General features: G+C 40.2%; 41 protein-coding genes, 1 long non-coding RNA gene and 2 other non-coding genes across 118 annotated transcripts; 22 read left to right on the forward strand and 22 right to left on the reverse strand.

Moving 5' to 3' along the window:
• Nucleotides 1-1,173: 1,173 nt before the first annotated feature.
• Nucleotides 1,174-11,608, reverse strand: LOC6529220 (activating transcription factor of chaperone). Of its 3 annotated transcripts, none has more exons than XM_039372946.2 (5): nt 11,438-11,608; nt 10,368-10,658; nt 10,204-10,314; nt 2,398-2,687; nt 1,174-2,333 (listed from the first exon to the last, which is right to left on the reverse strand). In XM_039372946.2, exons 2-5 carry the CDS (start codon nt 10,534-10,536, stop codon nt 1,761-1,763), a joined length of 1,143 nt encoding a protein of 380 aa, XP_039228880.1. In that variant the 5' UTR covers nt 10,537-10,658; nt 11,438-11,608; the 3' UTR covers nt 1,174-1,760. The 3 variants fall into 3 exon arrangements, with proteins under 3 accessions (XP_039228880.1, XP_002090227.1, XP_015052220.1); XM_002090191.4 differs by having other exon boundaries at nt 2,395-2,687; nt 11,438-11,607; XM_015196734.3 differs by lacking the exons at nt 10,204-10,314; nt 10,368-10,658; nt 11,438-11,608 and adding an exon at nt 4,981-5,113 and having other exon boundaries at nt 2,395-2,687.
• Nucleotides 11,609-12,374: 766 nt separating this feature from the next.
• On the forward strand, nt 12,375-32,399 carry LOC6529221 (MLX-interacting protein). Of its 2 annotated transcripts, XM_002090192.4 has the most exons (12): nt 12,375-12,763; nt 13,454-14,136; nt 16,081-16,187; nt 18,755-18,828; nt 21,237-21,353; nt 28,748-28,877; nt 28,941-29,027; nt 29,082-30,437; nt 30,490-31,093; nt 31,159-31,282; nt 31,863-31,992; nt 32,053-32,399. In XM_002090192.4, exons 2-12 carry the CDS (start codon nt 13,637-13,639, stop codon nt 32,184-32,186), a joined length of 3,363 nt encoding a protein of 1,120 aa, XP_002090228.2. In that variant the 5' UTR covers nt 12,375-12,763; nt 13,454-13,636; the 3' UTR covers nt 32,187-32,399. The 2 variants fall into 2 exon arrangements, with proteins under 2 accessions (XP_002090228.2, XP_039228872.1); XM_039372938.2 differs by having other exon boundaries at nt 12,375-14,136.
• On the reverse strand, nt 21,360-28,741 carry LOC6529222 (gustatory and pheromone receptor 39a). Of its 3 annotated transcripts, none has more exons than XM_015196733.2 (4): nt 27,193-28,741; nt 21,692-21,754; nt 21,505-21,594; nt 21,360-21,448 (listed from the first exon to the last, which is right to left on the reverse strand). In XM_015196733.2, exons 1-4 carry the CDS (start codon nt 28,069-28,071, stop codon nt 21,362-21,364), a joined length of 1,119 nt encoding a protein of 372 aa, XP_015052219.1. In that variant the 5' UTR covers nt 28,072-28,741; the 3' UTR covers nt 21,360-21,361. The 3 variants fall into 3 exon arrangements, with proteins under 3 accessions (XP_015052219.1, XP_002090229.2, XP_015052218.1); XM_002090193.3 differs by lacking the exon at nt 27,193-28,741 and adding an exon at nt 26,068-27,179; XM_015196732.3 differs by lacking the exon at nt 27,193-28,741 and adding an exon at nt 21,843-22,784.
• LOC26535202 (gustatory and pheromone receptor 39a) lies at nt 23,307-25,270 on the reverse strand. The gene has a single exon (XM_015197396.3). It carries the CDS (start codon nt 24,239-24,241, stop codon nt 23,315-23,317), a length of 927 nt encoding a protein of 308 aa, XP_015052882.1. The 5' UTR covers nt 24,242-25,270; the 3' UTR covers nt 23,307-23,314.
• A 407-nt stretch (nt 32,400-32,806) lies between the features above and the next one.
• Nucleotides 32,807-50,898, reverse strand: LOC6529223 (protein FAM102A). Of its 11 annotated transcripts, none has more exons than XM_039372942.2 (10): nt 50,733-50,898; nt 43,191-43,640; nt 42,822-43,133; nt 42,538-42,767; nt 41,851-42,128; nt 41,703-41,785; nt 38,593-39,825; nt 36,128-36,688; nt 35,318-35,523; nt 32,807-35,260 (listed from the first exon to the last, which is right to left on the reverse strand). In XM_039372942.2, exons 2-10 carry the CDS (start codon nt 43,364-43,366, stop codon nt 35,142-35,144), a joined length of 3,198 nt encoding a protein of 1,065 aa, XP_039228876.1. In that variant the 5' UTR covers nt 43,367-43,640; nt 50,733-50,898; the 3' UTR covers nt 32,807-35,141. The 11 variants fall into 11 exon arrangements, with proteins under 11 accessions (XP_039228876.1, XP_015052212.2, XP_039228875.1 ...); XM_015196726.3 differs by having other exon boundaries at nt 38,593-39,792; nt 41,851-42,140; XM_039372941.2 differs by having other exon boundaries at nt 38,593-39,816; nt 41,851-42,140.
• Nucleotides 50,899-51,734: 836 nt separating this feature from the next.
• On the reverse strand, nt 51,735-53,040 carry LOC6529224 (ATP synthase mitochondrial F1 complex assembly factor 2). Its single transcript, XM_002090195.3, has 4 exons — nt 52,871-53,040; nt 52,471-52,778; nt 52,204-52,384; nt 51,735-52,150 (listed from the first exon to the last, which is right to left on the reverse strand). Exons 1-4 carry the CDS (start codon nt 52,968-52,970, stop codon nt 51,900-51,902), a joined length of 840 nt encoding a protein of 279 aa, XP_002090231.1. The 5' UTR covers nt 52,971-53,040; the 3' UTR covers nt 51,735-51,899.
• Nucleotides 53,041-56,683: 3,643 nt separating this feature from the next.
• LOC6529225 (nuclear hormone receptor FTZ-F1 beta) lies at nt 56,684-79,985 on the reverse strand. 5 transcript variants are annotated; one of them, XM_015196724.3, is made up of 8 exons: nt 79,914-79,985; nt 78,528-78,812; nt 60,075-61,832; nt 59,463-59,753; nt 59,251-59,400; nt 58,070-58,172; nt 57,847-58,001; nt 56,684-57,297 (listed from the first exon to the last, which is right to left on the reverse strand). In XM_015196724.3, the coding sequence occupies exons 3-8, from the start codon at nt 61,716-61,718 to the stop codon at nt 57,214-57,216; spliced, it is 2,427 nt and encodes an 808-aa protein (XP_015052210.1). In that variant the 5' UTR covers nt 61,719-61,832; nt 78,528-78,812; nt 79,914-79,985; the 3' UTR covers nt 56,684-57,213. The 5 variants fall into 5 exon arrangements, 4 of the variants coding, with proteins under 4 accessions (XP_015052210.1, XP_015052211.1, XP_039228823.1 ...); XM_015196725.3 differs by having other exon boundaries at nt 79,765-79,947; XM_039372889.2 differs by adding an exon at nt 57,684-57,706 and having other exon boundaries at nt 78,528-79,947.
• Nucleotides 79,986-81,716: 1,731 nt separating this feature from the next.
• Nucleotides 81,717-85,235, forward strand: LOC6529226 (leucine-rich repeat extensin-like protein 1). The gene is made up of 3 exons (XM_002090197.4): nt 81,717-81,878; nt 83,845-84,027; nt 84,163-85,235. Exons 2-3 carry the CDS (start codon nt 84,025-84,027, stop codon nt 85,060-85,062), a joined length of 903 nt encoding a protein of 300 aa, XP_002090233.2. The 5' UTR covers nt 81,717-81,878; nt 83,845-84,024; the 3' UTR covers nt 85,063-85,235.
• Nucleotides 85,236-86,126: 891 nt separating this feature from the next.
• On the reverse strand, nt 86,127-96,763 carry LOC6529227 (remodeling and spacing factor 1). 2 transcript variants are annotated; one of them, XM_002090198.4, is made up of 8 exons: nt 96,270-96,763; nt 95,528-95,709; nt 95,024-95,467; nt 91,783-94,959; nt 89,621-91,322; nt 87,920-89,498; nt 87,756-87,859; nt 86,127-87,267 (listed from the first exon to the last, which is right to left on the reverse strand). In XM_002090198.4, the coding sequence occupies exons 1-8, from the start codon at nt 96,502-96,504 to the stop codon at nt 86,768-86,770; spliced, it is 7,923 nt and encodes a 2,640-aa protein (XP_002090234.2). In that variant the 5' UTR covers nt 96,505-96,763; the 3' UTR covers nt 86,127-86,767. The 2 variants fall into 2 exon arrangements, with proteins under 2 accessions (XP_002090234.2, XP_039228820.1); XM_039372886.2 differs by lacking the exon at nt 86,127-87,267 and adding an exon at nt 87,317-87,691.
• A 521-nt stretch (nt 96,764-97,284) lies between these two features.
• On the forward strand, nt 97,285-106,448 carry LOC6529228 (WD repeat domain phosphoinositide-interacting protein 2). Its single transcript, XM_002090199.4, has 4 exons — nt 97,285-97,587; nt 104,061-104,791; nt 105,071-105,616; nt 105,675-106,448. Exons 1-4 carry the CDS (start codon nt 97,550-97,552, stop codon nt 105,773-105,775), a joined length of 1,416 nt encoding a protein of 471 aa, XP_002090235.1. The 5' UTR covers nt 97,285-97,549; the 3' UTR covers nt 105,776-106,448.
• On the forward strand, nt 98,870-102,048 carry LOC26535642. The gene has a single exon (XM_015197429.2). The coding sequence runs from the start codon at nt 99,561-99,563 to the stop codon at nt 101,679-101,681; it is 2,121 nt and encodes a 706-aa protein (XP_015052915.1). The 5' UTR covers nt 98,870-99,560; the 3' UTR covers nt 101,682-102,048.
• Nucleotides 103,237-103,376, forward strand: LOC6529229. Its single transcript, XR_005560896.1, has one exon. It is a non-coding gene; the product is annotated as a U4 spliceosomal RNA (small nuclear RNA).
• Nucleotides 106,449-107,173: 725 nt separating the features above from the next.
• Nucleotides 107,174-112,479, reverse strand: LOC6529230 (glutamate receptor ionotropic, kainate 2). Its single transcript, XM_043206957.1, has 11 exons — nt 112,269-112,479; nt 112,050-112,196; nt 111,890-111,952; nt 111,629-111,832; nt 111,363-111,574; nt 110,962-111,303; nt 109,979-110,410; nt 109,152-109,510; nt 108,668-109,098; nt 107,958-108,226; nt 107,174-107,866 (listed from the first exon to the last, which is right to left on the reverse strand). The coding sequence occupies exons 1-11, from the start codon at nt 112,342-112,344 to the stop codon at nt 107,417-107,419; spliced, it is 2,985 nt and encodes a 994-aa protein (XP_043062892.1). The 5' UTR covers nt 112,345-112,479; the 3' UTR covers nt 107,174-107,416.
• Nucleotides 112,480-116,406: 3,927 nt separating this feature from the next.
• On the forward strand, nt 116,407-117,633 carry LOC6529231 (transforming growth factor beta-1-induced transcript 1 protein). Of its 4 annotated transcripts, none has more exons than XM_015196768.2 (2): nt 116,407-116,745; nt 116,877-117,633. In XM_015196768.2, the coding sequence occupies exons 1-2, from the start codon at nt 116,667-116,669 to the stop codon at nt 117,434-117,436; spliced, it is 639 nt and encodes a 212-aa protein (XP_015052254.1). In that variant the 5' UTR covers nt 116,407-116,666; the 3' UTR covers nt 117,437-117,633. The 4 variants fall into 4 exon arrangements, with proteins under 4 accessions (XP_015052254.1, XP_015052253.1, XP_015052255.1 ...); XM_015196767.2 differs by having other exon boundaries at nt 116,422-116,790; XM_015196769.2 differs by having other exon boundaries at nt 116,422-116,790; nt 116,880-117,633.
• An 82-nt stretch (nt 117,634-117,715) lies between these two features.
• LOC6529232 (proto-oncogene tyrosine-protein kinase receptor Ret) lies at nt 117,716-133,431 on the forward strand. Of its 3 annotated transcripts, none has more exons than XM_039372471.2 (7): nt 117,716-118,106; nt 121,387-121,661; nt 127,633-128,405; nt 130,163-130,328; nt 130,406-132,114; nt 132,175-132,315; nt 132,376-133,431. In XM_039372471.2, exons 2-7 carry the CDS (start codon nt 121,595-121,597, stop codon nt 133,222-133,224), a joined length of 3,705 nt encoding a protein of 1,234 aa, XP_039228405.1. In that variant the 5' UTR covers nt 117,716-118,106; nt 121,387-121,594; the 3' UTR covers nt 133,225-133,431. The 3 variants fall into 3 exon arrangements, with proteins under 3 accessions (XP_039228405.1, XP_039228404.1, XP_002090238.1); XM_039372470.2 differs by lacking the exon at nt 117,716-118,106 and adding an exon at nt 119,308-120,402; XM_002090202.4 differs by lacking the exon at nt 117,716-118,106 and adding an exon at nt 119,308-120,032.
• A 353-nt stretch (nt 133,432-133,784) lies between these two features.
• LOC6529233 (protein MCM10 homolog) lies at nt 133,785-136,787 on the reverse strand. Its single transcript, XM_002090203.4, has 2 exons — nt 135,319-136,787; nt 133,785-135,251 (listed from the first exon to the last, which is right to left on the reverse strand). The coding sequence occupies exons 1-2, from the start codon at nt 136,487-136,489 to the stop codon at nt 134,083-134,085; spliced, it is 2,340 nt and encodes a 779-aa protein (XP_002090239.1). The 5' UTR covers nt 136,490-136,787; the 3' UTR covers nt 133,785-134,082.
• Nucleotides 136,788-139,025: 2,238 nt separating this feature from the next.
• LOC6529234 (GMP synthase [glutamine-hydrolyzing]) lies at nt 139,026-142,105 on the forward strand. Its single transcript, XM_015196771.3, has 9 exons — nt 139,026-139,133; nt 139,194-139,498; nt 139,730-140,030; nt 140,091-140,187; nt 140,334-140,703; nt 140,777-140,969; nt 141,029-141,430; nt 141,489-141,680; nt 141,738-142,105. Exons 1-9 carry the CDS (start codon nt 139,044-139,046, stop codon nt 141,837-141,839), a joined length of 2,052 nt encoding a protein of 683 aa, XP_015052257.1. The 5' UTR covers nt 139,026-139,043; the 3' UTR covers nt 141,840-142,105.
• Nucleotides 139,527-139,663, forward strand: LOC120321271. Its single transcript, XR_005560935.1, has one exon.
• A 346-nt stretch (nt 142,106-142,451) lies between the features above and the next one.
• LOC6529235 lies at nt 142,452-143,610 on the reverse strand. 2 transcript variants are annotated; one of them, XM_015196722.3, is made up of 2 exons: nt 142,904-143,610; nt 142,452-142,821 (listed from the first exon to the last, which is right to left on the reverse strand). In XM_015196722.3, the coding sequence occupies exons 1-2, from the start codon at nt 143,435-143,437 to the stop codon at nt 142,585-142,587; spliced, it is 771 nt and encodes a 256-aa protein (XP_015052208.1). In that variant the 5' UTR covers nt 143,438-143,610; the 3' UTR covers nt 142,452-142,584. The 2 variants fall into 2 exon arrangements, with proteins under 2 accessions (XP_015052208.1, XP_002090241.2); XM_002090205.4 differs by having other exon boundaries at nt 142,883-143,610.
• Nucleotides 143,611-143,761: 151 nt separating this feature from the next.
• LOC6529236 (probable aconitate hydratase, mitochondrial) lies at nt 143,762-148,051 on the reverse strand. Its single transcript, XM_002090206.3, has 4 exons — nt 147,896-148,051; nt 144,947-146,584; nt 144,378-144,881; nt 143,762-144,319 (listed from the first exon to the last, which is right to left on the reverse strand). Exons 1-4 carry the CDS (start codon nt 147,926-147,928, stop codon nt 144,131-144,133), a joined length of 2,364 nt encoding a protein of 787 aa, XP_002090242.1. The 5' UTR covers nt 147,929-148,051; the 3' UTR covers nt 143,762-144,130.
• Nucleotides 148,052-148,393: 342 nt separating this feature from the next.
• On the forward strand, nt 148,394-150,265 carry LOC6529237 (5'-3' exonuclease PLD3). The gene is made up of 2 exons (XM_002090207.4): nt 148,394-149,773; nt 149,831-150,265. Exons 1-2 carry the CDS (start codon nt 148,562-148,564, stop codon nt 150,098-150,100), a joined length of 1,482 nt encoding a protein of 493 aa, XP_002090243.1. The 5' UTR covers nt 148,394-148,561; the 3' UTR covers nt 150,101-150,265.
• On the forward strand, nt 150,238-150,742 carry LOC6529238 (NADH dehydrogenase [ubiquinone] 1 alpha subcomplex assembly factor 2). The gene has a single exon (XM_002090208.4). The coding sequence runs from the start codon at nt 150,238-150,240 to the stop codon at nt 150,688-150,690; it is 453 nt and encodes a 150-aa protein (XP_002090244.1). The 3' UTR covers nt 150,691-150,742.
• LOC6529239 (nucleolar complex protein 2 homolog) lies at nt 150,694-153,168 on the reverse strand. The gene is made up of 2 exons (XM_002090209.4): nt 152,082-153,168; nt 150,694-152,021 (listed from the first exon to the last, which is right to left on the reverse strand). The coding sequence occupies exons 1-2, from the start codon at nt 153,099-153,101 to the stop codon at nt 150,747-150,749; spliced, it is 2,295 nt and encodes a 764-aa protein (XP_002090245.1). The 5' UTR covers nt 153,102-153,168; the 3' UTR covers nt 150,694-150,746.
• Nucleotides 153,169-153,736: 568 nt separating this feature from the next.
• LOC6529240 (exonuclease mut-7 homolog) lies at nt 153,737-156,181 on the forward strand. The gene is made up of 3 exons (XM_002090210.4): nt 153,737-154,568; nt 154,638-155,617; nt 155,673-156,181. The coding sequence occupies exons 1-3, from the start codon at nt 153,799-153,801 to the stop codon at nt 155,798-155,800; spliced, it is 1,878 nt and encodes a 625-aa protein (XP_002090246.1). The 5' UTR covers nt 153,737-153,798; the 3' UTR covers nt 155,801-156,181.
• LOC6529241 (5'-3' exonuclease PLD3) lies at nt 155,906-157,908 on the reverse strand. The gene is made up of 2 exons (XM_002090211.3): nt 157,573-157,908; nt 155,906-157,490 (listed from the first exon to the last, which is right to left on the reverse strand). Exons 1-2 carry the CDS (start codon nt 157,756-157,758, stop codon nt 156,195-156,197), a joined length of 1,482 nt encoding a protein of 493 aa, XP_002090247.1. The 5' UTR covers nt 157,759-157,908; the 3' UTR covers nt 155,906-156,194.
• Nucleotides 157,909-158,086: 178 nt separating this feature from the next.
• On the forward strand, nt 158,087-159,313 carry LOC6529242 (ubiquinone biosynthesis O-methyltransferase, mitochondrial). Its single transcript, XM_002090212.3, has 4 exons — nt 158,087-158,190; nt 158,246-158,422; nt 158,478-159,010; nt 159,097-159,313. Exons 1-4 carry the CDS (start codon nt 158,162-158,164, stop codon nt 159,225-159,227), a joined length of 870 nt encoding a protein of 289 aa, XP_002090248.1. The 5' UTR covers nt 158,087-158,161; the 3' UTR covers nt 159,228-159,313.
• Nucleotides 159,219-159,890, reverse strand: LOC6529243 (M-phase phosphoprotein 6). The gene has a single exon (XM_002090213.4). It carries the CDS (start codon nt 159,767-159,769, stop codon nt 159,284-159,286), a length of 486 nt encoding a protein of 161 aa, XP_002090249.1. The 5' UTR covers nt 159,770-159,890; the 3' UTR covers nt 159,219-159,283.
• Nucleotides 159,891-160,435: 545 nt separating this feature from the next.
• Nucleotides 160,436-162,445, forward strand: LOC6529244 (transcription factor E2F2). Its single transcript, XM_002090214.4, has 5 exons — nt 160,436-160,932; nt 160,994-161,103; nt 161,286-161,544; nt 161,716-162,055; nt 162,122-162,445. Exons 1-5 carry the CDS (start codon nt 160,630-160,632, stop codon nt 162,223-162,225), a joined length of 1,116 nt encoding a protein of 371 aa, XP_002090250.1. The 5' UTR covers nt 160,436-160,629; the 3' UTR covers nt 162,226-162,445.
• Nucleotides 162,446-162,583: 138 nt separating this feature from the next.
• Nucleotides 162,584-166,434, forward strand: LOC6529245 (protein deadlock). 3 transcript variants are annotated; one of them, XM_015196773.2, is made up of 3 exons: nt 162,584-163,015; nt 163,078-164,319; nt 164,374-166,434. In XM_015196773.2, exons 1-3 carry the CDS (start codon nt 162,776-162,778, stop codon nt 166,237-166,239), a joined length of 3,348 nt encoding a protein of 1,115 aa, XP_015052259.1. In that variant the 5' UTR covers nt 162,584-162,775; the 3' UTR covers nt 166,240-166,434. The 3 variants fall into 3 exon arrangements, with proteins under 3 accessions (XP_015052259.1, XP_002090251.2, XP_015052258.1); XM_002090215.3 differs by having other exon boundaries at nt 163,078-164,310; XM_015196772.2 differs by having other exon boundaries at nt 163,078-166,434.
• LOC6529246 (probable ATP-dependent RNA helicase DDX47) lies at nt 166,362-168,408 on the reverse strand. Its single transcript, XM_002090216.4, has 3 exons — nt 168,104-168,408; nt 167,783-168,041; nt 166,362-167,598 (listed from the first exon to the last, which is right to left on the reverse strand). The coding sequence occupies exons 1-3, from the start codon at nt 168,320-168,322 to the stop codon at nt 166,508-166,510; spliced, it is 1,569 nt and encodes a 522-aa protein (XP_002090252.1). The 5' UTR covers nt 168,323-168,408; the 3' UTR covers nt 166,362-166,507.
• Nucleotides 168,409-169,076: 668 nt separating this feature from the next.
• Nucleotides 169,077-177,629, forward strand: LOC6529248 (intersectin-1). Of its 4 annotated transcripts, none has more exons than XM_015196775.2 (12): nt 169,077-169,228; nt 169,455-169,845; nt 169,917-170,306; nt 170,440-170,879; nt 170,959-171,232; nt 171,292-171,439; nt 171,502-171,768; nt 171,877-172,767; nt 173,049-173,297; nt 173,379-173,652; nt 173,717-173,890; nt 176,768-177,629. In XM_015196775.2, exons 2-12 carry the CDS (start codon nt 169,682-169,684, stop codon nt 177,091-177,093), a joined length of 3,597 nt encoding a protein of 1,198 aa, XP_015052261.1. In that variant the 5' UTR covers nt 169,077-169,228; nt 169,455-169,681; the 3' UTR covers nt 177,094-177,629. The 4 variants fall into 4 exon arrangements, with proteins under 4 accessions (XP_015052261.1, XP_039228781.1, XP_015052265.1 ...); XM_039372847.1 differs by having other exon boundaries at nt 169,113-169,228; nt 169,287-169,845; XM_002090217.4 differs by lacking the exon at nt 176,768-177,629 and adding an exon at nt 174,298-176,041 and having other exon boundaries at nt 169,135-169,845.
• A 709-nt stretch (nt 177,630-178,338) lies between these two features.
• Nucleotides 178,339-205,585, reverse strand: LOC6529249 (sodium/hydrogen exchanger 3). 41 transcript variants are annotated; one of them, XM_043206950.1, is made up of 23 exons: nt 202,505-202,765; nt 201,411-201,449; nt 197,063-197,536; nt 195,461-195,677; nt 193,739-194,002; nt 191,626-191,825; nt 191,402-191,522; nt 191,077-191,215; nt 190,800-191,017; nt 190,445-190,737; nt 190,257-190,382; nt 189,729-189,916; nt 189,141-189,279; nt 188,647-188,661; nt 187,438-187,494; nt 187,259-187,345; nt 187,020-187,194; nt 186,198-186,320; nt 185,292-185,507; nt 183,485-183,697; nt 182,524-182,866; nt 181,409-181,672; nt 178,339-179,709 (listed from the first exon to the last, which is right to left on the reverse strand). In XM_043206950.1, the coding sequence occupies exons 3-23, from the start codon at nt 197,453-197,455 to the stop codon at nt 179,217-179,219; spliced, it is 4,284 nt and encodes a 1,427-aa protein (XP_043062885.1). In that variant the 5' UTR covers nt 197,456-197,536; nt 201,411-201,449; nt 202,505-202,765; the 3' UTR covers nt 178,339-179,216. The 41 variants fall into 41 exon arrangements, with proteins under 41 accessions (XP_043062885.1, XP_039228757.1, XP_039228754.1 ...); XM_039372823.2 differs by lacking the exons at nt 201,411-201,449; nt 202,505-202,765 and adding an exon at nt 205,372-205,585 and having other exon boundaries at nt 182,524-182,827; XM_039372820.2 differs by lacking the exons at nt 201,411-201,449; nt 202,505-202,765 and adding an exon at nt 205,372-205,584 and having other exon boundaries at nt 189,759-189,916.
• Nucleotides 203,188-204,464, forward strand: LOC120321135. Its single transcript, XR_005560705.2, has 2 exons — nt 203,188-203,548; nt 203,618-204,464. It is a non-coding gene; the product is annotated as an uncharacterized LOC120321135 (long non-coding RNA).
• A 26-nt stretch (nt 205,586-205,611) lies between the features above and the next one.
• On the reverse strand, nt 205,612-205,819 carry LOC120321134. Its single transcript, XM_043206952.1, has one exon. It carries the CDS (start codon nt 205,738-205,740, stop codon nt 205,612-205,614), a length of 129 nt encoding a protein of 42 aa, XP_043062887.1. The 5' UTR covers nt 205,741-205,819.
• A 240-nt stretch (nt 205,820-206,059) lies between these two features.
• On the reverse strand, nt 206,060-207,653 carry LOC6529250 (malectin). The gene has a single exon (XM_002090219.4). It carries the CDS (start codon nt 207,486-207,488, stop codon nt 206,445-206,447), a length of 1,044 nt encoding a protein of 347 aa, XP_002090255.2. The 5' UTR covers nt 207,489-207,653; the 3' UTR covers nt 206,060-206,444.
• A 427-nt stretch (nt 207,654-208,080) lies between these two features.
• LOC6529251 (WD repeat-containing protein 75) lies at nt 208,081-215,424 on the forward strand. The gene is made up of 8 exons (XM_015196780.2): nt 208,081-208,096; nt 208,159-208,303; nt 208,367-208,750; nt 208,872-209,526; nt 209,591-209,769; nt 209,833-211,007; nt 211,069-211,442; nt 214,976-215,424. The coding sequence occupies exons 2-8, from the start codon at nt 208,212-208,214 to the stop codon at nt 215,333-215,335; spliced, it is 3,219 nt and encodes a 1,072-aa protein (XP_015052266.1). The 5' UTR covers nt 208,081-208,096; nt 208,159-208,211; the 3' UTR covers nt 215,336-215,424.
• Nucleotides 211,598-213,558, reverse strand: LOC6529252. The gene is made up of 2 exons (XM_002090221.4): nt 213,187-213,558; nt 211,598-211,945 (listed from the first exon to the last, which is right to left on the reverse strand). The coding sequence occupies exons 1-2, from the start codon at nt 213,274-213,276 to the stop codon at nt 211,802-211,804; spliced, it is 234 nt and encodes a 77-aa protein (XP_002090257.1). The 5' UTR covers nt 213,277-213,558; the 3' UTR covers nt 211,598-211,801.
• Nucleotides 215,425-215,495: 71 nt separating the features above from the next.
• On the reverse strand, nt 215,496-219,388 carry LOC6529253. Of its 2 annotated transcripts, none has more exons than XM_015196703.3 (3): nt 218,995-219,388; nt 215,777-216,005; nt 215,496-215,679 (listed from the first exon to the last, which is right to left on the reverse strand). In XM_015196703.3, coding segments are annotated over exons 1-3 (324 nt in total). In that variant the 5' UTR covers nt 218,997-219,388; the 3' UTR covers nt 215,496-215,586. The 2 variants fall into 2 exon arrangements, with proteins under 2 accessions (XP_015052189.1, XP_002090258.2); XM_002090222.4 differs by lacking the exon at nt 218,995-219,388 and adding an exon at nt 216,099-217,362.
• Nucleotides 219,389-219,466: 78 nt separating this feature from the next.
• Nucleotides 219,467-220,840, reverse strand: LOC6529254. The gene has a single exon (XM_002090223.4). It carries the CDS (start codon nt 220,817-220,819, stop codon nt 219,554-219,556), a length of 1,266 nt encoding a protein of 421 aa, XP_002090259.1. The 5' UTR covers nt 220,820-220,840; the 3' UTR covers nt 219,467-219,553.
• A 34-nt stretch (nt 220,841-220,874) lies between these two features.
• On the forward strand, nt 220,875-223,472 carry LOC6529255 (sodium channel protein Nach). The gene is made up of 7 exons (XM_002090224.3): nt 220,875-221,675; nt 221,737-221,863; nt 221,927-222,211; nt 222,279-222,366; nt 222,478-222,563; nt 222,619-223,100; nt 223,160-223,472. The coding sequence occupies exons 1-7, from the start codon at nt 221,513-221,515 to the stop codon at nt 223,309-223,311; spliced, it is 1,383 nt and encodes a 460-aa protein (XP_002090260.1). The 5' UTR covers nt 220,875-221,512; the 3' UTR covers nt 223,312-223,472.
• Nucleotides 223,473-223,674: 202 nt separating this feature from the next.
• LOC6529256 lies at nt 223,675-225,274 on the forward strand. Of its 2 annotated transcripts, XM_002090225.4 has the most exons (3): nt 223,675-223,960; nt 224,095-224,233; nt 224,289-225,274. In XM_002090225.4, the coding sequence occupies exons 1-3, from the start codon at nt 223,811-223,813 to the stop codon at nt 225,167-225,169; spliced, it is 1,170 nt and encodes a 389-aa protein (XP_002090261.1). In that variant the 5' UTR covers nt 223,675-223,810; the 3' UTR covers nt 225,170-225,274. The 2 variants fall into 2 exon arrangements, with proteins under 2 accessions (XP_002090261.1, XP_015052267.1); XM_015196781.3 differs by lacking the exon at nt 223,675-223,960 and having other exon boundaries at nt 224,125-224,237.
• Nucleotides 225,275-225,357: 83 nt separating this feature from the next.
• LOC6529257 lies at nt 225,358-226,979 on the forward strand. The gene is made up of 3 exons (XM_002090226.4): nt 225,358-225,920; nt 225,973-226,247; nt 226,308-226,979. Exons 1-3 carry the CDS (start codon nt 225,569-225,571, stop codon nt 226,959-226,961), a joined length of 1,281 nt encoding a protein of 426 aa, XP_002090262.2. The 5' UTR covers nt 225,358-225,568; the 3' UTR covers nt 226,962-226,979.
• Nucleotides 226,980-227,076: 97 nt separating this feature from the next.
• Nucleotides 227,077-228,817, forward strand: LOC6529258. The gene is made up of 3 exons (XM_039372294.2): nt 227,077-227,639; nt 227,706-227,974; nt 228,033-228,817. The coding sequence occupies exons 1-3, from the start codon at nt 227,324-227,326 to the stop codon at nt 228,693-228,695; spliced, it is 1,248 nt and encodes a 415-aa protein (XP_039228228.1). The 5' UTR covers nt 227,077-227,323; the 3' UTR covers nt 228,696-228,817.
• On the reverse strand, nt 228,802-234,636 carry LOC6529259. 2 transcript variants are annotated; one of them, XM_002090228.4, is made up of 9 exons: nt 234,325-234,636; nt 232,494-232,639; nt 232,241-232,435; nt 231,791-231,882; nt 231,580-231,717; nt 230,748-230,902; nt 229,902-230,568; nt 229,723-229,821; nt 228,802-229,657 (listed from the first exon to the last, which is right to left on the reverse strand). In XM_002090228.4, exons 1-9 carry the CDS (start codon nt 234,336-234,338, stop codon nt 229,106-229,108), a joined length of 2,058 nt encoding a protein of 685 aa, XP_002090264.3. In that variant the 5' UTR covers nt 234,339-234,636; the 3' UTR covers nt 228,802-229,105. The 2 variants fall into 2 exon arrangements, with proteins under 2 accessions (XP_002090264.3, XP_039228227.1); XM_039372293.2 differs by lacking the exons at nt 232,241-232,435; nt 232,494-232,639.
• Between the last annotated feature and the right edge of the window lie 859 nt (nt 234,637-235,495).

The following is a 235,495-nucleotide window of genomic DNA, read 5'->3' on the forward strand; positions in this document are numbered from 1 at the left end:
GCTCACGTCGCCAGCTCATCAGTCAAAATGTCCAGGCGAGAAAATCCCAAAGCGACCCATGCCGATTCCCATATCCCAACCCCAATCTCAGTCTCAGCACTGAGGGATTGTTTTGGTTTCCCACTTTTCTTTCCCTAGCCCCTGGTGTAACAATTTGAACTGTATTAATCTCCATCTGCGTATATCTTCAGTTCTTCAATTAATTGTTCTTCTTAATTTCAATGCACTTTATAAAGCATGTGGGACGCGGAATTGGTGATAATACTCGCCTCATTTTCATCGACATAATCATAATCCGATTACAACTACAGCAACCGGGACAAGCACACGGTGAGGTACCCACATGTTGAAGTACCTACATGCGAACTAAAAAAAGAAAAGCGGCTCTGCCCTTCGAGCAGATTGGATTTTACAAACTTTTAGATTAAAAATTAATTAGGAGAAGTTTTATCTAGGCAGTTGCTTCTGATTTCTAATTTAAAACAAGAGAGAACGCTATAGTCGAGTTCCCCGACTATCTGATACCCGTTACTCAACTAGTGGAAGTGCGAAGGAGAGTCTTCAACACTGACAGTTTTTGGCGGTTTGCGGGCGTTAGAGTGGGCGTGGCAAAAAAGCTTTTTGGCAAATCGATAGAAATTTACAAGACTAATACAAAAATGAAAAAATATCAAAACGTTTTTCAAAAGTGTGCGCGTGGCAGCTTTGGGCGGTTTGTGGGCGTTATAGTAGGCGTGGCAAAAAGCTTTTTGCAAATCGATAGAAATTTACAAGACCGACCAGTACAAAAATCAAAAAATATCAAAACATTTTTCAAAAGTGTGGGCGTGGCAGTTTAGGGCGGTTTGTGGGCGTGGCAACATGAATCAACAAACTTGCGCTGCGTGTATGTCTCTGGAGTCTGTGTGCTTAATCTCAACTTTCTAGCTTTAGTTGTTCCTGAGATCTTAGCGTTCATACGGACGGACAGACGGACTTGGCTAGATCGACTCGGCTATTGATCCTGATCAAGAACATATATACTTTATATGGTCGGAAACGCTTCCTTCTGCCTGTTACATACTTTTCAACGAATCTAGTATACCCTTTTACTCTATGAGTAACGGGTATAATAATAAAAATATCAAGTTCATCAACGTTTTTCCTACATACATTTTTTCATACAACCGAATGTAACTTTTTAAATTTACCTTACCGGTGTTTTATTCTTATATGAATTGGCCAAAAAAATGTCGTGTCCCTTAATATTTCTTTTAAAACCCTTTTGATTTATTGCTGATTTATGTTGAATAATATGAATTAATAGAAATTATTGAAAATTAAAGTAAATCAACTACTTCTGTCAAAATGCTACCAGTATAAAAAAATTTATTGTTTTTAAAATAGCACAACAGCCACAACACAGTCCGATTCGCCAAAACAAATTAAAGAGTTTTTATTAAAATGTTTTACAATTCAAATTTTGCTGACACGTTTAAGGTGACAGTGGACTGTGCTGCTTGGGAATGGGCTCGCCTTTAATCACCGTGGCAATACATTTTTCGGAATTCAGAGAATCGTCATAAGTGCCAAAAGTTAAGGACAAAAGACGGGCTGCGTAGTTTGGTGGTTTCAAAAGCTTTGGGTAAACAGGGAATTATAGATAGTATTACATTGCAACAGTATGATATTTCTGAGGGTGTATGATGATAGAGTCTTGGGTTTAACGATAACAATAACCTTGCAAACGACGTAAAAATTGATTTTAAGAAACATCGAGCCTAGCGCTTGCGTTCTTGGTAGAATTCTCGGATCAGCTGGCGCAAATAGCGCATTTCGTTCCGACGATCCTGCAGAGTGCGACGAAGCTGCTCGTTTTCTTTAGAAAGAACATGCTCCTCGCCCAGCACGTTCTCCATTTCAAGTTTCTTTTTCTGCCGGTATCGTGTGGCAGCGTTCTTGTTTTGCTCCTTTTTCCGAATCCTTCGATCCTCTACACCTCGCCCGTAGGTGCGAGTACGCTTTTTTGGCTTGGACGCAGACTGCTCGATGGTTGTTTGAGCTGGCGAGGAGCAACGGCTGACGGGCTCTGGAACCCAGTCCTCGTCGGTGTCGGCAATGCTGCTGTACACTCCGCCTTCTGTGCTTCTGCTGTCTACCGATGAAGACGCCTGAGACTCGCAGTCCTCGTTGAACTGCTGCCAGTTGGTGGATACCTCGAGCTCCTTTGCACGCATATTGACGATATCATCAACCAGTTGGTTTTCGCGGGCAATTTCGCTGCCGCCCACCCAGTTGTTAAAGTTAAAGGGCGTAGTAGATGCTGCGCTTGAAACATCAGGAGTATAGCATTGCTACAATATTTAAAGGTTCATTAACAACATATTTCCAATACACACTCATATTATAACTTACCACCTTTTGCTCAGTCTTAACGAACACGGGTTTTGGCGGTGCATCGCCTGGCTGTTTGTAAGCATCGAATTGGGGCGGAGACTGCGGCGGCGTTAATTGCTGTAGAATAGTGGATGAACCATCATTGAGCTGGTAATCCGCGGCAGTAAGAAACGAAACCGCGTCAGAAGAGGCAGCGAATTGTACTTTGTTTGCGGGTACTATGGCCTGAGTTATAACATCGATGTTGGTCTGATAGCTGTTACTCTCATAATCGACGCCGTTTAACGTTGCCTTTTGGTCTAAAAGACATTCTAATAGAAGACGATAATATAAATTTAAACACTTTGAAATTCAAATATATAAATACATATAAAGGGGAAGATTTTTTTTTTATTTTGTCGTTTGGCAAAAATTTCAATTACAAAACCCTGTAAAAAACTAATTCTTGACAATTAATACTCACTTGACAACTATACTAGCGTAGGTAAAATGTAAACTAAATGTTGATATTAATTCATTTATGTAAAAATAAAGAGCTTTGGAAAATGTCCCCCTTATCTGCTGCATACTTTTCAACGAATCTGGTATACCATTTTACTTTTCAAGTATAGGGTATAAATTTCATTATTCATTATTACTCGTTTACATATTTAAAACAAAGACAAGAGAGAATGCTATAGTCGAGTTCCCCGACTATCAGATATCTCTTACTCAGGTAGTGGAAGTTCGAACCAGAAATTTCAACACTTAGAAATATCGATATAATTGGGGTACACAAAGAAATCAAAAGAACATTAAAAATTTGGCGGTGTATTAACATGTTTAAGAAGTGTGGGCGTAACAGTTTTGTTTTGCTTGATGGCGTTGTAGTGGGCGTGGCAAAAAGCTTTATTAAAACTATATAGAAATTACAAGACTAATAGACAGGTGAAAAAAATCAAAACATTTGTCAAAAAATAATGCCTGTTACATACTTTTCAACAAGTACTACCCTGTTACAAAATTTCTTAACAATTTTCCTGCAAATTTTATAAGCAACCTTTACAACTAAGTTTTATCAAAGCGAATTTTGGTTTGTATATATTTTTACTCTCAATTGAAACTTATTTCCATTAAAACGAAGGACATAATCGTATACTCGTATCTCGTTCTGAACTTTAGTAAACATTTACATATTGACTGTGGAATATTTTCTCAGTATACGTTTGATTTGCTGTTGTTTTCAATTTGCCTTTATTAAAGAGCGACGGACACATTTTATACTGAACAAAGTTCGACATCAGTTTGATTATTTGTTACAAATGCACCCACAATTCAAGTACAAAAAAGGAATTTCTCGCAGAAAAGTCCGATGGGAGTGCAACCTTCCAAAAGCATAGTTGAAACACCTGTTTGGCTTGTAAAAGCTGACCCAGCGATACCTTGGGCTGGGGTTGATTAAGCATTCGCCTCTCCCAAGATCAATTCTACATTAGCATAACAAGTTTCGAATCAATCGATATATATGTGTTCAATCTCCTCGGGAGCAGCTGCTTTTGAATATTTTTAATTCAGAGCAACTGTAACTGCGTTATTCCATTTACATAAAAATGTGTGTGAACTATAGGTGCCTAGCCCTGGATAATGTTATATAAAACACCACATTTTGTTGTGAATTTTTGCGCAGCAATGACAGCAAGCACATGACAGCACATTCCTATTTTGATTGTTCTCTCGATTCGATTACAGAATATATACAAAAATATATGCCACTTTTTTTGGTCAAAACATCTACTTCACATCGTTATAATAAATTAATTAGAACGTATAAACTTTTTATTTGTATATTTAAATATAATTTTGAAATATAATTAGATTAAAACTAGATAAAAACTTCTACCGCCTTCGAAAAAAATAAATGAGTTATTTTCAAAAACAAAAAAAAAGACCCATATAATGTAAAGCAAACAATGTTGCCATTTGTATTATCAAATAAAGACAACAAAAATACAACTACATCGACAGTGCACAAAGACATACTTTCCGTAAATTTAAATATACATATATTTTTATTTTAAATGAGAGCATGATTAGCGAAAACCTAGAAGCTAGCCTGACTTTATAGGCAAATAATTTTGCACACAGATTGTTTAGCCTAGAAAAAACATCGTAGGAGATGAAATCAAGGAAATTTATGTAAAACGCTTATTATAGGTCGATGTTTTACGATTTAAAATATTTAAGAATTTTATTATTGTAAATACACCTTGATACGTGAATAAATACACATGTTTGTATGTTGTACGGGTTTACAATTTGTATTTTCTAAATCCATAAAGTTGGATGTGTTTTATACTTTACTTCATACTTTATAATGCGCCAGCTAATGCCAAAACACAATAATATCCTTGCTACTTAGGTCCAGTCATTATATGAAAATTTATTTTATAAATAATGAACAAAATGCTGCATAATACAATAAGGAAATTTTGAAAAAGTATAAAGAAAACCGAATCGATCCAAAACAAACGTAAAAATTAGCGGAAAGAAAATTATCATGATTAGTTTACTGAACGTTAATTTTATGTCTTGCAATTACTTATAACATATCAACCTATAACTTACCATAAGCTTGCATAAATATATATGTGCTCATTTTTGCGGCAGCAGTGAATCGGTTGGTCGAATATTGTTTTGCCCCAAAAGTGGATATTACAAAAATTAAAACAAAGATAGTGTATACCCCCAAATGAGTAGAATGATATAAATGTTTTAGTCTAAAGCTAACAATAAACAAGTTAAAAAAAAAAAGTTACAATAGCTATTTTAAAGCAGTTTCCTATATTATGGTGATATAAAACTATTAGCAGTTAGGTAAAATCAAATCTCCAAATGAAAGTAAAAATCACAGAATAAATTTAGAAAGTACAAACAAAAATCTGGAGAATGTGTAGTTCAGTTAGTAACTAAAAAAATAAAAAACAAAAACGGTACAAAAGAAGAAAACGTTGTAAAACGTATTTGAATAGTATTCAAGGGTTTAAACTGTATGAAGGGGTTTGAGTTATGGGTTTCTATTGCGCGCCTGTCCTTGGGATCCTGCTTTTCTGTCCGTAGAATCCAACTGCTGCCGCAAAATGGTCGGCGTGGTTGGAAATCTGATGTTCCTGATTAGCGTCGTTTAACCAACTTTTGCGAGTTTATCACAATTTCACGGTTCCACATGTAGCGGTATCCACAGTGTGGTATCATGCTAACAAAGTCCTTGGTGCCCGCACTCGAACTTTCAGGTGCTCGCAATTTTCCCGTAGGTCTGTCGATTTTCCCAAGTCGGGCTACATATAGTTTCCAATCGATGATCGCTTCAAGTGAAATCTAGCCGTTATGTTTTCCCCTGTGATTAGCTTTGCGAATGGCCTTCACTGCACAGCTGCCAATTCACTTCACAAAGTTTGGAGAGCGCTATCCGCTTTAATGCTTAAATGAACAGTTTGTGCACTTTATTTTTAAAGATACACCAAATTTTCTTCATCAGAATTACTTAACACATTTATTTTAATATTTATCTTCTTGATTGGCTTTTAAGCTTTAAAAAAACGCAAAGACCTGTGGTTGTGTGTCCACTGCCTCTTTGCTTATTTGTTTTTGTCTCGTTTTATATTCAGCAGTTTTCTTTGTGTTGGGGAGTCAATGCGTGTATGTTCAAGACGTATAAAATGCGGGGCGGCAATCGAAGTTAAAGCCGAGATTCAATCCGAGCGCTCGCGTCTGAGTAGCGATTCGTACTGAGTACCGACTGCAAACCGCAAATGGATTTTGCTCGACTAACTAGCGGGAAAGAGCGTGCGACCGCCCCTGGAAAAACAGCACAGCCCAAAGAGCGCCCTGCATTAAGATCAATCTGTTGGTTTATTTTGAGCTCGCGATGCTATCAGCTGAGACCAGTGGGCAATCACAATCTGAGCCAACGGACTCTGCACAGTGGTGCAAATTTATGTTCTTAGTTTTATTGATCTGTACCAGCTATACGGTTTTACTAGGGGATCTCAGACAATGTAATCTGGTTTTCAATCAATTTTTTTTTACAGTCTTTTTGCAGTCTCATAAACAAACCAAAAAACATTTTGCTAAAACAAATCTTCTGCGCTGCGTTAAAAAAATTAATTGATTTTAAAACAGTAGATAATGCTATAGTCAAGTTCCCCGACCCGTTACAGCTAGTGAAAGTTCGAATGGGAATTAAAAAATTCTGGAATATTGATAGAAGTAGCGAAAAACAAGAACAAGTGAAAATGTTAGAGTGGGCCAAAAGTCTTTTCGATAAAAATGTACACGACTTTTTTTAGTTTCAACACTTTGTGGGCGGAGGCGCGACAGTTTCGGGTGGTTTGTGGGCGTTAGAGTTGGTGCGGTACAAAAATGAAAAAATATCAAAACATTTTATATGTGTAAACTAATATGTGTACACTGTACATGTTTGAGCTGTTAACAGAAGTAATCTCCCAACATCTTGATATAACCAAAAACTATTGTCATGTCTTCATGGTTAAACACAATTCTTCTTTTAAAATTCATACCTGAGGCTGTCACGCAAAACGGGGGGCACGTCTTCCGTAAAAATTTACATTTCAAACAAAGAAGCTTCCTGCCCGCCCTAAAAATACCAAAATTGTATGGTCATAACCACGTGAAATGGTTCATTGATCGCAGATACTTTATATAAACTGAGAAACAAAATATACACTATAAGATAAAGCATCCAAAAAAAAAGGAGAGCCCTAACCACCAAGAAAGGATCGAGTTCCTACCAGAAAAAGCATACAACCCAGCTGTTATCTATTGAACTCTTAATGTATGAACCGAACGTCAGCAGAGTCAAGAGAGTTTTCTACAGAGAGAATTGGAGAGTCCCACCGAACACTCGCTTAAAGCGTGATCAAGTAACGCAAAAAACGATCGCAAAATGACTTCAATGCTCTCGACCGATCCGAGTCGCTGGCTTGGGGCAACAAAAATAAAATGCACGGTGAAAACAATAATACAAAAACGCGCTCATGCTGAAGTTAAAGAGGGCCAAAATGCCAGCCAAATACGCACACGAAAACAATATAAACTTGAAACCGGTTCCGCAACTTCACTTGTCCGAATTTTAGGTTCGAAACCATTTGATGTGCAAGCCCCTAACGTCTCAAACAAATCCACTTGATTTACACTGATACTGATGATCATAAATGGAGCTGTAGGAACTAATTTTTATTTTTTCGTGTCTCACCCCTTGCAATGCACAACCCGCAAAAAATAAGCATGTACATATATAAACCAAAAAATTAATTTATACAATAGATGAGCTTTAATGCGAATTTAAGAAATCTTTTTAAGAAAATTTTGAAGACGTTAAAAGTTGAAATAAATATTTTATTATTAGTGTTTCACCATAGCCTTCCTTATTTGTCGTATTGTGTTTCTTTTTATACCCGTTACTCGTAAAGTAAAAGGGTATACTGGATTCGTTGAAAAGTATGTAAAGGAAGGAAGCGTTTCCGCCCGTATAAAGTATATATATTCTTGATCAGGATCAATAGCCGAGTCGATATGGCCATGTCCGTCTGTCCGTATGAACGTCGACATCTCAGGAACTACAAAAGCTAAAAAGGTTAAGAATAAGCATACAGACTCTAGCGACATAGACGCAGCGCAAGTTTGTCGATTCATGTTGCCACGCCCAATCTAACGCCCACAAACCGCCAAAAACTGTCAGTGTTGAAGTTTCTTCTTCGCACTTTCAATAGCTGAGTAACGGGTATCAGATAGTCGGGGAACTCGACTATAGCGTTCTCTCTTGGTAAAAAAAAATAAATTAAGGTTGCGGTACCGATGGTATGAAATACAGATATTTCGCATAATGCTAGATATTTTTCCCATCAAAAGATGGAAAAAAAAATTTGAATTGTCCATACCTTTATTTTTTATAAATTTTTTTGCGCGGCAAGGGTAAAATGAGGCGAAAACAAAAATAGCATCACTATCGATTTTTTAAAATTATCAATACGGCGGTTTGTTTTAGTGAAAAGCATATGGTTATAACACCTGACATTTTTATTCCTATTTCCAACATTATTACCTTAAAATTATTATTACCTTAAAAAAAATTATTAAAATGGGACGAGGAAAGCATTGTACTTCAGATAAACGTGAGATGATCAAAAAAGGAAAATCACACAGAAATATTGGTAAAATCCTTCAATGCTTAAACAAAATGATAGGAAATGCAATCACCTACAACGAGAATCCCGAAAAACGTGGGAGAAAACAATCAAAAAGCTAGTGCCCGAGAGCAAGAAGCATCCATTTAAAGCTGCTACCGAACTGTAAAAGGATCTCAACATATCCGCAGCAGTGCAAACAGTTCACACGTGTCTAAGGGAACGTGGTTTTAAAGAATGTAGTCCAAGGAAAGTCTCTCTTTTAAATGGGAGAAAAATGGAGGAACTTTTTATGGTCAGATGAGAGCAAGGTTGTTATTTTTGGTGGCAACGGATTTTGATCGTATGTTAGGCGCCTTAAGAACACCGAATATAATCCAAATTACACAGTAGAAGCAATTAAACACGAAGAATCCAGTGTTAAGGTATGGTACTACGTACAATGTAGTTGGGGCAATACATTGGATAAAACCACCATGGACCAACATGTCTATGTAAATATTTTGGAGACCGTGATGCTACCCATTGCTGAATACGATATGCCGCTAAAATGGGTCTTCCAACAAGACAACAACCCCAAGCATACTAGCAGGAAAGCCAAGGAATGGCTCCAAAATAAATCAGTTCATGTTCTGAAGGGGCCTGCGCAGTCGCCAGACCTCAATCCCATCGAAAATCTTTGGTCGGATATTAAAAAGGCAGTTGCAGCATTTAAGCCTACTAATAACGAAAACCTAAGGACCGTGAATAAGGAGTCCTGGAGCAAAATATCCTCAAAACGGTGCGAGGACCTGGTTGACTCAATGCCAAAACGTTGCGCAGCTGTTATTGCTAATAAAGGATACACTACAAAATATTAAATTGGTGGGATGGACGTAGTTTTAATATGCAATCACTTGTTATTAGTGGATTTGTTACTGTTTAAACCATTTTTTATGAAGTGATGCTATTATTTTTTTCGCCTGATTTTGTCATTTTTTATAAAGTTCCTTAAATAAGTTAAGAATTCATAGAATGTGTTTTTTTTATTCATTTCCTAAAAAGTAAATTGTTAAACCTTTCTAAAAAGGTATTTCAGCTCCTTTTAAACCGTAAATTGTAGGTAGGAGACTTATTCAAAGTTTTACTGGGCAAGTGGTTTTATTTTTTTTTCGCAGCTGTATATAGCTCTCTCTCTCTCTTGGCTCTCTAATATCATGGACCACAGTAAGCCGAAAAAACTTCTAAAATTAAAGATGAGTCGGACAACTTGAGGTGGCCAATTTTTTTTTTTTTTGGTATATCGATTTAAACTCTTTTCAGAGGCTTAGGCATGGCAATGCTTGCTTAATATCAACCTTCTCTTTTTGTTCTTGAGATTTTGATAATCATCAATTTACTTGTTATATACATTTCAATGAATTTTGTTGCCCTTTGCTCATGAAGAGTTTATAGTTATAAAAAAGGATAAACAGGGTTTATTAAAATTTAAGAACATAAAAAATCAAAAAGGGCTCTTTATTTATAACTATTTAAAAGATATTTTTCTTGGAAAATGAGTAATAATTCCTAGCATATTAATTTTTATAGATTTATCGCGTAACTATGAGTGATACACAAAAACATTTATTTAATAAGAAACAAAAGCTGACGTAAAAAAACTTACCTTCATCTTTCAGGTCAAAGATCTGCACAACCATCTCCTCTTCGCTAAGCAACTCGAGGGAGGCTGCCTCGTTTAGGGCCAAAACTTCGCCATCGCCAATAAGAGTAATGCCTTAAATTAAAAACCTTAAAAATCCTTTCGAAAAAGCTTTCAGATAAACCAACCATTTGAAAAGTTATCGTCATACAACCACTCCGTATCGTTTGAGTCAGTAAGCGGAAACAGATCGGAGCCCAAAACCGATGTTGGGGATTGCGGCTCCATCTTGAGGTCCCAGTACAGCTCCTTGGGCAACTGCAAACTCTCCATGGTTTCGTGAAAAGATGCGTCCATGTTTAGAATTCAAGTCAGGGGTCAAAGATATGTTTTGTTTTGATGGTAAGAAATCCGGTTCGAAGAATGAGAATGGTTGTTTTCGCGGTGTTTTTTGTTGTTGTGAAGATGCCATGATGGCACTGAAAAGTAAATAAACGAATAGGAATTAATTAGTCCACTGCACAGTCATCAAATTAAATTACAAGTCAAGGTGATAATAAATAGTCGCTACACTATTTAAAAAAACTAATTCATAATTTTTGAGCATTTTTCTCTATGTGTTATATTCTAATTATACCCTTTACTCATGGAGTTGAAGGGTAGACAAAATTCGTTGAAATGAATGTGACAGGTATTAGAAGGTGTCAACATAATCTTGGCACGAGTTGATCTTGCCATGTCCGTCAGTATATGCACAAGAAAAAGTTGAGATTAAGCATGTAGATGTTTATTTTTGTTTTCTTCGCCAAATTACATCGATAGCCAACAAATTTGAAATTTCTCCCTCGCACTCCCCACTAGCTTAGTAGTATTCTAATAATGTTCTGTGAGAAGTTTTATGATTCTTAATAAATCTAGAATGCAAACATAGAGTACAAATCGGCACCCTTTTGTCATGGGGTGCGTCCGCTTGGCGTAGTCCTTACTGTGATGAGTCATTTTATTTCCGCACGTGCAGTCGTCTTGCAACGCACTTTACTCAACTCCAGACGACGATTGCGTCAGCCAATTTCTCTACCTTACCACCAGGTGGCATGCCTCACAATTTTGATTTGCCACGTTAGCATGGGCAATAGAGAATCCATACAAGGCAATACCACTAACACAAGTAAAGCTACAATAAATATGCAACGCTGAGGGCGGCGGTGTCCGTGGTAAATTGCGAAATTAGCAAGAGTTTAACTTGGTGCATACTCACGGTTGATTTTTATACGTTTCCATTTTGTTGTGGTTGGGCACTTAAGTGCTGGTTGTTTTTGCTTGCGCGCAAACTATAGAGCCATTTTTACGTTAATACAATTGCTGAAAACGTGGGAGAAAATAAAACTTGAACCTTTTTGCGTTTCATTTGGAACGATAATAAGTGCTGTTGGAATTAGTGTTACCAGATACGGGAATGCCTTCTCCTACTTTTTACTAAATAATCCACAACTTTTCCACTTATATTTAAAGCACACAAAATCATTCTTAAAGTATAATAAAAAACTTACCTTTAAAAAATTAAAATTGAATAGCATTTGTTCAAGGCCTTCTAACACAACAAAAGAACACATTCCATGAGTGTCTAATATCTAATATTTTTTTCTTTCTTAAGTGAGCCCAAAATGTATTTAAGCATACGGACATGGCGGTACTGAAGACTCTAGTTTCCTGATCGAGAATAAAGCCGTACTCAAGGCGATATAATAAAATGCGTCAGTTCGAATACAAACTATTCGATATTGAGCGGATCTGATTGTTCAGTGTCTATCGATAGTTCATTGGATTTTGTTCTGGGTATTCTATTCCCTAACCTACACAATACAGTTACATTTAAAGTTTACAATAATTCTTTTTTACCGCTAAATAAACTAATATTCTTTCATAAGTATGTATCGCATTATATAATAATAGTCTGAAAGTATTAATTTTTTTTTATTGGTGCGGCTTCAAGTGGCTGTTGGAAAAATCCCCATCAAACCTGGGTCCCCAAATTTGTGATAATTACAGGTTTTGCAATTAGGGAGCCGAAAACACTCGGCCCCGCGCCACTTTGTCTTTCACAAACTTTACGTGTGGTCATGCTCATTGTTGCGTTTTCCAGCTCACAGTTAACAGCCATTTTTAGGCAGAGGGTGTGTTTATCAGAGCCGCCGAAAGCTTGACAACCCTGATGGGCTGTGAGGGCTCGCTCCCCGCAATAAGTTAATGTGTGCTAAATTGTGATTTAACTACGTAGCAGCTTTGTGTTGCGCGTGTGTGCGCCGTGCCAGCTAACAGTTCGTGTTTCTGCTTTAGGAGGCAGCTGCAGTTGTGCCCCCATCGCGGTGCGCGTGTATGCGTGTATATAAGTGGGAACGGAAAAAAGAAAATGCAAAATCAGCGCTGAGCCAGAGGTCAAAAGTGCAAACACAGAACTGCTTGTGGAGTGCATATCCTGGATGACAAGGTCTAATGCCAGGAAGCAAATCGGCTGGGCATCAGATAGTGAACGGCGAGAGGTGTACAACATTGCTGCCTGGCATTTGCGTACATAAAAGAAAATGTATGTACATACATATGTATGTACGATTCCTTGGTGATAACCATTGGGAGCGAGAGAGAGATATCGCGTCAGCTGTTCATTGTTTTGGCTGTGTGCGGCGCAAAGGTTTTGCTGGGACGCAGCTTCGTTCTCCGATCAGTTCCGTTTGTGGAATGAAACCGGTCGTTTTGCGCTGGCTTCTGCCCACTTCGTTGCCTTCCATTCTTTCCGCGTGTGTTTCCGAGCGCTTTTCTTTCGAGTAGAAGAGGCTTTACTTTCGGTCCGAGGAACTACAAGCAGCTACTGACGTCTCGTTTTGACGTCCGTTTCCCCAGCCAACCCCGCCGCGCGCTCTTGTGTGTGTGCGCGATTATTGTTATTATTGTGCTTTCTGACGCATATAACGGCAAAAGCGGGGCGTGTTTTCCATTAGCGGAAGCTTTGCTCCGTAAAAAGCGCCAATCGGACAGGTGTCGATGACGGGAAAGCTGAAGGTGTCGGGCATTGTAAACAAATCAAAATATTAAAACCGTGCTAGGTACCTATCAAAAATTCGCGTCAGTTAGTGATTTAATTAATAGAATTACAAGGACACATTAGATCTATAGAGAATTATCAAACGTGCTAATCGCGAAGCAAAACGAAACATATTTTTTTAAGTTTGGTCTCAGCTATTGTTCACATATATTTGACCTGTGCATTCGGTTACAGAGAGATGGAAAATCCCCATCCAAATAAAAAAAGGGCCAGCACAAAATTTTAATAGCCATTGCTACGCGAGGGATATTAAAAAACAATTAAATGTGCCCTCGCCATCGATGTAATCAGCAACCGCGAAACTTTTTAGCTCAACAGTGAACTATTTACATAGGCATTTCTTGTCACCTGTTGAAAATGATGCTGAATAAACACGAGGAATACCAACGCACAAACCAAATGTTTCCCCACCAGCAGCACCAGCTGCCGCAACTGCATCAGCAGTCCCATCTGCAACAGTCTCTGTCCCAGAACTTCCAGCAATTGCAGTACGGAACGGCAGCAGGTGTTTCGGCGTCAGGGTCCGCCGAAGCCACGGCAGACCTTCTCAAGGCGGAGCGGGAGTCCATCCACTCCGGCCAGTTTATGGTCTCGCACTTCGAGGCCGAGGAAGCGCAGGATGACCTAGAGGACGATGGCGAGGTGAAGATGCTTGACCCCGAGGATCCCGGTCTGGGCAAGCCGGGCGAGCCAACCAACACATGTCGCGACGTGCAGCTGTACGTGCCCCAGACAGTTGCCCACTTTAGCGCCATGGACCAGGAGGGCGACGAGAGCAGCATGAGCATGGTCACCTCCCACCTGGAGATAGAGACCTCACTCACCAAACTCTTCAAGTGCATGAATCTGGCCTATAGGTGAGTTGCATACTCGTACGAGACCACAATCGAGCACTGGGGCACCAAAAAAACTATGAAATGTAGTTTCCCGCGCTTGTTCACGCGTTTCAAGCGTGATAACGCCAAACTGGCCAACAAAAATCCAGCAACCGAAAAAGCTTGGACCGCTTCGGTCCCATAATCGCGGCACATGTTGAGACGTGACGTCGCTGCTCGGGTTACTTTGGCCCCACAATGCCTAAATCGTTTCTCCACTTCTTGCACCCTTTATACCCCTCTTGGGTATAACTTCTCCCATTTCTGCAAGCGACAGCGCGATATCAAAATGATTTCAGAGCACTTCAATATGTTTTAGCTATGAAAGCAAATTTATAATTGCTTACTAGACATTTATTATCTGAGAGGACTTTGTCCACTATAAATCTGAATTGTGCACTTATTTTTATATTTTTGAATTGTTTAAATAGCTAGAAGGAATATCATTAAAAAAAATTATGAAGTAGACTTAAAAATTAAAATTTATTTGAAATACCCTCTTCGGTTAGTTGTGGTTATTACTAATTATAAAACAGCGTACGACAATTGCCTGTTTGATTCATATATAATATGGATAATAATAATATTGTGTTAATTTCTACGAACTCCGATTTCCTTTTCTTTTCCCCTACTTTGTGATTTCATTGTTGTTTTTCGCTGTGGAAGGCAGTAGTGACTAAGTGCGTTTTGGGGATTACAAAATGCATATACACGAGAAAGTGTAAATCTGCCATGGTTGTCCTATCTTAACGAGTGGTAATAAAATCGGAAGGTAGCGCATAATATATGATTAAAAATCTGGCTAAGGAATGCTAAACAATTTTTAAATACTTTAAAAAAACTACTCGTCGACTGACAATTCATTTGTAAAAATCCGTATCTCCGTTCTAAATATATTCCCATACAAGATTTGGGGAATATTTTAAATTACTCTTTTCGGCGGTTTGTTTGTCATTTTGTTTTGATACAAAACCTTATTTTAAAATCCATAAACATTCTTGTTTTCTGTTAAACATTTCAATATACCACTTTTGGAAAAACTTGAACACCTAACTTCGGAACACCTTGGGATCGGCACAAGGCATTTTCAACTTCTTTATATGCTTTTCACACGTTTTTTTTTTTGTCTAAATAAAACTGATTTAAAGCTTTCGCCAGAACCATTTATATAATTTTAATTTAATTAATTTTTACGAGTTTAGGGATAAAAAAGCTAAATTTTTACTGCTATAGCCTTGGAACCCATAAAGCTTGAGACTTTGTTGTATGTCGCTAGAAATGTATTTCTATAATTGCTTTGTTACTTTTGCTGATAAGACTGCATCAAACAAACACACTTTGACGAGGTAAAAAAACCAGTGACGACCACAACTTCAAGCTACAATAGTTCTGATATAAACTTTTGAAACGAAAAACCAGAGAGAACGCTGAATTTAGAATTTTTCTTAAAAATTTCAATTATGCTTTTTAATGTTTTTTTTTTTTTTTAGAAATAAATAAAAAACACTACAAATTCAAAATAAATTAAGTTTTTAATTTCGTCATCAACAGCTTACAAACATTTTGACTAAGAACTATTGTATTTCTTAGTGAACTCACCGACTAAGATAGTGAAAGCAACAACAATAAGTCTAAAGATACAATTGATAAAGGAATCTAGTGCTTTTTGTACACATTCATACTATTTAGTAGATGTTTTTCATAAGTCTGATACATACATATGTAAACACAGATGCGCATATATAGGTTGATTTAAAAAAGATTGCATCTGGGTTGGGGTTGGGGATCAGTCTATTTTTATAACATAATCTGCGCATTGATTTAATATTAAATATTTGGCTTGTAACTGATAATATAGATATCACAATTTCCATATTATAAAGGAAGCATTTTATTTACCAATACAAATTACGTTAAAATTTACAGTCAAAAACTTACATCACCCAAATGGAATCATTTCAAAGGAGTACGTCTTCGGTGGAAGGACAAAATTCGCCTGAACAATGTCATCTGGCGTTGTTGGCACATGCAGTGTGAGTAACAAGCCCTTAAAATAGCATGCTTGAACTTCAAATAATATTATACCCTAAAATTGATTTAAGTAGAAGAAAATTTGGCGAGGGTTTTCCAAATGTCAAATAAAAATGTGGAAGTAATTTACGTTGCTTTGTAACATACATGATAAGGCTACAAAATATTTAATTGTCAAGGCTCATGAGATTGCACCTCATTGAATTTTTCACATGCTATGATCATTAAGTGGGCACTGACCATCATCGGCATTGGTAAAATATTCCAAACAAATAAACTTATATGATGAGCATTTCCTTGAAAAGCAATACACGTGCAAAAGCCTTAACAACAAAAACTATTTGAAGTGAATCAAAGAGCCAGAGGCACCCATAAGCTTTTAAAGCACAAGTTATCTTCTCATCCGCTCTCGCTTCTAAAGCTGCTGCTTAACTTTTGGTAATTGTCGGCCAAGAGTTGTCAGCTAGTTTGGGGCAGATTTTAGGAGTGTTCCCCGTCTAGCTGGCTGGACGGGAGACTGGATGAATTGGCGTTGCCAGGCGGGCATCTCCGACTCCTCATTCGCCTTCGCCACTTCGGGTTCTTATCATGGTCTGGTCGGCTGTGCCGCTGGCCCTTATCGTTGTCTGGACCCTAGCCGATTGTCATTTAATTTTTGTTTTTGCCTGGCGTGTAATTAAAAGCTGAACATATGATTTCGGCGCTTCTACATTTTACTGACCATCCGCTCGATCGTCTAGACAGCCTCGGAGTTTCCCGAGCACTTTAGCCGCGGCAGGAGTGTGGCGCAGTTTCAAGTGTCCCATTGATTATAACATAAAGCATAAGTCAGGCAAACAGCGAATCGGTATGATTATGCATTCAGCTTGTCATCCAGTCGGCCGACAGTGCCACATTTTCTGCTGATAGTATTTCCAAAATTTTCCGTTACATCATTTGTGCGAGTGGGAGGATGGCAGCCCTGTGTTACAAATACATCGTGAAGTGATTATCTCTTCGCTCTTCTAGATGTCGGCGACAAAGGCAAATGGAAATTTTTGTTTTGCTTATTTATTTATAGGTAGCAACTTCAACCGTCTCATCAGCAAATATCGTTTTGGCTTTTAGTTAGTACTTTAATCTTTGTTATTATCTAAGTTCAAATGGGCATATTCGTATAACACTAAGATAATCCTAATATGTGAAGGTCCTGGATAGATAAGGGGAACATAGAACCTGTACCGATTCCATATTTGATCATTTTGCCTGCGCTCTTGTGGTTGTGTTTATCGTGACTAAACCATATTTTTAATTAATAAACACGAATTTTGCAAAATTAGTCTACCGGATTTTTGATGTGTCAAACAATATCTGGGTTCACAAATTTTTATAAGTTAATAACTCTGTGGAAAAATTTCTCATTTCTTTCTATAAATAAACCAAGTTTAGTTTTACCATATACATACTTGCAAAAAGTTAGTAAACGAAAAAATTACCTGTATTTCCAAATAAAAGTTTATAGGCTTACGGCTTTGCCTTAAGGGGAAATACAAATTAAAGTGTTTTTTAGATGTTTTAACAAAAAAGGAAAATTCGACTTTCTTTAAAAACCATATTATGTCTGATCTAAGGTACTCATTTCAGTTTTTGAAAGCCATTTTCATCGGCGGAAGTATTTATTTTTAAATATTTCAGTACGAAAATTTGACCAACAAAGCTGAAAGTTAAATATAATAGAGCTATCAAACAAAATTCCATGGATTACATTTTTTTCTGGTCTCTCTAAAATATAATCAAAAGTTCCACCCAATATCATTATGAATAAAAAAAAAAATACCCAAATTTTTAGATTGACTATTATTTTCTGACTATTTTCCTTGAATACTGACAATTTTTTGCTTACCCCTTTTGTTTCGTTTTCGTTTCATTTTTAATAAATGAAATAAATAAATAACATTAAATAAGAAAACCTCTTAACGTGATGCAACAGTGAAACTGATTTCAAACGGCCAATTTCCATTATTTAATAGCGTATTATTTACAACAATTGCAACTAGCTTCAAAGTCGTTGGTTACAATGCTAGATTCTTTGATTTTAGAATTCCTTTACAAAGTGAAATATCCAATCAAGCTTTATTAAACATAAAAGATATTAGGTTGTTATAAATTATAAACAATTTTTAAAATTCTTTATTGCATAATTTTTTACCATTCAGGAAACCAATTTTAATAAAATTGTTCATCCAAAAATAAATCTTAACGGGGTTTAATAGGTTAACTTTAGCGTTTATGAATTCTGAATGAACCCTCTGCTGACACTAAACCTCTAGGGTATATTTGTGTCTACATGTATGTGTTTAATTTTTTTTTGGTAAGATTTAAGAGCAGTTTGCTTTATTAAATAATTGTTAGCTACGTCACAGCTCTCCAGATAGTTGTTAGAAAGAACCACTGGTATAATGACACGTGTTTCTGACACATTTTGTCATCTCTGGGGAACTCACTATCTCTATCTAACCCCAGAATCTTATCACGTCGTTTTTTATGTTTTCCATACTAAACGGTGTTTGTGTGTTTTTCATTTTTGCAGTCATACAAAAGCGCAGAACCCCGGTGTGTCAATTTGCGTCGCCGCTGGACGTTGACATACATAGCAATCCACAAGTAAGTACCTGTAGACTTAGTTATTACTGACATCTTTTTAAAGAATTTAGCCACGCAGAAAGTTTCGTAATAAGTTCTGACAAAAAAATCTTTTTTTTTTAATTGATTTTAATACATTTACATTTTACTTAAAGCAAATCTCGAGACTTCTTATAGTGCGAAATAACAAAATCTTTTCCTTAGGTAAAGACCAATTTTGTTAGACTAATCTTATTTCGATAAATTTGTAGACGTTAAAGTGGGCGGATCAACATTCTGAAACAATCTTGCAAAAACTAGGCGTCATTAGAAGCTGCATAATTTCAACTTTCTATCATCTATAGTTCTGGATAACAGCGCTTATACAGATACACGGACGGACCTTGCCAAATCGACTAGAATAGTAATTTTGATCGAAAATATACATATACTGTATTAGCTAGCAAATCTGTTGATGATACATATTAAGTATTGCACTATTTATACCCGTTATTTATACAATAAAAAGGTATACTAGACTCGATTATAAATATTAAACAGGCAGAAGAAAGCGTTTCCGACCCTAACTAAACTAAGGGAACTAAAAAATCGAATAAGTTTAGATTAAGAATGTAGTAGTACGTCTACGCTGTCCACTCTTCTAATACAAATACCTGCTAGTTTTTATATTATCGGATATGGCCAGATCTAATCAGATAGTGATCCTGATCAAGACAATACATGTACACTATATAGTTATCCTGAATGTATTGGCAACCAATATGTATATATATTAAAAATAAAATACAAAATATTACGCTTATTCCTGTTTGAGCGCGTGGCGATAGTGAGCATTGCTTCAACTCGAATGAAATTGGCGTATCGTAGGCTTAACTAGAATCTGTGGACTAGTAAATCCATTAAGGATTTTATATTTTAATCTTTATAATAAACCTGAATACTACATTTTTCACTGAAGAAAGAATCTTTTTTTGATATCCATCCCTAAGAATGAGAATGACATTAGACATGCAGATTACAGAGACATAGACGCAACGGAATTTTTTTTCCTGGTGGTTCTACGCCTACTCCAACGAACACAAACCACCCAAAATTGCCACCACAATTTTAAAAAGTGTTTTGCTATAATTTAAAAAGAATGTTGAACTATCTTGTTCGCACTCACACTAGCTGAGTAACGGGTATCTGATAGTCGAGAAACTCGACAATACCGTTCTCGCTGGTTTTAATACTGTACATGGCATTAGTTAGTCCACTTTGTACCATCGAATTACTTGGAACTACTTGTGAAATAAGGTGCACGCCTGGATTGGTATCGTCAAAACACTACACTTTTCGACCACACAGTTCCCCCTCTCCAAAAATCACTGACCGGTAGGAGGCTCCCATGCTGCTGGAAAGAAAGGCATCACTCGATAGCGACGTGATCGTCGCACGATTGTCGTACGCCAATAAATACCAGGGTTAGATACGGCATGGACCCCACGGAATTCCGTGGTTCTATCGTCTACTTTCCGGCGGATTCTCTCTAGCTACAAGTGATAAGAGCAGCGGGACATTTTTCAGTGTTATTTTTAGCTGTCGTGAACCTATTGGAGGGGGGAATTTTTATTTTTAAACTGAGATAGAGCTTAAGTACCGTAATGTACAAACATTTTTTTTTATTGGTAGACTTCTTTTAATACTGTTTTTATTTTAATATATGGTTGTAATATCAACCGAAACAAGAGACAACGCTAGAGTTAAACAAAAAAAATTTTTTTTGGTTTTTACATAACATTACGATTTTAATTAACGATTTTAATTTAAAAATTAAAATTTTAATTTAAGATTCGAAATCAGATATTTTTGAATTTTTGGGTCACAAAGTCTCATTGATCTTACCTTAATAGTTCATATATTATTAAACAAAATGGTTTAAAACGAACTTTTTATTATATAATGTTTTCTATTGTAGTAGGTTTATTTTTACAAAACAAATTTCTAAAGTGAAAAAATGGTAAAGCTTAACATTCAATTAAAAATATATAATATTTGTAAATATTTATTTTGTTCTAGCTGAAAAAGTAAATCAAGTTTATTAAATATATTAAATAAATTAGATTACATTTTCATTGTCATACACCAAGAGATTGATAATTCCAAGGGCCACAAAGAAAGCGTCCGAAATTTGTATTTGTATTTTATTATTACTTTCGCTGCGTGGACTGCTGCTCAACAACAACAGTTCGTTTGTCGTTGTTTGTTGTATTTGGTTGTTGGGCACGCGCGTACTTATATTTTGTGCAACTCACTTGCAATTTATCATTGTTAAACGCTTAATTGTCAGGATATTTAAAAGAAAATAATGGTTTTGATTGGGAAATTTTTTCGGACTTGTCGTATTTCTTTTCTTATCGTGCTTTTTCTTTATTTTATAATTCACACAGACTGTTGTTCTTGAAGGCAAGTACTGGAAACGGCACTCAGCTGTAATTAAAGCCGAATACAGAAAATGGCGCAGAAACTATAGGTCAAAGGCTACGGGCTGCTTAACATATGATTCGGTAAGTGATCAAAATTTATTAATAGACTTTGTAGAATTCTCCATCTCTTTAAATTGGACCAAAATAACCATATACGTAAAAATGGCCGTAAATAGCTATAACAATATGGAAACTGCTGTTAACTTTGCAATTGGGTTACAAAATGTATTACCTTAAACAATGTACTTTTATCCAGAGTGAAAAATCCATAAGCGGTTAAAATGGGCTGCTGTCGAATGTTCTTAAGTAAGAATTTTTCAATCTGGTAAATAAAAATTATAATTATCTATTGAATAATTTAGTTTTATTTGCAAATGTCATACTACTATTTCAGCAAATGCGAAACAGTATCCGCTTACCATTCTATCCAACCCAGTTCCGGTTCTAGGTACTTTTGCCAAAATCTTTGCTGTTTTATTTGCCTGCAAAAAATTATGTTTGGCAAGTGTGAACGTTTTTATGAAATGATGTAAAAGTTTACTTATTGACCTCGTCCCACAAAGAACTCACTTCCTCTGATATGCCATTAGTGCGTAGCATGAGAACCAACATAATCATCCACGGAGTATCCCAAGTGGAGGAGGTCATGAGCATAAATAAGCATTCGTCGGAGCCAAATTTGCCCTCTAACACGGTGCTAATTAAAAAGAAAGGCCCCGATGGTGCCATCAGGAGCACCAGAGCTACAATCGGCAGCATAAGTATGCCAAAACACTCGTTCAGTTCGCCGCCGCACACTTTCAGGATCTGCTGCCTGCCCCGAAGACCAGAGACCAGATCGCCCTGACGAAGCCGTTGGTTGTAGTGAATCAAGCCCGCGGTCATGACTTGCTTAAGACTCACAAAGAATATAAGCAGCAGGCACAGAACCAAAAAGGTGTAGATATAGACCAACATATAAAGGGCCAGCGGAACTGGCGCCAGTCCAGCGCGAGTGTAGCCGTGGAGGTAGTTGCCGAAGCAGAGGATCGTGAGCACGCCGTAAAGTATTATATTGTGCAAAAACTGTTGATCTGTGCAAGTACTTAAACAGCGTCTGTTAAGACGCAATAGAAGTTGAACCAAATCCCTGTGTCGATGCCGCCTCACATACAAAATTAAATAGATTAAGAAAAGCACCAAACACGTGCTGCGAAATATAACGGCCTCGTAAAAATTTCCCGTTCGGTTGTAAATGGCTATGTGGAATCGACTTGGCTGAAGGACGCCAAAGATGAAGCAGACCGTCGTAGAAACTAAAATACAGCCAGCATAAGCGAAGGCATAGCCTTCGCTTCTGGATGTAGTCACTAGTCGACAGTGGTCGGAATCGAAGTGCCAGCACATCAAACCCATGATGTGAAGAAGACGGAGATAAAAACGCAGGTCCCGGCAGACGTTTGACATTGTGCAGTTCATGGGTCGCTGCAAACTAACAAATGTACTGAATTGGTATCCAATTTCATTGTTCATTTACACGATATGACACTGTCAGTAGGTGCAGGGTAATTGATTAGGTTTTTGTGTAGTATATTTATTTATTTATTGCCCCCACACTTTTTGGAGTCCTTGTTTCTGATACACTGACAAAAGTGTGGGTGTCCATTTGCCTAAATCTCTTTACACCATATTATTATACCCGTTTATTTGTGGTGCTCCTTGATTTTTGTTATGTTTTAACTGCGACTTTTGATTTTCTTTAAAGCAGAAGCAAATTCATATAAAAGAAAACTGATTCTAGCGTTCACAAATCGCAGAACGGTCACACAGTAATATGTTTTTGATTTTTTGTTTTTTTCTTAACTATTTTTATCATTATTTCTCATTCCCACGAGTTGACCAACGGGTAGTTGATAGTCGAGAACCTCGATTGTAGCGTTCTCTTATGATCCTCTGTGTTAATGGTAAACAATTTAATTGTACAAACCTTCACACACACATTGTGTTAACAGTTAACACATGCTTTTAACATAGAAAACTACAGTTATTTTAGAAACAGTATTTTAGTATACTACTTTACTAACCTCCTTCTGTACATCATTCCTGCCCATTGCTAATACCAGCAAAATTATCCATGGCAGGCTCCAAAGTATGGCAGTTAGCGACATGAAGGCAAATCGCCAATTCTGAAGAAATCGTCCTTCAAATATTGTAGATACCAGATAGAACGGTCCAGACGGGGTGATCAGTAGAATAAATCCGGTTACGGGCAATAGCAGCAAACCGAAACAATGATTGATCTCGATATAGTTTAGCCACATTACATGGTTGTGTTTGCAAAAGTTGTCATAGAATTCGCGACTCAGCTTGCATGATTCAACATTTATAAGAAGTACTTGATTATAGTACTTTAAAATCGAAAGTAATATTCGTTGAATACAGACAAACAGGACAACCATCTGACCGAGAATAAGGTAGGAAAATCCATATTGAAGCAGATAAATAGGAATTGTGGTCAAGCGAACACCTGCTGTCCAGTAACCGTGAGCATAGTTCAGCATGCAAATGATAAGTAGGGATAGATGTGTAAAATAGTAGAATGCAAATGTTCCTTCTTTTCTGTGACTTCCAGAGATTTTGTTAAATTGTAACATGGACTGCAAAAGGGTGACGAATCGAAAGCGTTGAATATAGAGCTGAATGTAGATCAGCATTGTAACAACGGAACAGGACCTGACGTTGATTAGGGCATAGCAGTTGCCTGTACTGTTGTGTTTTCCCATAATAAAGTGACTGGGATAGTAGGTGCTGTATATGATCAAGCTGCACGTGATTCCCACGACACCCATCAAATACAGCCAGGCATTGCGCTCCTCAGAAGCATTATTCTGCACTAAGCACTTCTTAAAGTCGATAGTGAACCGCAGGACTCCAAGCCACCTTAAGGTTCGTAGCTGAACCCTTAACTCTTCAAATGCGGTGCGCGTCATTTGGTTTGCGTCAATTAACTAATCACTAATATTGTAACGCTGATAAATTTATTGTGTTTTCACAAAAATATATCTAGCAGAACTACTTGAGGGACACGGTATAGTAGTCTGTTGTTTAGCCATTTGCTATCTTGCTTTGGATAAACACCTCTAATGGATTAAGTTTTGGGACTTAAATATACAGTAAAAGTATAAATATTAGTTTATCCTTCTCATGTAGTCGAAGGAGTTATTACATTGATATATATTTATATGATATATGATACATCGAGAATATTTTACAAAACCATTTAAAGCATTTTATACTTGGTTTGCTAACTATTTCCAGTTTTGAATTTAAAACAATTAAGAGAGAACGCTGTAGTCGAGTCCCGACTATCTGATACCCGTTACTCAAAAAAATTATCAAAACATTATTTAAAAGTGTGGGCGTCGCAGTTGTGGGCGGTTTGCGGGCGTTAGAGTGGGCGTGCGCTGCCTATATGTCTCTGGAGTCTGGGGAGATTAAGCATCTCAACTTTATAGCTTTTATAGTTCCTGAGATCTCGACGTTCATACGGTCGGACACACAGACGGACAGAGTATACAAAGTGTACTCCTTTAATCTATGAGTAACGAATATAAAACATTAAGTTTATATACGAAATATTATTCATTAAGTACTAAGCTTAAATCACATAGCTATCACTTAAAAATGCTTTACTGTTATTAATACATAAAACAATAGAAATCTGTAAATCGAGTCCCTGGCTTATCGCATACCCATTACTTAATTAAAAGGAGTACGAGGAACATATACAACTAGAAAAGAGGGTGTTTCCCGTATCGGACACGACCACCACTTAGCAGCGGTTGCATTTATTGACCTCTTCGCTGCTTTACTATTTCCTATATCGCGGTTATAATTTGTGTGCGTGGCCTAAACATTATCGGCGTATTTATAGGAATTTGTAAGCCAACTAGACCCTTACTCAAGTTGTAAGAGTGTGAAAGAAATATTTCCAAATTTTTAGTTTTATCATGTCTTTAAAATTAAAAATTAAAAAATAAAAAATGTAAAAAGATATCTGATAGTCAAAAAACAAATCTCTAGTATTCTTCCTCATTAAAATATTATTAACGAATTCCGGAGTTTTTGGAAAATCTTTAGGTCACTTATTAAATTCGATCGAACAGCTCTTGACATATCTTGGTTGTAAATAAGTAGCAGTCTGGCTGCAATCCGGATCAATGCAGAGCTACTATCAAACCGAGCAGTATGTAACTGTAGGTGGAAAATGCAGCTAGTAGCACTAAACGTCTTGATCTGGAGAAAAGCTAAAATCAGTGGCGTGGCGTTTTCCTAGATCTTTTTTGTTATGATACAGTAGCAGTAGAAGTACATATAAATTAGTCCAATCGTTAGGCAGGCTGAGGCCTTTTTGGCCACAAAATGCGTATTTCCCACTTGACCGAAAATGGCCTGCTTGTATTCTCCTTCATCATCACATGGACGAGGGCTACTAGTGACAGACACTGCGATATAAACAATCCTATCAGAACAATTGTTTCATCTGTCTTATTTGCGTTCCAATTATTGCCGCTGTGAAGCTCATGTTGAATGCTGAATAAAACAAGTCACTTAAACGTTAGAATAAACACTCACAATTCGGACCCGAGTGGCATGACGAAAAGTTGCATCCCGACTGACAGCCCGTTACACGGCAGCGTATTTGTTTTGGCCTTATTAACTTATTAATAATAATAAAGAAATACTAAGATAGCATCTAAATTTTTGCCCATATATACACATCAGCTATAATCGGATGGAATTAATTTAAACTTACTTGAATAATAAGACGATTACTCATGAAGCTAGCGGCGCAGGTCATAAAAGTTGGCGAAAGCCATACAACGTTGGTTATCAATTTTATAACGATTGATTTGTTAGTCTGAATAACCATAGTCAGATAAATAACTCCAGTTACATCAAGCGAGGCAAACATCCACGACAGCCAAGCGATGAACCCGTAGACAAGACTGATCTCATCATTGCAAAGCATTATCAGGCGATCGTGCACCTCCAAGCACGCGCGTAAACGCATACGGTTTGCGCCAGTTTTTTTGAGGTCTGCCGATTCATCTATAACCGCGTTAATCTGCGACTGATTCCAGATGAGCACGAGACGTACAATATGTACTATGCAAAAGTATGTGCCCATTGTAAAACTAGTTACCAGATATCGTAAAGGAAATCCCAAGGAGGTAATGACAAAAAGTCGAGAAGCATCCGTCAACCATTCGAGTACACACGTCTTGATAAAGTTCACCATGTAGAGAACATTGGTTGCAATAATTAGCCAAAGCAGACGTTTGGGGAGGAGCAGACGAACATTAGCCAAGTGCCTCCGTCGGTAACACTCTATTTGCCTAACAATTCGCAGATGTGGGGCTTGCAGCCAGATGAGCCACGCATTCTGGACAACCAGAATACCAAGGGCCATTACCATAACAAGTCGGTCGAAGTGGTTTCCAGTCGTGGTAAGCTCTTTTTTGAAGCACCTACGCCAATATGTGACCATGACGGACATGCAACCAACCAAGTAGGCTTGCAAGGCAAAGTGAATTACGTAACAGAGAACGCTGCGACGCAACCGGATTCTTTTTTTAGCGGGATTATAGTCAATGCAGAATATCCCCAGATATCGACAAAGGCGGTAGTAAGCGCAGAGTTCACTCGGTTTGAAGTCCATATCGAATGACTGATGAACCTAGCTGAACCGCTATTTTTGTGGTTAATTTTCCAAAGCCAATTCTTGGTCGAATACTTCGTACCTAAAGTATTTTGACGAAAGTGTAGGTTCAATTTCGATAAAAGCAACATAAATAAGTATTACTTAGTCATTAGATCTCATTATAACACTTTAACATGTTTTCATTAAAAGGACATTCAAGCGTTAACATAAACTTACCAGATTGTGTATGTCGTTAACGAGTAAGGGTAGGATGAGATAGAAAAGCATCGGTGCCAGCCAACAGAAAATGAGAACCAGGTCATTGCTTGAATGAAACCCCTCTAGGTTGCTGACGTAAAATATTAATATACACTGCATGACCTGGTATATGAAGAGAAAAAGTAGGACTCCACCATAAACGGCAATCAGTTCTCTTTGACCCAATAGCAGGATTTCATCGTGGCTTCTTAAATAGCCGGACACTTCAGCCATTGATATGGAGTTGGTGGACACCAGCTGCTCCAGTTGCTTGAACTGGACTTGAAGCAGTTTTTTCAGGACCAACACCATGCCGGAATAACAGGTGAATTGAAAGTTCGCCAAAATGCACCGAGATACAAATCCCAGCAGAGTTAGGGCACGGCTCAACTGCATATTTTTCAACCAATGTATGCCAAAATGCGTCACCATGACTCCGTAGATAAGGCAAACCAATAGCCAAATGTGGTAAAACCAACGGATCTGTGGCACAATATAAGGCTCAAATTCCAAGAACCCCACCACCTGCGAAAGTCGTTGCAGCAGATTCACTTGCGATTCCTGCTGCGAGCGCATCCAAAAATTGGCTAGCAATTGACTGACCGAGGTGGTCAGTATCACAGCATTGTCAAAGGTGTTTCCAGTTTGCGATTTAGTATCCATGTAGTAAATGCATTCGGCGAGTGGTCCCACCAGAGCGGCCATAAAAACACCAACTACCAAAATTTGAGTCGCAGCTGAAGTCCAAGTACCATGGAGGCAGTAAATATGCAGCGATTCTGAGAAGTCCAAGTTTGTAAGGCCCAAGTAGCGTTGAAAGTGCAGGAAAAACAGAAGCTTTTGATTCCTTGTGCCCATTCGTTCTCTTTGTCATGTTTCACAGAACTAAATAACAAATCACCAAAATAACGAACGAGTGTATTTCAATTAGGTTAATTGCCATGTTGATTGAATCTTTTAGTTGATAATGATAATTGCTTTTGTACTACAGTACACAAATTATTATATTGAGACAATTCAAAAAAATTTGAATTCCATACAAAATCGTGCAAGCTACCCATGCTTCTGTGGGACGCATTCATGTTATCTGGACTATAATATCATGATGCTTTTTACTCATATAGGAGGGTTTTTCATACTCTTTAAGAAGTATTTTACAGCTAAAGCTTTAGAGGGTACTTAAGTATATATGTATGTTCTTCATGGAAGACACCAGCCGTGTCGATCTGGCTATTTGCGACTGTCCACTTCCAACCCTCCCAAAGCTGCCCCTACCACACTTTTGAAAAAAGTTTTGATCTTCTTTCACATTTTACATTTTTGAATAATCACTTCTGTATCTTAAGTTCTATAAATGTTAAAACAATAGTTTTATTTTATTCTATTGCAAGGATGTACATATGTGTGTATGATGCTTAAAACATTCATTTACATAAGCAGCTTTATTTTATACGAAGATAAGAAAATTCACTCGAATCGGCGGCTGCACATCTTAAAAAAATAACTTTTAAAATTACGCTTATCCCTTTTACAGAAAAGTGAATTGGACTTTTTAGAATGGTCACCACTGAACGATAGGAATTTAATGCCAGACGATTGGACCACAGACACCCTTTTCTCGGCTATAAACGTTCCATTCCCTTTTCCTGATTCTAGGGAAATCGGTGCGTAATATTAGACAAAAATTATAATTACATCGCCAAAGTTTAATGCAAATCATTTCTTAGCACGCGGCGCGGGAATCGCAGACTTTATACAGCCCAGTCTCGGTCCTTTGCAACCGAATTTAGATGACATCGACATTAGTTTTTCAGGTATGAAGTTAATTTTATTAAATAGATGAAACACTCGAAACATTTTTTTTACAGACTTGATTCCTACCACACGCTTGCCTCCAGTTCCAGAAGAGGGAACCGACGCTGAAATGCTCAAGAACGACGAATATTGCCTGTCAGCGATTGTCGGGGCTCCTCATACGCTGTATTGCAATGATAGCATAATGGATGTGGTAAACAGCAGTAACAGTGGAGCTGTAAATGTGGATGCAAGCATGCTGGAGCTCAACACGCCCATAAATAACATGTCGTACAGCGAGGTAGAGCAACGATTTTCTGTTGCACGACAGGTGCAGCAATCCACCAATGATTCTCAACTTCTCGGGGACCCAGGTTCAATGTCCGGACGGATACACGGAGGCAAGCATTTCGGAACTACCAGCGCAAACGACAATAGCAGCAATAGGTGCGTTATTAACGGTCGCGTGGCCAAGAGCACTCAGCGGCCATTCCGACGCGAGCCTCACAATTACGACAAGGCTCAGCCCACATTGCACCAGACAAACCTTTATCAGCAGATGTTGGCCGAACAGCAGAAGAACCAGCAGCAGCAACACGTGGTAGTGCCTTCTTTTCAGGTTCCCCAACAACAGCAGCTTGCTCAACAACAACCCTTTTCGACCCAGGCGACAAACGCCTTCAATAATCAGAGTTTTATAAGCAGTTACGCAGATAACTATCAGCAACAGCATCAGCAGCAACTTAACGTCAAGGTAGAGCCTCTACATTCAGATGTGCTGTCATTACTAAATGACAATGCATACTCTATTGGCTACAAGCCCTATCCGCAATTTAAGAAGTCCGCCTCGACGGGAACTTTTCTGAATGTTCCCAGGCAGACGCAACAGCAACCAAGTTATCTGCAGCAAGAGTCCCCGCAAATGCAACAGTCACTTCCCGTAGGACTGGGCAATCAACAACTTTTGCAGATAACGCGTCATCAGCAGGTTAGCAATACACAGCAACAGCAGCATCAAACCACGGTGGCTAGCTTGTTGCAGCAGCAGCACCAGCAGCAAAACCACCCACAACAGCAACTGCAAACTGCTGTCAGCTCAGCCACATGGGTGTCGCCAAACACCATTTTGCCCAAAGAAATCTATCGCTCCAACAGCTTACCATTAAATGTTTCGCTTAATAAACTACCCGATGGTCGACAGCTGCATCATGAGCAGCCCTTCGCAGTGCCCAAGTATCACTCCAAGGGCAAGTCGAGGGTGCGCAGCAATTCGATGCACCAGCAACACACTTCCGTGGTGGCTGCTGCCGGAGCGGGAAGTTCTTCATTAAGCGCACATAGTTGCAGCAGCCTGCTGGTCTCTCAGCAAATGCAGCAGGCAACCAGCGATCCCATGTTAAACAGTACCCTTGCACAATTGCTCACTTCGAGTAAGTATTTTTTGGTATTCACTGAACTGTGCTTAAATATTTACAATTCTAGATTCACGCCTGCAAACAGCAGTGGCAAACAGTTCGTCATCAAATGCATCTTCCGTCAGTGCCATAGCCACCACTAACAACAACAGCAATGCGCCTCCGATTCTTTACGCCAACGACACATCACCGTTATCGGTTCCGGTGCCAACACATCAACACTCACCAAAAAAGTCCGCCTCCTTGCCTATGGCTATTAACTCGGCACTGCATAGCCCACCTTTAGGGAGCAAAATACACGGTTTTGGGCTGGCCACAGCTAACGTGGGCAGTAATAGCTTGAATTTGTCACCGGAATCGCCGTTCCACGAGTCACAGGATTCCCCACTGTCTCCCACGGCAAGCCTTAAATTCCAGCCGAGAGACACACACCGTCGTGCTGGACACATCCACGCCGAGCAGAAGCGCCGATACAATATAAAGAACGGATTCGACACTCTGCACGCGCTCATACCGCAGCTTCAGCAAAATCCCAACGCCAAGTTAAGCAAGGCGGCCATGCTGCAAAAGGGAGCGGAGCACATAAAACAACTGCGACAGGAGCGGAATGTTTTAAAGGATAAAATTGAAGCTCTGCGTATGGAACGAGATGAGCTAAACAATTCGCTGACGTAAGCATGTCCTAAGACAACCATACCCCCAAAAAAAAATAAAAATATTATATTTTCTTTATTAGGCACCTTCATTCAATTTTGCCAGCTAATGGAGCACCTGTAACGAGGCAGGGTACGGAACATGTTCGGCAGCTTTACGACACTTACGTTCGATACAATACAATGAACGATTGGAAGTTTTGGATTGTAAGTAAAACTTTATGGTCGTATCGTATTTTATTAAAATTTTTTCCACTTTTTGGGCATTAGAGTAGCAAAACGTTTTTTTTCATATCCATAGAAATTTACCAGACTTATAAAAAAATATTAAAATATTTTTCAAGTTTTCGGTTGTTAGAGTGGGCTTGGAAGCATTTGGAAACGAACTCGTGCTGCGTCTATGTCTATGTCTCTGGAAGCTGCATGATTAATCTTTTATAGGCGGTCATACCGACATGGACAGTTCGACTCGGCTATTGATCCTGATTCAGAATATATATACTTATAACATATATATAGTCGGAAACGCTTCCTTCTGCTTTGTACATACTTTACAACGAATCTAGTGTAAGGGTATAAAAATGGAGAATGGACGATCGCACCCTCAAATATGAATGTTCTAGTATCCAGTTTTGGGACGAAGAATAATTTTTGTTTAACAGCTTAAGGAAACGATGATATATATTATATATATATATTATATTATTATATTTAAAGCAAATACGCGAAAATATATTCTTAAAAGTTCAAGTAACGATTTAAATAATCAATTATTACCGTTTTCCAGTTGGGTCTCATTCTGGAACCTTTGCTTGCCTCATACACGTCAACAGTCTCGAGCGCTAGTCTTGATGAGTTACGTCGGACTGCTTTCCTCTGGGTTGATCAGCACTGTTCCCTAATTGATCTGCGTCCAGGTAAAAAATTTATCCTTTACTCAAATTGGGGTATATAAATAATTATTATTATACTTTTAGCTGTTACGAATAAATTAAAGTACCTTTCTATGCATACGGATATTGTATCGGAACCACCCAGTACATTGCAAGAGGAGGTGGCCAAAGCCCTCCAGAATCCAAGTGGCCAGCATCCAAATTTACACGGCCCCTAACCGTTGATGCTGATGTCCGTGATATGAATTTATTAAATTCAGTCTTTATTTTAACAAATAACTTCAAGAAACTGTGCAGCACTAATTGTACAAAATGACTAATAAGCATATTTTTATACAAGAAATGGGCAGCCGGCAAACAATAAATTCGCAAAGCAGCAATTAGTGCCTAAACTCTTGACTTAAGCTTATAATAAACAAACGATTTTACAAGTTGTTGCGTCTGAGTTTATTATTATTTCGTTTCTTTAGAATGGGTGTTGCTTGAAATTTAAAAAAAAAACAACAACTTTTTTTTATAAATATTACGTCTACGCTTAACTAAAATATGAATTGCTACAACATTTAAAAACTTGAAGAAGTTTTGTTTATTAAGCAACAAAACACATTTCCAACCTTTAAAGTATATATGTACATACATATATGTATATCAATCTGGCCATATTCGTTCGTTTGCTTGTATGAATGTCGATCTCGGGAACATTAAAAACTAAAGGATTGATATTAAACATGGAGATTCAAAAGATGCCGACTTTGTCCAAGTTATTTTCAGAAGTAACGAATGTAAATAAGTTATTTTCCAGTGTTATTTAAAAGTTAAAAATAAAAACGCGAAGTAATTAAATTGTATTAGGTGTTACTTTATTTTGAAAGATTATGTATGAGACTGATTTGCTTAAATTAATTCTGCCCTAACGAAAGCTTCAATTTGGCAGAGGCAGCGCAGCTGAAGTTGGTGGTGTGATCGCTTGCACTTCAGATTCTTACGAATTCGGCTCGCTGGAGGAAATAAATGGTGCAGAAGCTAGGCCAGCAAACGTGGCTATGTTGTGCAAGTGTAACGGATGTCGGGCCGCTGACCGATGGGTGCATTCGCCACTTTGTTGCTCGCATTTTGTTTTTAGGTAGCAAGCTTTGCGAAGTTAACTTACACCACTTTTTCTCGAATTTTGGCGGAGGAGTCGTGGGAATTGGAGGCTATTGGAAGTTTGGACCTGCGATCTGCCGCGGTAACGACACGGTTATTGCCACCTTTATAGTTTTTTCCATAAGTTTCCTTGTTTTAAATAAAGTTGGCAATACTTTTGCGATGTCTGTCAGTTTTTCTGCAATTTTATGAAAAGAAAGCTATGATTTTGGATAACACCGTTCCTCTTCCCATTTTTGCGCTAAATTAGAGAAAACTTTTTAATTTAACAGCATACAAAATTTAGTTGTCCTACCTTTTAAATTATCGAAGATAATATAAACTGCATTGGGGGCGCTTATCTTTTTTATTCTCAAAAAGAGAGGGAATATCAGGGTACAAACATCTACAACATTGCCGAATTTTCGTGCAAGTGGAAAATACAGAACATAAGAAACGGAAACAAGCAGGAGCCGCTAATCTGATGACACGCAGTGTACATTTGCAGAAAACTCTGGGTATTCCTTAATTAGTCGTATTTTATGAGTATTGGCGTCGGTTTTTATAAGAGAGCAAAGAAAAATCTTTGCAAATAGATGCATTGGTGGTCAGACACTTTACGAAAACATGGTTACCGTTTTTTTTTATTTATTACCGAGGTCAAAAAATTGTGTGCTGTTTTCACAACAGAAATTATTGCATCATTGGCTTCTGGTATAGGTATAGAAGCGCATATTTCCAAAATCCCGAGAGTGTTTTGAACTCAACAACCCAAGGCCGAAGCGCTTGTTACACCTATTACTACAATGATATTTTTTCCGCGACTGTCGCACAGCGTTCGCACTCATCTTTACTCGGAATAGTACGAACGATTTATGCGCAAATCTATGGACTACGTCCTTGCCCAACTTTCACAATGTTTAAATTTTAACTGTAACTGAATGAATAAACCATTTTTAAAATTATCGAAATTAATCACCTATTAGCATGTTTGTTTAAACAACCAACAACATTTGCCCAACTCTAGACATTTGACAGTTATCAACCATGTATGTATATGTATCCATTTTTTATTTATCTGTTTTTTTCCATATACAATTTAAAGAAACTAATATGGAGCTATTCAAGTTCTCCCCTTACAAATTGTTAAAAAAACTACATAATTGTACACAAATTATTTTAACAAAAGCTTTAGGTAATAACTATTTGTATTATTTGTGTTCCCATCTAACAGGTTTTTCGATTGATTTAAAAGTATTGTTTATTATGATTTTTTACATCAAAATTCTTAAACAATTTTTTGCAAATTTATTCACCATTTGCCTTATCGATTTTCGGAAGTTTTAAATAAAGAATAAAACGAGAATACCAGTTACAAATCTACAACAATGTTGAATTTAAAATGTAAAGTTATGTATCTGTGAACATTGATTAATTATTGTGTATGTTATCAAAAAAATTCATATAATGGGCTGAATTGGGAAAACTAGTTGTGGTTATTTAGTTTTTGATTGCGCTGTATTTCGATGACTTAAAATTCGGGGTTTTAATTTTGAAGCCTTTTGTTTAACATGACTGCGTTATTTATTCTATAAATTTTTAATATATGTATTTATAAATGCCTTGAGGCTGGACATATTGATGGAAGCAAAACATAATATTTTATATTCGAAAACAAAATTTAAAACTTCTTATTTATCGTATTCCATTGCGAGTAATTTTTTATGCATATATAGAGTGCAGTTTTATGAATTTCATTTTTGGTTTCCTAATTGTTAACGGTTGTTTTCCTGATTCACAACACTTGCAAATACAACTAGACAAGTTACGCCTGTTAACAAATCTATAACATACATGCGTGTTTGTTTATAAACACATATGTGTTAATTACATTTATAGCAGTGTAGTTCCGACAAACATTTTATATATTCATATATAGCGTATTTGAATTCTCACTTTAGTTTGTATATAAACATGTTCGTAACGCGAACTGTTTCGTATAGTTCTTCTAATTAATTGTAAAAAGGAGCTGTGAGTCTCGGATACTACTATCTTCTATCCTGCATAACCACCTGCTTTAGGGCGCCCGCTCGTACGCTTGATTTAACCTCGTGTCCACCCAGGGAGGCGGTTCCATCACGAGCGATGTACAGTTGAAGACCTGATGCTAAGAAAAACATATTGTTATTATATACCCATTAACCAAAAGCATTAAGGGACTTACTTTCTGCGGACTCCTCCAGCTGATCGAGTTTAGTATCCTTTAAAATCTCATCAATTAACGAGTCCGGATTGACCCGTGTCTCCTCCACTCTGTCGGAAACACGCGGCCCGTCATCGAGCGCACCTTTTTTGCGCTTCTCACCGCTGCTTTTCGTCCGATCTAGAGATCCCGTCTCACTAATAACTAACGAACCCGAGCTGGGATTCCTGAATGAATAAAATAAAGAAATTGAACTTGAATTGATAGCAATTAGTCAACTCATGAAGCTGTTTAAATAATATACGAAATGCGAAATTACTAATAACTTGCAAATAAACAAGAAAACAAAAGCACAGGCAATATTATGGCAGAACAATATAACTTTTACACAATGTTGGGATATACTATGCCAATTAAACTCGGATCTTGCATTTAATGTATGAATACGCTTATGCAGGGCATGTGCAAAATCTAAATAAGACATATTTCCTAAAACGAAACAAAAACGAACTATAAAAGAAATAAAAACACATATTATATATGAAATCGGGGACAAGCAGCTACTTATTCTAAGCATCTTGAGTATTATTTGCTTAAAATTGTTTGTTTACAAATAAAAAAATTGCTTTTACCATAAAAAACTTTTAGTTCGGCATGGTACTACAATATACAGCTTAAACTATCTGCTTCCTGCGAAAATAGTTTACAATTTGTAAAACTAAAATATTTCTGCAGAACGCGGAAGTTGGCTGAACCATGACATTACAGTTTAAAAGCGAAGGTGAACATATAAAAATTAACTTCTATTCAATTAACTTCAAATGAACCCACATCATTGTGATGCTGGGGCGGCGAATGATTTGGGTGGTGGCTAGAGGTGAAAGTGTTGCTCCTGAAACGGACATAGTTGCCGAGGCCAATGCAGAAGCCTCTGCTGCAGCTGCCGAGGTGGAAAGAAGAAGTGAGGCGGCCGACGGATTAGAACGGATGCTACAAGCGTCTGTGGGACTGCCGGCCATCGAGCTAATGGCATCGCCTGACATGACGTTGCCTAACCGGGGGCTGCTACCATGACCGTTAGACGATCCCTCTGTCATCTGTGGTTGATGGTTTGCTGAGTCCACTGTGTCCTGTCCACTGTCTGGGTTACATTGGAAGGTAATGACTGCTCCGCTGCTGCTGCTGTTGCTGCCATTTGATGAGGAGGCAGAATGGCTTGAGTGTATACTGGCCAAAGTTCCACAAGGCGATGAATTGGATCCAACGAAACTGTTAACTCCTGTAGCACTGGACTGATGCTGTCTGTTGCTGCTGACAGTACCTATGTTGCTGATCTGGCCCGCGGGTGTGCTATTGCCATCAAAGAGCCGACGAGGAACTCCACTGAAGTTTCTGAATGAACGCGTCCATAAATGCGAATATTTGTTTTAGACACTGAACATTAAGACCATATTATAAAAACACGTACAACTAATAAAAGCGCTTAAAATTTTTTAACACAATGTATTAAAAAAAAAAAAAAATTTTAACATACAAATAATAGTTTACTTATAATATTACTTCCTCTAATATGAAGCGAATGAGCATAGCAGATGCGTTTTCCGTGACATAAGAATGATTGGCAAAGGCAATCGGGCTATCATTTATGCAGTATGTCTAATAATGTTCTTTCATATGTCAGCATGATGATTCAATCAAATATATAAGTAACATGAAAAAATCCAAAATTCGGTAACCCGAAGTATTTCGAGTTTCTTTACTCACTAATTTATCCTATAAAATATAAAATGAAAATAAGAGATCACTGTACTCAAGTTTCTCCACTAAATACCCATTACTAAGCAAGTATTAAAGCCACTGTTTTCCACAGTGGCCATGAGTGCTTTACTTTCGACTCTCGGACTTGTGTGACTATTGTAGCCTAATTATTTTTGAGTACATCGATAGAAATTAGCAGAATAAGTAATAATACGAAAAAAAATATTGTAGACGTTATATTGAAGCGTATTCTTTTCAATCTAATGTACCCGTTACTCATACACTATAAACATGGAAAGACTTACTAACTGTACTTTTTATACCACGGCTAGAGTAAAATGGTATACTATACTAAATTAAGAGTTTTTTACCCTAAAAACTATATATATTCTGGCCACAAGGCCACTCATAACTGCCTCGCCCACACTTTTGAAATATTTTTTTATTTGTATTATTTTTTTTATTTTTGCCAATTTATAAAGATATGCCGAAGAGTTTTGGAAATTTCTCGATCACACTGCCACTATTTGAGTAATGGGACTAAAATTAAATTAGACAGACAAATTATAATAATAAAAATGGTTTTTCAAGTGTGGACGATCCTATAAAGTGTATATGTTCTTGATCAGGAAATGTAACTGGCCAAGTGTGTTTGTACGTTCTTCTGTCGTATTAGCCTTGCAGTACTATAACAGCATGGACCATGCTTGCAACGCCGTTGTAATTTTAAAGCGCAACAGCGCTCGTTATTTTAGGCAAATCGATATATGTAAGATAATTACAGGTAGTAGTTGTTTACTAATTTTCAAAGGTGCAGAATATGACTCAAAAAAATATAAATAAATTTTAAAGCAGCTACATACATATATACATGGATTACGAGATGTTTACTTAAATATTTATCTTCCGTTTTTAATTTTCTATTGTTTCCAAATATCTCGTAAAGCGACATATATACAATGATATTATAAAATAAATTTGTAGATTATGACTTGCTTGAGCGAAATATGTTGCAGAAATATTTTTTTTTGTATTTGAGACCTATGAATTTTTATAATAGCTTAAATATAACGTAATACATAATAGGAATGACTGGATTAGGCGGTTAATATGGTGATTAAGTAGAACAGTACAACTACCTTTGCAATAGAATTTTTTTAACAGCTTACAACTATCTTTATATGCACAAAAACCCAAAAATAATAATAACAGAAGCCAAAAATGATTAGTGCAAATTTAAACAAAACAGAAGTAAAACAAACATCTAACAAAAAAAAACAGTGAAATTATTAAACGATATCGGCTGTATGGGGTGGTGGACCAATACCGGGGACCAATACCAATATAGTAATTTCTAGACTAGGTCCCGAAAACGACGTCTTAGACTAAACATTAAGAAAAACAGTATAACAGTAACGGATAAATTTTAATGAGTAACGAGTAACGCTCTGGGGTCTAGATTTAATGTTCAGTTAATTAAAGGGCCTTTTAAGATTTAAATTTACTGGATGTATTTTTGTTATTTGAACGCGACGCACCTCATTAGTTCATAGGCAGCATTTGTGGAATGTGGCCGCACGGTGAACGAATCCTGAGTAGCCAGAGGCGTCGAAGAGCTGCCTTGCTGTATGTTGCGCCGATATGCTCTCTGAAAGGGGGTACGCGACACAAAGGACACTGAGCTGTTAAACGGCTCTGACGGCGAGTCCACGACATCGTAGGTAAGTAGACGGTTGACGTAGCTGCTGCCCAGCACCGGCTTCTCTGCAGACTGGACGAGACGTGAGAAATTAGGCTTTCGCTCGGTAGTTGGAGTGAGAAACGGATCAGGCCTAATGCGGTCGCTCACAATGTCCTGTATTGTACCCATTGATCGCATCTTCTGAATGGGATAATGCATCGATTGCGGACTATCGTTGCCGTCCTGCCCGATGAACTTGGCGTTACCGACTTTAATGTGATGATGATTCTGGTGGCTTAAATGCTTTACGTATATCTTTGTCGCTGACCCGTTCGATGTGTTGGAGTTCTTTCGTAATTGATGGTGCTGTTGGAAGCGCATTCGCTCCTCAAGCGATTGTTCGTGCATGCGCTGAAACTCTTCGCGAACCGACTGCTCAGCGTAGTGGTCAAAACAGAGGTTGTTTAGCGACTTCATCTTGGGGATCTGCGCATTTTCAGCCAGTTGCTTAAGACGGCGAGGTGAATTGCGGTCCAGTTCCATAGAAGCCTTGTGAAACTCCATCTCCAGAATGGAGAGATTCTCCATCGACTTAATCTTGGCCACACGGGGCGTATGAAAATTTTCCTCCAGGCCAGAATCGTTGTCGCCTGAGTCGTCGTTAAGACACTCGTCTGAATCGCTCGCCTCTCCACTGTCATAATATTGCGTAGCGGTGGACGGAGTTCCTGCACTACGATATGTAGAGCTGGGAGTACCACTACAGCAAGCTCCCATCGGTTGAAAGAACGGAGCTGCATGTTCTGCCATCGGAGTGCGGAAGTCCTCAAAGGCCAACTTTTGAGAGTTGGTCATGGTGGCGTTTGGAGTCTGGTAAAGCTGTTCATCGCTAGTGTATTCAACAGTGGTGCTGAGACTGAGATGAGTATGAACACGATGGCTTTTGGCTGTTACCACTGGCAATCTGTTACATGGTTGATGCTCATCTCCCTTCTGGCCGTGCGGTCGGCTGCGTGGTATATTCAATTTCATGGCATTAATTGCTCTCTGATTGAGTCTATTAAGTAGAGAAACGGATTTTCTAAAGCGACTGTAGTTTTTTGTTATATATTTCGAGCGCAGGCAGTCGTTTTTTTAAATTTTATTTAAAGATGTAATTTTTGGTTGGTTAGTTGGCCATTTACCCATTTATATATAAAACATATTGTTAGTTAGAAAAGGAAAAACAGAAATTATTAAAAAAAAAAAAGGTAATTAACACACCAAATAATGTAAGTCTAAATTAGAAGTAAAGGTTAAAGGAACAAAAATCAAATGTACTGTAAGACCATGTGATGAAATAAACAAAAACAAATATGTTGGATGTATAATTTTCTTTGTACCTCAACCAGATTTGCTCAGTCAACCGGTTTTGAATAATATTATAAACTGTACTACTTTAAGAAACTGTAGGGAATAAGAAGACTCATACACTACTTACAAAAACATAATCTATTTTTTTTTTGCTTTATACTTGGTCCTGGAAATTTATTTACGAACCCGAAAAGAAAAAAGGGCCTTAGCCCACCTTATTGCGCCAGTTTGTAGAAAAAACCATCAGGTTTATATTTATATAGAGGTTACGTTAAAAATGTGCATCATGTGAGTTTTTAATTACACCCTAATCCAATGTAGTCAACGAAACAGCTAGTACATGGTGCTGAGTTGCCTATGTCGTTTGACTTTAAGCATAACAGATAAGAATAACAAATGCCGCATTTCTGCTATTATTTTTACACCCGTTACTCGTATAGTAAAAGGGTATACTAGATTCGTTGAACAGAAGGAAGCGATCAGGATCAATAGCCGAGTCGATTTGGCCATGTCCGTCTGTCCGACCGTATGAGCGTCGAGATCTTAGAAACTATAAAAGCTAGAAACTTAAGATTCAGCATGCAGACTCCTGGGACATAGACGCAGCGCCAGTTTGTTGACCCATTTTTCCCCGCCCAATCTAACGCAAACAAACCGCCCAAAACAGCCACGACCACACTTTTGAAAAATTATATTTATTTTTTTTTCTTAGTCTTGTAGGTTTCCTTCGGTTTGTCAAAATGCTGTTTTGCCACGCCCATCCTAACGTCTACAAACCGCCTAAAGCTGCTACGCCCACACTTTTGCCAAAAATTTTATGATATTCTTTAACATTTTTGTTAGTCTTGAAACTTTCTCTCGATTTGCCAAATATCTTTTTACCACGCACACTCTAACGCCCACATACCGTCAAAACTGTTGGTGTTGAAATTTCTCCTTTGCACTTCCACTAACTGAGTAACGGGTATCAGTGGGGGAACTCGACTTAGATTATTAGGAAAACTATTATATCGAAAAGTTGGTTTTAATATTTACTAAATTCTGTTAAATTAAAAACTTATAATCTGATAAAGCCAGCTTCTTTACTGTATTTACATAACCCTTACGAAAGATCGGTCCGTTCTAGGCTTAAGCAAAAGTACTTAATAATATGTTCTTAGCTAAAGTGACTTAAAGGATATCGGACTTAATATAGTTTATAGATATATAATTATTTCAGTGAAACAAAATCAAAACCAAGCAAAATATATTAGCCAGCAAAACATAGTTTATATAGACGTAAAATAAATTAGTTTTAGAATATAGCATTTTCAAATATGAATGAAGACCTATCTATTAGAAGTTCTATCTTAAAGTGTTTTTGCTTTTTAGTTAATCAAATATTTTTTTGGTATTTGGTATATATTGGTATTAGACACAATTAAGTAGGATGTTAGGTAACGCGTTAGCATATATATTACTTGTTGAGTTTTGAGCATTGTTATATAAAAAATGATATATAGATATCGATTATTTGAGGCTATGGCCAAATATGTCAAAACTAATAATACAAGAAAATAGTTCAAAGCTTTTTACAGAATATAACTGCTTTTTAAAATTGTCTTGTAGACTTACCTAGCATGTCCCGAATCACCTTCAGAACTTTGCCTTGAGTGTTGACTGTGCGAAAAACTACTATAACCCGATCCTTTTGACATCTAGTTCGGAAAACATTAACAGAATCACGTATTTATCAAGTCAAGTGATTCAACCCCATACATACTTGACTAGTATTACTGGAATTTCTTGAATGACCCATTTCTATGAGGGTAGCGTTGCCGGCACCGGAAAATCCAATACACCCTCCTGTTGTTCCGTAGTTGTTACTGCCAATGATTCCCAGTACCGGGAGTGGCTGGGTAACAGGACTAATAGGATTAGCTACCACAACTGAGGCATGCTGCTGGAGATTATCCGTGGTCAACGTTACCCCCGATTCCGAGGACTCCGATAAGCCGGAGTCAGTCACAATAGCTGCTATCAAAGCCTGGCTATCGATATCTGTAAGTATTACTGAAGTAAAATAAAACAATATACATATATACGATAAAACAAGGCACATGTAATTGTTCATGTGAAAGAGACTTTTGACTTATTCATCACTCGATTTAAAAAGTTTTTGTACCCGGTACATCACACATTACAAGGATTCTAATATACCTTTTTACCAACTGGCATAAAAAGGAAAGCACCGATTAAAAGCGATTGTTTACAATATATGGATCATGATATTTTAACGTATGAATTCTTGTTACTAGGAAAATAGTATACTGGATTCATTGAAAGGTGTTTAAAAAAAAAAAGAGAAGGTTTCCGATCCAATAAAGTACGATCACTATATAAAAGTTTGTCATCAAGACGTTATTTTTTTTTCAATAAACCAAAAGCCTGATTTCTAACCACTACTTACCCTCCTCCTTTGTGGTGGAAACGGGTCGCGTTCCGGGTAGCGACTGATTGCCGGGGATGCCGCCCAAAGTGGCTCCACTACCACCCAATGGAGCAGATGCCACACCGCTTCCACTACCTATACTGGACAGAGCGGTAGCTGTCGGTGCTTGCAGGCCTACTCCAGTGGCGGCATTGGCAAAATCATCCATTGAAGGCTTGCTCTGCTTGCTTTTTAGATTTGGCGTGGGACTGCAGGTAAGGAGTATTATAAAAAGTATTAGGGTTTTAATAAAAATTTCTTACGCTTTGAACAGAATATCACCGCTAAGCATATGCATCTTGATGCTCACTCGCAACATCGAGTTGTCTAGGCGATGTCTTGAGTCATAGCCCTCCAAAAGAAACCGACGGGAGGTGAGGCCGGCGCCGGCAAATTCGGCCAGATTGAGGTCGATAAATCCAAGCTTATAGTAGCTTCGGCCGCCCTTCATTTCCTTGCGTATTGATATACGCAGGTGACAGGGATCTAAAACGCCGGTTGAGGCATTCGCACTCATCTTGCAAGGGAACTCAAAGCTGCGGTTCCATTCTACTCGATGGTTACGCACTTCCTCGCTGGGCAAAAGGATTTATTATAACTGAACGATTTCTATGAATTTAATGAGATCTTACCGACTACTGTACTCCTGAAAGGAACCTCCATCGAGCAACCTTATCTTTGCGAACAGCACCTCATTGACAAGGGCCACCTCTACCAAATCCTGCAGCTGCACTTCAACGTTAAACTTGTACTTCTTCTTTTTCATCATAAAGGCCATGCCAGGGGCGCTAGGCCCAAGAAGTGTCATTAATTTCCGACCAACAAAGTAAGTTTATTCTCGTTTCTACCACAAAATGAATGGAAAGCCCTCAGCGGTTGAGCAAAACCGCACAAACTTAGCTTTTGAATCAGTTGATTGACCTTATAGGTTATAACGGTTATAGAATCGTTAACGATACCTTTAGTAGTTGTAGCTCTCCTGCACTTTCTAGAATTTTTTATTTATCCTTTTTTTTTGGGCTGCTTTCTTTGATATTGCTTTCATTGCCGACTTTGTATTCGAGCAGTAAAATGTGTCACCTCTGCAAGTAAATAAAAAAAATAACAAAGTTTGTTAGCCACGGAAACTGATTTAACCTCAAAATGAAAAACCAGTCAATCAAAATTCAGTAACATTTGAATATTTATCCGTCCCCGCAGGTTTGACAAATGCTAGATGTGGCAAGTAGTTCGTCTATAAACGTCATAAGTATTGTATTATTCTAATCTGCCATATTTAAATACGCTTTTAACTTAATTTTATACTGTTATACTTGGTTGTAGACAAACGTATTTGCCTAAAAAGCATTCTGAGCCAACAAATTATTATTCGTCCAAAACTTAAAAAAGGAAAAGCATAGCATACAAGTTCACCTATTTTAAATTCAATATATGTACATAAATACTAAATGGGAACCTATGTCTATGGAATATGATCACAAATACGTGATCTTCATACTAAACAATACCTAAAAATCATCAACTAATTAAGATTAGTTGAAAATTAAAGGAAATAACTAAATAACTAGACAAAAACCCGAAAAGCTGAATTTGCGAGTAAAAATTTAAATTAATTTTCTCACGAATATATTTTGTTCTGAATTTATTTAAGAATTGTCTACACAATAATTAACAGGGTTTTTTTTTATTCGTTTTGTTCTTCTTTTGTTATATAAGAATATATATAAATATTTATATAAAAAGTGTTCATAATATTATTTTATTTATTTTAACAAATTAAATTTAGAACTAAATTCTAAACCTAATATAAACTTAACGAGTGCTAGCTGCTTAGGCCTTCGACTCGACCTGTTTATAATATACATATATAATATAATATATAAAAACTATTTATATTTCTACCAAAATGTTTTATTTTTAAGACATTTTACAAAGACTGTTATCTATAACGTGAAAAAATTACATTGATTGAAGAAAAATAATTTCGTAATTACAATGCACAGATACTGAATCCGGTAACGAAAATGGTAACTGGAGCTAGGATCTGGTGAAGAAAGAATATCTAAATGGAAAATGTTGTCCGATCCTGCGGATAACTTTAAAGCTTTAACTTTAAAGTTTTAGTGGAGACGGATTCTATAATATCGACTTGGCTGTTGATACTTTCGAAAGTGTAGGTTAAATTGCACTTACTACGTGTTTCTAGAATTTCGAAGTACATAAATACAGGCAGAAACAGAGAGGTTTCCTGGTTTAAGATGTATAAAAGTTTATATGTAATAGATCTAAACGTGCCAAAATTTCTAAAACTAATATCTTATTGAGTCAAAAACAAGCGAGAACGAGTCGATTTCACCGACGGGCGTCTTGTGGACGTTAGAATAGGCGTGGTGAAAATGAAAAATTCCTACACATTTTTCAAAACTGTAGGCTGCAGTGTTTGGCGGTTTTCAAGAATAATTGAAAACTGGAATATATAAAACCATTTTTGAAAAGGGGCTTGGCAACATGGGTCAACAAGCTTGTGCTATGTCTATGTCTTGAAAATCTCCATTATTAATCATAGCATTCGAATTTTGTATGGTTCCTGAGATCTCGAAATTCATACGGACGGGCAGGCGAATGTACATGCTCAGATCGACTTTGCTATCGATCCTGATCAAGAAAATATATGCCTTTTATAGCAACGAATTTAGTATACTCTACGAGTAACGGGTATAATTAGTTTAGAACCCATCTACTACGTATTATAATATAATACGTATATATATATATTACACCTAATTTATTAAATAAACCATTTAAAATTAGGGCTGCGATGTGCGCAAATTTAAGATTATCTTTGATAAACATTCCGTTATAAATGTCACAAGCTACAATAATTTGAAAAATAAGTAAATATGTAATAAACAGTGTTATCGATATCTAGTTGCACTTAAAACACTTAGTCAGCTCTTCCGAGAAAGTTTTTATACGATCCTGTGTACTCAGTAGAGATAAGATAAGACAAACAATTAGCGCAAACAGCTTGAAATCAAACAATGATAATAAAAAATTAATAATAATAGCCAGACTAACCGCTTATATTGGAGAACTTCGCGCTCATGCGAATGTCAAAACATTTTATTGATAAAGAAGAAAAACAACACAAATGTTTAATTTACACATTTTGAGTAAGCCAGATCTGTCAACATTTGTAGACATTGGCTTGTATAAATAAGAGAAAAATAGAAGAAACGTGATAGCTGATTGCCGTGACGGAGTGATAAAAAATTAAACATCTGATAAGACACAACAAAATAGATTTTTTGGGGTGCATATTTTATGGATCTTAGATATCACAGATTAGATTCATTTATCCACTGGAAATGATTAATGACTAACATCTAAGGCAGATTTTACCTACTATTCATTCTCTTTAAATTGGTTTTTTGGTTTGCCAACTTTAAAAAACTAAATATTTTTAACAAAACCCTTTCCACCCCACTTCTTTTTTTCGTTTGACCACCCAAGCCTTAAAACGATAATTATAAAAATATTTAATAACAAGAAAATGCAAGCTTGTTTTTATATTATACATTATAGTATACCTAAAGATATATTTTTTAAATTATTCGACAACACTGGCTCCAACGAAAAATAAAGTTCTACTTTATTAAATCGACAACACGTTTTTATATCCGTCCCGAAGACACTAGTGATTCCTGCAAGCGACCCATTTACAGGTGAATAAATTAATTTTGCAAGCTTCTGTCCTCCAACACCATTATCCCCCTTATCTGGTTAGACTAACTTTGGAGTGGGCACGTCGACGGGCAACGATAGCCAAACAAACTAAACTAAAATGCCGTTTAAACATAAAAAAGTTGTAGAAAATCAATAACCTTGTGTTTTCGAGATTGCTTTCGTTTAAGTGTCGACTAAGTCGACATAAAATTAGGCATTCATATGGAAGACGGAAACATTTTTCTACATGCTAGAAAAAAGGATGCAAGTTGCTTTGAAGCGGTAATAATTTGAGACGACTACCTAATATACCCAGATACCAGACAGCGAAAAAAAAAAGTTTACTAATTTTCGGTTTTTATTTTTAAATAGTTAAAAGAGCTTTCGTTGTTTAAAAAAAGAACGAAAGCTAAATAACATATAAAAAAATTTTAAAAAAGAGACAACGCCATAGTCATGTTTCTTGACTATCAGATACCCGTTAATCAGCTAGTTGAAGAGCATGGGAAACACTATATTGTGTTAGCAGATCCACAGTAGTTCAAAAAAAAATAAAACATTTTTCAAATTTGTGAGATTGATAGTTTAGTGAGGTTTGTGGGTGTCAGAATGAGAGTGACTAAAATATTGCTGGCATATCGTTTGTGGTCGTTAGTGTAGGAGTCGCAATATTTGAAACAAAATTGGACAAAATAGGGGTATCTACGGTCTGCATACTCTTAAGCTCTTATATTTTCAGAGTTCTCGACGCCCATTAAGACACACGAAATCACATTTAATAAAGCGGAATTCTGAATTTCAATATTTATTTAATTGAAAAATTATTACATATTCCTTATTAAATAAAAGCAAGAGAGAACGCTGAAGTCGAGGTCCTTGACTATCAGTTACCCGTTACTCTGTTAGAGAGAGGGCAGGCATAAAATATTTGCGAGCTATAGACAGAAATTGGCAAGTCTAATAATGAAATAAAAAATATCAAAACAGTTTTCAAAATTGTGGGCGTGGCCAAAATGTGTTTGGCATTCAAGACAAATAAAAAAATGTCAAATCAATGTTTAGGCGATTTGTGGGCGCCTCTAGAACCTGCATGCTTTATCTAATATTTCTAACCAATTTTATTTTCCTAGATATCGAAGTTTATACGAACGGACAGACGAGCATGACTAGACTCGGTTATTCATTCTTACAATTTTTAATTCAGTTAATTAATTTTTGCCGTTTGTGGATGTTAATTAATTACAACTCCATAACTAGCTTTTAAAAACTTTCGAGATCCTAATATCTTATCGAGAAAACAAGTAAGTAAGCTAACTTTGGAAGACCATATACGCTTTAAAATAATTGAATATAAGATACCCGTTACTCAGGTAGTAGAAGCGCGAACAAGAAATTTCAAATTTTTCTGGCATATTGATTGAAATAGTAAAAAAATTAATAAAACAGTCTCGGCAAAAAGTTTTTTATCAAATCGATAGAAATTTGCAAGACTAATACAAAATATGAAAAAAGTTCAACCCATTTTTAAAAAAAAGAGGGCGTGACATGTTTGTACGTTAGTGTAGGCGTGACAATATTGGTCAACAAACTTGCGCTGCGTTGTATTTATATCTCTAATCTGTATGCTTAATCTCAATCTTCTAGCTTTCATAGTCTCTGAGATCCCGACGTTCATACGGACGGACAGACAGGCGACAAGACGTACATGCCAGATCGACTTTTAATCCTGATCAAGAATATATATACTTTATATGGTCGGAAACGCTTCCTTCTGCCTGTTACACACTCTTACTTTACTAGTAACGGGTAAAATATCAAAATTATGATTTTTATCTAATGTCGCGTGCGAAAGTTATTAAAATTCAATTAAAAAAAAAACTACCTAATATTTTTAAGTCAACTGAAATATTTTATTAGGATGAATTGATCAATAACACATTAAAATTAATTGCATTAAAATCTTTCATCAAGTTTCGCTGAAATTAGGGCTTGAACTGGTTAGCGAAAAAGTTACTTCTGTCTGTGTCGCGTGCGAATATCTTACATTTTTGTAATTATCTTGAAAATGAACAATTGTCCGAAATCGACTATAACACCAATTATAGTGCTAACCAAGAGTTATACGCTTAAAATTATTAAAAATTAAAATTAAGTCTTGGTACATGTTTTTTTTTTGTTTGAATGCGTACAAATGTCGCGTGTGACATCAGAGAATTACCCATATGTATAGTCGTCCGATTTGGGTTAATCTAAAACACAAATCAGAAAACGGGCCTATACTAAATTAGAACACTTTAGATTATTTACGTTAGATATTTACCCTGAAATTATTCTAAGTACCGCAAAAATGTATATTTTTCGAAAAAAAATGTCTTTACAATCCAAACGATCTTTAAGGGGATTTTTACCCCCACAAACATAAGGTAATATAATGACAGTCTCAAAGAACGTGGTCAATTCTATTTTGTTAAGTTATATATAAGTGCAATATCTATTGCACTTTTTCTAGTTAGCAAAGCACAAAAAGCCGAAACCGTTGAACTTTTTCCGTTTCTCGTTATGGGCCCACATGGATGTGAAAAATTTGAATCTAATTGAACACATCCTCATTACAAAAGCAGACGAAGTCAGATCTGAACAAGCAATTCAGGGTTGCTCTCCCCCGTTTAACCTCATTGGTGCTGATTTGATTTGATTATGGCAAACATTTTTCACACTTCAATGCAATATTGAAATTCCAAATCCCGGCAATTGGTTGGCCTTTTTAAATCTCAGATACCAAAACAACGGTGGGTTAACCCACAATTGAAGCAAAGCTAAAAAATTGCACTAGAACAGTTTTTTCAAAAACGTTTTTATTGTTTGTAATCATTAGAGCGTTAGAAAAAAAAAATACAAATAAAAAAAAAAATATCTTGAGCTCCGTTGACGTCACTACAATCTTCATTCAAAAATGCAACTTTCTTCTCGTTTTAGTTTCCAATATTTTAACGTTCATACGAACATATCTAGGATTTATACCACACCACTAACAAAAAAAATGCTTCAAACAATAAATATTTAATAAAAGACAATACAAAATGTTACAAATTGTCCGACTAAATTAAGAAATGTGGGAGTGGCAGATTTAGGGGGTTTGTGGGCGTGGCAGAAAGTTTTTTGGCAAAACGATATATTTTTACAAGACTAATAAAACATATCAAAACATTTTCCAAAAGTGTGGGTGTCGCAGTTTTCAACATTCTAGCTTATATAGTTCCTGAGATTTCGACGTTCATACGGACGGACATGGCCAGACCGACAACGAAAAGATACTCTACGAGTAACGGTATCTAAAAATTAAAGAAAAAACAAATCAATTCATTTTCTGACTTCCTGGGCAGCTACATATATGGTAATATATAATCAATTTAAAACCGAAATTTTATAGTGCCAAAAAACTGGTGTATTCTTTTAAAATTGGTTCATATCGAATTAGAATACTTTCTGAAAAATAACCAAGACGGTAAATTTATTTTTTCATACTTATCCGAATCTTCCGATTACATACTACTTGCAATAGAAATGTCTTTTGACTTGGCTGTTAATACCGATCACAAATATATACATAGTATAAATTCTATGGGCGCAAATGTCTGACAGAAATCAATATACCCTCTACAAGGAAATAAAAACAAAGAACGAAAGAAGTCAGTACTTATGTGTGTACGTATGTACATATGTACAAATTTAGATTGAAATTCTGTTTATCGGAAGTTACACTGTAAGCCTATGATGAAACTCGCGTATTTTACTCGCGTAAAAAGTCAGACTGTTTTGGTGCTTGCTTGCAAGTGGGCGTCAACGGTAATGTTGCAAACAGCTGATTCTTCAGCAGAGACACTACCGAAATGAGATTTAAAATACACCATTTACACTTGCCGCACAAATACGTCGCATCGATGTGAAAAACAGAAATAATGCATTGAAATCAAACAAGGTGGTAGCACCAACACAACAGCAGCAGAACACCAATACAACTGCTCCCGAAGGGCGTCGAACGTCGTGCTGCAGTTGTTTGTGCTTTGGAAATATATCTACATTTGTTGTCGTCCTAAGTAATGGGATTTTACAACTATTGCAATGCAACTTGGCAACTAAAACAACGAGATTGTTTTATTCACACACACGCTCTTTTTGATGTAGTAGCTGGTTTTTCACATCCACTTTTCGCAGAACAGAGAAAAGGGAGGGTGATGAATATCCCCCGCACAGCAATACAGATGCGTTTTCAGCTTTGTAATTCGCATTTTGCGAATTTCGTTCGTTTGAAATAATACGACTGGAAAATTGTATGCCTCACTGCTTTGGCAACACTTTTTTTTTACATTTTTCTGGTGAAAAGCACCTACAAACGCACACCAGCACAAACACTGACACTAACCACGCACTCGAACGACGCTGCTTACCAATCGCAGCAACAATAATATCGACTGCCTTTCTTAGCGTCTGTTTTCTTGCAATCTTAACTTTCCTCCACTGCTGAAAAAAGTAGTTTTGCACTTGTTTAATTAGCAACAGAATAACGATGATGCGCCACCCACGACCGAGCCAGTGTGACCACAGTGTACAGTAAGACCGCGCGTTAACTATTTTAAAATACCAAGCGAGTATTTAAAAGAATGTCCTACACATACTAAAAAATTATTCAATCATTTTTCTTTTGAGACTCTCCCTTAATCCTGTTACTAATTTAGCTCTTTGATTAAAGTTAAGCTAAGCTAAATACATTACGTCAACAGGTTCCGCGGATGGTATTCTATGCCAAGTTGCAAAACAAAAACGAAATGTAAAATCAAAAAGTTTAATTAAATATCTCCATAATTCAATAATCCCTTTAAAATTTTGAACAAAAATGTTTTCTTTTTATACTTTCTAATGAAGCCTTTCCACACTATTTGTTTCCTCGTACATTGAAAGTTTCTGTTCAACTTTTGACCTGTTTGATTTAAACACGCTATATTCGCCTCTAAAAAAATGGAAAAATAATAATATTAACGGTACTTGTTCCTGAAAATAGAAACCCTAGTCGCCTATATGTTGCATTGCGTTTTTCTTATTTTTATACCCGTTACTCGTAGAGTAAAAGGGTATACTAGATTCGTTGAAAAGTATGTGTTTCCGACCATATAAAGTATATATATTCTTGATCAGGATTAATAGCCGAGTCGATCTGGCCATGTCCGTGTGTCCATCCGTCTGTCTGTCCGTATGAACATCGAGATCTCAGGAACTACAAAAGCTAGAAAGTTGAGATTAAGCATACAATCTTCAGGGACATAGACCCAGCGCAAGTTTGTCTATTCATGTTGCCACGCCCACTTTAACGCCCACAAACCGCCCAAACCTGCCACGCCCACACTTTTAAAAAATGTTTTGATATTTTTTCATTTTTGTATTAGTCTTGTTGATTTTTATCGATTTGCCAAAATGACCTGCCCTTGATAAGTTTGAATCTATGTCCTAATAAATAGGCGAAATACATATACATATACAATTACGTCCTAGGTACTAGGAGTCAAAAGTGTTATAATAAGCCAATGCTAGTCAGCACATATGTTGTACAAGATATTCGTTCAAAGAATTAATTTTTGCTTAACAAGGTTTTCCGAACAGTTGAGGTGTACGAAGAGCACGGCAGCCGCAAGTCGTGCTTGCAACTCCTGTTGGCTTAGATCATGTGCCCACTCCACGCGACCCCAGAATTTAAGCTGGTATTCTTCCTCCAGTCGTGCTAGGGCCACAGCCTTTTCCACGGTCAGCATCTGCTCTATGACGGCGCAAGCGAGGACAATCGACTTCAAGGTGTCCACAGCGAAAATGAAGCCTGAGGGAAGAGATTTTCAATAGACGATTAACTGCAATTATGGACGGCGTTACCATGCAGTGTTTCCAAACTGTAGGAACTTAAATGCTTTGCGACATTCATTTTATCCTGTTCGCTGACCTGAGGCGGCGTTATGTTCATGGTCTTCTGTAGGTTCGTGTCGTAGCGCTGGTTGAACCAGGCGATCACCGGGTCCCATTCGTTGATCTGAAGGTCCTGCAGGTCCTTTTCGTCCTGCAAAAGATACACATCTGTGGATTAATTCCGTGCGTGAATTAATTCAGTATTAGAGTGTAGTAATACAGAATTAATTCACGCACATCGTACTGGAAGAGCACCGTGTCTGTGCCGATGAAGTTGAGCAGGTAGTTGACCATATCCAGCTTGGAGAGGTGATTGGGATTGTCAATGGCCGTGAAGCAGAGCGCGGATAAGTGCATGCGGGAACGCTCGATGTTTTGCTTCTGGGCGTCGAACTCAGTGGCCACAGCTATGGCCAGGGGTTCGCTGCGAACGACGAAGGGTGCGCCCTTGGGCGTTTTGAGCTTTCGATGATCCAACACTACTTCATAGCCGCTGTCGCCGCTCAGTACAGAAGTCTTCTTGTAGAACCGCTTGGGTGGAGAGGCTGAAGGAGAAAAAACGCCCGTCGATGACCGGCATGTTATGAAATGGCTCGGAGTGCTACGCACGTTTTATGTTTCGGCTACCGCGTCTTACCGTAGTGCCGCACTGTAGAACTGCCAGCGGCTACTTTCGACTGGCTGAAGTTGGTCAACCGGAGGGCCCGGATGACACTAACCACATGCTTTCCGTTCATTTTGAGAGTTTGCGGGACTCTTTTTCAATTGTTAAACAGCAGAGTTCAGTTTTCAGTGTGGCTGTAGCACTTTTTCCTTAAATCTCAACCAAATCAGTCGTAAGTACTGTTTTCTTTCTTTACTTACTTCACTGCCCTTTTAAGGACAACTGGGGTATTCCCTATGAGCCTTTAACGGGTTCTAATCGACATGGCCATTTACACTTACCGAGTTCCTTGCGTCTCTTTTGGTGATCATTGCAGATATTACAAGCTACACTTCAATTATAAATATCTACTAATGCCGTATTTTAAAAACACTCGAGGGCATCGCCACATTATTTGTTCATATTAATTGCTGACTATTTGAAATATGCAATTACTACGGAAAACACATACATACATACATACATACATACATACAAATATATATGCCCTCTTTTCAACGGTTATAAAAAGTGTTTCGACACTGAATACATCGTCGTTTACCTTATTCACCGAATAATAGCAAAATATTTGTGATATTTGTGACCAGTTTTTAACCTTCTAATTTATACATCTTGTTTTTTAACAGATTAATGTTCTAAATATTAATTTGCAAATAGGAGATTTATTTTTATTAATATTGAATAAATTTTGGTAAATCTGCATTTAGATGTTTGATACAAGTGCTTCGGCCATCCTTCAGTAAAACTTAAAAAAAACGTACATATGTATATCGGTTAAAAAAATGAACATCTTCAGATCTTCATCCTTAGGAACAAAAGTATTCAGTAATATACATAGCTCTCGGCCATAAATGTGTACATAGAGTGCTCGCAGCTCGTTTCGTGCAGTTGAAAAATAAGAGTTTTAATCGTCACTGCCGGTATATACTCGTACAAGTACTTACGGAGATTTCGAAAAAAAAATGTAAATGAGGTATTTTACCACACAATTCTTAAACCTTAAATACTAAAAATTAATTTTCTAAATTGTGTCAATATAACAAAAAGCTTAAAAAAAAACGTTTAGTTAAGTTATTCTTATGCCGCAGCTTATTTCGTGCAGTATGTTTATATTGTTTGTATTAGCACTTTAAATACAAATGCATGTATATTTTATGAGTTTCCGAGCTTGCTCACACGTTTATATAAAGATTCCGGGTAAACACCCATTGAGCACATGGAACTTGTCCTTAATCGTGGACGAAATGGGCAAGAAGATATTACATGATTACCATTTCAATTGTCGATTTAGCAAAATATTTTTGTTAAGGAACTTACATATGTTTAACATTTTTGGTTTTTATGGATAGTGGCGAACCAAATACAGAGCGTCAATACAAGCCCTTGAAACCTTTGGTCAAGCATGACGGGGGTCACTTTATGGTTGGTCATGTATGGCACCTTCTGGCGTGGGCATCCTTGTTTTTATCGATGTCATAGAGGATGCCAAAATATTCATTTTAATTAATTTTAATTTTCGTTTTCGGTATTAGCAAGATTACAATACCAACCACTAATCTGCAATTGTAAAGACTTGGCTCTTCTGGAACTGTCTTCACGTAGTCATTACGTCAGCACAGTCCCCAGATTTAAATGTAATCTAAAACGTATGCGAAAAATTGGGCAGCCTTAAGAAAGAGAAATAAATTTCATTGAAAACCACTAGTAAGGTGCCCTGAACCAGATATGTTGATATGTTGTTGCCACGCCAACTCTAACGCCCACAAACCTTCAAAAACTGTCAGTGTTGAGAAGCCTCCTTCGCACTTTCACTAGCGAAGTAACGGGCACCTATCGCCCTTGTTGTCGGTCACAAAGTGTTATACTATTATTCCGGTTTTAATTTGATAAGCATCTGACGACTATATTATATATCTGCCATACGAGCAGTAGGAAAAGTACTACTGTTGGTATGTATACTTTATATGGTAGAAAACGTTTCCTTCTACCTGTTACATACATTTCTACAAATATAGAATACCTTTTTACTCTGCGATCGACTCGGCTGTTAAGCTTCGCAACGAATCTAGTATAGCTCTATGATTTCACTCTAGCTCTTCGCTCTACGAATAAGAGGTTTGTTGGGTCTCGCAGCCGCCAGCAGCTCCTGAATGTATGTCTTCAGTTATTGCCAAAACTGGAGCTACATTTAGTCAACGTCAGTTTTCGTTAACTATGCAGATCAGCTGCGTGAGCATCTAAGCTCTCTAGTACTCTCGCACCTACACCTTTGGCTTAGCGTTCTGCTGTTCGCTCTGCAATTAAATGAACTCTCGTTTTCGTAACCTGTGCATGCGCACATCGCTGCCAAACTTTGTTAAAATAAATAAATAATAATCGTTCGAAATCACTACATAAAAATCGTCTTTTCGTTGCTGGAAGTTAGCTGGTAAAAAAGCTAATACTAGCTCAACAAGATAAAGAGAAACAAAAACTTATGTTTCGCATTTTTTATTACAAAATATTGCATTGACAATTTAATTTAATTGTATATGAATTATAGTTTGAATTTTACTTATTCAATTTATTTAAAAGCAAAATTATGTTTTATATTAGCTAAAAGATGAATTTGTACGTGGCTGAAGCAAACATCGCGCGCAAAGAAAACTGTTTCACATTCAATATTGCGCTAAGGGTTTTAAGTTTGTTTTAACTTTGTGTTTAAAAGGTATTTTATGTACCTTAGTAGAAAAAATTTTGTCACTTTTTGTATGCACAAGTGTTTGCTGTTGCCGTAATAAACATTCCAAATTGTTTTCGTGTGCTATGCTTAGTAAATAATAAAATATATTTTTGATTTTAGTGGTCTTAATCAATTAACTATGGTAAACTGTAAATTGAAATTTATTAGAGCGCTTTATTTATAAGGACATTTACCTAATTTCAATTATACTTATGGTTTATATTAACGGACAAAAGCGGTGTAAATCAGAAGAACAAGATCAATATGAACTAAGATCCTCATGATTTATAAATAAAACGGATTCTAGCAAAGAAACAAAATGGCAAATACATCCAAATCGGATAAAGAATTTATTATACTAAAATTCGTTTCAAACTGAAGGGGTTAGCAATGCGAAATTTGTGTTAATTTGTGTTGAAATTTGTTTAATATTTTTAGCAAAAACTTTTGGACTCCCGGCCACATATTTATATTCATTTATTTGTCTTTTTATCTTTCTTTGTTTATTATTTTTGAATTTTTTATTGCGTGTGATTTTTCTGGTGGGACAGGAATTTTTATAGTACGTAGTCACATACATACACATGCATACATATGCAAAGTACATATCAAACTATCTAATATAAAGGCAAAAATGTATTCATGTTATAATGTTTTGTGTATTTATATGTTTTAAATCCTGTTGCAGGATTTTCTTCAGCTATTTAAGTCAGCGTTACATAATAATAACTAAAATACTAATAATAATAATCGTAATAATAAGGAAGAAGTTAATACAAATCTAAAACTTCAATATAAAATTATACATTTAATTAATGTATGAAGTTGTGGTTTTTTATGCAACAAACAGCATAACTGGAATAGTCTTAGCCAACCAGTGATGGCTATTTCGAGTGGTCTTTCGCTTTATAATAGTTTGCAGACATATCTCGGTGAATATTCATGTATGTAGACATGTGTGAAATTGCACTAAAACTATACGCTACAACATTTAAACATTGGATACACTTATCCTTCTTGTAATAATCAATATAGAGATATATTATTAAAAATTCTAGCAGCTCTTCATCAAATTGAATTGGTTTCGGCATTTTATTTAAAATACATTGAAAATATTTTTATATAAGAAAATATAAAAATGTGGCTCCTGCTCTAAGTAAATTTCCTTCTCTGCCTTTGAGTTTTTTGTTTTTCTTCTTCTTTAATAGTACAAGTTATTTTTAAATAAATTTGTTTAGTCTTTTCATTTTCCATGTGTGCTTTAGTTTACACTATACATAAGTCATATATGTATAAAATCTACTATATACTATATACTTTTCTTACTGAAACTTTAGCCGACAACAACAGCCATTGGGGGCCCTGCACATGGCTCATATCAAAATATATATTGGTGTAAAAATTTGGCAATCTTGCTCTTGGATTCAATCTCGACCAGTGGGCCTGATGTGACTGCTATCGTGGCTTTGGTTTTTAGGCACATGTTTTCAGAACTTACAGTAAGGATATTATCTCTAAAATATATATATCTAATACTAAACATGTTAAACTTATTTTGCCAATGGTAGAAGATTTCCGTCTTAGTAATCAATTGTCAATGCTCTCCGCGCAAAAGCTCCATTAACAAATTAAAATCAGCTCCATCGCGAGTCTTGATCGTTAACATCTCCTTGCCAAGCTGTTGAGAAACAAATTATTAGACATGTGGTAATAATACTCACATATCACTGTGGACGGCAGTCCACGTAGTGACGATATGAATGTTATATAGTACAAAAAGAAATGGAAATCTCATGTATTTGTCCGTTCATAACGAGTGATACACCAATCGAAAGACTTTGAAAAGAATATATGGTTCAGAAGATAAGGTGAAAGTTTAAATTGGAGCTGATGGGGGTGGTAGTTGGTATAATCACCCACAAAAAAAATTTAAAAGTTCTAGTTAAAAATGCGCCTTGATTGACACGTCATTTGTTTAAATCCGATTCTCCGTTCAAAGCATTTTTATCATTTTATGTCTATCTGCTACAAAACTTTATTTTCAATAATAAATATATACTATACCTAAACTTTGCCTATTTGACACGCTTCAATAGAAAATGCATTTGAGGGTCAACAAATATTTTGATTAAGTGTTCTGAATGATCACATATTAGATACTGAAATTGTTTCAACTCGTTAAGAGTTGAGTTGGATATGTATATCTCGATAAACTCTCAAAACTTACCTGACACGTTCTTTGCAAATCAGGAATGCGTAGCAGGAGCTCCCCAAACTTTGACGGCGTGTCGGGATAATGTGCCAGGGTGTAAGCTTGCAAGCTCTGCAATGCCTTTTCCTGACACTCGCGCACCTTTACCGCCTCCTGTAACTCTGTCGTATCTATCGTATAAGAAGGCACAAATGCTTGGTTAACCGTGGCGCGCACTATTATTATATTGATATGTTACCTGACTGCAACAGCACAATAACTTTCATGGCAACATATTCGTAGCGATCAACGCGCAACCGCCTCAGGTGATCTGTTAGGTTAAGCATTCGTTCAATGCAGGTCTAAAATAAATACAGTGGTGTTATTGCTAATAAATATTACGTTTCAAAGGTACTTTTTTAAAAATTGATTTAGCAAAAAAAGCGGTCTGGAAGGCCTAAAAAAATCCGTTGAAAAGAATGTATCTAGAAGACATCCGACCCCATAAAGGTCGCGAAAGGAGGGGTAGTGGCCAAACTGTTTTTGACATATCGAAAAAAAGTGGCATGATAAATAAAAAGATTTAAAGAGAATGCTATAGTCGAGTTCCCCGACTATCTCATACCCGTTACTCACAGTTTTTGGCGGCTTGTTTAATTTGGCGTGGCAAACCAATTTTTGTGCAATCGAGAGAACTGTACAAGACTAACAAAAATGTGAAAAATATGAAAACCTTTTTCAAAAGTGTGGGCGTGGCTGCTATGGCCGTTTTTTGGGCGTTAGAGTGGGCGTGGAAAAACGTTTTTCTGTAAATCGATATAAATTTACAAAACGTGGTGGGCGTTGAAGTGGGCTTGGCAACATGGGTCACTTGCGTTGCGTCTAAGTTTCTGGAAACTGTTTGCTTATTCCCAACACTCTAGCTTCTATAGTTTCTGAGATCTCGAAGTTCATACGGACAGACGGACATGGATAGACTCCGCTATTGATCCTCAAGAATATATAAAAGAAAACGTTTCCTTCTGCCTGTAATATTTTTTGTAACGAATCTAATATACCCTTTTACTCTACGGGTAACGGGTATAATAATCTCTTTTCAGAAGTGTGAGAGTAATAATTTTATGCGGTTTTTAGCCGTGCTAATCTTCTGAAACAAAGTTGGGTTGCGTCCGCAAAAATAAAATATACATTCTTTAAATCTACTTAGGTAATTCATGGTGTCGGGAGCACTGCGTCCTAACTGTTGGATACTTTTCAACCCCTTAACTGCACAAGTAATATACACGGAGCAATATAAATTAATTTATTTCTTATCGTAGCTGTAGATATTATATTGAATAAAATGTTAAATCAATTAAAGAGGTATATCCGACACAAATTTATCGGACTTTTTGTCAACGCAATAGACAAATTACGAAATCGAAAGTCAAATAAACTTACATGCAAGCCATTTGATTTGGCCTGGGATAGGGTTATCTTTCTGCCTTGTGACATTTTAATCTCTCCGGGGGTATCAATTGATCTAAAACAACAGGAGAAGAGCAACAGCTCGCACCACGAATTAATAAGCAAGCAGATTTGGTCATCAATCTAAAATGGTAGAAATTATGTAAACCAAACTTTATGGATCTGACAATGAGAGTCATACAAACCGAAATGTTCTTAAAAAGCGGCAAACTCTTGCACCATTTGACGATCTTATAAAGACGGTGATCAGCCACGTTGCAGAGATGGGCGATTAGATCAGGGTTGGCGTTCTCGCCATTGGACGAGAGTCCAGCACTAGCCAGTAGTGGATTGGTAAGTTGTGCATGGGCGCCCGAGGATGTGGCTGACGATGACGATGAAGAAGAGCTGCCAGAGGCGAATGCGGACAGTGGTTGGTTGATGCGGGCCAGCTCAGCATCGGTGTACTGCCACAGATGCTCCACATCCATGATTTCCTGAAGGGGACGAGAAAAATTTCAGAACTTAATTTCCAAATATGAAAAGTAGCTTTTGGTTCTACGAATAATTTTTATTAATAATTGTTTCTGTTATTTTACAATAACTAACAAAATATTACTAGTAGAGCACCGCATGTATAGATTTAGGTAAAATTAAACAATTTAAAAAAACACAACACATTTTATTTGCTAAAAAAATGTTGACACTGTTCTTATATCACATAATTTGAATTGATTAAAACAATTGTACACTTAATAAAATTCATATAAAACCACGTATCTTTTCAATTTACTTACATTAGAACAAGGTTGCCTTACCTGCAGTAGTGGTGGTACGCTTCCCGTTCGGAGACTGTGCTTTCCCTTCTCCGTCATTTCTTCCGACTTGACCGAAGTTCCTCCCAGGCTAGGACTGGCTGGAAGAGAAGTAGAGCCGGAAATGGGTACACCTCCAAAGCCGTTTAGTTGATGCAGTCGCTGGTGCGGTTGCTGCTGACTTGCCACAGCTGCGGCGGCGGCAGCTGCTGCCGCTTGATCGGGACTAAGCAGCGGACTTAGCATTGAGTTGGGTAACGTGTAGGAGCACTGGTATGTGGAGCGGCCACCACGGGTTCGATCCTCCCGAATCGCTTCTAGCTTCATTCCCTTCTGCAGACACTTCTCAAAGCGGCAGGCGGGACATTTCTTGCGAGTGGAAATGCTGACCTGACATGGTCCTCCACGCACGCACACGTAGTTCTTGCGATTTTGGACGGTGCGCTTGAAAAAGCCCTTGCAGGACTCGCAGGAGAAAATCCCGTAATGGAATCCGCTGATCTTGTCGCCGCAAATGGGGCAGGGCGAGTTGATTAACTGCTGACGTGATATGCCCGCCGGAGATGCGGGGTGCGAAGATCCTAAGCCCACTGCGTCCAAGATGCTAGAGGAAGAGTCCATACTTAAGTTCTGCGCCTCCTGTCCACTGGATGCCACAGTGGATGAGGCTTCCGCCTTCATCTGGCGGTAAAGACCATGGTGGTTCCCATAGAGTGTACCGGTGGGTGGGGCATGACGCGCTTGAATGGGCGAGTGTGTGGGACTAAACTCGGAGCTATAGCTGTAGCAGCTACTGTGCGAGGCGTCGCTGTTGTTGCGGCTCAGAGACGGAGTGTAGGGGGCGTGGCGAGAAGTCAGAGGCGACTGCGAGGGGGAGCTGTGCGTATAGACGGAATGTATGGCGGAGTCGGGACTGGGATTCGTTGGCAGTGGTAAATGGCCTCCACTGCTGGACTTACTACGTGCAGCCAGGAGCGGGGAGTTATCTGCCAGAGGTGGCTCGAACTTGAGATTGATTGGGTCACTTTGCGTAGGGGCAAGTTTTAATTTTGTGGCAGCGTGATGTTGTGTCTTGGACAGGGGGTAACACTTCTCCTGAAGCTGCATCTCGCCTGCAATGTTCTCTAGCTCTGTTTTTATCGGTTGTAGGGCGCAGACGAGCTGTGGGGGTGCTACAGCTGTGACCACCTCGCTCTTAATTGTTGGCTCCATTTCCATCAGCTCCTCGACCCCGTTAGCCTCAGCATCGCTCAGCTCGCCCTCCCAGGACATTGGGCGAGGACCATTTTTGTCCACCGCCGTCCGTCGCCGAACCTTCAAGTTTTCTATACTCGCTAGTTCCTCCTCCGAGTCGGACTCCCTATGAATTGATTGTCCACTGAGTGGAATGCGCAAGCTACCGTGAACGTAGTTTGCGATAACCGGCACCATGTTTCCGTTTGGTGACGGTAGTTCGTCTAGCTCGCACTTGATGTTTGTCACGGACACGTTGTGCCGGGATCCAGTGGCTCCTCCAGCGGAGCTCCCCAAAATGGTCGTCGTATTCCCCACTGTGGTGGTGCACATGTTGACCGGTACTTGATAGCCGCTACTACCTCCAATAGGACCACTTTGTTGCTCCGCTTTGGTGCTAGACATGTTTGGCATCTTGTTTCAGTAGCAATTTTTTATATTTTATATATTTATCAAAGTCTATTTTCAGATGTGCAATTTGTAAAAGTTTGAGAGGTGTCGCTGATGCAGTTCCATTGTGTTGTAAAACTTGAAAGATTAAACAAATTGTCAAAGGTATATAAACTTCCAATCAACGATAAGTAGTTGTACGGAATTGAGAGAAAGAAAAGATTATTTTCCAACAAATGTAAGCATGTTTGATTAAAAAAATAATTTGTTTTATGTTAAATTATTTTACTAACATGGCAACCATAGAAAAAACCAAAACAAATTTTGGTTTTCCACCTTTTTGTTAGTGCGTCTTCCGGGTATAGCGACGTAAAATCGTCGGTCGCTTGAAAGTCGCTATAACCGGATTCTACTGTACTTAATGAAATACTTCCACTTCCACTAGCTGAGTAATAGGAACCCGACTACAACGGTATATCTTGTTTTTATTTGTTCTAGACAAAATTCGTTTGAAAAATATAGCTAGCATTTGAAAATGGCTTTTCAATGACATTAAGCACTAGCCCTAGGTGCTCAGCAGTTATGGGCGGAGGAAATTCGGCTATTTATAATTATCTAACTATATATTTTTTCACTAAACGAGCAGATTTTCCGATAGTACTAGAACTAAAGTTTGTCCTATCAAACTATTTAACAGATATTAAAATATTTTAGAATTTTGAAAAATAACGTTTCGCTGCAGACAGACTAAGTGAAAATTTTTTTTTAGTTGTTTAGATCTTCTCAAAATCAGTAACTATTAAGGTGTCACTCGACGAGTATTTTTAAATGAATATTTACATATTGCCCCCATCAGACAAAATTATGAAAATGTTTATTTAAACACTTTCACTGCTTTTCATGCTTAAACATATAATATGTCAAAGTCCTGGTATGCAATCGCTTTAGTTTTTGTGTTACCGTTCGAAGTAAACTTGCCAAACAGTCGATGTCATGGAGTGGTCCGGACAGTCATTGGATCTCAATCCGATTGAAAATTTTTTATGTGATGCGATTGAAGAAGTCTCGAAAATAAAATCATAAAAGTTATTACATTTTATCTTTTAAAATATATACAAAGGAAACCTATTCCTGCGAAGAAATGCCAAAATAAAAAACAAGGTCATAAAATAAACCTTTAATATAGTGCTATTTGATAGTCCTAGTCATTCAGTTTAGTGATTTTTTTAAGACTACTATCCTTTTGATATTTATGATATTTGATATTAATATTATGTCCCAATTCACATTTCCTGAACACGGACGGACATGATCAGAGCACCTCGGTAATTGATTCAGATAAATATTATAGAATATCGGAAACTGTTCCGGGTACCTGTTACTTAAGTTTCAACGGATCTTTATTATACGAGTAACAGGTATAACATCAAATAAATTAAAGCTAATAGAATTAACTTTCTTTGCTGTTACTAAACCAATTTCTTATTATAATTCCATTTATGTACCTAGTCTACTTCGTTAGTATTTTGTGTATATCTCAAACACCTTAGCCGCCTAGCAACACAAACAAAGGCCAATTATAGGATGTTGAGAGAGCCCTACAACAATAAGGTCAATGCCACCTACTGCCGCCCTTTCTAGCGACCTTTCCCCACCGTTTTATGACACTTGGGTTAATTGATTTCACTCACGAGCCGCATTTAAGGAACCACTTATCAATGTACATAAATGTATGTACATACATACATATGTACATATGTGCGTGTGGGTTTCATTCAGTTCTTATCAGCCCTGCTAGTTCCCTTTTGCTCGCTTACAGCTCTCAATCTCTTTTATTTCTTGTCTATCCGTCTCGCTCTGCGCACATACAATAGCTTAAGAATTATAGAAATCATCGGCAATGGTCAGCAACGAAAAATGTCATCGACCCGCGACGATGGAGCGGCAAAGCAATGAAGCAACCGGCCAAGCGAAAGAGTCACATGGCAGATGGGATAAAATTTTCATAAATTTAAGGTACAATAACCCACCGCCAGCTGCAGTGACCGCTGACTTTTGTGATAAATGTCGTATTTACAATAAAATTGTTTGTCATAAAGCGTGAGCTTACGTTGGCAAGCCAATTGGAGACGCAGGAGAGCATTACTATGAAAATAAACGCATTTTAAAACTAGAGAGATCGCTAAAGTCAAGTGTATATCGAACACACATTAAACTGCCAAAAAATTGAGAGAAAGATAACCAAGCACCTCCCAGCGGGGGTTACAATATTAGTTGCTTATTACTTTTAAATACATTGCCGGAATTTTGTCAGTGATCAAGAATAAACACTATATAGTTCTTTCATATTTACATATTTGAATTAAGCCACAAGTGGAGTTTTTAAGTTATTGGTATCATTCGCTGCGCAGTAGAAATTTGTATCCGATACTTAGCTAACAAGATCTTAAAATGAAATCAAAATTAAGTTTCTTAAATTGTGAACTCTACAAAAAACCCTCATATTTAAACAGATGTTAAAGTACCCCTAGCATGAGCCAACACGAAACAAAAATAAAAAAATTGTTTTGGGGGAATCAACTATTTTGTTTTAATTTTAAAGTTTCCTTGGGAATCTATCATCAATGTTTGATAAAATGATATTTATGATATGATATTTGATTTATTAAATCAAAATACTTACATAAGTAAAATTTTCCTAAACCACTAAGGCGCTTAGTGGATGCGCTTAGCGGAGGCAACAACCCACGCACTGCACCAAGACAAAATCGAGACAGCGACAGAGAGGGACATTCAGAAAAAACCCACTGGGGAAGAGAGAGAGCGAACGAGTAAAAAGCGACGCGCAGAACAAGCAAAGGACGACCTTCAAATAATGTTGAATTTTGTACGCAAACGACCTTGCACAAAACAACAACAACCATAGCGTCGACGGCGGCGGCGAAGCAAACCACGAAGAAGAAGACGCAGCACCAAAATCAGCTCCTCACACACCCGCACTCAGAGAGACACACAAAGTAAAACGTACACATGCGCTGCCGGCACGCAAAAGATGGGGCAGACAGAAAAAAGAGATGGTGAGAGAGCTCTTAGCGCGCTTTTTTTTTCGGTGTTTAAGTAAGAACAGAAATACTGTAGGTGATGATGTCTCTCATGTGCGAAATTGGCAGAAAAGAAAATAAACAAAATTGACTTTTCGAGTACATGTATGTATGTGTATAAAGAAAGAAAGAGGCACTAGATTGACTCTCTGCTAAAGTAACGTAGGAGTGCCGCAGAAGTGAGAGGCAGAGAGTGAGTGGTCAGCGCTCGATTTATGCTGATTTTCGTATTCCGACTTTTGGAAACTACTAGTGCATACACACATAAATACACACATTCGTCCATACTCATGTGGATAGCCCGACAAATGCAACCAAGCGAAGTTTCGATGATGGCTTCTCTTTTAGGCCTCTCGGTTTCCGGTTTTGGCCCTTGTCCCTTTCGTTGTTGATGTATCCCGAGGATAGAACTGTACCCATACAGATGGGACTTCGTTGTTTTTGCTGACGAATAAGAGCACTTTCGGGCGGAAGTGTTGTTACACTTGGAGCTCGGTGCTTATGCAGCGGTTCTGACTAATGGAACACAACTTGAATTGAATGGATGCCTGGTGTAGCGTTGGGTCTTGGGCAAGAGAAATGGACATGATAAGCTCAGTGAGCAGTATGTACATGTATGTACATACATATGTTATCGCAGTTTAGTGCATTTGACGGGAAGATCTCTTTATCCGAGTTCTGTTGTTAGACCAAATTGACCATTATCAATTGACCAAGAGCAATTATCGCTTCAGATGTACTTACATACATACAATGATGCCTTGGTTTCCTGACCAAGACCAGTGCCTAGGTTGCGTGCTTTCCTAATATGAATGCAGCTCTTTGCAGGAATGCATAGTTGCTTATACGTAGGTTTTGCTTCAGGAGTAACTGCTATCAATAATCGTTCAAGAATTCCTACAGGAATTCAAGTTCAAAAAAACCCACCCACAGCGTTTGTCTGCTTTTTATTGATTTTGTTACAGATTCTGACTTTGACAGCACGTCGAAAGCAATTTAAGCTCCGCGAAGAAATCCCCCTAGCGTTGTGCCAAAAGGGGTTGACCTTCGGGTTTTCCTATTTTTTCTATTCTTTTTGTTTTCGCAACAATGTTCGCCCGTAAAATGAAAATGACGTACTCATCTGCCCTGCTCTGAGTTTGTGTTTTGTGTGGGTGGAAGTTCACGTCAATATATTCATGATATTGACATGCTTTGTGGGGCACAAGCTACGAGGGTAGGACTCTTCGTTCATTGTCTCCCTTGCAACCGCGGGCCTCCTCATTGGGGGTGGATATTATCCTTCTTGGCGTGGAATTTTGCCCACTGAATACGAATTTGGATTCAATTATGGGTAACATGAAAGTGGTGAGCACGGCGATTGGGGTTGGTGGGTTGTTGTATTGGGGGACAACGACACCCTACATTAAAATGGGGACCAGCGGAACTGGCTAGATTCTGGCCAGAGCTAACAACCTAATTTTTTTTCTATCTATGAGTCTGTTTGTGGGAAATTTGACATAAGAAAGCTGTGTGCCATCCGTTTCGGAGTTATTCAGCCTATTTCGTCTAATAAATAAAATGTAGGTCGAAAAGCTATATGCTTTAAAAAAAAACAATTATACCGTGTTATTAGTATAAACAAAGTGCATCGAAGATTTGTACGATGCTGCCAAAAATATTTGGTTCAGCTGCAGTAAGAATTACCTTCAAAGACTCACGGACTACTCGGGTACACTGAGGTGTCCCAGATACGGACTCACACACCTTTCGCCAATTGACTAAGAAACAAACCGAGATCAGGTTTGCTGCAGAGCGAGTATACATACATATGTATTTATATGAGCACAACAATGGCAAATCGGATTGCCTGGCAATGGGGCATAATATTGCGAGTGTTGCGAGCTTTTGATTAATCACCTCGACTGGAAAAGGGTTGGCAAGGGGCCAAGACGAGGCGAACGGCGGCAGGTCATTAGCATAATGTGCAACAAAAGTCAGCTTGCGGAAAATGGCAACGAATTGCAAAATTCTGCTGCAAGAACCAACAGGTTAGATATGACACAAGAGTGCGCTGCAAGGCAAGTCAGCGTGTAAATGATGTGTTACTTTAGTTTCCATCTATTTAAATAGACACTCAGTTTCGGTGCAAGACGGTATATTCATATTTTACAAAAATAATTCATATCTCTAAAACCAAATATGACTGAAACCAAACCCTTTTTATCTGCAAGTAAGGGGTATGCAAGGTTATAAGCTCTGAATATAAAAATACATACACAAACAACTGAAGTAACTTGGTTTTCAACAGGTGCGTTTCTTGCCCGAGATCAATACAGCCACTTTTGCCTTGTAATAGCAAAAATATAAAAATGGCGTGCAAAGTATATAGAAAACCGGTATCAGTGCAACCATTGCACTGAAAGAATAAGAAAATATATATTAAAGAAAGGGGGAAAATAATTATTCAATGGGTACATGAAAGATATGCGAAATAACGTGTTTTCTCTTTCTATGAACTTTAAGAGTATGAAGAGGAAAAAGTACAGGAAATGTATATTTTCACGATTCCCAACGGATGAAGTAATCTGTTTGTTATTAAACAAATGATATTCCAAATGATTGGATTAGATCGTTACGAAAAGCTGTTTACATTTTTACTAGTGTACTCTGCAACTTCGCAAGCTCAAAAACGCAGTGAGCAAAACAAACAAGTTTGGTCGCCTAGTATAGGAAACCAGAAGATAACTTTGTCAACGTCGAGCCGTGCATAGCAAACAACGCAAGCACCAATTTTACGACCTAGACAAATTCGTAGTATCTTAAACCCCCAGCTTCATGATGACTCCACCTCATTCCGGAGGAGTCCTGATGATTTCGGGGAACCGCAATGTTGCAGGCAGGTATTTGTCGTCCGTGTAGCAATTACAGTTTACCGTTCGACAAACAGGAAACGGTATGCCTGCGCATTTGTATTATTTTTTGCTTTATGATTAGTGTTTATTATTCCCGTTACTCGTAGAGTAATAGGGAATAATCGATTCGTTGAAAAGTTTGTCACTTGCAGAAGGAAGCGTTTCCGACCATATAAAGTATATATATTCTTGATCAGGATCGATAGCCGATCTGGCCATGTCCGTCTGTCCTTTCGTCTGTATGTCCGTATGAAGGTGGAGATCTCAGAGAGATAAGGCATAGAGACATTGACGCAAGTTTGTTGACCGATGTTGCCACGCCCACAAACCACCCAAAACTGCCAAGCCTACATCTGCAAAAAAAAACTTTTTGCCACGCCCTTACGCCAACAAACCGCCCAAAATTTTTTGTAGATTTGCCAAAATTTATTTGGCCACGCCTACTCTAACGCCCATAAACCGCCAAAAAACCGTCAATTCTGAAACTTCTTCTTCGCACATTCACTAGCTAAATAACGGGTGTTTCATGACTATTTCAGGTAAGCCAACTAAGGCATTCTCCCTTGTTTTTGCATTGTTAGGAGTGACACAAGTGGAGTGGCCGCTTTCCGCATGCAGAACATTTCTGCATTTTCATCTGCGGCTTTATCAGTACTGACGGCTTCACTCAATCGCCATTATCGAGCTCCGCACACTATCAGTATCAATAAAAGATAACTTAAACTGGAGTGAGAAGTCGTATATCTCACGAAAGTTTATTTATAAACTTTGTCCTTAGTATTTTTATACCCGTTACTCGTAGAGTAAAGGGTATACTAGATTTGTTGAAAAGTATGTAACATGCAGAAGGAAGCGTTTCCGACCATATAAAGTATATATATTCTTGATCAGGATCAATAGCCGAGTCGATTTGGCCATGTCCGTCTGTCCGTCCGTCTGTCCGTACGTCTGTCCGTCTGTCTGTCCGTATGAACGTCGAGATCTCAGGAACTACAAAAGCTAGAAAGTTGAGACTAAGCACACAGACTCCAGAGACATAGACGCAGCGCAAGTTTGTCGATTCATGTTGCCACGCCCACTCTAACGCCCACAAACCGCCCAAAACTGCGACGCCCACACTTTTGAAAAATGTTTTAATATTTTTTCATTTTTGTATTGGTCTTGTAAACTTCTATCGATTTGCAAAAAAACTTTTTGCCACGCCCACTCCAACGCCCACAAACCGCCCAAAACTGCCACGCCCACACTTTTGAAAAATGTTTTAATATTTTTTCATTTTTGTATTGGTCTTGAAAATTTCTATCGATTTGCAAAAAATCTTTTTGCCACACCCGCTCTAACGCCCACAAACCGCCAAAAACTGTCCTTCGCACTTACACTAGCTGAGTAACGGGTATCAGATAGTCGGGGAACTCGACTATAGCGTTCTCTCTTGTTTTTAACTTGTTTGCAGCTGTCGACGCTGCTCCGCCAGCAACAAGGTCGTTACGAATATGGTTTTTAAATACGCAAACTTTGTAAAAAGTTAATCAACATGGAATTTATAATCCAGAGTTCGATACTATATTGGCTGGAAATGGGTTCGAATATGCAGATTTTAATTGTAGATGGGCTTTAGTTTAATCTTTACCCATTTACATGCGAAAAATTGTTCTACTTGCATATATTCATCTCCCTGACACTCTCTTTACTTGGCATTTGACCAGTATATAGACTTTATCCTGTTTAAGGACAGTAGATGAAGTTGATTCCATAACTTCACAGTAGAACAAAATTGACTGTACTAAATGGGAAGACATTGAAGAATACTAGTATCGATATACAAACATTTCTTAGGGGGATACAAATTTGGTATCTGGAAACGTCTGTTATTTTTGTTACATTTTATTTTAAAAAACGTATGCTAGCCGAATGTCTTTGTTCCTTCAGTTCTCCTACAAAGAATTTAGCAGTCTGCTGATGCATCGTCTACAGCCAGGTAAAGCAACACTTCTTGCGTGAACGCTCGTAGAACAGCGATCCCGCCCGGAGACCGCCCATCGGCAGCGTGACGCACAAAATACGTGTCGCGCACTGACTTCTTTAACTTTTCTAAGCCCCAACACCAACTGCGTCAGGGCATGTATTTTGTTGCTTCTCTCTTCTCTTCTCCCTCGGAACTAGTTTCACTAGATGCTGCTTCTGCTGGGTGGGCATTGCAGTTGCCGCTGGCTGCGACGTATGTACGTACACGAGGCCAGCCAACAGAAAAAAAAACAGGAGAGAACGCTATAGTCGATTTCCCCGACTATCAGATACCCGTTACTCAGCTAGTGGAAAAAATATTTTTCAGAAATATAGGCGTGGCAAAAGCAGTTAACAAACATCCGCTGCGGCTTTGTCTCTGGAATCTGCATGCGTTATCTCAACTTTCTAGCTTTTATAGTTCCTGAGTTCTCGAAGTTCATACAGACAGACGGTTAGTCAAACAGCCGGACGGACATGGCCAGTTCGACTTGGCTATTCATCCCGATCAAGAATATATATACATCCTTTATATGGGCGAAAACGCTTCCTTCTGCCTGTAATATACTTTTTAACGGATCTAGTATACCCTTTTACTCCACGAGTAACGGATATTATAACACAGATACTGCTGAATACGAAACTCAGCAGCACTAGCAAGTTGTTTTGGGACAAGGTGGTTGCGATCACATTCTTCGTTAGTGCTGAGGTGCAATCCACTCTGCAGGCGTGTTTGCACTCAACCGCCGAGTAACCAACTAATTTGCGTCTATTGAGTTTAAGCCAAGTTTACCAGACCGTTTTTGGCATGTTGCAGTTTATGATGTGCTTGCTGTGTAATCTACTAAACAAAAAATAAGCTAGAACTTCTAACCAAAGTTTATAAAACGTTGCAGTTAAAATCATAAACTAATAATTAGAGATGACACTGTCCCAGAAAACAAGACTTTAAGTAAAAAAGGTAACTCGTGTTTTGTACACTACAAGAGAATATACAACGCGGACAAGAAGGAAGCATTCAACTCTTAGTTAAAATTTTAAATATTTAACAAAAAGGAGTAAGAAGGCACGATGAGAAACAACGAAGCCTGAATATTTTTGATTAATTTCAAATTATTACCATTAAAAATATTACTATTATCTATTTTATCTATTACTATTACCTATTTTATGAATTACTATTATCTATTTTATTTATTACTATTAATTATTTTATCTATTTCTATTATCTATTCTATCTATTACTATTATCTATTTTAAATATTACTATTATTTAATTTATCTATTATCTATCCTACACTGCGCTGAAAACTAGTGATCTAAACATTAAGTTGTCCAAGTCAACATCTAACATATCATCAGGGTAATCACTGGAAGATCTGAAGAATGGACATCTTCCATCGATTGATACTTGTATATGTATGTATGAATATTACATTTATTGGCGGAAAGTCCCGTTAAACCATTCGCCTTGGCCCCGTGCCCCAGCTTCCCTTCTTCCGTCCCCTTCTTCCCCATCTCGTTTCCTCTGCCGCCTCGACTGCTTCTTCCCTTTTCCTGCTGTTAGTCGGCTGGACTCAGTTTGTCAGCAGCTGCAGATGCGCGTACCTCCCCAATCTTCTCTTCCTTCTTTAGCTGCAGTGGTATGTGTGTGCATGTGCATTTGCTTCTATCCCTTTCTTCAGTTCTTCTTTTTTCAATATTACATTTTACGGGCAAGGTCATCGGCGAGATAAAGTCAACGGCCGCCAATGACCCTTCTCGCTCTCTCTCTTCTCTTCTCTCCGATTGTCTCTTTCGTTTCAGCACTTACGGTGGCTCTCCATTCGGTTGCTTTTCTGCCTCATTTACAACTTGTTCTTGGCACAGGCAACGGAATCAAAGAAGTGGGAGGAGGTGGAGGAAAGGTGGGTAAGCAAAGGCAGTCAGCATGACGTGTTTTTTACTGTTCTGGTTGGCTCTGGCTCTCTCGAATTTCTACTTTGCGCCTTCCGCTTCTTTCTAACATTTGCTTTTATTAAAGTTTGAGTTCTTATGTACGTCTTGGCAACAAGTCGTCGTGCTACTTCTTCTCTCGAGGTTTGAACGTGTTTGGCCTTTCCTTTGTCCGCTGCTCCGCTCCTTCTGACTCTCATTGCTCCATCTTCTCTTCGCCTTTCTGCGTCTCATCTCTTCTTCTTGATGTCCCACGAATGTGTACAGAGATCAATGTATTCTCTCTGCTTTAGAGTTTCTTTGTTGTTTTCTGTTAGATTCTTTCCCCAGTTCTTCCTCGCGTAGTTTAGTTCTACAACCCGTGGCCCTAAGCTTCATTCCGAATTTAGTTAGCTTATACTGTAAAACCGCTGAGATATCGAGCTTGCAGAAACAACATAATAGGTCCCTGATAAACTATAAGATTTTAGAGAGTAGTCAAAAGTTTTGGGGAGAAAGCTATTATTATCTTTCACCCGAAAAATTGCTAACACATTAAAAAAAAAAACAAATGTACACACATCAATATGTATGTATGTATACATACTTACATGACGTCGTTGACTATTAACACCTTCTAAGGTGATTTAAAAGCGTTTGGCAACCTACCCCAAACGCGCAACTTTTATAAATCTTCCATTAATACAGTTCTATCAAAGAGATAAGTCTTTTGTTCCACGACATCGATTATTTACGATACATACATGTACATACATATGTATGATGAAATTTTAATTTACCTTGTATGCATGTGTATTTTCGTGTGTGTTTTAGCCGTGATAAAGGCTCGTTCGATTCGAAAATTGTTTTTGATCAAGAAATCACTGAATATGATTAGAAAATTCCAAAAAATAAATGAAAAACCAGAGAGAACGCTATAGTCGAGATCCGTTTCTCACCTAGTGGAAGTGACAGTTTTAGGCGGTTTGTGGGCTTTAGAGTGGGCGTGGCAAAAAGCTTTTCGCAAATCGACAGAAATTTGCAAAACAAACAAATATGTGCAAAAATATCAAAACATTTTTCAAAAGTGTGGGCGTGGCACTTTTGGGTGCTTTGTGCCTTTTCTGGCATTTATGTTTCCTGAGATTTCGACGTTCAGAAGGACATGGCCAGATCAATTCGGCTATTTATCCTGATCATGAATATATATACTTTATATGGTCGGAAACGCTTCCTTCTGCCTGTTACATACTTTTCAACGAATCTAGTATACCCTTTGACTCTAAGAGTAAGGGGTATAATTATCTTAAAAGTGAATGCGTGTCAGTCTTCATCAGTGTGTGTGGCAATGAAACAAACTCGTACTCGCCACTAGAATTTTCATGCTTAATCTTAGCTCGACTCGGTTATGTGATCTCGATCAAGAATATATATATAATATAAATATAAAACCTTAAAACATATTATCTACGAGTAAGTTACATCTGATAAAAAATCATCCAGTTTATATATTCTAAACTATTCCTTTCTGTGGCTATCCAGAACATCCTAACATATTTTAAATTTATTTTTAGTTTAAAGCGGGCACTGCGCCATTAAATCGTTAAACACGAGACATACAGCTGCGAAAAATAAAATAGCAGCACTTGCCCAGTAAAACTTTGAATAAGTCTCCTACCTACAATTTAGGGTTTAAAAGGAGCTGAAATACCTTGTTAGAAAGGTTAAACAATTCACTTTTTAGGAAAGGAAAAAAATCTACAATTGTTTTATTTATTCTTATCCTTAATGAGGAACTTTGTTAAAAACGACAAAATTGGGCGAAAAATAAAATAGCAGCACTTCATGAAAAATGCTTAAATTTTCAAATTCACTACAAACAAATGTTTGCGTGCTAAAACTACACCCATCCCAATAATTTAATATTTGGTTGGGTATCCCTTATTACCAGTAACAGGATCGCAACGTTTGAGTATGGAATCAACCAGGTCCTGGCACCGTTTTAAGGATATTTTTCTCCAGGACTCCTTAATTATACCCAAAGTTATTCGTTGTTAGTTGGCTTCGAAGCTACAACTGCTTTTCTCATATCTGACCAAAAATTTTTGATGGAATTACGGCCTGGGGACTATGCAGGCCAATCCAAAACAGGAACAGATTTATTTTGGAACGAATCCTTGGCTTTCCTGCTGGTCTACTTGGGGTCATAGTCTTGTTAATAGTATTCGGAAAAGGGTAGCATCATCGTCACCAAAATATCCACAAGCACATGTTGATCCATGATGGTTTTAACCGTGGTATATTATGGTATTGCCCCAACTACATAGTACGAGAAACAAGCCCATACCGTTATACAGGATCCTTCGTATTTAATTGCTACTACTTTGTAATTTGGCTTATATGCGATTTTCCTAGGGCGCCTTACATATGATCAAGATCAATTGCCACCAAAAAAAACCACCTTGCTCTCATCTGACCATAAAAAGTTCGTCCATTTTTCGCATGGCCAATTGCATTTCCTATTATTTTGTTTTAGCATTGAAGGATTAGACCAATATTTCTGTGTGATTTTCCTTCAGAAATTGTTTTTTTGACCATGTCACGTTTATCTGAAGTGCAATGCTTTCCTCGTCCCATTTTAATAATTTGTTTTAAGGTATGTTTAAAAAATAATGTTGGAAATAGGAATACAAATGTCAAGTTTTATAACCATGTGCTTTTCACCAAAACAAACCGGCAAAAAGTATTAAATATTTGAAAAAATCGACAGTGCTGCTATTTTTGTTTTCGCCTTGTTTTAGACTTTGCCGCTCAAAAAACATTATAAAAAATAAAGGTATGGACAATTAAAATTTTTTTTTATTTTTGGATAGGAAAAATATCTAGCATTATGCGAAAAATCTGTATTTTGTACCATCGGTACTGCAACCTTAATTTATTTGATCGAGAATAAAATACGTTATGCTGCTGCCATAATTTTTTTCGCATTTGTATGTACATATGTCTTAAATATTACTCGACACTCCAAAGGCGGGACTTGAAAAAAACCCAGTACCTCGAAAAGAGCACTAAAAAGAAGTCTACAGAGAGGGTAAACACGTTTTTTGCCGAGGAACCATTGGTAGAATGAGAGAAGTGAGTGGTTCCAAAACAAAACAGCAACTGAGCGGACTGAAAAAACGCTAAGCAAACAAGAGCAAACAAATGATACTGTCAAAGTTGTTGGAAAATATTCATATTCTACAATTCTAGGTAATTTATTTGTTAGTCATAATTAATAGTTGGCAAAGATATTGCATTCAACTCTTAACAGTAACTTCCTGCAACACCGTTTATTACAGACTCAAGAGTCCAAATTGTTGGTAGGTAAGGCGACTCCAGCCGATTGACGGTGGCAATATTTAAGTGATTAGTCATCAAACAAAAGTAGTTAGCGAAGCAAAAAAAAAAAGCAGAAAAAGGAATCGAGAAGTTCCCCAGATAGGTTCACAGTTTCCTTAGCCGCCCCGGCTGAGACAGCCTCTAACTCGCATTCGAATAGATCTTTAAAAAATGTTGGGTCTGGTTTTTTTGTGTATTCACGGCAGAAACTTTCAAGCTGGCTTGTCATTCAAGAAGCCTAGCCTGAAGCTAAAAATCTAGTTTTAGTTAAATCCAATAGGGCTTTTAATGGCGTTTGTCTGTAGCCAATCAATTTTTATCGTTTTGCCTTAATTCGATGAGATTTTTATAGATTTCTCGTTTAACCCTAGTTGAATCAAGACTGATACCAGCAGTAAAGTGAGGCTATTCATCCAGATCAAGAATAAATATATACTGTATATAGTCAAAAACGCTTCCTTCTGCCTGTTACATACTTTTCAACGAATCTAATATGTAGAGTAAAACTACAAGGAACGGGTATAGTTAAGATTTGGGGGCGTACCACGGTCAATACATCTCGCACTTCCTATAGCTGAGTCGATGGCCTGAATCTGATAGTCGCTCTGATAAGTAATTTTCTTACATATAATCCATATAAAAATCAACATTTCTGATTGTACCATTTGTGCATCGTAAAGGCACAAATTACGAAAGAAAGTGGATAAATATCACAATTTTTCTACCAAGGCCAGAAATATTTCAGATAGTTTAATCTGATTAGTAAGCACTTTAAAACGTGTTAACGAGGAAACATTCCTTTTCTGTTGGCTACAAAAGTTCAACAGCAGTCCAAAAATGCTTCCAATTGTTGCACAACCATCAACAGCAAGAGTGGGTTGCTGCAAATGCAATGCAGCAGCAACAACATTTGGGCAACATGTTTTTCGTTTTTTTTTTGTGGCCCCGCGTCACCTTCTACCGCCAACTGAAAAGTGCCGGGTAAACCAAGAAATCGGCCAAAGTAATCATGTTTATATAGACACGTATAGACAAACCAAAAACGACAAAAGTTGCATACACACAACGACTACCAAACCAACGGCTGCACAGTTGCCAATTGCAAAAATCAACAAAATGGCACAACAACAACGAGAGGAGCAAATGCAACAAAAGCATCCAGCCGCCAGCGTCTCATTGCCTCCACTTTATTGGGTACCTTATTATCCCGAAACCCCAATAAACATTTCCATACGTACAAACGTAGTTAAGGCCAATTTTTGGATGTCTAGTAGATTTAAGTAGTAATTTTGTCTGGTTTATATTTTCGATGCATATTACGCCCGAGAAATTTAACTACCTTGAATGCGCGACTTCCATTCGTGCTTTAACTGAACTTTGTTTCCTGTAGTTAATCGGAACACTGGATTATTTTTATAGCTTACTGTAAGGATAAGAGATTTCATATGAGCGAGCGAATCTTGAGTTAAGTTAAACGCAAATCAAAAGAACCTATGAAATTTATAACAATTATAGATTGTAAAAACGCCAATCAACTACATAGTTTGTGTGTTGCTATTTTGTCTCAGTTTTAGAAAGAGGAGAACCAAAGATAGGAATGCATATATTTTTCCCAAGTTAATGTATATTCCAGTTGTATCTTTTGCTTTAGACAATGGAACAAGCAAACTCGTTCTCGCTATTTTCGCCGTTTCTAAGCTAGAATGAGAAAAGAATTATGGTGAGGAGGTCAATGCTGCAATTGTTATCTGCTAATTAGCAGACTTAGTCGAAGCCAGGGAGAGAAACAGACGGCCATTGATGAGCATGTATCAAATGTATTTCAAGTGGGTGGTGCGATGCCAAGGAGGAGGCCCTGACAGCCGGAGTGGGTATCGATGTGGTTGGAACAGTTGAGGGTATGTTCGATAACCGGTTAACAGCCGGCAGCCATCTGACGAACGAAAAATACATTAGCTTGTTGCAGTTCAAGACCGACATAAGATACGAATCTGGAGCGGCGGCTGTTCCGACATTCTTAAAAACTAAACTATTTACAAGTGCTATTTGACATTAATGTGTATAGTTTTGGATTGTATGAATATGTGCATGCACGGCAACAGTCACCAGAAGTACAATTCATATTGCAGCTCTCCAGGCCCACAAAGCCAACCCGATAATTTATTGCCTCCTGGCGTTCATTGAGTTTGTGGAGGCTACGCATGGACAAGTCGCTAATTCAGTTGCCGGCCCTTGTAGCAACTCGCCATCTTCAGCCAGAGTTATGACCCCGAATGCTGTAAATTAACCTTTGAGGCCGCGCACATTTAAAAGGAGTTCAAGAACATGAATCAGCGTCCGCTGTGGATAATCCAGAGCCAATCAACTTACAAACTCGCGGTCAACCTTCGGACAAGCAGAATCCCAGCTAACAAAATGAAAAGAGTTGAACGGTAAGAACGGCTGATAAACACAAAAACCGCAAGCGGCGCAGTCAAAATAATAATGAGCCCGACATTTAAAATGGTTTATGAGACAGCCCCTTCTGCGGCTCCTCGAAAGCACAAGACTTGGCCCAGCCGCAGCCTCATCAGCAGCGTTGGCAGCCGCAGAATTGGCTATTCCTCGATTTTTCTGGGTCAAGCACCACGCGAAAGCACAAAGAGCTAAAGACTTGGTAGAAATGTGTGGTAGAGGTAGAGTTCAAAACGTGCCTTGGCCATACTATTCAGACAAGCATTGCCTTCCCACCCCCCTATCCCCTCAGTCTCTCCAGACTGAGCCCGTCTCTGCTCACTACTTCTTAAAGTCGTTGTCGAAACAATTTCCGGCGAGTGCACCAAAAAAAACCATCACATGTAACGATGGTCAAACAAGAAAGTCTGATGATCCGAGATATATGTATGTAAGCGCTATACAGAGTCAACTCGGGAGGTTTAAAGTTTAGAACTTGATGTTTAAGTACCCAATAAAACATAACACATGTGCCGTTTAACTGCAGCTTTTTCCGGTTTCTGAACTTGATAGAATTGAATAACAAAGAAATGAGTCAGCCAAGTTCGGGTCTTAAAGCCTTCGCCACATGAATGTTCAAGTGGCCAACGGCGCCGTTACATTTCAGTGCTTATTAATTGAAGTGGGTCGGCCAGTCAGTCTGTCAGACGACACTGACTCCCAGTTTTGGGTGTTAATTAATTTGTTTTGATTTCAAAGGTTCGAAAAGTCTACTTTGTGGTGTGGGTGGAGTGAGCTGTGTGCGCTTTGCGCACTTTGACTGTGTTTATTGGAATAAGAACATTAAGCGCTTGAATTGGGCCGCCTTGATAAACATCCGAAACTGAATTATTCTTAAACCTTTTAATTTATACTCAAGGAACATAATAGCACTTTTCATAAAAAATATTCATTTGGACAGCCCTTATATTGTTGTTCTTAAAGAGAACAGAAAGTATTTAATAACGCGACTAGATCTGTTCGGTTTATCTTCCTCTTGAAATCTTATAAACCTAATTTTTAAGGTTTGGATTTTGGATATTTTTAAGAAAAAGAGAATATCTTACCATTTAAAAATAAGTTAAGGTATTCCAATTGTCCCTTTCTCAGTCTATCAAGATTTTTATGTATTTCCGTTGCTGTATTGATAAGATTGGTCGCCCAAAAGCTGTTGGGAGTTCACGTTGTACTCGTTTTGTCGACTCACATTCTAGTTTGTCACATTTTCGCTGGGAATTTGTTTAATTTTCTTGCACATTTTGCGTATAACATTTCTTATGCATTATGTGCCCGACTGGAAGCCACTCGATGGCAATCGGGAAAATTATTGCACGACAATATCGGATTTTCACCTGTGAATTATTAACGGTAATTTACTCATCCAGCGGCGCGGCAGGCACATTCGTATGGGGTAACGAGCGAGCAAGGAAGGCAGCGTATTGACAATAAAATAAACAAAATGCAGCCGCGAAAAATCCACGAAACTTGTTGGAGCTTAAAACGCGGAAACTGTTGCAAGCGAATTGAAACCAGAAAGACTTTTCTGCACCCACTGTCCAATCAGAACCAACACTCGCACTCTTCTCTTTCACACAGTCACACCAACACTTTGAGCACTCCCACATGCACGAGTTCTGCTCTGGACTTGCCTCTTTTCGCTGCTTTTTTGAGTCTTGGGTTTTATTTTACACGACTGCGGCTCTCTTGTTGCGTTTTCCTCACCTTTCGCAGAGTTTATTGACATTTTTAGCGTTCGCTTTGTGCGCTGCTTTCTTCGTGCCCGGCCAGCGAGCGTGCGCACTCTCTTTTTCTCTCGCCAGTTTATTCTCTCTTTCCCTTTTCCCTCCTCACTCGAAACACTTGCTTTTTTGTTTACAATGGAACGCTCGCACACATTGGCACACGGGCCTCTCTCTCTCACTTACACACACACACACACACACACAGAATAACCTTCAATTTTATCTTATTGCGCGCGCCCCAGTCATTCGTTGTTCTTTAACTTAGCCGGAATTAGCATTTGATTTGGTTCGCTGCTGCAGCTTTTAATCTCAATCACTGCTTTTGTGCACTGCTGGCGTCGATAGTGTCCACACTCGCCTCGCCGCCTCTTTCACACAACCACACACGCAGCCACAAACGACCTTTGCGGTGCGAGCGAGACGACCCGCCACAAAAACTCCACTGCTGCTTTCTCGTTTTCACGTTGTGCTGACGGCGAAAAGGTTTTCGAACTCAGTACATACATATATTCTTATTCACGGATTTAACTACACAATGCCACTGTCTACCCAAACACGCTACCACTCTTTTCCACTCGCAATAGCTTGCAGCCCGGCGTGAACGGAGTTTTCCACTCGAATCCGATTCCACAACCGCTCGAGTGATCACACGACCCAACACGACAGTCCAGCTTGCGATGAAATAGCAAAATGTTTGTTTTGTTGACAAACCAGTCGAGTTGCAGCCTGTTAGCGGTGCTCTCGGTCTGTTAGCGAGCGTTGCCACCTTTCGGCGAACTGATAGTGGTCGCTGCCACCTTACGAGCGGAGGTATTACTGCGGGAAGAAATACGTCAAGGCAGCGACGTTGGCTTATCAAAAAAATTGGAACAGTGGTTTTTAAGACGTTCTGGGTTTTTTTTAAAATTATGCTCGTATTTTCATCCCTAAATAAGGATGAGTAAAGAGTACCAAATAGTCGCCTTTATCCTGTATTTTCTTTTAAATTGTTACCAACCAATCTTGCTCCTCTAACAATAAGCCGATTTAGATTTCCCGTTCCTGATTATCCTAAGTCAGTTCAATAGAAGAACTTTTCTATCAAATGTATATCTTAAGATGTATTCTCAAAAATACTCGGAAATGTAGAGAATTATAATAAAAGAATAATAAGAAAATTTGTTTTCCCAGTTTAAATTTTATAACCGGCAAATTTAAATCACTATGTAAGGTATTACCAAATTATGTTTTTTTCTTTTTACCTAAACAAAACAAGTTAAGTAAGATAAGAATTTAAGGGTTTTTATGATGGTTCCAGGGGAATCCTATTAGTATATTAGTATATATGGTAATTATAGTCAAAAGTTTGCACAACACTGACACCTTTAAATCAAAACTTGACGTCCGACCATTTCTCTATTGTAAGTTCTATTGTAAATTATATAATAAGTATATAGTAAGTAGTATAAAGTAAGTTGAAACTGGCACGATCTAGCAACTGTTTTCTAGTCGTTTGTTGCTTTTAAACTTCGGCGAAGATCACTTTTTTATGGTTAGAATGCGAATATTTGCCATAGAAATTTGTTGATAATAATTAAAAAAAGGAAGAAAAGAATGTTATAGCCGAGTCCTCAACTAGCGGAAGTCTGAGTAATGGAGTGATTCTGGACCATTTTTCGTGTTTCGCCAAATGTTGACCGACAAAATATGTATATAAAATATGTACCATAGATTGGCCGTGGCAATGTTGTGAAATAGACTTACACAGCTCAAGAACCATGGGTTTACCTTATCTAAATTTTATAAATTCTCGGCGTTCATTCGGACGGACATAACCCATTCGACTCGGCTGATCAAAAATATATATACCTTATTAATACTTTTCAACGAATCTTGTATACCTTTTTTAATCTATGATATAATAAACTTTTTTCTAAGTATCTGAACTTCTTAAAAACTTAGAACTAGCCCGAGATTTAGATTCATCTAGCTGACACTGTTCTGAATAGACAACGAGTAATGGGTATCTGAAAGACAAGCTCTAATCTAAAAGGTTTTGCTCATGCAAACAGCACTGAAACGACTCCAGTGCAAACTGTGAAACACTCCTTTATAACTATTTTCTATATACTCGTACATACGAAACGGTTACGAAGTCAATATCAGGGGCAATCATATATCAAAGCAAATTCAAGTGACGTACATATGTACATATGTACATATGTATGTACAATGGGTTTAAGCATGTCGTTTTCGTAGCTGTGTAGCGCCGCAAATAAAGACATTAATAGATGGGGCCGCTTCATTCGCCCAAAAGCTCTCATTTAAGCTTAGCTTTAGTTTTCGGTAGGCACAACTATTTAGAGTCGAAGATATCGACTTTGGTCGTCCACTGCATTTACATTATTTATTGCGCAATATTTAAATTGATAAATTGCGCATATGTATATGTACATACGCTAAAGCAAAGTCTGCAATCCATATGTTATTTTATATTTTCACGCATTTTCAGATGAACAAAGCATTCTCGGCTACAACGATCCAAATTGGCATATGTTTGCTATGCATAATATAAATATTTTCCATTTATTTTTCTATGGATGTGGTTAGCTAATTGGTTAATTAAGTAAGACCGCGGGCAGAAAGTATCGACGGAAATCCATTTTTGTGCAAGCCAAGCTGGATGCTGGTTTCTGTGTGAGTTTTTATACCCGTTACTCGTAGAGTAAAAGAGTATACTAGATTTGTTGAAAAGTATGTAACAGGATCGAGATCTCATGACTACTTAAAACTACGTATAAAAGCTAGAAAGTTGGGATTCAGCATGCAGTCTTCTGAGACATACAGTTACTCACAGCTCTATCTGAAACTTCAACGGTCTGTAAAAGCTGAACAAAAACTGTTATCAACAAAATTTAAACGCAACATAATTCTTTTATGTTTCAAGATATTATTTATTAACTTATTTTATTTTTAAAGAATTAATAATGAAAATGCACCTCAAAACAATACCACAGCTTATTAGACGCAGGGCAAGTTTGTAGACCCATATTGCCACTCCCTCAAATCGCCCAAAGCTTTTGAAAAAGGGGCTTGATATTTTTTCAACAACTGTCAGTGTTGAAGTCTCTCCTTCGCACTTCCACTAGCTGAGTAACGGGTATCAAATAGTCGAGTAACTCGACTATAGCAATCTCTCTTGTTTTAAATTGGAATTATTAAAACGGATAACGCCTGTTTTGTTGGCCATCTGCAGCTTCTTCTTTTTTCTTACAAAATATATGACACTGGTGGTTTAAAGTAGGCTAAGCAAATTCGCGATGTCTCATGAATAGGTTTCGCTTTAAGTGACAGATGCTTTCAGATGCAGCTTTTTTGCATTGGAAATTAGACCATATGCAGGGTCTTCGATTAGTTAATTTACAATATCAATAAACAGGGATTTACGCAAACGAAATAGGTCTTAACGAAATCATTAAAACATTGTTCAACCATTTGTATGCCTTTTCAAAATATTTTTTTCTGAGCATAGTTATCAAACAAAATTTAGCAGGGTATTCAGGAAGGCCGATTAAAGTGAGTTGTCGCAGGGTCGAAAATTGTTGTCTCACGATTGAGCAAAAATTGAAAATGCGTAAGCGAATGCGGCGCTTATAATAACCATTCAACTTCAGCTTGGGTGGTTTACACTCGACCCATAACTGTGGTAAGCCCCATTCCATATTCCAAATAATAAGCTCACATACATACGCAGGCCTGTGTATTTATGTCCGTATTTACAAAAGCCGAGCTGGTAATCCTTGAGCGCTTGGTCGAGCATGTAGTTTGGTATTTAGCACCGACTAATAGCCAAACAAACCGATTTCCGCTAACTGCAGCAGCGAACGCATATCACTTGACCTCTGACATTAGCCGGCGGAGGCCCTTAAATCGCTGCGTGGCCAGCTGCCTCGCATGCAAATGAGTGTTGGCGTGTCCCGTGGCCGCTCATCGGCGGAGTCTCGCGGCCACGCTGCCCTATTGACATTGCCAAACCCGTCCAAATCTCCCGACATCAACGAGCGGCTGATGGCGAACAGACTCGAACTCGTCTTAACCCCGCGCTGGGCACTCAAAATTTGCATCGAAGTCGGACCGGCCAGTGTCTTGTTGGCCTATGCTCGAATTAGGGGATTTGGGTTGTATTTTTAGTAGTATTTTATATTTTAGCCTTAGTAGCTAGCATAAGCATAGGTTTTCCAATTTATCGAAAACTCCCCTTGATTTTTGATGGATATCTGCGAAATTCCTCGCTCTAAGAAAAATCACTCCCGAAATCCGACCTAATTAAAGTTTATTGTTTAAACTACAAGCATGCTTAACTAAATTCGATTAATAACGTCCAAATGTCGTATTAAGCAATGGGACACTGGTTTAGTTACACATTAGGTGGAAATATCCCTATACTCCTATTTATAGTAATTTAATGAGGATTTATCTCCGAGATTCTTACTCAACAATATTCGAAACTTGAAAATTAACGACTGTAAATGGCTGTATACGTAAACTCGGAAAGAAAATAAAAACAAAACTTTAAAAAAATGTATAGATCCCCCAACACCTGCCTCTGGGTTAATAATAACTGCTTTGCTCTCTTCATAACTGGCTACCTTTCTTTGGCTAGAAGAAGCGCCATGCCCTCACCAAAGACACGAAGACAGGTATCCAGCAATATTTCTGGCTTTTGGTATAAAAGTGCGGGCCCATCTGCAGTTGGACATCATTCAGCTTGAGCGTCTTGCGACAAGAGCTTGCCAAAGCAAATCCAACGAACTTTAAAGGCCCAACCAACAAATAAACAACAATGGTGAGTTAACTGTCCACTGGTCCCAACTCCGGTCAAGAAAGCCGCTGGCCTTGCTTAACCGCTCACCTTGGCCAGCCGTCAAGATGCCGCAGATCCCGATCGCTAACATGACCCCCAAATTTCCGCTTATTTTAGAAACTCTTCGTCTTTGCTGTGTGCGCCATTGCCTTGGCCTCCGCCGACGTTTCCCACCTTAACCTGGGCAGTGGTTACAGCTACAACAAGCCCACGCCGATCTTCAACATCCCCTCAGCCCCAGCCCCGGCTTATCTGCCACCCGCCCAGGAGGTGATATCCGCGCCTGCTCCAGCTCCAGTGTACTCGGCTCCGGCACCCGCGCCTGTTTCGGAGTACCTACCTCCTGTTCAGGATATACCAGCTCCCGCCCCTGTATACTCTGCTCCTGCGCCAGCTCCGGTCTACTCTGCTCCTGCGCCAGCTCCGGTCTACTCTGCTCCTGCGCCAGCTCCGGTCTACTCTGCTCCTGCGCCAGCTCCGGTCTACTCTGCTCCTGCGCCAGCTTCTGAGTACTTGCCTCCAGTCCAGGATATTCCGGCTCCTGCGCCTGCTCCTGTTTACTCGGCTCCAGCCCCAGCACCGGTATACTCCGCTCCCGCTCCCGCACCCGCACCCGTTTCAGAGTACCTGCCTCCTGTTCAAGACATCCCCGCTGCCGTACCTGTTTATTCTGCTCCTGCTCCAGCTCCGGTCTATTCTGCTCCTGCTCCAGCTCCTGAGTACTTGCCTCCAGTCCAGGACATTCCGGCTCCGGCGCCCGCTCCAGTTTACTCTGCCCCAGCTCCAGCTCCAGTTTACTCTGCTCCTGCTCCCGCTCCCGCTCCCGTTTACTCTGCTCCTGCTCCTGCACCAGCTCCAGTTTACTCTGCTCCTGCACCAGCTCCAGTTTACTCTGCTCCTGCACCAGCTCCAGTTTACTCTGCTCCTGCACCAGCTCCAGTTTACTCTGCCCCAGCTCCAGCTCCTGTGGAGTCGGGCTACCAGTACAACGTGCCTGCCAAGCGTTTCCGCTTCTAAATGGACATCAGGTGTATCCAAAAGAGCACCAGAGCCACTTGCGTGGTGACAGCTTGTTAAATTAACAAGTGCGCCGCCCATTGTTGTTGAAAATTTGTTGTTACGCAAAGTTCCCGTTGAGATTTTAGCTAATAAAAAAAATTATAAAACAATATGTAAGAACAGCCGCTGCAAATTGAAACGGTTTGGTTAGACGAGGGTGCAGTGATCAGCAAATTCGAGTAGCGTTGGCGAAGTCATTCCAACAACAGGGCAAGTTATACAAAGATGACCAAAGGTGTTGGCCATAACTGCGTTGGCATATTTTCGCTAAGAGCTTTCGTTAATGCCATTCAACGCAGGTTTTATGAGAGAAATCAGCAAAAAGTAGCCCAGTTTCAGTTCTTAGAAGTGAACGATATTTTTTAATCGTTTAAGAAAGATATTAGAAAAATTCAACATGTGAAATAGCTAACTTACCATAAAAAATGAACACTTGTGAATTAAATCCGGATTATGAAGACTTAAATAGCATGGTATTATTTGGAAATTCAAATTTTCGCTTGTTCTCCTATGCAAAATTCAAATGATTCCCCTAATTAAAATTTGTATGCGTTTATACAACACTCATGGCTGCGAATTGGTGAAAGTGGCTGTTTTTGGTATTTGCGTAAAGTTTAAAAACTCTTTTTGAACACAGAAAATGTAACTTTCTCCAGCTGCTTTTCCCATAAGCTGGCGGCGGTTTTTCGAGCATTTTTAAGCCAGATAACGATCCTTAAAGACTTTAATTTACCGTTTTTGAAAATACCGAAATAAGCCGTAAAAAACACAGCATTGTCACAAACAAGGTGTTATTTGTCGCATATGTTGACCAAGTATACCCGAAGCTATATATACAATTTATATATTTTAACTTACACCTTTACCGCTCCCTCCTGAACTCTTAATTTTTTCAAGGACTTTGTACACAGTTCTAGCCTTGTGATATTGGTTTCTTTGTGGCCTTTTGTAATATAACTATTTCTAACATTGGCTAGATTCTTCTTTTAATTGATTTAATAAGACAATAGGAAAACATATAATTTTAAATATATTCCACTAATAATAAATAGTTTTATTGTGGACATTATGTTTTCGTCCATTTTTGATTTTAGTACCATCTTCTTAACGTTATAATGGATACGCAATTTAATCTTTTTAAGTATGCACTGCATAACTGGTTTACTTACAGAATTTGGTAATTAACTCAAACTATAGATTTATTGACTATATATATTTATGATCATATATTTATCTTATATTCTTATAATATTAATAGTATGTATCATTTAAACTTACGTTTATTCTGTTAGGGCTCAAATCATATACAGCTAAATTAAAATACTACAAGTAGTTGATGCTTGCTTTAACAGCACATAAACGGAACTAAGTTAAATTTAACAAAGAAATCCGTTGGGAGTCACGTTACAAAGCAAACGAAAATCAAAATGTTTTAATCAACTTCTATAAAACATTAACTGATCGCCAAAAGCGGATTTAATAGAATCTTTGGAAATCTTTTAAAAGAATTCTGATCTGGTTGTTGTGTGTGTGTTTTATAATAGTTTAAACACAAAGATTATATTGGTAAAGTTTTGCCAAAATTGATTTCTACCTCTAATATAAAATACTTTACAAGCCGATCGATATATACATATTTCAAGAATTCGCCCGCCGGCGTTTGTTATGTGTCATAATCATCCTGTTGCGAGCTAAAGTAGCTTACCAGCCCACTGAACTCTCCCACGACTGCTGCTCCTGTTGCGGATGGTGGAGCTCTCGTGTCATGGGCTGATCCCGAGTCTTCCTCGGCCATGGGTGCCGGTGATCTGGTAGGTTCTGACGGACCCGTTACCTCGGCCACAACAGCAATCGGAGACTTCCTGATGGGATACGCCTCCAGAGTGGTTAGCTTTTTGCTGGTTATCACAGAAGCCATTGGTGGCTTGTGGCTGCTGCTTTCGCTGGTTATTGTGGGTGGCGGCGCTGCAGCGGGTGGTGGGCCTGAAGACTGTGTTGGGGATGATTGAGGAAGAGTCTTTCCATGCGTCAGAGTGGAAACCGAGTGATTCGTTGGCGTCAGTGTGGGCGGAGCACTTACAATTACAGAATGTGTCGCTGCGTGGGCAGGTGCTGTGGATAGCGGTGGAGGCGGGGGATAATAGCCATATGGGGAATATCCACCTGTAACATTGTAAGTTGAAAAACCATTCCTTTACTCGACACTTGTGAATTATTTTGCGTTGAAAGTATAATTTTATGTATACTCATACTCATAAAACATATGCTGATTAGATCATTAAACAAAAAAGAATTTACATAAAATCATTTTAAAATATATTCCTAGTAAAATCATATTTAATTTGATTTTCAAATAAATTACCACGTATTGAATACATTTGGATTGGGTTATTTTGGTTATTTAATTACTTTTTTCTACTTCAATGTTCAGTGGTCTATAAATAATTGGCATTCGGAAGATCGATTTTTTAATTCTGAAGCACATGGTGCTGGGCTCTTAAAATATATTACAAATAAATTTAAGCTACAACCAGGGCCAAAGGTTTTTAACGAGATACTGCTATTTTACGCTGCTCTAACATGAATTCTCGAAAGAAAAAAAGTAAAATTTGAGGCGATATTTTTTTGTGTTATTTTACTTAGATGCTTACGTGGTCCAGCAACATAATCCACAGATCCAGGGCGCATACTTCCAGTTCCTGGAGCTCCACCGATACGAGGCGAGTAGCTTGGATTGCCGTAAATGGGCGGCGCTCTATACAATTTTTTTTTAAAAAGGTTTTAATGGGAACTGTTAGGAATACAATTTGCTTACCTGTAGGGGTTCAAGAGGGGCGACGAATGTCTCGCTGGTGGCGGCCCTGAACTAAAGACTCCACCCATTGGGGTCCCAGAGGGTCCACCGTGATGTTCGGCTCCGTGAAGGTAAGCCGGCCTTGAGTTGGACGTAGTACTTGGAGGGGAAGTTGGTGACCCAGATCCTCGAAGTGGTGGCGGTGGTCCGTATGTGGGTCGCAGGGATGCGTGCGGCGGATGCAAGCCAGGTGGCATTTGCGGTCGCAAAAGGTGTCTAGGAGTTCCTGAAGACGAAGAAGGGGAACGGGGCCCAGTGACGGCGGGGATGGGCTGCTGGCTAGCCACTTGGCCATAGAATCGGGCCAGTTCCGCACTGCTTGGATATATTCCACCGGGCGGTCCATGACTTCGTCCATGAGCCGAAGGAAGGTGCGGCGGCATCCGGGTAATCACAGAGGCTTGGGAAGCAGGAGCGTTAGGTGCAGCATCCTCGTGCGGCTTGAAGAGCGGCTGACCCTTCGCCTTATCCGAGGGGGCTGATCCCGGTGTAGTTGAGGAAGTAGCCGCCGTAACAGCGGCCGCCGTTTGTTGCTTCTGCAACTGATCCCTGAGAGGTGTAACCTTTTTTCGTCTACCCCTCGGTTTCGGATCAGGCGCTGGGCTTCCCGAGACTGTATCGGCTGGACGCGCTGTAGCAGAGGCGACCGGCGATTGCATAAGATGGGCAGCTGCTGACGCAGCTGAAGGCATAGACATGACCAGAGGCAGGTGTTGGGCGGAATGGGGGCCGGTACCATAATTACCACACCCGAGCGGCTGACCAAGAGGAGCGGATAGAGCATTTTGCAGGAGATGCATGGCCTGTGGTGGGTGAACAGTCTGCGAAAGGTGTCTTTGCAGCATAGGATGCATACCGAGAGGTGCGTGAGGGCGAACCAAAGATGCGGGAGAATGCGACGGGCCTGCGGAGATTGGAAACTGATGGCGCAGAAGCGGCGGATGCATGGTGGGCATAGGAAGGCGCTTTCGGTGTGGTTCCTGCAAGCCAGAAGTACCAGGCGCGGAGTTTTGAGCTAGACTCTCAGGCAACACCCTACTAGTTTGCTTGGACTTGGAAGGCGTAGTGCGCAGGACATCCTCTGCTCCAGGTAACTCCCGAGCTGCCACTGCCGCGCTGAACTGTTCTTCCTCCTCTACCATTCGTGCAATCGCATCCTCCATGTCCTCGGGCAAGTCGTCGGGCAGCTCAGCGTCGTCTAGCTCTGACTCGTCCACATCATCTAGATCTCCGATGGTCTCTCCTTTGCGTTGCAGGTAGTCGATGTCCAGCACCTTGGCCTGCCGAATCACTGAGAGCGGAACCGTGGAAAGCGAATCACCGCCTGCTGCCTTGCCAGGTGTGCGCTTTTCCGGTGCAGTGACTCCAGGTTTAATGGGCGTGAGACGTGGGGTAGCGACAAGCTTTGCACCCTCTGCATTTTTCTCTGCGAGCATACGCTTTATCTCCTCCTGCCGCTGGATGAATTTTTGACGCTCCTCAGGTGGCGTATCCGGCCGATGAACGCCTGGTTTAATGCCGCCGTCAGAGCTGTCATCGTCTACATTAAGAGATGAAAATCCAATTAATATTGGAAAAATTGCGTATTTTTTTATAATTTCTTCAGTCATTTAAAAATGATTATCATTATGATAGCTGGAAAGTAATTGATTTATTGCTTACCGTCCTCAATATAGGCGTATCGGCGCCCACGGGTGCGAGTGCGATCGTCGGAAGCGGCTCCGTCCTCTTCTTCAGAGGACAACGGTTTTTTCTTTTTGGCCTTGCCTTTTCCTTTCCCCTTGCCTGGTAGGCTGGTCGATCCCGTTGGTTTAAGAGGCTGGGAGCGAGGTTGTTTGCCGGAGCCTTTTCCCGACAATGGTGCACCCTCTTCATCTTCCTCGTCATCATCCTCTTCCAAATCGCTCTCACTGATGTCGTCGTCAGAGTACTCCAAGCGCTTGGCATTTTTTCCAGCCTGGGTGGCTAGCTTCTTTAGTTTGGGTGACTTTCTGGCGATGCCATCCGACGAATTCGTCTTCTTAGCAGCCACCGTCTTCTTCTTTTTTGAGGAAGGATTCCAGGCACCATCTTCGCTCTCAGAAGTGGTGTCGTCACACAAATCGGCGCTGTCTACGTTATCGGACAACTCATTATCGTCGTCATCTTCCGTTTCCGTTTCTGTATATTCAGAATCGTCCTTTTTTTTTTTTGACTTTGTAGCCCGTCGCTTCTGATCTTCGTCTTCGCTTTCGTCGCTCTCTTCAACAACAAACTTTCTATCCTTGCGCCTTTCACGTGCCGCTCTCCTGGCAGCCTTTCTCTGCTTTTTTCCTCGACCGGGACGCCTGTATACCTCCAAGCTTGAGTCTGAGTCTCCAGATCCGGACTGTGAGGTATCTTCATCCGAGTAACTAGATGTTTTAAAATCTTCATCGCTGCCATGATCTTCCTCGCTACTAACGTCCAGGGTGGTGAGTTTTCGAGCCTTCTTTTTGGCAGGCGGTTGTTTAAACTTGTTGCTACGTTTGAGGGGAACTTCGTCTTCTGACGACGACGGACTGGTTCCACTTGATTTTGCTTTTCGTTTCTCCTTCTCACCGTCTTCCTTTTCCTTCACATCGTTCTCCGTAGGCAGATCATCGCGTCGTGCCTTTTCCTTATCCGCCTCAATAATGGTGGATATGTCCTTGCCGCGGCCCAGATTACCTGCTCCGGCAACCTCATCCATCTCCTTTTTTAAGGCCGAATTAATAAGGTCGTCGTACTCGTTAAGCCGATAGCTCACATTGATCTGCCGCCGCTTGCGCAACTTGTATATGGGTTCATCGTCCGAGTCAGAAAAGCTAGTGCTATTGTCGCTACTTGAGTCAGATCCAGATCCGGATCTAGAGCCACTGCCTAATGATTTGCCGGGACTGGAGTCGGATTCGTTTCCACGACGGCGCCTGGTGCCTCGCTTGGCAGCTCGCCTATTACTGCGTCCATCTCCGCGACGCCTCTTTACCTTTTCAGCCTTGACCACCTTATCATCCCTATCGTCATCGTCCTCTTCATTTTCTGTCTTAAAGTTTTCGTCTTTCGCCGCCATCGTGGCAGCTTCTAGTTCCTGCCGCTCTCGCTCGGCTTGCTCTTCGGCCAAGATGCGCTCCTGTTGCTTTTGAGCTACCAATGTGTCGTACTGCTGCAGCTGTCTCTCCAGGGCAGTTATGAGCTGCTCCTGCTGACAAGGAGGACAGTGCCAATCGCCCTCAGGAATGTAGAAGAGCACTGGTGAGAGGCAGGAGCAGTGGTATCCTTTGTTACAGGCGAGCGTGTCGCAGAGTAAAATCCACTCGGGATGGTCAGACTTGCCGCACTTCTGACACGCTTCCTCCGCATCCTCCTGTTAACGAAAAAAGCAAGAATGTTACAGCCTTGCGATTTTAGGGACCATTGAAGGTAGAGCATAGATTCTGAATCAGCATAACAATGGTAGTCGGCAGAGCCATTTCAGACTATCTAGCAAACAGATATAATATGTACGGCTATGTATGGCTAGAAATATTAATGCACTAGACTCATAAAAAAAAATAAGAAACGATGTAGTCGGCCTCCTCTACTATCAGATAACCGTTACTCAAATAGTTAAATAGAAAATATGAACTCTTGTACTGCAATCTTCGTTCTTAAAATTACAATTACAGTTCCCGAAAGACGGATTCTGCTGGATCAACTCGGCTAGTGATTCTAATTATATATATCTACTTATAGAGTCGGAAACGCGACCTTCCTCGAAATTATATATTATATCTGCATAACGGCTATAGGGACAATGCAATCTCATTAACATTTTCAATATTTACCTCCTCTTGGTCATCAGCGTTCTCCTTCCGTACGGTGCGCGCCCTTTTCATTGGTACCACTTGAGACTCGTCTTCAAGCTCCGATTCTGGCGAAAATTCGTGATCGGAACGGAAGAGTGGCGAACCGGGATCCGTTTCATAGTGAGGTGGCTCCTCCTCTTCCTCCTCGCTCTCTGGCTGTTCCTCTGAATCGGAGGACCAGCCATCCTTGCCAGGACACTTTTTTTTCTTCTTATTACGGGCCTCCTCCTCCGCCTCGCTAGCCTCAGATTCTGATTCCTCTCCTGAGGGCTCTAGTACAGTAGGATCTGCTTCCTTCTCTGCCTTCTTCTTTTTCTTAAGCTCTTGTTTCATGGTACGAAGAGCAACCTCCTCTTGCTTTCGCCTTTCAGCCTCCTCTTTGATCTTCTGTTGGGCAATGCGCCTAGATTGGCGCACAGGTGTCTCCGATTCGTTGGTCTCGATGATATTGGTAGTATCCACATCACGCTTTTTTCTCGGCCCTCGTCCACGACCCACCCTTGGCTTTGGCTCCTCGATGGGTTCTTCTTTGATGGTTTTTTCCTCTATCTTCTTCCCATTTTCTGAATTTTCTGGGACTGGATCGTCTTTAGGTTCAGATTTTAGTTTGGCACCAATTTTTAAAGTTTTTTCATCATCTTCGGATTCCTGCTGCAGCTCGGCATTGACCTCTGCCTGCATTTTATCCCTGGCCCCACCTCGAGTCCTTTTTGGCTGAGGAAGCTCGGAGTGAGTGACAGCAACTCCACCTCTGCGTCCAGAACGACGTGCAGATCCCTCCGGTGCAGGCGATTGATCTTTAACTAAAGGTGATTCATCCTTTGCAGACAGTGCAAGAGGATCCTCGACCTCCTCTTGTATGTCCTGCTCGTTGTTGCGCTTCAACTTCTCGCTGACGGCTGACGTAGGTACTTCAGTAGGGGAGGATTCATTAGAAAACGACTCATTTGCATCCTCACTGCTACGACGCTTCCGATGACGATCGTCCGGATGACCAATTGAGCTAGGAGCTGGAACTGCAGGCCCAAGGGTCTCACTGTTTGTTCGTTTTCTTGGAATGGGCTCTTCTTCACTCTCCGCCTGTTGCAGTTGAGTCAAGAGATTTTTCTTTAGGGGCTTGGTTATCGGTGTTTTTCTTTGCAGACTTAAGGAGCTGATGGGAGGTGTAGCTTCTCTTGTTTCCTGGGGCCGATGCGTTGACTTCTCTATTTCTTTTACAAGCGTTGTTTCCGGCAAATCCTTCTCTGTAGTTTTCTTTAACTTTTTTTCGATAATTTCCTCCAGAGTCGGCTTCGGTTTAGTGTGAGGAGCTATACACTTTCGCCGAATGCGCGCGTCGTCTTCTCCGCTGGACGAAGTAGTTTCTTCTATCTGCGATTTTTGAACCTCGACCTTTCGTCTGGCCTCCGCGTTAGTGGTCTTTGGTCTCATTTTAATGCGCTTGCCGCCCACATCTAGATCATTTAGGATTGGATTGTCATCTTGCGGTTCCTCTTCCTGCACTTCGCTTTCGGAGGTGGAGTTTCTCAGAGCGGACTGAGAGTCATTAAGACGCCGCTTTCGATTTAATAACGTAGACGGCTTAGGTACTGAAACATCCTCACCAGAACCTCCCGTTCTTAATTTAACATCAATCTCTCTGGATTTGTTATTGTCTGCGAAAAGTAAGATTTCGGATGTACTTGGACCTTTGGATTGCACACTATTAATTTCAAGACAGACTGTATTCGTTTCGCTATTTGATTTATTTTTAGGTGGATCATCTTGAAACAAGGTTTTAACTTGTTCAGACATGTTATTTTTTTCGTTGGCTTTTTCTGCAAAAGATTCAATTAAACATTTCGATTTAACTGTTTCATCTTTCACTTCCTTTAAAGATTCTTTAGCGCCCATTACCGTTTCCTGTTCTGATTTTATTTTGTAATCATTTTGGTTAGATACATGGCTTATTGCTTCACGCGAATCTGTCTCATTAGATTCAGGGTCCAAGTCTTTTTTCGAAATTTGCTGATGATTTATTAAAAGCTTATCCTTCTCAACTGGACCGTTTTCTTGGACGCATTCTTCTGTTACGCGTTCCTTTGTATTTCCTAGTTCATCTGGAACTTGGCACATTTCCTTAGTCTGAAAGGATGATTGGTCACTTTCATTTGCATTGTTGACTGAAACTTCATTTATCGTATGCTTCACTTCTTCTATTGGCTCACTTTCTGTATGACCTTCAGAGATTTCCTCATTCTTTTCAATCACGCTTACTGTACTTTCCTGTATATTCCTTGTAGCCACCGGTTTGAGTTCCTTTTCTTTCATTTGATCATCTGAGATTTTGTTTACTTTAGCTTCTTGGCATATGTTAGCCTCTTCTGCAGCTGCAGCTGAATGGTCCTCAATATCTCCCACAGTTTTAATGAGTTCGCTGCCATTTCGCGGCAGTATGTTATCCATGCACTTTTGACTTTCACCATTTGCTTTCTCCTCGCTCAAGCTGTCGAAAATGCTGCGTTTTGCCTCCGACTTTGATGTTTGCTTCATGGGACTCAGCTTGAGACATCCGGGCTCGCCAAAAAAAAACGTGGCCTTTGGTTCCGACGTGTGCGTTGTCGTTTCTTTCTCGGAAGCTTCGTTTTTACTATTTCCCACGAGACAGTCGGTCCCCAACCCTTGACCAATGACATGGACCATTGGATCTGTGATGGCTTCACCGACCTCCAAGTCATCCTCGTAGTCGAAATTGCACAAATTATCGTCCATTAAATTATAAGGAATGGCCTCACAGTCTCGTCCTGATCCTTGTCCCTTCACCACGATCGTTGGATCCTCTATAGTCTCGCCAGTATCTTCCTCATCGTCATCTTCCTCGATATCCGCCGCCGCGCTATCGATATCTTCCTCTTCCTCACCCTCATCCAATTCAGAATCCTCCTCGTCCTCTTCTTCCCCGTCCTCTTCTTCGGACTCTCCTTCGATTTCATCCTTGGTGCTTTCGTAGCGACTTGGCTTTTTGATTCGCTTGGTATCCAGCAGTGTGGGACGGTGCTTCTTTTGCTGTTCCTCCTGGGCGGCTGTGGGGCTGCTGTCTACGTCCTCGAGGGAACGTTTTTTTGTTGGGGCCGGGGAAGCGCTTCTTAAAAGCTTGGCCTGGTTAATAAGCAGTGGCTAAAATATCAAGAATGAATTCTTATCTAAAAATGCTTAACTCCTTGGCTTCATCCATACACACCTTAACCCTTTTGGACTTTTGATCCTCTTGCTCGGGAGAGCGCAGTTTAATCTTTAGATTGGGCACAGTTTTTACGGTCCCATCTACTATTTCTTCTTCATCCTCTTTCTCTTCGGGGGGCGGTTGTTTTGGAGGACAACTGTTGCTGCTACTGGTGTCCTCATCGGCCTCACCAATGTCCTTCGAAGGAAGTACCACCTCATTTCCGCGCAGCCTTGCAATAAGATTTACAAACTCGTCCCGGTTTGTGGCAACCACCTGCCAGATTTCCTCGTCTAGATGCTCCTGGTAGATTCGCAGGTTACAGTCGGTATCCTGGGTCAGCCAGTAGGCGTGTCCCAACCGGTCCCTTCCAATTGGCTCTGAGCGCAAGGTATCTGCATTCAAGGTGAGGATGTGGGCCCGAAACTTGGCGTTGCGCTCGAACTGACTTTCGAGAAGTTCCTGTACGGGAAAATAGCCCTTCAGCAATATATACCAGATTGTACGAAATTGGCCACTCACCCGAAATATTCTCAGCTTGACCTTCAAGCTGGAGTTCTTGTAACCGAAACGTTCGATTTCCCAGGCATCTTGTACCGAATAACCGAAGCAGAATTTGCTGAGGGCTGACTCCCAACTTTTCTCATGAACCGTCTTACGGGTCTTACGGAGCAGCTTTATGTGCAAGTCCTTTAGCTCAGGAACTGCAAAGAGGAGTTATAATTATTTGTTAGGAAATGTACAACGAAAATGCACTAAGTAATAATAAGGGCATTTTCTGCAAGTGTAGGCTTTTTGTATCTGATGTTGCTTACGAGGAAAAATACAAAATGTCGAAACATTTATATTTCTTTTTTTAAAAATATATATTCAGCAGCCCTCCCATTCGGAACCTTAAATGTTTTCAAATGCAGATGTACCATGAAAAAATTATAACTCTTATTGTTTAATAGTTTAATAGTGCCAAAACCAAATTAACTTACCATCTCTGAAAAAGGCAATACAAGTAAAAGTAGGCCTTCAAGATTTGTTTTGTATATTGCGCTTGTGTTGAGAAGAAAACAAATCGCAGTGCTCTCTCTACCATTGAGTAATCCCTTTCTCTCTCACCAGCCAAGCGCACTCTCCGGAGCGAAGCATTGGTAAACCTCTGAAGCAGACCCATTCGAAAACCCTGCATCTTTGGTTTCCATTAAACCTGGCTTCACTTCATTTAGCGAAGAGCAGCCCCCACATTTATCACACCACTCCCTTGCCCACTCACCTTCGTTGTTGTTTGTCAACCACTCCTGCAGATGCCTGAAGTTGGGCAGGCTGAGACCCAGGTCCTTGGAAAATTTCTGCAGGAAGGCGCAAATCACCGCAAAGTCCGGATCGTTGGCGCATGTGTGCAGCGTGGAGGTGAGGGCGTCGTCGTCCTTGCACTCCTCCGATATTGAATCCGTCGGAAGCGGGATCGGATTGGTGGGCGCCGCAGCCGCAGCTGAGGACGCCGCCATTTTTCATGCGTCCCCGAGAACGGGTGAAAATTTTCGGATGTTGTATACTACTCTGGCAAAACCGCGCAATGGGCACTGCAAAAACGAGTCATTTGTCCAAGGCTCAAGCTCTCTGGAAGCGCGGCACTGCAAGACTACGAGAGTGCATAGTTCTGGCCGCGAGACAGCTCTTGTACGGGCTAAAATTCTATTTTAAACAAGCGAAAAGGCTTTATTTTCTGTTGTGTGTTTCAGTGTGGCCGCGCATTCACTTTTCGACAATACAGCAGATTGCACCAATGTATTTGGAGCGAGTTGGCAGCCGATGCTGTGGGGAACTAGTTTCTAATATTCTTTTGGTATGTGCAAACTAGTTGTCGGCATTCCGCTTTTTTACTAAATGATCCTACTTTACAGAACCAAAGGATATTGATTTTTTACAATTCGAGAACACATTTTAATTTTTAAGATAGTCATTTTACAGAGATTTGTGATAAAACAGCTCTTAAATATGAAACCACGATGGGACTTTTTGGTAAAACATAACAACTAATCAAAAAATTTACATTTAACATTTTGATTAATCGAAATCAAATTGTACTCTTAGACAAACTAAATTCAATTATATTGTAATCGTTGTAAATGCAGATAATTTTTTTTTTGTTCTTCAGTGCAGATTGCCAATTAATTAAAAAAAAAAACATAAATTTTCCGTTACGCAAATGTGTTAACGGTATTTTTGGTATTTGAAGAACACGACTGGTTCGAGTCCCGAAACCAGTTCCAATGAGCACTACATTAGTGTGTGTGTGTAGGGGGAATTTGTTGATAGATAGAACGAGAAAAACAGTCGCTGCAAAACAACAAAGAACGACGCAAACCAAGCGAATTTAAATTTAAGTAATCAAGTCAAATCAATTCGCGTTACTTATCTGCCATCGTCGATCAAGATCTTGTGTACAAACAGCGAAACACTGCTCCTGTATACAGCAGAAATAAAAATCATCTAAAGGCCAGTGAAAGTGTAACGAGATAAAAAGATACAATCAGGAAAACTTCAGTAGCAATGACCACATATCAAATGAACTTCAACCAGGACTTTACGTAAGTAGAGACATCTGTGCTTAATTTTTTAGTTCCAAGCCAGGAAGGTCACCACAGCGAAAAAGTGGCAAAACCACGGGCAAGCAATTGAGACACAAAACGACAAATGAGAAGGGTAAACAAGGCGAAAACAGCTGCTGTGGGGGAGGTGGGCGGGGATCGTTAGTGTGTCTGTGGGTGAGCGTGAATTGGCGTCATTATTCGTGTGTGTGTAGTTTATTAGAACATGCAAACAAGCAGTTCCAATTACAATGACATGCATCTATTTTGGAATGCTTTCCCCGTTACGGGAGGTCTGGTAACCAAACTAGGTACACTGTCCTAGGTACGCGGTCCAACCCCGCTAGCCAACAATGGTCTACAGGGGCGGCCAGCAAGGGGCTTAATAAGCAGTATTTCCATTGCGATGACCACTGTGCGGGACACCAACACTCGCACGATTGGCGCACAATTGCGTGTTTATGCGCAACAGCTGATGTCGCAGCAAAAACTGTGCTAAGACAGCACGAACTGTGGAACAAATGAAAGTGCAGAGCGATAAGGCCGATAGCTTTTAAAAATGACAAGGAACAAATAGGAGTCACTCTTGCGGGAGCGCACTGTGACGCAGCTTCTACTCTCGAGCTTAATTAACCAGTTTCTCTATTGCACGGTATGTTTATTTTCGCTCAGCTGATGTCATTAAAAAACAAGGTGAGGGAAAAAGTGCATGTGAGCCTAAGAAAGAGAGAACGAGACAAAGAAAAACGAAATGGTGAAGGGAGATTTCTAATCAGAAACAAATCAATTAGCCCGTGCGGGTGAATGGACGCGAAAACGAAAATCAAGCGATTTTTTCTATTATCTTTTGGGGCTTTTACTTTAATTTTTCATAAAGTGTTTATAATAAAAGAAAAATAAGTTAAAATTAGTTCTTTACGAAATGAAGCATAAAAAAATTTGAAATTAAATTGTTCTTAATTTTCTATTAAACTACTATTAACTTCAAGAGGTACTTTATGACAAATCTAACGAAAATAGCTAGAAATTTAGATGGACTAAGTGGTACGTAATAATATTTTGGGTATTTGCGGATTGTGTTTAAAGGAAATTATAAGGCCTTCTTTATCATCGCATTAAATAAAATAAACATAAACTAAAAAATTTTAAATGACGGTTATATGTACATATGATGCATAGGTTAATATATTGTTTCACACTGGGTCTTTGGTGAAAAGTATTATTTTGTTTATTTATTTTTCTAGGTGGTCGAATAAGTCTTGTGTTTGTGTGCGTCATCAAGTTTCTTGAGTTTGTTGTTATTTATTTGATAGCCTGCGCAATTGCTCATCAGCTTAAATTTTAATGCAATCGACTGTAAGTGCACTTTTGCCTGATGGGTAAATTTATGTTCGATGTCCCTTGTAAAAAAATGGCAAGCGTGTGCGTTTATTTTTCTTCAACACTGCATTTGTTTACTAACAACGCGAAAACAAAAATATTTTAGAGAGCAACAACAAACAAGAGACCTCAATGCGCTATCGCATAACAAGGGGCCTAGTAACCTTGGGCCCCATTTTAGCGTCGTTACGCCTTTGGCGGGAACAAGTTTCGGTTTTAAGAGAACAAATAGTCAGAAATAACAACAACACGTGTTGCGCTCACTGATCACTTTAACAGGCTTATCGCAGGGAGCGAGCGCTCAACCCAACTACATATGTGCCAAAATCGTAAAATCGTAATAATTGGCAGAGCTCACCTTGTAAAGACACAAAACTGGTTTTAATACTTGAACACTTGAAAATACGGGCCACCACCAATCTCCAACTGGCACTTCAAACATCTGGCAGCCTCGCCAGGTTTGCGGGTATGGCCACACTGAAAAATGCGGCACCGCTGACATTGAAAAGGCGAGAATTAAGCGATAATTGATTGCAGTTTGAAATACGAGCGAGAGAGTGCATGGGTAAAAATCAATACAGGGAGCAGAACCAATGGAGCAGCGCGCCAACTTCCTGGCTCTGACCCTCCTGGACGCCCTGGAGGACGAGAACGAGACGGATATAATGTCGATGCTGGAGAGAAACTGCATAAACGCTGGCATCGTGCCCTGCGAGCGCGGACTGGCTCCCTTGCACTACGTGTGCGGCATGCGAAACGGGGGATTGGCCCAGCGGATCCTGGAACGATTTCTTAAGTGTCCCGACCTTGACGTAAATGCCCTGTGCGACGGCCAGACTACGGCGCTGCACATCGCCAGCATTTACGGGCGGACGGAACTGGTGAGGATGCTGCTGAAGCGCGGAGCTCGCGCGGACCTGGCTGACGAGGAGAACAAGCTGCCTGTTCACTACGCCATTGAGGAGTGCCACTTCGAGGTGCTGCAGCTGCTCAGGGATCACATCTTCCGTGAGAGACAGAGCCAGAAGAAGCAGCAGCAGCGAGTTCAGGCGGTCGACGCTCTAACGCCAAATCAGCCGAGGTACAATCACGATGTAACTTCCCCGTACTACATTAACATCACTCACAGGCGGCATCGACCGCAGCCGAAGTTTCCGGAGCCGACGGAGGAGGAATGCACCGATATTCCGCCACTGCCGGATGAGGAGTCTGTGAACCTATTTGCTCTCACTGAAGCTCATCTTACCCAACTCATACAGAGCCAACGGGAGAACCAGCCGGAGGATCCTTTTCAGCCAAAGCGGCGAACTCTTATTGAAAGTTGGCGCGAGAAGGTGGAACGCTCCCGCGCCCGCCTGTTCCTGCTCCATCAGTACGACGAGCATGTGGAAGCGCTGGTGGATGATGCCATTAGTCAGGAGGACTTCAGCTATAAGGAGCACTTGCAGAAGAAGCTCAGGGATGAGGACAATCCGAGAAATCTGACAGAGGATGCTGCCACCTCGGGTCGGCAGGTGTTCGAGATGCTAGTGGAGCAGGTATCTCAGGCGGTCGTCGAGGAGCCAAAGCCACTCCCGGAGCACAGCTTCTACACTGCCCAGGGCGACGAGGAGGACGTGGCAGAGAACTCACCACGCCAGAATGAGTACTTTCTGCAAATCAAGGAGGCCTACGTTCACACTGACGACGAGAATGGATTAGTTTTTTACGAAGCGAGATACCTACAGAATAGGGAAAAGCGGGAGACAGTCGAGCAAACTCCTAAAGAGAGGAGGCAGGATTTGGAAAGCTCTGTGAGCACCAATTATACCCTGCCACTAGACTACGAAACGGACGCTTTGCGCCGGGAGTTGACACAACTGGGTGCTTCGGTGGGTCCCATTACCAAAACAACTAAGCGGTTGTACATTAAGCAGCTAATCAAATACAAGCGCAATACAGAGGCGCTGCAGGCAGCCCAAAAGCACGCCCAGGAGGCGCAGATCCGCTACTCGGTGGAACTTCATCGTACACTGCGGTCGCCAGAGGACTTTGAGAGGATAAGTGATTACTTGCCCCATGAAGCAGCCTCTGCAGCGCATTTCGCAAAGTGTGGGGTGACAAAAAAAAACCTGCGAGAGGGACACCTCAAACAGAGCTTTATCTACATGTTAATCGATCCACGCATTTCGCGGAATCTGCCTGGGGAGAGCGCTTTTCTCGAAAAGTTCGAGGCTTGGCAGCGTTTCCTAGACTCAATTTTTTACGTAGGTAAGGGCAAGTCTTCGCGACCGTATGCTCACCTTTACGACGCTATGCGGCAGCACACACGCCTTCATCAAAAGCGCGAAAAGGATAAAACAAATAGGGAACGCGTTGGCGGATTCCGCACCATGCAGCCAGATGTCTTCCGCTCCCCGCCACCGGGAGATGGCAAGATGGGAAGCCGTAAGCTGGAGCGCATCTTGGATATTTGGCAACATGGGAGTGGAGTCGTATGTCTGCATGTCTTTCACAACATCTTGCCAATTGATGCATACACACGCGAAGCGTCTATAATAGACGCGCTGGGCTTGAATCATCTTACCAATATGAAGCGCGGCGACTACTACGGACCGGCTCAGTCATGGACTATGAAACAGAAAAAGCAGCTGGGAATCTGTCTGCTTCTTAAGGCCATGCACATCTATCTGGCGGAGGGAGAATCCCAGTTGTCGCCAAGCGACCTTCTCTGAGAACGGGAAATTAAATGTGGTTCCGAAAAAATATTGACAATTAGCACCAAGTACAAAGTGGAGCGGCGCATCTAGAAAATGTTCATAAATGGATCTCAAGATTAATTATATTTAGAAAATAGGCATATACTTGGGGTGTTAGAAGAGCTAAGTTTGAACTTAAAGCAGTAGTTTACAAATTTGAATTCCAGCTTCGACCATTAGCGGTAACATTTTTAAATGGCTGTTGATTTGCAAAGTATTATTTCATTTATTTTTTGTCAAATAGTATTACAATTTAGAAGGGTAGTCTTATATAATAAATAAAAAATAAATAATAAAAATACATCACTCAAGGATACTTTTTACCTATTTTTTCTTTACTTAAGAATTGCTGAAACATTATTGTTTATTTCATTTTACAAAATTATTCATTAGTTGCCAAAGCAACAATGAACAACTAATCTAGTACTATCTCTTTTGTTCGAAAAAATTTAATATGTACTAATACTTGGAGTTTAAATATTGGCCCTGCATAAGCTCATAATTCTTACGTATTTAAATGTCGGTGAACATTCTTCATTCAAAACTACCAAACCGAGGAAATAAGTAATCAAGATCTTTTCTCGTACATTTCAGGGCCAATCAATTAAAGCATCAATATACACTTTATAGGGTTGAACTCTTCCTTCTACTTTTGACGGATATAGTTAACGCTTTTACTTTACGAGTAACGGGAGTAACGAAATTATATGTTATTGCTCTGTAAAGCACTACCCTCTCCGTAAGGAGCAATACGTATGTTGACCGAAATTTTGACCTAACCGAATAGGGTAACATCTTAAGCATATGGTGAAAGTTTGAATTCGAATTCTATGTTTCTAGTGACAATCCAATAAGCGAGGAATTTAAACTAGATTCAAGTCCTTTTTATTATTTTAATTATTGTAAAATAAAATATTTTTCGTGGAAATTACAAGATATTTAAAATGTTTTTTTTTTTACATTACATTTTATGATACATTTTTTAAGTTTAATAGTGAAGGTACCTAATTAAAATCTCCAATTATTGTCACTTTTTTATTTTCAACACGAATTACAATGTATATATTAATCTTTGAAATATTTTAAGTAATACAATTGGTACAAGCAAAAATGAAAATACAAATAAGTACAAATTAAAATTTATTTTCCATTAATATTGTTGGTCGTCTGGTCTCCTTTTCTTGCACTCACATATCTTGGGATTTTGCTCATCAAAGTAGAATATTTTCTGTGTGCTACTGATTCAGCAAGTGGTTGGTCATTTGAAGAATACATAACATTATCTACGACGAAATAAACTTAATCAGTTTGTGCTACGGCTACTATGGGAAACTCACCCTTGAAGAGCCTCCCCAAAGGTGTCTGCATCGGTATCAAAATTAACAGAGCAAGGGAGCCCAAAAGCATGCTGCACCTTTTGACCGGCTCCAAGTTCGTTGCTTCGGACGTTTTCGCGTGCGTGTGCGCATATAATTCTCAACTGCTTCTGGCAGCATCGGCATGGAGTAGACTCGAATGCGAGTGCTTGCTTATCTTTGCGCAGTGGCAATACCGTAACCAATGAAGTCCTCCTGAGGTGCGGTTATTGCTAGTTGAAAACTTTAACCAATACCCCGCCATGGGGACGTGAAATACCGTCCACTACGGCAATTTTTGGAAGCCCGAGAGGGCTAATTAAACAATTTATTTAAAAGATATTTACAAATAGGTCTCAGATTGGATTTATTTTCAACAGTCTTTTAGTCGAATCTGGACAGTAAATGTGGTGGGAATCATCTACATTTCTCTTGGTTTTGTCTGGAAAGTGTTCATTCAGATGCAAAAAATCTTGTGCTTAGAAGGACAAAAATCATAAACCTAACGTTATAAATAAAATAAGAGAGAGAGAATATAGTCCCTATAGTCGAGTTCCCTGACTATCTGATACCCGTTACTCAGCTAGTGAAAGTGCTAAAGGGAAATTTCAGCACTGATAGTTTCTGGCGTGGGTCACTGGATCAACAAACATGCGCTGCGTCTATGTCTCTGAAGTCTTTATGCCTAATTCTTTATGCTTAGTTCCTGAGATCTCGACGTTCATAGGGAAAGACGCACTTGGCCAGATCGACTCGGCTATTGATCCTGATCAAGAATACATATATGTACTTTACCTGCTACATACTTTTTTAGGAATGTAGTATACCCTTTTACTCTACGAGTAACGGGTATAAAAATTAATATAACAGTCAGCATATAGGTCTAAAAAAACCTGGCCCTGGTCAAAAGTTTTCATCCTAAGTGCCTTATATACAAACAATAGCCATAATTGATTTGCCGCGTTAGTAACACTTATTGACGTTCTGTGTATTCCAACAGTTCCCTGTCTGTGCTGAGTCCCACGGGTCTACGCCTGTTTTCAATTACTAGCCAGGACAAGGTGGAGGAGATATTCGCCAAGGACAACACGGAGCAAATCCGAATCGTAGAGCGCTTGTTCAACAGCTCGCTGGTAGTGCTGGTCACCGCCCAGAAGCCCAACTGCCTCAAGATGCTTCATTTTAAGAAGAAGCAGGACATCTGCAACTGCTTCTACCCATCTGAGATCCTGTGCGTCCGCATGAACCGGCAACGCCTGATCGTCTGCCTGGCGGAGAGCATACACATCCACGACATCCGCGACATGAAGATCCTACACTCCATTGAAAACATCGCGCCCAACGAGCAGGGTCTGTGCGCCCTCTCTCTCAACTCGCACCTGGCCTTCCCGGTCTGCCAAACGAGCGGCGAGCTGCGCATCTTCAACGCCAGCAAGCTGCGCACGGGCATGACTATCAGGGCCCACGACACGTCCCTCTCAGCTCTGGCTTTCTCGCCCAGCGGTGCCCTGCTGGCCACCGCCTCCGAGCGCGGGACCGTGATACGGGTCTTTTGTGTGAAGAACGGAGAACGGGTGCAGGAATTCCGGAGAGGCGTCAGCTGCGTCCGCATAGCCTCACTGGTCTTCTCAGCCAGTGGGGACTTTCTCTGCGCCTCCTCTAACACGGAGACCGTCCACGTTTTCAAGATAGATGCGCGGGCAGTGGAGACGGTTGAGCTGAAAGCGATAGGTGAGTATGTTGACCAAGAATGAGCTTCCTTGTCTTGATGCCCTAACATAATGAAGAACACTATTTTTCAACAAAAATGTAAACGATAGTTGTTCGAAATAAGTTCTTCAAAATGCGAAAAAGATATGTTTTTCCTTATACAAATATATAAGTATACATACATATATGTACTTTAAAATGTACGCAGGCCCGGCGACAACCCCCTCCCATTATTATTATTAATCCCTTATTATTAATATTACTTTTATAAATCATACCTTTTTTTGGTTTATTTTTTAGCCGATGTGGCTGCCAAGTCTGAAAATTCTGCCAAGGAATCAGTAGCATCCGCAGCAGCTGAGGAGAGCAGTAGACCTGTCGCTACGTGGGGCGGAATGTTTTCCAAGGCTGTGTCATCGTTGCTGTTGCCCACGCAAGTCAGCGAAGTACTGGCTCAGGACCGATCCTTCGCCACTGTGCAGCTGGCTCAGGGCGGCCTAAAGCACATCTGTGCGTTGACCCGTGTTCAAAAGGAACCACGATTGCTGATTGCATGTGAGGATGGATTCCTGTACGTGCACGAGTTTCCTGCGGATCGGGGTGGTTCGTGCAAACTGCTGTCCGTCCATGACTTGCGCGGAGCCCTGGAGGATGTTATAGAGCTTGAGCTGAGCGAAAGCGTGCAGAGGTCGCAGACCAAGCCTTCGAATCCGTCAACTCTGACGCAGCCTTCGCTTACGATGCTAAAGAGCTGTGCGGCCAGTGTGCTCATCGAGAATCCGGATCCGATGCAAGACAACAGCTACGCTGGCATCTTGAAAGGGGACCAGACAGATTCGATGTCTGGTAAGTAAATATTAGTAGTTATTTTCGAACAGCTTTTCTAACGATGCCTCATCCGTAGATTCTGCCAAGTTTCGCAAGCTTTGCGATGCCATCGACACCCCAACAAAGCTTTACGATGAGCGACAATTTCCGCCAGTGGCAATTACCGCTAAGGACTGACCACGTCGCCGTAGCATCAAGGATATGGTCATAGTTGATAGACAACAGATTAATTAGCAACATTAGACTATTCCCTTACGACAAGTCGACCCAAAAACCCGTTTTGACATCTATATCTACCGAAACTTGCTTTATGAAATGAAAATACTCGTTTGAAAAGTATTTTATTTTATATGAACCCTTAAAATGTACATCTCATGATGTAATTATGTATATATAAAATTAACAAAAAGAAGTAAAATATCTTTTCTTATTGTGTTAATTTATTTTTGCCCTAATGTTCAAGATTATTAAGCCTTAGGCACTAATTCAAAATCTGTATCTTTGTATTATATAAATGTAGGTATAACTGTATAGAATTAAAACTAGAATTGTGCGGTAGAAGCTCAAAAAAGGACAAAAAAAAGAAAGAAATGATGTACCTTATAAAAACATATTCAACTAGCTTTGCAATAAATTAACAGATGTGTGCAAAAATATTATATTGTCAATAAGCAAATAATAACTAAGATAATTATTTAGTTAAAATCCAATGTATTTAATATAAAAATTAAATATAATTTAAATAGGACAACAATAACTTCAAATTTAAATTTGGAATCCGAAAACATTACGAATATGCTTAGTTATGTATCGGAATTATTAATGTACGTAAATAGAATATATAAGAAAACCAAAAAAGATTTTTAAAATAAAATAAAAAATCTAAAGGCAAAATAAAAATATTTAAAATCAAACAAGCAATTAAAAATCGCGCCTCTTGTTATTATGTTTTTGACTACATTGATTAGGCTAGAGCTAGGAAAGTACCTTGTGGTATCTTTAGAAATAAACAATTGCACTCTAAAACTCATAAGAACTTGGCGAGCAAACAGAGAATTGGGTGAAGGAAAACTTTGGGTCGCCTTATCGAAATAGTAACATTTTGAATCCCCTTATTCATCAGGATTACTAGCCAAGTCCGGCTGTCTCTATGTCCGAATGGACGAGGAGATCTCCGGAACTATAAGATCTGAAAAGTAGTCATGCAGATCCTACTACCGCAGCGAAAATAATTGTCTCGCCCACAAACAGAAAATTCTGGCACGTTCAAACTTCGGTAAAGTTTATAACTGTTACTCGTAGAGTGAAAGGGTATACTAAATTCGTTTAAAAGTATGTAACAGGCAGAAGGAAGCGTTTCCCACCATATAAATTAAACATATTTTTGATTAGGATCCAGAAAAAGTTAAACATTTTTTGTTCGCACTCCCACTAGCTGAGTAATGGGTATCTGATAGTCGGAGAACTCGACTATAGTGTTCTTTATTGTTTGATTTTAAAACTGTAGAATTCCAACGTATGAATAAAAAAAAAGAAAAGTGAAATTTACGAGTACACATTTTATAAAACGATTGCTTATATTCGGGCAAATAACTTGTTTCAGTTGTTTTTTATTGTGAGCGCATTTCAGGCCTACTATTTTAAGGCTTAACACGGTGAATAGTTTCCGCTTTTGATTGGTACCATTTATTTTGTCAAAACCTACCAGTTAAAAGTTCATTACTCGGTGTTCTGAATTTATATGGATGTAGTAATGAATTTCAACGAAAGTTCGCTCTGAAACTATTCTAAATTTGGGGGTAAAAGTTTTTCACAAACTCATTTCTCTGGAGGCGAAGGATTCCTATCATGATCGTGCTGATGATGATGGCGATGATGATGATGATGGTGGTGCCGATGTGGGGGGTGTGATTCTAGCTCCGGCATCAAATCAAGATTGGCTTCAGATGTTAAAATGTCATCGATTTGCGTTGACTTGTCCAATTTCCAGCCTATCTCTGGAGGCGGAGTGACCGTCTTCTGCGATTTTAATGAGAATATGGAACCGATTTTTTTTAATTTGCTGTGGACCGAAGCTTCTACGTCCTGATCCCCTGAGATTTGAAGACTTTTCATTGACAATCCCTGCGACTTGAAAGAATGCTTGGAGCGACTTGACGAGGAACTGCACGAGGATGAGTTGCCAGAACTTGTATGTACAGGTTTGGTGGTTATCCATATTCTTGCCGCAAACAAAGCCTCTGATTTAAAAGCTTCCTTCAGCGAGATCTACAAATAAATAAAAGTGTTCTATTGAACTTTCCAAAACGACAAAATGTGAAAGTTTCCTTTCACCAGAATAAATTTAAATATGAACTACCTTTTCTTCAATTGCCACCGATTTCACGTTCCAGAGAAACTCCGTACACCCCAGAACCATTGCTGCCAACAAACCGAGACCCAGCACTAGGAAGACGCCACCCACATTTTCCAATCCAAGCTCGGGTGTGTCTCCTCCATCTTCGTCGCTCTTCTCGCAGTTCCCGCCGCCGTGCATCTCCTTCCACCACTTTCGCTTTAGTTCCGCCAACTGTCCAAGCTCGCCCAACTTTAGCACTGCCGCGCTGATCTGTTTGCGATACGGGGAATCTGAAAGAAAATATTCATTTTGGGCAACTATTAGAATAACGGAGCAGAGGATAGACGATTGGAACTGCAGCGTCAGTACATTCACGAAACGAACTTGCAATTCTTAGGGACACATCGAGGACTGAGAATGGAAAGGTGCTATCAGAGAAAACGGACTCGAGTAACCTGGCAAGCAGTGAAGCTGCATTGTGAGCAGTAAGGCGGCATACAAATATTATATGTACATATATACATAGGTATATACATATATTACACGTAATATTACCGCGTAAATCAGTTGTAAATCTATCTATTCAATTTATTGTAATCTCCGAAAAGATTGAAGATGAAAATAAGTCAAAAAGACTTAAAGGTATTTCTCCGCGTCCAAATAAAAATCCCAAGTTAGTGAGTGAGAAACACACATAGGTGGTATATATAATGTATCTTAACTACACTTACTGAAGGGCATTGCTATGCCATAGCTCTTGTAGTCTAGCCAGCCACCGATCTGCACCAGGTCGCACTTCCGCTCTACATTATATTCCAGGGTGGTGGACTCCATCAAAAAGGCGTATAGATTCTTGCCTTTTTGTACCCTCTCGACTCCCTCGTCGTTGGTTTTTGTGAAAACTGAAGGACTTGCGCTTTCCATGGCGGTCCACATCTTCTGATAAGTGCTAAAGTTCGAGTCCCGAAAGAACGCTATTGTGGAACCACCAGCCATCGCACCGTATTTAATTTTACTTTGTGCGGCCAGATCCTCGGCGCTGTTAATGGAGTTCGCCTGCCGAGAATTGGTTAGAAAGGCAGCCAAGTTAGCCGTGTAGGAATTCAGCATCATTAGAGCGAAGAACCACCACATTCCAGTGACCAACCTGGTAGAGGCAGCCCTGGAAATACTCGATCATTAACACAAAATATTGGCCTTATTATATCCGCTTACTTCGGCAGAATGTCACAGCCTTGTCCCATCAATGAGCCGATCGAGAGCCATGTAGTGTTCATAATCGACCATATGTTCTCCACTTCTTCGGGTTCTTTGCAGGGATGAGGGTTTTCCCAGTCGTCAGGTGCCATACGAGCTAATGCGAACAAAAGAAGGGAAATGAAAAGATATGCAGAGCCCATGTAGATCCACACATCCAAGGAGAATGGAGATAAAAACGAGAACAAGTCAGTGGGTGGTGTCGGAGGCTTCGAAAACAGTATGCTGATTCCTAAGGTCATGAATGGGGGTGTAAAGTCAACTGCCTGGCGTCGGGATGACGTCATTGTTAAATCGCAGATTCCAAGGTCAGCATTCTAAAAGAAAAACAAGAGATAACGCTTTAGTCGAGTTTCTTGACTATGAGATACCCGTTACTCAGCTAGTGAAAGTTTGAGTGGGAGAAGACTGGCATTAGAAATAACAAACTCAGAAACAATTAACACATTTTTAAAATTGTATGTGGGACAGCGTTTGGCGGCTTGTGGTTCTTACAGTGGACGTAGAAATGTACAAAACAAATGATAAAACAATGAGTGAACCTTTTTTGTTTTATTTGGGCGGTCGTGTTTTAGAGTGGGCGTGACAACGTTTTGAAACAAACTTGCACAGCGTGATCTTCATTAGGATCTTCATGCTTGGCCTCAACTTTCTAGCTTTTATTGATCTCGAGATCTCGACGTTCATACGGACATACAGACGGACATGGCCAGATCAACTCGGTTTGTGATCCTGATCAATATACATTAATATAATCCCTGTTACTAGACTAATATTTAACATACCCCATCTATCAGCTGCCTCACGATGCCATCCCAGGTCTGGGTCACCTTATTTAGAGCGCCGTACTTGCCGTCGGGGGACATTCGGAATTCGAACTTAAAATTAAGCATTTTAGCAATTTCGTCGATTAAGTCTATAGAGTATCCCTCGTATCGGGAATTGCCCGTCAGGACTTCACCTTCCTCCGGCTCTCGGAGCGTAAGGAATGGGGCTCCCAGGCGTGAGGACACAATAAATGTTTTGTTGGACAGCTTTTGGCCAACTCTCTTCTCGCTCTCTTCGTCGTCATTAAGAACATCCAATCCGTTCACTGGATCCCAAGTGGCTAAGTCCAAGAAGCCATCAGAGTTTAATTCCATAAAACGCAGAGTGAAAAAGTTTCGTTGTCCATTCTCATTAAAGTCAATTCGTCCCGTCGAAGTCTCCTCAGATCGCTATGAAATTCACATGATTATAAGTGATGATATAATTTGCTGACATGTTTGTAAAGTTATATAGCTTTACACAATTACCATTTCCTCTAGAATCTGCTTAATCCCAATCTTCTACCTTTTATAGTTCCTGGGATCTCGACGTCCAGCCAGACGGACAGACAGATTGACAGACGGACAGGGCGATCTGGCCCTCAAGTATTCATCCTGATCAAGAATATATGTATATACTTTATATGGTGTTAAAAGCTTCCTTCTGCCTGGTTTATACTTTTCAATGAATTTAGTAATTTAAATAGGTTAGCTTATAAAGCATTTGTTTGATTTGGTATCTTGTGCCTTAGAGACATGTGAGCTGTGAAGCGCACAGACCTCAAAACAGGCTGCTAATCAGGGTAGGCGTACTACTAATACTACTACGAGTTTCATAGCTCCGGAAACAGGTTAAGGTAAGGCGTGACAACGTCGCCAGATCATCCGGATCGTTAGAACAATTTTTTGTAGGGAAATGCTTTATGTTCTTAAGCCAAACATAAATTGTTGAAAGACCTTACCGCCTTTATGAACTCAATTATGCGTTTGCCAAATGGCCACGGTTTCTTTCGCCTGCATTCTAGATCGGGTGCGGTGAGCTCCTCGAAAATTCCGAGTTCCGTAAGTCCTTTGGAAAAGAGCCAAACGGCATCATTGAGCAGAATCATTTGGGACTTCACCCTATTTGGGTCGACTTTGAAGTAGCGTCCCTCTCGTTTTTCGCGCTCCTCCCAGTCGTGCACTACGTTTTTCACATGAAAGTCGGTCGGATCCATTAGTCGAACTGTAGTTATGTTGGCATCGACACCGGAAAGCTCACCAAAATCTATGGAATGGGTGTCCAGAAGAGGTATAAAAACGCTCTTAAGGTATATAAACGTCGATAATTAGTTACACTTTTGCTCATTTATTGAATACAAACCTGATATTCTCCCAACATTTTGAGCTCATTTGCTTGTTGCAATATTTTTAATAGATTTTCGGGGCCACAATGTAGGATGAGGCAGTTGTCGGTGGAGAGTTTAATTTCCTTTAAAAAAGGCCTGTGGTCGTCATCCGGGCCCAGTTGTTTCACTGTGGTTGGATTGCTGCTGGGCTCACCGATTTGCAAAATATCCTGAAGTTGTTGAAGCTCTATGTGGTCAGAAAAAATTAGAATCTTTTCCGCGATCCTCGTTTCGAATTTACCCTTGTCAGCCTCATAGACAACTGTAAAACTACGCCATGCAAAGCTCTGCACAATCTCCGCAAGTCCCTGGGACAACAAGAGGTTATCAGGATGAACATTGAGGGTCATTGTAGAGTGTTCTCGATCTGGGATGGACTCATTGGGAATCCAGTCATATACTATGTGCGGTATATCGAGTGTGTCGCATATTGAGGCAATTATGTCTGCAAGGGGCAAGGTGATTGCATTAGCTTTAATATTTTGAATTGCGTAATACTCACCGGAACTGCTGCCTGTGCTGGGTCCAAAAATGGCAATTACACCTTGGGAAATCAAATTGCACACTAAGAATGCGATGTAAGTGATGTATTAATAGAATCAGAAGCTTGACAATATTTTTGAGGATTGCAAGCAGACAGCTCTAGCGTCCTCAAGTCTTACCCATTTTTTCCATAATGAAACTATCATCGGTGTTAGCATACACCACAATGGGAACCAGCTCTACGTTCCGCTCCAGTATGTTTGCACGGTCCACCGCTGTTCGGAAAGCGATTTCCGACTCATCTTTGTCTGATGTAAAGATGCTACCTACGGAAAATGCGAACTGTACCGATCCGGATCGCAAGAGGTCGAGACTGTGACCTGGTTGGAAACACTTACCCACCATAAACTGACTTCTGTCTGCGAGGGCTGGCAACGCAATCAGGAGAAAGTGGGTGAGGAATACGTAATACATTTCGCAGGCTATAGCTTTTGGATATCCATGGAATTAAACTTGCCAAAAGACTGCTTTCCTGATGATGTAAAGCTGAAAAAGACTAAATGTGTGCCCACTCTCAACTGTGATGTTCTGAGTTCTGCAATGCAATGCGAAATAGCCGACATATAAACCAGAACGGAAGCAGAACCATGCTAAATTTAAAGGCGCGCAAGATACACAGATTCCAAGAGAGCGCCTGATGCAGTTTGTTTTGCTCTGTGCATTCTAAACAACTTCAATTATGCTGAGAGGCACAGAAAACAAGAGAGAGTGCTATAGGCGAGTTCCCCGACTATTTGATACCCGTACTCAGTTAGTGGGGTACATTGTGGGGAACATTGACAGTTCTTGACGGTTTGTGGGCGTGGCAATAAGTTTTTAGCAAATCGATAGAAATTCACAAGACTAATAATAAAATAAAAAATATTAAAACATTTTTTAAATGTGTGGGCGTACCAGTTTTGGGGGTTTTGTGGGCGTGGCAACTTGCGCTGCGTCTATGTCTCTGGAGCCTTAATGCTGAATCTCAACTTTCTGGTTTTTTATAGTTCATGAGATTTTTACGTTCATACGGACCGTCAGACAGTCGGACGAACATACGGACATGGCCAAATTCTTGGTCCTGATCATGAATTTATATACTTTATATGATCGACCCTGTTACATACTATTCAACGAATCTAGTATACCCTTTTAATCTACGAGTAACGGGTATAAAAATGATTAATTCTTACCTAAAGCGCAACACTTTGCCCCTACTAGTTAATCCATTGCCTCAACGGATATTTATACCCACCACTTGCAGAGTGAAAGTAAAAGTGAAAAAAAAGTTTTATTTTTATGCTATGCCAAAATTTTTAAATTTCTCCCTACCTCTAGCGGAGAAACGGATGTCTGATAGTCGAGAAACCTGGCGTTCCCTTTTCAAAGAATATATATATAATATATTATATTCATAGTAGTGCAAACTTGATCAAATTAAAACAGACATAATATTATCTTGATGGTGTGTACCAAATTAAAACACAAATAGATAGCTCGTTAAATACGCACATTCTCAATTCTCACAGGAGGAAGTTAACCGAAGATATAAAGTAACAAATTGCGAAGCTCCGTTTTATATGTTATAGTATCTTATAAACCTCGGTAAATTATTATGTAGAGATGATTTCAACAATAAATCACCTGAATTCGCATTCAGTTGGTCAAACTGACCTTAAATGGTGGTGAGGTCTGGTCCAAATCAAAGTTCAATGCGCCCTCTGTCTCGTATGTACATACATGCATGGATATCCTGTGACCTGTATGTCTCCTGGATGCATAATTAAATCGTCGCGTAATTGATTGCGACTCCGGTTTCCCGCTTCTGTCATTGGTCCTGGTCCTGCTCTTGTTATTCGGTCAAACGGTAAAAAACACTAAGTTATTTCCGCTTGCCAAGCCTACTTTAAACATACGATGTATTTGTGAAATCAAATTTAAGAACATTTACTGAAAGTGGGAGCTTTAAAACAAACTTTACATACATACGTCCCGAAATCAATCCTCATTAATATTAACCTTATACTTCTCATTGCTGCATTGCGAGATCTGTACGTTCAAACGGACAGAAGGTTGTCCAATCGATTTGTGTGGTGATCCTGTCGTACCAAAAAATTCCGAGGTTAGGTAGAATAGAGTAGCTTTACCTACAGTTAATTAGTTACACAATTTAATTGTGTTTTTTTTTATAAGCCCAAACCGAAGTTACACAGTAACTCCACAAATGCGACATATTGTGGTCCCAAAACCTTCTCACAAATTTTCTGACTGCTAACGGCAGTATGATTAGTTCTCAAAATTTGTGTGGCTTTTTCGGATTTGTTTCTCTTTTCGACTAATCTAATCTTGCGACTAATTAAATGTTCTTACACGAATAAAACCACCCGAGTGCAGTCGAGAAACCCAAATAAATTATTGTGGGTCATGCAATTGCGTTTGCAATTACGGGTTGGCTTGCGGGATTTATTTATGTGACCCCAAGGAGGAACTCTTTGAACTTGTCCCACAAACGTACCAAAAAATAATGTTGCGCCACTTTAAGCAATTAGAAAGTGCGAGACCTGGTTGCAATTATCGGTTTAACATGGGAACTTCTTGGTACTTTATATTAATAATTACGAGGGGGTCAACCTATATTCGGGGCTGGGAATTCGTATCGTCGTATATTACGAAGAGGATGAGGATGGCATACGAGCTAGGCACGCTCTTTGGCATACGCAGACAGACGCCTGACACAAATTCCCCTCCGATTTACACAACTAGCTCGCCCGGGAAGTGCGAGAACGGCGTCCGGATGGTGCTGCAATTTCAAATTCCTTGCACCGCATCAAAGCGCAAACCGAATTGTGACATGTCCTCTCGCTGAAGACCCCATCTCGCACTTCTCCACCGCACCACCCATTGCGTAGCCGCCCAAGTGGCCATCAATGGGGAACAAAGGATGTGGCACATGCACTCGGAAAAAGCACAAATAACATGAACAATAATCCTAATAATCCCAATAATCTTTGTTTTAATCTTCTTAATCATTTGCAATAAGTTGATTACTGGGAGACCTACTCGATTAACATTGTTAGAGAAGAGTACACGATCGGCATATAAATTACTTTGATAAATAATACAAAAACTGGAATGTAGCCATGGCCGGCGATTTCCATAAAATCTGTAGCGAATTCCCCACGCCAGAAATTACGAAAGAATCGGTCATTTAATCGTGTACCAACGAAAGAAGTTTCTCGACCCGTCCACGTTTAAAAAATTTGCTGTCCAACTTTCCATCTATTCCCCACTCCAAATCAAACTGTTTCGCCGGCCCTGATTGTAGCTAAGACTGTACACAATACTTACACTTTTATTTTGTATAAATAACTTGAAGTATTAGTGATATTTATTTTATTGGAATAATTTTGTCGCAGTGTATCTTGGCATCGACGTCCATTCTGGCAGGTCGTTTGGGTGGTGAAGCCCCTTAAAGGAGCAGCCACTTCTACGCATGTGTAGCCGTTGTTAATTGCCGGCTGAGCGGAAGTTTCTAAGAATTTTTGCCTTAATTACATTTCTTAATAAGTTTGTGTGAAACACATTTTAATATTGGCAGACGTTCTAACAGCCTTTAAGCCTTTAAGGAAATGCCGACCGTTTGCTTGGGGAAATCACCCTTAGAAGTCGAACACCTCCCTTATTATTATCCTGTTAGGGTAATTATACCCGTTACTCGTAGAATAAAAGGTTATGCTACAATCGTTGAAAAGTATGTAACAGGCAGAAGAAAGCGTTTCCATATAAAGTATATATATTCTTAATAAGGATCAATAGCCCAGTCGATCTGGCCATGTCCTTCTGTCCCTATGAACGTCGAGATCTCAGGAACTATAAAAGCTATAAAGCTGAGATTACGCATTCTAGTTGATTCTAGTTGACCAAACACCTAAGTGCCCCGCCCACTCTAACGCCCACAAACCGCCCAAAACTGCCACGCCAACACTTTTAAAAAATGTTTTGATATCTTTTTGTTCTTTTTATTAGTATTGTAAATTCCCATCGATTTTCAGAAAAACATTTTAACACTTTTGAAAATGTTCGATATTTTTTCACATTTTTGTTACTCTTGTAAATTCTCTTGATTTGCCAAAAAACTTTTTGCCACGCCCACTCAACCGTCAAAAACTATCAGTGTTGAAGAGTCTTCGCACTTCCACTAACTAAAGGGTATCAGATAGTCGGAAAACTCGACTATAGCGTTCTGACAAATTTCTATGCTAGAATGTGGCTAAACTTGATTATAAAGAACAACCCCCAAAGGAATGTTTACTATCTTGTGCACACTATATAACTTTCGGTAAGTAGTTAGAATTATAAAATTAGTTAGAAATTACAAGCATAGTTGTATGTATGCAATTTAACTCTTGATATTTAAACAGTAGTCACAATAACATAAGAATAAAGTAGCCTGGAAATGAAAATCAAATTCTTTCCAGTCCAGTAGGCGACGCTTTTACTTTTTGCAGATGTCAAACCACAGACCTAGCGTTCCCATCGAATATCTCATTCAGTTTTTGAGTCTTGCTAAATTCATACGTTCTCATTCGTTTCGTTTTCTATATTTATTTGAATAAAAACATCAAAATTTCTCAAAAAAAAACCGTATTAAAATTTGTCCGAATCCGTATTGCTTCTTTTTGTTCTCCCATTTTGTGTGAACCATCTAAAAGAAAGTAAAGTAAGAAACGGTGGCCCTGTAATAACGTTTTTGATATATGAGAGAACAGAGAACGATAACAAATAAAGAAGAAAACTTTACGAAAAGGAAGAGGAGTGAAACTCTTGCCAAACCCAGTAAGAAATATCTCCAAGCCTTCAAAGTATTGGAAAATTCGAAATGTTCGCATCATTATTTATTTATTTATTTATGTTTGCGTTTATAGTTTATATTAAATTTATACCTATTAAAATACATTTTCTATTAGCAGACGCCAATAGAAAAGCTAAGATGACTGAGAACATTGTGTGCCACAAGTGCCAGGAGGCCATCACCAAGCGAATGATCACCGCCCTGGGCAAGACGTGGCATCCGGAGCACTTCCTGTGCCGCCACTGCGATGAGCAGATTGTGGACGCCACCTTCAACATCCAGAGCGGAGAGCCGGTGTGCAACAAGTGCTTCGTGGAGCGGTACACCTACACCTGTGCCGGCTGCAAGAAGCCGATCCTCGAAAGAACCATCTGCGCCATGGGCGAGAGCTGGCACGAGGCTTGCTTCTGCTGCGGCGGAGCCTGCAAGAAGCCGCTGGCCAATCAGTCTTTCTATGAGCGCGACGGCAAGGCCTACTGCAAACAGGATTACGAAGACCTCTTCGCTGCCAGGTGTGCCAAGTGCGAAAAGCCCATTACGGACTCGGCGGTGATCGCCATGAACGTGAAGTGGCATCGCGATTGCTTCCGGTGCAACAAGTGCGAGAATCCCATCACCTCGCAGACCTTTACTATCGACGGGGACAAGCCAGTGTGCCCCGCCTGCAATTGCTGACATCGTCCCAAATATCCCATGTCCTTGCTATGGCACCACATTGTTCATCAAGACTTAACCACTTGTTTCCCTATACTAAAGATAAAATAGTTTCCGATGCTTAAAAGGCCAAGATGCATGCAAGAAATCAGACCCAAACATTTAACACAAACTAGACAATACACGAACACTAAATAAAAAGATTGAGGTGACCAGAATTAGAATGCAGACCCACAATAACAGTGATAACTAAAGAGATGAACTGGAACGCAATCCGTTTCCCAATATTGGGTAAATATTATCCCCAAGCCCTTATCAAGTCTGCTTGATATGAGATCATGTTTCCAAGGGTAAATAAGCTACCCTGCCGTGGAACATGCACATCTGATTATCTCATAAACACCATTAGTCGGTGGGATGATGTGTCCCAACAGTGCAGCGGAAAATGGAAAAGTCTGTGAGGGTGTGCTGTCGTGCCGTCATCGTGGAAAGTTCACACATTCGGGTAACCAACACGAAGCGGCTTCGTTAGTCAAGTTTTTTTGCGGCTTTGGAGTTGCCGTTTTCAGTTTCATTTTTCAAACGGAGCTCGTTCAAAGCGGTTCGGTTGGTTTTTTAGCACAGCGATTTTCCACAATCCAAAAAAGTGTATCCGCGGAAAAGCTAGCTGTCCGAAAACAGGAAAAAAAAGGTGGTTAATTAATTACACTGTTGAAACTGTCCCATAAATAATTGCCATTTAAGGCGAACAATTAAGGAGTCTGTGAAAAGCAGCATCAGCTTCAAGCCTCCATAAATCGTGTCTATCAAATTCAAGATCGTGTTTACGTATGTTGCGAACTCTGAAATTTATTCGCGAGTTAGTGCCAGATTTTCCTGATTCGGATTTTCCAAATGCATACAATATCGTCACGTCTAATGGCACTGACAACTCAATACAGATCGTGTAGATTGGCACCGGATAACTGTGATTTAGCAGTGCGTGCCGAAGTTGAATTAGTTTACTCAATAAACTGCAATTACTTGAAGTCACATATTGAGGGAAATCATTTATTAAATTGAGACTGAAGTCGAGAAAACAGATTTACTAACAATTATACAAGAGTTCACACAATTTCATTTGTGGTAGTAAAACATTTTAAGTTTGGGTGGTCTGAATTTATTTTCTAATTAATACGGTTAACATATATTTTTAAATGAGATTCGAAAGATAACAATAGTGTGCATGTTTTTTATATTAAAAGGTATAAAAAAGGTATAAAAATTAAAATGTTAGCGATTTTCGCGCTTGCGTTGGCTCCGGTGGGGAGGCAATTAAAATGTTAATACTTACCTCAGACAAGTTTAAAAATGTGAGATTAATTAAAAAATATTTTATTTAGATTACCTAGGTGACAGAAAATTAATTGTTAGCATGTGCAAATGTCAGTCGCGATATGAATTTGCATATTACGAATGTGGTTATAGCTCATACAATGAGATCAATTAAAGTTTGTAATATTTGCTATTGATGATTGTTTTGGATCAACAAGAACATCACGCATACGCTGTCATTCCCTAACCCTTTTTCGGGGAAATGGAATCCGAGCAAGAGCTCTAAGCTTCCAGGCCAAAATTATTGATGCTACACTGGCATTCTTTTCTAATTTGTCGATTTCTGCGAACGAAAAAATAACAGAGGCAACTAACAATCCGATAGCACTGGAAAAAATCCAAGCCTAAGTCAAAGAAAACTGCAAAATGTTTCATTTTGTTTATCTACGTTTTATTCTATTGGGGTCCCAAAATTCCGTTTTTTGTTATAGTGCAAGTCGTACTAATATTTTAAACAAGTTACAATCAAAAAATTTAATGTATTCATTAAATATTTGAAATATAAAACCTTTTTTTGTATAATAAAGCAATGCAAAGGCAGAAATTGAATGAAAGTTAAGTTTTTCATTCTTTCAGTAAATAAGCGATTTTTCTACTGATTCTTAACTTTTTGTTGCAGTGCAGTTAAGAAACAGTCGGGGGCAGTCACTGACACTGAAGAACCTCCACAGTCGTACTTTGACTCTTGCGGTCGTCGGATGTTTGTTAGTTCGCCGGCTTCGCATAACTTTTATATGGAAATTGCCGTATTTGGCGTTTCGAGCAACAGGACGCTGTAGACGCACCTTAAAAGTCCGCCCGGATCGGCTGGGTCGCGCTTAACCTTTAATGGGGAAACGCCATGGGCCCGAGCCTTTAAAGCCCCTCCGATTGGCAACCGGTTGGCTCCCAGTGAATGTCTCTGTGTTTCTGTGTGTGTCTGCTGCAAAGCCTCTTTGTGTCATTCGTGTGTCATTAGCATCCGCCAACTGAGCTCCCAGTGTGTCAAAAGATTTGAACTTTAAAGTGCTCAGGTGCTGAAGAGGCCCACAGACAAAAAGTAGACAGCAGACACTTGGACTGCCAGTCAGTCAGTTAGTCGGTCTCTCGGCCTTTGAACGCACTGCGAAAAAAATTGTGAGAATCGGATATTTGGTTATGATATGAAAAAAGTAATTAACTATCTCCAGAAAATGTTGTTTAATTCAAGCCAATATCCAATAAAAATGTGCTGGCGCTGATCAACAAGAGGCGGATAAAGCATGTAATACTGAAATTATTTAAAGCAAATCCCTATTGGTAATAATGAAATGTTCCAAAAGTCAATGAGTTCTAGCCCAGAGCTTCAGTTTCCAGGCAGCTTCACTCAATTATTTTTCCATTCGGCTTTCGGTCAGTGTATGTGAATTGCTTATCACGTTGTTTGACTTTGGGCTCGTTTGAATTATGCGTGCTATCTTCCATTGCCATTCCCCTGGCCAGCGGGTAGGGTAATTCACGCCGCAATTGTCTCTTTCGGGTTCTTTTTATCACACCTGCCGTGCACCGCTGGATACCACACACATGCCACCCATCCATCCGCACTGATCCGACGTGGAGTGGAGTTCCTTGAGTACTCTGTATGGTATGGAGTGGTAAGAGTATACGCACTTCCACTACCAATTTTTGTCTTTTCCCGGCACGTCCACGTTGAGAGAAGCTTGGTACTAGCATAGAATTCGTTATATTTGTTAACGTAGTTCTATGGTTTTTCTAATTCAAAATTCGTTAACGCTTTAGGCAGTTGGTTAGAAGGTTCAGAAAACGTAATAAATTACCAGTATTACTCTATAAAAATTATCATAAATTTAAACCCGAAACTGTCCCAAAAACCATTCAACTTTTTGAAGTAAGGCAGCCACAGCAAACAGTGAAGTAAGCCCACATTGTTTGCCTAAATATTTAATTTAAATTATTCCATTTAAAAACCGATTGAGCCAACTGAAGGCGAATCGACATGAAGTGAATCAGCAAAAAGAACAATTAATATCAATAAGAACAAAAAATCAGCACGCAATCGAGGCGTTCGACTCTTGAACCCCTTTAGAAAATGTAGAATACAAAAATTAAGACAAAAAACCGAAAGCAAAGCCCATAAGCCTCTCACCTGGCGCTGGCCTAAAATAGCGACCGAAGACCATTTAATAACAATATCAATATGTGAAACGAATTCCAAGCTCATTTTGAATTGCAGTAATCAGAATTCGTATTTTCGCGGCTGTCGAAAATTTTGTGCTGAATTAATATAGTGATAAATGAAGATTGCTATCAATAAAAATAATTACCATTCATACCCTTTTAGACGGTACATTGATTGGTTCGAAAATGAATTTCAAAATAAACGAAAACTGGATTTCCTAAAAGTTTTAACGTTTGAACGTTTTTTTAAAGTCAGCTAGGGTATCTAATCTCCGATTGTTTGTTTTAATAAACTTACGTTCTGCACCAAAAACGAAAAACTATTAATGTTCGTGGTATATATATCTGCCATACTCATTGTTCTTTTTTCATATTTCCTGCTCTGGATTTCGCACATCACATCAATTGATAAATGCTACTTATCAATTTGTGATCAAAAGTAATTAAGTTTGTAGCGGAATCGAGTGTGGCTAATTGGATACAGCATTGGAAAAGAAGACCAAACAGAAAAAAACACATGGAAAAACACCAAACAAAAAGCGACAATAAAAAACTACGTTCAATATGTGTAAATACGTAATGTGCGCATACGAGTGAGTGAAAACTGAGCCGACTGATAACTGACTTTTTAAAAGTAAAGTAACCACAATGGCGTCTACTGCTATTGTTTTTGTGACTCTGCTCACAATGATAACCCAACCTAACAACTGTGCAGGTAAGTGAGCTACACACAATTTAAAGATGTTATGAAGGTTAAACTTTATCACTCAATATGGTAGATTGGTAATTTATTAATCCATTCAATCTGCATTAATGCATCTTAGGAAGCAAAAGTAGTCCATTTGATTTTCTGTGTTATTCAATGAACATATATTACAAGTCATGTAAATTCTTCTGAAAGAATAAAAACAATAAACTCTTTAACACCAATATTAGTACCGTGGGAATACAACCGAAGATGTTTCCATAAGTGCTATAATGAAGTGCAATCTCCTTTTTTGACTTTTTGAGGTTGGGGAACTCTGGGTGCTTTTTATTTCTTTTTCGCGTGCCCAAAGTTGCACCTTAACTCCTGTTTGTAAGCCCATTGCGTTCAATGAGACTGGCAAGGCTCTTTTTTTCATTCGACTGTCACAGATGTGAACTGACGTTTTGACAACTTGGTAAGCGATATGTGGGCCTGGCTTTTCGCTTTTGACTTTGCAACCAACTGACTGACGCTGATGGACTGGACTAGCGACGAACTCCCTGAGTCTGCTTCATCAATGTCTTAAACTGGGAAAAATTCTTTACAAATTAAAATTTTTTAATTCATTTATTTCGTCTCTTATTGATTATAAACAGTTTTCTAAATATCCTTTATATCACTTCACTTATTTTCATAAGGAGTTTTTACTTTGCCTTAACGCGATGCTTACCTTAAATTAAGAACAGAGAAATATTTGCACAGTATGGGAATTTTTACTGTTAAATAATTGTATTTATTAGTCTTGTGCTTGTATTTATTTATACTTATTGCATATTATTATTATTTTTTTATATATAATAACATATTTATTCCAACGTATTAAGATAAATTATATTTTTGTTAGTGTGTGAGCACACGCCCAAAAATGAATTCATCACGCTGCGAAGTCACACACCACATATTTTTCGGGGGATGACGATGACTACCACAGCCTTCCATTCCAAGACAGCTGACGCTAAAAAATTCTGCTTAGTTGAATACACCTAATATGAAGATATGAATCGGCGGTCAATCAGTCACTCGGGTTAAAGGTGTCGAAGTGCCCGCCAGCTGCTATTTGCCCCTTTCCCCGCAAGAAATTCATGAACTTATGTATGTGCAATCAATTAAGTCAATAGGTGTGTGCCAGCGTTCGTTTTATGTTTTTATATACGTTCCTCGCATTCTGCGAGCGTTTCATGACTTTAAATAAATAGTTTTGCCCAATGACTGGTCTTAAGCTTTTGCAAAAACTGACAAAAACTGACCCCAAGCTATTACGGCATTAAGAAAATTATATAGTACGGCCATCGATCTTAGCAATATAACTACTCGCTTTTATTTATTTTGCTATAAAAGTGGCTCAAAGCCACAAGCAATATTCAAACGATATTTGTATTTTATTTTACTTCAACTTGAATCGCTGAATCTCACAAGAAACCATTACTTAAAACGCCTTTAAGCCAGTGTCCATTCTCTTCATAAAAATCTCTAATTTTATCTCCTAGCCTGCCACAAAACATTTTCAATGTATTTCATATTTTGCACACATATTGGCTGGATTTATGAGCGGGCTTGACACATTTATCAAACAGTCAAGGTTGGTTCGCTGTCTTCTACTCCGGTAGGTATTTTGCATAGCAAAATATTAACAAAACAAAAACCCATTCGCAGTTGGGCAGCTAGTGGCAGACACAGATTTCACAACAGTCGCACCCGCGTTGAGATCCCAGAAATAGAGTGATTCAGCTACAGATGTGGCGCCTATAAAGCACTCGCATTGTGCTCCTTTAAGTGGGAGTCTGAAATCTGCATTATTTATTAAACTTCTTTTTCTTGTTTGCAAATACAGCGTTTGCCAGGTGAATAAAAAAGAGACTTTTAAGGAAATGAAAAGTGTCAATGCGGTTTTATAAGCAATCCATTTAAGTTAGCCCAGTTTAATTAGCCGGTATTAGCATTTATTTTAAGAGGCTCTTGACTTTGACAAATGCTTTCTACTCGCTGACAGCTAGCAATTAGGCAGTCCGCCCATAGATCAGCGTCCAGAGTCAGTTATTTCTGGAAGTGGTCTTAGTGGTCTGTACGGGAGTGTCGCTCCTCACTCAATGCCAAATGCAAAGCGTCTTTGAAGTTCGCCTGGTGACTTGTAGTCTGCGATAATTCCTAATTTCCTTTACTTTCCTCAATTCCTTATCCACAGTGACTGTGCACTTCTGTGTGCCAGACTAAAAAGGAAAACTAACGAAAATTGCCTTTAAATCAACAACAACAATTTGTGTCTGGTTGATGGTGGTACCCTTTTTTATCTTTATGAAGGAAGTTAATATAAGGATATAAGCCATCTTTAAACTACCGTAAAAGGAAAAAAAAAACCTATCTTAAGATGCTTGAATTTGATTGTCGCTGATTATTTTCTTTTAACTTTTTGTACATGTTAAATTTAACTAAAACATACATAACATTTTTAAGTGTCTGACAAGTGTACAAGTTCGAGGGACTGCCATTTAAGCTCAACTTGTTTAAATTTAAATTTATTCAGCTCTAGCAGAGAGATATTTCAGGGACAGCCAGGACAGGAAATAGAAAAACATTCAAGACAATTTGTCTGCACATTTCGATCGGGTGAAAGTAGAAAGACAGAAGTGGTGTGTAGTGGATTTAATACTGCGAATCTGAACAAAAACCAGAACCTGAGATTGGCCGCGGCAACAGACAACTGCAGTCAGTGCCAAGGAAAATAGAAAACTACGTCTGGCATACGCGACGTATGAGTAATGAAAATAACAATGCAACATGGAAAGGAGTGGGAAAAGAGTGGGAAAAGAGTACCGAAAAAAAAATCCCGGACAAAGACAAAGTTTTCATTACGCAGCAGTAGACAAAAAAATGTGTGTCGGATGCTGGAAAACACCAAATTATCCGCAGACCCAAATGATTCATATTAAGCACGAAGAGCCGTACAAAAACCAGGACTGTGAACTCCGAAAGGTTAATTGGTAGTTGGAACTGATCAAACAGACGGGCAAACAACTGCCGACCTAATTCGATGCGATGTCAATTAATTCGGGCAGATTAATTAGTTTATGCGAAATAAGTTGACATTTCATCCCGGTGCCGCACCCCACTCGGAGTCTCCATTTCACCTGGTCAGTGGCCACCAAGTTCAGGTACACAGGCGCAGCTAATGGCCGTGTCAGGATCCGAGTCGCCGCCCATCCATTGTTGACAGTGCTGTCATTAGCGATTCTTGTACACTGTAAAAACTTATTTGGGAGCATATTTTTAAGCTATCTCCAATGTGTTTTTCATTTAAGCTTTATCATTTTAAAAGAGAAAGTAAGTGGGAAGTACAACACATTAGCATGCTTCATAATATGCATTAATTTAGGCTAACCAATTAGGTCTCTAGTATCAATTTTAAGATTTATATTATTTTTATTAAATTGAAATTTTTAAATTAGAACAGTATTTATTAATATTTGTTAAGAAATAGAGTAGGTCGATTTTGTTTTACAATAAAATCCTTAACATTTTTCTGTCGGTAAACATTTCCAACGAGTCCAATCACCCCAGAAAATCCCAATTGGGTTATCCAGTCCCTCCCTAATTTAAGGGCCACGTTTTATCCACTTTTTAATGCGCCATTTACTGGCCTTTTAATTTACCACCTAATAGATAACCTTAGTCCATTCCTGTTTCATTCCTTTTTACCTGCCCTTTTAACGTTTTTTTGGTTCATACAGCTTCTCTGACTTTTGGTGGCGTTTTGCGTGTGGTTTGGGGGAGTGCTTTTTAATCACCAGCTTAACCCTCTCGCCTGTCACAGGCTTTATGGTCTTAGAGCTCTGATCTCCGGGGAGTATAAGGGGTCAAGTTGAGATTCAATTGAGAACTGATTAAAGCAAATGGGCGGTATAAGATTGGTGAATAGTAGTTCGGTCGGTTTCACCTTATTTGACTCAACGATTTCACGTAAAATACTCATTCTAACACAAAAGGAAAAGTGCTAGCCTTTTCATGCGAAAGGGAATCCGGCATAGGAAACTAAGCTATCGAAACATCATTACTAATCTATTTATTTTTCCGATTGGTTGTAAAAAATTCTATCTGTGGTCTAACATAAATAAAAATTTGTATAGTTTCCTATTACCAACATTTAAAGCGATTCAACGACCACAAGTTGTAAAAGTTTATTAGTTTTTGTGAAGGAAAGCCCTCGGCACTTAAACTTGGACGGAACCCTTCATCCACAAACTGGAATGGCGCCACCATTTGGCAAGAATCTGGGGAGTAAGGGACGCCATAATACCCGCATATTTCATTAGAAACGCTAACAGCATTAGTATATTTTTGTGCGTTGGCCCTTGCCTCAAAAGCGCCACGTTGTTCGCCAAGGACACGCGTTTAAAATGTCATTATAAATGCGCGCACGTTGGAGTAGCACATATAAAACTCAAACCCCCACGTTTACGTATTTTATCAGCGTTTTCGCATGCCTGAGCATCAACAAATGTGGTTTTATTATTTATAATATGTACTATGCCAAAAGGTCTTTTAAACCGAGAAGCGATTTTCTCTCTACCGTTGTAGATTGCTATTGCCGGTATACCGATATCCGACCCCTCCATTTTTGTAGCCCTCTGTTTGGTTACGTCTCGAAGGCTAAGGCTTAATTATGACAGGCATTAAGTGCATGTACCATCGCTTGCTTTGTGGGCATCCAATTAGCAGTTTTTTATTCATTTATTCCAGCTGTTTACACTTACCTCCGGAATCTATATGATTAGGGGTTATCACTTTAGATTAGCGTAATTTAGTGTAAATGCCTAAAAGCTTCTTCTGAAAAATAGGCATTCAATTTTTAGTTTACAGACTTTTTTAAAAGAAAAAACCTCAGAAATTAAACAGATATAAGTACTTTATACACATAAAAGTCGAAAAATAATATTTTCCCATTACCAAATGTAAACCAAAGCTTAATCCAATTTTGTCGATAGACTTCCCAAACATCCCTGTAAATAAATCAGATAAAGTTCAATGCATTTAATTACTATTTGTTCAACAAGATACGCCAAACGATTTACTCCATAACATGACACGCGTTTGTCGTTTTGTTTTCCCCCAATGTTTAGTACAAATAAAATTTGGGGCATGAAATTCTCGGACACAGGCGAAAAAAATTTGTATCCAATTATGCCTGGGGTTGTATTTTTTCCGGCTAACAAAAACTTAACCGTTATCACAAAATCAATACGCAACCCAATGACGCCGACACTTCAATTGGGAGGACAACAAAGGTTCCTGTCCTGTGAAATCGGAAGGGCGGTGCTGCCTTTGTCATTATGATAACCCATATGCTAATAACTAATATCTGTATTATATTTATTTATCGCTTGTATTGGACTTTGACTCGTATGCAAGCACACGGACACAACCATCGTGGGTCATTAGGATGGAGCTCTTATCAAATTACGCATACGCCCTGTTCAATTTTGTCTGCAGGGGGAGTAGAGAACTATTGCCAGATCTATTAAGGTCAACCCAAGTTTATTAAACTATATCATTTGATTGGATTAATTAACGACTGTCAGCGTATGCCCCTCCGTAGATGCAGAAGATGTACAAATAAAGCCACAATTTGATAACATCCTTCGGAAATATATTAAATTTAGTGCGGCACATTGGTTTAGTTTCAATAAACAAACATAAAAATATCCAAAAAGTCCTTTAGGAAAGGTACTTGGATTTTCACCTACATTTCCCAGCTGCATAATGCTAGTCGATAAAGTTAATATTAAGCCACAAATGGAATTGAAAACCCACTTAAACTGAGTGGGTCAATTGTGTTCAACCACTTGTGGCAGCATGACAATCTATGAGACACACACACACCCCTTAATCCCTTATGACGCCATCCACATTAACTTGATTTTTCCACCCTCTTGCTCCTTTGCAGCCGTCGATGTTTACTTTCCCAGCACGTCGGTGAAATTCAATCTGCCCATCAATGAGGAATCGGAGAGCATATTCTCCAAGATCCCGCTGGCTCAGTTTCAAGTCCTGCAGATGGAGAACAACCGGTTGGCCAGTGATTTCCTGTATAGCCTGGAGGAGAATCCACTGCTACGGATAAACAGTTCCTCCGGCGAGATTTATATGCGCACCGATTACCGCTCGCCAAACTCAAGTGCCACGTTTTTGGTGACCGCATTTCCTAGGGATCAACCGGATCACGAGTTGCTGCCTGTTTCGCATCTTTCGTTGGAGGTTACACCCCAGTCCATGGAGGATTACTGTTCAGAGTTGGAGCACATTTGCTTCTGGAGCAGTGCTCAGTACAGTATAGCCGAGTCGCAGGGTCCATATCGGCGCAAGGATATGTTTGAACCTGTACTTATCGGAGCCCTTAATTCCCGGGCTGCGAAGTATCTGTGTCCTCATGTATCTCTGGAATATTCCCTCAACGCTGGTAGTTCCCATTTTGTTTTGAAACAAAATCGACTCTACACCCGACAACCCTTGGATCACGATGAGCTTCATGGCCTGAATGCCAAAGCCGGGCAGCTGCAGGCCAGGATTACCTGCACAGTTAAATTGTCCAGCAGGGATCAGAGGAAGTTCTCGCGCATTTTAGATATCAAGTTACTGGATCGCAATGATAATGGACCCAAGTTGCAGGAGAGTAATTCCAAGTTCGATTTCTATCTGGAACAGCCCTACTTTCAGGCGGTAAGTTTAAAAGTTTCAGGGGTTTAGCGGATTTGGGAGGAGTGGGACTAAAGCAGGGAAAGAAAATTTCAGGGGTAGGGGCATACCAACCAGACCCTCACCAGGCAGATTGTTCGTCTGCCGGCTGTCTGGCTGGTCACTGGGTGCGGGTTTATTGAATTCGCCCATGATGAACGCCGCCTAGACACGCAATCATGTCGGATGCACATGAAAAATATTTAGCGAACATAAAATATGTGTGGTACCACCGATTTCGCTTTAAAAAGGTTTGTCAAAATACCTTCAGACACATTTGTAAATAATTTGAACTCTTAAAATATTTATACTTTCCGCCATATTTTGAATAAGCTTTCTTTTTTTTGGGTGTAGACACCCAAGCCCTCTTACCCAACCATTCTTTCGCCATTGCCACGTCTGAATCCAAAGGTCCTTTTTGGGGTAGATGGACAAAGTAACCACTTCCGTGATTTCTTCTTCTAACTTCTCCTCCTCTCCAACTCATATGTTCCTATTAAAACGCGTAACGCTTATGGGCTTTTATGATTGGAGCATGACAGACAGGAAAGAAAACCGAAGCAAACGGAATGGAAGCGGCATCATCAAGTGACTTCAACACGTATTGCAGTCGAGGTCGGGGTCCCTTAAAGTTGCCACAAAAGGAAATTATGTTGTCGTGTTGGAAACAAGCCAAGCCTATCCCTTAGGATCGGCGAACTATGTCAGTTCAAGTGCAGATAGGGCGATCTTCTTACTCCAACTGGAGTAATTGGTTCTGTACTAAAGTCCTGCCATTACAAATTACTCCAGGTGGCACAGCATTAAAATAATGTACATACAATGATGTACATTTTATTTTATTTCAAGGAAATTGCTGCCGACATGTCCCATAATAAAATGAACAACCGTTTGATGTGATGAGGTGTGGCTGAGGTGCAACTGAACATGGGTGTGACAAAACGAAAACCAGTTCAGTTTCAGATAGTTTTAAGAGCTAGACGGGCATACAAGGAATTTACATATATTTCAAACAATACAACAAAAGTTATTCCTTAAATTATAAATATTCTGGGACTGCTTAGTAAAATCAACAAAGAATAATTAATTTCCTCGACTATCGACCTACTCAACTAGTGGAAGGAGGAATGAAAAATCTCGACGTTCATACGAACGAACAGTCAGTCGGACAAGGCCAGTTTGTCTCGGTTATTGATCCTGACCAAGAATATATATACTTTATATGGTCGGAAACACTTCCTTCTGCCTTTTATATACTTTTCAACGAATCTAGTATACCCTTTTACTCTACGAGTACCGGGTATAAATACGGGCAAAGGACGAACAAGGCCTGATCGATTCGGAAACTGATCCCGATTAAGAATATATATACTTTATAAGGTCGAAAACACATTCTTATACCTTGTTGTGTAAATCCTTAAATAATGCTACCATTCCTACTTAGCACCTACTCCAGGGAGGACAACCTGCTAATGTCCTTACCACTGGGATGCATTAAATGGGGTTTCAGCCTAGGAATGGGGTGTGTCAAGCACTTCACAGGGAATTGTCAGGTCCCAAAGTATCCAAAACCCCAGCCTGACCTTGTGCACGAATGAAAATGCTAATCACCTGGGCATTCTTGGGCATCCTTGTGCAGTGCAGTAATTTGCCAGGGGGTGCCAAGTGGAATGTAATTATCGCTGGTCAGTAAATGCTAATGAAGCTAGCTACTTAATCGTATATTTTTACATATCCCACAGGACGAGGAGGCGGGTGAGAAAGTAATCTACGTGGACAAGGATACACTGGAGGCAAACAGTCACCTGGTCTACGCCGTCCACAATGACTCCAATAGTCTGTTTCGGCCCGACTGCCACGCCTACGAAGCTGATCACACAGGCAGACCACATACCATCGTCAGTTGTCGTAAGTTATATTTTAAAGTATCCCTATTCGTAAACAATGTTTTGCATTAACAAAATCAACAACATTTTGTGCAATAGAACTGCGATTCTCCCGAAACGGTGTCTTCCGGGAAACCCCCTATTGTGTGTCCTTGGAAGCTCGTGATCTGACAATTGAAAGCCGGATCGATGCCATGTCAGCGACAGCCCATGTTTGCTATCATATTAATCTGAGTAATCTTCACGAATCTGACCAAGAATTACCGCAAGCTCTTCCCCTGCGGTCACGTCAACATCAAATATTCGAGAGCGAAGAATTCAATGGAGATTCTGCGGGCCGATCTCTAAGCCCTCCGACCGTGGATTACGAGAAAGATGTTTCCGTATACAGATCGGCTGTTTCTAATTTTCGAGTTGTCCAGCCTGACAGTTTTCTGGACTTAATGAGGTTACGGTCTATTCGATTCGATATTGTGGAGGATAAAATTGGTGCTTTTGGCATCACCTCAACATCGGGTATTGTCTTTGTGAGGAACCCAAAGGCTTTGGAGGAGGCGCCGGAAACCATCTACTTCTTGAATGTCACCTGGATAGATCAGCAACGACTCTCGCACGTTCGAGTGATCAATGTGCACTTGATTCATGGTAGACCCGAGAATACTAGCTGCGAACTGAAGATCAAGTCCCGATCACAGACCTGTGCCCAGATTAAACACCAATCGCAATGCGGTCGATTTTGTGGCTTGGCCACAGGGGGAGGAACTTGCCAGTGGAGGGGATCCAACTCAGCCATGTTTGGCACTAGATATGGTTCCTGTGTCCCCGAATCTCGGTTCTGCCCAGATCATGTCTGTGATCCCCTAGAGGAACTGAATCCCATGGCCTGTCCGCAGGATTGCACTCCAGCTGTAAAAATTGTAGGTCCCCATTCGAGTAACGAAAATAAGAAGGGGATCTACAGTGCCTCCGGAACCTGCATCTGCGAGGATAATGGCAAGTGCTCGTGCGCTCCGTTGGACGAGGAACCCAAGACGAAGAAACCACGAAAACGAAAGAACGAAACAGAGTTGGAACCTCTGATGGGCGGAAAAGGTACTTCTCCGAATCAGCCACTTCAGGATCCACTGCTCCTAGGTGTTCTAAACGTTGCCGGTTTCGAGTGCGATCGGTCGTGCATGTTTTTCGTGATCACTTGCCCTCTACTGTTCGTTCTTCTGCTCCTCTGTTTGCTGATTGCGCAGAGGAAAATGCTCCAACGTCGCTTGGGCAAACAATCGATGACCACATCCTCGAAACAAACCCCTCCGGAGTCGGGAGACGGAGATCTGGCTTTGATGCCGCTACAGAATGGTTTCAAGTTCGAAAGTGGTGATGCCAAGTGGGAGTTTCCCAGACAGAAACTGCAACTAGATACGGTTCTGGGTGAGGGTGAATTTGGTCAGGTCTTGAAAGGCTTTGCTACCGAGATCGCTGGCTTACCGGGAATAACCACGGTGGCCGTAAAGATGCTCAAGAAGGGTGCCAATTCCGTGGAGTATATGGCCTTGCTTTCCGAGTTTCAGCTCCTCCAGGAGGTCTCTCATCCGAATGTGATCAAGCTTTTAGGCGCGTGCACCTCGTCGGAAGCGCCTCTCCTGATCATCGAGTATGCCCGGTATGGTTCGCTGAGGAGCTATCTTCGACTCAGCCGGAAGATCGAGAGTGCGGGCGTGGATTTCGCAGATGGAGTGGAGCCAGTTGATGTTAAGATGGTTCTTACCTTTGCCTGGCAGATTTGCAAGGGTATGGCTTACCTTACTGAATTAAAGGTAGGATAGGACTTTATATTACTTTTGTAACCAAAAAATTGACGTGCTTTCATCCTCCAGTTGGTTCATCGTGATTTGGCTGCTAGAAATGTGCTCCTGGCTGATGGCAAGATATGCAAAATTTCAGATTTCGGACTGACTCGAGATGTTTACGAAGATGATGCCTATTTAAAGAGATCCCGAGACCGTGTGCCCGTCAAGGTAATACCGCCAAATTAACCGCCTTTCAAATTAAAAATAATCTAGAAATTTCTTTTAAAGTGGATGGCTCCGGAATCTTTAGCGGATCATGTGTATACCAGCAAATCGGATGTGTGGTCCTTTGGCGTTCTCTGCTGGGAACTGATCACCCTGGGAGCCTCTCCGTACCCTGGCATTGCTCCCCAGAATCTGTGGTCCTTGCTAAAGACGGGCTACCGGATGAGCAGACCAGAAAATTGTTCGGAGGCTGTCTACTGCATAGTTCGAACCTGCTGGGCAGATGAGCCAAATGGAAGACCCTCCTTCAAGTTCCTGGCTTCGGAGTTTGAAAAGCTATTGGGCAACAATGCCAAGTACATAGATCTGGAAACGAATGCCGTTTCGAATCCCCTTTATTGTGAGGATGATTCCGCCTTGATAACCATGGAGTTAGGCGAACCGGAATCGTTGCAGCACCTTTGGTCACCACCCAAAATAGCCTACGACATCCATGACCAGGGCACCAGCTACGATCAGTCAGAGGAAGAGATGCCAGTGACTTCGACGGCTCCACCAGGCTACGATTTCCCACGACCTTTGATTGATGCTACCGCCAAAGAACAGGTTTTGCGATACGAAAACGATTTGCGATTTCCCTTGAATATTCGAAAATCCAGTTGTACTCCAAGCTACAGCAACATGACCAGTGGATCTCCAGCGACCTCCTCATTGCCACATTATTCTGTCCCCGTGAAGAGAGGTCGCTCCTATCTGGATATGACCAACAATAGTCTCATCCCAGACAACCTGGACAGCAGGGACTTTGAAAAACATCTTTCCAAGAACATCTCCTTTCGTTTCTCTAGTTTGCTTAATCTTAAAGAAACTGCGGAGGTGGCTCCAGGACAGCAAGCTGAGGATGCAGTCTAGACATAGTTTTTCTTAGAGTTCTTATCGCACGCCTGTTTTTCAGTTCAAACTGTTTGTTGATTAGTTTTAGTTTTACATTTAATCAAGTAGCTTTACGCTGAAGCCAAATATGGATTTTAAGAGAACCGATTTCGATTTCGAATACTCGCATGCATTTATTCACTATTTTAACTAACCAAAGAAAGCCTTAGTTTTATTGATCATAAATTCTAAACTTTTCTTTTATTTTAAAACTGATTCTTAACAAACATTTAACTGAAATAAAGAACTTAAATTATTTGTAAGCTGACAAGTTCGGCCGAAGAATGAAAAGTTAACGAAAATAATGATGTATTTCACACAAACTGTTAGCAGACTATAATTTTTTAAATTTATTTTTTATTAAAATATTGAATTTACTAAAGTAATATATGTGCTTCAAAAAGCTTCAGATTGTGTCTGCCCGCCAAGGGCTTTTATATATTTGGATATTTATTTAAATTACAACTTTTACGAAAACCTAATTTAAGATTGTAAAACTTCAAAAGTAAGCTAGGTTGATTTAAAATATCCATATAATATAATACCAGTCATAATATAAGTTTCAATTTATTTGTCTTATAAGCTATACAATCATAAGATTAACATTTATTATAAATCAGTGAGTACACCTGGTACATCTTAAATCCAGCACGAACCATCTCACATTCGAACCATTATACTTATTAATCGATGACAAATCTTTTTTAAAAGCCAAAGAGCGATAAACAAGAGGACTGTAAATACATGTATGTACTTCATATGTTATATAAATTTTAAGCATTAATTGAAATAATAATAAAATAAAGCAAATATTACAAATAGCAAAGAAATCGTGCTTCACTCATCATCAGCTACCAGCAGGTTGAGATTAGCATTACCGGCAAGGCTGCCCATAAATGTTTCTTCGTCTCCTCTCACGGATAGAGTTTCCCCACCAGTCAGTACCTTTTTCTCCCGTATCATGGCCGTCCTTTCCCATCGAGACCCCTTGCAATTCTTACAGCTCTGTATGGGCAACTTGAATACGGTGGTTGTCCGATTTCCGCAGTCTTTGCACTGGAAGAATCGCTTTTCAGCATCGACCACCTTCAAGGGGTGCTTCTGCTCCTTACAACGATCGGAAGCGGAAAAGGCTGTGTACTTGCACACCTGACAGATGACCGCCTTGCATGGCATCTTGTAAGTTCCCAGCATCTTCTCTTCCATCGCTTCCTTGCGTTCAAGCTTGTTGAAGTACTCCTCCTGCGCCTCGCGCTCTCGCATCTCCACGAGATTCGAATGCGATGAGGTGGCCGCCATAATTTTCTCGATTCTCGATTTGCGCATCATCTCTCGATCGTCCTCTTCCATTTTTTTGCGCTTGGCACTGCTGGAGAACTTCTCGTTGAGTTCATCGATGGCTCTTCTCTTACCACTCTCACTACCTCGTGTGGAGTTGGGATTGATTTTCTCCAGTGGCTTTTTCTTCAGCAAGGCGGCTGCTTTCAGCTTGGCATTATTCGCCTGGCGAGATCCAACATTTATCTCAAAGGAAAAGTTTTCGATACCGGAAAGCTTGGGCGTTAAACTAGCATCAAAGGAGAAGCCGCGGTTTTTGAATTTTTCTGGAACAGGTGTAGTGGGCATGCTGACATCGGGCGTGGCTGCTTCATATTCTTTTTTTTTATCACTTCCCAAGACATGGCCCTCAGCCTGCTCTTCATTTTTAAAGCGCTCATTTTCCTCTTTAAGCAGACGCAACCGTTCTAGATCTTGGACTCTTTGTTTCCTAGACGCTTCCACTCCACCAGCTAAACGGGAAACCGGACCACCACGGTCCGCATATGGTATTTTAATGGGTTCGGCCGTTCTGGGCTTTGAAGCGTGATTAGCGGTATGGGCGAAAGGGGAAACATCATAGCCAGCCAGCATACTCAGACGATCGCGTTCCTTGGCGATTAACTTAGCACTTTTTCTTGCGGGAACTGCAGTAAAGGTTTGGCCGCCATAAAATACCTCGTTTTTGCCTTAACAGAAAGAAAATAACTATGTTAACTCGAGTATTCTTCGAACCAAAAGCTTAAGCAAACTTACCTAAAACTTTGTTCCTCAGCTCATTGATCCCACGACCTGCAGTCGCCGATTGCAGTTCCGAACGTCGGGACATCTTGCCGTATTCCTGCTTCACATGGAAAATGCAATAATCACAATCGGTAAGATTAACAACCGAAGTGCACTTGTCCCCATTTTTCTTGGTTGCACGACATGTGCCCAAATCCTTGGACTGGCCCAGGATCATGACTTTCTGGGAGCTATCGATGGATAGACAGGCCACATCGGAGCTACCCGCTCTCTTCTCGAAAATAGTTGGATTCAAGACAGCCAAGCACAGACCCTCAGCTGTTTTCCACAGGGATTTGTGGGCCTCCTTAAAAAGGAAAAGTGAGATCGTTTTAACCTCTCCCCGCAGATCCGATAGTTTCCAGGTGGAGTAGGGATCACCCTTCTTGGTATTCTTTACAGGATTTTTGGAAACCAGAGCGCCAGCAATGACCCAATCTTTGGCTAAATCACCCCGCTCGATGTGATGCGCAACGCCGGAGAAGGGCACAGGTTTCCTGCCCGCCATACGCTCCTGCAGCAATGAGCTAGAGACTAGAGGATTGATCATGCGCAGTCCAAAGACTGGATCTGTGTAAACAGCAGAGACGGGAGCATTTGGCTGGCATGCGGATGCCACGGCGGCAGCGGCTGGCGGAGGTCGTTGAAACGTGCTGCTCACGGTCGATTGGCGTTTAATGGGATGGTGCGGAATTTTCAGGGATTGCGGCGTGGATGTAACCACCTGGGTAGTCTTCTTAAGCTCCTGATCCACTTCTCTGGCCACCTTGCACTCATAGGCGTTCTCCCGCTGCTGCTTCAGTCTCTTGTTTATATCACTTCCGTACTCATTGTACTTGCGTTCTAAGAAGTTCTTTACCTCCTCGTCGTCGGAGGAGTCCAGCTCTGTTTCCTTACTAATATTAGCTTTATCTTGCTTTGCGGGTTTCACGATCTTCTCGAAGGTGAAGGCATTAGCAAAACTGATGTCTTCTCGTAGTTTTGGCAACGCATGACCCAAAATAGGCGCGGCGGGTTTCGATTTTTCTGATTCTGCAGATTTTGGAACTTCGTCTTCTGCTGCGCCCAGCAGTTTTTCCAGCGCCAGTATTTCCTCCTCATCGTCGATGCTAACATCTGTCTCGGATTTCTGTGGAGGACCCATTTCATTTGGGTAATTCAGAAGTTTCACGTGTTTTTGTAGGTATTTCTCTTAAGTTATCCAAATCAGCGCACAACCAATTCCCTTTTGGCGGGCTTAGTGTGACCGTTTACTTATAAGGTTCATTGGAAGTGCTCGTTTGTCAACACTGTTTACACAGAGATGATAAGCTGCGAGTTGCGCTATTATGCAGTATTTAGTTAGTTAGTTCTTTAATAGTTGATATTTAAAACAATATTTAAGTACTCCTAATAAGTTAAGAAAACTTTTCAGTAAAAAGAAAAATGTGATATATAATAAATTTGGTTCCTATATAACGAATTTGGTTATTTTTGGAATAAATATCACTGACAGCAAATTGGTTGACTTTGTATATTATAAATACTAAAAAATTTCACATTTGGTATTTTTTATTATACCGCGCGTTCTTCATTTTCCCAAATCCAAGTTATGGTCATCCGCTCGTCAATAAGTCATCTTACGGCTTTAATTCGCGAAAAAACTGCCGAAAAGGCAAATAGAAAGTGCCTAGAAGCAGCCATTTTAACGCATCTGTGAAAATCACAGAGAATCCTTCGCCAGCGGTGTCGAGCTGCCGTGGATACGCGGAAAAGAAGCTGCAGCAGCCGAAGAAATTTGGCTGAGTGTGCGCGAGAGGGAGGAAAACGGGGGACCGCTAACAACGGATCGCGAATTTCGTCTTTAGACAAAGTTTTGCGCTGCCTGTCACGGTATTCCACGGCCTTGCCGACGAACATTCCGCCCCTGGAAAAATCGCCTGCCAGGCTAAAACGACGACGAGGTGAGAAACGCAATATGTCGAAAAAGATCCCCGATCCAAACCGCCATGCGGCGCTGCTCCACCCACAATTCGGCACCCCCGCCCGTTAAATTCGCAAATTGGTTTCAACCGCATTTGTCATTACTTTTGATGCGATTTTTTGTTCTCCCCACTTACGTTTTTTTTTAGATGTTTTGCAAACATACCGTGGCCATTTTGTGGTTATAAGCGCCGCTTGTAGGCGGCTCCACGTGTGTGTGTGTGGGTTCACTGCATGTGTATTAAATTACAACCACGCGGCCTCCCTCATGGTTGCTGTTGTTTGTGCCGTTTCTGATAACCTCTTGCATGTTGTTATCAAAAATGTCAGAGAGAGCCCAAAGAGGAGCACGGCTTACATCATAGACTTCTCATCGCTTCAGTGACCTAATGCACTCCTAACCTTCGAAAAAAGGCTTTTTATTTTGCTGCTGGGTTTCTACTTAACGAAAAAATAAATGGAAAACAAGTAAACTTGCTACTGTCGATTTGTCTCCTGATTTGTTGTTTATTTTTGTTTGCCATTCTCTTTTTGATTTTTCTTGGCATCTCTTTTCGTTTACCTGCCATTTCTATTCTCCCACCTTTCGCTCTCTCGCTTTCGCTGTCACTCTCTTCTTTGCATTTTCGCCTGTCATCTGGTAGTTAGTACCCGGCATCTCTTCCACTCCCCGCAACCCGTTACGGTCCGTTTTCTCCGCAGATCCCCATCCTCATGTATCGAAATTCGTATTCTATAATATAAAATATATAAAAGTCGCCGATTACTTCGACAATCCAAAATGCATGTTCCGGAAAATCGCAAATTTAAGATTTTATTTAATGTGATTATCCTTATCAAAGCTCCTAATAGTTTTGTCAATTCATTGATGGGAAAAATATTTCATTAAATTCAAATTCAATTAGTTCAATTCAACATATATGTATATAAAAAATCATATATAAATCCTTAAATTCAGTTCTTAAATTATTAATTACCTACTTAGTAAACTTCTAGTAATAATGAAAGGCACAGTAAATTTTCATGATCTAATACTCTACCATAGTATATAGAAGTATACAGCATTGACAGATACTCCTGGCACAAAAATTCGTTTTTCATGTTAATCCAAATTCAGTCTGTTTTACAAAATTATATCTATATTATATTATTAAAAAATAACCAAACTATGATCATTTAGAGCCCTTTTTCCTATGGTATCTATGATTTAGTCATCAGCTTATTTATATACGCATACGGTTATCTGGTCAAAATCATAATACCATCATAATAGAAAACAATCGTCGCCATGTACAGCGAATCATTTTTTGTAGGCGTGTCTTCGGCCTTGTTTTTCTTCGCTTTTATATTTCGCATTAAAGTATTCCTTCCACATTGCACAAATCATCTTTCTGCGACAAGAAAATCGTTGTCAATGTTTATTGTCTATCGTAGAGCATCCTGGCCAGCTGCATGTTGAATGTTTCTGCGAGTGCTCCATAAGATATTGCCGGTATGTGAGCCATCTGTACCTGCCCGAATCTCAATCTCCACGATTGCCCCAACCCAAAACCTATTTTCCCCACCTCCTAGCCAGATTTTAGCCTTGTTTCTGTAGCGTCGATTGCAGCCACAATTGGAGTATAAGTAAGCCGCAGAAGCGAACTTACCAGCCAGTCGAGATTCGGTGTTTGTTTCTGCGATTGCATGACTGACACTCAAATTTTTGCTTTTTGCAGTGCTGCAACGATAAAGAAATGAACTCAAACATATTTCTGGGCACAGCAGAGAACGGCCTGCGGCACGATAAGATTGTTATACTTGATGCTGGAGCACAGTACGGCAAGGTGAGCTTAAAAGCAAGAGTAGTTTAAACCTCTTCTTTAAATTTTCCGATTTCTCCTTAGGTTATCGACCGTAAGGTACGCGAACTCCTCGTTGAGTCGGATATCCTTCCACTGGACACCCCAGCGGCTACGATACGCAACAATGGCTATCGAGGCATCATCATCTCCGGGGGACCCAACTCAGTCTACGCAGAGGATGCACCCAGCTATGATCCCGATCTGTTCAAGCTAAAGATACCTATGCTGGGCATCTGCTACGGCATGCAGCTAATAAACAAAGAGTTCGGAGGCACAGTGCTCAAGAAGGATGTACGAGAGGATGGCCAACAAAATATCGAGATTGAGACCTCGTGTCCGCTCTTTAGGTGAGCCTGGAAATAATGAATCCCATAATAAGCAGCAACAAGAAAGTGCTTAAGTTGAAATGGGTTTATCTAAGCGCTGATACAATGCTGCCAGAACAATTTTAAAGCCAAGAACAGTTTAGTTTAGAGCAGTTTATAAACTGATCTACACGTGGCATAACATATTATTTATAATTACACTTTATTATACTAATCCTACCTGTAACTAAATAACATTTTCGTTTTCTGAAGTCGCCTCAGTCGCACACAGTCGGTGCTGTTAACCCACGGTGATAGCGTTGAGAGAGTGGGCGAGAATCTGAAGATTGGTGGCTGGTCCACAAACCGCATTGTGACAGCTATTTACAATGAAGTACTCCGCATCTACGGCGTCCAGTTCCATCCTGAGGTGGACCTCACTATCAATGGCAAACAGATGCTATCGAACTTCCTGTACGAAATCTGCGAACTGACGCCCAACTTTACCATGGGTAGTCGAAAGGAGGAGTGCATACGCTACATCCGCGAGAAAGTGGGCAGTAATAAAGTGTTGGTGAGTTTAGGAAATTTCATTTTGATATAAGACATGAATATTTAAATGTACATTTTACAGCTACTGGTCAGCGGCGGCGTGGATTCGAGTGTCTGTGCAGCTTTGCTCCGCCGTGCTTTGTACCCCAATCAGATAATTGCCGTACATGTAGATAATGGTATAGCAGTAGTTAAGATTTGGGAAATTTGCTTATATATATATTTTCTAAGAATAGAATTTTAAATTAATAATCAGAATAGGCCGAATTTATATAATTCGTATTTTAATTTATATATATATTTTTAATTAAATCTTTACTCCTAGGTTTCATGCGCAAAAACGAAAGTGAAAAGGTGGAGCGTTCACTGCGCGATATTGGCATTGATTTAATTGTCCGAAAAGAAGGCTACACGTTCCTTACAGGCACTACGCAAGTCAAGAGGCCCGGACAGTACTCCGTGGTGGAAACGCCTATGTTATGTCAGACCTATAATCCGGAGGAGAAACGCAAGATAATTGGTGATATATTCGTCAAAGTGACCAACGATGTAGTAGCCGAATTGAAACTAAAGCCCGAGGAAGTTATGTTGGCTCAGGGAACCCTCCGACCAGATCTAATCGAGTCCGCCTCGAACATGGTGAGCACGAATGCAGAAACAATCAAAACGCACCACAATGACACGGATCTGATCAGGTAAAAACCAATGGGTTGATGTCCCTTTCTAGTTTTAGTGCTTACCTTTTTTTCTCTTAATTAATTTCTTTAGAGAGCTTCGTAACGCAGGACGTGTGGTTGAGCCGCTGTGTGACTTTCATAAGGATGAAGTGCGCGACTTAGGCAACGATCTTGGACTGCCCCAAGAGCTTGTGGAGAGACAACCCTTCCCAGGTCCTGGCCTGGCAATCCGCGTTCTCTGCGCCGAGGAGGCATACATGGAGAAGGACTACTCAGAGACTCAGGCATATTAAAAATAAACAGCTGTCAAAGTTATTTTAGTAAATACATTTTTTATTTGTAGGTTATTATACGCGTGATTGTAGACTACAAGAATAAACTGCAGAAGAACCATGCTCTAATCAACCGCGTAACAGGGACCACGAGCGAGTCAGAACAGAAAGACCTATTGCGTATCTCTGCGAACTCGCAGATTCAGGCAACTTTGCTGCCCATCCGCTCCGTGGGCGTGCAAGGTGATAAACGGTCATACAGCTACGTAGTAGGTCTATCAACGAGCCAGGAGCCCAACTGGCAGGACCTTCTCTTCTTGGCTAAAATTATACCGCGCATACTGCACAACGTGAACAGGGTGTGCTACATTTTTGGCGAGCCCGTGCAGTACCTAGTAACGGATATAACGCACACCACACTGAATACGGTAGTTCTTTCGCAGCTAAGGCAAGCGGATGCTATTGCCAATGAAGTAAGTGGATTTAATTTGTCATAGGTAAAAAATGATAATACAATTCAATACATTTTAGATCATAATGCAAGCTGGACTATACCGGAAAATCTCTCAGATGCCTGTTGTTCTCATACCCGTGCACTTTGACCGCGATCCCATTAACCGTACACCCTCATGCCTAAGGTCGGTAGTGCTGCGTCCGTTCATAACGAACGACTTTATGACTGGTGTGCCGGCTGAGCCCGGCTCCGTGCAACTGCCATTGCAGGTAAGTTAATGTTCAATCTTTCTGAAAAAATAATATTAAATCTTTATCTGCTCACAGGTCCTAAATCAAATTGTACGCGATATATCCAAACTGGGCGGAATCTCGAGGGTGCTGTACGACTTGACAGCTAAGCCACCGGGCACCACCGAGTGGGAATGATGCGTTCAAATCAAAACTTTCAACAGCCATTTCATAGAAGTAGATGAGACAAAAAATAATCAACCAACCCATAAGCGGCGGGCGCTCGATAGGAGGACAACGACTATTCAATGGACGTTCAGGTGGGATAAAGATCCAACGGTGGATGGATCGACCCTTGCTTTCGAGCCCATCGCAGCTGCACCTGCCTTTTAAAGAGAAACGTTAAACGAGCAATTCATGAGGCGCAAATATAGAACTGCAACTGCCGCTTCGAAATTTAAAAACAATTCAGGTTCATTATATCGATGATACACGTATGTGTAGTTACTGTGGAATTAAGATCTAAAAACAGATGGTAAACTATTTGCCAATAACACTTATGTACATTTTCATGTTTTGTTCCTTTTGAGAAAAGGAATGTGCCCACAAACCACGTAACAAACAAAAACAATTAATTTACGCATTTTTAGTTATATACATAATATATATATATTATATACATAATAATAAATAATTGCAAAACAACAAGTTCAGAAAATTGTATATTTGCTAGAGAGGAAAGTGTTTTCGTGGCAAAAGGCATAAACAAAAGAATGTAAGAATACGAAACAAAAATATTGTAAGCTAAAATTATGAATTGTTATATAAAACGTCTATATTAAAAAAAATGGCAAAACAAGAAAAAACAAAAATCAATATGATACAAGAAATGTAATAAAATGTTTGCATTGCATTTTTATTTTAAATATCAGCAAACCAAGGCCTATGACCTAATTTTTGCTGTTCTTAAGAAATAAGGGCCTTCACTAGTCATTGTTTGAATTTTTTCAAACGCTTCGCGGGAGAGAACCAACTTGCTTTTTTGGTGGTTTCTTAGCTTCTCAAGCGACGCCATCTTTTCTCTAAAAGGTGTAGCTTTGCTTGGCTTTTCTTGAATATGTCGCAGGGTTTTAGATGGACTTGTTTCAAGAGTAGGTGCCGAATGCTTGAAGGGCATCGGCTGATAAGAAAAACATGTTGGAAAAGTTAAAAGTGCTATCGATGCTTAACTATAAACTTACAATTGTTGGAAGGGGTTTTACCTGTTCTCGGTCAAACATGTGATTTAGAAATAAGAGTTTATCTGAATAAAAAAGTCTGGGCTGCGGCGATTCACCAGAAAACCTCGCACCCTGCTCTTGGATGCGCCCAAGATCAACTTTATAGCGAAGCTTGTGGATCATATGTTTCCAAAACCCAGGTGGGGAGTCCGCTTTCATTTCATTGGCGATCGCGTCCCATATTCGGTCCTTGAGCTCAAAATTGAAGAAATCTTTGTTACACTGATTCCACAAGCATTTGTGATCTTCATACAAGGCGATTAACTTTAATTTATCCTTGGTGGTTTGCAAGAACTCCGGGCTAGGTGAGAAGGTGACAGGACTCTTTCGCAAAGAAGTGGCGTCAGTGTAGGAGTAGTAGCCTGTACCGGAGTCAAAGGACGTTGTACTTTGTTCCTGACGCTTTAGCTTTGCAGCCTGTAGGGCTCGACTTCTCCCCAACGAAAGCTTGTCGGAGAGTGAAAAGAATTCAGTGCTGGAAGCAAAGGAAGTTTGTCCTTGGGCTCTGCGTTTCATAGTCCTACAATCGGATTTACTAATAATTTTGATTTTATTGACAATTCGACATATGTTCCAAAAGCTAAGGGTGATTAATGAAGTAATCTGCCCCAGTAGTTTTTCCAAAACATATTTATCTATTGATCTATCTATCTATTGATATTATGCTTTATTATAATAATATATAATATAAATATCAACTTATTGTTGTGTCTTACGTCTTATAATTGGTACAATTAGGATAATTATGAAGAAAAAACAAAATAGAGGACACGGGATATATTAAGGAGCTTATTGTCCGATTTTCGTATTAAACTGTTGTTTATTAAATAAAAGAATCAGTTTAATACATATTACTTGAGTTTTATTCGCACAGTTTCATCGTCGAGGCAATTCGTAGAGCATTTGGACAAATTCGAAATAAACAAAAATTGAAGAAAACGCATGCATAGCAAGAAATAAAAATAAAATTGTGTATAATTATATATATAAAACTCTTACAATTTCTCGCTAACGTTCGGTTACATAATTAACTTTTAAAACAGCACACTCGATATACTCAAAATATAATATAAACAATTTGCAAAAAATTGAATAACAATACCATAACTCGATTGCTTCGGTTGTGAGTTTAAGTGAGTTCACCTACAGGGAAATGGTTGGGATAAGGGTTCTGGACTGGGTTTTTTAAGTCTGGACCTACTGGGCCATTTACTGGGCCAGCTCCTTCATGCGGTTAAGAGCGCTGCCGGCCTTGAACCAGCCAATCTGCAGGTCGTTCAGGGTGTGGTTGAGCTTGATCTTCTCGACCTTGTCTCCGTTCTTGATTTCGCAATCTACGGGCTTTCCTGGTGCCAGGGAGTTCAGGTTGAGCAGAGAGATTTTGCTCGTGGGCTGGATCTGTTGGAATACAAATTATGGATGAAAACTTTAGATACAGAAGCCAAGAGTCGCAAACCTTATCGTAATCAGCGGGATTGGCGAAGGTGAGAGGCAGCAGACCCTGTTTCTTCAAGTTGGTCTCGTGGATACGGGCAAAGGACTTGACGATAATGGCACGACCACCAAGGTGACGGGGCTCCAAAGCGGCATGCTCGCGGGACGAACCCTCGCCGTAGTTCTCATCGCCAACGGCCACCCACTTAATGCCATTGGCCTTGTAGTCACGGGCAACATCGGGAACTCCTCCCCAGGAACCGTTGCGCTGGTTCTTGATGTTGTTCATCTCGTTGTTTTCGTAGTTGGTGGCGCCGATAAACATGTTGTTAGAGATGTTATCCAAATGGCCACGGTACTTTAGCCAGGGTCCGGCAGCGGAGATGTGATCAGTGGTGCACTTTCCCTTAACCTTGATCAGCACAGTCAGATCGGTCAGATCCTGACCGTTCCATTTGTCAAAGGGCTCCAGCAGCTGCAGACGCGTCGATTTGGGATCGACAGCCACCTTGACTTTCTCGCCACTCTGTGGGATTTCCAAATTGATTTTTAACAAAACTATTAGTCAGTTTCGGAGTTAAATGCACTTACGGGTGGTGGAGCAGTGTATGTGTCCTGGCCGGGGTCAAAGCCCTTAGCTGGCAACTCGTCGCCGAAGGGAGCCTTGAGCTTGAACTTCTTGCCATCAGCACCAGTAAGCTCGTCGGTCAGTGGGTTGAAGTCCAGACGACCGGCGATGGACAGAGCGGTGACCAACTCGGGACTGGTGACGAAACAATGGGTGGCCGGGTTAGCGTCGTTCCTACCAGTAAAATTTCGGTTGTAGGAAGTGACAATGGTGTTTTTGTCGCCCTTCTTAACGTCCTGACGATCCCACTGTCCAATGCAGGGACCGCAAGCGTTGGCCAGAACGGTGCCGCCGAACTTGTCAAACACCTCAGAGATACCGTCGCGCTCGATGGTAGCACGAATTTGCTCTGATCCAGGAGTCACGTTGAAGGGGATCTTTGACTTAAGGCCATGGCTCATAGCATCCGTGGCGATGCTGGCGCAGCGACCCATGTCCTCATACGAAGAGTTGGTGCAAGAGCCTATAAGACCAACACGGATGTCCATAGGGTAGCCGTTCTTTTTCGAGTTCTCGCCCAGCTTGCTGATGGGATGGCCCAGATCGGGAGTGAATGGTCCATTAACATGGGGCTCCAGGGTGTCTAGGTTGATTTCAATCAGCTCATCGTATTCGCAGTTCTTGTCAGCGGACAGAATCTTGCCCTGGTACTTCTGGGCTTCTGCAGCGATGCCAGCACGGCCGGTTGATTTCAGGTAATCACCCATGCGCTGGTTGAAGGGGAACAGAGAGGTGGTAGCTCCGATCTCGGCGCCCATGTTGCAGATGGTAGCCATGCCTGTACAAGAGATGGAGTCAACACCCTTGCCGTGATACTCAATGATGGCACCGGTGCCTCCCTTGACGGTCAGGATATCGGCGACCTTCAGGATAACATCCTTGGGCGAAGTCCAACCGCTGATCTTTCCAGTCAAATTGACACCAATCACCTTGGGGCACTTCAGCTCCCAGGGGATGTCGGCCATCACGTCGACGGCATCAGCACCACCAACGCCAATGCACAGGCCACCCAATCCGCCACCGTTGGGAGTGTGTGAGTCAGTACCGATCATCAACAGGCCGGGGAAAGCGTAGTTCTCTAGAATGATCTGGTGGATGATACCGCTGCCTGGCTTCCAGAAGCCCAGCCCGTACTTGGCACAGGTACTGGCCAAGAAATCATATACTTCCTTGTTCAGATCCTTGGCACGGGCTAAATCCTTGGGTCCTCCAATTTGGGCCTCGATTAAATGATCACAATGAACAGTGGAGGGCACTGCAACCTTTTTCAGTCCGGAGGAGATAAACTGCAGCAGAGCCATTTGGGCGGTGGCATCCTGCATGGCGACGCGATCGGGACGAAGGCGCAGGTACGAAGTGCCGCGCACAATGTCCTGATTTTCAGGATCGTCCAGATGCGAGTACAGCACCTTCTCGGAGAGAGTCAGTGGGCGGTTCAAGCGCCCGCGCACCACTTCCAAGCGCTTGTTTAGCTTCTCGTATGGCAGGTAGACGTCCGAGTCGAACTTAGACAGAGCCACCTTGGAGGCGGTGTAGCAGGAGGCGTGGAACTGGCGTACCATTGTGGCTTCGGACGCAACATGCTTCCCCAGTCGGCAAACCTGAAATGCGGATAGTGTTGAAGTGTTTAATTAAACAATCAAGATTGAGTAATTAGCAAAATGTAATTCTCTGTACAGCCCGCACTCTAGAAGATTTGATTGATTCGATTGGTAGCTTTATTAACACTTGATTATTAAGTCAGAAGGCCTTGTCACTTAAATTAGATTAATTCCTTTATCAAGAAATGTGCAAATCCTAAAAGGCACACCTTCTGGTTTGGGCAACCTTTTTTTTTATAGACGGTATATTATCAAGAAATGTGCAAACCTTAAAAGGCACATCTTATGGTGTGGGTAACCTTTCAATTGTGTCCTGATCAAAAAAAGATGACATACTTAATATTAGCTTTAAAATTCGTAATAAGAAGTTAAGTAGAATGAACTGGACGAAAGAAGATGCGGCATAAAGAAGGCCTATACATTTGGTTTCCGTAAAAATTTTTTTTCGTTGCGAACATTATGGCTCTTCCTTATTTAATATGTCTATATTCCTAGTTGAAATACTGCGTTTAAATTTTCCTGTTAGCTTTCTTTGTTAAGCAGCAATACCGACTTCAACTTTAACTGCCAACTGCACAAATAAGCTGCGAGCCACTTTATGTATGTATGTATGTACGGGCATATGTATATGCAAACAAATCGCAACAATTGCAATGACTCTACATACGTAAAATAGGTCGTTTACTTGTTGGCAGAGTACAGTGAAGCCTTTCTCGAAGTTGGCGTGGAAATACCCCACTTGAAGGGCGAAGCTCCTCCAATACGCGTGATACCCAAGTTGAACAGCGAAATCTTTTTACGCTATATTTAGTACGGGCATTATCAAAGTGTAAGTAAACCTGTCACAGATAAGACGGTCCTCCGTCCGAAGATATATGTATGCTCTAGAGGGTTTTCGCCTTCTGGTTAAATAACTGGGCCCTGGCGATTATGTAAATGCAAACACCTCCGAAACCCCGCGAATCGCTGTTAATTAATGTGGACTACCGATTTAGCATTGTATACTGCTGTGTACAACTGATGCACTGTAGAATCACAAACACTACGCGCTCGGTTACCTAACCACTTCGAATTTACGTTTTTAGGTTAGAAAACGCTGTGCGAAAAATTTGCTTTATTTCGCTGCCCCTATCCTGTGTGTGAAAAAATGGGCAACGATTGTTAGCAATCTTTCGCGCAGTGCTCTTTCCAATTGTCTTTATCGCAGCTTTGAATTTTGGGTTCCATTCATATATTATATACATAAACGTATATATGTGCGTGGTTAACTTTTGGGTTGACTGGAGGCACAGGAGCCGCGCTAGAACCTACCTGTGCCTTGGCGCTCATTAATCTCGCAGCCATAGTCGCTGATTAAGGGATACTTGATATAAGCCCGACGAAATTGAAACTGCAGCGAAAGCTTTGAAGCCGTCAAAATTTTCAGCCCTCTCAGCCGGAAGATTTCAAGACAGACTAACTTCTTTACCACGGCGACCAGTGTTTGCAGGCGTCGCGCATACCCGTCAGCGATTTCCCGCCGTCTAGTTTCCCGCCAAATTTGAGACGTGAAATACAAAAGTGCCGTAGGAAGTCTATTAGTTCAGAAATAAATATATTGGAAATTTATTTACTTCATAATAATTCCACTTTTATGGGTTGATAAATCTTAAATACCAGATACACTGAAACAAGTTTCTTAATTTTTTTTCTGATTAAATAAAAAAAATCAATTTGAAAAGTGCACCAAAATCAACTATGGTTTTGGTGCTAATGGAATAATTATGGAATTTACCGTTAAACATTATCTGATTTTTTTTTGTGCTTTAGCCTTTTTTAGCACTCAGCGCAGATGACCGATGTTTTGCTGCCCAACACTGTCCGTTTGCTTGCGTGGGGGAGGACTATACTTTCCCACATCTGCGCGAATAATAAATAGGCTCGGTTGTGTAAAATGTTTGACAATGGTCAGTCAGCACTAGTCCTGATCCCCTTGCTATGTCACAGGGTCGCGCAATGCAAGAGATACCCGGGGAGTACCAGCCAGTGCCCAGAGAACCAGAAGAGCCAACCCCTTTGACCACATCCTGTTGCCGGCGTTCCAATTGCGGTTTTAGGCTTCGGGATGAGCGGAATTTTTTTTTCTGTAATCACGGCTACATCATACCAGTGTTGGTTCTCTTCGTTCTGGTGATGATTGTGCTTTTGTTACCTTGGGAGACCTACCGTCGAAACGAGAACGGAAACAGCCCTGTTCCGGTGGATAAGCCGTTACCATGTCAACTCGAACTGGTGGAGAGCTTGCCGTTAGGGTTGAACTACAGCCAAGGGCAAATCCACCCCCAACTAAGGAGCACCTTTGAGTCCTGGCAGCTTCTACTAGGCAGGGCAAAGACCTCGTTGGACATCGTTTCTCCGCATTGGACACTGCGCGGCTTGGACGTCAACGACAGCAGCACCCGGCCTGGAGATCAACTCTTTCAACAGCTACTGTCAAATGGAGATGCCGGCAGACCCAAGCTGCGCGTGCGGATTGTGGTTAACCGCAGCCAGGATAGCCTGTGGCATGCTGATGCCCGTATCTTAGCTAACTACGGGGCAGCCGATGTCGTGGGCATTAATTTTCTACATTCTAAGCTCTGGCTAGTGGACGGGGAGCACTTTTACTTGGGCACAGCCAGCATGGACTGGCGGTCGCTCACTCAACGCAAGGAACTAGGTGTGCTGGCCAGGAACTGTCCTCATCTTGCTCAAGATCTGGGCAAGATCTTCAAGGCCTATTGGTACCTGGGCAACAATGAAGTCCCAGAGAAGTGGCCGTGGATGTACCACACGCACATCAATCAAAGAAGACCCTCTTTGCTAAACATTAACAAAAAACATACAATGAGGGCCTATTTATCTACCTCGCCACCTGAGTTGATAGCCACTGGAAGGACCCAAGAGCTAGATGCCATTTTAGAAGCTATCGACAAGGCGACTGATGTTATACACCTTTCCTTAATGGAATATTCACCTCGGTTAAGACGCAGTAACAAATTGGAATACTGGCCGGTGATAGACAATGCCTTGCGTAGAGCTGCCTTGGAAAGGGGTGTGGCCATTAAGGTGCTTATTTCGTGGTGGAAGTATTCCGATCCCAGTGAGGATCACTTCTTAAGGTCCCTACAGGCGCTCAACAAAATGACGGAGGAAGTGGATATACAAATGGTAATGGGTTTATACAATAAACAGGAAGGTTTTTAAAGAAATGCTTTGCTCTTGCAGCGACGATTTGTTGTGCCAACTACTGATGAACTGGAAATAATTTCCGGCGGAAGGGTTAACTGCAACTCGTACTTAGTCACCGATAGCGTTGCCTTTATTGGAACCTCTAGCTTGTCGGGAGAACATTTTACTTACTCAGCTGGCATTGGATTAGTCCTCCAGGAGATGGGCTTTAACAATAATAGTCTCCGTACAGATTTAATGTCAATTTTTCTTCGGGATTGGTTTAGTCCCTATGCCCTGCCACTGAAACCAACTTTGCGAATTTGAATTCTGCTTTTAAACCCACCGGCATTTTGCAACACAGCAATCAGCTGTTCATGTTATAACAAGTCAGACCTAACCTCAAAACCTAAAATAAATATAAGTTCCACACCATCGATTTAAAATAAAGCAATCATTTAAGCATGGCCAACAAGCCGACGCGCGATGTAATCGGCATCATCTTCAAGAACTTTTGGAAATCACTTCGACCTCGTCAGTTTCGTGGGAATTACATTGGGGAGGACTATTTCGGGAATAAGTACTACGAAATTCCTGCAAATCCTTCGATTGGAAAGAGGAAGGCTTCCCGGTGGTTTGAACCAGCGGATAAGGAAGCTTTTGACCAGGAGCTGACCGCCGAATGGGAGGCATGGCTACGAGGTCGCCGGGATGAGCCGCCCACCCGCGAGGAGCTGGTGAAAAATCTTCAGATTATGGACATGAAGAAACGCAATGCCGCCGAACTGGAAGCAACATACGCCAAGGGCAAGGACGACAAGGCACTGCCTAAGCAGGTGGACGGACCTACCATTGGAACCTTTCCAAAATACAAGGAGTATGAGTTTATTCCTGGCAAAGAGCCGCCGGAGAAATAACTATTGTTTTTTTTTTAATTTAATGTGTAAATATAGTTAAATTGATCTTAAATGTTCTACCATTCGTTCAAATCTAAGTCTTTAACAATATCCACGGCTCCACCCGCCTCATCGTATTCATCTTCTACTGTTGCTAGCCGGATTTTCTGTTTTTCGGGCTTCTCCTTCTTCTCCTTTTTGGCTTTAGGCTGCTCAACTTCCACCTCACCCTCATCCTGTACATCCTCATCGTCATCATCATCTGATCCCAAATGCAGGCCATCATCGCCTTCATCTTCCGAGTCCGAGGGGAAGAGTTCTACCTCGCCGTTTTCATTCCTCACTGGTACTCCAGTTTTGGCCGGTAGTTTCTTAAGCTTGGGAACATCATAGTCCGCATTAATTTCATCCGTTTGCGCCGCCTGTCGTCGCTTCTTGGTCTCGTGTGTCTTCAGCCAGCTGGCATAGTAGACGTCCAGTGGAGTGCGCTTAAGATGGAGTTGCTGCTCCCAAGCGACGACCGCCTGTGCATCCTTTATGTCAAAGCTGACGCTACTCTTACCACGTTGCTGCTCTATGAAGCGGCCGCTCTCCTGAATCTTCTCAAGAAGCTGTTTAAGTTTCCGAGCATAATTAGCATTCCTGCAATCTTTAAGGTACGTTTTGATGGCCATGACAGTGGGCACTACCAAATCGCTAAAGGCCAGTGAGGCGGACTCATGAGCGAGATATTCCAACAGAAGCCCACACACCTGCTCGATTACTTCGTCACGGAAGCCATTTTCCGCCAACTGTCCCTTGTTAAGTCTAAGGACGCAGGTAAACTGCAGTGGCTTCATGGATACCGCCGAGTGCTTGCGGTTAAATGTGTTGCTCTTTAATACTTCCACAATGAGTGGAAGGACCGGCACATATGTGTTCGTCTCTTTGGACAGAGAAATTAGGGTCTGAAGACAATGGAATCGCAATGGGAAGTACTGAGCGGTGGGTATCAGTCGAATTACTCCGGTGGCAATGGTAACAAGGGGGTAAATCAGAGGCTGCAGCTGTGGTTTATTCGCACTAGCGCCCAGGAGATCCGCCCACAAGCGCAGCGAGTTAATGAATTGCCAGTTGTAAACCGCTTGAAAACTGTCCTTTTTCTTCAGGATCACTGCGTTTCGCAGGTGAATGGCCAACTGACGGATGTAGAGAAAGGCATGTTGATAGCTGACATTTAAATCCAATGCGAACATTTCCACCAGGGAGCGGCGCATAAAGTTGATTCCTGGCAAAGTGTTCGGGGACACGAATTTGGAATTGCGCACGTAGGCCAGGTACATGGCTTTTAGAACGTGGTTCAGCATAGTCGCCTAGAAGATTCATTAGCATTAGCAGGGAGATACAAAAATAAGCTAGTTAAAAGTATTTACCTGCTGTTTCCTGGTTATCTTCAAAATGCAGAGGAAGGCCAGAACTCGAACTGTTTCATCTCCAGTGGACCATAAGACAACCAGGCGCTTTAGTATGGTTTTTCCAAGTACCGAAAATGGGACAACCATGCCAGACATTTGATGCAGATGCTTTAGCAACACGCCCAAGATATTTGGACTAGACACCTGCTCCACCAGACGAATCAAATCCGTGAGGTAGTAGCGCAAACAGCCGCGCACCTTGACCCACTTTTTGTGCTTGTGCAGCGGTAAGCTGCTGTTGGGTCTAACACCCAGCAATCGAATAATGGCGGGCTGCAGGTGAATTACGCAGAGCTGAATTACTCCATTAAATGCAGCTGCCCCCACTACCTTAAATGCGGCAGCATTAGGCTGGTTCTCCCCTCCGTCTGCTCCGTCGGCAGAGATGCTGGCCAGGGCTGAATTGAAAGCCTGGATAACCTTGCGGACAATGTCAATTGATACGTTAGCCTGGCCCAATTGCTGTTCCCACTGATGCAGCAGGTTGAGCGTGATCTTTTGGATGCCTCCAGCTGCCGCATCATCATCTTCCTCGTTCTCAAAATCACTTTCATCGCTGGCCACCTCCAAATCTTCGCTGGGTTTATGGTACTGCTCGTTATCATCCTCGTCGTCTTTATTTTCCTTAGTCGCTGTGTTTTCATTGTCTTCCTCCCCCTCTTCATCATCCTCATCTGTGTCCAGTAGATTAAAATCCAGTAGCTTTTTATCATTCTTTTTCAAGAAATCGTAAAACTCTGGGTCTAAATCTTTTAGCCCTTCAAGCTGCTCCTTGTGGGATCTCTTGGTTCCCTTCTTCGTGGGCATCTCGTTGTTAACTGGGTCGGCGACTTTCTGCTTCGGTTTTCTAGTGATAACTTTCGATTTAGAGGATGTTTGGGGTTTCGACTTCCTGGAGGCATTCTTTGCGGGCTTCTTTTTGTTTAATTCAGGCTTGGATTTGCCAAGAGTCTTAACTTTTTTCGTCGCCAGCTTCATTTTTCAACGTGCAAACTAAAACAAAAATGCACGTGTGCCGTTCAACGAGGCTGCCACTTCGGTGAATGGTGGGCAGTGTTGCCATTGTGTTGAGAAATTACTATTAATATGCAGCTAAGAAATGAAACAAAAAATAAGCAAGCTTTAACAATTTTATTAAAATGCTAAAATTTGCTTAACAATATTTACACTGTTTATAAAATTTTTCGTTTGAGTTATCAGCAAGCTCGAGTTTTTAAGCAATAAATTATATTAACTGAACTATTTATAAGTTACGCTAGTGGTCTTAGCAATTAGTTTGCTTTAGATTTAAATCCGGAGTTAGCTTCATACAAATAAATAAAAATGCAAGTTTCCAAGCATTAAAGTACGTGGTTCGTATATGTAGGTATAATTTAAAGAAAAATCCTTATATTACTGTATAAATATTTGCTAATTATAAATGGAAGCATATAAATCTGTATATGTTGTTTACTACCTATAACGAACACTGCGAAAAAGAAAATCCGCAAAATATCCAGAACTACTGACGGCGTTGTTGTTGTGGGCGACTAGGTACATAAGTCGCAGGCCAATACTAAAACTTCGATGATTTTCGATAATTTTTAAAATCGATGGTTCCATCGATGTTTTATCACCTCTACAGTCAATTGCATTTGCAATTGCCAATTGCACTTGCTTCGCTTAGTAGTGAAAAATGGCACTCAAGAGCCACATGTACAACGCAATACCCGCCGGCATGGAGTCGGACGAGGAGGAGATGGAGAACCTAATGACCAATCTGAAGATCAAGCGCCTGGAGGACATCACGACAGGTGCTGGAATCGACGGCCGTAACTTTGACGCCACTTTGGACGCAAAGGCGGAAGAGTTTTTCAAGCTTTTTCGCGAGATGTGGAACATGTATAGCAAGAAGAAGTCGCCCCATCTGCGCCAGGAATTTGGAAAGGCTTTAATGGGCCATCAGGATCCCTTACTGCTGGCCCTAAAGATCTTCGCTAACTGCCCCGACAGCAGCAACATCAAGCCGAAGAGCTTGTCCCATTTTGTGCTGGACACGGTATGCAAACTCCACAAAGATTTTCCGCAGCTTGGCGAGGGCTGTGATCCCAACACCAGCATGATAGCCTTTAACTTTGTCAAGACGTCCGGCTTGCTGGCTCTCAACAATGCTGTGATCCATGCCTACAGTCTACGCCAGATCCGCGATCTACTGCTTCCCAAGTTGCGCGAACTCCTGGACAACGGGTTGTACAAAGAGGTAACCCAGTGGTCCATCAGTCTGCAGTTGACGCACGAGTTCGACATGATGGAACTGGCTTTCCCGCTGATTGCAATAGAGAAACTACCACTGGCCGAGGACTATCTGGACTATGCCACACATCAGCGGCTGCCCTTTGTCAAGTTTTTGGATTCGTTGCTCCACAAGGAAAAGCAAGTTATAGAGCTCTGCGAGCATTTTCTCCAGTAAGTATGTAATTAAATGGTCTTAAAATTAAGCTAATTTTATGTTATTATGGTCTCTTTAACCTGCAGTAGGTACAAGAATCTTAAAATCTCTCATCACGTGCTTAGCTATCGGCCTATTGCCAAGATTGTGGCGCGTCTAGCCAAGAAGTATGGTTTCGACGACACTGTCACGCCCAACTATAAGTTCACGAAAACGTGCGGCTATTTGCATTACCTTTACCGCGAGTACGAGAAGGCGCGCATCAACCTGGCCAGTTTCCGGGAGCTGGTGAGCGTCCATGCCTATGACTACGCGCTGCGCACGGACTTCGTAATGTATATGGCCTCGGCTGGAGCTCATTCTGAGGCCATCTATTGGTACAAGGAGTTTAATCTTGATCCGAACGATTGTCCGCTGGAGATCAAGACGCAGGTCTTGCAAAATGGCGCTGGAAAATCGGCAGGCTGGGAATCCCCCAGCGAGGACCGCTGCGCCGCAAGTAGATGTGATATGTACCTGACCATGGACCTGCCCGACGAGTGCCTTATTATTGTGGACAAGGCTGAACAGTTCGATCGCATGTTATACCATCTGCAGCAGGAGTGCGTCATATACCTGGATTCTGAATGGATGCAGAGCGTTTGCGGAGACAATCAGTTGTGCGTGCTACAGATCGCCACCGGCCACAATGTCTACCTGATCGACTGCCTGGCAAGGGAGAGCCTATGCGAGGAACACTGGCGCTTGCTGGGCGCTAATATCTTCAACAACGTGAACATCCGTAAGGTAGGCTTCTCTATGGTCAGTGATCTCAGTGTATTGCAGCGCTCATTGCCCCTGCATCTGCGCCTTCAAATGCCTCACCACTACTTGGACCTTCGTAACCTATGGCTGGAGTTGAAAAAGCAGCGCTTCGGCGTTGAGCTACCCTTTGGCAATGTAAACCGGGCAGGAGACGCCCTGACGGATCTCTCATTGGCATGCCTTGGCAAGAAACTGAACAAATCAAACCAGTGTTCAAACTGGGCTAATCGACCACTGCGTCGCGAGCAGATTCTTTATGCCGGTGAGTCGGGGATTGGCTCCTCAGAATCTAGCAAGACTAATTTACTACTTTCCAGCCATGGATGCGCGATGTTTGCTGCTGATCTACAACACGCTCATTGCACGCGTTTCCTCCATACATGTGGCTATCGAAAAGAGCATCGCTAGCAATAACTTTCTCAGGCGGGGTGCCAATTTTAAGTGATTGAAAGGCTGGTCCTTGTTATATTCATGCACCTTTTAAGGGATAGCGATTCTCACGAAAACGACAAAGGCGTTCGCCCATCTTAAATTAAGTCCAAATGTTATATGTAGTTACAAAGAGTATTTAACATATATTTAGTGACTAGCCAGGCAGTTTGTTCACATTTTACAAATCAGAAGGAAAAAATTAATTTTATTAGGTTATGATTTCATGCTCACTGTATCTCCTTACTTTTAATACTTACATTATTCCAATTCATAAATACGTCTATTATTTGTATTTTCTGTTATGGCCGTAAAACGAGCCTCTTGTTTACCCTCACGCATAATCAAAACTGAATAAAAGCAATAAATAGGATTGAACAACTGTGGAGTCAAATAACGACATTGTGTGATTATCCCAGCGGGGTGGCGTACTTGCTATTCCAGTCTCGCTGGAAAACATTTCGCAGATCGCTTCTTAGGGTATTAGTGGACTCGGTCTCAAGGGTTTCACTTAGCACCAGGCCAATGCCAGCGGTGTCCGTAAAGTAGTCTCCACTCCAGTTGGAAGTTCCGATGTAAGCCACTCGATCTGTAACCATATACTTGTTGTGATTCACACGACCAAAGGGAATCTTCTCCTGGCTCGCATCAGTCGGCACTATAAATCGACGTATTTGTATATCAATTTTGTCTTCTTTGGAAGCCAAGTCCTGCAGTGACCTGAGATACCGGTCTTCACTGGGGTTGGAGTGCTTCCACCACGAAATTAGGAGCTTCACAGCCACGCCCCGTTCTACAGCAGCCTTTCGCAAAGCGTCGTCGATAAACGGCCAATAGTGGTGATTCTTTTCGTAAATGATCAGTGGATAATAGTCCATAACCGCAATATTTACGTAAGTTATGGCTGTGTTAATAGTGTTAAGGATAGCGTCCAGGTCGTTTGTTCGTCCCGAGGCTGAAAGGGGAGGCGGTGCGCTAGATAGGAAGCCCTCCATAGTAATATTTGTGTTTACACGCAGCTGCATGGGCTGTTCCAAATTGTAGCTGGTATGGTAATTCCAGTCCCAGAAGGGAATGCGAGAACTTTCACTGTTGCCTAGGTACCAGTACTCTCCAAAGATCTTGGCCACATCATTGGTCAGCCTTGGACAGTTCTGGACTAGCACGCCCATCTCCTTGACTTGCGTCAGAGCCCGCCAATCCATATTGGCGCTCCCCAGATAAAAATGTTGGTTGTCAACCACCCACAGCTTGGTGTGAAGCACTCCACTGCCAAAGTACTTGGGAAACGAGATGCTCACAACATCGGCAGCACCAGCGCTGGCTAACAACTTTGTGTTCAAATTGGGTGACACACTAGAGGGTTCGCTCTGGGCAATGCGAATTTTGATCCTGGGCGATCTGCTTCCGCCATTTCCGTTGGCTAAGAGTCTTGCAAAGACATCCTCGCCCAGTCGAGTGCTGTTATCGGACACCCCGGGCGTATCCTCGGCTTTCAGAGTCCAATAGAAGGAAGCTATGTCAAGTGAGGTCTTGGCGCCCTCCAATAACTTCCGCCAAGCTTCGTAGGTGCTCAGGAATCGCGGACTGCCGTCGGGAAATGTTAGTCCAATGGGTATGGATTCTACCAGTTGTATGTTGCAGTCAAACTTCTCCTGCAGACCATGACCCCTACCCCCTTTGTATTGATGCAGTCGTGGCCGCGGCTGCAAAAAAGTAGTAAGTGGTTTAAATAAAATAAAAAACAAAATATGAAATCTTATATAAAGTATGTATGTATGTATATACCTGGAAGTAGGAGCTGCCAAGGAAAAGAAGCATGAACAAGGACACCGTCACCATTTGTCCCGCTTGCTGGCTTGCCGTCGCCCTCTCTCCCTCCCCGGCGTCCTGAACGGGAGCAGTGTTCTGGACACTGCTAGTGGCATTCTCCACATCTGGCTCTTGGTCCTCAAGCTTCTTGTATTCCGGCATGTCTACGAATAGCAAGAACTGCGATTAGCCACAAAAGTTTGCTTATCTTTATCGCTATGGCAGGTGATTGATGAGTTTTCGGTTTTCTTTTTGATAGGCGCTAGAAAGAATGATAAAGAACTAAACAGATCGGAACTTTAAACAGTTCCCCATTTCCATTCCATTCGTTCCCTTCCCACAGAAATTTCATTCCTTAACTGCGTACTTGCGTATGGGGAAAAGGGTATGTTTTATCTGTCTCTATGAATATATACACTTTTGACAGAATAAAATGCCAAATAATAATTAATTAATTTTGCCAGTCGTCAAACCCCCTTCATGTTTTTAGGTGCGCCCATGCGTTTGTCGTGGCAACGAAACAAAGTCAGCTGTTTTTTTATCACAGTTTGTTTTTCTCGCAAAAATGCTGCGAAATTCATTGTTTGCAAGCGGGTAATTCTATTTTCGGAACTGCATTTTTACATTACATTATATTTTTGCATTTCAGCAAGCTAAGACATTTGCCAGCAATTGCTATCGTGCCCAAATTGACAAGGAGCAGCAGCACAGCGAAGCCACTGGATGCTGTCACCCAAAAGGAAGTGCGGCACCATGAGAATCACGCCTCAGAGTGGTGGAATCAAAATGGAACCATGAGTGCTCTACATGCCCTGAATGAGATTAGGTAAGCTATACAGATTGTCCAAAAGGTTTATTGATTAGTCCCTTTCACCTTTCAGGGTTCCCTTCATCAGAGATGGCATAGTTTCGCGTGGCATTGTTAAGCCAGCTTACGTAAATACCACCAAGGTGTTGTTTGGTCAAAATATTCTGGAGGTCGGATGTGGCGGAGGATTGCTCACAGAACACTTGGCGCGCCTTGGTGCGCAGGTGACTGGCATAGATCTTGGCGTGAAGTTAATAGAGGCGGCTCGCGAGCACGTAAAATGCTCCAGTCCAGAGTTAGCTAACAGAGTGGTGTACAAAATGGAGCCTGTGGATCAACATGCCAAGACCAATTGCGAATGCTATGATGCGGTGATAGTGTCTGAAGTTCTGGAGCACGTCAACGATAAAGTGGCCCTGCTGGAGGCCAGTGTACGCACCTTAAAGCCTGGAGGATCCATCTTCATCACCACTCTGAACAAAACTATACCCAGTTGGTTCGGCGGCGTAATCCTTAGCGAGTATGTTCTAGGTCTGGTACCCAGAGGAACGCATCACTGGGACAAAATGATTTCGCCATTGGACGTTCAGCGCATCTTGGATACAAGTATGTTTATTTATCTGATAAGGCTTTGTAGTCAGGATAGCTGTGCCTACCAACTCCAATACTATTTTTCTTTTGTTCACCTGCAGTGAATTGTGAGACGGTGATGGTAAATGGAAGCACCTACGACTTTTGGAGCAACAACTGGCGCTGGATCAACAACAACCAGATGTGCTACGCCCTGCATGCGGTGAAACAACCACAGCGCGAATACAATTGAATTCGCATTTTTATTTAACTAAGAGCTAAGTCAGTGTGTAACAACTAAGTAGTAAACTAATCGTCATCCGATCGTGGTTTCTTAAAGTGTTGCTTTCTCGTGGCATGCGGATTTTCACTATCTTCGCCGATCTTCCTTTTGAAGTCCTTTTTGGTGTTAAACTTTTTGCTCATGCTGCCGCTGACCGTCGGCGCCTTGTTGGCATAATAAGCCTTCACCATGTCTTGGTCGGAGACTTCCTTGGGCTGCTCCGGCCTCGTGCGGCCCTGTTTTTCTGCCAGCTCCTGTTCCATGAGAATTTCCAGCTCCGGATTCATACCCCGGAAACTGAGGCGTCCGTCTATGAGGCCTGCGCATATCGAGTAGCTGGACTCCACCATAAAATTCGAGGTGGAATTAAGCATCTTCTGGTTGATTTCGTTGGAGTACAGTGCCCTACTCTGCTCATCGTCTGCCTCCTTTTCTACTTTATCTTTTGTGCGCTGCATAAACTTCATGTCCAGGACACCACGCGAAAGTCTTGGTTTTGATTTGGCTGGCATTTTCTTATTATATTTTAACAATAAAGTAGAACGACTTTTCACCTTAAATATAAGTGCGAAAACCTTAGGCACGTTTAATTTTTTTCAAAGCAGAATGACCGAACAAAACAAACGGGTATAGCCAGTGCTGCAAAGCGTTTTTTAGCTTAGCTAGAAAACGTGGCGCGCCCTCTTGTTAATGCGATCTTTAAAGTAAATACTCAAATTACCTTTGAAAACTAAAACAACCTTTCGTTTTTGCCTATCTTTTAAGTAGTAACAAATATTTAGATATAATTAATACAAATACAATAAGCCAATACCTCGTTGTCTTTGGCGGAGAAAGCATCGGAGATCATAAAAAGATACAAAAAGGGGTATTATCAGACAATAAATCTTAAGGACTAGCTAACTATTTATATAAAAAAAATATGTAAACATTTTAAGATCAAGTTTGTAATACAAATTTATTTTGCGTCCAAGTACAAAACACTGGATAATCTGTGTGACTGCAGACTAATACTAAGTGTAATACAGGTATTAAATACACTGCAAATAAAGATAAATCAAAAACAAGAAACTAAAAAATGTTGTCCTGTTTCAAATATAGTGTTGTACATGTGCGCAAACATCGATAAATCGATTTACTATCGTCGTGGCAGCGTCGCTTTGCCACACTGCGCAGTGCGCACGAAGAATAGAGGGAGAATGAAAAAAATGACATAAATGGCGGAAAGCAAACCTAGCGCCAACATTCGTATTTTCATTTAATTTTCGCTCCAAAGTGCAATTAATTTCAGCTTGTTGATCGCTGCATATCGAGTGCAGCTACACAAAGAGTGACCAGGACGGGAATATAGCTACCTTGTCGATTGTGGACCATGTACAAGCGCAAAACCGCGAGTATTGTTAAAAGAGACAGCAGCTCCGCAGCGGGCACCTCCTCCTCGGTTATGATGATGAAGGTGGATTCCGCTGAAAATTCGGTTCGGTCGCAGAGCTACGAGTCCACACCAGTTAGCATGGACACTTCACCAGATCCACCCACGCCAATGAAGTCCCTATCGCATTTACAATCGCAATCGCAGCCTGGACAACAGCGCTCTGTGGGCTCACTGGTCCTGCTCACACAGAAGTTTGTGGATCTCATGAAAGCCAACGATGGCTCCATCGACCTGAAAGCGGTACTATAACAGCTTACCATTAAGTGCTTATCTTTAATATCGTCTTATTTTCCCTCTGCAGGCAACCAAAATCTTGGATGTGCAGAAGCGCCGAATATACGATATTACCAATGTCTTGGAGGGCATTGGACTAATAGATAAGGGCAGACACTGCTCCCTAGTGCGCTGGCGGTAAGACCTCATTTGCATTTTGCGAACTCTAACTAAAAATGTTAATGACAGAAACAAAATGAGGTGAAGCCTTTCAGCACTTCAAAATACTGAACAAACAGGTGGAATTTACTTTATTATTTTTTAAAGTTAATTCCACTTAAATATTTCATTAAAAATTATTAAACATGTGAATATTCTAGTGGCGGGGGCTTCAACAATGCCAAGGACCAGGAGGACTACGACCTGGCACGTAGCCGGACTAATCACCTAAAAATGGTGGAGGATGACCTAGACAGGCAACTGGAGTATGCACAGCGCAACCTGCGTTATGTTATGCAAGATCCCTCGAATAGGTCGTATGCATATGTGACACGTGATGATCTGCTGGACATCTTTGGAGATGATTCCGTATTCACAATACCAAATTATGACGAGGAAGTGGATATCAAGCGAAATCATGTAGGTCTAACCTCCAGCTATGTTCTACAATCTTTTTAAAATCTTCCTTTGGATAAACTTTTTGATATTGAAGATCATTGAACTACTTTACGTGTTTTTTGATTGGTTTCATCGAAGGAAAATGTACATTTTTCTTAAAATAGGTAATTAAAGAAAATATTATTTTTGCAGTACGAGCTGGCCGTGTCGCTGGATAATGGCAGCACAATCGACATTCGCCTGGTGACGAACCAAGGAAAGAGCACCACAAACCCGCACGATGCGGACGGGTTCTTTGACTATCGCCGTCTGGACACGCCTTCACCTTCAACGTCGTCGCACTCGAGCGAGGATAGTAACACTCCAGTATGCACGGGAAACGTGATTACCGACGAGCACGGCTACTCGTGCAATCCCGAGATGAAGGATGAAATGAAACTCTTAGAGAACGAGCTAACGGCGAAGATAATCTTTCAAAATTATCTGTCCGGGCACTCACTGCGCCGATTTTATCCCGATGATCCGAGTCTAGGTTTGTTTTGTTTTCTTGCCATTTTCAAGGAGCCCATGCTTTACTTGATCCTGTTCAATGTTGCAGAAAACCCACCGCTGGTTCAGCTTAATCCGCCGCAGGAAGACTTCAACTTCGCGTTAAAAAGCGATGAAGGTATCTGTGAGCTGTTTGACGTTCAGTGCTCCTAACTGAGGGGCGGGATGTACACCTTAGGACTTTAGCTACACTGCAACTGGCCGCGTGCGTTGTGCAAATATTTATGATTAGTACAATTTTGACTTTTGGTTTCTCTATATCGTCTAGAAATTTTTAATTAGTTTAATAACTTGTAATTTCGTCACACTAACAGCAAAACCAATAAATTCATGAATGCACACATTGTAGGTTGTGTATTTGATTTAAACTCAAGTTTTGTGAGGTTTATTTGACTCAAGCGGAAGTCTTTTGCAATTAGAATGCTCTTGGTACAAATATTTTTTAAGAAATCCATATTTATGTATCTTTTCTATTTTAAGTTTATTTTTACGGCACAACCAAAACTTTTAAAGATGCGTGTGGGTGGACACATACAAATGATGTCAGAATAATTAATAAGGATTTAACTTGACTAGTCATAATATAGGATTTAAAATTTGTGAATTAATTACTAGATGAATTTGTTTATAAATTTGTTAGTAAAATAGCAAAAGGCCTTCTGATAGGATCATCTGGTATTTAACTACCGTTGAACACGAGTTCATGGTCACACTGGAAAGAACCGCTAATGTTAATTTGCAAACACATGTCTTAAGAATAAAGAAGTATTGTATGGTGATCGTGAGAAACTTGTCAAAAATGAGGATGCGCCAAAAACTAGCCTGCTGGCAGCAAATTCTGACCACGTTGGGAACGAGTTCCATGTCAGAGCAGGAATGGAATACAATTTTCAAAGGGTTCCTTGATAGCTGGCTAAATCCCTACTGTATCCAAACCAGCTGCGTAAGAACTCTGCACATTTTAGCCGAGGACCACTCGCTTATTTGTTTCTAATCAATCAACAGGATCCTAGCATACCTCTAAGACGAGAGTTCTTGGTCAGACCGAGAAAAGCGCTGCAGGGAAACCAGACGGGATCGGTGGCCACAATTCCAGAGTCCGCTGTTTTCCTGGAACCCACCAGTTCCACAAAATTTCCTCCGTGTGAAGCTTCAAGTTCCATAAAGTCCCGTGATACCGTAGTAAATTCAACAGGTTGTGATTCTGGTAATAGAGAAAGATCTTCAAGTGTTTCGAATAAAAATTCTACGTATAAAAATCCTGGTGAATCCGAATATGCTAAAATCTGGAAACAGGGCAAAAGGCATTCGACTGTCAGTTCCTACAAAGCACGAATTTCCAAGCGCAGAGATTCTAAGCGGCGCCCACATACATGTGAACCTGTCGGCAAAAGCCGAGAATCAAGTGTTTGTGCTCGCAATGAATATGTTTTCAAGTGTAGAAAGGCATCGCCTCATGCTCCAGACTTAAGTACCATCAAGACGAAAGATTCATGTGCTTCTCCAGATGTTCTTGTCTTAAATTCCAAGAACAGTGCGTCCAAGTCAACACAACGTCGAAATTCATTTGGTCCCACACAAGATTACAAAGCTTCTTCAGACAAAATAATCAAGCGTCGAAACACGTGTGTTCCCACAGGTACTCCCCAATATTTAAAACTAAAAACCGGCAAGGGACATAATTCAGGCGACAAACATAAGCCATCTATACGCGGCAACGAGTCAAAGGAATCAAGCGACGACTGCGATGACCAAATGCCGCTTTCAAAGTGGTTGCTAAAGATAAATCGCGATAAACCAAAAGCCCTTGATCTGCCCCACAAGATAGAGTTGACTCAAACATTTTGCAGTCCTGCACCAGAGCAAGTAAAGCGAAAAAGAGGACGGCCCACAAATAATAAAAAAACACAGCCTCCAAGGGAGCCATCATTAAAAACTAATTTCACCGGGCAGGGTAAGCATTCAGCAGAGCTCCTAACTATAAAACCAAAAAGCGAGACGACTCAAGCAAAGCAACTGCGAAATTTTGCTCAAAAACAGCCCAAACAGCAGAAACAGAGGCTTAAAGCGCCACATCAGAAAAAAACAGCGTCGCTTCAGTTGCGAAAGGGAAAGCAATGCATGCTCGAAAAGATCAGTCAGCAGGCCAAAAACTTCCATAAAGCATCCGGACAGCAGAAGCCATCGACATCTCAAGTCCATAGGAACCCACCGCCAAAGAAAATGAGGAACAATGGTGTAAAATCAGTAAGCAGTTTTATGGTATTTACGTTACCTAACAACTTCCTTTTGTTACCGCAGATAAGCGCCAAAACGTTGATGCCAGCCCACATGCCACAGACTGCGATCAACTTGAAATGCTCAGAAATTGATGGACCCGTTGAGAAGGATTTGGGCCAAAAGATCGATAGTACATACGGGAGTCCTAACTATCGCTACGATGTGCTTTATGAGCACAACTACAATATGTTTGGCGATGAGGATAACTTCCGGAGAGCACAAGACTACGCACCAAACAAAATGGATGTGGATCAGCCACTGGTTGACGCTATTAAATTATCTAGTCCCGTGGGCGGCGAAGGGGCCAGCGTCGAGTTAAAACACGATGACGTCTATGACATACCAATGGAGATATTTCGTGAGGTGGAGGAGATTGATCGGTGTCTGGAGAACTTAAATAATAAAACACCCAGCGAGATCGATACCCAGATAGTCCATACCAGCGAGTTCTTTGATAATCTGACGAGACCATCGACAGCAGAGGTAGACAAATCAGATTTAATGGACTTACTTATGAGAGGAAATGAAGAGCTGGATTACGAGGACGACGATGACGATGTGCTCTCGATGGCTGCCTCCTGGGATGGACTCGACGATGAGATTTTGGCTGAGCTCGAACCGATCGACAAAACAACGGAGCAGATACTCAATCCCGAGCCCTCCACAGAAACACTTAAGTCAATCGAAAAAGAAGATGCTCACCAAATTCAAAAAAAAAAATCGTTTCGAATTCCAAAACTAAATGCTGAAGATCTGAAGACACAGCCCTCCGTGATGCGATCCCTCTACGAAATGGAGGAGTTAGAAAAGAATTGCAAGGTGGCTGTGCCGTCTCCACTAGCGGATCCCCCGTTCGCTGAATCCAATCGCAAGCAACGCGACGAAGCAACCGCTGCTCGACGGTCCAGAGAAATATTGCCAGTATTTGCTCCACCATATCGAGTAGAACCAGAATCGTGCACCAACAGCCCACAGTTTATACCACAAGTACCCATCCCCCCGTCAGGCTCCAACCTAGAAGGTGTTAATTGGATTGAAGAAGTTTTTGGGATTAGGTGCATGCAAAGCGTGGACAACAGATGCATCTCTTTCAATTGCGATCATACAATGAACAGTTTGGGCGAAGTGCAGAGACGTTTGTTCAGGATGGACGAGGACACCCTGGTAAACTTCTACCGACAGACGATACGAAGCATTTTCCTGTTTCAGACCTACTACACCTCGTTTGTAGACATCTTCGAATTTCGCCGCCTGTGGAAGCATCTGCTAATCATGCTGGCCGACTGCCGGTTGTACAAAAGCATTTCAGCTCCCCTACTGGTACACGCTTATGAAGCCCTCTATAAGTGCGGCATGCAGAAAGAGGCTGTGAAATGCATTATGGAGTATGTGTGGTTGCCCTGCAAAGCGCATAAATATCGCGATTTTATGCTAATGACGCTAAATATTCTGTGCAACGCCAACTGGGACGATTATTGCGATAAGCTCATGAAGCTGGACCAGGATTATAACTTTGAGATACCCCAAAAAAACTTGATCACCATACTTAAATCTTCCGTAGACCGCTCTGATAAATTTTCAAACGCCCTTAAGTTGATCACCCTACATCCAAATTCTATTTGTACCAACGAAACTATTATGTCGATTCTAAGCAGCACATCGAAAAGCTACAGACAGAATGAAAGTACGAGCGCAAGTCAGGGGCCGTCAGGAGCGGATTCTGGTCCTTCCTCAATTATTACAACATCTGTTGCCGTTCAGCCGTGTCCACCATTAAGAAGACACTCCACAGGTCCTAATTTTAGACATTCGCCAATAGCCGCGTATAACTCAAATGAGAACTATAGTTTTCATTTTTCCAATGAATATTCGAACAATAAACAATAAAAAATACCTTGACTAAGCAAATTAAATGAATGGAAAATATCTGCTTTTACATTTATCATAATCTCTTCATTTCCCTTGATAAACACCAATCTCAATGAAGTTATCAAATGATAATTCCTATATGATTTTTACAAATATTTTGTATTATCGAAACTATCAATAAACTTAAGGTTCAGTATTACTTTCTATTAAAAACTTTTATTATATTATTGTTAGAGTAGCACTAATTAAAATCGACACTTTTTACAGACTTTTATACAGATCAGACCTATCTTTTCTGCTTGCCCTTGCTCCAGTTTTTTTTGCCAAAACTCTTTCTTCCACCACCCACAGGCTTGTGGGAGCCGCCAACGGCGCCCATCGGTTTAATGCGTTTGCGGGCGCCCGTGAAGTTCTCCGAATCATCGTGGATGTCCCCGCCTCTCTTGTGTCCTTTGACACCCTTTGTATCTTCCAAATCCTTAAGCTCCAGTTTTGCGGTGCGCTGTGCCTCGGCCACTCGCTCTTGAAGGGCCATCACCTCATCCTCCTCGCACTTATACAGTGGTAGTTGCTTCCCCAACAGATGTTCGATGCGCTGATACAACTCAATGTCGTACTGGGTCACGAGGGTGATGGCTTTGCCGGAGCGACCAGCTCTTGCTGTTCTTCCCACGCGGTGGATGTAGTCTTTGCTGTGTGTTGGTATGTCAAAATTGACGACAACATCCACATGAGGAATGTCCAGGCCGCGGGAGGCCACGTCTGTCGAAATAAGAATTGACCGATTTTTGGCCTTGAATTTGTTTAAAGCGGCCAGTCGCTTGTTTTGCGACATTTGACCGTGCAGCGGAATAGCAGCCAATCCCAATGCACGAAGCATCAATGCTGTTTTAACCGTGTTATTGCAGGTGCTGCAAAATATCATGAAACTGTTGCCTGCCAGATCATTGAGGATATGAACCAAATACACATCCTTGTATTTAACAGGGATAAACAAATATGATTGCTGCAGCTGCTCAACCGTCTGATACTTGTTAGACACCTCTACCTTAACGGGATCCTTTAGGGAGGCGCGCTGCAGTTTCTTTACCTTTTTGGTCATAGTCGCACTGAACAGAAAGGTTCGTCGTTCACGTGGCAATACTTTTAGGATCTTGTCTAGTTCCACCTCAAAATCCATGTTGAGAATACGATCCGCCTCGTCCATGACCAAGTATTTAATAGCTTTAAGGTTAAAGCCTTTCATGTTTTCTAGGTGATCAACCAAGCGACCCGGTGTGGCAATAATAATATGTGGCTTCTTGGCCAATTGAAGGCCCTGGGCTACCATGTCCATGCCGCCGACAACCACGCAGCACTTTATGCCAATCCCGCTACCTGGAAAAACAGAGCTAGCATGAGTTCAGCAGATTTAAATTTACGAATACTATAAATGGAAGTTTTTACTCAGAGGTAGTGACGAATAAGAAAATAATAATTTCATGTTTTCGTTGATAAACAAAATCAAAACAGTTTTAACATCACTGCAAAGTACAAGCAAATAAATTATGCGAAAACTCACCAAGGGCCTCAAACTGCTCGCCAATTTGAAAGGCCAGTTCCCTCGTGGGAGTTAACACGAGGGCAAAATACCGCTGCGGATTCTCGAGAAGGGCATGTAAAATGGGTAGAGCGAAGGCTCCCGTCTTGCCGGAACCGGTCTCCGCCAGACCAATAACATCCTTGCCCTGTAACGCTACCGGAATGGCCTCACGTTGGATCTTCGAAGGAGACCTCCACTTTAATTCGTCACATGCTTGACACAAAGTCTCATTAAGACCCTTCGAAAAAATATGTGAGCATTAGAATGAATTTGAACGTGATTTAGAAGTAAGGCTCATACGAGATCTTTCCAGGTTAGCTTCTGATCCTCGGCTGTGTCGTCCTCCCGGTCGGAGCCTTTGGATGGATCATATTCCCCATTTTGTGCCACCTCGTTTTCCTCTTCATTATCGTTATCTGCGACTTCCTCTTCATCTTCCTGCTCCTCCTCACTACTAAGATCCTCCTCCTCGCCACTGGTTTGCAATTGGGTCTGTTCGTCCTCTGAAGTTTCCGACATTTTGTTACATGAGTTTCACCAAATTTCACGATACGGATATTACCAGTTTCTGCACGTGGTCGAAATGAAAGAGATCGGGACGGTAAAATGGAAATAGTTAATTACTTACGATAGTATCGATATAATTGCGTTTTTGAAGCACTACAGATACTCCGTAGACATGTTAGTTTCGATAGCTAATTTATGGAAATAGCTCATGCACACTGCCTCTTAATAATACTTGTAGACTGGTTAAATATCGGAAACAAAATTGTGATATTGTAGTGAAAATCATTATACAAAAATCGTTATTTTATAATGTTTGGTAATAGATATCAGATTAATATTAATAAAAACGTCAATTACGCTCAACGCATAAAAATTGTAAAGTATTAAAATGCTTTCAAACTAAATTGCTTCATTGCCATCTAATAATGTTGTTCCAGTTAATAGAATATAATTTAAGTCCGTTCAAAAAATTTAATGCCTCCTTGTTTATTTTAATTTTTGCTTTCTTAGGAATTTAAAATATTTAATATAAGAATAAATAGTTCTAATAGTTAAACTGCCCTGTACATATTTTTTTGTCTATTTTTATCGACTTGATGACGTTTTGAAGAAGAATATTTGTACCATTGCCCAAAAAAAAAGTATGCGGTTTACGATATTCCTTACCCAATACTAGTTTAATTTATTTAAAAATCAATTAGCGGCAATATCAAAATCGATGCAGAACCGTCACAACTAACTAAGGTTGCCGGGTTTTTCAACACTTGCTTGCCACAATCACAGAATCAGGCGACGGTCACCCTCCTTCGATTATTAGTCTGAACCTATCGGAGCCTATCGTTCTTCAATATCGGGTCCTATCATATAAAATATTGATTAAATTTACGCAAATACAAAATTTTCTTCTTCCGATGCAAAGTAAGCCCCAAAATTAACGTAAAAAGGGGTATATAAGGGAACAACTTGTGCGTTGCAGAGACCATACCAAATCATTACTTATCAGTTAATTTGTGACTATCCGGTTGAAAAGTGAAAACGCCTACTAAAGAGAAACTTAAACCTATTTAAAGCGAGTAAAGGGGCGATCAAACATTACATCCTGTGTCCATTGAGATCGCTTAATACTTTTGCAAATGCTTTACAGGTAAACCATAAAAATCCATTTTGAAAATTTGTGGGGGTGGTGGTGGATACTTAATAGGAGATAGACGTAGTAAAGAGAGCGGCGAAAAGAGTGAGCAGCGAAAGAGCGTGTATTTGATGTGTACTCAAAAGAGGCCGAAAAGAGCGCACTAATACACACACATACGGAACAAGGACGATAAAGAGGTAAAGCTTTCTCTGGAAACTAGGATAAAGTGTTTGTCCAATATGAACCCGGCGGTTGATGCGTGGGCGGTGACCCCGAGGGAGCGTTTGAAGTACCAGGAACAGTTCAAGGCACTCCAGCCGCAGACAGGATTCGTTACCGGCGCTCAGGCCAAAGGATTCTTTCTGCAGTCTCAGCTGCCGCCACTGATCCTTGGCCAAATCTGGTATGTATATGACGCCCCATGAATCATCTAACGATAAGAGTTTTAATTCTTATTCATTTCCTTATCTCCAGGGCTCTGGCGGACACCGATTCCGACGGCAAGATGAACATCAATGAGTTTAGCATAGCCTGCAAGCTTATCAACCTCAAGCTGCGCGGCATGGACGTGCCCAAGGTTCTGCCTTCCAGCTTACTGACGTCCCTTTCCGGCGATGCCCAAAACACTCCCTCGTTGACGCCACGTGGCTCCACAAGCTCCATGAGCCCTTTGGACCCACTCAAGGGAATGGGTCCGGCAGTCGCGACAGTTGTTCCCGCTCCTGTTGTGGCTCCTCCGGTGGCTGCGGCTGCTGTCATCTCACCACCCGGAGTCTCAGTGCCTCCTGGCCCCACACCACCCTCCAGCAATCCACCTAGTCGCCCCATGTCTATTTCGGAGCGGGCGCCCTCCATCGAGTCTGTGTAAGCATCACTTAGAATTAAAATTCAATCTATGATTTAATACTTATATTATTAATTTAATTTTGGAATTTAATGACTAATTTTCTTAGATAAAAAACAGATCAGTAAAAACAATTAATTTCTATCCTTTTAGCAACCAGGGAGAATGGGCCGTTCAAGCTGGGCAGAAGCGCAAATACACGCAGGTGTTCAATGCCAATGATCGCACCCGATCTGGTTACTTAACTGGATCCCAGGCACGCGGCGTTCTTGTACAGAGCAAGCTACCCCAGGTCACGCTGGCCCAAATCTGGACGCTGTCTGACATCGACGGCGATGGACGGTTGAACTGCGACGAGTTTATTCTTGCTATGTTTCTGTGCGAGAAAGCCATGGCTGGTGAGAAAATTCCGGTTACCCTTCCCCAAGACTGGGTACCGCCGAACTTGCGCAAGATAAAATCGCGGCCGGGATCGGTCTCTGGAATGGTGTCCCGTCCTGGCTCACAGCCAGCCTCCCGACACGCATCTGTGTCGTCCCAGGGCGGAGTGGGAGTCGTCGATGCTGACCCGACAGCCGGACTACCTGGACAAAGTAAGTGCTTAATTAACTCCTTTGCCAAACATGTTGTTTATAGTCCATTTATAAACACATGTGATTTCGCGTTCCCCAGCTTCCTTCGAAGACAAGCGTAAGGAGAACTATGTTAAGGGTCAAGCTGAGTTGGATCGTAGGCGCAAAATCATGGAGGATCAGCAGCGTAAGGAGCGGGAAGAAAGAGAGCGAAAGGAGCGTGAAGAGGCTGATAAGCGTGAAAAGGCTCGTTTGGAGGCTGAGCGTAAGCAGCAGGAGGAACTGGAGCGACAGCTTCAACGCCAGCGAGAAATTGAGATGGAGAAGGAGGAGCAGCGCAAGCGGGAACTGGAGGCTAAGGAGGCGGCCAGAAAGTGAGGACATTAATCTTGCTTTGAGCGACAATAAATTCATAAATTTTCTATTGCACCAGGGAGCTGGAGAAGCAGCGCCAGCAGGAATGGGAGCAGGCTAGAATTGCTGAAATGAACGCACAGAAGGAGAAGGAACAAGAGCGTGTTCTTAAGCAGAAGGCACACAACACCCAGCTTAATGTGGAGCTGAGCACACTAAATGAAAAAGTATTATTCGGTTATAACTAACCTGCTTGACTGGCTTATCTAACTAAAGCGGCTTATTACAGATCAAAGAACTTTCGCAGAGAATTTGCGACACTCGCGCTGGCGTGACAAACGTAAAGACCGTAATCGACGGGATGCGCACCCAGCGCGACACTTCCATGTCCGAAATGTCGCAGCTAAAAGCACGCATTAAGGAGCAGAACGCCAAACTGCTTCAACTCACCCAGGAGAGGGCAAAGTGGGATGCCAAGAGCAAGGCCAGCGGCTCTGCCTTGGGAGGGGAGAATGCGCAGCAGGAGCAACTGAATGCAGCATTCGCCCACAAGCAGGTGAGCTTCGGCATATCCGACAAGTTTTAGTTTTAAACGACAAGTTTAGTTTGGCGTGTGGATCTCTATAATATTATTTTCTTTAAACATTTATTCCTTTTTTAACAGTTAATTATCAAGCAAATAAAGGACAAAGTCGAGAATATAAGTAAAGAGATTGAGTCAAAGAAGGAGGACATCAACACTAATGATGAACAGATGTCTGAGCTCAAGGCCGAGCTTTCCGCCCTAATCACAAAGTGCGAAGATCTCTACAAGGAATACGATGTGCAGCGCACCTCAGTGCTGGAATTGAAGTACAATAGAAAGAACGAGAGCAGCGTAACCTCTGCCTGGGACACAGGCACTTCCAGTGCTTGGGGGGAAACGGGTACGACAGCAGGCGACCCTTATGCAGTGGTGAGCAATGACATCTCCGCACTGGCAGCTCCAGATGTGGACTTAAGTGGACCGGCCCCAGAGGGATTCGTGAAATATCAAGCAGTATACGAGTTCAACGCTCGCAACGCCGAAGAGATTACTTTCGTGCCTGGTGACATTATTTTGGTTCCATTGGAGCAGAACGCTGAGCCGGGATGGTTGGCTGGCGAGATAAATGGCCACACCGGCTGGTTCCCTGAATCCTATGTGGAGAAACTAGAAGTCGGTGAAGTTGCTCCTGTAGCCGCTGTCGAACCCCCGGTTGATGCTCAAGGGGCTACCGTGGCTGACACCTACAATGACAATATCAATACCACCTCGGTTTCAGCAGGTTCCGTAGATCCGACTGCCACAGGCGATGTCGAGTATTACATAGCCGCATATCCTTATGAGTCCGCCGAGGAGGGCGATTTGAGCTTTGGTGCCGGTGAGATGGTCATGGTCATCAAGAAGGAGGGCGAGTGGTGGACAGGTACCATTGGTAATCGCACGGGCATGTTCCCCTCAAACTATGTCCAGAAGGCAGACGTGGGCACAGCGAGCACAGCCGCTGCAGAACCGGTAGAATCTATGGACCAGGTATGTGGATAGCTAGTCAGTAATATAGTTTAGTGTGGAGCCATTTGCTTTTTAAATTGATGGGAATTAAAATGAAGAATTCTAAGAATACTAAGTTCACAAAATCGTGTACATTTTCCATTATATTAAAACGTAACCGACATAATTCAAAAGAGATATATTAATGTAGTTTCCCTAAGTCCTGAGTCGTGTCTAACCGTTGCCCTCATGTTCATATACTAATCCAATGCTTTTCATGTGCTGTGCTTTTTGCCACCGTTGTAACACTTGCACTGACCCAGGATACGACGCTAAACGGCAACGCTGCCTACACCGCTGCTCCCGTGGAGGTACAGGCGGAGCTTTACCAGCCGCTGCCTGTTCAGGAGCCCAGCGAGCAGCCGATTTCAAGCCCAGGCGTTGGCGCTGAGGATGCGCACGAAGATCTCGACACTGAAGTTTCCCAGATCAATACACAGTCCAAAACACAAAGCAGCGAGCCTGCCGAGAGCTACAGCCGACCCATGTCACGCACCTCTTCCATGACACCCGTAAATAGTTGACACAGCCCGTTACCATTTCATTTATAGTTTCATTTAATTAACCCGCATTTTTTTCGTAATACTTTTCAGGGAATGAGGGCCAAGCGGTCTGAGATTGCACAAGTAATCGCACCCTATGAGGCAACCAGCACAGAACAGCTTTCCCTGACGAGAGGCCAGTTAATAATGATCCGCAAGAAGACGGACTCCGGCTGGTGGGAAGGTGAGTTGCAAGCAAAGGGCCGCCGGCGGCAGATCGGATGGTTCCCAGCCACCTATGTAAAAGTTCTCCAAGGCGGCCGCAACAGCGGACGAAATACTCCAGTTTCCGGAAGTCGTATAGAGATGACTGAGCAGATCTTGGGTTGGTTTTGGAATATTCGAAATATGTATTATTTGATTTTAACTAAATCGTTTTTTCGATACAGACAAGGTCATTGCTCTCTATCCGTACAAAGCACAAAATGATGACGAGCTGTCGTTTGATAAAGACGATATCATTAGCGTTCTGGGTCGGGATGAGCCAGAGTGGTGGCGTGGCGAGCTGAATGGCCTTTCCGGCCTTTTCCCAAGCAATTATGTGGGGCCCTTCGTGACGTCCGGTAAGCCAGCGAAAGCTAATGGCATCACCAAGCAGTGAATCTCACCTGCCGATCTAGCTCTCTGCGTAGCTCAGCTCTCTAGTTACCACATTCCGTAGACATATTACGTTATTTTTACTATTATGTTCGAATTATCAATGCCAATAAGTTCTCGCCTTTCGCTATAGAATTTGTTTATTTGTTGCAATATTCCCAAATTGTATCTAATTGTTAATTGTGATTATTTAGTTTTTAGATTTACTCCTAAGTTTATCCCTAGCGACTTCTCTTTTTCGTTTAGCTAATTTCTAGTGTCAATTCATTTATGTATTTATTCAGTCTGCTTAATTATATTTTGTATTTTAATATTTGTATTTTGTACATAAATTAAAAGAATTAAATGCAATTTTAATCTTAATTGCCAACAGGAAACGTATAACGAGGCCTCGGTTTTGGCCTCTAAGCGGCGGCAAGCACTTGCTTACAAAAATACCGATAAAGAACCTACATGATCCCTTGGGAATTGGGTTAACTTAAGATCAGCAGCATCAATATCCTCCGTTACTACCTAGCCGGAATTCGTACAGTATTCTAGAAAGCCTAAGAAGTTGGCTTCTTTCATTGTTCAACCTGAAAGATTATTCATAATGTTTATCCTATTCGGAGTAAAATTCCCTTAACTTGATAGAATTAGTAACCAGATCTCCTCTGAAATCATTTATAGAATCCTTTCGCGTTCGTAACAAATCAAACGTAAAATACAACCGAATTCTAGTAAATCACATTTTAAAGGGTTTATATAATAATCTGCATATGGAAACTAAATATACATAAGGATATCAAATGATACTTGGAATTTCGTTGTATGTAGTTGTGTTTATCGATCAAATCCAGATATTCAGCAGTTTTTCTTTCTCCGAATGCTACACAAATACGCATATAGTATCTATAACGATGGTTTTCTGTGTTTTCATATATTATCCGAATGTAATTGTATATACTTAAAGTACTAAAACCAAAAGTGGGAGTTAATATAATTGTTAACTAAATATTAAGCATGATGACCATTTACTTATATCATTATAAAGACATCAAGATTAATGGAAAAAACGGGAAATATATTTGTAATAGCTTAACTTCAGTTGAAATTTTAAAATGACATACTTGATTTAATAACTAAGTTAAGTGCTTGTCTCAACTGCCATAACTGTATTAATTAACCGTGTGTTGTCTCATTGATAAATGTTACATTTGTTTGCAATGTAAAAGTTAAGTATGTACAAAATCCACGCATAGTTCTTTCAACCCGATTGGATTGATAGTCGAATATTATAGAGAGTCACGTTATGCTGTTCGAATTATTCTATGCAGTTACATTTAGTCTATTTAACAAATCACCCACATGTATCTAAGCTATCGCGTACATATGAAGAAACACTATCGAATGCCTTTCAAAAATGATAACCAAACAGTCACCATACATGGACTAACTTAATCGTAACTTGTTATTGCATACCACGACTACTTATGCGTCTATAACTATATTAAATGAAAGCAGAGTAAAGAATCGTTATGAGCCCCGCACGGCTGCGATCAGTTGGTGCTATAATCCCAACTGATCGGCGGCTGGGTGGGGAACTTCTACAGGCATAAACACATTTTTATGTAGCAAATGTTGGGTTGTTTAATTCCACATATATATTGTACTAATAACTTTGAATGAACCACAAAGGAATCATATACAGCATATATACAGAAAATACTACAATTTCTTTAGAAAAATCAAAGCAAAAATGTTAATTGAGATATTCGTACATTCCGCGCCCCGCATATACACTCCTGCATACATATAATGCTCATACATATAAGCGTATTTGTTTAATCGTTACTAAAGTTTGTTATTGTAAACAATGCTTAAGCGGAATTACTGACGAGGCGCAATCCCGATCAAATACATCAGCACACTCACCTACACTAGGAATCACTTTAAACGCGAAATGGTGACCATCGATAATATTTACCTATATACAAGCTGAGCTGTGGAGAACTTAAAGAAATCTTCTACAGACACACAATGCATTCGAGTAAATATAACGTGAATTCTTCTAGAAAAACAAAACAAAAAAATACCATAAAGCATTGAAAGATATCAGTATCAAAGATAAACAAAAATAAAATGAACGGAGCAAAAATATTAAATTAAAATATGAAAATAACAAATTACACATACTTGGTGCAATAAATGTATAAAAGAAATTCAAACAGAATGCTTTCGTTTTTGTATTTGTCAATTAAATGAATTAAAAGGTTTATTATATTCGTTAAAGAGTATGTAGCAAGTAAAAGGAGTTCCCATATTCAGGATCTCTAGAGTCTAGACCAGTTGATATGACTAGTCCGTCTGTCGAGATCTCGGTATCTATGGGAGCTAGAAGTAGATTAGGAATGTAGTTTCATGTAACGCCTTCGCAGCGCAGGCTTGTTTTACACTATTGTAACGCACTCTTAAGACAAACGCCCATTACGGTGAGGAATGGCTGACGCTCATGTTCTTAAAATATTCGTAGACCTGTAAATGTTATTTTGTTTAGATCACGAATTCTTATCTATGTACCAAACATGTTCAATCGGCATTAAAAGCCTTTTACAATACACCTAAGAGGTAATTGAAAAGAGCCGTCTGCAGCACTCGATCTCTGCCTGCTACAGCACTTGCTTTCTCTTTTGCATATCCTAGCTGAGTAACATGCCCGTTACTCGTGGCATTCGACTATAGCGTCCTTTTGTTAAATAAGTAGATCGAATTCATTGATTGCAATTGCGAACTAAATGGTCTGTACACCCGATTAATGCATTTAAAAGAGTACTCATAATATTAATGCGCCTGTTAACCCATAGAGATCGAGCCAGATCAAGCTGCCGGTGATAGAACATCCAAAGGAATGCAGCGGTTATGGCAACAGTGGCGCGGATGTTACACCGACCAGGGTTATAGGAACGATGTATCCAACAATAAGCTGAAAGGCACTATTCAAGCGGTACACATAACAAAGCGGCGGGATGGCCAACTTATGGGATGTGCCTATATCCGGTTTAAGTGCAATGAGCTGTTGGCGAAGTCCATACTTCAACAAAATGGGCATCAATTGGTTGGCAAAACAGTGGTGGTCGACTGGCAGCCAGAAATGCCGAAAAAACGATTTGGTCCGTGGCGTTGCTGGTGAAACAAAACACACCTATACAACTTTCTTTAGCTCATAAATTGCACGCGTCGGCTTAGTTTGTTTTGCTTTCCTCAATAATTTTATTTGTAGTAAAATTTTCTTATAAATTATTTAAAATCAGTTTAACAATTTACAATTCTTTGTTTAGGTTTTGCATCGAGTGTTTTTACTACATTTTTGTTTATCTTGCGCTAAAAATATTTATTTATGGTTTTTAAGTATGCACATTTAGGGCCCATGTTATGAAAATTGCAAACACGTTCTCGATTTAGTCAGGAATTGAATTCAATATTAGTTTCCTTAAGCATTTATGAGCGAGCGTCCATAATAAAAAGTGTTTACACCACAAATAATGTTGACTTTGAAATTCAGTGGAAAAATTTATTTTTACAATGAAACCCTGCTCATATTTTAACACAGCTCTGACTTTAAGGTTTTCCCCCTAATGATTTCTTTCAAAATGACAATTTCCAAGAGTCAGCTTATCTGGTAGCTGCTTATTGTCTTACTGATAAAAATAAAATGTGAAAAACTAAGAAAACAAATTCTGATTTGATTTGGCCAAAGGCATTCTTATATAGAACCTAATGGGATTACAAACTACAAAGTTTACAGGTATGTAGATGATTAATCAAAGGTTCGTACTATGCGTCTTGCCCGTGAGTTTGAAAATATATATATTTATTTTGTGTTAATCGTAGTAGGTAGGTATGTGTTCCATTTCCACTCTTTACCGTTAGCAGTCGACGCAAGTATATTTAGGTAGGTAGGTTCCAGAATATGTCCCATTCTGGATATCGGCTACTGTGTTCTCAGTTGGCTCAGTGTGTCCAGTTGGGTCTGGTCTGGTAATTAGAGTTCGCTCTTCTAATGCATCTTCAAATCTACATCAGCATAGTAAATCTATTTGTTTCAACTATTCCTAGTCTTTACGTGGGTTTTGAGCACGTTTATATCCTTTATGCTTGGTAAGCTCAATCCTAGTTATGCAGTCAAGTTTCACACAGACGCTCTTGCGAAACTCTCGTTCGTTCAAACATGATCCATTGGGCATTTTAAAGTTATTGTTCGTAAATGTTTACAAAAATAATTTTAAATTACATAGCTCTGTCCGTTTTCCTGTCCACACCAGTTACTTGTGTATATTTCATACATAGGTTAAGTTAAAATTTTGATGAACTGTCTCTGCGAAGTAATTTCAACAAGATGTGAGATCTCATAGAAAAGTTAATAGAAAATCGGTTGTTTAGATAACATGTATTAAAGCCGTCTATTCAGCACCGTTTCCGACTCATACAGTTTCAGAGGTTATTGCTGTTTCCAAAACAGTTTCGAAATACTCCTAAACTTTATTTATAGTGATGAATGATGCAAGTTTAGTAACAGTTCCAGCTGAGAACAACTTTACTGCATTATTTTTAGTACTAACTCTGCGGTTATTTAGAAATTAATTGCTTAAAACTCTAATAACTAAGGCTAAAATGGAAACAAACTCTGCATTATCGAACTAAGTACGTGCTTAAGTACTGTATGCAACACATACTCGCGATGTGATTTTCAGTTAGTAAATTTTTCTAAATTACAAGTAAAGAAATAAACTTTAGTTGTAAGCTTAATATGAACTTTGGCTACGCTGTGTTAATTATGAAACAATTTGTTTTCTTGCGTGTTATTTTGGAACACATCAACTGAAGTTACTAAATTATTTTTTTGATATATACATATGTTTGTGGTACATAATATCAATTAATTGGGACTAAACACAAAATGGAAGTTAAATATCTGAAAAAGCGACTGAAACGACCAAGAAGAAATGAATTAAGATATTTAAATCTGGTGTTATATACAATTTTTGCTACTCTCTTATCTAAGCATTTGTCCGATTTATGTATTAATATAATTATAAAGCTTCTTGTTATAAACCTTTTTTTGAAACTAATTTTTTTCCACTTTTTCGCTTATGAACTAGGTCATTTAATTGTGTGCTTAGGAGTTAATTAATAGAACATCTCGTACGGGAATAGACGCAGCCGCAAACTTTTTGAATTGTGAGTTGGTGGTGCTGAGACCGATGGCCCGTCATCCTCCAGATCGTCCTCCACGTCGCCATCCGTGCTTGATACTCAAATGATGCTTTCGTCGTTGTTGCGGGTAAGCCTAATGCTAGTCGTGGTGGTAGTGGCGGTGTTGGCTTCTGATCCGGATCCTGGACTAGATCCCGATCTTCTGCCCGAGGCCGGTGTTGTAAAAGTGGTGACCACAATGTTTTCGTCATCGTAGGAATCAAAGTCCTCGTCCTCATCATCATCATTCTCATCGGAGTCGGTTTCGGAATCCTCGTAGTCCAACAGCGCCTTGGTCACCTGGTTTTTCCGGCCCGCTTGACTCACGCCAGCCCCGCCCACCGCACCGGCGTTCATGCGACGGATCTGGGCACGAGGCGTGTTGGATGGGCGTGGCAGGAGCGGTTCCCTGCCGCTCATTCGCATTAAAAGCTCACTGTTCGCTCCACCAGCTGTGGACAATGGTGCTCCCTCCCATTCATCCGAGTCCGCCGGCTCACACAAGGACTTGGAGTGTCCATGCTGGTACGACGACTCCTCTGGTATTGTGTCTCTGTTGGTGGAGGTGTCGTGTGGAGTGTGCGGTGGTTGTAGGTGGTTGGTGGTCGATGGTGGTATGATGTGAAAAGAAGGCGAAGAAAGTTAATGTTAAAGTTGTGATAAATTTTGGCTAAGGATCTGTTTTGTTTTTGGTATTCGTATGGGTGAATGCTAGCATGAGAGGCTACACATAATTTAGGTATGCATATTTATATAAAACTTTGTAAAAATCGTAAATTAATAATAAGTTAATAATAAAATATTTTAAATATATTTTAAGCACTACATTTAAGCAAATTAAAATGGAAGAAGAAGATGGTAATAAAACTCACAAGGAAGACATGTTTAAGGCACAGTTCAGAACAGTTCTACGTTACATTCAACTTTTTGCCCTACTGCTCTGTATAAATGGTACAATTTTTTGGATTTGGATTGTAAATTAAGATGACGTAAAAAATTCGGATTAGCACAGAGAAGAGTGTAGGCGTTAATAAGGTTCGATTGTTAGTTGTGCTAAGCCTAGGCACTGTGGATAGATACTTCTTCTAATACTTACACATCGTTCGTGTGATTAAAGCCGTTTAAAGATACACCTTAGGCATAGAAATTGTGTCTAGGGAAAGTTATCACAGGTGTTCTCAATTGTATAACAGTTTGGTGTCAGTGTGTGCTTGTGTGCGTGTAGAAACATGGTGTGTGTTTGTGCATTTAGAGTACAGTGTAGCTAGTGAATTGCTCTTGCTCTGTGCTCGTTTCGGATTTAATTAATCAGATTCAATTGAGACGCCGCTAAAAAATATAATTTTTCATCAAATTGTTTACCAATCTAGTTTGTTCATTAACCAGTTATAGTTAGGGATTTAGTTTGAATTTCTTAAGTTTTTCCGATTGGAAATACTCACAAACAAGTAAACACAGCACAATGGTATTATTGAGTAATAGATTCCATTAATTGTTAATTGTTTTTTTTAGAAATTGCATTGCATATTGGGTTATATAATTGGATAGGAAGGGGCTGGGTGCTAATATGGAACATAAAGCATACAAAACTTTTATGCATATATAAGATGAATACGCATATACAATACGTATATATTAAACGAAGTACAACCACAAAAATCAATGAACAATATAAATTAATAGGTTGTTCTACTATCGCATACTTGTTTTATTACTGTACTAGGACTGTTATACAAAAAAATGGGTACAGGTCAATAAAAATGCAAACGAAATTTAAGAACTGCAGTAGCCCAGCATACTTTTTGCAAAGCAAAATATTGTCTGACACTAAATCAATCGATCACATCACCAATTAACAACATCCTGAAACGGTAAAACAGCGAAATTTGGTGGGCTAGTTCAGATATCTGTGTTGAGTAAGTGCAAGAAATTAAGTTTGAAGCCAATAGCAAGATTAATATTTCGGAATAGACTTAAGTACGGTCTCCTGTACTGTAATTTCGGCTAAGGTAAAAGGAGCGAGCGTTGGCAAAAAATTATCGTACAAGGGTACAACCAGTTACTCTACAATGATATGCACTGATCTGTGGCTCTATATACAGTACACATATGTCGTGTTTGGAGTTATTGTATTCACGCCAGTATACGCGGTATTGGGAAATTGACTTTCTTTTCACTAAGGATCGAAATTCGTAAATGGTCGGTTTGGTTGCTCAAGACATTTTGGGTTCGCTGGCATTTCAGATCTTTACTTTGTATGGGACGTATATGTAGCGTTGTCCTCCGATTTCGGAGAGGTTGGCGTCGAGTTCGTCGCGCTTGCTGATGTTGTATCTGTTGAATTGTTGGTGGTGTTGTTCTTGGTTGTTGATGTGCTTGTAGGTTTTGTAGTTGTTGTTGTTGAAGTAGTAGGAGGTGGAGGAGAAGGGCTTGTAATCATGGCTGACCCTAGTGAATTAGTTGCTCCCGTACTAAATTGCAAAATTCTACTGGGCCTTCGTCCAGTTGCAATGAGTCTGTAAAATAATCATCACAATAAAAGACACAGACGAGGCTCAACCACACAATATCCACATACACTGAATAGGGGCTTCTGGAGTATAATATTGAAATGTAAGCGATATTGTTACTAAGCGACAAAGGGTGCAACTGAAGACAAGTAGTGGATAAGTTGGAGTGGTGAGTAAGCGGAAAGATTATTCGGAACCTGGGAAAATACTCTTGAAAACTTGTTGGAATAAAAAAAGAAGGATATGCCAGGCAGGACTCGACGCGAGTCTATACGTCTAGATCACATAGCCTTACCGTACTTATAATAAAGGCCAATATCGGATTATTATTTATTTTAATGAAAATTACAGCTTAAGAATGAAACAATGAAAATTTGTGCTACATTAAAATAATTAAAAGGTTAAAAGCAGGAAAGTATGAGAGCGAATAAAATATAAAGCTAAGCTACTAAATACTTTTAAAATTTTAAGGTAAGCCAATAAGAAATCATAGTGTTTCAAGTATTTGTAAGCTTTTAATGAACAGGCGTAAAATGAAGAAAATATAGCTGAAATGGGTTTTAAGCTACCCGGACTGTGAGCATATAGAAATATGACCCAGTTTAAGAACAATATCACTTATTTATATTACCATTTTAAGATTGGTAGCAAGATTTATTTAATTTTGAATTACTCTTAAAAAATATTACTCCTTTTAATTTCTGTCTTTTTAATGAACGCCTAGGCTAGCTTTATCAAAGACCCATTTCAGTTTGATAGAAAACGCAAAGAACTTGATTACTTTTCCACAAAACAATAAAGATAGAAAATAATGTGTGCAGACTTTTGGTGTCTGACGAAGTGAACATGGAACTTACCCGCTTAGCTCAAGCATGGAGCCCCTGCGTACGTTCCGCCGGTGACTGGCCGTAATCGGAAATGGGCCGGAATGACCCTCCGGACCTAGCTGATGCGCTCCAGCGCCCAGAGAACTGGACGAAATCGACTGGGAGCGCTTGTCCAGCCGCGGATTGTGCATGGACGACGATGGAGTGTTGGGCGGCTGGCTGGACATGGGCACCATCATCGTGTCGGAGCCAGTGGCGGCAGAGTCCATGGCTCCTGTGCTGCCGATGCCAACGCTCCCGGCCTTCGAGCTAGAACTCTCACGTCGGAAGAGACCTATGACGGACTTTGGCTGTTTAGGCTTGTTTATACCACCTTTGTGTCGGGATCGTTGAACGCGTTTTCAGTAGTTTTTACAGAGAGTACGTGTGGTGTATCGTGTGAAACGTTGTGGGTGGTGGGTGTAGAAGTGGGCAACCGTTATCGGGGAAAACCAATCCGGGGAAAAGAGAGAAAGAAAAAGGAACATTTTAGGAAAGTTCCAACGAAATGAACATAAAATCAGTAAAGACACATAAAAATTGGGTGCAATTTCGCCATCGGGTATCACTTTCCATACTTATGTATATCACGTTACATTTAGACAAGTAAGAAGCCACATTGATATATAAAAATTAACTTGAGCTTACATAGAAAATAAACAACTTTACGGAACTTTGTAGAATTAAATTTAAATTAAAGTTTCTTTATCTATTGTATTGTATTGTATAAAATAAAGTCTAAGATAACCAAAGAAATTAAAAATTGTGCAAAATCAACCAGCTCCCTTATTCCTGTAGTTTAGCCAATTCACAAAGAGTAATAAACTGAGGACATAATTATTCAATGTAGAAAGATGAATCTTAGAAGAACCTCTCAGAACTATTTAGAAGTTGTTGTGTGAATGTAAACATTTTTCCCACTTAGTTATTGTCGCAAAAAACCTTTGATTACCTAGGAATGTTGCACTGGGGGAATTGTAGGCCAAGTACTCCTTGTTGGAGGCCCAAGCGGGGAACTCGTTCTGCTGCACTGCATCCGTGCATTCGTCACCCTGCCGTTTCCAAGGCAACTGGGATTCCGTGGCGGTGGGCGTGGCCACACGCCTTTCTCCGTCGGATTCGCGGGACAGATTACGATCCTCCTCGGGAATGGGATGTTCGGCCACTAGATCACAAACACAAGTTTCGAGAAAATGAATGTAAAGAAATGTTTATATTTTGGGGGAAAATAAAACTATTGACTTTGCTTTGCATGCAGCGTTCAGTTTTAACTCTTGTTTTGGTTTTCAGCTGTCGATTGCATGGTGGTTGGCCAATTCGGAGTATATTTTGAACATATTTAAAACTCAAGCGTAGTTGATGATACAAGGAATAGGTCAAAAGACAAACAAGGTGCATTTAACTGAAGATAAATCAGGCTTCACAGAACGAAATGAAAATCTTCACTTTTCCTTGGCGACAGATTGATTTATATTATATACATATATATATATATATATATATTTATTGTATTATATATATTTAGTGCATTATATATATGCATATGTATATGGTATTGTATATATATTGTATTATATATATATTGTGTTATATATATATTGTGTTATATATATATTACATTATACATATGTATAATGGGTCTACCCAGACAGGCCCATTTAAGCTATGTTAAATTTGTTGATATTGTGCGCCTTTAGAACCGCATATTTCAGCATAGGTTGAATGCTCCGAGGACAATTTCATGAAAAACATCCACCAGTCATTACACATTATAAATTTGTTTTTGAAGGGTAAAAAAAAATTAAAAATATAAAACGAAAATTTGGTCATGCACAAAAATGCCATGCTCTTTTACGACGCTTCTTCTTTTTCAAAAATTTTTAATAACTAAATTGTTACTTGATGTGACTTTTCAAGTTGTTTTAGGTAAGTCAATGGAGGTAAATGCAGGCTATTTCGAGCTTTGGCAATAACAACCTTCAACTAAAGTCGAGAACTAGAATTTTCTACCAACCAATGGCAATTGCCGTCTACAAATAAGTTTACGTTAACGACGCACAAATAAAGTGTAATGATTACTAATTGTATGGGCAGCTACGTTAGGCATCACTAAACACGGCTAATAAGTTGGGAATGGAAATAAAGGCATTAGAATTCATCGCGTTGAGAAAATATAATAATAAATGATTAACTGATATAGAATAGGTAACAGAAATATCGACCAAGTTTCGCATTGCTGAGTAAGTTAGATTGAACCAAGTTAAAGACACTTTTTAAAGAAGGTAATGGCTTCATATGATTTCTAAGAATACGTAATACTGTAAAATGTATGGGTGTATAGGTGAGATAGTCGATGATTTTCAATTTCATTGGACTCTGGGTATGTTACATTTAAGATTCGTTTCAAAGTAATGCTAAGGCGACAGTCTTGGCTTTCGCTAGGCCAAGTCCAAAAAAACTTTTTTTGATTTGACTTATAAAAGTAGTAAGCGGCCAAAGTTAAATATTTTTGTATGTTAGTAATAAAAAAACGAATGCGTTTTAAAGCCTTGGTATTTAACATCGGAAAATAAAGTTGAAGATGTTAATATCTTTCCAAATTAGTTTTAAAAGCTTCAGTTCGAATATGACCATGAATCTTAGCACGCAAATGATCGAAAAGTGAGCTATATATAGCATTCAAAACGATTGTTGCAGATGTCGTTGCTGTTTTGATCTAATTGTGGGTGGAATGGTTGCTCTGAATATGATGTCTTTACCAATGCTCTGGTATGAACGATCCCGCCGCCACGGCAATATCAATTCGGCGGCCGTGGGCCCAATGGCCTGTTCCGGGGACTCTAGATCTGTGTCCGGATAGTCGTCGGCCCTGGGCGCATAGTGCTGGACGACGATACGGGCCTTGGAGGCATCGAAACCCGGCAGGTTTTGGATGTGGGCTATCAGGGAATTGTTATTGGCACGGTCCGAGTCAGCTAATCGTAATTTTTTGGAATCATTTTATATTTGTATATATTTTTTTGAGCCCAGCAACATTTTTTCGGTTTGTGTTTTGGTTTTTTTTAAGTGATTGGTTTTCGAAATAATTGGAAAGGCATAAAACAAGAAATATATGTAGAAAGTTCGTTGTTATAGCTTTTATTAGGTTCTTCTTAGGGGGTAGGATAAAAACAAATGGAAAAATACAGTACAAATGAAGTCAATGAACAGAAAGTGAACAGGACAAAGAACGCTTTCCCCAGAAAAATATTCTTTGGTCTTAAATCTGTGTTATTCAATTAGTTTTAAAATATCTTTTACAGAAACCGTGTTTCGCTACTCAACTAGTCGACTTATGTACAAATACTTCTTTCTTTACAGGCAAAAAAAGATTCGATTATTTAAATGATGGCATTTTTGTGTGATCAAAACAAACAAGGTGGGCAGCAAACAGAATATATGGAAAATATCAAATATTGCCATATGACAGCTAACAATGTAGAGAAAATTGGCTCACACAGAGCAGTTGAAACAAGGATATGTGTAGAGAGAAGAGGGCAGATAACACCTAGGGCTGCCTATGCTCTATGTAGACAACCTCTTTACTCTTTACAGATGTTAGTTTTTAGAAGAAAAAAAAGGTTTTACCAATAGGAATGGCTTACGGGCGTAATGAGAACACTTACGTGATGATTTGGCGGTGAACGTCAGGCCATCATCCCAATCGTCGCTCGGGCCAACAACATTGATCTCGTTGGGATTCTGTTGGCACTCTTCTGCTGTTTCATTAAGCACATTGTTAATATAGTCTTTGTATGGTTTGGGATGAGTAAACAAACAATTAGGCAAGTCAGGACAATTATGTGTGTGTATTGCGGGTTGGGTGGGTTATTAATTTCGATTAGTGCACAAATTTCGTGTTTGGTTTATAGCCAAATGTGTGTGTGGTTTTTCGGCATCAGTTGGAAGGAAGCGATATGCAGGGGAGAAAGAGAAGGATTCGGATGAAATTAAATTAGTTACCAAAATAATACCAATTTTTACAATGTTTTTCCCTTTGAAATTCATTTTGGTAATAAGCTAAAAGCATCTGTAAAAAGTATTCATTTTTTTAACACTAAAATAAAATTTGCAAGCATGAAGCGATAAAATAACGTGGTTTTGCCAAAATCCACCTATCAAACTCCATTATAAAGAACATATATAATTTTTGAAAAATTATAACTGGGATTTAGTAGGGTGCTTTTCAAGAAAACTAAAAGTATCGTGAATTAGGTTAGTATGACGCATGAAACTGTAATGAAAACTTAAAATTTACCACACTTTTCACTACGAACTAAGAATAGCACGAAAATAACGCAATCTGGTCACTGTACAATGAATAACATAAAGAAAATAATATGAACTTTATAGAATTTAACTCTACGAACTGATTGGAGATTTTTTTGACTAAAACAATATGCTTTTTGATTGGATAAAAATTTGTTGCTGATTCTAGCGTCATTTACCTATTTCTAATTTACGATATTTGTTAAGTGAATTGTGAGTATGTCTTTTTCTGTACGATTTTTTTCGTGAATGGTTTGAACTCGATTCCGTACCATTGGTCAGCTGCTTAGTGGTGCCGTTTTGTTGAAAGTCATGGAAAGAGACGTGATTCTGCTTAACGTTCTCCTTGGCCTCCTGTGGATAGTGCCGATCCATTAAAAAATAATTCTTCGAGTACAAAATAAATGGAGTCGCTTACCTTGTTGCTGGCACCACGTTTGCTGCGTTTGTGATGTTTTCGATCATTAAACATGCGCCTGAAGTTCATTTGCATCTTGTAATTGACCTGCAAGAGAGCAACAATTTAGTTAGCCTTTGTTCAATTCTTACAAATTGGCAGAAGCAAGTTGCTGGTGTTTTGGGTGGACAGTTACTTACCTGAGTGGACAAGTCTCTGTCATCTACTGCGTGTCGGCTATAACTAAGACGACGGTGCTGTAAAAACATCCGACAAAGCAAATTAATATCGAAATCATAAAATGGCAGCACAATGATCTAAGTAGAGAGATGTGGCCTTGCAGGTTACTTGGGTTGCCGGTTAAGGCGGTTACATTTTAATAAATTTAATATATGTTACGATAATTTGATGTTAACTAACGTGAACATGAACTGAGTAAGTAACGGCTTTCAATAAACATTTGTACATCTTACGAGAAGAGATTAATATTTATTATGTGCTAAGCCAAAATTATATTCCTCTCCAGTGCTTAGGATTTACGATACATAATGGTGAACACAGCGAAAGCTGTCAGACAAATATGTGAGTAATTTATGTAGCTTGGACATTGAGATTTAAAAATTTTAAAGAAATCAAGGAAACAAGGTATTTTAAGGATAAATTCAATATTATAAACAAATGTAACTTATTATAGGTTTTTTAATAACAATACATAAAGGTAAGATATCTTGCGACGCAATTAATTAAAAAAATTGTGAAACAATTGTTGTGTTATTATTAATACATTCACATTCTGCATTGACACAAATTTTAGTAAAGTTAATAATTAAAAATTCGAATAATTACATTAAAATAATATTAAACAAGACCTTCAATATGTTTGATAGTAGTTATATATATATATATATATATATATATGTTGACCAGTTCATATTTAACACTAGTAACTAATTGGTTAACGTTCCTTATTATAACAAGTATAGAATTCGAAAAAACCTGCAAGAATCCTATTTTAAATCGCATTTTATTTTTATATTTTTTTAAAGTAAATTTCAAATCGTTTTTTATTTTTATATTTATGTTAAGTAAATTATTATTCCTAAGAACGTGAAAGTTTTTAATTACAAAATATTTATCAGTATAATATAAACTAAAACTAGCTGTCCTATGTTTCAAAAAATATTTTAAACGCTGTAGCTCACAACTACTTTTAATGAAAGTTGCAGAGCATTTGATATCTTCTAGTTTCATTAGCTTAATTTAATATATAATAACACCAATACAGACACACAACGTGTAACATTTAACAAACAAGTTTTATTAGTTAATTCGAAAGGAGTTTATGAAAATTAACCAGGAAACAAACCAAATGAATTTAAACACAAAACCATTAACCAATTTATTCGTACCATTTGTATTGAGGCCTTTATCGCAATATTGAAATTTTTATTTTTGATTTGATAAGCACACGAAAGTTTGAAGCAGTTTTGATTTATTTAAACACGTTGTCGAGTAGTTGATGTTGAGTATCGAAACAACAGGAAAGAAATTAAATAATCGATTAATCACAAGTATATCTATATAGAAATATTTCTATATAATTATCATCTATGTGTATAGGCAGACGAAAATATTTATATTTAGAGCCATAAGCGAAAATTGTGGAAAACTAAATGCCCATAGTACAAAACAAAAAAGAAATATCGAATGTGACTACTATAGAGCGAAGAGGTGGAGACATTAATTGGCAGATATAGAGTATCAATTTAAGGAAATAACTTTTGTCTGTGATTATCTTAGGGGGTTTAAGGAAGAACTGGTTGCTTTAGATTATCCACCAAAAGTTTATTGTTACAAAACGTGAATTGCAAATGACGTGTGCAAAAATTCGTCCGATACATACCCTTCTATAAGGCTTCAGTTCTTCGGCCAAAAGATGATGTATCCTGGCATCGGTCAGATCCTTCTTAGAGGGATTATAATCCAGCTCAGCCATGTCCAGATTACGTGAGCAAGTATTGTCTAGATTTGTTAGACTGGGACTGAAGAATGGTTTACACAAGTATCAGTATAAGATAATCGAAGAGCAAAGAGAAAGGTCTTATTTTACATATTACGAGTAGATTAGATTTTAGATTTAAGTACAAACTAAAGAAGTGGTTAAACGAATTTTAGAGATACGGAGACATAGAAATACACTTCATGATTTACAAAGAGGCGTTTCACAAAAGTTCATTATACTACGATTTTAGATAGAAACGACAAAGTACTTTTTGATTTTGAGCTTCGATGAAACACTTGTGCGACGCCTCTGCTTGCATTGAGTTCAATTTGTTAGGTGCCAATTTTCATAAGAAAATAATTTGTGCAATTCATGCTTAAGTCAGGGTATATAAACTACATAAATTTTGAATTTATTCGTACTCATGCAATATACGATCGTTTTGGTGTGAGTACAGGCAAGATATCATTCAATCCAAAATTCGTTTACCAGGTGGTGTATATTGTTGGCGGTGCCCACCTGCCGCCAATATAGTTATTGGTATAATTCCGGAAAAGGGCGCTCATAGACTCGGTTCCCGTCATCTGGCCAATAGTGGATGGATTTCGCCTCATGACTTCCATGGCATCGCGCATTGTCAGTTTGGAGTACGTCTCGATGATCTTTGGCTCAGCTCCCTACGTTAAAGTAAAAAGCAACAAAAATAAATCGGTACAAACTCGACTTGACTTTTATTAATATTCCCTTTACTAAATCGTATCATTCATATTTCTAAAAGGGTTCGTTCTGGAAGATATACTTGAATTACGACGATGCCTTCGGCTCTGTTCATCTGCATTTGATGCACTCGCCCCTTTATTCTTGTTCAATGCTCGTTCATAGCTTTGCATGGGAATGTGGTCCAATAAATGCAATTCATTAATTTCCTAATGGCAGTTCAGGTATAGATTTAGAGATTTCATGTTCTAAAAGTTTTGACCGTTCTAAACGCATATATCAACTCAGATGTAAAAATACCTTAAGATCTCTGATCAGCAGCGGACGAATGAAGCGATTGTCGAAACGCTTGAACTTATCCCGCACATTGTAGTTGCCCGTTTTGCCCACTATATCCTCAATTCCAGCCATCAAGTGATCCATGAACTGCAAGAAATCAAAATTAAGTAAACGAATCGATGTGCTCTAAAGCTGTGTAGATTACTGACCCTTTCATGAATTCGCTCGTTCATGGTTGGCTTGCGTTTATTAGCGCGCTTCACATTAAGGATTTTCACCAGCGGCTTAATAGTGATTCCTTGCAGGAAGACAGTAAAGTAAATCACAGCTATCGTTGTGGTAACAAACATGTTCTTCTGCTTGACCACATTCTCGTCCACTAACAGTACTAGGGCAAAGGCCACTGCACCACGCAATCCTCCGTACGACATCACAAACTGATCCACCCGGGACAATTTGTGCAGACGGAAGCGATTGGCAAGGGCCGATAGCAAAATGACACCTAAACCAAAAATAAATAGAATTAAAAATAAACATCGTTTTTGTACATTGTAAAATACGTACCAATTACACGAAAAACTGAACAGAAGGCAATGGTCAATACCACAAACCACGTATTCCATACGTGCATGTTGTTCACAGTGGCCACGCCTAGGAACATAAATATAATGGTCTCCGCCGAACTGGATAACATCTTTAAGGCATATTTAACAGTCGTATGCGACTTTTGTGAAATATTCGATTCCACATAGTTTTTCATTGTGATACCACAGAAAGTGATGCTGTGGAATAAGTTGTATTACTAAATGGTAAAAGTTTGGAATATATTTAGAAAACTCACGCTAAAATGCCGCTCATGTGGAATATTTCCGCATTAAGATACGCCAAGTACGCCATCACAAATATGAAAATGGGTTCTATGACACGCACGTGATCGGTGAATCGGGTTACTAAGCCAGTGAGAAAGCCCCAGATGATGCCTAATATTGTAGAACAAGATCAAATAAAGTGCTTCTTGCTTTTAATCGGTAAATTTTATTTTATTGTCAAAGAGTGAAATGTTCTATCACCAACTAAAAATATATAGACAAGTATTTATTCTGTGTATGGTTGGCTGGGCAAAATGTAATTAATTTAGCAAATCCGAGTCAAAATCGTGCACTCACCTATGGCAGTGCCACCCAGTGCAACCACAAAAAAGGAACCCACGCCGCTGGCGATGTCCTGGGCGATGATTTTGTCTAAGCCTATCTCATTGTAGGACTCCATCATGTGGTACATCACAACCTGGTGGGCAGAAGGAAGACTCAAATTCACTTAACCATGTAAACTTGTTGGCTTAATTGCTACCATTACCCGCCCACAATCGCAATCAATAAACCCATCTTACCGTGACAGCATCGTTCAGCAAGGACTCGCCAAAGACGACAATATACAGGATCTCATTCACATGTATCTCCTCGAATACGGCCAAAACGGCCACCGGATCCACAGCAGATATCAGTGAGGCAAATAGAAACACGTCCATTAGACCCGGAGTCTCGCTTTCCCCGTAAATTCCCATCTTTCCGCAGGCGTACAACGAGCCACCTTTAAGGGAGAAAAATAGTAGAGGGTATTATAAATAAAATCAGAGAGTGCAGGGGGTATGCCATCCATTTCCAGCCATCAATTTGCCGAAGCCGTCTCAGTCTCAACTTAATTAGATACTAGCCAATCGATGGCATTGGCATTGTATTGTTGTCTTCGAAATGCATCTCCAAGTCACTTAAGTCAATTGATAAGCGTGTTCTTCCAAGAATAATTGAATTTGCAAAGACGCAAATTGAATGTTTGCAATAATATTGCTTCAATAAGCACCATTTGTGGCGCCAGTAAATGATGTAAGCTGGAAAAGCCTTTCAACGAATTTATTAGTCGTCAATTAGTTGGCTAACAAACTATTCCAAAATGTAAATGTATCTGAGTCAGAAATTATTTTTTTAGAGATACTCTTAAGTAAACAGAAAAGTTAATAAATAAATGGATCTTAAATTGACAATTGAAGGGAAATTTGGTCAAATGAATCGCGCTGTGCGCTCATGGATATGTAATGCAGTTTGTTAAGAATAAGTAATTGGCAAGTCTGGTTGTTTTTGGGGTAACTATAGCAACTCAAGCGTGTTTCCCGTGGTCCGTTTGCGGTTTGGTTAGTCACCCCTGTCCACCCACCCGACGTTGTTCCCTCTTTCTCTTTGTTATTACAGCATTAGCATCCACATCGCATGTTTCGCTATAGTCTGTGTAAATCTGGTGAAAACGGGAATCTAAATAGGGCCGCAGGCCTATTCCCCCTCGGATGTAGCCTATACGCCCACTTAGACAATGACTTTGTTTTTCCGGGGCTACCAATAGGCGGACGCTTTAAAATGTATATTTCGGATGATTCAGCTTCTGTTTACTCATCGGTATCAGGTGTCTAATTGCTGGCGTTGCCGACACCTTTGTAATTGTCAACCATTTTACAAGTGCTGTTCACAGTTCACAATTCATTATTGTTAGATTGGGGGTACTTCAATTGTTATTAAAAATTGTGATTATATTTGTCAGTAGTTTGCTACACTTCAGGAAGTACAAATGACAGATGTGAACTTTTCCTAAACTTTAGAGAGGAATTTCTTGAGCTGAGAGAAACTACATTTTTATAGAGAATTCTACAAGTTTTGCTATAAAAACAAGGAAAAAACGCAAAAACGAGTTCCTCGAATATCAGATACCCATTACACAGCTATGGTCAGTGAGAATGAGAAACTTCAATAATCTTTTTGGCATATCGATAGGAATTGGCAAAAAAAACAGTAAATCAAAATAATTTCAAAGGTGACGCATATCAATCGAAATTAAAAAGACAAATAACAAGATGAAAAGATATCAACAAATTTTTTAAAACTGTAGGCGTGGCCATATTAATGCCGTTAAAGTGGACGTGGCATCTACAAGCTGGATCTCATTTTTCTAGCTTTAATAGTTCATTAGGACGGACAGACGGACATGGAGAAATCGACTCGGCTATTGATCTTGATCAAGAATTTATACACTTTATGTGGTCGGAAACGATTTCTTTTAGACGTTACATACTTTTCAACGAATCTAGTACACCCGTTTACTCTATAAGAACCGGGTATAATTATAAAATATTATCAATAAATATCTTCCTTATTAAAAAGGCCAATCTCCCTTTGGAAATTCTTGTTATAATCCAATGGAGACTATATAAAACCCTTGTGGCCATTAATAAATTAAGTTGAGTGTACTCATGTGCTACCCCCTAACAATGCAAGCAAATGAAATGACCTCCCACAATCGACAAGTTGAAACGACATCTTCGTTGGCCATTCTTCAGTTGATTGACTTAGATGAATGGTATAACCAATCGGCCACCTCTGTTTACTTAGTCGTCAAATAAACGACAGGACAACTCGCACGGAGCTAGCACCGAATCCATCTCGGGTTACCGCACTCACCGATGGTGGCTATGTTGAAGATGGTTCCGACCACCGCCATCAGCAGGATGGTGCCCAGGTTGTCGAAGAACAATCTATTGGGCATAAAGTAGCCTGCGTCCAGGATAATCGGTGGCAGCATGTAGAAGAAGAAGGTATTGGGAGTCAGCGGGGAGACGGCAACATCGGTGCAGAAATAGAGCACCACGCCAATTACCACGCCCACGACAATTAGGAGGCACGATTCCGGAAATATTAGATGCAGCTTGGGCGTCATATGGAAACCTGGAATAAATTGTAAGATATATAAGTTAAGGTAAATATACTAGGTAAGGTAAACACGAAAATTTCTACAACGCAATGGCTGAAATGGCGTGGGTGGTGAAACTGAAAATAAACATGTTTCATTAATTTACTATATTCGCTTGGCATGCAAATTACAATTTAAACTTTCCATAAAAGTACTGGTAAAGTTACATTCTTTTTTCAGGGTCTCTTGTAAGTTATACCCTTTAAAAACTTTTTAGACAGCTTCGACCTCTTATCAAACGTGTTGGGTTCAAGGGTAAAGGGATACTTATGCTTAGTAAACCAATCAAGGCTATTGATCCTGATTATAAATATTTGTACTTTATATGGTCGGTAACGCTTCCTGTTACATTCTTTTCAACGAATCTAGTATACCCTTTTACTCTACGAGTAACGGGTATTAAGAACACAACAAGTTACAAAATTGTGGGCGTGACAGTTGTAAGCGTTTTTTGGGCGTAAGAAGTGGCGCACAAAAAAATGTTTTTGGTATACCGTAAAAATTTGACCAGACAAATAAAAAAACTAAAATAAAATACTTTGGAATCTAGTATACCCTTTTACTCTACGAGCAATATAAAATTATTAAACATCTGTCAAGGAATTAATGGTTATCATACTTTAAGAATGTTTTGAAGAAGTTCTATCTTATGGGGGGGCTCATTTCCTTGATAAGTGCCCAGCCTCTCATTTGCAGTCTATTTTCGACTACATTTTTGTATGGCCCTTATTCAATTGCACCGAATAAATCCGAGCGTTCGTCCACTCAAAAATAGAAATAAAATAGGAAACAAGGACCCGAAAAAACATGGCAAGCGCCCTTGATGGAGGAAAATGGATTTTCTCTCGCCTGCAGTCAAGGTTATGGACAGTGCCACCGATAAACTTGTCTGGGGCAGTGTTAAATTGCCGACACTGGGGCCAGTAATAAATAAACCAAAACTAGAAGCCTTGGTAATGAAGTCTCGAGAGGCCTGAAAGCGGTCGAGAATCAAGGTAAATGATTAATACATAGCCTTTGGACCCAATTGTTGCTCGGGGCAGGGTCAAGGTCCCGATTCTTGCTGCTTGTTGCACACATCCACTGAGCGGTTATGTAATGTCCTTCTGCCACGAATCGCACCCATCGGCTCACGCGGTTACGTCGCCGACTTGACGCAAATCTGCATGATGGCGTCGTCGTAGGAATTACATAAACCATATTGATTTTGCATGACAACAGCCAAAGGAAAAAAAGTCACCCACGCCTAGGAGCAGGCTCCGTGTCTTTCCTTTCACAGGAAATGGACTCGTGGTTTGCCTGGCAAAACCAAATTTTCCGCTGATTATGTACTGTAAAGCCGGCTCCTTCGCTAATAAGCCGCTTTAGGTGTTTCGAATAATTAAATGCTCAGCTGTAGAGTATTCACTTTTGAAGGCGAATAGTTTACTTACCGATTTTAGCTATACTAGCCGACAGGATCCAGATTCCGATGATGAACGGCGTCTTTACCCGAGCAAAGTCCACACTGGAGAGGGGATACCGCTCCATTTTGTGGCTCTCGCCGGCATCCTGGTCACCGGATTTCAATGGCTCGGCACGTGGCAACCTCACCGATGGCGTTGGATCCAGGCTCACATCTACCGCATCCACGGGCGTCGACTGGCGCAGCTGGTTTTGGGCAGGAAGGAAGAGAGAAATATTTCGGATATTAGGGGTGTTTCTAATTGGCAAACACGGAGCGGAAAATTGATAAATATGCGATGCAACTAATAAATTTCCAACACCTACAAGGGAAAACATTAAATGTTTACATGGCTGTATAAACTGCGGAATACAATATCCAGATCAGTTGGGTTGGGAATATCAGGCGTTCCGTTAACCTTTTGGTAACACGCCATTCAAAACTAAAACAAGAGAGAACGCTTTGGTCGAGTTCCCCGACTATCTGATACCCGTTACTCAGCTGGTGGAAGTGCGAAGGAGATTCTTAAACACTGACAGTTTTTGGCAATTTGTGGGCGTTAGAGTGGGCATGGAAAAAAGTTTTTTTGCAAATCGATAGAAATTTACAAGACCAATACAAAAATTACAAAATATTAAAAACATTTTTCAAAAGTGTGGGCGTGGCAGTTTTGGGCGGTTTGTGGGCGTTAGAGTGGGCGTGGCAACATGAATCGACAAACTTGCGCTGCTTCTATGTCTTGGGAGTCTGTATGCTTAATCTCAACTTTCTAGCTTTTGTAGTTCCTGAGATCTCAGCGTTCATACGGACGGACAGACGGACATGACCAGATCAACTCAGCTGTTGATCCTGATCAAGAATATATATACTTTATATGGTCGGAAACGCTTCCTTCTGCCTGTTACATACTTTTCAAAGAATCTAGTATACCCTTTTACTCTACGAATAACGGGTATAATGATTATTATTAGTGACGACAAATCCTATTCAAATTCTGTTGAAACGTTGATCTAGGTCAGTGAGCTAACTGCCAGAATTTTTGACATATCAATGCATATTTAATTGCGAATTGGAGTTAATCGATTTTGGCGAGTTAGTAAACCAAGAAAACAATATAGCCCTTTTTTCACTCAGACTTAAAACTGACGACAAACCATTGCTTGGTATCAATGGTATCTAGTTATAAAAGCTTCTTGTGTCTGTAAAAAAAAGTTCAGGTGGCTATATAAACTAATCTTTTATTAGAATTAAAAAAGCAAATCATGTGATTGCTTCTTAGATAACTCACTTCAGGGGTTGTCTGATATATACTTCTACAGCTCATAAATAAAACAAAAATTGAAAACGTGTTATATCAGATACAACATCAATTTTCCAAATAAAGTGTGCATGTGTCATCACCGTCTACGGAGTGCAATTAAGAATATAGTTTACGACATTTGAGGGACTGTAAATTTAGATTCACACGACAATTAGTTATTCACTTCCTAAACTTCGGTTAATCAAATTATATTTTTAGCAATAGTTATAAATTATGATTATATTTGCAGTGGAATTTGAAATTTGTGGTCTAGGATTTTGGCGTACTCACATTTAGCTGGGTGACCGGATTTAGAATATCTTGGCTGACCTTTCCCGGAGCTACTCCCACAGCAATCGTGTTGGGCCGGGCCTGGGCCTGGGAAATTCCAAGGATCAGGACTAGGGCGCAAATAAGCAGCATCCTCTTGCTGAACATATCCCGCCAGTTGGAGGATGTGTTGCGTTTCGCGGGCGCTGTCTGTGGCTCTATTCTCGTTTTGTTTTTATCTTTTGATGGTGGTGGTGGTACTGTATCTGTATCTGTTTTTGCAGAAACTATATTTTTGAAGAGGGATTCCGAGCTGGAGGATTTGATCCTCCAGCAGGCTCTTCGGGCCAAATTCATTTGCTGTTGCAGCGCCGGAGTGGCACTGTCGTAATCCTGCTCCGTGCGGATGCTCATTATGATGCTATATTCACTATTTTGATCCTGGCATACATGCTACTTAGCCAGGTTCCTTTTTCAGCTGTAATGTTTCTTGACCTGCAAGGAGAAAAAAGAGTAATCAATTTTAATAAGTTTATCTTGCCTTCCTTTTTATTGCTATCACTCTTCAAGTCGACCGACCTGCCACAATAACCAATTGAAACTGGTTAAAACCCACGAATTTCACTGGCCATGAAGCCTTCTGGCCAAAATCCATATATACTCCATTAAATCACGCATTTATATTTATCTATAAAGCACCCGTCGGTTTTGTTAACTTTCTTTGATTTGTTGGCTCCTTCTTTTTGGAACAGTTGCAAATAAAAATGTGCTAAAATCTAATCGCGTATTAAATTTTCTGTGTGGCACGTGATTTTCTATCAATAAAAAAACAGGTGGGCGTGGACTTGATTAATAAACACTTTAAGTCATTCACAGTGAGCGAAATTGAAGTAATGATTGTGAAAAGGAGTGTCTAATGTGAGAATATGGCAAGGATATAAAATTAATGATAAGCCCTGTTAAGTCTGCAATGCATGAGTAATATTAGTTGGTAAATGATTTAATCTGTGCCTGCAACCTATGCTTATTCCATTCATCAAAATATAAAAGGCTCGTGGTTATCTCCGATGTTAATTGGAATGAATCCAGTTTAAATCGAGTGCGCTTGTTTGTGTACTTGTTTAAAGTTTTAAAAAAAAATTATCAGGCATTCATGTAGACAATATTTGCTTTTCGAACTGGATAGATCCAGTGCTTTTAGCGCCTTGCAAATTTAGCGACTTAATACCAATGGTAAATATGGCCATTAAGCGAGGTAAACACAAGTGTAAATATAATGGCAACTGTCAGTTGGTCTGCGATAAGACCTGATTTGCATTATTGGCGAAATTTTATTAGCAGCAGCAGTAAGCTTATCTGTCGAGTGCGGAATAACTGAAGGTTCCCAATTGAGCAATTCGTCTGTACAACGATGGTAATTGCTGATGCTGATAAATCTGAGGGCAATGTACGAGTCGGATTCTGTAATTGTCCCGACTTGAGCAATTGCATCCGTTTGTTTCGCTATCTGCTGGGATAAGTGTCGGCCACCTCATTATATAAAATTGGTAGTCAATTTTAGATGATACCTTAATGCATTTTCCCCGTCTCCAAATTCAATTGTTCAAATGGCCGTGAACTCCCAAGGCTTTTGTGACGTTGATTACAATCCACTAACAGTTGGGCAACTAATCGACTTCTTTCGAAAGGTTTATGCTTAACAGACTGCCGAATTTAATTAGTGCACTACTTTGATAAAAATTTAAAGAAATATACTTTGTTTATTTTAGGCAGGCGTCTTAAAACTTTAAGACAATAAACTAATGTTTCATTTGCGAAGTATGACTATATATTTTAGAATGGAATTTTCTAAAAATTCAGAAAATAACAAATAACTTTCAAAATCGTTTACAGCGTTGTGCTTTCAAGATCTGAGCAACGATTTAATTGATTTCTTCGCACATCGCCAGCCACCAGACACCACCGAAATGTGTTAATATTTAACTTGAGTTTACTTAATACTCTTGGCCCCCTTGGGGCTAAGATGTAAATCGGATTGCTCCTCCGCCGAACCCCTTCCGCTATCTACCCCCTTCATAAACTTACATGTGTATTTTGGCTCATAAGGGCGACTAATCGATAAAAACGTAAATATCTGAGTTCAGGATTAGCCGGCGGTAATTAATTTACATTTGAAAGGTCGAGCGGTATTTAAATAGAACTATACTATATTTTTGAATATAACCAATTGGGAATATGTATATACATACATACATATAATACGCATATGCCTTATGTATATTTTGGCGAGCAGCCAATTGAGTGACTTTTAGGAAAAGATATTTAAATATGCCAAAAATATACATTTTTGTAATGTGCAGAAGACTTGAAGATTGCAAGCGTTAGAGTGGGTGTGGAAAAGTTCAGAAATAAAAAATTTTAAAAAGGAGGCGTCAATAGTAGTTGCATGGTTTATCTTCAATCTATCTAGCTTTTATATTTATAGTTTTAAATAGTTTTATAGTTATACGCACGGACAAGGCCAGATCTACTCAGATGATGAAGAATATATATTTTTTGTATTTATCCGTTTACCTCGTACACACTTAACAACGAATCTAGGATACCCTTTTACTCTACAATAACAGGTACATGTACGAGTTGCGTTTGCGGTGACTATACTATGTACAAGCGGGAAGAAATTTTCGATTACTACAAAGAAATATAAAGTTTTATTGATTTCTCTTCGCTAATTTACCTTCTAGTTAAGTATCGTTAAGCAAATGTTTTGCAGCTGTCAGTGCCGCACGTTAATGTCAACTTTGTTTGTTTGCTAAGGTTCCTGAACTTTTCCCAACCGTTTTGGGGTTACGCTTTCGGCAAAGACTAATCGATAAAATCGGCAACAAGGGAATATGGTTTACGCCATCGCAGTTGCAGTTGCAGGGCGAAATTATTTGTAAACAAATCAAAACCAATTGATTTATGAAAAATGCATCAGCGAGTGCACCCGGCAGAGATGGAACTGAACAAAAGCCCCTCGAACCGGTTAAAGGCGATTATACAGAATGCGAACTTGGGGACTACTAACTTGGCCGGAAAATAAACTATTGCTCTTGGCAGGCACAAATATATCGTTTAATCCATACATTTCCCTACACATGGGTTTCTGAAAATTGCGGCGTAGCAAACTTGAACTTTACGGCCTACGAGCCTAAATAATTATCCATGTGTGGATGGATTCGATTGGTCTAGGAAAAATTTTTTTAGCGTCGTGAACAACTTCTGAATAAAATATGTATGTAGATTCCATTTTATTTACATTGGAAAGGCATAAATTGGAAAGCGAATGACAGCAGGTGGTAAGCAAACGGGTAATGACATATTTTATCATTGTTATCAGTTAACAGTTTTGAGAGATAAGAACACATATTTGCATTGCTTATTTTCCACGATTGGTTTTAATATCTCTTGCCATTATGCAGTCAAGGTTCAGGGGAAGTGTGCATTGATTATTTGCTGGCACGACTGACTTTGTATGCAGCACCTGTTTATTTGAAAATACATTTTAAATGTCGTATTTTCCCAGCCTATAATAATATTTTAGGGACCTCACTTGTTCTACTTATGCATTTGGTTGCAAAAAGGGGCAAATGTAAAATGTACCCAAAATATTTAAAGTAGAAGAGGATAAAAAGTAAAAATATCATTTTGCAACTGCGAAAAATTGACGATGAGAAGGAGAAGCGCGTTGATGGGTCGAGGCCCCAAAATGTGGCTTCTGATTCACAATGTTTATGCTAAAAAAAGAGAGAGGGGGGTATAGTCAGATAGTTTTCTTTCTTGTTTTAATTCCTATTGCAGAACGACTTTGATGACTATCTAAACGGAAAGCAGTGTATTTTGATCTTAGAAAAACCCACTTAAGTTACCAAACCAATATTAATACTACGTTGTCTACTTAAGTACGAGTTTGCGAGAACTAAAACACTGACCAGTAAGTGAAAGAGCGCGCCTCGAGTGACTTTAGTTATTATCTAACGAGGAAGCAAATTCCTAAATGAGATCACCGCACTGATAAAAATATTTCTTGCATTTGGGCGACTGGACGTAATTAAAAGCTTAAAAGTCAATTTTCGATATTTTTCGCCTTATTCCTAAATGAATTTTCGGCTATGCCGTTGGACGGACTATGGACAATGGACTATTTGAGATATTGCTCTACTGTTTACAGGTCAAACAAAAGGAATAATTGTTCGATTGTGGCCAAGGCTTAATGATTTAGAGTCAAAGCTTTAAACTTATCATACATCGAATTTTGTGGTCGTACAAAGACAAGCCACCTTTTATCAGTATTATCTAAATGAGCTTTGGAACTTATAGTACTTACTGTTGTTAATGATATGCACTGGTCAGCAGCAACACGTTTCTAAAATGTCAATTGAAATGGATTGTTTTTAAAAAGATAGGAATCTAGGAAACAATTTTCTTAGGAATTCATGGCTCTTTCCTGTTGCTCGGAGTTATTATAATTGCTATCATTTTTACAAGGCTACTGACAGGCACCTACACGGTACGGGCTTATAATTAACGAAACACGTAAGATAACAAATGTATACTGTTTACATTCATTTTCATAGCTGGTATCTTAATTTATTGGCTGATAATTGATAATGAAATCAACTTGATTGACGATTTAATTTTGACAATTTTTTGACAGGCCTGTGTAGCAAAGCGCTATATTTATGTATGAATGTATGTACATATGGTATAAATCTATGTTTGCTCTATATATATACAGCTATATACAGTGAAACGTGTTTCTTGACTCATTCAGTGAAGTTGGTCTCTTAGCATCAGAATTTTCAAATTAGATAACTCAGTGGAAAAACATCGAATCAAAAATCAAAGTATGATGCCATGCTGCTCCATGTTATCAGGCTGGCAACAACAAATATGTAGACACATGTACATACGTAGGCCGCGACAGCAACAATTACAAATGTTTTGTATGTAGTCAAAAAAACATCCGTACATAAAATCGTACTTTGGGATTCGGATTTAGAAGCGGGAACGTATAAGTGGAGCAAGACGAATGGAGAACTGAAAACAAGGAGAACGATTGAGCCGGCAAAATACCAAAATAAACTCAAGTGATTTCTCTGAGGACGTCAGAAAATAAATAATAGAGGAAAAACGGTCTTGTGGAAACGTGAAAAATATAGAAGATGGTCTATAAATACATGAGGAATACAGCACAAACATCTGTATAGCCTGCAAATATTTATCTTACGGACAGATACATACGTGGTAACTGCATTGGAGAAAATGCATTTTTTAGACATTTTTCTAGTTATTGATTCTTATGAAAATAAAAACTACATCGGAATGTGTACACTATTGACCAGCCCTCGTTAATAATTTTAAAAAGTACAAACTCAGATTAATATTGGTTTTCAGTGTATATTTATCATCTTTACGCACGTTTTTCTTCTTCTCTCTTCGTATTCCTTTCCGCAACAAATCAGCCGGCTGTTATTTCGTTTTCACTGCTTTTCTCACTCTCCTCTTTCTCACTCTCGGAGCGCTTCCGATTTTGTTTTGATTCGCACTGCAGATGATTGCAATAAATAATGCTTTCTAATTCATGCCCGTCCAACTGCTCAATGTGCATTAATATTTATTGACTAAAGAGGCGCAAATACATACATACATACATATGTATCTGGTTTTTTCACTACAAAAACTCACAAACTCAAAAGTAAAGAAAAAACACGGCTTGCTTTCGGGTCGATTTACATATTTCCAGTTTCCCGAAACGTATCCGAATAGTTCCAAAATAATTTCTAATATAAAATCGAATTTCGCGACCCAGCCGGTTATGTATAAACAGCTGCGCTCTCTGCAGTCGAGAACGGAATGCGAGAATTGGAGGAAAATATATTCGAAAGAATCGGCCCGATAACAGAGGTGTTCCAGCTGTTAGCAGTGCTTGGGTCTGTAAGTCACACTCGCTTAACAGCTGTTAGGAGAAATGTAGGAAGAAGGGTACCAATATATGGAAATAAAACCAAATGGCAAGAAAATAGTGTAAACAATAAATATTGAGAAAATATCCCTCACCCATCTAACTATTTTTATTAAACTAAATTAAATTATATTAAAAAAAATATAGCCCAATTTTATGGGACTAAATAAAATAGTTACCATAAGCCTTAAGATAAAACAATATTTATATCTGCCTTACAAAAAGCCAACCCGATTAAACAATGGCATATGCACAGTGTCTTTTTTGTCTCAAAATAACGGAAAACGCAAACCAGCCAGCTTAAATTCAAAAGAACATTGTTGGCAGTTGCCTAGCATTGTGGCCACTGTTGTGTAGTTCATTTTTGTGCAGTGAAGTTGACCATCAAAGGGTAGGAAATCCGACGTTCCTGCAATGGAAATTGTTTTTTTTTGGTGGCACAGGCTGGGTGAGCAAGGATAACAACACGATTGAAATTCCTTGTTAATTGTAAGGGGCAAGTAAGTGAGAGAGGCACTTTTGATGCAAACATTTCAATAACGTGGCATTTCAATAATATCGATCCACAGTGGCCGCTGATGGCGTGGGCGCAGCTCTATTATCTTGGTAGGAAAACACGAAACAGAGACTGCGGCGTGCACATTATCCTTGTACTTGAACGACTGCAGCTGAGTGCACGTAATGGAATCCAAAGGATGGGGGATCATTTGGCTGAACTTCGTCGTCTGCAGCCTTGATTGGATGTCCCTAACGTTGATTTTATGAACCATTATTACACTGTATAACTAGTGGCGTAGTGTACAGAAAAATATGTATGTTAAAATTAAAGCCTTTCAAAACACATAAAGGCATTAATTTGGAAGAAAACAAAAGTTAAACGGAAAGCTGTCAAAGTTTTACCGAAAGTGGGTGCTGAAGAGCAGACCGCATATACACTAAAGGTTCATTAGACTGAATATTTTGTGCGTGTGTACGGCTTTAACTTTTAGCTGAAAAGATAGCAATAATAGTAATAACGCCCAGCAAGCCTTAAAGCTTTCCCGCTAGCGTCTATTATGTAAGCCTCAGGATTTTCCCAAGGACACGCCGCAGGACAGGCCAAAATAGTAAATCACACAGCGCCTCCATCTCTTTTGCTACCATTCATCAGACAGAATGAAAGTCATGGGAAACAGAATACAACAAAAATACAATCTTATAACACATACCACGTTTGCAATGGCCATGGACGTAGTACAAAGGACACAGTAACACAGCAGTCAGCAAGTCTGGATACAACTTTCGAAACTAATATACCCTTCAAGTAACTAATGATGTTGGCTGAATAATACAATTGTTATAATATTCAAAAAATATTGTATATCGTATTTCAATCGAAATAATTCCGAAACTAAAACACTTTATGATCAAAAACAACGACACTATCATGTCTTCATTATTATTTTTAATTTATTTCCCTTAGCGTTGCAGGCTTCTGACTGAAATAGAAAAAGCCAACCAGGTTTTCACTTTTTGGGGCTACAAAAGTGGACCATAGTGAACTACATGTGAACTACAAAAAAACCATATTTGCTCACAGAGTAAAGGTTTTTATTGCTTGGCTAATAGCTACAGCAAACAATGAAAGCACATCACGGCAAGCATACATACATACGTTATTATTTTGAAATGGTGCATGAAATGTAGATTAATTTACATGCCAATTCAATCAGTATATTGAGAGCAGAAGGTGTCCTAAGGTTGCAGCCTTTGTCCGCATGACGGAACGCATCAACAACAACAACCACAAGGACAATAGCAAATCGCTTGCGATGGCTTCCGCATTATATAAAACTGCCACACACCCACACTCTTGCTCGCGCACCAGACACCCACCGAAAATACAAGAAGTGTTGCCTGCTTTTGAGAGCTGAATGCAGATGTGATTGTTTTTGTTATTGTTTCGAGTTGCAGTGGTAACTGTGACTTGTAACTTGTAAAAATCGCGTCGGCATGGACAATTTGTTTTTGTTTAGCGTAGGCACCGTTACATGCGCACAGGAGAGCCCCAAAAACATCTGTTTGCCGATATCCTTGGAAGGCGCGTGGGAGAGAGTAACGGCAACTTGGAGAGACCGATACAAATTTTTCTGCACCTTATGTCAGAATGTTTTTTGCGGAGGACATTGCTTTTGACAAAGTCAAATTGTGAAGAAACGAGACGAAAAGTCGGTTAATGTAATACGCAACATCGGGTTCCGTTTTTATGAAATTCTCATATCATTTAACAAAGCGACATAATTAAACACAAGCTAATTATTATGTAAGAGAGGAAGAAACTTACCGTTATTTTCCTAGACACGCCTAAATAGATTTTTTGACCCCTAATATATCTTATCAACGATTTCTAACAGCTTTTTGGGGTTATTCCGGTTCAACATTTTTAACTTTGCATTCCACCGTTAGGGTGTTTCATTTTGCATTTAGCACTATGCGGAAAGCAGTAGCACACAGCCGGGAATCAACTTTATGTTAATTTTCTTTATTTTGCATGGGAGAGAGGCGACGGCAGAGGCAGCGGCGCTTACAGCGAGCGCTTTCGCACGTTGAAGTTGTGCATCAAATTCGCCGTTTTCATGTAAACGGCAAATAACTTGATGTGATTCTTGTGGAAACTGGTGTACTTGCTGCTGAAGAACCGCCGCTGGCACATTTTCACTGCCGATTCGATGAAGACGCGTTGATGACTGAATTTTCCTCGCGACGCAACTCTAGATTTTCCAGCCCCCGCAGGACATCCGCCAGGAATGGCACTTGCTCCGATTGTTTTGCGATAGACCGGCTATTGGTTCGCAAAATGAACCAGTCGTACACGGAAACAAATATATTACGTACATATTTTATATTAGGCCCCCAGAAAGTCATTTATCGAAAAGTCTAAATAGATACAAGATTTTATGCGGCTGAGAGAGCCCATTAGCAAACGAATCAATTTTAGCACAATCCAGGCCACCATTAAAATAATCGTAATCTTTTTGTCCAATAACAAACAAGGCTAATTTTATTCCATGTCATTCAAAACTAACAGTTCCCAAGCAAAATTCATCCCAAACACCGGTTTTACTTTGTGCGTTTAAGCGTGCGTTGAGCGGTCAAACGATCCGGGAACATCAAAAACAATCAAGTGACTTAACGCTTAAGTACCCGAGAAGAACACTAAAGAATTTCTTATCAAATATGGAAAGTACAGGGCGTTAAGAGAGCTTTGCATCCTGGGAATAAGGGAACCGACCTCTAGGGAGTGCACAACGTACGAACTAAACGATAAGTATATAATTAGTCTTTTATCAAAATCACAAAATCACTAAGCAGGAAATCAACGCAGGCCGAGATCGTTGAGTGAGCAACGGATAGAGATCACAGCTTGCAGAGGCAGAACAACAGTGGTATAAAGGCTCCGATGGCGATGAAAACTGGTAGAAGGATCGATGAGTCGTCCATGGAGTACGGATTCGGCTGGCGGGGGCCACTGTAAGCCCGCTTTGTGTCCGATTGCTGAAAAGACTGATCGTTGCCCAGCTTGTCGACTTGCTGCTCGGACAGCTCTTCCTCAAACTCATCGTCGTCGAGGTCCTCGTCATCCTCATCGATGTTGTCCCGCTGGTTGCGCACTACCCTCTCTGCCTGCTGTCCTATCTTCGGTTCTGCATTCAGCTTACCCTCCGGTTTAATCCTCTCAGTCGCTTCGGAGCCATGCATTCGCGGAACCAGGGAGATGTCTCCCTTGAGCAAGGCGAAGGCATTGATCTTGGGATTATCCAGTGCCCCCTTTATGAAGTCCAGCCGGAGGCGGCCATTTCGCACATCGGACACCTCGCCCTCATAGTTCAACCGTCCGTTGTTGATCTTAAAGTACACGATCTCATCGTGTGCCGAGCCCCTGCCCACCTGGTTATAGATGTCCAGCTGACGGACAACCGTGTGCTTGCGGTTTAGGAGCACATCGAAAACCTTCTTCTGTGGCGCATCGAAGTACACCTCGCAGAACTTCATTATTAAGGCGTAATCTCCATCACCATCACTAGGTAAATCGTACCCAAATGTGGTGGTGTGATACCGCTCGGTCCTGTAGAGGACCTCGTCATGTTCCTGTACCCGGCCGATCATCAGCAGGTGTTTTCCATAGTCAGAAGCTATTCCAATTCCTTTGAGAGGATCCGCATCGTATTGAACGCCATTAAGATCGGTGTGCTCATCCCCGCCAGCGTTGACCGCGTATATAACTTTCAGGGGTTCCGCAAGTGCGCAGGTACCGATAAGGATTAGCACCAGGAGCACCGAAATCCAGGTCCTTTGGCCACTTGGTCGCAAGTAGTTCCGGAAAATCCCCCTATTGCATGCTACGTTGCACATGCCAGCAGTAGTTGTTTTTTTTGTGCGCCGGAGCTTTGTTTGTAGCATTTTCCTTGCTTTGCGGAACTTTTTTCTGGCGTCTAGTTTTCGGGTATTAAATACCCATCAAATTCCGTCGCCTATCTATTACTGAATGATTTTCGTGGCCGGAATACATCCATTTACAAATTTATTTCTATACAGTGCAGTCTTTTCTCATGTACCAGAGAACCAGAGAACTGTCCATTGGAACCAGTATTTTTGAACAGCGGTATTTTACTAAATTGTTGTAATACGCATAATACATATCTACCAATAATTTCTTAAACAACGAATAAACAGATTGTAGAGCACTTAAATAACATAATAATGATGTAGAAAATAACGCGTTCATTTTTTTTATTGCTTGAATGGCATACTTTTTGTTCATACACTAGTTGATTCCAGTATCTATTGTTAAAAAAAATGAAAACATTTCAGAAAAGTGTGTTCTACTTTTTATGTTAATTAATTAATTAATATAATCTAATTAATTTAAATTTTAATATTATGATCTCCCAAGAGTGACCATTAACACTTTGTAAGATGTTTCAGTATATTGCTGTTAGTATATTTCCTTGGCGCGACTGTGCGGGCACACTGAGCTACACGTGCATTGATGTGATTAAATTTTGGTGGTAGAATAACCCACGGAAAGTGGTAAAAAAAAGCATTAATTTAGAAAAACTCCTGCCAACAGACAGTGCGAAGCACTGAGGATTACCAGAGCATCAAGTGCTTAACTGGAAAATCATGAATTTCGACGACGAAGACCGTTTGGAGCTGCAGTTTCTGGCAGGCGGCAACATTGTGGAACATGCGCCCGTATTCTCTCCCGATGGAAGGTTATTATTCAAACTAGTACTATATGGTACTAAGTATGTAACACCCTGATTGCTGTTCCACAGATTTATGTTCGTGCGGTGTCAGACAAAGGTGCAAGTATATGCCACCAGTACGGGAGAACTTACGCGAGTTCTGGATGAAGCAACGGCGCCACTGGTCAGTTTGGAATTGGATCGGAAGCAGCCGGATTTGCTGATAGGGTGTACGAGTACCGCAGAGCTGTTCCGTTGGAACTGGCGGGCTGGTGTGCTGAAAAAAACCGTGTCCTTTACCCTGGGTAATGGAGAAACTATTTTAACCTGCCACCTTATGAATCTGTACAAAGGAGGCGACACAGCCTGCGCCTTTGTCACCGCGAAGGGGAAGGGTAGCGAACAGGTTAACTGGTTTGTGATTAATACGAGCACGGGCGAAAAGATCGATGTTAACTGCGGATTGAAGCTGAAGTGAGTTCCCGTCTTTGGTTTTTTTCCGAATGCTAACTTATCTTAAAACATTAAAAAGTATTACTAATAATTTGAAAGAATTGGAATATTGGACATGCTTTAAATATTTTTTAATTCGCAGGCGGCGCGTTCCCCTCGTAGACGTGGGAAAAGGACAGTTTAAATACATTATTCTGGCTCAGGGCTTTTACATATATTTCGTAAACTATGAGAACTGGACATTTTGCCGTTACAAGAGCGCCAAGCACCATACTATTACCTGTGTGAAAATGAGTCCCTGCGAAATGGTGGCAGCAACCGCCGATTCCGAGGGGCGGATCTACGTTTGGCGCAATTTTGAACAACAAAGTTCGATGAGCAACACGCTCTTTCACTGGCATCACACGGAGGTGACCAGTCTCGCATTTTCGCCATCTGGCGGGAGCATCTACAGCGGTGGACATGAGTGCGTCTTGGTCAAGTGGGCTGTGGCCTCGCCTGACTATCGCAAGTATCTGCCCAGAATGTCCAGTGTGATCCGACATATTGTGGTCAGCGATGACAACGATAATGTACTGGTTTGCACGGAGGACAATGCCATTCAGCTGATTAGCGGTAGTGAATGCATAATTAAATCCACTGTTCAGCATTTTACGTACGAAACCCATGATAAGACGGGACAAAGCAAGTTCCCCTTGGGACTCCGTTTAAATCCGAGGACCAATACTTTGGTACTAAATGGTCGATCAGGACATTTACAGTTTTATTCGGCTTACACCAAGAGCTTGTTGTATAATGTGAGTAATTATTAAGTTTCGTGCCTACGTTTTATATTTAAATATAATATATCATTCTTCGTAGCTTCGCGTGGTGAATACTAATGTTCATAGTGAGAAGGCAAATCACATTATTTACAAAACGCGTATTTCTAGAGCAGCTTTTAATATCAATTGGATGGCCACCGGAGAGGTGTACAATGATCTGGTGAACTTTGCGGAAGTGCGCCTGAAATTCTGGCATTATAATGAAAGACTACAAAGGTAACTTTAAATCTTAAAACTCATTTAGATCAATAAACACTAAATTTATATTTTTCTCTGCAGTTACATATTAAACACGGAAATTGAACTGCCTCATGAAAATGGTTTTAAGGCAATAATCTTTTCCAATCAGTTCCAAGTGGATAATTTGCGTTGTGCCACCGCAGGTGAAGACAACGTAATTAAAGTGTGGGGCCTTACGGATTCTGAAAATATTTATAAGCGCGGAACAATGTGGTGTTGTCTGGCGCAGACTAGCTATCGAAACCTTCCGATTGGTTCCTTGTGCTTTTCCCAGGACGGATCTCTGTTGGCCGTTGGTTATGGCAACACTTTGGCGCTCTATGATGCGAGGAATCCACGGCTTCCCCTCCAAACTCTCAGCTGTCCTCCTGGCTTAGATGGTGTTATATCCAAAGCTCAACTGAGATTGGCCCAAACTCCACTTAATGGTGCGAGAAAAGAATTTACACAACAAAGGCAGCAATTGTGGGCTCTGCTAAAGGCTCTGATAAATAGTAATGATGAAAATTTAATACAGCAGGCGAAGGATTTAATAGTTGGTCCTCCTGCCAAAGCCAAACTTGTTAGTCAAGTAGAGAATTCCAGCAAGGAGATGGTATTTAAGTACATCATGAAAATGCCGGAACTCGGTTTGCATCAAAAATTGCAACTGCTGCGTCGTTTTGGAGTTGAATGTTCAGTCCCAGATGCCCATCGGGATAGGTTGTTGCAGCATCTCCAGCAAAGAGCTGTTATTCCACAAGCCACGAAGCTGAGACTACGCAAATTGGAGTTCCGACTGCATCGCCTGCACCCGCGACACTTTTTCAAAGCTAAGCAGCGACTAAGTCATGTCAACAATCGGCGGCAGAAATTCGAGAACTTGGTGCCGCAAGATGTTATGAACCTGTTCAGTGTCCTAAAGCTGGATGAGAGTAGTAAGCAGAAAAAGGAAAAAAAAGGGAAATCTAAGCTAAATGACAGTAGTAAAACCAACATGAAAACCAAGAAAATCCCTGTAAACGCGGCTCCCCTGCAAGGGCTGGCGCAGATTTCACACGTGCAATTTGGAGCCGGGGATCAGGCTCATCTGGTGGCAGTCTGCACTGAATCTAGGGTTCTCATATGGAATTTGCTGACGCTGCGATTGCAGGCGGGCTTAAAACTATCTGTCTGTCACCTGGCCTTTGATCCGCTCACCAACTTAATGGCTGTAATAACTAAAAATGATGAATGTAAGTTTTTTTTCGGCCTTTATGAATTTTTAATTTATTTCAATCACGTTTTATTCTTTAGTGCATGTGTTCCAACCAAGTGTTCCGCTGCCCCTCTATCAGCGCAGTAATCTACCCAAAACACATGGTTTGGCCTGGTTGCCTAGGAGACAGCCTAGGCAGAGCTCCATAAATGTGGACTGGCAGGCGCAGTCAACGCTGCTAATGCTGACCCACTCCCAGGAGATCGCGTGCCTGGCGCTACCGGGTCAGAGTCCATCTGATGATGCGCCTACACCGATCAGTTTTTCCCAGCCCAGCGCTACCACAGATATTATTTTGAAGCACGCGACTTTCGGAACTCATGTTATCAAGCCGCTGCAGGTTTCCGGGGAGTCCCTGGAGAAACACGGTCCACTGATTGTGGGACGGGAAGAACACAGTGCCGTCAGCGCGGTAAGTTAAAATTTTAAAATGCTTTGAATGCGTTTATCTTTTTATTCAATTTAAGAAGTAATACAAAGTATATTAACACCTTGTTTTAATCTATTTTATTGCCATTGTCAGCTTCTTTCTACCCAGTCAAAATTTTAAATTTAAAAGCTAACAAGTGTTCTTAGTTGTTTTATTGAAATCTTACTTAACTATGAAGTACAATTGGTAAGACTTATTATAAGTTTCAGAAATGGTATATTTGGTAGTATATATTTGATTTAGCTTTGGTCTGGTTAGAAATCCTTCAAAAAATTTTCTTTTAATTGATCTTTTGGTTCAGTCGTTTTGAGTATTGGGGACAATTGTCTGTGGGTCTTATACTATTTCTTCTTTCGCTTGAGGACATCGCCCAGTCGCGGCGCCGTAGGAACTCGCAAATGGCGACAGCGACGCATCATCAGGACATCATGTTTAAAGTATCGCAGACAGTGCCATTGAGGCACTTTTGGCATCAATTGTTGGTGCTGAAAGAGGAATTATATAGGGAAATTTAACATAATCTTATCAAACTATTGTAATTTGAAGAGCGATATAATTTTATGAAAATGTGTCAGGAGAGAAGAAGGGTTTTTCTACGGCATTAACATGTTGTTTTCTCTCAATCTGAAGTCAACTTTTTTCGCCACGAAAGTCACCGTACTTTTGTGCCTTTTGTTTTTTTGTTGCGGTGTTCTTTTGTGTTTTGTTATTTGCGTCCAACCAGCGTTCAACTCAATTTAAATAATTCCCATTGAGATTTATAACGTAGTTTTCTCGAAGTGCGATTTATTTTTGGAACCGCCTTTCAATTGTGCCTTGTGTAAATAATGCGACTTTAAGCAGCCTAGCAACTGAATATTATACGATTTCAGCTTGTGTTTAAGATTTTTGAAAATATCTGCTGGAGGGCATCTCAACAGTAGACGTTTTCTCACATGATACCTAAGTGAGACTATGATTAGCCAAAAATATTGCATAGCATTCTAGCAATCAGCTGAACTTGACTCCACAAATTTGGGGTAGTCCTTACCAAAGATCACGCAGTAATCAGTTGTTATTTTTAGAATAAATTTATTGCTTTGTTTATTCCATCAAGGGTCGTCTTCATGCGAATTGATAAGGGATCGTTTCCATATAGAATATTATATAAACGGCTGTCTCGTTGTGTTTTCAAAAAAAAAAAGTCTTTTCTCTCATATTTATGTAGAACTTACGATTAACTATACGTTTCAAACGTTTGTCGTACATGGTATAATAACAGTTGCTTTCCCCAATATCCTTTTCTTTTATTCTAAAATCGGCTTTACGTAATGGTCATTTCCTACGGTTGCTGTTTTATGATTTTAAAGTAGTAATAACTTTGAAATGAATACTATATATATATTTTATTACGTTTCTCTTAAAAACGAAATGTGTGGTAGATGTTACGTAAATTATTTATGAGATGCTGAACCTTGACGTGCTGTATAGTGTTTTCTTATTATGGCTATAATCCCCCGCTGTTCTTAGTTTAAAAGCAATCTTTTAATTAAGATTGCACTCTGCATTTTGTTTTTCTCGCGGCACTCGACACCCACTTTTAATTAGCGAGTTTGCGTTTCCTGAAAAGTGCAGCTGGCATCCATTTTATTTTGGAACGCGAGTGAAGTCATTGCCCCAAATTCGTACCCCCTGCTGTACTACTCCATTTTCGCCCTGCCCCTTTGGCTCCCTATCATCCGCTCACCTCATTCACAATTGGCACTGGTCCAGCTTTTGCCCATGCGAAGAATGCAAGACACAGTAGGGAAACGACAGCTACAAAGTTGGGCCACATTTTCCGAATTTCCCAATCCGTTTCCGGATACGGGTGCGGAGGAGAAGTGTCTGTGGAGTTCTACAATGTCTTTGCCTTGCACACTGCACCGTTCGAAATGTTGTTTATTTTTTAGTCGCTCGAAAATTGTTTAATCTGGATTCTGGCACTTTGTCAGTTGCAGGCGAGGATGAGCCTTTGTCTGCCTTTATTTCCGTAAACTTTAGTGGCACGCGCTTCCGGCTGTCTTCTTTCCGGATAACGGTTGTTGCTGCGGAGCACAACGGTAAAATGTTGAGCTGTCGCTGCGGCTCTCGGCAATTTATACTCGCAGCTCCGCACTTCGGCTTCGGCACGAGCTTCGGCCTCGTCCGCTCTCCGAATACTTTGTTATGTTATTATTTTTGTGAGTCGAGCCCAGCTCGCTCTTTTGTGCTCTTTGCTCTGATGACTTGTGCACTTGCCATTGCTTCTATTGTGAATGGGCAACGAGGGACTGGTGCAAACGCACTGCCCACCGCTGCACAGTGCGATGCAGAGCTGAAAACATAAAGTCATAAAATAATACTTATATTCGGTTAAAAGAATGTATAAAAACATTATATGATTTACGGAGAGCCAATGCTTGTTGAAATAAGAAATTTTGATTTCTAAAATAAAGTTTATGCCAAGAAAAAACAAGAAATTTAAACGGAATTTTTCCTGATTTCTGTTTGTTCTTTCTGGATTGTAAGTACAATGTTATAATTTGTAATTACAAAATATCATGTGTATTATTCTGAAGTATAATAAGGCATAATTGGAGTTCGTGTTTCGAACATAGTTTTCTCAATAAGTTTTCCTAATTTCTGTAGCATTATGCCCATGAATTGAACCCATTTCGCCTTTCCCCTACCCGTAATTCGCGATTGAAGCCTGTTGCGAGAATTTTCCATTGCGTGTCTGCGACACTTTTGTTGTCCCCAATAGTACTCAATTCGGCGTTGTAAATTCTCACGTCACTGTTACTTCGAGCAATATGCTACTTGCCTTAATTACTTTCGCCAATTACCGTATTTCTTCGAGGATTTATACCAGTTTTAGTCGGTTTCTAAAGCTGAACTGAACTCTGGCTTATCGCTTTGAGTCATCAATGAGTGCTTCTTCCTGGAAAAAACAATAATATTTTGCTACTTTGCCACTTTACAAACTGACAGACATGTGTGCACTTGGATTGTTTTTGACAATGTTGATTGCACTGAAATGGATCAACAATATCCACAGGCGACAAGCGCTTGCGCGAAGGTTAATAGACACATATCACTCGGCACATTTAAAAGACGTTCAGCAATGACAAAACGGAAAGCCGAACAATAATCATGTGAACTTGAACCGCAATCTCGACACCCAAAAAATCCAGTTTTGCCTACGGACAATAGTGTTGGTTCTTCGCCTTATTAAAAGTTATGAGCACTCGTGATAGTGCTCTTAAAGAGGTATACTTACATTGATGGAGTTCTGCAATAGCGTGGAATAGTACTGCGTTAATAGCATTAAACATTTTTTGAGTAGTTAATCTAATTATACATAAATAATACTACCAAAATTTAATGTTAATTAATTTAAACAAGAAAGTACAGATAGATCTAGCTACTTTTAAATCGGTCAGCATAGTCACTAGTATCACAGCTTTTGAACTTCAGCAAGGTCAATGTCAATTAATGATTTTTTTGTGTTACAGTTTGTTAATCTTTCCGCCCACACTATGCCTGCCATGAGCCTGATTTGTGGCGAATTCGTTAAATCGCTGCTGATTCCGGCGGATTCCACCTCGAGGCACTCATTATCATCCGCGAAAGATGGCTTATTGACCAATGGGGGAACCGTCAATGGCAATGGAGTGGAGCACCGGGACAGTGATGAAGAGCACGACGACGAGGAGCTGGCTGAGGAGGCAAAGAGCAAGCTGACAACCCGGAAAACGCTGCTGAAGCAGGATGAAAAGCTGGTGGATTTCCCACTGAAGGGAGAAACTGACCTGCAGGGTCTGGATAACCGATTAAGAATCATCACGGCGCTGAGAACCAAACTGAGGATTTGAACTTAAACAAATATACTAGTTGTTCCTAAGCAATTATTAATTCTTCTATTTTTGTATAAGACAAGACAATACAAGTTTTAATACAAAAAGCTGGTTTTTTACATGGAAATCAGGTCCACTATATGATAAGTAGTTGCAAATTCTGCTCCACATACCACCACAAAATCATACCACTCATGTTTTCTAAACTAATGACTGATTTTTATTTTCATAATTTTATAGCAGATACGTGATATGGAAATATTCACAATTTAAAGGAAACGGCGTCGTGGTATCAAACCAGCATGAGACAACACATTGTAGATTTCCATGCGGGGAATTTTTTCAGCCTGGCGGTCATATACCTAACGAAAAGTTAGAAGATATTTTCATTATATTTACTATATGCTACTCCCATTTTATGTACGGTGTAATGCTACCAATAGAACATTTGACACTCACCACATCCTCACCGGGTCCAAACCAACTCGATCTGGCCAGAGCATCCCTTACCCTTGGGGTATTGTAGAACGGGTTCTGGAACTGCTGCGGAAGGGTCTTTTCCCAGGCGGCATTCTCCACCACGGCGATGTGCTGCAGATTCCTCTGGGGCCTGGCTTCAATCGTTACGGATAAAGCCACCACCGTCACAATGAACGCTGACCAGATGAAGCGACCGGGCTGGAGGCACCTTGAATGGGACGAGAAGATCACGCCTCGTTGAGTTCGGCTGACTGATAGATTCCACTTGCTTGGATTAAGGTACTATCACGATGATCATTACATAACTGTCGAGTGCATATACACGTTTCCGCCTGTCACGCACACACACGCATAGTCCCCCATGCACAATCCCGCATCCAGTCCACGCCTAAATGACCGCTTTTCACTTTCTGGAGCGGGACAACTTGTTGACCAAGTCAGCTGACGGGGCTTTATATTACAGTCATACGCCCGTAAGACGAACCAAGATCTAATGGATTTACAGATTTGCCTACACAATGGCAATCAATTTGTGTGGTTTCTTAGATGGGTTTTAATACAATTTTCGCACATTCGTATTATGCTAAATATATAGTTTTTTAAAGTGCCTTTGTATAAAATCATATTTTGATCGATTTTATAAGATTTCTCGGCGACTGACGAGTGCTGGTACTCGAAGATATCTGTTTGTCTGCCGTGGCAAAACTCAGTTGTCATGTGACTGCCATTTCCTAGGTGTCGCGTGCCCCGAGGAGGAAAACTATACCGCAGATATATGTACATGCATTTTCCAGCGTCATGGCTGCAAAAAGATCCCTGATCTTTGCTTTTCATTGGATAACCGGCAGTGGCGACCGACGCCGCTCGTTTCTGGCCGATTATGTAAGTTTTGGACTTGATATTGCCACTTGCGGCACAAGCGCTTTCGCAGTTAGCTGAACTAAAAGTCCGGCTCACCTGGCCGCCCTTTGGTCAAGCTGCCAACTCATGGCTTGCCGATGGTTCATAGCACTTTACAAGGCAAAGAGATCGCCAATGCCTGGATGGTAATGATAATTTTATTCATTGAAATATGGGTATACAATTTTATGATGCAACTCAATGCTCGAGTGCTTTCTATGCATTCCAAAGACATATGTTTTTCGTGCGTGCATACATTTAGAAAAAGGGATAAAGGACTTAATGATAATATCTACATTCTTGGCTTAGTTTTCCAATTGAAAATATGCACAAAGGTCTGAAGAAGTTGCTTAAGTTGCCATCAGGAGTAGCCTTTTTTCACAGAATTCACTACCCCTTGATCTTCACCCACCCATTTCAGGATCCCCCTATTTCCGCGCCCCTGTGAGCATACCCAAGTGATGTCCCCTGACTTGCTGGCTGCAGTTGCTATCGAAGCCGCTGTACCGGCCATCTTATGCAATTTTGCCTTTTTGCGAATGGGAAAAGAGCGCAGCCTTCCCAGTCGCGGTCCAAAATGTGTTGGCATTTTCAGGTTTTCGTGGTTATTTTGTATACCGATCTGGGACCCCGGCTACTGACTTGTGATCTGCACCTACGAGGTTTGTTGTTGGCTCTGATTAGGTCAATGGAATCCAATTGGCGTCAGCGTCGCGTCGCGTCGCGCCGCTGCAGTTTTCGCTTTTTACAGCCATATGTATATATACGATATATGTATACAGATATAGTGAGCACGTCGCTCCGTTCCATTCCATTCCATTCCAGCATTCCCAATTTGGGTCATGTGGTTAATTGACAAAGATTGACGTATTGTGTATCATTGTTGTGCTACAGAGCTACAACGTCCACAAATTTGTTTATACTATTTTGCATACGATGAGGAAATATGCTGCACGCATCTGATAGAATTCTGTTGGAGCTTACTTATTGAGTGGGATCAAAAACCCGAGTTTCAGAATGAGGTTAAGCTGAGTTGAGTTGAAAGTTCGCAGGAACCTTGATGCGAAACTGGTGCTGGTTGCCGAAAAATGGGACAGATCAGATGACCAAAGCCATGTTCACTAGACGCTCATTACAAGTTGGCCGGCAACTGAAGCAAGTGATCGTTAATTTTCGAAAGTGTGAACTTTTTAAGCCGTTTCAAGGTTTCCATCGTCGAGGATGGTGTTTCCCTACTTTATGTCCACTTCGTTTCCCCACGGAGTTTTTAATTAAAACTCTTGTATTACACGTCTTAATGTTCCTCGTAATATTTCGAAAAGGGTGTTGCCATGAAAATAGTTTGAAACCACTACTTCAGAGTGTTTGGCGAAGATAAAGACACACTTACACATCTTTATTGTTAGTTTGGTTAAATTGTTAAATTACTGTGCAAAATACAAAGTAAGTCGAATGATAGTCATATTATATTTGTATTCAATAAAGCCCAGATACTAATTTCATAACAAACGATACAGAAATACTGTGTCAGGTTTCAGGTGATCAAGCATGCACTAGCAAAACGTAACTCTCCTTTCTGCCCCTCGACACGCCCACGTCCCCCAACTGCCACGCCCCTTTGCAACGTATGTGGTCAATATTGATATGCGCTCGTTGTGGATCATATTTATTAGCCAAATGGCGTAAGTGGGTTAGACTTTTGGCATTTGTTTTGGGTCTTCGCGCGGGTTAATTGAAGGCACTACGCAGCATGACAATCGTAACAGTTTTTTTGTGCATTGCGTTATTGTTATTATTATTTTAAGGTTTATTATGGCTGCTTTTCATGAATTCGGTTTGGTTTTTAGCAACGCTTTTTTCTTGGACATTTTTGTGCATTTGTTAAAAAAACGTGACCGTTAAACTAAATTATGTGTTGAGTACTCCCGTCTTTGGGTATTTTTTACATTTTATGCTTGTCAGTCTTTGTTGTAGTTGCTTTTGCTCTTGTGATAGGTCAAGTTGTTTATGTTTTGTTTTTTAATTTCTGTTGGAGTACGGACAGCTTGTGTCAGTTTTCTTGCCCCTTTGGGTGACAAGCGCATCAAATTTTTAAATAATGAATCGGTAAAATTGTGAAATATTTTGTAAGATCTCAAAATAATGTAAATAGTCTTTCCGGTTGTGTTAGCTGCTCAAATGGTAAGAATAATGCTAAAAATAATTTATCAAGCTTCATTTATTTGATACACTTTAAAGAGCACTTTTTTTGTAATTAACCATTTTCATCCAATTAAGCAGCACCGAATTAAACTCACATTTTGTAAGTTTGTTAAAATTTTATGGTAATATTTGCAAAGGCAGCTTTTGTTGACTGTTTTTTTGTTAAAAAGATCGGATAGACGGTTCGGATTATCGAGGAGCCCAAGACAGTTGTTGACTTCAACGCGGCCAATTGGCAACTGAATTTGAATTTGAGTTAACCAACAATCGGAGACTCGCCGAAGCTGCAGATCGTCTGGCAGGTTTTGGACACAACTTGAAAGTTTTTGAAACAAAAAAGAGAGGCTAAACGAAAATGAAACGGAAACTCAACGAAGCATGAGAAAAAGCTAAGTTCGCAGGGGTTGAGGGATTCGCTTTCAAATATTGTAGGCCTATAATTAAAGTTTTGATCATTAAGAGCAAAATATAATATATAAGCATGAAACTGGACTTTCTTTTTTATTTGTAATGAAAACAGTCATTTCTTCTAAATGGAAGAATTCATTTAATGGTATAAAAAGCGTGTATAGGCATATAATTTTATTCACAGGATATGTACAATGTTGTAAGTTTATCTACAAAATGGCTTCTGTACAACTCATCCATTCCAATCTAGTTATCTATAACAAATTGATCTACAAAGTCTTCAATCATGTCGACCAAGCGACTCCTGTACAACTCATCAGTGTTAAAAGCCTCCAGGCAAATCTCAATGCGTTTCTTAGTGAAAAAGTCGTTAAATCCATCGACAGAATTTGTCAGTTTCTGAGTGCAGTGAGGTGGTAGAATAACCAAGTGACAGAACAAACAGCTTTCGATCAGGCCAACACTTCGGAACTTTTCCACGGATTCATAGAAACTCTGTTCTGGAATAAAACGAGCTATATCCAAATCAGCCCGCTTAAGGAACTCGGTCATGAATCGGTAGTATTCCGCCAGAAGTTCACTCAGATGGGCGTCCCTGAACTCCTTTGAAGTGGGAATGGTGAGAACAGTCAGCACATCGAGGACAGGTGGGGCATATCTGGCCAACTGGAAGTCCACAAGGCGACACTGCAGGGGAACCTCGCCATATCTGCCATACTGAAACATGATATTATTGGCCCACAAATCGCCATGGAGTATGGTATTTTGATACACATCCGAGGTCTTGACAGCCTCAAAAATAAAGGACATCTTTTCAGTAAAGTTTTCCAAAACGTAATTCAACTTGGACTGATATTTGGGTATCAGTTTGATGAACTCCTTGAGCACCAGACAGGCATTTTGAAAGTTCACCATCCTCAGATGCTCCGGCGACACATTACTGGGATAGGCATTCTCCACAACAGATTTGGGCTGAGACTGTGTTATTTTTTGCCCCTTCTGTTCGTGGATTATGGAACTCGCGTGCAGGGCGGCCAAGGTTTTTAGGCAGCAATGGAGCTGATCATAATTCAGCAGACCATCCCGTCCAGCACCCATTCTATAGCCCTGGTCTGCAAGGTTCTCAAAGATCAACAAATTCTTGTCCGCGTAATAGCACTTCGGCGCCACCTCTGCACAGGCTTTGTGAAGATCGGGTAGAACGTTCTGGTAAACAGCGATTTCCTTTTGGAATACTCCAAAATCCTCTAGGTATTCCATTCGCGACTCATTCCCGACGGGTGCCGACTTCGAGAAGAACGTGAGCTGCCTGACCTCATCGGAATTGTGAAGCTTCAGGGTGACGTGCAGGTAAAGGTGGCTACCCAAGTATCCGGCTGGAGCATCTGAGGTGGGCTTCAGAGTGTAGTTGATTACATCGAAGCCCGCTTCCGAACTGGGAACATCTTGATAAAAGTATCGCTGGCACAGGCCGCGGATCTCGGTGGGACTCAGTTCCAAAGCAGTTGCCATCTCGAAGTCAACTGTTGGACTTCCGAGGGTGGCATTAACCTTTTATATCCGCACTGTGCGAGTATAATCTTTACTGCTGTAAACCGTTCCAAGATAAAGTCAGCAAATATAGAAGTAGAAGTGTGCAATGCAACCTTTGAAAATTATTAGCTGAAATCCAAGTTAGGGTGTTTGCTTTTGGCCTAGACTGGGATCGAGAAATTAGGGGTCAGATTCTGGGTTGAGGCGAATCAGGCGCCTACCTGATGAAACCGAAAGAAATTTCGTGAAAATACGTAATGAAGTTGTACTTCGTGTAAATTCGTAAATAATTGCTTATAATACATTGCTTATAATGAATATCAACTCCTTTATAATAGTTTTATTCAAACCAAAAAGATAATGCTTTTTACGCAGCTCAACGGCACTTCCCAGGTGTAGACGAACAATGCTGATATGGTAAGATTATCAAAAAATCTGTGACTTGGGGCGTTATTTGTGTGGACCAAACAGTGTTTAATTCGTCTAAAACTAATTCGTAGGCAAATGTTTATTTAGTACCCGGATTCGTGCGTGTTGGAAGTCTGAGAAAATCAACAGCTGAGGGAATCGATTGAGATGAATGTCCGATTATGGCCATTAATGAGGTATATGTGTAGTTTCAGTTATAGTTTCGAACACTAATCAAACGGACTTCAATGGGACACAATCGCCATGAGATTCAGCCGAATTATAGAGGAGTATCTGAAAAACTCCACTCTGCATGGAGCCCGGTTTATAGTAGACAAGGATGCCAGTTGGATAGAAAGGATGTTTTGGGTCATTTGTCTCGTTGCTTCTTGGTACGCCTCCTGGTTGCTCATCAAAGCCTCATTAAGTAAGTGACCGGAGACACTGCCAGATCTGGGATCTCATCCAAATACTTGTATTATCCTCAGGCGCATTTGAGAACAACGCCATCAGTTTCGTTGTGGAGAGTTCGTTTCGCGATTGGAACACCAATTTTCCTGCCATTATAGTCTGCGAATCGAAGAATATGGATCGAATTCAAGAGGTGGCTGAACAGTAAGTGGAATATCGACCACAATTTGTAGTGCTATGCTGAAGGTATCATCAAAATTATTTAAGACTGTGGGGCGCTGATCACGACTTCACTTTGGAGGAGGTCCTCAGCGAGATTGCCTTCTTCCGCGGTGAATCCTACCACACAGTCCACGAATGCAGTGGCGAGGAGGTGACTGCTTCGTGCTTTTACTCCAATTTCTCGTATTATGCCGAATTAGTTAGGAGCAGTTGCTTGGACTCAATCAGCAATTGCGAGTGGAATAATAAACCATTTGAGTGCTGCAAATACTTTCATCGCATGGAGACTGAGCTGGGGATTTGCTATGCCATTAATTCAATGCAAGCTGGGTTGGTTTGAAATAAGTTACTTAAATTCATTTAAAACTTTTATTAAGCTTTTTACATACACTTTCAGGAAACACAAAATGCCCAGGCTAAATATGTTTTCGAATCGGAATAGTGGACCAGGCGCCCTGAAAATGGAATTGCACACTGAGGCCACGGTAAAGTTAATTAGTGACAAATACATTTATTACAACCTAAAAGTGTGCTTCGAAAACTTAAAAGCTCACATTACCAAATGTATGAATTAAGCATTTCTTTCTCTTTAAAAGGTCTTTATTCTTGGCACCGAAGAGGTTCCCACACTGGTAACCCCTAAAACGGATTTCCTAGTTGTAGGCCCATATATCTCCTTTGTGTAAGTAGATGACATGAAACATGGCTATTCATTTGCGCAGGGTTTTCATTTCCAGGCGTTATATCTCTAAGCGCGACATTGAGAACGACGAAGAGATCCGCCAGACCAGTGTCCATCAGAGGAATTGTCGTTTCGCCGACGAGAACATTCTGGATGTGCACAAGTTCTATAGCTACAGTGCCTGCACGGTCCAGTGCCGGAAGGATCGCCAGATGGAGTTGTGCAACTGCTCCAGTCACCTGTCCCCGAACTCCCCCGATTGGCAGCTGTGCAACATGGAGGGTCTGGAGTGCCTCAATCGCAATTACGAGGATCTATCGGTAATCATCGCAAAATGGTCGAAGCTCCGTGGTCGAAAGGGCCTGGTCTGCGATTGCCTGCCCTCTTGTACGGAAGTGGATATCACTACGGTGTACGATAGCAAAGAAAATATGGCTGGGAGTCAGAACGCCATATCCAGGATCGAAGTGGGCCTCATAGAATTACCGACGGAACGTTATAAGAGAAATTTGGTGCGCGGAAAACTGGATTTAGTGGGTAAGTTAAATAAGTGTGTGTAATATCATTAAAATTGATACTAAACATCCTTTTTTTAGTATCCATTGGTGGTACTACTGGCTTGTTTGTGGGCGCCAGTCTTCTCAGCTTTGTGGAGATTTTTTACTACATCACTATACGTCCTTATACGACGTATATAAACGAGAAACGTCGACTAAAGCGATTGATTATACCCAAGAGATTTCAATAAGTACACATCTAGTATTTACTTGTAGTAAACTCTTCATTAAATGATATACTTATCTGAAAAACATTGTAAAAGATAAACAATGCTTGAAAAGATGAGATTTTTGCTTCTTTGCCTTTTAGAGAACAGCTAACATATGTTTTCTTTTCAATGTAATATCTTTAAACCTAATAAACTATAACTTTTTTTAAACGATTTCCACACTAAGTGATCATTTTGTATTGAAAATGACACTCGTAATCTTATCGCTCAGATAATATTTATACTGTAGTACATTTCTACTACAGTTGAAGCTGAACAGCTGATAATTTAAAAGATGTTGCCGTGGGAAAATAAAAACCGAGCGAAATTCTATTTCTGCTCAGTTGTGCACGCCAGCTATACCTGGCTGAGTGGAAAGCTTCGGAAAAGTCGCCTCAGTCCATTAGCTTTCTAGAACGAAGAGAGCGACTGTTTCACCCAACGTATACGTAATACGCCCACCTTACGTATACGCAACATAATGCTTTGCAACCGAGAGTGTCAACAAATATTGGAAAATGCACTAAAGAGTGCAGGAAGAGTCAAGCTGTTGGACTATCATTTGGTCAGGGATCTCAGTGCGATCGGCTATCTGGGGGATTACTACGCACTGACGCTAAGGTATTGCCAGGTAAGTATGCTGTTGACATTACAAAGTCAGTGTTTTATCTCTTGGAGATACAAATGGCAAAGTGTGGCTATCGTAAATGATAGTCAAAGATTAACAGTAACTTACATCAATAATATTTACTTGCATACTCTTAGGAGGAAGAAGAAATTATTAGGGAAATAGAACTCTTTGTAAAGGCTATGCCCCAGCAAAGTGCGGAATTGGCGAAAGAAATTATTTTCCAAAAGGAGTCCTGGCTGTACGACACTCTCCTAAAGAAACTACAAATCCTTTGTAAGTAAGTTCAGATACGCAAAAAAATGAATTAAGTTGACGAACACCTTTCTAGCCAACGTAAAATGGAGTCCTGATTGCGTTTACAGTCGAAAAGATCTAATGGTTCTGGAACACATTAAGCTTAAGGGTTTCAGAGCAGCTGGATCCGCAGAACTTAATAATGATTTCATGAAACAATTAATTAAATCAGTTGCCGCATTTCATTCAGCCAGTTTGGTCTACGAGTATCAGACCAAAACCAATATAGGTCAAACCTATGGTGACAACTTGTTAGAGATCACAGTAGCCTCTGAAATTGCCTGGTTCACAACAGGACTCTCTGCTGTTCTAGCTGTCGTTCGAAGTCTTTCCAAGTATCAGGGAAATAGGGAGCAGGCTTTCATCGATAACAAGCTTTTGGCCATAATGGAGAAAATCTATGAGCAAGCGGCACCTTCGAAAAAATACAGGAATGTCCTTTGCCATCGAGATCTTTGGGCTGGTAACATTTTCTTTCCTCCGGAAAGTTCTGGACCGGCTCTACTGATTGACTTTCAGACCTGTCGTTACGCTCCCCCAGCATCAGACCTCAATTTTTGTCTTTACATGAATTTGAGCTCAGGCAAACGCCAACAAATGGAGAAGACAGGCATTGATTTGTACCATAAAAATTTGTTGAGGAACCTATCAGATTCTGGCCTTGAGGAACTAGCGATCTCGAAGTCAGAGCTGCTGGAATCATACGAAGAACTGCGTTTATTTGGAGTGGTCTACAGAGCTGTAGCTGCAACGGTCGTAAAGGTTCCCGCCGATTTCGTAACCAATGATTTTAAGTATGTGGACCGCAGTAAGGTGATCCTCTCTTATATGAAAACTAACATAGAATTCGCTACCTATATGGAGGAGTGCTGTGTGGATGTCATGGAAATGGCCTTGGCCAGGGCGAACATGTGAGGAAGTCTCGTTAAGCGATACTACTGATAAGTAAGAGTTCCTCTAGTGCGCTAGATGATAACACTTTATTGTAAGAAAAAGGAAAAATATAACCTCTCAACGAAACTCGAATACTCTTTTATTTATGTAGGCTACATACGCAAAGAAACCCTAAACGAGTTTTAGTATGAATAGGAAGTAGTTTAATAAGAATATTTATATGTCTTAATGACATAGATTAATAAATCGGTATCAAAAGAAAATAATATAGTTTCGCTTGAATGTTTTGTTTTCTAAGTCATATAAACCCCATTATTGCAGAGTAACATGCTACTCCTAAGCCAGCAAAGTCAAATGGAAATGAAACTAGTATAACATTAACTCGAGAGCAGTTCAATCGTAATTTCTGATTAGTTAAAAATGAGTAAGGAACCACATAGCACCGTTTTCACGCGAAAAAGCCGCACAGAGTTGTTTACTTTAGAAGAGTGTAACAAGATTTTAGCAAATTTATTGGCCGATAAGAACAAGCAGGGTGTCTTAATTAATTTTGATATAGTGCCCGCCACGGAACATACTGGTTTTTTGGGTGAATACTTTCACTTGTACCTCCGGTATCTGTCGGAGGATCGAAAAGATGTACAGACCTCTCGGCTGTTTGTCAAGTCGGTGATATTCCAAAATGCGAGTATGGAATTCTATATGGAAAAAATGGGTCTCATTGAAAAGGAGATAAAGCTTTATGATTTGCTAAACGAGCTGAAGAAGTTTTGTAAGCTTTCGTTTTTCTTTTGTGGCCCAAATAATAATATCTACCATTTCAGCTAACCATGTGTGGAGTGCTAAGTGCTATTTCACCCGAGAGGATCTGTTCGTCATGCAAAATGTGGAAGACATGGGCTATGTTGCACTACCCTCCGGAACTCACTTTCTAAATGAGGATCAGATGGGACCCATTCTGAAATCACTGGCTACCTTGCATGCCAGTAGCATTGCCTACGAAAAGCAGAAAGGAAAAACCATTGGCGTTGAGTTCAGAAAGTGGCTAAACGAAGTGTCTGTTAAACCGGAAGTTGAATGGTATACAACAGGTCTCAGGGTATGTACGATCTTCTCTTTATTATTTATATATCGCGTTTTAACATGTTGATCTGCTCAGGCTGTGTTGGCAGTTGCGGCCACCCATCCTGATGTCCTGGATAATCCGGAAGCGCAGGAGTTTATAGCAAAGGGGCTGCCTAGATGCCTGGACCAGGTTTACTGGATGGTGAATCCATCACCAGTTCATAGGAACGTCTTTGTGCATCGCGATGCATGGAATGCGAATGTATTCTACCACAAGGAGAAACCCTACGAAGAGAGGTCCGTGCTGGTAGACTTCCAACTCTGCCGATATAGCCCACCTGCTATGGATTTTCACCTGGTCACTTATCTTAATTTGGAACCCTCTAGCCGAAAAAAGATGATAGGTAGTCTAATCGAGACGTACTACGACGCATTTGCTGAGGAATGCAGAGAAATGGGTATCGATCCCAATCAAGAGCAATTGAGTAAACAGGAATTTGAACAATCTCTCAAGGATTTTTCCTTATTTGGAGTCACTTACAATTGCATAGCTGCTACCGTACTCCGCCTGCCCGAGAATTATCTAAAAACCCTAAAGGATAAACTCCCGGAAGACTTCCATCGCTTTTCCAACGTGGATCGCAATGCAGATGTCCTCCGTTTGATGAAAGATCATCCTGAGTTTGCAAATTATATGTACGAGTGTGTGGGGGATTTACTGGCCCTGACATATCATAAACTTAACTGAATAAAAGACTCTGACTTACGAGCTATCTTTTGTTGTGCCCCTGGTAACACTCGAGATCCTATCAGTTGCAGCTCTATCTGTTTGCCCATTATTGTACTTCCCTTATGCGAATATATTATCTCTTACGATTGAAGATTTTGTTTATAAGTTAATAAACTTATAAACGTGAACACTTGTACTATTGCTTTTGTAGGTCATTGCCCTAAGTGGAGACAGATATCTATCTAATTTATTTTCTGTTAAGATAACTGGTGTTATCTTATCCCAGAATCTTAAAGTTACAATATCGGTAGGGTTCTGAAGCCATTCTAGTTTGAATCTGGGAGCGCAACGGATAAGATATATATTTTTCTACTGCAAATATGGATTTACTAAGTTCAGAGGAATGCCTTCTAATAGCTCAGAGAACTCTTTCAGTTGTCCAAAAACAGAATGTGATACTTGTAAGCTCACAGGTGGATGCAGGACCTAAAGATCTCATGGGATATATGGGAGAGTACTATAAATTGCATTTGGAAGTAAAGGTTAAAAGCGACAAGAAGAAATATTTCCTAAACTATTTCATTAAAAGCTTACCCCGTAAAAATATGCCACAAAGAGAAGAATGCGAACGCAAGGGAGTTTTTCAAAAGGAGTCCGCTTTATATTGCCAGTTGTTACCTAAGATTCAGAAATATGGTAAGTCTGTTAAAAATCCGTATATAATCTGGAAAGTCGTATCTAACATGCATTTATACCATTTAGCCACAAAGAAGCTTTATCCAATATGTTACCACAGTCGAAATGATATCCTAGTGTTAGAAGACCTAACCCAGGACTACAGACATCTTAAGGCCAATGAAAACTATACCTTAGATCATTATAAACTGGTTTTGGAACACATATCTGAATTACATGCAGCTAGTATTGCTTGGGAGGAAAAAGAAAATGTAAAGATTTACGAAAGTTACAAAAATGTGCTCATTGAGTTACATTTGGATGCAAATAACTCTTGGTACATAACTGGACTCAAGGTTGGTAGATGAGTTACAAGTTATGAAAGCCGCATATAACTCTTTAAAAATTCCATAGGCTATTGTTTTTTTAGCAGCACGTCATCCTCATTATCAAACAAGAAAAGCTCAGAGTTTTATTCAAAATAAACTCTGCAATCTTTTAACTAAAGCTGAAGAACTGGTAGCACCCTCAAAGGATACACGAAATGTGCTCTGTCATCGGGATACTTGGGATCGTAATATTTTGTTCCATTTCGACAACGAATCTTCAATATTACCCAATGCCTGCTGCATTGTAGATTTTCAACTCGCTCAGTACTGTTCTCCCACCTTAGATGTTTTATTTCTTCTCTATATAGTAGCCTCTGCTGAAGTCAGAAGGGCGATTTATGATGAGTGTCTCGAGCACTATTATAAGTGTCTACAGCATCACCTTGGTCGTCTGGGCTTGAACAAGGACCTCATAACAGAAAATGACTTTAGAAACGAGTGCCACAGAACTCGGCTGGCAGCCCTTCTTATTTGGGCTCTTACCGAACCTCAGACCAAAATGTCACCCAGTATTTCAAATAGATTGCGATCCGAAGAACCGGAGAAGTTTGACTATTACCTCAACTGCGATCGAAGTGAATTATTACTAAGGGTAATCGAGATTCAACCTGGTTACGAGGAGACCATAATGACGCCTATCAGTGAACTGGTGGATTACCTCATGGAGAACGAGAATTTATATACTTGAAGCGCTTTTATATTATCTGCAGATAAGAGACGAATGCCGCTTTTCGGTAATTTAAAAATATTATAAACTTTGACTATGTGAAATGATGAAACACATTAAACATACATTTTCGTTTCGAAAAATTTAATTTATTTTGAACCTAGTGTTACGGAGAATCGCCTATCTAGAGATTTTAAATACATTGGTAAATTTCGACAATCAATTTAGATAGCTAGAAAATTTTAGGCATATGTGGCTCAAAGCTAGACCATCCTGGGCATCCGCATAGCAAGTAAATATTTTCCTAAGTGGATTTTATAAGGCGCAAGCTAGTCAGTCCAGCAATCTTCGTCATCCTCCTCGTCAAAGTCGCGCACATTGAAGTCCTCGTGGAACAAGTCCTCGCCTTCTTCCTCCGAGGACTCCGATTGTCATCTGGGCTCGTTGATGAGCTGTGGCAACCCAACAACGGCCATTCCCTTGGGCGGTCTGGGTATCCGGATGCTGGTGGAAGGACCCGCTAAATTTGATGCCGATCCCGAAGCGGAACCGGCGTTACTTTTTCCCGAGACACTAGGTATCAGATGGGCATTCATTATGGTGGTGTGCTCGAAGCAATTACAGCAGTATTTATCGCATCTGATCACCAGAATGAGTCCCGCCATCAGCCAGACAAGCAATCCCGGCCAGGAATGGATAGCACATCCACTGAACAGAATCACGCCCATCAGCATCGACATTCCACAGATCACGGGGCTCACGTTGATCACACTGCCCGTGTATTTGGGTATAAAGCCCATCATTAGGGTCACGATAAGAACCCCAATTCCTCCGGTTAACGCTGCCGGAGCCCAGTGCATCACGAGTCCGGCAATGCATAGCGCAATGCCCAATCCAATAACCACAATGGCGAAAATGGTCACGCGCCAGGAACTCACTGTGGGCACTCGAACACTGCGCTCCAAAGGACCGGCAGTGGTTACCTGGAATGTAAGGAAATATTCATATTTAGTAACTTTATTTACAGGTATTTATGGCGAGCTCTCACCTTAATCTTCTCACGATATTCATCTACAATGGCATCAATGTCGGTGGAGGTGTCTGAGTCACTTTTATCGAACTTATCTGGGTACTCAAAGTCAGATGGCTTCATGCAAGATGTTAGAATATGTATTTTTAATTGACTGATACCTTATTTATATTAAATTTATCACAGAGTGCACTTACCGGTGGCTCGCCATCGGAAAGGATGGTGGACTCCACATCCCTGCTCTCTCGTTGCGGACATGGCGACGTGGGTTCGCCCAGGAGTAGCCACTCCTTTTCAAGCTCCTGTTTGTTTCTGGACTTGGTTTTCGGCTTTTTTAGGTTACTGTGCTTGGGTAGACCGATCTTCCAGAGACTTCTCTTTAAGCGGCTCGAACTGGAAGTTGCGGCGCTGCTGTAGCTGCTGCTCTTGGTAATCGGTGCTGTGGATAGACGACTGTACGACAGTGAAGACTCGCTGCTGGGCGCCATATACTTGGGTCTGTAAGGGATGTATAGGAGATAAAGCACCCGCAGGAATACCCCACCCATGTGGCCAGCAGCTAAAGTGTAACTGAGATGCTGCAGTGGACAGGCGAATGCCAACATAGCGCACATGCTGCCGGCGATGAAAACAGCCAGCACGGGGTTACCACTCTCCGAGCTCTCATAACTGATCTGCTTGGATAGTATTCTCCACTCCGAAGTGGCCAATCGCACAACGATTCCATAAAGTTCCGGAAAAAGCTCCAGAAATGCCGCCGAACTTGTTAGAAGCAACATGCAAGCCGAGGCAGGAATCAACTTATGGAAGCCGTTTTCATCGAGAATATTGAATAAGGGCACAGCTACATAGTCCTCCTGGGATCTGCAAGCAAGTTTTTATAGTTTTAAAATGTTTCTATAAGTGAAGCACTTCTAATTTATCAAATACTTATAAACATATCTTTGGTACAAGCTCAAGGAAAATAATACGTATTCGTACAGAAACTGATATCAGTTGTTTAATTTGTTCTTCCTCCATTATTATCGCATAATCAGACTCACTTGTAGTGCACCACCATGGAGAGACAAATGGCTGTCAGCAGCAGCGAGGTACTGACCAATCCCGTAATTAGGGTCGCCGTGAATCGTCCACTTCGGAGTTGTTGGGGCCAATCGCCGGGAAAGGAGTACGTGAGGAGGGCAGTGGCCAGGAAGACCTGAAGGTGGTGGTTAGAACCAGTTATCAGCCGGATAATTCTTTTAATAGCAGCTAAGCTAACAACAGACGTTGCCCAAGTCTGCCATTGTGTTTTGCCCGTGTATAAATGGACTACTCTATAAGACACAGGCACATACTATTTTGGGAAAATGTAAAGGTTTTCAAAGGCACGAATATTTTTGAGAGTACTAGCCTGAAGAATGAACTTTAAAATTAAAATATGCAGAAAATACTATAAATATATATATATATACAAATAATAATATAAAGTATATAATAAAGATTGTCGTTTTCAAAGCAAAGCACATCTATCAAGATTTTAGAGTATTACATAATGTCGCAAAATGAGCAGCTAGAAATGTTCAGAGTTTTTGCTGTCTGGCTGGCTGTCGTCTTTTCGTCAAAGAATGCCATTGAAAGGGGGGCAAAAAACAAAAACGAAACGCAGCAGTACGTGTCATAATCAACAGCCCGTATCCTGTGGATTCAGCTGCGGTCACGCAAATGTTCCCGGTCACGACAGAAAAAAATCGATGGGACTTGACAAACAAGAAAGGAAAACCACCAAACAAAAAACAAAAAAAAACGAAAAAACAAAGCGCAGACTGGCACAGTGCACTGACCCAATATCGAGGTTGTAGATGGTATGGGGTCTATACGGCTACTTCCACTTACACTGCTAATGCCATCGGGCTGAAAGTAGCTATCCGTAGACCAGGCCAACATGTCGCCCCGCCACCAGCCGACGGCGCTTAAAATGGCGTTCAGGCCAAACATGCCAAGAGTCAGGATGAGGCTGAATGCCCTCGAGTGCTGTGAATACGCAATTGCAATGAGTGTCGAGATAAGTGGGTGGATTTGCACTCGGATTCGGAGGAGTACCCACCTCCAGGCCCAGCATGAACATCCCTGTGACGAGGAAGACAACCGACACGCCAAGAACATCCGGCCACGGCTCATTCGTGGGTGCATTGCGGCCTGAAAGTAGGCAACATTATTTTGTTACAGGTCGGGTAGCACAGTTCGCGCCAAAAAATTGGGCATATGTTCCAAAATGTTTTTTTTTTCATTTATTAAGGCATACGGGGAAATCTTGGAGACAAAAATGTATATGATAATAAAATACGCAAGTGTAAACTAGTTTAAGAGTTATAATTAGTATGATACTTATCTTTAAGTTTTTTATTTTAGGCAAAAGTCAATAGTTATATTTATGTAAAAGAATTTATACACCTATACACTTTTATAAAAGGTCCGTATCTCTTGTTAAATGGTTTTGTTATTTCTTGAACAATTGTAGCTGCTACTTTATATACCAACATCTGTTACCACTCACCTAATATGAGAATCCTGGCCAGACCCCCGGTCATGGCATCCAAACAGGCGCTGAGGGTTCTGGCCAGAGCAGCGCAGGCACACACGGCGGCCAGTGCATCTAGCCAGATGGCCAGAAACAAACAGCCAAAGTCGAATTTACTTGTGGCCCTCACATACGGCATTTGCAGGCTGCGAAGACTAGTTTTGCAGCGGGCTGGAACAAAAATGAACTTAATTTGGGATAATCAGGAAATTTTCCACCTGACTCCCACCTGACATTGTGCCATAAACGGTGGCCAAGACAACGGCAACCAGCAGGCTGGGAGCGGAAGCCTCATTGTAGACAATTAGATAGGAGATTACCGAAGCTCCGAGTGCCAACCGGGCGCCACTCCCACTGCACAGCACGTCCAGCAGGCTGCAAGGATAATTCAAAGGACGTACGGAGGCTAATTAAATTAAATTGCCTGGGAGGTACTGCCGAAATGAACTAATGCCCACCAAATCGTGCAAATTCGGCTGCTGATTTCCTTATACTTTTCTGATGGCTTAAGACTCTCCGGGAAAAAATATATATATAAATAATGGTTTATATATGCGGCTAGAAAACTAAGTGGTTTCGGGAGTCTCTAAGTGAGCTTTTTATTAGGGACTTTATCTGAGCGTTTATGAAGACTAAATTGCCCTCTTACTTTTAATTGAAAATGAACAGACCATAATATGTAGATCAAAGTTCGCGTAGCTTCTTTTAATTCGATTGGTTTTAATATACCGACGAAAATGAATATGAGTCGGCTTAATTGTTTTAGAATTTACTCGCGAAAGTGCATTTGCCTGCAAGGCATATGAATCTGAGGACCCTTTCACCTTTGACAGGACATGACTTCTGTGGTAACACACCCATAGAAACACGGCGAACAAAAATCCACACAACTTTAAGTGACCGCAACCACTTATACAAGCACACTAACAGGAGGACGAACATATTTTTCGTTGCCTTGTAATTTTTGGGCGCCAATCTGACATTGGTACGGATTACACTAAAAAAGTTATTTTATACTTTAAGAATGTAAAAATGATTTTAAAATCGTTATTTATTTTATTGGAAAAATTTATAAACTAATAAACTTTCCTAGAAAAAAGTTGAATATATATTTTATAAATCGATCTTTTGTGGTTGCAATGTAAAAACGAAAGAAGTGAAAGAAGGCTCTGATGGCTCTGCCTTCTCTCGGATGCCATGAGTCATGGCCAGATTTTTTTTTTTAATATCCTCTTAAACCATTTGTATTGAAGTTCACACAGAGGCGGTCCCTTTTCCTCGCTTTTCATGGCCAATTAATATTGTATTAGTTATGTGTGCTCTTCGTGCTTATTTTAGGAGGCTGGATTTAATTATTTTTCTAATTACATGGTTAGCTGGGAGTGAAGTAAAAGTGGGCTTATTTTTGTAATAAGTTAAGATTTCGGAATTATCCGAACTCATTTTGGACCATGCCAATAGAAAAGAATTTATTCATTTTGTCATGTTGTACTGGGGAAGCCAATGCAATGGTTTTTTTTTTAGACATCTTAAAATTAGAGAACATATATAAAATATACCCATAGGTATTGAAATAGTGACCAGCTTGTTTGTTGTATAAGTATAAATATTCTTTAGTATTGAACTTGTTGAGCTCCTAGAAATTATATTCAAATACTTAGGTATACAAGACCTATTTTCCTATACCCTAATCCAAGAAATTGTGTCTTTGATTGTCTTTCTATCTTCATAGAAAACTTGTGCATAAATATATCAAGTATACGTACTAGACTACGGTCGGGCACTAAAGTGTGCCAAGGAATAAGGCAGCGAAAAAGCCAGTCAGTGTGACGCCGCCAGAGGAAAAACAAAAGGAAAGCGAATGCCAAACAGAAGACAACAGAAAAACAAGAAGAAGGAGTCCAAGAACGAGGAAGAATACCCACACACATGGCAATCAAAAATCAATTTATTGATTACAAATATCGGCCAAAACAACGGCCAGATATGGTCGAAATGGCTGACGAGTACATATATGCCAAATGTATATGATATGAATGGATATGGACAGAGAATCCTACCTGCCACTCGACATTGTTGTCGCTGTAGCTAAGGTTACTGTGGATTTCACTCAGCTGGCAATCGCCCACGTTTAAAATGTGATTTGTTGCTCGTCTTGTGGCAGAACTTGGTCAATAGTGTCTGCCATATTTTAGTTATATTTTATTTTAATTTTTATTGGATACTCCAACTCTTGAGCACTCGAGCTTTGGCCCCTAATTAGCTAACACGTATAAGAGGTAACTTCTGCTCTCGACACGTAACCTGGTAAAATATGAGGGAAATACACAGGTTACGCGTAACCGCTCGATTAAATTGGCCGCAATCCACTGAATGTTCACTTGAAGCTTTTCCTCCGCCGCCCAAGCAGCTTTCGCCCGATTCCGACGCACAGCTGTCCACCGGATTCGGATTCGGAATCGGATAATGATTCGGATTCAATCCCAAACTGTCCTGCGCAGTGGACGTTGTTTACGTTTACAGTTGGTTGGCCTGCCTTCTGCTCTTTGCTGGGGAAGTGGGAAAAGTGTGTTGGGAGGGTGGAAAATGCGGAGGGTCTCTGCATTTGGTTTACTCAAGAGCTGCACAAGTGCAATCGTTTTACATAGCTAATGCACTTTATTTTTGAATTCACTGCACCTTCCGCTATAAATATACTCATTTCTTTAAAACCAAAAATTAAATAAATATAAGAAACACTTAAGCAAAGCTAATAAATCGCATACCTACTTAATATTTCAGAATATCTTTGTGCAACTCGACAAAGCTAGAATGTCTGGTTATAGCAAATATCTTTAAGAGACTACAATACAATAAAATGTACTTTTTTAATAAAAATAAAATATTATCGAAAACTAACAATAATTTAGGGGTTTTGAAAAATACCATTCCTCAATTTTAAATATTTTACAACAACGTTTAACAAATTAATATTTTTAAATGTCTAGTATGTTTTGTGTTCTTTTTACACATGAAAGAATTTTGTTTTTGTGGTTTTGAGTAAGAGTACATACAATTTTGTATTGTAACTTTTAAAATGTAAAAGCAAACCAATCAGGTATGAGGGATCATAAGCTAGGATTCTTATGTTATATTTTGGGTACCAAGTATTTATTTCCATCTTTTAAAAATGCCAACCTTCTTCTTCTTTATACCGAGAAGAATGGAACCTAAAAGAATATTATATTCAAA

The sequence above is a fragment of the Drosophila yakuba genome, chromosome 2R, assembly GCF_016746365.2.
Source record: "Drosophila yakuba strain Tai18E2 chromosome 2R, Prin_Dyak_Tai18E2_2.1, whole genome shotgun sequence".
NCBI lineage: Eukaryota > Metazoa > Arthropoda > Insecta > Diptera > Drosophilidae > Drosophila > Drosophila yakuba.

What these genes read in the sequence shown, in the direction of transcription:
- LOC6529220 (XM_002090191.4), bottom strand. Translation starts at nt 10,536, where the DNA reads ATGGACGCATCTTTTCACGAAACCATGGAGAGTTTGCAGTTGCCCAAG. An exon ending in CTTTGACCTGAAAGATGAAG is followed by an intron (nt 2,688 to 10,203) that starts GTAAGTTTTTTT and finishes GTCTTCTATTAG; the next exon opens with AATGTCTTTTAGACCAAAAG. An exon ending in TTAAGACTGAGCAAAAGGTG is followed by an intron (nt 2,334 to 2,394) that starts GTAAGTTATAAT and finishes TAAATATTGTAG; the next exon opens with CAATGCTATACTCCTGATGT.
- LOC6529221 (XM_039372938.2), top strand. Translation starts at nt 13,637, where the DNA reads ATGATGCTGAATAAACACGAGGAATACCAACGCACAAACCAAATGTTT. An exon ending in GCGTTGTTGGCACATGCAGT is followed by an intron (nt 16,188 to 18,754) that starts GTGAGTAACAAG and finishes TCATTTTTGCAG; the next exon opens with TCATACAAAAGCGCAGAACC. An exon ending in TCCTGATTCTAGGGAAATCG is followed by an intron (nt 28,878 to 28,940) that starts GTGCGTAATATT and finishes ATCATTTCTTAG; the next exon opens with CACGCGGCGCGGGAATCGCA.
- LOC6529222 (XM_015196732.3), bottom strand. Translation starts at nt 22,784, where the DNA reads ATGAACAATGAAATTGGATACCAATTCAGTACATTTGTTAGTTTGCAG. An exon ending in GAACTGGGTTGGATAGAATG is followed by an intron (nt 21,595 to 21,691) that starts GTAAGCGGATAC and finishes TTTATTTACCAG; the next exon opens with ATTGAAAAATTCTTACTTAA. An exon ending in ATAAAAGTACATTGTTTAAG is followed by an intron (nt 21,449 to 21,504) that starts GTAATACATTTT and finishes ATATTGTTATAG; the next exon opens with CTATTTACGGCCATTTTTAC.
- LOC26535202 (XM_015197396.3), bottom strand. Translation starts at nt 24,241, where the DNA reads ATGACGCGCACCGCATTTGAAGAGTTAAGGGTTCAGCTACGAACCTTA.
- LOC6529223 (XM_039372939.2), bottom strand. Translation starts at nt 43,366, where the DNA reads ATGACACTTCTTGGGCCTAGCGCCCCTGGCATGGCCTTTATGATGAAA. An exon ending in CGCCCCAGCATCACAATGAT is followed by an intron (nt 35,524 to 36,127) that starts GTGGGTTCATTT and finishes TTATTCATTCAG; the next exon opens with GAATCCCAGCTCGGGTTCGT. An exon ending in GCTGGAGGAGTCCGCAGAAA is followed by an intron (nt 35,261 to 35,317) that starts GTAAGTCCCTTA and finishes TGTTTTTCTTAG; the next exon opens with CATCAGGTCTTCAACTGTAC.
- LOC6529224 (XM_002090195.3), bottom strand. Translation starts at nt 52,970, where the DNA reads ATGAACGGAAAGCATGTGGTTAGTGTCATCCGGGCCCTCCGGTTGACC. An exon ending in CGGTGCTCTTCCAGTACGAT is followed by an intron (nt 52,385 to 52,470) that starts GTGCGTGAATTA and finishes TATCTTTTGCAG; the next exon opens with GACGAAAAGGACCTGCAGGA. An exon ending in CAGTTTGGAAACACTGCATG is followed by an intron (nt 52,151 to 52,203) that starts GTAACGCCGTCC and finishes CTCTTCCCTCAG; the next exon opens with GCTTCATTTTCGCTGTGGAC.
- LOC6529225 (XM_015196724.3), bottom strand. Translation starts at nt 61,718, where the DNA reads ATGCCAAACATGTCTAGCACCAAAGCGGAGCAACAAAGTGGTCCTATT. An exon ending in GCGTACCACCACTACTGCAG is followed by an intron (nt 59,754 to 60,074) that starts GTAAGGCAACCT and finishes CGTCCCCTTCAG; the next exon opens with GAAATCATGGATGTGGAGCA. An exon ending in CCAAATCAAATGGCTTGCAT is followed by an intron (nt 58,173 to 59,250) that starts GTAAGTTTATTT and finishes TATTTATTTTAG; the next exon opens with ACCTGCATTGAACGAATGCT.
- LOC6529227 (XM_002090198.4), bottom strand. Translation starts at nt 96,504, where the DNA reads ATGGCGGCGTCCTCAGCTGCGGCTGCGGCGCCCACCAATCCGATCCCG. An exon ending in GTTGACAAACAACAACGAAG is followed by an intron (nt 95,710 to 96,269) that starts GTGAGTGGGCAA and finishes TCCTCTTTGCAG; the next exon opens with TTCCTGAGCTAAAGGACTTG. An exon ending in ATACGCCTATATTGAGGACG is followed by an intron (nt 89,499 to 89,620) that starts GTAAGCAATAAA and finishes CTCTTAATGTAG; the next exon opens with ACGATGACAGCTCTGACGGC.
- LOC6529228 (XM_002090199.4), top strand. Translation starts at nt 97,550, where the DNA reads ATGACCACATATCAAATGAACTTCAACCAGGACTTTAC. An exon ending in AACTTCAACCAGGACTTTAC is followed by an intron (nt 97,588 to 104,060) that starts GTAAGTAGAGAC and finishes GTATTCCAACAG; the next exon opens with TTCCCTGTCTGTGCTGAGTC. An exon ending in CCAGACAGATTCGATGTCTG is followed by an intron (nt 105,617 to 105,674) that starts GTAAGTAAATAT and finishes CCTCATCCGTAG; the next exon opens with ATTCTGCCAAGTTTCGCAAG.
- LOC26535642 (XM_015197429.2), top strand. Translation starts at nt 99,561, where the DNA reads ATGGAGCAGCGCGCCAACTTCCTGGCTCTGACCCTCCTGGACGCCCTG.
- LOC6529230 (XM_043206957.1), bottom strand. Translation starts at nt 112,344, where the DNA reads ATGTATTACGTATTCCTCACCCACTTTCTCCTGATTGCGTTGCCAGCC. An exon ending in TGTCTATGAGGCTGACAAGG is followed by an intron (nt 111,575 to 111,628) that starts GTAAATTCGAAA and finishes CTGACCACATAG; the next exon opens with AGCTTCAACAACTTCAGGAT. An exon ending in GGCTGTGACATTCTGCCGAA is followed by an intron (nt 109,099 to 109,151) that starts GTAAGCGGATAT and finishes GAGTATTTCCAG; the next exon opens with GGCTGCCTCTACCAGGTTGG.
- LOC6529231 (XM_015196767.2), top strand. Translation starts at nt 116,667, where the DNA reads ATGAGAGAACAGAGAACGATAACAAATAAAGAAGAAAACTTTACGAAA. An exon ending in AGTATTGGAAAATTCGAAAT is followed by an intron (nt 116,791 to 116,876) that starts GTTCGCATCATT and finishes ATTTTCTATTAG; the next exon opens with CAGACGCCAATAGAAAAGCT.
- LOC6529232 (XM_039372471.2), top strand. Translation starts at nt 121,595, where the DNA reads ATGGCGTCTACTGCTATTGTTTTTGTGACTCTGCTCACAATGATAACC. An exon ending in CCAACCTAACAACTGTGCAG is followed by an intron (nt 121,662 to 127,632) that starts GTAAGTGAGCTA and finishes GCTCCTTTGCAG; the next exon opens with CCGTCGATGTTTACTTTCCC. An exon ending in AACAGCCCTACTTTCAGGCG is followed by an intron (nt 128,406 to 130,162) that starts GTAAGTTTAAAA and finishes CATATCCCACAG; the next exon opens with GACGAGGAGGCGGGTGAGAA.
- LOC6529233 (XM_002090203.4), bottom strand. Translation starts at nt 136,489, where the DNA reads ATGGGTCCTCCACAGAAATCCGAGACAGATGTTAGCATCGACGATGAG. An exon ending in GCTGAGGAACAAAGTTTTAG is followed by an intron (nt 135,252 to 135,318) that starts GTAAGTTTGCTT and finishes CTTTCTGTTAAG; the next exon opens with GCAAAAACGAGGTATTTTAT.
- LOC6529234 (XM_015196771.3), top strand. Translation starts at nt 139,044, where the DNA reads ATGAACTCAAACATATTTCTGGGCACAGCAGAGAACGGCCTGCGGCAC. An exon ending in ACCTCGTGTCCGCTCTTTAG is followed by an intron (nt 139,499 to 139,729) that starts GTGAGCCTGGAA and finishes CGTTTTCTGAAG; the next exon opens with TCGCCTCAGTCGCACACAGT. An exon ending in AGGACTACTCAGAGACTCAG is followed by an intron (nt 140,970 to 141,028) that starts GCATATTAAAAA and finishes TTTTATTTGTAG; the next exon opens with GTTATTATACGCGTGATTGT.
- LOC6529235 (XM_002090205.4), bottom strand. Translation starts at nt 143,437, where the DNA reads ATGAAACGCAGAGCCCAAGGACAAACTTCCTTTGCTTCCAGCACTGAA. An exon ending in TAAAACCCCTTCCAACAATT is followed by an intron (nt 142,822 to 142,882) that starts GTAAGTTTATAG and finishes TTTTCTTATCAG; the next exon opens with CCGATGCCCTTCAAGCATTC.
- LOC6529236 (XM_002090206.3), bottom strand. Translation starts at nt 147,928, where the DNA reads ATGGCTGCGAGATTAATGAGCGCCAAGGCACAG. An exon ending in CATACACTGCTCCACCACCC is followed by an intron (nt 144,882 to 144,946) that starts GTAAGTGCATTT and finishes GAAATCCCACAG; the next exon opens with AGTGGCGAGAAAGTCAAGGT. An exon ending in ATCCCGCTGATTACGATAAG is followed by an intron (nt 144,320 to 144,377) that starts GTTTGCGACTCT and finishes GTATTCCAACAG; the next exon opens with ATCCAGCCCACGAGCAAAAT.
- LOC6529237 (XM_002090207.4), top strand. Translation starts at nt 148,562, where the DNA reads ATGTCACAGGGTCGCGCAATGCAAGAGATACCCGGGGAGTACCAGCCA. An exon ending in AGGAAGTGGATATACAAATG is followed by an intron (nt 149,774 to 149,830) that starts GTAATGGGTTTA and finishes TTGCTCTTGCAG; the next exon opens with CGACGATTTGTTGTGCCAAC.
- LOC6529238 (XM_002090208.4), top strand. Translation starts at nt 150,238, where the DNA reads ATGGCCAACAAGCCGACGCGCGATGTAATCGGCATCATCTTCAAGAAC.
- LOC6529239 (XM_002090209.4), bottom strand. Translation starts at nt 153,101, where the DNA reads ATGAAGCTGGCGACGAAAAAAGTTAAGACTCTTGGCAAATCCAAGCCT. An exon ending in AGATAACCAGGAAACAGCAG is followed by an intron (nt 152,022 to 152,081) that starts GTAAATACTTTT and finishes TGAATCTTCTAG; the next exon opens with GCGACTATGCTGAACCACGT.
- LOC6529240 (XM_002090210.4), top strand. Translation starts at nt 153,799, where the DNA reads ATGGCACTCAAGAGCCACATGTACAACGCAATACCCGCCGGCATGGAG. An exon ending in CTCTGCGAGCATTTTCTCCA is followed by an intron (nt 154,569 to 154,637) that starts GTAAGTATGTAA and finishes TTTAACCTGCAG; the next exon opens with TAGGTACAAGAATCTTAAAA. An exon ending in CGAGCAGATTCTTTATGCCG is followed by an intron (nt 155,618 to 155,672) that starts GTGAGTCGGGGA and finishes ACTACTTTCCAG; the next exon opens with CCATGGATGCGCGATGTTTG.
- LOC6529241 (XM_002090211.3), bottom strand. Translation starts at nt 157,758, where the DNA reads ATGCCGGAATACAAGAAGCTTGAGGACCAAGAGCCAGATGTGGAGAAT. An exon ending in TTGGCAGCTCCTACTTCCAG is followed by an intron (nt 157,491 to 157,572) that starts GTATATACATAC and finishes ACTTTTTTGCAG; the next exon opens with CCGCGGCCACGACTGCATCA.
- LOC6529242 (XM_002090212.3), top strand. Translation starts at nt 158,162, where the DNA reads ATGCTGCGAAATTCATTGTTTGCAAGCGG. An exon ending in AATTCATTGTTTGCAAGCGG is followed by an intron (nt 158,191 to 158,245) that starts GTAATTCTATTT and finishes TTTGCATTTCAG; the next exon opens with CAAGCTAAGACATTTGCCAG. An exon ending in TCAGCGCATCTTGGATACAA is followed by an intron (nt 159,011 to 159,096) that starts GTATGTTTATTT and finishes GTTCACCTGCAG; the next exon opens with TGAATTGTGAGACGGTGATG.
- LOC6529243 (XM_002090213.4), bottom strand. Translation starts at nt 159,769, where the DNA reads ATGCCAGCCAAATCAAAACCAAGACTTTCGCGTGGTGTCCTGGACATG.
- LOC6529244 (XM_002090214.4), top strand. Translation starts at nt 160,630, where the DNA reads ATGTACAAGCGCAAAACCGCGAGTATTGTTAAAAGAGACAGCAGCTCC. An exon ending in GCTCCATCGACCTGAAAGCG is followed by an intron (nt 160,933 to 160,993) that starts GTACTATAACAG and finishes TTCCCTCTGCAG; the next exon opens with GCAACCAAAATCTTGGATGT. An exon ending in TGGATATCAAGCGAAATCAT is followed by an intron (nt 161,545 to 161,715) that starts GTAGGTCTAACC and finishes TTATTTTTGCAG; the next exon opens with TACGAGCTGGCCGTGTCGCT.
- LOC6529245 (XM_015196772.2), top strand. Translation starts at nt 162,776, where the DNA reads ATGGTCACACTGGAAAGAACCGCTAATGTTAATTTGCAAACACATGTC. An exon ending in ACTGTATCCAAACCAGCTGC is followed by an intron (nt 163,016 to 163,077) that starts GTAAGAACTCTG and finishes ATCAATCAACAG; the next exon opens with GATCCTAGCATACCTCTAAG.
- LOC6529246 (XM_002090216.4), bottom strand. Translation starts at nt 168,322, where the DNA reads ATGTCGGAAACTTCAGAGGACGAACAGACCCAATTGCAAACCAGTGGC. An exon ending in AGCTAACCTGGAAAGATCTC is followed by an intron (nt 168,042 to 168,103) that starts GTATGAGCCTTA and finishes ATTTTTTCGAAG; the next exon opens with GGTCTTAATGAGACTTTGTG. An exon ending in CGAGCAGTTTGAGGCCCTTG is followed by an intron (nt 167,599 to 167,782) that starts GTGAGTTTTCGC and finishes CTGTTTTTCCAG; the next exon opens with GTAGCGGGATTGGCATAAAG.
- LOC6529248 (XM_015196775.2), top strand. Translation starts at nt 169,682, where the DNA reads ATGAACCCGGCGGTTGATGCGTGGGCGGTGACCCCGAGGGAGCGTTTG. An exon ending in GCACCTCTTCCATGACACCC is followed by an intron (nt 173,298 to 173,378) that starts GTAAATAGTTGA and finishes AATACTTTTCAG; the next exon opens with GGAATGAGGGCCAAGCGGTC. An exon ending in GGGGCCCTTCGTGACGTCCG is followed by an intron (nt 173,891 to 176,767) that starts GTAAGCCAGCGA and finishes GTTAACCCATAG; the next exon opens with AGATCGAGCCAGATCAAGCT.
- LOC6529249 (XM_039372817.2), bottom strand. Translation starts at nt 197,455, where the DNA reads ATGAGCATCCGCACGGAGCAGGATTACGACAGTGCCACTCCGGCGCTG. An exon ending in AACGTGGTGCCAGCAACAAG is followed by an intron (nt 187,195 to 187,258) that starts GTAAGCGACTCC and finishes CACTATCCACAG; the next exon opens with GAGGCCAAGGAGAACGTTAA. An exon ending in ACATATACGTCCCATACAAA is followed by an intron (nt 179,710 to 181,408) that starts GTAAAGATCTGA and finishes CTCCACCAACAG; the next exon opens with AGACACAATACCAGAGGAGT.
- LOC120321134 (XM_043206952.1), bottom strand. Translation starts at nt 205,740, where the DNA reads ATGTGCCAGCGGCGGTTCTTCAGCAGCAAGTACACCAGTTTCCACAAG.
- LOC6529250 (XM_002090219.4), bottom strand. Translation starts at nt 207,488, where the DNA reads ATGCTACAAACAAAGCTCCGGCGCACAAAAAAAACAACTACTGCTGGC.
- LOC6529251 (XM_015196780.2), top strand. Translation starts at nt 208,212, where the DNA reads ATGAATTTCGACGACGAAGACCGTTTGGAGCTGCAGTTTCTGGCAGGC. An exon ending in GTATTCTCTCCCGATGGAAG is followed by an intron (nt 208,304 to 208,366) that starts GTTATTATTCAA and finishes GCTGTTCCACAG; the next exon opens with ATTTATGTTCGTGCGGTGTC. An exon ending in AACACAGTGCCGTCAGCGCG is followed by an intron (nt 211,443 to 214,975) that starts GTAAGTTAAAAT and finishes TTTGTGTTACAG; the next exon opens with TTTGTTAATCTTTCCGCCCA.
- LOC6529252 (XM_002090221.4), bottom strand. Translation starts at nt 213,276, where the DNA reads ATGTGGCCCAACTTTGTAGCTGTCGTTTCCCTACTGTGTCTTGCATTC. An exon ending in CAGTGCCAATTGTGAATGAG is followed by an intron (nt 211,946 to 213,186) that starts GTGAGCGGATGA and finishes TTCCTCTTTCAG; the next exon opens with CACCAACAATTGATGCCAAA.
- LOC6529253 (XM_002090222.4), bottom strand. Translation starts at nt 216,160, where the DNA reads ATGGGGGACTATGCGTGTGTGTGCGTGACAGGCGGAAACGTGTATATG. An exon ending in TATATGCACTCGACAGTTAT is followed by an intron (nt 216,006 to 216,098) that starts GTAATGATCATC and finishes GTCCCATTCAAG; the next exon opens with GTGCCTCCAGCCCGGTCGCT. An exon ending in TTGGACCCGGTGAGGATGTG is followed by an intron (nt 215,680 to 215,776) that starts GTGAGTGTCAAA and finishes ACTTTTCGTTAG; the next exon opens with GTATATGACCGCCAGGCTGA.
- LOC6529254 (XM_002090223.4), bottom strand. Translation starts at nt 220,819, where the DNA reads ATGGCAACTGCTTTGGAACTGAGTCCCACCGAGATCCGCGGCCTGTGC.
- LOC6529255 (XM_002090224.3), top strand. Translation starts at nt 221,513, where the DNA reads ATGAGATTCAGCCGAATTATAGAGGAGTATCTGAAAAACTCCACTCTG. An exon ending in GCTCATCAAAGCCTCATTAA is followed by an intron (nt 221,676 to 221,736) that starts GTAAGTGACCGG and finishes TATTATCCTCAG; the next exon opens with GCGCATTTGAGAACAACGCC. An exon ending in ATTCAAGAGGTGGCTGAACA is followed by an intron (nt 221,864 to 221,926) that starts GTAAGTGGAATA and finishes AAATTATTTAAG; the next exon opens with ACTGTGGGGCGCTGATCACG.
- LOC6529256 (XM_002090225.4), top strand. Translation starts at nt 223,811, where the DNA reads ATGCTTTGCAACCGAGAGTGTCAACAAATATTGGAAAATGCACTAAAG. An exon ending in TGACGCTAAGGTATTGCCAG is followed by an intron (nt 223,961 to 224,094) that starts GTAAGTATGCTG and finishes GCATACTCTTAG; the next exon opens with GAGGAAGAAGAAATTATTAG. An exon ending in AAAGAAACTACAAATCCTTT is followed by an intron (nt 224,234 to 224,288) that starts GTAAGTAAGTTC and finishes ACACCTTTCTAG; the next exon opens with CCAACGTAAAATGGAGTCCT.
- LOC6529257 (XM_002090226.4), top strand. Translation starts at nt 225,569, where the DNA reads ATGAGTAAGGAACCACATAGCACCGTTTTCACGCGAAAAAGCCGCACA. An exon ending in AAACGAGCTGAAGAAGTTTT is followed by an intron (nt 225,921 to 225,972) that starts GTAAGCTTTCGT and finishes CTACCATTTCAG; the next exon opens with CTAACCATGTGTGGAGTGCT. An exon ending in GGTATACAACAGGTCTCAGG is followed by an intron (nt 226,248 to 226,307) that starts GTATGTACGATC and finishes TGATCTGCTCAG; the next exon opens with GCTGTGTTGGCAGTTGCGGC.
- LOC6529258 (XM_039372294.2), top strand. Translation starts at nt 227,324, where the DNA reads ATGGATTTACTAAGTTCAGAGGAATGCCTTCTAATAGCTCAGAGAACT. An exon ending in ACCTAAGATTCAGAAATATG is followed by an intron (nt 227,640 to 227,705) that starts GTAAGTCTGTTA and finishes TATACCATTTAG; the next exon opens with CCACAAAGAAGCTTTATCCA. An exon ending in GGTACATAACTGGACTCAAG is followed by an intron (nt 227,975 to 228,032) that starts GTTGGTAGATGA and finishes AAAATTCCATAG; the next exon opens with GCTATTGTTTTTTTAGCAGC.
- LOC6529259 (XM_002090228.4), bottom strand. An exon ending in CGTTTATGGCACAATGTCAG is followed by an intron (nt 232,436 to 232,493) that starts GTGGGAGTCAGG and finishes TTTTTGTTCCAG; the next exon opens with CCCGCTGCAAAACTAGTCTT. An exon ending in TGTTCATGCTGGGCCTGGAG is followed by an intron (nt 231,718 to 231,790) that starts GTGGGTACTCCT and finishes GCGTATTCACAG; the next exon opens with CACTCGAGGGCATTCAGCCT.